This window comes from Salvelinus fontinalis, chromosome 1 (assembly GCF_029448725.1).
Source record: "Salvelinus fontinalis isolate EN_2023a chromosome 1, ASM2944872v1, whole genome shotgun sequence".
Lineage (NCBI taxonomy): Eukaryota > Metazoa > Chordata > Actinopteri > Salmoniformes > Salmonidae > Salvelinus > Salvelinus fontinalis.
Window position 1 is genome coordinate 76,367,639 of NC_074665.1, and position 232,737 is coordinate 76,600,375.

At 43.3% G+C, this 232,737-nt stretch overlaps 6 protein-coding genes across 16 annotated transcripts; 3 read left to right on the forward strand and 3 right to left on the reverse strand.

Moving 5' to 3' along the window:
* Nucleotides 1–19,054: 19,054 nt before the first annotated feature.
* On the reverse strand, nt 19,055–24,602 carry LOC129862195 (transmembrane protein 130-like). Its single transcript, XM_055933616.1, has 8 exons — nt 24,190–24,602; nt 24,006–24,088; nt 23,744–23,912; nt 23,305–23,450; nt 23,084–23,168; nt 22,424–22,626; nt 21,057–21,169; nt 19,055–20,196 (listed from the first exon to the last, which is right to left on the reverse strand). Exons 1-8 carry the CDS (start codon nt 24,195–24,197, stop codon nt 20,026–20,028), a joined length of 978 nt encoding a protein of 325 aa, XP_055789591.1. The 5' UTR covers nt 24,198–24,602; the 3' UTR covers nt 19,055–20,025.
* Nucleotides 24,603–36,583: 11,981 nt separating this feature from the next.
* On the reverse strand, nt 36,584–42,832 carry LOC129862188 (transmembrane protein 130-like). The gene is made up of 8 exons (XM_055933604.1): nt 41,907–42,832; nt 41,717–41,805; nt 41,458–41,626; nt 41,023–41,168; nt 40,795–40,876; nt 40,306–40,508; nt 38,974–39,086; nt 36,584–38,407 (listed from the first exon to the last, which is right to left on the reverse strand). The coding sequence occupies exons 1-8, from the start codon at nt 41,912–41,914 to the stop codon at nt 38,237–38,239; spliced, it is 981 nt and encodes a 326-aa protein (XP_055789579.1). The 5' UTR covers nt 41,915–42,832; the 3' UTR covers nt 36,584–38,236.
* Nucleotides 42,833–50,150: 7,318 nt separating this feature from the next.
* Nucleotides 50,151–115,842, forward strand: LOC129862202 (brain-specific angiogenesis inhibitor 1-associated protein 2-like protein 1). 3 transcript variants are annotated; one of them, XM_055933627.1, is made up of 16 exons: nt 50,151–52,265; nt 52,367–52,465; nt 52,547–52,813; nt 58,712–58,787; nt 59,734–59,820; nt 80,617–80,678; nt 82,256–82,327; nt 86,921–87,055; nt 100,406–100,558; nt 106,289–106,444; nt 108,437–108,575; nt 109,297–109,519; nt 111,296–111,355; nt 111,499–111,652; nt 112,742–112,782; nt 112,891–115,842. In XM_055933627.1, exons 3-16 carry the CDS (start codon nt 52,607–52,609, stop codon nt 112,961–112,963), a joined length of 1,638 nt encoding a protein of 545 aa, XP_055789602.1. In that variant the 5' UTR covers nt 50,151–52,265; nt 52,367–52,465; nt 52,547–52,606; the 3' UTR covers nt 112,964–115,842. The 3 variants fall into 3 exon arrangements, with proteins under 3 accessions (XP_055789602.1, XP_055789611.1, XP_055789619.1); XM_055933636.1 differs by having other exon boundaries at nt 50,151–52,255; XM_055933644.1 differs by lacking the exons at nt 50,151–52,265; nt 52,367–52,465 and having other exon boundaries at nt 52,721–57,700.
* Nucleotides 115,843–116,536: 694 nt separating this feature from the next.
* On the forward strand, nt 116,537–159,872 carry LOC129862247 (tectonin beta-propeller repeat-containing protein 1-like). The gene is given in 25 exon segments (XM_055933724.1): nt 116,537–116,748; nt 120,309–120,541; nt 125,717–125,899; nt 142,536–142,658; nt 142,805–142,930; nt 143,086–143,260; nt 143,509–143,609; nt 143,930–144,031; nt 144,260–144,411; nt 144,612–145,201; nt 145,947–146,043; nt 146,045–146,090; nt 146,295–146,447; nt 146,545–146,694; nt 146,973–147,130; nt 151,056–151,183; nt 153,480–153,679; nt 153,826–153,905; nt 154,059–154,115; nt 156,320–156,494; nt 156,600–156,735; nt 157,023–157,115; nt 157,239–157,345; nt 157,488–157,607; nt 157,754–159,872. Coding segments are annotated over 24 exon segments (3,654 nt in total). The 5' UTR covers nt 116,537–116,748; nt 120,309–120,316; the 3' UTR covers nt 157,931–159,872.
* On the reverse strand, nt 158,776–200,127 carry LOC129862220 (class A basic helix-loop-helix protein 15-like). 7 transcript variants are annotated; one of them, XM_055933692.1, is made up of 7 exons: nt 199,967–200,127; nt 190,827–190,895; nt 185,543–185,660; nt 184,724–184,755; nt 184,414–184,601; nt 171,488–178,997; nt 158,776–163,234 (listed from the first exon to the last, which is right to left on the reverse strand). In XM_055933692.1, the coding sequence occupies exon 7, from the start codon at nt 163,192–163,194 to the stop codon at nt 162,619–162,621; it is 576 nt and encodes a 191-aa protein (XP_055789667.1). In that variant the 5' UTR covers nt 163,195–163,234; nt 171,488–178,997; nt 184,414–184,601; nt 184,724–184,755; nt 185,543–185,660; nt 190,827–190,895; nt 199,967–200,127; the 3' UTR covers nt 158,776–162,618. The 7 variants fall into 7 exon arrangements, with proteins under 7 accessions (XP_055789667.1, XP_055789647.1, XP_055789638.1 ...); XM_055933672.1 differs by having other exon boundaries at nt 190,823–190,895; XM_055933663.1 differs by having other exon boundaries at nt 190,827–190,898.
* Nucleotides 200,128–212,681: 12,554 nt separating this feature from the next.
* Nucleotides 212,682–228,290, forward strand: LOC129862255 (parvalbumin-2-like). Of its 3 annotated transcripts, none has more exons than XM_055933746.1 (5): nt 212,682–212,803; nt 226,371–226,440; nt 226,568–226,700; nt 227,242–227,351; nt 227,993–228,290. In XM_055933746.1, exons 2-5 carry the CDS (start codon nt 226,380–226,382, stop codon nt 228,016–228,018), a joined length of 330 nt encoding a protein of 109 aa, XP_055789721.1. In that variant the 5' UTR covers nt 212,682–212,803; nt 226,371–226,379; the 3' UTR covers nt 228,019–228,290. The 3 variants fall into 3 exon arrangements, with proteins under 3 accessions (XP_055789721.1, XP_055789726.1, XP_055789712.1); XM_055933751.1 differs by having other exon boundaries at nt 212,682–212,740; XM_055933737.1 differs by lacking the exon at nt 212,682–212,803 and adding an exon at nt 225,440–225,548.
* Nucleotides 228,291–232,737: the final 4,447 nt, after the last annotated feature.

Below are 232,737 nucleotides of genomic sequence, written 5' to 3' on the forward strand. Positions count from 1 at the left end.
ATGTCAACACTAACATTAGGCCAGTTGTAATTACAGAGAGAGGGGATACCTGAACGGTGTTGAGACGTGCAGTTATAGTATAAACCCAGACATATAATGGGGATCCTCGCTCTAGTCATTATATTTCTATGGTATAACTCACCTCAAAGTTCACTCTAGTAATTCTATTTCTATGGTATAAACTCTCTTAGCAGACAGGGATGCTCAGATCTGATCAATTTTACTTTCAGCGCCCAGATTGTTTAAGGTACATTTATTAGACCCACTCGCACTCACTCAGTCACTCACTCAGTCACTCACTCAGTCACTCACTCTCACAAACACACTGTACTTTATTCTGGACTAAAGCATATCGCTCTCACCACTACACCCTTGTTGAAGATATGACACCTAAACCACATTTTCCATTGATTACTGAATAACTATGTCTACAACTCATCCAATAGCAGGTGGAGTATACATTAAATAAAGCAAATTATTATATTTATCAGCACAGGAGAATGTTCAGACTCATGCTGACGCTCAGAATAAGGCATTTGTCAATTATAATAGTTTCTCATTCACTTGTAGTTGTTGTTGTTGTCCCTGAGGCCTGCCACGAACTGCAGGTAATTTTTCATGAGCGTGGACTGGTCCACCACCGTCGGGCTGGAGGTTGGCACGAAGGTCATGGTCCCCGCCGGGAGAGACAGGGTTGCGATGAGACAGGGCAGACACGAGCCTGTGCCGATCTCACAGAAAATTAATGTGCGCTGCGTGTGAGAATATGGAAGAAATCAGTGAAAACACGATATTTGATTTGCATGAGTAACTAACATAGAAAGCAAGTCTCAACTGAACGTGTCAACAATTCTGACAGGCAAAATATGACAGCGTAGTTTTTGTATACAAATACAATTACGAATGTCTTCTCCTTATGCTAGTGGTTCCTAAACTAGGGGTCGCGATCTGATATGAAAATTATATAACATCTCATTCCAAAATCATGTGCATTATAATGGAGTTTACTGCAAAAATTGTCAGAAACCGTCTCAGGGAAGCTCATCTGCGTGTTCAGTGGGCTCCTCACGGGAGCATTTTGTTTATGTCAAAGTTGTGAACAGAGTGCCCCATGGTGGCGGTGGGGTTATGGTATGGGCAGGCATGAACTATAGACAACAAACACCATTGCATTTTATCATGGCAATTTGAATGCACACAGATACTATGATGAGATCCTGAGGCCCATTGTCGTGCCATTCATCCGCCACCATCACCTCATGTGTCACGGATCCCTCTGGAACTTTCGTTGCGCACACCTGGCCCCTATTTCCAGTGATTGTATTTGTATATATTTGTTCACCATGGTGCTGTCCATTATTGTTACTGTGTCCGTTGGTGCCTGTAATTGTGTGCGTGTGTTATTGAGGTAATCCTCGCTCCTCTGTTTTGCGTTTCAACCCTGTGTTTTTGTTACATGTTTGTTTGGTCTTCGTCCCCGTGCCTTTACATGGCATGCTGTAATTTGGGGTATAATAAAGACCCCTATTACGCATTCCTGCACCTGTCTCCCGAATCTCTTCATACCTACGTGACATCATGTTTCAGCATGATAATGCACGGCTCAATGTCGCAAGGATCTGTACACAATTCCTGGAAGCTGAAAATGTCCCAGTTCTTCCATGGCCTGCATACTCACCAGACATGTCACCCACTGAGCAGGTTTGGGATGCTCTGGATCGAAGGGTATGACAGTGTGTTCCAGTTCCTGCCAATATCCAGCAACTTCACACAGCCATTGAAGAGGAGTAGGACAACATTCCACAAGCCACAATCAACAGCCTGATCAACTCAATGAGAAGAACATGTGTCGCGCCACATGATGGTTAGAGCGTTGGACTAGTAATCGATTGCAAGATTGAATCCCTGAGCGGACAAGGTGAAAATATGTCGTTCTGCCCCTGTTACAAGGCAGTTAACCCACTGTTCCTAGGCCATCATTGAAAATAAGAATTTGTTCTTAACTTACTTGCCGCATTTTATTTATTTTACCTTTGTTTAACTAGGCAAATGGTGGTTACACCAGATACGGACTGGTTTTCTGATCCTCACCCCCCTAGGTACACTACACTACATAGAAAGCAAGTCTCAGTTGAGCGTGTAAACAATTCTGACAGGTAAACTATGACAGCATAGTCTTTGTATACTCATACAATTACGAATGTCTTCTCCTTATGCTGGCGGTTCTCAAACTAGGGATCACAACCTGACATGAAAATGGGGTCGAAGGAGAATTTCTAAACTCCTGAAAACAAAAAAACGAACAATATATATTAAGACCAAAATATAAACGCAACATGGGGCATCCCGAGTGGTGTAGTGGTCTAAGGCACAGCATCATGAGGTTGTGTCACAACCGGCCATGACCGGGAACCCCATAGGGCAGCGAGCAATTGGCCCAGCGCTGTCCAGGTTAGGGCAGCGTTTGGCCGCATTCCTTGGCTCATCATGTTAGCGACTCCTTGTGTCAGGCCAGGCGATTGCAAAAGGTCCTCAGTCGAACAGTGTTTCCTCAGACACATTGGTGTTTCGGAGGACGCATCTCTCAACCTTCGCTTCTCCCGAGCCCGTTGGGGAGTTGCAGCAATGAGACAAGATCATAACTAGCAATTGGATATCACGAAATTGTGGAGAAAAATGTTGTAAAAAAATACATATAATTGCAACATGTAAAGTGTTGGTCCCATGTTTCATGAGCTGAAATAAAAGCTTTCAGAAGTGTTCCATATGCACAAAAAACATATCTCTCCCAAAGTTTGTGCACAAATTTGTTTACATCCCTGTTAGTGAACGTTTTTCCTTTGCCAAGATAATTCATCCACCTGAAAGGTGGATTAAACAGCATGATAATTACACAGGTGCACCTTGTCCAGGGGACAATAAAAGATATAGTCTATATATACAAAAGTATATGGACACCCTTTCAAATGAGTGGATTTGGCTATTTTAGCCACACCCGTTGCTGACAGGTGTATATAATCGATCACACAATCATGCAATCTCCATAGACATACATTGGCATTAGAATGGCATTACTGAAGAGCTCAGTGACTTTCAACATGGCACAGTCATAGGATGCCATCTTTCCAACAAGTCAGTTTGTCAAATTTCTGCCATGCTAGAGCTGCCCTGCTCAACTGTAAGTGCTGTTATTGTGAAGTGGAAACGTCTAGGAGCAACAACGGCTCAATCGCAAAGTGGTAGGCCACACATGCTCACAGAACAGGACTGCTGAGTGCTGAAATGCGTAGCTCATAAAAAGAATTTATCCTTGGTTGCAACACTCACTACCGAGTTCCAAACAGCCTCTGGAAGTAACGTCAGCACAATAACTGTTAGTCGGGCCGAGTTTCCATGGCCGAGCAACTGCAAACAGGCCTAAATCACCATGCGCAATGCCAAGTGTCAGCTGGAGTGGTGTAAAGCTCGCCGCCAATGGACTCTGGAGCAGTGGAAATGTGTTCTCTGGAGGAAGGAATCACGCTTCACCATCTGGCAGTCCAAATGACGAATCTCGGTTTAGCGGATGCCAGGAGAACACTACCTGCTCCAATGCATTGTGCCAACTCTAAAGTTTGGTGGAGGAAGAAAAATGGTGTGGGGCTGTTTTTCATGGTTCAGGCTAGGCCCCTTAGTACCAGTGAAGGGAAATGTTAACACTGCAGTGTACAATGACATTCTAGACAATTATGTGCTTCCAACTTTATGGCAACAGTTGGGAAAGGCCCTTTCCTGTTTCAGCATGACAATGTCCCCATGCGCAAAGCGAGGTCCATGCAGAAATGGTTTGTCGAGATCGGTGTGGAAGATCTTGACTTCCCTTCACAAAGCCCTGACCTCAACTCCATCGAACACCTTTGGGATGAATTGGAACTCCGAAGCAAGTCCCTTCAGCAATGTTCCAAAATCTAGTTGAAAGCCTTTCCAGAAGAGTGGAGGCTGTTATAGCAGTAAACGGGGGACCAGCTCTATATTAATGCACAAGATTTTGGAATAAGATGTTTGACGAGCAGGTGTCCACATACTTTTGTGACCAACAATCTGTATTCAAAGTCATGTGAAATCCATAGATTAGGGCTTAATACATTTATTTCAATTGACTGATGTCCTTATATGAACTGTGACTCAGTAAAATCTTTGAAATTGTTGCATGTTGCATTTATATTTTTGTTCATTATTTGAGTAAAAAAATTGTGTTGACAATTCCTAAGAAGTGTCTAGCATCATTTTTAATGTGGGCCATAAACTCAGTGAGGAAAACTCTATTGTGCTACTACATCCACCATGGACAGTGACTTGAAATTTACAACACAACAGCTCTTTGTAATCCGAGGTACATGGTTAAAACACATGGACATCATTTCAAGCTTTTACATGTATCTGGGAAACTTGCTGGCACCGGCTGACAAAGCATCTACTATAGCAGGATTCCCAAAATAGCTGCCCGAGGGTGGTATTATTTGCACCTCAAAGTGTTTTGGGGGCTCGCGACAGACGGTTTCATCTATCTGGGTAGATTTAATTTTACGCACTACAATGGTTCAATACAATACACTTTTAACCAAATTCATAGTAAACTCATATGTTTTTTTCTTTCAGTATTCAGAAAATATTGCGGGGATTCATTCAGATTCATTCAAAGTTGAAGGAAATTTAACTTCTTGCGACTATAGGGGGTGCTGTTTTCTCATTAGCATAATTTGCATTACAGATTAAACGGCTTCCTACTCAATTCTTGCTCGTACAATATGCATATTATTACTATTATTGGATAGAAAACACTCTCTAGTTTCTATAGCCGTTGGAATTTTGTCTCTGAGTGAAACAGAACTCAATCTACAGCACTTTCATGATAGGGAGTCAGATTTCAAACATTTTGGCCACTGATCTGGAGTCAGTTTAAAGCTCACTGTAAATGCTATGGAGAAACAGACAATGCTTACGTCTCCCCCTGGATGTCAGTGCGTGATGACGCTTTGAATGGTGTCGATTGCGCAATCAGTTTCTCTATAAGACACCAAATAGCGGAAGTAGCTTCCCTTTGCTGCCTGCGCCTTGCGCGCGAAGGACATCGGACTCGCCTCCTTCCAAGCGTTAGTTTAGCCAGTAATATTTCTCCGGTCATGTTTTTACCCGTTATAGGTGTTAACAGCATCATAAGGTAGTTAATTTGAACCGTTGTATAGCAATTTATATCCTTTTAGTGCGATTTTGAGGCATTGCTTTGTTGTGCACTTTGACGCGCTGGGCACATTTCGGGGTCCCGGTCGTACGTTAGTGGGCATTTCGACGGACAAGTGGACATCTTTCGACCAAAAGAAGATTAGACCCAAGAAAGGATTCTTTGCCCAAGATTCTGATGGAAGAACAGCTCACAGTAAGAACAATTTATGATAATAAATCGTGTTTCTGTCGAAAAATGTTAAACGCTTATGCCGCCATTTTGTTTTGTATAGCTTTGCTTGGCGCAACCTGTATTGAAAAGTAAGGATAATTTAAAAAATGTAAATCAGCGATTGCATTAAGAACTCATTTGTCTTTCGATTCCTGTCAACCCTGTATTTTTTAGTCAAGTATATGATTAGCTATTGATTAAACTAGATCACTCAAAGATGGCGACCGACATTTCCAGGCTTGTTTTGCTACTATTTTCATTGTATAACCACGTTTTTTTATGGCTAAATATGCACATTTTCGAACAAACTGTATATGTATGTTGTAATATGATGTTACAGGAGTGTCATCTGAAGAATTCTGAGAAGGTTAGTGAAAAAATTAATATATTTTGGCGATGATACGATATCGCTCTCTTTGGCTAGAATCAGTGCTCTGGTAACGTTTGCGTATGTGGTATGCTAATATAACGATTTATTGTGTTTTCGCCGTAAAACACTTAGAAAATCTGAAATGTTGTCTGAATTCACAAGATCTGTGTCTGTCCATTGCTATGTGCTGTGTATTTTTAAGAAATGTTTTATGATGAGTAAATTGGTAATACACGTTGCTGTCTGTAGTAATTCTAGGAGCTTTGGTGAGATTTGTGATGCTGGCTGCAATGGCAAACTATGATTTATACCTGAAATATGCACATTTTTCGAACAAAACCTATCCTATACCATAAATATGTTATCAGACTGTCATCTGATGAGGTTTTTTCTTGGTTAGTGGCTATCAATATCTTAGTTTAGCCGAATTGGTGATAGCTACTGGTGTTGAGAGAAAATGGTGGACAAAGAAAAATGGTGATTTTTGCTAACGTGTTTAGCTAATAGATTTACATATTGTGTCTTCCCTGTAAAACATTTTAAAAATCTGAAATGGTGGCTTTATTCACAAGCTCTGTATCTTTCATTAGGTGTCTTGGACTTGTGATCTAATGATATTTAGATGCTACTATTTAATTGTGACGCTATGCTAGCGATGCTAATCAGTGTGGGGGGGGTGGGGGGTGCTCCCGGATCCGGGGTAGAGGCTCGTTCTTACGTGCAGGACAAGGAGCTGGCCACGGAAGTTCCAACCGAGACAAAGTGTGAACTGTTCGATCCAAGGAACACTTTACGCTCCGCCAGATTCACCTATACCTGGGACTTCGGCAACGGGTAGGCCTATGTGGACTTGCCTGTTTATCATCGAATGCCTGTTTTGTAGAATTACTTTTAGTACTTAAGGCTATATATTTAAATATTATGTGGCTGTTTAATTTGCATTTATTTTTTCGATGTTGTGTGATGCTGTTTTTTACTGTAAGGATTACTGTTGTTTTCTGTTGTCTTGTCAGTGTTGAATGTATTCCATCAGGGACCACGTTAGAAACAAGTGGAATTGCTTTAACCTGTTATCCCTGGGTTGTCCTCAGTGAATAATTTTTCCCAATCAATCAATCAATATTCTGGTTTTGTAAGAGAGGTGCTGAAGGGATCGGAGCCGTCTGTGCACTATAACTACTCATCCTCTGGAAACTACACTCTGCGGCTGAGAGTAGTGACCCAAGTGAATAAAACCTCTACTCCACTAACTGGGGTATACAGCATGGACGTTACAGTTTTAGGTAGGTAGACAGCATACATGTCATTGTTGTTCATAATTATCTGGTTTGAAATAGTAGAGTTTTTAAATATCACATTCGGTTTACCATACAGTAAGTGACACCACAACCTCAATGTAGGTGTATTGCATATCTCTGCTATTTTCCAGACGCCATCAGAAATATTGAGTTGAGCCCTTTGAGTTTCCAGGTTTCCAGAAACAACAGTCTGGCTGTTCATGTGGATGGAAGGTGGGTACAATTTCTCAGTAGGCCACACAATTAACACACGCAACATACTTAACATGTATAACACATCAAAGAATCAGATCATTTATTATCTCTCTCCCACTCTCTGTTTCCCAGTCTTCCAATGCGGGTGTGCTGTATTTATTATCATCATCTCTCTCTCTCTCTCTCTCTCTCTCTCTCTCTCTCTCTCTCCCTCTCTCTCTCTCTCTCTCTCTCTCTCTCTCTCTCTCTCTCTCTCAATTCAATTCAATTCAATTCAATTGACTTTATTGACATGGCAAGTTCGTTATTACTTACATTGTCAAAGTATACATATCGAAAATAAAAATCAAATATATATGTATATATATACAAAATATATATATATTTATATATAAATAAATGGTGGGACCAACAGCAATAATAACAGTAGTAGTGGACATGGGATTACCATTAACAACAACTACAACCACAATAGTAATCAGAACAACAATAAATTAAAGCAACAGTAGTAGACCAGTGTCAATATGACTTGAGAAGACATATGACCTGGTATGAAAGACAAAACAAAACTAAGCTAAATGGGAAATATTATCAACATTACTTTGCATTTTTCACTGGCTGTCCCTCAGGTTGTGGCAGGAGGACACATATTTGGCTGCCAAAACTGCACATTTTGGCTTTTCACCCAATAAATATTTGATTTTTAGTTTTATAGTTTCAAATTCTTTGTATTGAGTTATAATTTTGGGAAAGAAATATGCTCTTAGGTCTGAGTATTTGTCACAGTGTAGTAGGAAATGCACCTCTGTCTCTACCTCTCCTCTGGAGCAGAGTGAGCACAGCCTGTCCTCTCTGGGCAGCCAGGTTTGTCTGTGACGACCGGTCTCTATCTCTCTCTCTCTCTCTCTCTCTCTCTCTCTCTCTCTCTCTCTCTCTCTCTCTCTCTCTCTCTTTCTAGTCCTCCCATGTGGGTCTGTTGGAGGTTTCTACAGAACTGTGTATCAGCAAACCCTACAGGCTGTCACCTGACCATGCAGTATGAGAACACCATGATACTGAACCACACCTTCACAGCTTTAGGAGACCACTGTCTGGACATCAGCGCCCGCAACGACATCAGCAAACTGCAGACCTCCTACAACATCTTTTTGAGGAGAGATCGTAAGTCTGGTGTTATCATGTTGTCTGTGGAGACTTGGTCCACGTTAGTCACGCTAGGCAGAAGCTACAGTACAGTACACACTTTGTCCTCTCACTATAAATACAGTATAGACTGTTTGATATAATACAAATTATCCATCTAGTAGTACAGTGTCCCTCAGCAGTTCTGGTGGCACAAGGGATTTTGATGAGAATTTACTTCTTTAGATTTCATGGTTCTCCCTGTAATCTTCAGCTGAACCGAGTGATAGTGTGTTCAGATCATTGAAAAGACGTCAGTGGGACAGTGGCCAGGGTTGAGGAATGCAGCTAAGGAGTTCTGGAGGAGAGCAATTTAACAGCAGGATCCACACCCCATACTGCATTTGTCTCCTGTGGTGAATTGATTTGTGCTGGATGGTATGGTTACAGAGGAGTTTCAGGAAGCTTGTGATCAATTCTGCTTGCAGAACTTCTGACCATTATTCAAGCTTGTCTAACTGCATCATGTAATACTGTAATATTACAGTATGTGAAGTGTTTTCCATTCCTTGAAATATGGTCAAAACAGTTCTCTATTTTTCTTCTTATAGCTTCCATTAACTTGCTCTTCATTATAATGTGTATGTGTGCTTGGATCGTCTTGGCAATCCTTGCCTTCATCAGTGTTATAGCCTGTCGCCGTAAGAAAGGACGCAACAACAAACCACAGGTAAGAAGGAGACTGATAGAGGGACTTGTTGAAGAATGTTAGACCCTGTTTCAATACTCCTCCTAAAGATAGGAGGCTAATCTACAATGTGTCCACAAGGGGGTGATCTACACTACCATTCAAAAGTTTGGGGTCACTTAGAAATGTCCTTGTTTTTGAGAAGAAAAGCAAATTTTTTTGTACATTAAAATAACATCAAATTGATCAGAAATACAGTGTAGACATTGTTAATGTTGTAAATGACTATTGTAGCTGGAAACGGCAGATTTTTAATAGAATATCTACATATGGTACAGAGGCCCATTATCAGCAATCATCACTCCTATGTTCCAATGGCATGTTGTGTTAGCTAATCCAAGTTTATCATTTTTAAAGGCTAATTGATCGTTAGAAAACCCTTTTGGAATTATGTTAGCACATCTGAAAACTGTTGCGCTGATTAAAGAAACAATATAACTGTCCTTCTTTTGAGTAGTTGAGTATCTGCAGCATCAGCATTTGTGGGTTCGATTACAGGTTCAAAATGATCAGAAACAAAGACTTTCTTCTGAAACTGGTTAGTCTATTCTTGTTCTGAGAAATGAAGGCTATTCAATGACAGAAATTGCCAAGAGACTGAAGATCTCGTACAACGCTGTGTACTACTCCCAACACAGAACAGTGCAAACTGGCCCTAACCAGAATAGAAAGAGGAGTGGGAGGCCCCGGTGCACAACTGAGCAAGAGGACAAGTACATTAGAGTGTCTAGTTTGAGAAACTCAACTGGCAGCTTTTAGCACAACCAAGGCACTCATGACTCGAGTATGAAACCGAAGAAAAATACGAGGAGCGCACCAAAAGACTTGAGTCTATCTGAGTGACACATGGAAAGAATAGGACTATTTCTTAATTTCTCAAATGAAAAACATCGAACAATTTCTAAAGACTGTTAAAATCTAGTGGAAGCCATAGGTACTGCAATCTGGGCCCTAATAAATAAGGTTTTCCATAGAAAAACATTGGAAAACACAATGACCTAAAAGAAAATATTCCCTGGATGGATTGTGCTCGGGGTTTTGCCTGTCAAATCAGTTCTGTTATACTCACAGACATTATTTTAACGGTTTTAGAAACGTTAGGGTGTTTTCTATCCAATAGTACCATATATTTGCATATCCTAAATTCTGGACCTGAGTAACAGGGAGTTTACTTTGGGCACGCTTTTCATCCGAACGGGAAAATACTGCCCCCTAGCCCAAAGAGGTTTTAACTTACCCTTGAAAGCTGTTATAGTAGAATGCACAAGGTGCAATTTTGAAATTGGGTAGCGCATCATCATCATTCCTCTTGTCATGTTAGTCATTGCACCTTAGAGAGCAATTTATAATTTGTCAGAAATGTCCAGATCAACTAGCCCATGTCAGCTAGTGATTATTATTTTTATTTTTTATTTTGCCCATAGATAATGTTGTCATTTTTTGTCACTCAAACATCCCATGAATACACATTAGACAAGGAAAAAGAATTGCAATAAAATGTGCTTCAAAACTGCAAAACTTTCTTAGCACCCCATAACAAAATGTGTAGGATTGCAGGAAATACATTTTAGACTAGTTTTAAAATTCTCACCACCAACAAGAGGGGTGTGAACAGTGTGTGTCATGAACAGTGCTCATAGAAATAGACATGGTGTGTGTGCACGCGCATGCGGGATGTTCCCCAATGCTGGAACGGGGGCCCTGAATGAAAAAGTTTGAACCCCTTTTTTAGAGGATTGGATCCCACGATGGTGATAAATGAGACCTGCCAGTAACACAGTAGAGAACAGTCCTATATGGTATTACCTTGAGCAGTGGTTACCAAACATTTTATAGTCCCGTAACCCTTCAAACATTCAACCTCCAGCTGCCTACCCCCTCTCACCAGGGTCAGCGCACTCTCAAATGTTGTTTTTTGCCATCATTGTAAGCCTGACACACACACACACTATACAATACATTTATTAAACAAAAGAATGAGTCTGAGTTTTTGTCACAACCCGGCTCGTGGGAAGTGATAAAGAACTCTTATAGGACCAGGGCACAAATAATAATAATCAATATTTTTGCTCTTTATTTAGCTATCCTACATATAAAACCTTATTTGTTCATCGATAATTGTGAATAACTCACCACAGGTTAATTAGAAGGGTTTGCTTGAAAGGATGCACATAACTCTGCAATGTTGGGTTGTATTGGAGAGAGTCTGTCTTAAATCATTTTCCACACACAGTCTGTGCCTGTATTTAGTTTTCATGCTAGTGAGGGCTGAGAATCCACTCTCACATAGGTTACATGGTTGCAAAGGGCATCAGTGTCTTAACAGCACAATTTGCTAAGGCAGAATACTCTGAGTACAGCCCTATCCAGAATCTGGCAGTGGCTTCTGATTAAATTCCATTTTCACAGAACTGCTTGTTGCAATTTCGATGAGGCTCTTGTTCAGATATCGATAAGTGGACTGGAGACAGGGCATGAGAGGGATAACGAATCCAGTTGTTTGTGTTGTCCGTTTTGGGAAAGTCCCTGGGTAATTGGTCACCCAACTTACTCAGGTGCTTCGCTATATCACATTTGACATTGTCGGTAAGCTTGTGTTCATTTGCACACAAAAAATCAGACAATGATGGAAAGACCTGTGTGTTGTCCTTGTTAATGTAGACAGAGAAGAGCTCCAACTTTTTAATCATAGCCTCAATTTTGTCCTGCACATTGAATATAGTTGCGGAGAGTCCCTGTAATCCTAGATTCAGATCATTCAGGTGAGAAAAAACATCACCCAGATAGGCTAGTCGTGTGAGAAATTCATCATCATGCAAGCGGTCAGACAAGTGAAAATGATGGTCAGTAAAGACAACATTAAGCTCGTCTCTCAATTTAAAAAAAAAAACGTGTCAATACTTTGCCCCTTGATAACCAGCGCACTTCTGTGTTGTAAAAGCATTACGTGGTCGCTGCCCATATCATTGCAAAATGCAGAAAATACATGAGAGTTTAGGTGCCTTGCTTTTACAAAGTAAACCATTTTCACCGTAGTGTCCAAAATGTTTTTCAAGCTGTCAGGTATTCCCTTGGCAGCAAAAGCCTCTCGGTGGACACTGCAGTGTAGCCAAGTGGCATCGGGAGCAACTGTTAGCACTCACGTGTTGTGTCTTAGGCATCATTAAACTGAAGACTGTTAGTTTATCAAATCAATTCTCTAAAATTATTAATATGTGATTATTCTAATCATGTAAATGTAATTAACTAGGAAGTCGGGGCACCAAGTAAAAAATTCAGATTACAAAGTTATAATTTTCCTAATACAACTTTTCAGATATTTTAATATCTGATCAATTAGTCTTTTAATTAATGAATTATTCTTTACCTCACGTTAGTCTCATTCCAAACGTCGTAAATTGTTGGTTATCTTTACAAACCCAGTCTTCACTATGAATCATCCATACATCAACTGTCTCAATCATTTATTTATTAACTAACTAAATAATCACAGAAATGCACACACAAACAAAGAAGATATGGTTACAAAGAAATGATAGGTGATGTGCCCTAGTGGGCTAAACCTGCATGGCGGCTTGGTAGACAAATGGACTGAGAAGTGCACGAAAGATAAAAGTCACTACAAAGTTGATAATTATAACAATTGAAATGCTAATCCTCTGCACATGAACACTCACTCATTCGGGAATTGTTGCAATCAATATATATATTTACGCTCAGTGTGTCGTGATCTCTGTTGGAAAAGTCTTTCTTTCTGTTGGAAGTTCATCAGCCTGTCTTTCGTGGATAGAATGGGTACTTCAGAGTTCCATTCAGAAATGTCCTTATAGAATAGATGTTTCAGCGGTTGTCGGCCTTCGCATTCAGTGGTATAGAATTCCTAGCTGCAGACTAGTAATTAGTATCAAAGATTTGCTCTTATTCTGTCGGTATCGATAGTCTCAGAGTTTAACCACGTGGTATGGTTAAGAATTCAGCAATCTACTCAAACCTTGGCCCTCTCGGTTATCGAGGTAAGCTGGTCTAAAAGGAATTCCTCCCGGTGGGGGTTATATTCGTAACAGTAGAAAGGGGCTGTCCCATGATGCCAGATCAATGTCTATGCTCATAGGGTGGCCAATGATTTAGTTAAACTCAAAAGGGAATTGGAGTTTCCTTCATTAAACAGTTTAAAATCACATTACATCATTTAACAAATAGTTTAATCTTTACTCATTCATTTTATACAACAATTAGATGCAAGCCTCACAACTGAGACTCTTGTATAAACAGAGTTATGGTAATGTGGCTGAATTGTCTCTCATGAGTTTCACAAAATTGTTACAATCAATCAATCAATCAATCAATCAAGTTTATTTTATATAGCCCTTCGTACATCAGCTAATGTCTCGAAGTGCTGTACAGAGACCCAGCCTAAAACCCCAAACAGCTAGAATGCAGGTGTAGAAGCACGGTGGCTAGGAAAAACTCCCTAGAAAGGCCAAAACCTAGGAAGAAACCTAGAGAGGAACCAGGCTATGAGGGGTGGCCAGTCCTCTTCTGGCTGTGCCGGGTGGAGATTATAACAGAACTATGCCAAGATGTTCAAAAATGTTCATAAGTGACAAGCATGGTCAAATAATAATCATGAATAATATTCAGTTGGCTTTTCATAGCCGATCATTAAGAGTTGAAAAACAACAGGTCTGGGACAGGTGGCGGTTCCATAACCGCAGGCAGAACAGCAGCAAGGCCAGGCGGACTGGGGACAGCAAGGAGCCACCACGCCCGGCAGTCCCGACGTATGGTCCCAGGGCTCAGGTCCTCCGAGAGAAAGAAAGAGAGAAGGAGAAAATTAGAGAGAGACAAGATTTTCAAAATGTTCATAAATGACAAGCATGGTCAAATAATAATCAGGAATAAATCTGTTGGCTTTTCATAGCCGATCATTAAGAGTTGAAAACAGCAGGTCTGGGACAGGTAGGGGTTCCGTAACCGCAGGCAGAACCGTTGAAACTGGAATAGCAGCAAGGCCAGGCGGACTGGGGGCAGCAGGGAGTCGTCATGCCCGGTAGTCCTGACGTATGGTCCTAGGGCTCAGGTTCTCAGAGAGAGAAAGAAAGAGAGAACGAGAGAATTAGAGAAAGCATACTTAAATTCACACAGGACACTGGATAAGACAGGAGAAGTACTCCAGGTATAACCAACTGACCCTAGCCCCCCGACACAAACTACTGCAGCATAAATACTGGAGGCTGAGACAGGAGCGGTCAGGAGACACTGTGGCCCCATCCGAAGATACCCCCGGACAGGGCCAAATAGGAAGGATATAACCCCACCCACTTTGCCAAAGCACAGCCCCCGCACCACTGGAGGGATATCTTCAACCACCAACTTATAATCCTGAGACAAGGCCGAGTATAGCCAACAAAGATCTCCACCACAGCACAAACCAAGGGGGGGCGCCAACCCAGACAGGAAGATCACATCAGTAACTCAACCCACTCAAGTGACGCACCCCTCCCAGGGACGGCATGAAAGAGCACCAGTAAGCCAGTGACTCAGCCCCTGTAACAGGGTTAGAGGCAGAGAATCCCAGTGGAGAGAGGGGAACCGGCCAGGCAGAGACAGCAAGGGCGGTTCGTTGCTCCAGAGCCTTTCCGTTCACCTTCACACTCCTGGGCCAGACTACACTCAATCATATGACCTACTGAAGAGATAGGTCTTCAGTAAAGACTTAAAGGTTGAGACCGAGTCTGCGTCTCTCACATGGGTAGGCAGACTGTTCCATAAAAATGGAGATCTATAGGAGAAAGCCCTGCCTGCCGCTATTTGCTTAGAAATTCTAGGGACAATTAGGAGGCCTGCGTCTTGTGACCGTAGCGTACGTATTGGTATGTACGGCAGGACCAACTCGGAAAGATAGGTAGGAGCAAGCCCATGTAACTCTTTATAGGTTAACAGTAAAACCTTGAAATCAGCCCTTGCCTTAACAGGAAGCCAGTGTAGGGAAGCTAGCACTGGAGTAATATGATCAAATTTCTTGGTTCTAGTCAGGATTCTAGCAGCCGTATTTAGCACTAACTGAAGTTTATTTAGTGCTTTATCCGGGTAGCCGGAAAGTAGAGTATTGCAGTAGTCTAACCTAGAAGTAACAAATGCATGGATTAATTTTTCTGCATCATTTCTGGACAGAAAATTTCTGATTTTTGCAATGTTACGTAGATGGAAAAAAGCTGTCCTTGAAACAGTCTTGATATGTTCGTCAAAAGAGAGATCAGGGTCAAGAGTAACGCCGAGGTCCTTCACAGTTTTATTTGAGACGACTTTACAACCATCAAGATGAATTGTCAGATTTAACAGAAGATCTCTTTGTTTCTTGGGACCTAGAACAAGCATCTCTGTTTTGTCCGAGTTTAAAAGTAGAAAGTTAGAAAAGTAGAAAGTACAAAACGGACCAGTTCGTAGCTGGCTACTTCACCGACCGTTTATACATCTCCAGAACGTGAATATTGTTCAGTTCTCAAGTTCTGTGATGTGGAAGAAGTTCCTTTGTTCTCTCTATGAAAACTCACTCTCTCTTATACTCTGGCCATGAGGAGAGAACTCCTCAAGGAATTTATGACCTGCCTAACATAGCCTGTTGGTAGGGGGTGAGAGAGAGGGGGATGGTGCAGAGAGAGGGGGGTGGTACTCACTATCCCCAAAGAGAGTAACGTCATGCCACACGTTACCACTCCTCTATGTCTCCCTGTCATGGCTTTTGCGCCATCAGTACAGATACCAACACATCTTGACCACCAAAGTCCATTTGATGTCACAAAGCTGTCCAGTACTTTATACCAGGAGCTGTGCCAGGCCCGCCACGTCTGTTGACTCATCCAGCTGTAACGCATAGAATTCACTGGCTTGTATGCCAAGCAGTAATTGTTTCAAAACATCTCCTGCCATGTCACTGATGTGTCATGAAACAGTGTTGTTTGATGAAGGCATTGTCTTTTTAGTTGTTTGGGCCTTCTCCCCCAGCATTGTCCCAGCCATATCCGCGGCAGCAGGAAGAATTAAGTCCTCCACAATAGCATGGTGCTTACCTGTCCTAGACACTCGGTATCTCACCATATAAGACACTTCTAGACCCTTCTTAGTAATGGTATCTGTTGGTTTTATACATGTCTCACTACTCGAAAGTCGTCTTAATTCTTGCTAAAAAAAACTCCTGTTACTCTCTCGCGGGAATTGCCATACCCTAGTTTGGGAATACTTGACCTAGAGATACTGTCTGTCACCACAGATTATCCATTAGTTTGACCAGGTACTCCATTGGCCGCTCAAACAATGAAAATAAATGTTTAAAAAATGGAAGGCAGTCGGGAGGAGACAAGATCAAGATCAGGTGCGACTAGCCAATGAGAGGGTAGATACATGTACAGTACACGTGTGACAACAGGCAGAACTCTGATATAAAGTGTTTTATGGCGAGGAAGCGCAAATGTATTCTACAGAGGAAGAGGTTTGATATCTGCCACACCCCCTTTGAATCAGATGTATTTTTGGAGGAGAAAAGCATACACACATTTAAAAAGAATATGCTACTTATTGTTTTATCTATAAAATATCTTGCGCAATTAACCTAATTCGTTTTTATCACTTTACACATTTATTTTGGGATCCACCCCTGTAAACGGCTGAAAGTGGAGGAGAGATTGACTTTATCACTACTTTTATTTATGAAAGGTTGACATGTTGAATGCACTGAGCTGTCTGTCTAAACTACTGGCACACAGCTCGGACACCCACGCATACCCCACAAGACATGCCACAAGAGGTCTCTTCACAGTTCCCAAGTCCAGAAGAGACCATGGGAGGCACACAGTACTACGTAGAGCCATGACTACATGGAACTCTATTCCACATCAAGTAACTGACGCAAGCAGTTACTTGATGTAACTGCCCCCCCCACACTGATTAGTATCGCTAGCATAGCGTCACATTTAAATAGTAGCATCTAAATATCATTAAATCACAAGTCCAAGACACCTAATGAAAGATACAGAGCTTGTGAATAAAGTCACCATTTCTGATTTTTAAAATGTTTTACAGGGAAGACAAAATATGTAAATCTATTAGCTAATCATGTTAGCAAAAGACACAATTTTTCTTTGTCCACCATTTTTTCTCAACACCAGTAGCTATCACCAATTCGGCTAAACTAAGATATTGATAGCCACTAACCAAGAAAAAACCTCATCAGATGACAGTCTGATAACATATTTATGGTATAGGATAGGTTTTGTTAGAAAAATGTGCATATTTCAGGTATAAATCATAGTTTGCCATTGCAGCCAGCATCACAAATCTCACCAAAGCTCCTAGAATTACTACACAGAGCAACGTGTATTACCAATTTACTCATCATAAAACATTTCTTAAAAATACACAGCACATAGCAATGGAAAGACACAGATCTTGTGAATTCAGACAACATTTCAGATTTTCTAAGTGTTTTACGGCGAAAACACAATGAATCGTTATATTAGCATACCACATATGCAAACGTTACCAGAGCATTGATTCTAGCCAAAGAGAGCGATAACATCAACATCGCCAAAATATATTAATTTTTTCACTAACCTTCTCAGAATTCTTCAGATGACACTCCTGTAACATCATATTACAACATACATATAGAGTTTGTTCGAAAATGTGCATATTTAGCGGCACAAATCGTGCTTACACAATGGAAATAGTGTTCAACTACTCAAGCAATCTGCCCGGCGCCATTTTGAAAATACAAATATTTTTATCAAAAACTATTCATAAACTGGACTAAAAAAATACAGGTTGGACATGAAATGAAAGATGCATTAGTTATTAATGCAAACGCTGAGTTAGATTTTTAAAATTAACGTTACTAGACATACAGTGTGCGTTACAGCCAGACTAGTGCTGCAATAATCGCGTCACTAATCGCCATTATGGAGTTTACATTTTTCCACATAAAAACGGAATAACATCATAAATAGCTCTTACTTTTCGACGAGCTTCCATCAGAATCTTGGCATGGTGGTTCTTTGTCCAAAAGAATCGTTGCTTGGTTGTAAAACGTTGCATTCAACTTCTGATATAGCAGCTAACAGTAGCTAACAATAGCTATTTTGCCCCAACGTGTCCAAATCCTCAAGGCGCAATACTGAGGAAATTCCGAAAAATAGCAATATACTCGCATAATCTGATATAACTCGGTTTAAAATAGCTTCGTTATGATGCTTCTAACACCTATGTCTAATTAAATTACAGACGGATACATCTAACGTTTAAAATTGAGCGTTTGAAAATGGCATCCTGAGGTCCCTCTCCGCGCAATGTTCAGCGTCGAAAGGAAGGCTCCTCTCACTCCTTGGCCTTTTATAACCTCTGAGAGCTACGCAGCAAGCCCATTCCACTTCTCATTGGTTACTGACATCCAGGGGAAGGCGGGTGCAGTTCATGTCGTTCCATAGGAAACACGCAGACTTTTAAAACTGATCTGAAATCAGAGCTTCGCTCTCAGACCATCGCAGTACCTGTCATGGATTTCGCTGTAGAAAGAGTTCTGGTTCACCCACAGACAAAATTCTAACGGCTATAGAAACTAGAGAGTGTTTTCTATCCAATAGAATTAATAATATGCATATTGTACGAGCAAGAATTGAGCATGAGGCAGTTTAATTTGGCGACACCCAGAAAAAAAAAATGCTAACTGCGCCCCCTATTGACAAAAGGTTAATGAATCAGAATTCACTCTCTGCATCTGCATCCAAAAGAAAAGACAAACGTTTGAAGAGCACATACTGTATGTTCTGCGAATCGTTGCCTCTTTCTCTCATAGTGCATCAAAAAAATATATATACAAAAATGAGTATAGCCTCTCCTTTATTATGTATCAACACATAACATATATTTTACATAGATGAAACCACATACCTGCATCAAAAAGAAAATACAAAACATTTGTAGAGCACATATGTTCTGCGAATCGGCGCCTCTTTCTACAATAGACGCACAATACAAGGGACTGGGATAATTCGAGCTAGCCACCGTTCACACATACAATAGCTAGCTAGTAACCACAGGCAATGTTGAATTCAGAATGTTAATATCATCCTAAAAAGTACAATTACAATTGCATCTTAACAATACCATCCACTTATGAGTAACCTCTAAGTATACACCATTATTCATGAACAAAACACTAGGTGTATGACTTTGTGCTTAAAGGAGTCAAACTTTTCTGAATACGACAGAAAAAGCGTGTCTACCTCTCATAGTGCATCAAAATTATTTGAGCTGGAGCACGCAGGGCAAATCGTAAGTACACACTCCCCTATTCCAGGATGCAGGCAGGCATTATAACAAATCAACATGCTATATTAATATATGAACCTGATGAAATTCACAAAGTACTTTAACAACTGTTACATCCGCATGTGTGGTTCCCACTGTGAAGCATGGAGAAGGAGGTGTGATGATTTGGGGGTGCTTTGCTGGTGACACTGTCAGTGATTTCTTTAGAATTCAAGGCACAGTTAACCAGCATGGCTACCACAGCATTGTGCAGCGATACACCTTCCCATCTGGTTTGCACTTAGTGGGACTATAATTCATTTTTCAACAGGACAATGACCTAACACACCTCTAGGCTGTGTAAGGGATATTTGACCAATAAGGAGAGTGATGGCGTGCTGCATCAGATGACCTGGTCTCGTCAATCACCCGACCTCAACCCAAACTTTTGACTGGTACTGTATTTTCATCTCAAACTATACATTGTTAGCAAACTATTAACATTTGACCTGAATCAGTCCAACACAAAGCTCAAATCAAAGTGTGTAAATGAAGACTAGTTGCGGTAGGATTTGGCGACAGATCTGGTCCCGTGCTGTAGAAGGCGTTGGACCTCTTCTTTCTTTGGCCTGGACACATAGAGATCACTACTGATATCAGGGAAGTCCTGTTGTGGCTGCAGTTCCATGTTCATGCTGGAGTAAGTGGCGTTACTGGACTTAGACATCTGCAAAATAAAAAATAAATATTTACACTGACACACAAGTGATTTTTGGTGTTTGTAGGGCTACATTGTCTGAATATTTCTTAGTAGTTTCATTTTGAACAAGAACAAAAACACTGTGCAGATCCCCATGACTTGACAGCAGTGATGTAGAGTTCAGTAAACCCCGAGTCCGAATCCAAGTCTGAGTTCTTTGGTAGTGCTAAACACTGTGCAGATCCCCCATGACTTGACAGCAGTGATGTAGGCCGTCATTGTAAATAAGAATTTGTTATTAACTAATTTGCCTAGTTAAATAAAGGTTAAATAAATAACTAAAAGTAAATGTAGAGTCCAGTAAACCTCGAGTCCTTCATACTCGAGTCACTAGTCCCTTGGTCGTGCTAAAAGCTGTGGTTCAACCGTTTTTTAGCTAATATGTTCAATTATGCAAAAGGAAGAGATTTTCTGAAAACAAAGTCACTATTAATCGAGTCTGAGTCAACTCTGAGTCCTGTTTCTTTACGTAATATGTAATTGTTGTAATGTATGTTTGTTAATAGTTTTGTTCAATGTTGTGTTAGTGTATGTAAGTTGTTTTGTCTGAAACTTTGTTCCCCATGCTGCTGTTGGATGAGTTCTCTCTTGAAAAATAGATGTTATCTCAATGAGAAAAATCTGTATAAAAAAAGGTTAAATAAAAATAAAATAAAACTACAACACCGCTTGACTGTGCATTCTATGGTTACGACCAAGTTTTGGAATTGATCCTAAGTCAATTTGTTAGGTATACATGTAGATCAACCGATTGTGGATACATTGTAGAATAGCCTCATATCTTTAGGAGTACTGAAACAGAGCATAACATTCAGTCTCCTTCCTACCTGTGGTTTGTTGTTGGGTCCTTTCTTATGGCGACAGGCTATAACACTGATGAAGGCAAGGATTGTCAAGACGATCCAAGCACACATCATGATGAAGAGCAGGTTAATCGAGGCTATAAGGAGACAAATAGAGAACTGTTTTGACCATAGTTCAAGGAATGGAAAACATTTCACATACTGTAATATTACAGTATTACATGATGCAGTTAGACAAGCTTGAATACTGGTCATAAGTTCTGCTAGCAGAATTGATTTTCTTTTTATAATTAACTCCCAATTAGTAACTGTCATACTCCCGAGTATATGCATACATGATTATTAGCATGTCTCCTCTTGTCTTAACTTTGTGCACCATTGAATCATGTTCCTATTTACACAAACCATCATTCATCATTCTTTCAGTCTCTGGTTTCAAACAATCTATTTGTTATGCATTAAAATTAGGTCACAAGCTTCCTGAAACTCCTCTGTAACCATATCATCCAGCACAAATCAATTCACCACAGGAGACAAATGCAGTATGGGGTGTGGGTCCTGCTGTTAAATTGCTCTCCTCCAGAACTCCTTAGCTGCATTCCTCAACCCTGGCCACTGTCCCACTGACGTCTTTTCAATGATCTGAACACACTATCACTCGGTTCAGCTGAAGATTACAGGAAAAATCATGAAATCTAAAGAAGTAAATTCTCATCAAAACCTCTTGTGCCACCAGAACTGCTGAGGGACACTACTAATAGATGGATAATTTGTACTATATCAAACTGTATTCAAATCAAAATGTATTTGTCACATGCTCCGGATACAACAGGTGTAGACCTTACCGTGAAATGCGTACTTACAAGCCCTTAACCAACAATGCAGTTCAAGAAATAAAGTTAAGAAATATTTACTAAATAATATAAAAATAGTCCCAAAAAAATAACGAGTAACACAATAAAAATAACAATAACGAGGCCATATACAAGTACAGGTTACTCAAGTTATTTTGTACATGTAGTTAGGGGTAAAGTGACTATACATAGATAATAAACAGCGAGTAGCAGCAGTGTAAAAACAAAGCAAGGGGAAGGGTGTGTCAATGTAAATAGTCCGGGTGGCCATTTGATTAATTGTTCAGCAGTCTTATGGCTTGGGGGTAGAAGCTGCCTTTTGGTCCTAGACTTGGCGCTCCGGTATCGCTTGCCGTGGTAGCAGATAGAAAAGTCTACAGTATTACTTGAGTGACTGGAGTCTTTGACAATTTTTTGGGCCTTCCCAAAAAAGTGAGAGGACAAAGTGTGTACTGTACTGTACTATCCTGTAGCTTCTGCCTAGCGTGACTAATGTGGACCAAATCTCCACAGACCACATGATAACACCAGACTTACAATCTCTCCTCACAAAGATGTTGTAGGAGGTCTGCAGTTTGCTGATGTCGTTGCGGGCGCTGATGTCCAGACAGTGGTCTCCTAAAGCTGTGAAGGTGTGGTTCAGTATCATGGTGTTCTCATACAGCATGGTCAGGTGACAGCCTGTAGGGTTTGCTGATACACAGTTCTGTAGAAACCTCCAACAGACCCACATGGGAGGACTAGAGAGAGAGAGAGAGAGAGAGAGAGAGAGAGAGAGAGAGAGAGAGAGAGAGAGAGAGAGAGGAGAGAGAGAGAGAGAGAGAGAGAGAGAGAGAGAGAGAGAGAGAGAGAGAGAGAGAGAGAGGAGAGAGAGAGAGGAGAGAGAGAGAGAGAGAGAGAGAGAGGAGAGGAGAGAGAGAGAGAGAGAGAGAGAGAGAGAGAGAGAGAGAGGAGAGAGAGAGAGAGAGAGAGAGAGAGAGAGAGAGAGAGAGAGAGAGAGAGAGAGAGAGAGAGAGAGAGGAGAGAGAGAAGAGAGAGAGAGAGAGATGAGGAGAATAAATACAGCACACCCACATTGGAAGACTGGGAAACAGAGCGAGGGAGAGATAGAATAAATGATCTGATTCTTTAATGTATTATACATGTTTAGTATGTTGTGTGTGTCAATTGTGTGGCCTACTGAGAAATTGTACCCACCTTCCATCCACATGAACAGCCAGACTGTTGTTTCTGGAAACCTGGAAAATCAAAGGGCCCTTCAACTCAATATTTCTGATGGCGTCTGGAAAATAGCAGAGATATGCAATACACCTACATTGATGGTGTCACTTGCTGTATGGTCCTCTCAACATTGCCAAAATACACTGTTTTAAACTAAATAATTATAAACAAAAACTATGTCCATTCTGTCTACCTACCCAAAACTGTAACGTCCATGCTGTATACCCCAGTTAGTGGAGTAGAGGTTTTATTCACTTGGGTCACTACTCTCAGCTGCAGAGTGTAGTTTCCAGAGGATGAGTAGTTATAGTGCACAGACGGCTCCGATCCCTTCAGCACCTCTCTTACAAAACCAGAATATTGATTGATTGATTGATTGGGAAAAATTATTCAATGAGGACAACCCAGGGATAACAGGTTAAAGCAATTCCACTTGTTTCTAACGTGGTCCCTGATGGAATACATTCAACACTGACAAGACAACAGAAAACAACAGTAATCCTTACAGTAAAAAACAGCATCACACAACATCGAATAAATAAAGAAAAAATAAAACAACCACATGATATTTAAATATATAGCCTAAACTACAAAACATGCATTCGATGATAAACAGGCAAGTCCACATAGGCCTACCCGTTGCCGAAGTCCCAGGTATAGGTGAATCTGGCGGAGCGTAAAGTGTTCCTTGGATCGAACAGTTCAAACTTTGTCTCGGTTGGAACTTCCGTGGCCAGCTCCTTGTCCCGCAGATAAGTCACATTTCCTTCCCTCTGAATGAAGCTGAGCTTGCCTGCAATGTTTTCTGAGTAAAAATGTAAAAACCATATGTGTTTAGTATACATTTTGTTAAAATAGTGTTGTATTGAAATAATGTTATGCGTAAAAGTAAACCTACTCAGATGGATCAAACCGTCTGTCGCGAGCCCAAAAACATGGGGGCTCAGAATCAGTGGAAGTGACATGACGACCAACGCAATTCTGAAATCATAAACCAAAAGTTCACAAAATGATGTTGAATGTACTGCAATGTAATTCTAATTATTTTCCCAAATATTACACATACAACACATCATATTTACCGATACATTTGCACTTGTGAAGAGGCAGATGGTGTAGGATACTTCAGGACTAAAATGTTTAGACATGTGGACAGTCTTTAAATGGACAACCTATAATAGATGCTTTGTCAGCCGGTGCAAATTGTTCTTCTTCTAAATTTCACAGAAACATGTAAAAGCTTGAAATGATGTCCATGCGTTTTAACCATGTGCCTGCCTCAGATTACAAAGAGCTGTTGTGTTGTAAATCACTGTCCATGGTGGAGGATACACATGAGTTTATGGCCCACGTCAAAAATGTGCGGGACACTTCTTAGTAATGGCTAATTTACATTTTTCCTCCTACAGTGAACGAAAATAAAAACACAACATGTAACAATCTCAAAGATTTTACTGAGTTACAGTTCATACAGTACCCGTCAAAAGTTTGGACACAAATACTCTTTCAAGGGTTTTTCTTTATTTTTACTATTATTCTACAATGTATAAAATATTCAAAATAAAGAAAAACCCTGGAATGAGTAGGTGTGTTCAAACTTTTGACTGGTAGTTTATAAGGAAATCTTATTAGGCCCTAATCTATGGATTTCACATTACTGTGAAGACAGATATCCTGTTAAGGCAAGGGCTGATTTCAAGGTTATACTGTTAACCTACAAAGCGTTACATGGGCTTGCTCCTACCTATCTTTCCGAGTTGGTCCTGCCGTACATACCTACACGTACGCTACGGTCACAAGACGCAGGCCTCCTAATTGTCCCTAGAATTTCTAAGCAAACAGATGGAGGCAGGGCTTTCTCCTATAGATCTCCATTTTTATGGAATGGTCTGCCTACCCATGTGAGAGACGCAGACTCGGTCTCAACCTTTAAGTCTTTACTGAAGACTTATCTTTTCAGTAGGTCAGTAGGTCATATGATTGAGTGTAGTCTGGCCCAGGAGTGTGAAGGTGAACGGAAAGGCTCTGGAGCAACGAACCGCCCTTGCTGTCTCTGCCTGGCCGGTTCCCCTCTCTCCACTAGTATTTTCTGACTCTAACCCTATTACAGGGGCTGAGTCACTGGCTTACTGGTGCTCTTTCATGCCGTCCCTAGGAGGGGTGCGTCACTTGAGTGGGTTGAGTTACTGACGTGATCTTCCTGTCTGGGTTGGCGCCCCCCCTTGGTTTGTGCTGTGGTGGAGATCTTTGTGGGCTATACTCGGCCTTGTCTCAGGATTGTAAGTTGGTGGTTGAAGATATCCCTCTAGTGGTGCGGGGGCTGTGCTTTGGCAAAGTGGGTGGGGTTATATCCTTCCTGTTTGGCCCTGTCCGGGGGTATCATCGGATGGGGCCACAGTGTCTCCTGACCCCTCCTGTCTCAGCCTCCAGTATTTATGCTGCAGTAGTTTATGTGTCGGGGGGCTAGGGTCAGTTGGTTATATCTGGAGTACTTCTCCTGTCTTATCCAGTGTCCTGTGTGAATTTAAGTAGGCTCTCTCTAATTCTCTCCTTCTCTCTTTCTTTCTCTCTCTCGGAGGACCTGAGCCCTAGGACCATAAATCAGGACTACCGGGCATGATGACTCCTTGCTGTCCCCAGTCCACCTGGCCTTGCTGCTATTCCAGTTTCAACTGTTCTGTCTGCGGTTATGGAACCCCTACCTGTCCCAGACCTTCTGTTTTCAACTCTTAATGATCGGCTATGAAAAGCCAACTGACATTTATTCCTGATTATTATTTGACCATGCTTGTTATTTATGAACATTTTGAACATCTTGGCCATGTTCTGTTATAATCTCCACCCGGCACAGCCAGAAGAGGACTGGCCACCCCTCATAGCCTGGTTCCTCTCTAGGTTTCTTCCTAGGTTTTGGCCTTTCTAGGGAGCTTTTCCTAGCCACCGTGCTTCTACACCTGCATTTCTTGCTGTTTGGGGTTTTAGGCTGGGTTTCTGTACAGCACTTCGAGATATTAGCTGATGTACGAAGGGCTATATAAAATAAACTTGATTTGATTTGAAACTTGGTCAGCTGGGCAGATACACTACATGGCCAAAAGTATGTGGACAACTGCTCGTTGAACATCTCTTTCCAAAATCATGGGCATTAATATTGATTTGGTTCCCCCTTTGCCTCCCCTTTTCTGAGAAGGCTTTCCACTAGATGTTGGAACATTGCTGTGGGGACTTTCTTCCATTCAGCCAAGAGCATTAGTGAGGTTGGGGACTGATGTTGGGCAATTAGGCCTGGCTTGCAGTCAGCATTCCAATTCATCCCAAAGGTGTTCGATGGGGATTGTAGTCAGGGATCTGTGCTTCCACACTGATCTCGACAAACCATTTCTGTATGAACCTCACTTTGTGCACGGTGGCATTGTCATGCTGAAACAGGAAAGGGCCTTCCCCAACTGTTGCCATAAAGTTGGAAGCACAGAATCGTCTAGAATGTCATTGTACACTGCAGAGTTAACATTTCCCTTCACTGGAACTAAGGGGCCTAGCCTGAACCATGAAAAACAGCCCTAGACCATTATTCCTCCCCCAAACTTTACAGTTGGCACTAATATATATATATATACATATTCGGGCAAGTAGCGTTCTCCTGTTATCCGCTAAACCCAGATTCGTCCGTCGGACTGCCAGATGGTGAAGCGTGATTCATCACTCCAGAGAACGCGTTTCCACTGCTCCAGAATCCAATGGCGACAAACTTTACACCACTCCAGCCGACTCTTGTCATTGCACATGGTGATCTTAGGCTTGCGTGCAGCTGCTCAGCCATGGTATCCCATTTCATGAAGCTCTCACCGAACAGTTCTTGTGCTGACATTGCTTCCTAAAGCTGTTTGGAACTGAATGTTGCAACTGAGTAGAGACGAGGACATGGAGTTTGCAACTGATATGCTGACTGCAGGAATGTCCAACAGAGCTGATGCCAGATAATTTAATGTAATTTTCTCTACAATGTCATTTTAGAGAATTTTAGTAGTACATTCAACCGGCCTCACAAATGCAGACCACCTTTATGGCGCGGTGAGGGTGAGCGGTTTGCTGATGTCAATGTTGTGAACAGGATGCCCCACGGTGGTGGTGGGGTTGTGGTATGGGCAGGCAAGCTACAGACAATGAACACAATGGCATTTTATCGATGTCAATTTGAATTCACAGAGATTCCATGATGAAATCCTAAGGCCCATTGTCATGCCATTCATCCACCGCCATCACCTCATGTTTCCGCATGATAATGCACAGCCCCATGTTGCAAGGATCTGTACACAATTCCTGGAAGCTGAAAATGCCCCAGTTCTTCCATGGCCTGCATACTCACCAGACATGTCACCCATTGAGCATGTTTGGGATGCTATGGGTCGATGTATATGACAGCGTGTTCCATTTCCCACCGATATCCAGCACAGCCATTGAAAAGGAGTGGGACAACATTCCACAGGCCACAATCAACAGCATGATCAACTCTATGCGAAGGAGATGTGTCGTGCTGCATGAGACAAATGGTGGTCACACCAGATGCTGACTGGTTCTCTGATCCACGTTCCTACCTTTTGTTAATGTATCTGTAACCAACAGGTGCATATCTCTATTCCCAGTCATGTGAAACCCACAGATTTGGGCCTGAAGAATTTATTTCAATTGAATTTGGCTCCCGAGTGGAACAGCGGTCTAAGGCACTGCATCTCAGTGCAAGAGACGTCACTGCAGTCCCTGGTTTGAATCCAGGGTGCATCAAATCCGGCCGTGATTAGGAGTCCAATATGGTGGCGCACAATTGTCCCAGCATCGTCCGGGTTTGGCCGCCGTAGGCTGTCATTGTAAATAAGAATTTGTTCTTAACTGACTTGCCTAGTTAAATAAAAAAATATTTTAAAAATGACCGATTTTCCTTAGATGAACTGTAACAAATCTTAGAAATTGTTGCAGGTTGAGTTTATATTTTTGTTCATTAATATTATCCAGACCCTTGTTTGATGTAAGCTGCTTGCATCTCAGTTATAAGCTCAAGTACTGAATATGATCACACGATAAAGCCGAACAAGGAGAAATTACCAGACACCCTGTGAATGACGCCTTTCTTCGCTTCTGTGAACAACTAAGTCACTCTAGTGATCGCTTCTGTGAACAACTAAGTCACTCTAGTGATCGCTTCTGTGCACAACTAAGTCACTCTAGGGAATAATTAGGAAATGTCTTTCATTTTTATGGTTAATTTTTAGATCATAGGGAGTAAGTTTACTTTTGATGGCCATTGTCAAGTGTATAGGCCCTAATATGAACTACTGGCTAATGGTGCTTAAAATACGTAATGGTTCTCTGCTTTAAAGCCAACACCTACAGGTGTGAAGTGGAATACAACATAAATCGTGGTAGCGCTCTCGGAAAAAGAATTACAATGCCACCATTTCATATATAACAATGTTGTATTCTCTAAGTATCCCAACCGGTAACGGAATCAACCGCTGCGCTGCCTCAAGCAATGTCATCAAACTTCACCTTCTCTGTTTACTTTTAGGTGGATCAACAACTCGATATTGGCATAACGTTTTTATGTGTGCATGCTTTTCTCCTCCGACAATACACCATCTGATTCAAAGGGGGTGTGGCAGATATCAAACCTCTTCCTCGGTAGAATACGTGTACCTCTTCGCCAAAAGGATGCTATTGAGAAGGGTAGGAACGATTTCCTTTTGCTTACGAATGAATTGACACACTCCACCACTTGACAGGTTTCGTGTCACGCAGGCGAGAGGATGGAGGAGAGGGGATGAAGCACTGACCTTTGCTCAAATTAGAAAAGTCCCCAGACCTAGCAGTGTGAAACTAGTCGTCGACCATTCGGTGGTGGAAAAAGTACCCAATTATCATACTCCAGTAAAAATAAAGATACCTTAATTAAAAATGGCTCAAGTAAAAGTGAAAGTCACCCCGTAAAATATTACTTTATTAAAAGTCTAAAAGTATATGGTTTTAAATATACTTAAGTGTCAAAAGTAAATGTAATTGCTTAAAATATACTTAAGTATCAAAAGTAAAAGTATTAATAATTTCACATATATTAAGCAAGCCGGAAGGCACAATTATCTTGTTTTTAGATTAAATATAGCCAGGGTTTAGTGTGTCCACCAGATCAGAGGTAGAAGGGATGACCAGAGATGTTCTCTTGATAGGGGGGGTAATTAGTAGGGGGTAATTAGCCCCTTGGTGTAACTGCCCCTCCCCCTGTAATTCACATAAAGACCACTAGATGTCACCAAAATATTTCCCCAACACTTTCCCTGGCTGTTACTGTTCTTGCTGAACAAAAAATGTACTCTGTGTCATCACAACTTTTGGAGCTATTTCATCAAAACAACTTGATCCAATTTTTTGACATTTTGAAACTTCCAATGAAGTTAGATCTATATATGTGTTTTTAAACCTCTTAAGGATCCCCCCCTTTTTTCAATTTTCGCCTAAAATGACATAGCCAAATCGAACTGCCTGTAGCTCAGGCCCTGAAGCAAGGATATGAATCCCGAAGAAGTTTTAAATATACAAGTAGGATAGCCTTGAGATAAATTATACACTTGTTCAGAATGAAACATTTAGATAATTTGTTTGTAAAGTAGTAACTCCCCTCCCCACCCCCTAGGCCCTGGGGGCTAGTTACCCCTTTATGGTTATGAATGTGTTTCTATTTGTCAATTAGACAATGACTAGCCCAGTTTGTGCTAGTTTATGCTAACTTGCAAGCTAGCAACTTCACTAACAGTAAATGTTAGTTAGCTAGCTAGTAAATGTTAGTAAGCTGCTAGGAGTACTATCTAGCATCCTTACTACCAGATCGTCTGAGTTAAAATACAAATGTTTCCAATAGTGACTGATAGCTTTACCGTTAATGCAATTGTATAGCCTTTTAGCTATTTTACACAGCATTTTATGTCATATATATAGCAATCTAAGTTTTTAAGAGAGAGCTTTTCAATTGGCATCTCTCCCCCTGTTTTCAGTCACAGGTGGGGACTGGAGTAGGTGTGAGCAGTGCAGGAGGTGGGCTCATGAGTTCCGCTTCAATTTTACTGGGGATAGATTTATTTGTGACCTACAGGTACAAATTAGAATTGTGCAATAGCAGAGCATAAGAGAGTTGCCACATCAATGTTACACTGAGTTAATTAGTTAAGATATTTTTATTAAATGTTATTTCCTATGTTATTTGATGTTATTTATTTATTATCCATTCCAATATTATATTCCAATTAATTATTTATTTTATGAATTGAAAACAACTATTGAAAACCTTTTGCTCTTGAATGTGTCATGTTTTGGCCAGGACTGTTCTGGTTTTGGTCACTAGATGTCCCCATTGCACCTTTTTTGAACCTTTTGTTTTTTCCTTGCTCTAATTATTGTTTGCACCTGTATGTCGTTCCCTTGTTAGTATTTAAACCCTGTGTGTTCCTCAGTTCTTTGCTCAGTGTTTGTATGTTAGCACCCAGCCCCAGCCCAAGCCTTGTTGTGGACATATATTTTCTCTTGTTGGATTTTCCAGAGGTTCTCTGGTTTTGTTCTTGTGTATTTTGGATTAGTCTTTTGATGTTTGTTTTTTCCCTTGCTGTTCTTACCACTTTGTGGATTTTCTTTGTATTTTGGAAGATATCCATTTTTTGCCTTTTGGCCTTATTTTGGACATTGTGGCTTTATATTCTTTGCCTGAAGATCTTGTTCTTTTATTAAACCACCATCTTTAGTACTGCTGTGTCTGCCTCATCTTCTGGGTTCTGCCGATTTTATTAGTGACTGTTTCTCGCATCGGGTCCTGACAGAAACACTGAGCCATTAATATGAACCCAGAGGCAGCCAGTACCCAGGACTTTTTTCCCATGCTGTCCCACCACGAGGGGACTGTCCAACGTCACGAAGCTGCTCTGGTTCAGCAAGAGGCCTTAATGGCTGGACATTCTCAACTTCTGTCGGAGATGATGACTTCCATAAAGCAGATTTCTGATCAACTTTCCCCTGCAACCGCTTCTGCTCCAGTTCATCAGATTCTAGTGCCCGTGGCAGTTAACCACCTGGCTGAACCTCGTCTGCGCCCCCCAACGGTTCTCAGGTGATCCGAGTGTTTGTAAGGGGTTTTTCACCCAATGTTCTCTCTCCTTCGAGCTGCAACCCTCGTCGTTTCCCACCGACCGATCCAAGATAGCCTATATCATCACCCTGCTGTCGGAAAAAGCCATAGCCTGGGCTACTGCTGTGTGGGATGCCCAAAGTCCCTGCTGTGCCAGTTACTCTACCTTTGCTGAAGAATTCAAGCTAGTGTTTCAAGGTCCTAACAGCGGTCCTGACTCAGCCAAACAGCTCCTGACTCTCCGCCAAGGTCGGCGCAGCGTGACGGACTAAGCCATCCAGTTCCGCACGGTGGCAGCAGCGAGTGGCTGGAACGACGAGGCGCTCACAGTGTGCTTTTTGAAGGGTCTTTCCGACACCATCCAAGATGAACTGGCCACTCGGGAACCATCGGACAACCTCGAGTCCCTGATCAAGTTGGCTTCACGCATAGACCAGCGTCTGAGAGAGAGAGAGCTCAACCGTAGATCTCTCACCCTAGCTCCTATCGGTCCCAGCTCCGAGTCTCCACCTTTATCCTCGCTGACTCCACCGGAACCCATGCAGGTTGGACGCATCTCCCAGGCTGAGAGAGACCGCCGGATGAGGGAGCGATGCTGTCTATATTGCGGCAAACCGGGCCATTTCCTCTCCATGTGTCCCGGGCTCCAGGGAAAAGGCACTCTCCCGTGCAGGCCTGGGAGGACTGTAACGGGAAACATAACCTCCTCCCATCCGTCCAACTCCCGCCTGCTCATTCCAGTTACCCTTTCCTGGGACAACCACGAGCTTCCCCTTCAAGCCTTGGTAGACTCTGGAGCCGCAGGTAACTTCATGGATGGTGTCTGGGCGAAGGAGAATGGCGTTCCCTCTGAACCTCTAAGTGACCCCATAAGGGTTACTACGCTGGATGGAAGCCCTTTGGGATCTGGACTTGTCACTCGTGTCACTACCCCCTTGCGACTTTCAGTTTCCCAACACCAGGAAGTGATGAACTTCCATCTGACCTCGTTTTCCGAGTTCCCTCTCGTCCTTGGATACCCCTGGCTTCACAGCCATAACCCTCACATCGACTGGTCTGTGGGCACTATCAAGCAGTGGGGTCCTACGTGCCAAGCCACTTGTATCTTCCCAAGTTCCCCTCCTGAGTCTCTAGAATCCATCGACCTGTCCCGAGTTCCCGAGTGTTACCATGACCTCAAACCGGTATTTAGCAAACAGAGGGCCACCAAACTACCACCCCATAGACCTTACGATTGCCCCATCGACCTGTTTCCGGGCACCTGCCCCCCCAGGGGTCGGATCTTTTCCCTATCTCCTCCCGAACGAGCGGCTATGGATACCTACATCAAGGACGCTCTGGCAGCAGGCCTCATGCGTCCATCCACCTCGCCGGCGGGAGCAGGGTTTTTCTTTGTGGCTAAAAAAGACGGGGGATTACGTCCTTGCATCGACTACCGGGGACTTAATGTCATAACCGTCCGTAACCGCTACCCGCTACCCCTTATGGCCACAGCCTTTGAGCTGCTCCAGGAAGCAGTGGTCTTCACTAAGCTTGTCCTGCGGAACGCATACCATCTTGTGCGGATCAAACCCGGTGACGAGTGGAAGACCGCTTTCAACACGCCTACTGGTCACTACGAATACTTGGTGATGCCCTTCGGCCTGACCAACGCCCCGGCTGTGTTCCAAGCGCTCATAAACGATGTGCTTAGGGATATGCTTAACATTTTCGTGTTTGTTTACTTGGATGACATCCTCATCTTTTCGAGCTCCCTTCAAGAACACACTAAGCATGTCAGACAAGTGCTCAAACGCCTCCTAGACAGCCATTTGTACGTTAAGCCGTAAAAGTGTGAATTCCATTCCTCTCGAGTACAATTCCTGGGATTTGTAGTGGAACCCGGTCGAGTCCAGATGGACCCCAAGAAGGTAGGGGCGGTAGCGGATTGGCCCACCCCCAAGTCCGTTAAGGAAGTTCAGCGTTTCCTGGGCTTCACTAACTTCTACCGCAAGTTCATCAAGAACTTCAGCTCGGTGGCAGCCCCTCTCTCAGCTTTAACCAAGGGTGGCAACACAAGGTTTCTGTGGGGAAGAGAAGCTGAGACGGCCTTCCAAGGACTCAAGCAGCGCATCCTCTCTGCTCCCATCCTGACACTACCGACGGCGGATGAACCTTTTGTGGTGGAGGTAGACGCATCAGAGGTTGGTGTTGGAGCTGTCCTGTCTCAGAGGGGTGAAGACAAGAGGCTTCATCCTTGCGCCTTCTTCTCTCACCGGCTTACCCCGGCCGAGAGGAATTACGATGTGGGGGATCGTGAACTCCTAGCGGTTAAGATGGCATTGAAGGAATGGAGACACTGGCTCGAGGGGGCTTCTCAATCGTTTCAAGTGCTTACGGACCACAAAAATCTGGAGTATATCCAGCAGGCGAAGCGGTTGAACTCCAGACAAGCTCGATGGTCTCTTTTCTTCAGCCGATTCCAGTTTATCCTCACCTATAGACCCGGGTCGAAGAATCTCAAACCGGATGCCTTGTCACGAGTCTACTCTCCTGCCATTCGAGAAGATACTGACATGACTGTTCTTCCTGCCGCTAAGATCGTGGCTCCAATCTCGTGGCAAGTTGAGGATACCGTGAGACAAGCTCAAGCCATCGAACCGGGTCCTAAAGGAGGTCCTGCCAATCGGTTGTTTGTTCCCAAGGCAGCAAGATCCCAAGTCCTTCTGTGGGGGCACTCCTCTCGCCTCACCTGTCACCCGGGCGTAGGTCGCACCTTGGAGTTCATTCAGCGTAAGTTCTGGTGGCCCACCATAAAAGAAGACGTTGCCACTTTCGTCAAGGCCTGTTCCTTGTGCTGCCAGGGCAAATCTTCTCACCTCCGCCCTCAAGGACTCCTTTATCTATTCCCCACCGACCCTGGTCCCATATCTCGTTGGACTTTATTACTGGCCTTCCTTCGTCCCATGGTAATACTACTATCCTAGTCATCATCGACAGGTTTTCTAAGGCGGCCAGGTTTGTTCCCTTGACCAAATTACCTTCTGCCAAGGAAACAGCTGAGTTGGTGATTAACCATGTGTTCCGAGTCTTTGGCATCCCGCAAGATATGGTTTCCGACAGAGGTCCCCAGTTCGCCTCTAGGTTTTGGAAGGCCTTTTGCCAACTCATAGGGGCCACGGCCAGTTTATCTTCAGGGTACCATCCGGAGTCCAACGGCCAAACTGAGAGGATGAATCAGGAGCTGGAAACCACCCTCAGATGTATGGTTTCCAACAACCCGTCCACATGGTCATCCTTCATTGTTTGGGCCGAGTACGCGCACAACACCTTGTGCTCGTCCTCCACTGGTATATCCCCGCACGAGTGTCAGTTTGGCTATGCTCCTCTATTGTTCCCGGACCAGGAGGCAGAAGTCAGAGTGCCTTCAGCCTTGAGGTTCATCAAACCCTGTCGGCTTACGTGGAAGAAGGCCCGTCTTAATCTTCTGCGTTCCTCACAGCAGTACCAACGACAAGCCAACAGACGTCGCCGTCCCGGTCCTACCCTGTACCCCGGCCAGAGAGTATGGCTCTCAACAAAAAAATTACCGCGACGGGTGGAGTCTCGCAAGCTGTCCCAGAGATTTATCGGTCCCTTTAAGATTGCCAGGAGAGTAAATCCCGTTACTTTTCGCCTGCACTTACCCAGATCCCTTAAGATCAATCCCACATTTCACATTTCTTTATTAAAACCTGTTGTTTTTTCTCCCCTTATCCCGACAGGCAGACCTTCCCCTCCGCCCCGTATCATCGGAGGCCAGTCGGCTTATACCGTCCACCGGATACTGGACTCCCGCCGGGTGCAGCGGTCCTGGCAGTATCTGGTGGACTGGGAAGGCTACGGTCCCGAGGAGCGCTCCTGGGTTCCTGCCAAGGACATACTGGACCCTGACCTCATTCGTCAGTTCAGGGCCCTCCACCCTGAGAAGGCTGGTAGGAACGTCAGGAGCCGTTCCTAGGAGGGGGATTCTGTCATGTTTTGGCCAGGACTTTTCTGGTTTTGGTCACTAGATGTCCCCATTGCACTTTTTTTGAACCTTTTGTTTTTTCCTTGCTCTAATTATTGTTTGCACCTGTATGTCGTTCCCTTGTTAGTATTTAAACCCTGTGTGTTCCTCAGTTCTTTGCTCAGTGTTTGTATGTTAGCACCCAGCCCCAGCCCAAGCCTTGTTGTGAACATATATTTTCTCTTGTTGGATTTTCCAGAGGTTCTCTGGTTTTGTTCTTGTGTATTTTGGATTAGTCTTTTGAGGTTTGTTTTTTCCCTTGCTGTTCTTACCACTTTGTGGATTTTCTTTGTATTTTGGAAAATATCAATTTTTTGCCTTTTGGCTTTATTTTGGACATTGTGGATTTATATTCTTTGCCTGAAGATCTTGTTCTTTTATTAAACCACCATCTTTAGTACTGCTGTGTCTGCCTCATCTTCTGGGTTCTGCCGATTATTAGTGACTGTTTCTCGCACCGGGTCCTGACACAATGTCATTTTAAAGACTGCTGGGATTCAATCATATTTAGTGCAGTTGTACATAATGTATTGTATGGAAAAGGATCAACAAACAAAGAACAAAGAAAATGAATGTGCAGGTGAGTTAAAAAGAGAGACTTTACATCAAATCTCCTCATAGTGCACCTATTAATGGTGACATGTGCAACACCATTTCCCCCAATATTTGATTTAAATAATTAAAATAAGACAACTAGACTTAGCTTTTAAGTATTACTTACTAAAGAATTTCTAAATGAAATGGATTAAATGGATTTGAACACAATTGTGTGAAACCCTATGCCATAATATTCTACCGGGGGGAAATTTATTTCCCTTGATAGTTTATTCGCCTCAGCATGACCTTCATCCACAATCCAATTTTCATCCAAACATAGTTTTTTTTTGTCAGCAATTATACATTGTTCTTAGTTACCCCCTAGTACCCTAAGTACATGAATTGCACAATTTTCCTGTCCTGCAGAGTAGTCCAAATGTAACAAGTACTTTGGGTGTCAGAGAAAATGTACTGAGTAAAAAGTACATTGTAGTGAAGTACAAGTAAAATCTGTCAAAAATATAAATAGTTAAGTACAGATACCCCCCCCAAAAAACTTAGGTAGTACTTTAAAGTATTTTTACCTAAGTACTTTACACCACTGCGAACATTCACTTTGACTAATCTTCTATCCTGTCTCTGCATTGTTCAATTGGGGTACATTATACCATAAAGTGGTAAAAATAGAAAAATATATATCATATAGAAAAATACATAAAAGAACAATTCATATTATTTAATGATTGTGGGTGCATAACATGAAGTAGGCCTACAACTCAAGTTAGATTGTATTGTAAGATACCATTCAGACACATAATACCTTTGGTACAGTCGTGAGCAGCAAGATAAATATGTAGAAATAACGGCGACAGATGTCGATTACCCAACAAATACATCAATTTTGGGGGACAGTAACCAGTGTATAACATTGAATATATAACAACACTTCTTACTGACAATGACGCTTGATTTATTTTTACTTTCATCATTGAGTTTCTTGGCATTCCATAAAAACATTTTGTAAATGAAATTAACATTTTCTAAAGATGTTGGTGAGTCACACTCCCAAACCCAAATTAAAATACAATTTCTGCAACAACAAAAAATGTAAGCTAAAGCCATCTGTCAATCAAGGTCATTGTCATTGGTCATGAATTCATCTCTGTAGCCCTGACTGAAAGGTGGGTTTGGTGACAGCAGAGGGATAACTCGGCCCAAAATCTGTCTTCTCCAGCAGGTGACGTTTTGTTGTTGTTTCTTTCCTCTCACCAAGCCAAGTTTTTTGTATGGAGGTCAAAGAGAGTGTCGGGTTTGGTTAACCAAAAATGTAATGGCTTATTTTCAACCTGTGGCTTATTTGATCTAATAGAGGTTTTGTAAAGCTTAGGTTTTTATGACTGTACTGATATTAGTAGGATGTGACAAAAAAAGCCCCTTATATCAGAGTTCTGCCTGTTATCACACGTGTATCTGCTCTCTCATTGGTTCTGCATGTTATCACGCCCGTGTATCTGTTCTCTCATTGGCTAGAACGGTCTTCCCCGATTTCTTTTCCTCCCAACTGCCTAACATTTTTGAAGACATTCTTTTAATTCTTAGAGTGGCCAATGGAGTATCTGGTCAATATAATGGATCATCTGTGGTGACAGCCAGTATGATTAGGTAATACCAACAATGTATATATAAAACTGGATTGCTTATGCTATCTATTTGCCATTGAGAGGCTTTGAAGCCGTCGGTCTGCATATTGGCACTCCCCAGTAGGAGCAGTCCTCCATAGGAATGAATGGAACTCTACAGTATTTCAAATAAATGTTTCAAGGACAAAATTACATGTATTTAAGTATTTTTTGTTTTAGTGGGGACAGTAACATTAGTCATGAAATATAATTTAAAGGTATGCGATAAGGTGTCTGTAATAGAATAAATGTGGCAAAAATGAATGTAGACATGAATAAATGCTGTAGCTTCCAAAATGTTTATACAATGGTGGGGGAGTGCCAAAATGGAGGCACGGTGGATTCAACACAGCACCACTGATCAGTCACCTAGCGTATATATAGATCACTGGGTAATAATACACATTAGGACAGTTCTCTACAGGGTTACTGGCAGCTGTCATCAATTATCATAGTGGGATTCAACCTCTAAAACCCTTGGATGGATATTTAGTTTTTGAGGTCAGGCTTTTGGCTTTTGGCTGGGTCTGAGGATGAGATCATCAAAGGCAAAATAGTGTAAGTATAAAATCCACACAGACAGAGGAATGTAATCTACATCGGTAATACATCACTGACAATTTGTTGTTCAATGTTACTGGTGACATATATTCATCTCAAACTATACATTGTTAGCAAACTATTAACATTTGACTTGAATCCGTCACAAAGTGTGTAAATGAAGACTAGTTGCGGTAGGATTTGGCGACAGATCTGGTCCCGTGCTGTAGAAGGCGTTGGACCTCTTCTTTCTTTGGCCTGGACACATAGAGATCACTACTGATATCAGGGAAGTCCTGTTGTGGCTGCAGTTCCATGTTCATGCTGGAGTAAGTGGCGTTACTGGACTTAGACATCTGCAAAATAAAAAATAAATATTTACACTGACACACAAGTGATTTTTGGTGTTTGTAGGGCTACATTGTCTGAATATTTCTTAGTAGTTTCATTTTGAACAAGAACAAAAAAACTGTGCAGATCCCCATGACTTGACAGCAGTGATGTAGAGTTCAGTAAACCCCGAGTCCGAATCCAAGTCTGAGTTCTTTGGTAGTGCTAAAAGCCGCAGTCCAACCATTTGCTAAGCTAAATTTCATTACAATGTTTCACGTTTGTAAGGGTGATTAGATAATACAGTTATCTATCATTGCTGCTGGTCGAGTCCGAGTCGTGTCACGAGTCATGAGAATTGTGTCAAGTCGAGTCGAGTCTGAAACAAAACTGAGTCCTGTACTTGAGTACTACAACACAGCTTGACAGAGCTTTCTACTGCTACGAACAATTTTTGGAGTTGATCGTGAGTCAATTTGTTAGGTATTTTTCATCCTCATGTGGACATATTGTAGAATAAACTCCTTTCTTTGGGATAAGTACTGAAACAGGGCCTAACATTCTTCAACAAGTCCCTCTGTCAGTCTCCTACCTGTGGTTTGTTGTTGTGTCCATTCTTAGTGCGACAGGCTATAACAGTGATGAAGGCGAGTATTGCCAAGATGATCCCAGTACATGTCAGGGTGAATAGCAGGTTAATGGAGGCTATAAGAAGACAAAGAGAGAATTGTTTTTCTACAGTATTACATGATGCAGTCAGACAAGCTTGAATAATGGTCAGAAGTTCTGCAAGCAGAATTGATTTTCTTTTTATAATTAACTCCCAATTAGTAACTGTCATACTCCCGAGTATATGCATACATGATTATTAGCATGTCTCCTCTTGTCTTAACTTTGTGCACCATTGAATCATGTTCCTATTTACACAAACCATCATTCATCATTCTTTCAGTCTCTGGTTTCAAACAATCTATTTGTTATGCATTAAAATTAGGTCACAAGCTTCCTGAAACTCCTCTGTACGCATATCATCCAGCACAAATCAATTCACCACAGGAGACAAATGCAGTATGGGGTGTGGGTCCTGCTGTCAAATTGCTCTCCTCCAGAACTCCTTAGCTGCATTCCTCAACCCTGGCCACTGTCCCACTGACGTCTTTTCAATGATCTGAACACACTATCACTCGGTTCAGCTGAAGATTACAGGAAGAACCATGAAATCTAAAGAGGTAAATTCTCATCAAAACCTCTTGTGCCACCAGAACTGCTGAGGGACACTACTAATAGATGGATAATTTGTACTATATCAAACCGTCTATACTGTATTCAAATCAAAATGTATTTGTCACATGCTCCGGATACAACAGGTGTAGACCTTACCGTGAAATGCGTACTTACAAGCCCTTAACCAACAATGCAGTTCAAGAAATAAAGTTAAGAAAATATTTACTAAATAATATAAAAATAGTCCCAAAAAAATAACGAGTAACACAATAAAAATAACAATAACGAGGCCATATACAAGTACAGGTTACTCAAGTTATTTTGTACATGTAGTTAGGGGTAAAGTGACTATACATAGATAATAAACAGCGAGTAGCAGCAGTGTAAAAACAAAGGGGGGTGGGCGTGTCAATGTAAATAGTCCGGGTGGCCATTTGATTAATTGTTCAGCAGTCTTATGGCTTGGGGGTAGAAGCTGCCTTTTGGTCCTAGACTTGGCGCTCCGGTATCGCTTGCCGTGGTAGCAGAGAGAAAAGTCTACAGTATTACTTGAGTGACTGGAGTCTTTGACAATTTTTTGGGCCTTCCCAAAAAAGTGAGAGGACAAAGTGTGTACTGTACTGTACTATCCTGTAGCTTCTGCCTAGCGTGACTAATGTGGACCAAATCTCCACAGACCACATGATAACACCAGACTTACGATCTCTCCTCACAAAGATGTTGTAGGAGGTCTGCAGTTTGCTGATGTCGTTGCGGGCGCTGATGTCCAGACAGTGGTCTCCTAAAGCTGTGAAGGTGTGGTTCAGTATCATGGTGTTCTCATACAGCATGGTCAGGTGACAGCCTGTAGGGTTTGCTGATACACAGTTCTGTAGAAACCTCCAACAGACCCACATGGGAGGACTAGAAAGAGAGAGAGAGAGAGAGAGAGAGAGAGAGAGAGAGAGAGAGAGAGAGAGAGAGAGAGAGAGAGAGAGAGAGAGAGAGAGAGGGAGAGAGAGAGAGAGAGAGAGAGAGAGAGAGAGAGAGAGTAGAGAGATGATGAGAATAAATACAGCACACCCACATTGGAAGACTGGGAAACAGAGAGTGGGAGAGAGAGAATAAATGATCTGATTCTTTGATGTGTTATACATGTTAAGTATGTTGCGTGTGTTAATTGTGTGGCCTACTGAGAAATTGTACCCACCTTCCATCCACATGAACAGCCAGACTGTTGTTCCTGGAAACCTGGAAACTCAAAGGGCTCAACTCAATATTTCTGATGGCGTCTGGAAAATAGCAGAGATATGCAATACACCTACATTGATGTTGTGGTGTCACTTACTGTATGGTAAACCGAATGTGATATTTAAAAACTCTACTATTTCAAACCAGATAATTATGAACAACAATGACATGTATGCTGTCTACCTACCCAAAACTGTAACGTCCATGCTGTATACCCCAGTTAGTGGAGTAGAGGTTTTGTTCAATTGGGTCACTACTCTCAGCCGCAGAGTGTAGTTTCCAGAGGATGAGTAGTTATAGTGCACAGACGGCTCCGATCCCTTCAGCACCTCTCTTACAAAACCAGAATATTGATTGATTGATTGGGAAAAATTATTCACTGAGGACAACCCAGGGATAACAGGTTAAAGCAATTCCACTTGTTTCTAACGTGGTCCCTGATGGAATACATTCAACACTGACAAGACAACAGAAAACAACACTAATCTTTACAGTAAAAAACAGCATCACACAACATCGAATAAATAAAGAAAAAATAAAACAACCACATGATATTTAAATATATAGCCTAAACTACAAAACATGCATTCGATGATAAACAGGCAAGTCCACATAGGCCTACCCGTTGCCGAAGTCCCAGGTATAGGTGAATCTGGCGGAGCGTAAAGTGTTCCTTGGATCGAACAGTTCAAACTTTGTCTCGGTTGGAACTTCCGTGGCCAGCTCCTTGTCCCGCAGATAAGTGACATTTCCTTCCCTCTGAATGAAGCTGAGCTTCCCTGCAATATTTTCTGAGTAAAAAAGTAAAAAACATGAGTTTACTATACATTTTCTTTGTACGTATTGTATTAAAATAATGTTATGCGTAAAAGTAAACCTACGAAGATTGTTCAAACCGTCTGTTGCGAGCCCCAAAACGTTGGGGCTCAGAATCAGTGGAAGTGACATGATGACCAACCCAATTATATTTCTGAAATCATAAACCAGAAGTTAAAAAAATGAAGTTACATTTACTGTAATAAAATTCTGATTTTTTGCCCAAATATTACACATACAACACATCATATTTACCGATACATTTGCGCTTGTCCGCTCACAGAAGAGGAAAATGGTGTAGGATACTTCAGGACTAAGAAATTGAGAAATGGGGACAGTCTTCAGATGGCCAACCGATAGTAGATGCCTTGTCAGCCGATGCCAGCAAATTGTTCATGCCCTTTATGTTTCCCAGATATACGTAATAGCTTGAAATCATGTCCATGCGTTTTAACCATATGTGTCAGAATACAAAAAGCTGTTGTGTCTCACTATTGTACGTCGCTCTGGATAAAAGGGTCTGCTAAATGACTCAAACGTTAACGTGTTGGAAGTCGCTGTTGATAGTGGAGGTATTAAATAACAAAACATTGTTTTACCTATATTTAACTAGGCAATTCAGTTAAGAACACATTCTTATATACAATTACGGCTTACACCGGCCGAACCCGGAGGACTCTGGGCCAATTGTGCGCCACCCTATGAGACTCCCAATCACGGCCGGTGATACACTCTGGATTCAAACAAGGGGGTCTGTAGTAACGCCTCAAGCACTGAGATGCAGTGCTTTAGACCGCTGGCCAACTCGGGAGGTAGGACAATTGATTTTCCTCATTGACTTTATGACCCACATCAAAAATGTGCAGGACACGTCTTAGGAATGGCCAACTCAATTTTTTCCTCCTATTTACCTAGAAAATCACATTTTATTGGTCACATGCGCAGAATAGAACATGTGTAGGCTTTACAGTGAAATGCTTACTCATGAGCCCATTCCCAACAGTGCAGAGTTAAAAAGTAAAACAAATATTTGCTGAATAAAAAGGAAATAGTAACACAATAAAAAATAATAGCAAGGCAATATACAAGGAGTAGCTGTATCAAGTACAAGGGTACGAGTAGTTGAGGTAATTGAGGTAATGCATGTGGGTAGAGGTAAAATTGACTAGGCCATCAGGATAAATGATAAACAGAGTAGCAGCAGCTATGTAAAGTGTGTGTGTGTGTGTGTGTGTGTGTGTGTGTGTGTGTGTGTGTGTGTGTGTGTGTGTGTGTGTGTGTGTGTGTGTGTGTGTGTGTGTGTGTGTGTTGGAGTGTCAGTGTAGAGTATGTGTGTGAGTGTGGATAGAGTCTAGTGAGTGTGTCTCTGCAAAACCATTTTTAATATTTATTTTGATAGTGATAGATGTGCAGATGAGGATGTGCAAGTAGAAATACTGGTGTGCAAAAGAGCAGAAAAGTAAATAAAAACAATATGGGGATGAGGTAGATTGGATGGGCTACTTACAGATGGGCTATGTACAGCTGCAGCGATCGGTTAGCTGCTCAGATAGCTGATGTTTAAAGTTAGTGAGGGAAATATAAGTCTCCAGCTTCAGCGATGTTTGCAATTCGTTCCAGTCATTGGCAGCAGAGAACTGGAAGGAAAAGCTGCCAAAGGAGGTGTTGGCTTTAGGGATGACCAATGAGATATACCTGCTGGAGCGTGTGCTACGGTTGGGTGTTGTTATCGTGACCAGTGAGCTGAGATATGCCGGACCTTTACCTAGCAAAGACTTATAGATGACCTGGAGCCAGTGAGTCTGGCGTCGAATATGTAGCGAGGACCAGCCGACAAGAGCACACAGGTTGCAGTGGTGGGTGGTATATGGGGCTTTGGTGACAAAACGAATGGCACTGTGATAGACTGCATACAGTTTGCTGAGTAGAATGTTGGAGGCTATTTTGTTTATGACATCGCCGAAGTCGAGGATCGGTAGGATAGTCAGTTTTACGAGGATATGTTTGGCAGCATGAGTGAAGGAGGCTTTGTTGCAAAATAGGAAGACGATTCTAGATTTAATTTGGGATTGGAGATGTTTAATATGAGTCTGGAATGAGAGTTTACAGTCTAGCCAGACACCTAGGTATTTGTAGTTGTCCACATATTCTAAGTCAGAACCGTCCAGAGTAGTGATGCTAGTCGGGCGGGCTGGTGCGAGCAGCGAACGGTTGAAAAACATGCATTTAGTTTGACTAGCTTTTAAGAGCAGTTGGAGGCCAAGGAAGGAGTGTTGTATGGCATTGAAGCTCATTATGAGATTTGTTAACACAGTGTCCAAAGAAGGGCCAGATGTATACAAAAGGGTGTCGTCTGCGTAGAGGTGGATCAGGGAATCACCCGCAGCAAGAGCGACATCGTTGATATATACAGAGAAAAGAGTTGGCGCGGGAATTGAACCCTGTGGTACCCCCATAGAGACGGCCAGAGGTTCGGACAGCAGGCCCTCGGATTTGACACACTGAACTCTGTCTGAGAAGTAGTTGGTGAACCAGGCGAAGAAGTCATTTGAGAAACCAAGGCTGTTGAGTCTGCCGATAAGAATACAGTGATTGACAGAGTCGAAAGCCTTGGCCAGGTCGATGAAGATGGCTGCACAGTACTGTCTTTTATCGATGGCGGTTACGATATCGTTTAGTATCTTGAGCATGGCTGAGGTGCACCCGTGACCAGCTCGGAAACCGGATTGCACAGTGGAGAAGGTATGGTGGGATTCGAAATGGTCAGTGATCTGTTTATTAACTTGGCTGTTTATTAGTGTCTAGTTTGAGAAACAGACTTCTCACAAGTCCTCAACTGGCAGCTTCATTAAATAGTGCCCGCAAAATACCAGTCTCAATGTCAACAGTGAAGAGGCGACCCCGGGATGCTGGCCTTCTAGGCAGAGTTGCAAAGAAAAAGCCATATCTCAAACTGGCCAATATAAAGAAAAGATTAAGATGTGCAAAAGAACCCAGACACTGGACAGAGGAACTCTGCCTAGAAAGCCAGCATCCCGGAGTCGCCTCTTCACTGTTGACGTTGAGACTGGTATTTTGCGGGCACTATTTATTGAAGCTGCCAGTTGAGAACTTGTGAGGCATCTGTTTCTCAAACTAGACACTCTAATGTACTTGTCCTCTTGCTCAGTTGTGCACTGGGGCCTCCCACTCCTCTTTCCATCTGGTTAGAGACAGAAGGGAGAAGTACACAGCGTTGTACGAGATCTTCAGTTTCTTGGGAATTTCTCGCATGGAATAGCCATCATTTCTCAGAACAAGAATAGACTGACGAGTTTCAGAAGAAAGTTCTTTGTTTCTGACCATTTTGAGCCTGTAATCGAGCGCACAAATGCTGATGCTCCAGATACTCAACTAGTCTAAAGAAGGACAGATTTATTGCTTTTTAATCAGAACAACAGTTTTCAGCTGTGCTAACATAATTGCAAAAGGGTTTTCTAATGATCAATTAGCCTTTTAAAATCATAAACTTTGATTAGCTCACACAACATGCCATTGGAACACAGGAGTGATGCTTGCTGATAATGTACATAGATATTCCATAAAAAATCATTTCCAGCTACAATAGTCATGTACAACATTAAAATGTCTACACTGTATTTCTGTTCAATTTGATGTTATTTTAATGGACAAAAAAATGCTTTTCTTTCAAAAACAAGGACATCTCTGAATGACCCCAAACTTTTGAACAGTAGTGTGTGTATATATATATATCCACTGATTCTTGAAAAATATAAATGCCTCATGAGCTTACTTCAACTGTCACACTCCATGAGAACCCAAAATATAAGCTTGATTTCTCCAATGTTTTTCAATGTTGAACATGTAAACAAACACTGTATAGCCTCATAACATGGTTAAAACAATAATTTTAATATCATGGATGGTCAGTCCTTAGCTCCCATAGCTCTGTAAATTAATCTGAGAGTGGTTACATTTCTCCAAGCCCATCCCTCAGCTTTTTACCAAAACAGAGGCGGGACATCCGTTTTGTTATTGTGAATCACAGCCGCGAGCTGCCCAGTGACACAAGCCTACCAGACGGGCTAAATAACTTCTATGCTTGCTTCGAGGCAAGCAACACTGAATCATGCATGAGAGCATCAGCTGTTCCGGACAACTGTGTGATCACGCTCTCCGTAGCCGATGTAATACCTTTAAACAGGCCAGGTGGATTACCATGACGTGTACTCCGAGCATGCGCTGACCAACTGGCAAGTGTCTTCACTGACATTTTCAACCTGTCCCTGACCGAGTCTGTAATACCAACATGTTTCAAGCAGACCACCATAGTCCCTGTGCCCAAGAACACCAAGGTAACCTGCCTAAATGACTACCGACCCGTAGCACTCACGTCTGTAGCCATGAAGTGCTTTTAAAGGCTGGTCATGGCTCATATCAACACCATTATCCAGGAAACTCTAGACCCACTACAATTTGCATACCGCCACAACAGATCCACAGATGACGCAACCTCTATTGCACTCCACAATGCCCTTTCCCACCTGGACAAAAGGAACACCTACGTGAGAATGCTATTCATTGACTACAGCTCAGCATTCAACACCATAGTGCCATCAAAGCTTATCACTAAGCTAATAAGGACCCTGGGATTAAACACCTCCCTCTGCAACTGAATTCGGAACTTTCTGACAGGTCGTAACCAGGTGGTAAGGGTAGGTACAACACATCTACCACACTGATCCTCAACACAGGGGCCTGTCATGCCAAATAATGTCCCCCGCCAATTAGTGTCCCCCTCTATGTCACAATGTGATTCAATGTGTTCTAACTACTGTTGCTACGGCTGTTGCTAGAATTTGCAACATTCTGACCGGATTACGTAATGAACCAAAGCTTCCGTTGCTATGCTGGTTGCTTGGTTACCTCGTAGCGGTCGCAAAGGAAGTAGGGCGCCAGCTGTTCTAGTTCTATTTAATCTCAGAAGCGTTCAATTAGTCCGCACAAAATTATTACCTCAGAATTGCTCTCCAAGGACGGTGATTTTGACGGTGACAACCTGCTGACTACCTGCTGCTTCGGAAGACCGAAAAGCCTTGAAAGAGAACACTATTTCTTTACCATATATTTGTCTTTATATAAGAAAATATTGTTAAATAGAAATAAATAATTTTAACTGTTTCTAGATTGATTTTATATTGGCATTGCTAGCTACTTATTCACCTCAGCCAAACAGTTTTATTTAGCTAACGTTATTTAAGTTAGCTAGCTAACTCTTATTGTAGCCACTTTCTGTTTATCTAGCTAACTAACTGCTAGCTGCTTTCTGTTTGTATGTAGCTTCCACTTTAATTTCATCGCTCAACTACATTTTCTTTTATCTTTCCAACAAGGCAAAGTACTATGAAGGCACCACTGATCTCGACAAGAGGCGCAACGTTCGCGGGAGGTCAGAGAAATTCACAATTCAGGGTAGGGTTTTGCGATATGGCAAAAATATTATATCACCGTATTTTTTAAAAATATGATGGTATTTGACGGTATTTTTAGTTTTTGAATACTTAAAGTTATTCATTTGCTGTCACGCCCTGACCTTAGTTCCTTTGTTATGTCTCTATATTGGTTTGGTCAGAGCGTGAGTTGGGGTGGGCATTCTATGTTTTTGTTCTATGTTTTATATTTCTATGTGTTTGGCCGAGTGTGGTTCTCAATCAGAGGCAGCTGTCTATCGTTGTCTCTGATTGAGAACCATACTTAGGTAGCCTCATCCCACCTGTGTTTTGTGGGTAGTTGTTTTCTGTTGTGTGTCTGCACCAGCCAGAACTGTTTCGGTCGTTCTTTGTTATTTTTGTTTTTTTAGTGTTCATTAAATAAATATGAACACGTACCACGCTGCACCTTGGTCCTCTCCTTCCAACAGCCGTTACATTTGCTTTATGAGTAGTGAGTGATCCTAGAGTGGCAACACATACATTCTAAGTGACTTCAATGAGTCTTTCTCCAACCTGATTGTTTTATACTGTTCAATTCAACTTCAACCAAAACAAATTTCAGCACTTATATCATTTCTGCATTTCCTGCACTCATTTGCAGTGGTGGAAAAAGTACCCAATTGTCATACTTGAGTAAAAGTAAAGATACGTTAATAGAAAATTACTCAAGTAAAAGTGAAAATCACCCAGTAAAATACTACTTGAGTAAAAGTCTAAAAGTATTTGGTTTTAAATATACACTGCTCAAAAAAATAAAGGGAACACTTAAACAACACAATGTAACTCCAAGTCAATCACACTTCTGTGAAATCAAACTGTCCACTTAGGAAACAACACTGATTGACAATAAATTGCACATGCTGTTGTGCAAATGGAATAGACAAAAGGTGGAAATTATAGGCAATTAGCAAGACACCCCCCAATAAAGGACTGGTTCTGCAGGTGGTGACCACAGACCACTTCTCAGTTCCTATGCTTCCTGGCTGATGTTTTAGTCACTTTTGAATGCTGGCGGTGCTCTCACTCTAGTGGTAGCATGAGACGGAGTCTACAACCCACACAAGTGGCTCAGGTAGTGCAGCTCATCCAGGATGGCACATCAATGCGAGCTGTGGCAAAAAGGTTTGCTGTTTCTGTCAGCGTAGTGTCCAGAGCATGGAGGCGCTACCAGGAGACAGGCCAGTACATCAGGAGACGTGGAGGAGGCCGTAGGAGGGCAACAACCCAGCAGCAGGACCGCTACCTCCGCCTTCGTGCAAGGAGGTGCACTGCCAGAGCCCTGCAAAATGACCTCCAGCAGGCCACAAATGTGCATGTGTCAGCATATGGTCTCACAAGGGGTCTGAGGATCTCATCTCGGTACCTATTGGCAGTCAGGCTACCTCTGGCGAGCACATGGAGGGCTGTGCGGCCCCACAAAGAAATGCCACCCCACACCATGACTGACCCATCGCCAAACCGGTCATGCTGGAGGATGTTGCAGGCAGCAGAACGTTCTCCACGGCGTCTCCAGACTCTGTCACGTCTGTCACATTTGCTCATGTGCTCAGTGTGAACCTGCTTTCATCTGTGAAGAGCACAGGGCGCCAGTGGCGAATTTGCCAATCTTGGTGTTCTCTGGCAAATGCCAAACGTCCTGCACGGTGTTGGGCTGTAAGCACATCCCCCACCTGTGGACGTCGGGCCCTCATACCACCCTCATGGAGTCTGTTTCTGACCATTTGAGCAGACACATGCACATTTGTAGCCTGCTGGAGGTCATTTTGCAGGGCGCTGGCAGTGCACCTCCTTGCACAAAGGCGGAGGTAGAGGTCCTGCTGCTGGGTTGTTGCCCTCCTACGGCCTCCTCCACGTCTCCTGATGTACTGGCCTGTCTCCTGGTAGCGCCTCCATGCTCTGGACACTACGCTGACAGACACAGCAAACCTTTTTGCCACAGCTCGCATTGATGTGCCATCCTGGATGAATTGCACTACCTGAGCCACTTGCGTGGGTTGTAGACTCCGTCTCATGCTACCACTAGAGTGAGAGCACCGCCAGCATTCAAAAGTGACCAAAACATCAGAAAGGAAGCATAGGAACTGAGAAGTGGTCTGTGGTCACCACCTGCAGAACCAGTCCTTTTTTGGGGGTGTCTTGCTAATTGCCTATAATTTCCACCTTTTGTCTATTCCATTTGCACAACAGCATGTGCAATTTATTGTCAATCAGTGTTGCTTCCTAAGTGGACAGTTTGATTTCACAGAAGTGTGATTGACTTGGAGTTACATTGTGTTGTTTAAGTGTTCCCTTTATTTTTTTGAGCAGTGTACTTAAGTATCGAAAGTAAATGTAATTGATCAAATGTACTTAAGTACAAAAGTATAAATAATTTCAAATTCCTTATATCAAGCAAACCAGATGGCACCATTTTATTTTTTATTTATGGCTAACCAGGTGCACACTCCAACACACAAACATAATTACAAACAAAGCATCTGTGTTTAGTGAGTCCTCCAGATCAGAGGCAGTAGATGACCAGGGATGTTCTCTTGACAAGTGTGTGAATTGGACCATTTTCCTGTCCTGCTAAGCACTCAATGTAACGATTACTTTTAGGTGTCAAGGCAAATGTATGGGATAAAAAGTACAGTATTTTCTTTAAGAATGTAGTGAAGTAAAAGTTGTCAAAAATATTTAAAAAGTAAAGTACAGATACCAAAAAAAACAACTTAAGTAGTACTTGAAAGTATTTTTAATTAAGTACTTTACACCACTGCTCAATTGAGATCATTTCCACACAGCCACGTAGGGCTGCAAGATATGGGCAAATAATATAGGATTTATTGCGATTTGACTTGCGAATTAGAGCAAAACTGTTGGAATCATGGAAATAGAATGACTATTCTAATTATATAGTTAGAATATAATAGTGGGCACTTTGAATACAGTGTTGTTTGAGAGTACAACCAATTAAAATGCCAGGGCGGTGTTATTGTGACAGGGTAGGATCTAAAGTGTTGATACGTGTTTCCTAGGGGACCCTATAAGCTTTGGCTACATTGCATGTTTTCTCTTAGCTACTTCATGTTGCTAACATATTCTTGCTTTGCATATTCCTCTTTGATTTAGAAGATACTGTCGCACAAAGAACATACTGATTTAGGTCTACACCATCACTGGTATTATCAGGCTGTATTAGGTAGCTACGTTTGCTCTTACTCGGTACGTTTATTAGCTGTCTATTAGTGGCTAACAATTAGCGTCTCACAAGATTTAGGGCAATTTGCTAAGAAAAGACAAACTAGATGTTTGCTGATGTAAGAAATACAAACTAATAGTGTCATTATTGAACACTAGTGAATTTATATTAAGAAGCAAAGTGAAAACAGCATTGTTGTCAACATTGTTGCATGTGCTGCATTGACCATGCAGACTGAACTCGAACACACCGACTGCGTCATTGCATCACTGCTTCATAACATTTTGCGCAACTAGGCAACTATACTGATGCAGGTACCTTTTGCAAATGGTCGCATGCGGTTGGACACATGGAGGAGAGAATCATTTTCGCAGTATCCTCAAAACCGTGTCTTTTTGACACAACTGCTGACAGCTACAGGGACATAAACACAAAAAATGCTGCTTGGAGACAAGTGTCCACGATAGTAGGATTGCCAGGTCAGTTTAGTAGTGAGCTTGTGCTAGATGTGGCTAGTTAGCGTTAGCTAGCTAGCTAACCTAGACAAATCGCCAGGCGTTTAACTGGGCTGATGGACTCCCGGTAGTTGGTATCCATCCGGGCGATCCTGGCTCCAACCATCTGGAGTAGGTGATCGAACTGGCTTCGGTCCAGATGAAAGTAACATCGGAATTCCTCTCCAAACAGTCGAAGCTCTTGAATTAGACGGTGGAACTCCCCTGCCTGCTTTCGGGACTTTAACCATCTCTGAACCCACACAGACCTGCGCTTTCGGCGGGGCTGGTCCCGGCCCAACAGCGCGATCAAGACCACCTTCCTCAACGTTGGTCTCATTGTTGAAAGAGCCTACTCTGCCTATCTTGACTATTTATTATTGCATTTCGCTCCAAAACTGCATTTGAGGGAAATTATATTATAGGCTCTCACAATTAATTTGAGGATGTCATCGAATAAATAATATACTTGGCAAATAAATAAATAAAACATGTAAAGAAATTATGCAATCAAACTGTTTTTATGTAATCCCAAATTTTTACTGAATGTGTGCAACAACAACAAATCTACATTCATATTTTGCTACTTTCTGTCAAGTCCACTCATACAATTTGATGCATACGTTCGATTTATCGAACGTATGCACCACACAGAACGCACTACAACTGCCTCTGCAACGCAATGCTGCAAGGCAAATGCAGCGTTCCATTGGAAATGAATGTACTTCTGGTGTATCGAAGCGCAATGACGCAGCCGGTGTGTTCGAAGCGTTGAGGAAATATCAAATGCGCTCCTTGAATAACAGGGGGCGTGGCTAGGTCTGTGTGGAAAGTGGCACGGCGAGAATGTGGAGAGAGATGACTCAAGTAGGGAAGTAAACCATAAAAATTGACAGTACACATGGCGTATCACATTTAACAAACCAAACATTCAAATACCGGAATAGAAGGTAAAGTAAAAATCCAAACCGGGCCCTGCCTCAATTCCGGTATATTATAAAATACGTATACCGCCCAGCCCAAATTCATTTCTATTACTGTTACTGTTAGATAACTGGAAGGATTTATGTACAACCATTTTTCATCTAGCTGACGTTAGTTGGTCATCTACATGTCACTAGCTATACATTTAGTTATATGTCTGTCACATTGAGGTATCTAGCTATAAGTTAACTCTGATCAATCAAATTAATCAGTGTAAATAATTATTATAGCTGGGGTCATCATCCGTTAAGGTAAATAAAAAACATCTCAGATAACTATTTGAATTTGCACATAAAATAACCGGAAGCTAGTTTTAGTTTTCCTAACACTGACATTTTTCTCTTTTATGTCTTCATAAGGGTTACCGCAGTGAAAGCCAACAATCTTCTCCAGTTGGAGCAGTTGGGCGGTTGACCACTGAAAGCCCTGACGCCCTACACTTCGGTGAAGCCCGTGAGTCAAAGTATGTTAAGCTTTGGTTGACATTTGAGAAAGCAAGAAATGGTAGTTATGCTGAGCTCATAAAAATGTACCTCTTCAATTTACCTCTCCTAATGACTTTAGGACTGTCAACTGTCCGAACCACCCAGGAGGTATCCCATCCACCAGAGCCAGGATCAGTCTGATTCTCTGTGCTCTGATTCAGAAGGGGATCAGTTTGAGGTAGGATATATTTAAAAAACTGTTGAAAAGTACATATCTCGCCTTCATAACACTGCACTAATCCATCAAATGTTCTCACAGGTGGCTTGCGGCAGACTGGAGGAACAGGGGCAGGTAAGGCCAGCTGCTCTCTGTGGCCAGATGGAGGACCTTCGGGGGGTCATTCTTCCGTCACACTCCTGGTTAGACAATTTTACAATTGATCATGCTCAAGCTCTTTTGCATGTGCAGCATCCAGAAGTAGGAGGTCTCCTCACGGTGGGCGGCATCGCCATGCTGCCAACAGTACCAACACTGGCCCAGGGGTTTATCCAGATAGTCAGTCTCAAGGCTAACCACTGGGTCACGGTAAGTAACCTCCGCTGCCAGGTATGTACTGTTAAGGTATATGACTCTAGTGGTCATGACACCACCCCAGAGTTTCTCTCACAACTCACCTCTCATCTTTTCCAGGGACCTCTTAACTAACCTCCAGTTAGTGTTTGCATATCTAAAGGTTCTAGATTTGTGTGTGTAATATGGCAGAAGTCTCCTGGAGCCCATTACACAGCAGGGTTGAGTCATCACCATATTGCTACACCCATCCAAGCCCCATCAGGTCAAACATTACAGAGATAGAGTAGGGGGTTGAGGGCCTTAATTAAAGGTTGAGGGCCTCCTCATCCTTTAACTCTTTCTCTTCTCTCCCTCCAGATGAAATTCTTCATCTAGTGACTTCTCATTGCCCAACAATCTGCCCACTCATCCCATCCCTTCCTCCATGTCATTATATAATATAAAGCTACTGTTATTGTCATGATGTCATTATCTGCTAATAAAGTTTGCTAGCCGTATCATACTGGCCATATAATATGTGAGATACACAGATTAACTAAAAACACTAGCACTGCAAACACTCAGAACAAAGAGAGCAGCAGTGCCTGGACTTCGCAGTCTTCCTCTTCAAGTCCCCCTTCCGAGACTGCCTGTTGAGAACAAGTGACAGGCAGGACCTCCCAACCACACAGCACCCACCTCTTTATTCCACACACCAGAATTAAGTATTTCAGTCTGATTGCCATGTGAGTGCACAAAAAATAATCTGAAAATAAATTAATGACACTGTATACCAACAAGTTTATGTATTAAATCTTAAATATTGCCAGGTTGGTTTTCACAGCTGTTTCATAAGGTGTTTATTATTGTAAGTTGTAAGGTATCCTTTGGTAGTATTTATTTGTTACACATTATTCATTGTTGTATCCTACGACCAACAATAGATTCATATATATTCAACCACAAGAGTGTACCAATGAGCCGTGTGAGATAGAACAAAATTAATAATAATAGAGGACTACTGAAATTATGTTATGTCAGTGTAGACAAGGGAAGGGCAGGTTAAAATAAAAACATGACAGCCAGACATGCCAGCTTTTGAATCAAAGGGATTTGGATATAAATGGAGTGGAAATTAACTGACTTTGTGATCTGTAAATTAAGTAACTTTAATGTGTCAAGCAGAGTACACGTTTTCTTTGCCATTTCCGAAGCATAGCAAAACATTTAAGACATGGATTTCATGTTGTAATGTTAACAAGGTACCAAAAAGTAGTTAGAATTAATGTTTTCATTTGATTAGCTAAACCAAACTTGTTAAAACAGCTAAACTTTTGCAAAACTCAGCCTTGTTTGAATAGCAATGATGAAAAGAACTTCATTTAGACTGCAACAATATCCAAAATTCTAATCATTAGGTCACCACACTGTTGATATAGCAATGAACGCTAATAGTTTATCGAATCCCATTGTGACGTATAGGGGGACACTATTTGGCATGACAGGCCCCTCAGGGGTTGGTGCTCAGTCCCCTCCTGTACTCCCTATTCACCCTTGACTGCATGGCCAAGCACGACTACAACACCATCATTAAGTTTGCTGATGACACAACAGTGGTAGGCCTGATCACTGACAATGATGAGACAGCCTATAGGGAGGAGGTCAGAGACCTGGCAGTGTGGTGCCAGGATAACAACCACTCCCTTAATGTGATCAAGACTAAGGAGATGATTGTGGACTACAGAAAAAAGAGGACCGAGCACTCCCCCATTCTCATTGACGGGGCTGTAGTGGAGCAGGTTGAGAGTTTCAAGTTCCTTGGTGTCCACATCACCAACATACTATCATGATCCAAACACACCAAGACAGTCGTGAAGAAGGCATGACAAAGCCTAGGAGACTGAAAAGATTTGGCATGGGTCCTCAGATCCTCAAAAAGTTCTACAGCTGCACCATCGAGAGCATCCTGACTGGTTGCATCACTGCCTGGTATGGCAACTGCACTGCCCACAACTGAATGGGTCTCCAGACGGTGGTGCGGTCTGCACAACACATCACCGGGAGCAAACTACCTGCCCTCCAGGACACCTACAGCACTCGATGTCACAGGAAGCCCAAAAAGATCATCAAGGACATCAACCACCTGAGCCACTGCCTGTTCACCCCACTACCATCCAGAAGGTGAGGCCAGTACAGGTGCATCAAAGCTGGGACCGAGAGACTGAAAAATAGCTTCTATCTCAAGTTAAACATCCAGCCATCACTAACACAGAGAGGCTGCTGCCTACATACAGACATGAAATCATTGGCCACTCTATCAACGGATCACTAGTTACTTTATTAATGTCACTTTAATAATGATGTTTATGTAACGGATGTGAAATGGCTAGCTAGTTAGCGGGTGCGCGCTAGTAGCATTTCAATCAGTTACGTCACTTGCTCTGAGACTTAAGTAGTGTTGCCCCTTGCTTTGCAAGGGCCGCGGCTTTTGTGGAGCGATGGGTAACGACTGTGCTTCGTGGGCGACCGTTGTTGATGTGTGCAGAGGGTCCCTGGTTCGCGCCCGTGTCGGGGCGAGGGGACGGTTTTAAAGTTATACTGTTACATTGATGCTGTTGACCCGGATCACTGGTTGCTGCGGAAAAGGAGGAGGTTGAAAGGGGGGTGAGTGTAACGGATGTGAAATGGCTAGCTAGTTAGCGGGTGCGCGCTAGTAGCATTTCAATCAGTTACGTCACTTGCTCTGAGACTTAAGTAGTGTTGCCCCTTGCTTTGCAAGGGCCGCGGCTTTTGTGGAGCGATGGGTAACGACTGTGCTTCGTGGGCGACCGTTGTTGATGTGTGCAGAGGGTCCCTGGTTCGCGCCCGGGTCGGGGCGAGGGGATGACATAAAGTTTATACTGTTACATTTACATATCTTGCACTACTCATCCCAGATGTATATACTGTATTTTATACCATCTATTGCATCTCGTCTATGCTGGTCGGCCATTCATTATATTTATAAGTACATATTCGTATTCCATCCATTTATTTACATTTGTGTGTTTAGGTAGTTGTTGTGGATTTGTTAGATCACTTGTTAGATATTGCTGCACTGTCAGAACTATAAGCACAAGCATTTCGCTACACTCGCAATAACATCTGCTAACCATGTGTATGTGACCAATACAATTTGATTTGGATTAGTGCTGAGAGATTAGTGCGTTTTGAAGTCTGTTCGGTTTCGGTTCGATTATTTAAAAATAATCACGGTTTTCAGTTTCGACCCCAAAAAATAAACATGACATGCGCTATGCATTATGCGGGGTTGAACGCTGTAACAACACACCAAACAACAATTAAAGTTCCATGATGGTAGTGACTGCCCATTACTGCTTATCACTTATTAACCATCAGTTATACTTTACTTTAATAAGATATTTCAGTTGTACATTTGTTTTATTTGATTACTTTATTATTTTATTCCAAGTCATCATCTCATCTCTATAGAGCTACTGCCTATGCTGTCTGACAAAATCACTATTTTAGAAGTTCTTCAAAGTAAATATGACTGCTGAATACCAACTATCAATCACTTAGATCGTGTATCTTCATGTAGAGATATCTCGCGAAGTAACAGTTATCTATCCCTCTTGATCTTGCATCTTCTGACTCTTCTCTCCGGCTTTTGACTTTTCTCGCTTGCTTGCCTAAACGAAACACACAGAAAGGCGCGCAATGGATTGGGGTCATTGTAGTTAATTACCACGGTTTCTGCACTAAACTATGTAGAATTTTGGACTGTTGGAAACTACAACTCCACCATCGCACAGTTCGGGCTGATCTGATGTATTTTATCTCCAGAGGAACTAGGCAATTTGCGCATTGAGTTCACAAAAATAGAATTCAAACAGTTGAACCGATGTGTAAAAGCCAAGGCATACAGGTGTGAAATGGAAAACAACATCAGTCTATTCCATATAAAACAACGTTGTCTTCTCTCCGAAAGGTTGCTGGATCGAATCCCCAAGCTGACAATGTAAAATTCGATCGTTCTGCCCCTGAGCAAGACACTTAACTCACTGTTCCCCGGGAGCCGAAGACGTGGATGTCGATTAAGGTAGCCCTCCGCACCTCTCTGATTCAGAGGGGTTGGTTTAAATGCGGAAGACACATTTCAGTTGAAGGCATTCAGTTGTACAACTGACTACAACAACCAGCAGTTAACCACAACATAATTAGGCCCGGAAGGTGTTTACATGAGACTGATGTCGATGGCCAAATTGGGGTGTGAATTGATTTTAAAGTAAGCCTATTGTGATTTAAATTAATCCGAATGCAATAACAAGAACCACCCCGGGAGAGTGAGCGCACCACCCCAATTGTCAATTCCGAGTTGATGATCTACCTAAAACCACAGCACCGAAAGTGCTTGACTCATAAATATTCAATTCAATTACTAGAGGGAGTATGTGATCATAATCCCTCAAAGTTATAGATTAGGACTAAATGGCAGCCGTTTTGGTCAGGGAGAATTATCATTATAATTATCATTCCTAATTATTTGGTTTGACTAAAGCAGTGACGACTCGGATACCACGGTTTCTGCCTCCCGCCCCGCGAACACGCAGGGAAGTTTGACTGTCTCGCTGTCAGCGCAGCGGTGAATGCCGGTTTGTTTGGCCACCAGCGAACAGTTGCGTTTCTGCTCTACGTGTACATGCAAGGTGTGACAAATGCCATCAAGCGTAAACTACTCCTGGAAGAATTAAACAGCCCACCCTTGGATTTGAAAGGAATTACATAGACTTCGAGTGATTGGCTTTGGTTTTTGGCTTGTTTGTTGTTGTTGTTCCGTCTTGAGGAGACTGAGGAATAACTGCCAACATGTCTAGGGATCATGACAATGTGAATAAGCTGACTGAAAGTACATACAAGGTAAGCAGGCTTTTTGTTAGGCTATGTTCTCATCATCATAGCTCCCCATTTCTCCACATTTATAACAACATGGTTTCCGTATGGCCAATGTCCGTCGCCTTTGGCAATAGCAGTAGGCACCATATTGGCTTCAGTTTTAGGGCATAACCAGTTATTATTATTATAGATACATAAACCCATTCCAAAATATGGCCATAAACTTGTGACTCGCCCGTGAGAGCGAAAATGCGCAGTGGAGTAGGCCTAACATTTGCCTTTCCAAATAACTGAAAAAAACAATAATTTGCAATTTGTCAATTAAAAATGTGGCCAATAATCCATATCTTCTTGTTAGTTCATCAATTATAAGGCCATTTGGTGTACATGCGTCAAGCTTATCACATGCCAGCAACCCCCACCAGTTCAGTACTCTGCGTGTGAAGTCAAAAGTGTCAGAAACACTAATTCCACATTGTTTGACGTTCCACAGTTTCAGACGAAGATAAACCTGTTTCTCTCTGTTTTAATTTGTCTTCCTCCTGTTTTCTCTCTATCTGGCATGGTGCAACTAGGCCTAATGCATACCTGGCAGTTCATTGTTCTGTTGAGGGTGTGCCTGGGGAATTGAAACAGGGACTCCAGTTCTGAACAGCATTTTATTGTGGGCCATTTGAATACGAGTAGGATTGGGTTTGGTTCAATCTGCCCTGTTGCTGCAAATACTTTGTGTATAACTTTGCTCCCACAAAGTTGTAAATTGTGAAGGATCGTGTTAATGATTAAAATGTTTTATTTCAGCTTGGAGTTATTTATAGAATTAACACTAACATTTAAACACTTTATTTATGATGACATTGAGACAATCCTTTATTCGGAGTTGTTTATTAGAAACGTCTCATGATTTATTAAGTTATTATTGGTCTCTGTGTATCCACTCCACAACAAGAGATAAAAATTGTGTTTTTGAAACAAAAGATGTGAAGAATAGTTACACTCACTGCCATTATTATATTATTCTGCCCCCTCTTGCAGAATGTGATGGAGCAGTTGAACCCAGGACTGAGGAACCTTGTCAATTTGGGGAAGTCCTATGAGAAATCTGTAGCCGGTAAGAACATGTCAATGGAGGATGGTTTGAGTCGGGTTCCTCTCAAGGTGTCTTCCTTCAAGAGTTGGTCCTTGCCTGTTGCCACTGTGCTGCTTCTTGCTTTTCTGTGATCTAGTCCCTGTTATATTTTTACATTTAGCAGATTCTCTTATCCAGAGCGACTTACACTTAGTGCATTCATCTTCAGGTAGCTAGGTGAGACAGTCACATATCATAGTTAATGCATTCATCTTCAGATAGCTAGGGGACAATCACATATCACAGTTAGTTCATTCATCTTCAGATAGCTAGGTGAGACAACCACATATCACAGTTATTTGTCTATTCATCTTCAGATAGCTAGGTGAGACAACCCCATATCACAGTTATTCGTCTATTCATCTTCAGATAGCTAGGGGAGACAGTCACATATCACAGTTAGTTCATTCATCTTCAGGTAGCTAGGTGAGACAACCACATATCACAGTTAGTGCATTCATCTTCAGGTAGCTAGGTGAGACAACCACATATCACAGTTAGTGCATTCGTCTTCAGGTAGCTAGGTGAGACAACCACATATCACAGTTAATGCATTAATCTTCAGTTAGCTAGGGGAGACAATCACATATCACAGTCGTAGTAAGTTATCAGAAAAGTCAGTGCTAGTAGGAAAAGACAAGTGTGAGTGTTTGGGGATTTAGTCAAGGCAATCTGTGAAGAGGTTACTGGTTACTGTCACTTTGTGACAAATGTTGTTATAAACAAGGGTTATATGAACAAAATGTGATTTATTGTCCCAATTTCTGGACAAAAGTTAATTAGATGTCTCACATGATACAGTAACAAGCTTACTTTTACACTCTGGTTTCAGACACTTAGCCACGACTGGTGCAAGGGGCTGAATATGGTATCATGTAGAGATTGAGGAGATCCATTCATTTGATTGTGTTTGTTTGTCTCCTCACAGTGATGACTCTTGCTGGGAAGGCGTACTTTGATGCTGTGTCAAAGATAGGAGAGACTGCTTCCGTGTCCCCTGTCTCCAGAGAATTGGGTAAGTACACACACACATACAGTTGAAGTCGGAAGTTTACATATACCTTAGCCAAATACATTTAAACTCAGTTTTTCACAATTCCTGACATTTAATCCTAGTAAAAATTCCCTGTTTTAGGTCAGTTAGGATTACAACTTTTTATTTTAAGAATGTGAAATGTCAGAATAATAGTAGAGAGAATTATTTATTTCAGCTTTTATTTCTTTTATCACATTCCCAGGGGGTCAGAAGTTTACATAAACTCAATTAGTATTTGTCAGCATTGCCTTTAACCTGTCTAGGCTGAGGGTGCCGCTAGCGGCACTCCCCCCCCACCCCCACTGAAAAGGCAGAGCCGCGAAATTCAAAAAAAAATTTTTTTTTAAATATTTAACTTTCACACATTAAAGTCCAATACAGCTAATGAAAGACACAGATCTTGTGAATCCAGCCAACATGTCCGATTTTTAAAATGTTTTACAGGGAAGACACAATATGTAAAGATGTAAATCTATTACCTAAAAACACATTAGCATAATCCACCATCTTTTATTTGTCCACCAACACCAGTAGCTATCACCAATTCGGCTAAACTAAGATATTTATAGCCCCTAACCAAGAAAAAAACTCATCAGATGACAGTCTGATAACATATTTATGGAATGGGATAGGTTTTGTTAGAAAAATGTGCATATTTCAGGTAGATGGCATAGGTTACAATTGCACCCACCGTCACAAATGGACTAGAATAACTACATAGAGCAACGTGTTTACCTACTTACTAATCATCAAACATTTCGTAAAAATACACAGCATACACTAATCGAAAGACACAGATCCTGTGAATACAGACAATATTTCAGATTTTCTAAGTGTCTTACAGCGAAAACACAATAAATCGTTATATTAGCATAGCACATAGCACATAGCAGCCCAGCATTGATTCTAGCCAAAGTGAGCGATAACGTCAACATCGCCAAAATATATTAATTTTTTCACTAACCTTCTCAGAATTCTTCAGATGACACTCCTGTAACATCATATTACACAATCCATATAGAGTTTGATCGAAAATGTGCATATTTAGCCACCAAAATCATGGTTAGACAATGTGAAATGTAGCCCAGCTGGTGAGAAAATGTCCGTGCGCCATATTAGACAGTGATCTACTCTTATACATAAATACTCATAAACGTGACAAAAAAATATAGGGTGGACAGGGATTGATAGACAATTTAATTCTTAATACAATCGCGGAATTACATTTTTTAAATTATCCTTACTTTTCAATACAGTTTGCGCCAAGCGAAGCTACGTCAAAAAACATGGCGTCCTAAGCCACTAACATTTTTCGACAGAAACACGATTTATCATAATAAAAATGTCCTACTTTGAGCTGTTCTTCCATCAGTATCTTGGGCAAAGGATCCTTTCTTGGGTCTAATCGTCTTTTGGTGGAAAGCTGTCCTCTTGCCATGTGGAAATGGCAACTGCGTTCGGGATGAACTGGAAGCGTGCCCAGCAATTCACAGCGTTTCAGAAATAAATGTCCCAAAATCGCACTAAACGGATATAAATTGCTATAAAACGCTTTAAATTAACTACCTTATGATGTTTTTAACTCCTATAACGAGTAGAAACATGACCAGAGTAATATTACTCCCTCCACTAATGCTTGGAACAAGTGCGGGTCGATGTCCTCCAGGCGCATAACGCAGCAAGAAAAGAGTTCCTAGCTACAGGGTTTTTTAATTTGTAGTGCCTGTGAACGCGCAATCGACCCCATTCAAATCGTCATCACGTAAAGGCATCCAGGGGAAGACGTAAGCAGTGTCCGTATACTCATAGCAATAACTGTGGCCTTTTAACTGACTCCAGATCAGGGGCCAACATTTCTGAAATCTGACTCCATGTCAGGGAAATTGCTGTAGAATGGGTTCTGTTCCACTTAGAGACAAAATGTCAACTCCTATAGAAACTATAGACTGTTTTCTATCCAATAATAATAATAATATGCATATTGTACGATCAAGAATTTTGTGGGAAGCCGTTTCAAAAATTACACGATTAGCATAAATAGCGACAACAGCGCCCCCAGCCTCAACAGGTTAAATTGTTTAACTTGGGTCAAATGTTTTGGGTAGCTTTCCACAAGCTTCCCACAATAAGTTGGGTGAATTTTGGCCCATTCCTCCTGACAGAGCTGGTGTAACTGAGTCAGGTTTGTAGGCCTCCTTGCACGCATACGTTTTTTCAGGTCTGCCCACAAATTTTCTATAGGATTGAGGTCAGGGATTTGTGATGGCCACTCCAATACCTTGACTTTGTTGTCCTTAAGCCATTTTGCCACAACTTTGTAAGTATGCTTGGGGTCATTGTCCATTTGGAAGACCCATGTGCGACCAAGCTTTAATTTCCTGACTGATGTCTTGAGATGTTGCTTCAATATATCCACATAATTGTCCTTCTTCATGATGCCATCTATTTTGTGAAGTGCACCAGTCTCTCCTGCAGCAAAGCACCCCCACAACATGATGCTGCCACCCCTGTGCTTCACGGTTGGGGTGGTGTTCTTTGGCTTGCAAGCATCCCCCTTTTTCCTCCAAACATAACGATGGTCTTTATATATTTTTGTTTCATAAGGCCAGAGGACATTTCTCCAAAAAGTACGATATTTGTCTCCATGTGCAGTTGTGAACCGTAGTCTGGCTTTTTATGGCGGTTTTTGAGCAGTGGCTTCTTCCATGTGAGCGGCCTTTCAGGGTATGTCGATATAGGACTCCTTTTACTGTGGATATAGATACTTTTGTACCTATTTCCTCCAGCATCTTCACAAGGTTCTTTGCTGTTGTTCTGGGATTGATTTGCACTTTTCGCACCAAAGTACGATCATCTCTAGGAGACAGAACGCGTCTTCTTCCAGAGCAGTATGACGGCTGCGTGGTCCCATGGTGTTTAAACTTGCGTACTGTTGTTTGTACAGATGAACTTGGTACCTTCAGGCGTTTGGAAATTGCTCCCAAGGATGAACCAGTGGAGGTCTACTATTTCTTTTTCTGAGGTCTTGGCTGATTTCTTTTGATTTTCCCATGATGTCAAGCGAAGGGGCACAGAGTTTGAAGGTAGGCCTTGAAATACATCCACAGGTACACCTCCTATTGACTCAAATTATGTCAATTAGCCTATCAGAAGCTTCGGAAGCCATGACATAATTTTCTGTAATTTTCCAAGCTATTTAAAGGCACAGTCAATTTAGCGTATGTAAACTTCTGACCCACTGGAATTGTGATACATTGAATTGTAAGTGAAATAATCTGTCTGTAAACAATTGTTGAAAAAATTACTTGTGTCATGCACAAAGTAGATGTCCTAACCGACTTGCCAAGACTATAGTTTGTTAACAAGAAATTTGTGGAGTGGTTGAAAAACGAGTTTTAATGACTCCAACCTAAGTGTTTGTAAACTTCCCGAATTCAACTGTACATACATACATACATACATACATACATACATACATACATACATACATACATACATGCATACACTGTAATGAATCTGTCATTCGTCCTAGACACAGGTTGTTATTCCCTCTCTTGGTGCTGACTCACCACCCATTATGTTGAAGTGCTGCTGGAGACATTAAGGTGACCCATTTTCCCAGATTTTTATGATCCATTAGGTAGCTTCTTATGTTTGTCACCATCCGCCATGATGGACTGCTGGATGGATAAGGCCAACAAATGGCTTAATCTGTGTTCATGTCACACATACATTATCCTTATAGTGGCTGTTATCCACAGAACATTAACAAATATAAGGTATTTTTCATGATAATTATGTTTATTCTGTAGTGCTATAGAACTTTAATTGCCTGGTGGCAGATCAGTTTGTGTTTCCAGCCAACTGAATCTAACGTTACAAAATGGATCACCAAATGCGTCCAGAACATTGGTTTAGAATGGGGAATGTCCATTTGAGGAATTCTAATTAAGTCTGGAGCTGTTCCTACTCTATTTCTATAGTTCCTCCTCTGCTGCTCAGACTGGCCTCAGTCAGCGAGACTGGCCTCAGTCAGCGAGACTGGCCTCAGTCAGCGAGACTGGCCTCAGTCAGCGAGACTGGCCTCAGTCAGCGAGACGGTGTGAATTCTCTCACGCGTTACAGAGCAGGGCAGCAAACACATTGAACAAACAGACTGACAGAAGAGGACACTATTCCCACCATTACATCTATCTTTCCCTCCATCTGCTACCCTTCTCTCCTCTTCCCCTCTCAGGGGCCAGAGTAAAGATTTTGTTGTTGTCAAGATGTAGACGCTGAAATTGCTGGAGTTTGATGAACAACATTTTGAGTGTGACCCCTTGTTCGATTTTATTTATTGTTGTTCGGAACATGTTCATGCTCCATGATGTAAAACAAGACAGTGTGCCCTCAGTAGACCAAACCTCATGTCCCTGTGACCTCAGTAGACCAAACCTCATGTCCCTGTGACCTCAGTAGACCAAACCTCATGTCTCAGTGTGCCCTCAGACCAAACCTCATGTCCCTGTGACCTCAGTAGACCAAACCTCATGTCCCTATGACCTCAGTAGACCAAACCTCATGTCCCTGTGACCTCAGTAGACCAAATCGCATGTCTCTGTGTGCCCTCAGTAGACCAAACCTCATGTCTCTGTGACCTCACTAGACCAAACCTCATGTCTGTGTGCCCTCAGAGACCAAACCTCATGTCTGTGTGCCCTCAGAGACCAAACCTCATGTCTGTGTGCCCTCAGAGACCAAACCTCATGTCTCTGTGTGCCCTCAGAGACCAAACCTCATGTCTCTGTGTGCCCTCAGTAGACCAAACCTCATGTCTGTGTGCAATCAGAGACCAAACCTCATGTCTGTGTGCCCTCAGTACACCAAACCTCATGTCTCAGTGTGCCCTCAGTACACCAAACCTCATGTCTCAGTGTGCCCTCAGTACACCAAACCTCGTCTCAGTGTGCCCTCAGTAGACCAAACCTCATGTTTCAGTGTGTGTTTTTTGTGTTCATCAAAATAAATGATCTACGCTTACCACGCTGCACCTTGGTCTGATTCTTCCATCAACGAGCGTGACAGTTGTTAACAGATAGAACAATCAGCTTATCCCTTAATGCGACTTGGCATTTTTTGATAAGGAAGTCATTGACTGCTAACCGCTAAGATACATTCGTGAGTGTTTTCACTTCAAAGAAAACTGCTGGGCTTTCAGATGTTTTAGATGTGTGAAATCTGTAGGAAATAACTTTAAACAGAAAATCTGACATCTATTTATGTAGTCCTATTAACTTTTGTGTCACGCCAACCTCCCTCATTTCAATAGGAGAATTTCATACAATTGAAAAGTACAGTCCATGACTCAATTCCAACTCAAATGAATTAGTGGCTCTATTGATTTCATTTTGGCTCAAGGGAATTGAGCATTAGAATGACCTGGCTCTGCAAACAACAGGGTCAGAAAGAAACTGTGAAGGAGCCCAGATGGCCAGCCTCCTTCCTGGTATTCAGTGTCATGGAAAGACCTGATTGTTGTGAGAAACATACTGTCCATGTCTCATCACAAGGGAGCACATACAGTGCCTTTTCCACATTTTGTTGCATTACAGCCTGATTTTTAAAATGGATTAAATTGTGATTTTATGTCACTGGCCTACACACAATACCCCATCATGTCAAAGTCGAATTGTTTTTATAAATGTTTACAAATTAATTAAAAATGAAAAGCTGAAATGTCACATTATAAGTTGCATGGACTCACTCTGTGTGCAATAATAGTGTTTAACATGATTTTTGAACGACTACTTCATCTTTGTACCCCACACATAAAATGATCTGTAATGTCCCTCAGTAGTAAATTTCAAACACAGATTCAACCACAAAGACCAGGGAGGTTGTCCAATGCCTTGCAAAGAAGGGTAGAGGAAGGACCCGACTAGAATACAAAGAAAATATAACTATTGTAAAATAGATTGTCAATCAATCAATCAAGTTTATTTTATATAGCCCTTCGTACATCAGCTAATATCTCGAAGTGCTGTACAGAAACCCAGCCTAAAACCCCAAAAAGCAAGCAATGCAGGTGTAGAAGCACGGTGGCTAGGAAAAACTCCCTAGAAAGGCCGAAACCTAGAGAGGAACCAGGCTATGAGGGGTGGCCAGTCCTCTTCTGGCTGTGCCAGGTGGAGATTATAACAGAACATGGCCAAGATGTTCAAAGTGTTCATAAATGACAAGCATGGTCAAATAATAATCAGGAATAAATGTCAGTTGGCTTTTCATAGCCGATCATTAAGAGTTGAAAACAGCAGGTCTGGGACAGGTAGGGGTTCCATAACCGCAGGCAGAACAGTTGAAACTGGAACAGCAGCAAGGCCAGGTGGACTGGGGACAGCAAGGAGTCATCATGCCCGGTAGTCCTGAAGTATGGTCCTATGGCTCAGGTCCTCCGCGAGAGAGAAAGAAGGAGAGAATTAGAGAGAGCCAAGATGTTCATAAATGACAAGCATGGTCAAATAATAATCAGGTTATTATGTTCATTATTATTGTGACTGTAAAATGTATAGAGTATGTTTCAGCTGGAAGTAGAAGCCTAAGTGTTATTGTTCATTATTTTACTCCAATTAGGGGAGGAGTGGTACGGTTAGTGGAAAATATATTTTGTAAAGATAAGTATAGTACCAGTCAAAAGTTTGGACACACCTACTCATTACAGGGGCTTTATTTATTTATACTATTTTATACATTGTAGAATAATAGTGAAGACATCAAAACTCTGAAATGACACATGGAATCATGTTGTATCCAAAAAAGTGTTAAACAAATTAAAATATATTTGAGATTCACCCTTTGCCTTGATGACAGCTTTGCACACTCATCATACACACTCAGTGTATATATACTGTATATTTACCCAAAAATATATGGGATATTGGAAATGATGCAGACAATAACAGTGATGGAAGCTACAATCTATCTGCAATATTAAAGCTGATCAACCCACTAAAACATAAAAAAAAAAATACTAAACAAAATACAAAAATGGGCACCTATTTGTGGATGGGTACAAAGAAAAGCAGACATTGAATATCCCTTTGAGCATGGTGAAGTTTTTATTCAATTTTTTATTTAACCTTTATTAATTAGTTATTAATTACACTTTGGGTGGAGTATCAATACACCCAGTCACTACAAAGATACAGGCATCCTTCTTAACTCAGTTGCTGAGAGGACGGAAACCGCTCAAGGATTTCACCCTGAGGCTAATGTTGACTTTAAAACAATTACAGAGTTTAATGGCTGTGATAGGAGAAAACTGAGGATGGATCAACAACATTGTAGTTACTCCACAATACTAACATAATTGACACAGTGAAAAGAAGAAAGCCTGTACAGAATACAAATATTTCAAAGCAGGCCTCCTGTTTGCAACAAGGCACTAAAGTAATACCGCAACAAAAAAAATCAAAGCAATTAACTTTTCGTCCTGAATACAAAATGTATGTTTGGGGCAAATCCAACACAACACATTACTGAGTACCACTCTCCATATTTTCAAGCATATTGGTGGCTACATCATGTTATGGGTATGCTTGTAATCGTTAAGGACTGGAGAGTTTTTCGGGATAAAAAAATTAACGGAATGGAGCTAAGCACATGCACAATCCTAGAGGAAACCTGGTTTAGTCTGTTTTCCTCCAGATACTGGGAGAATAATTCACCTTTCAGCAGGACAATAACCTAAAACAGAAGGCCAAATCTACACTGGAGTTGCTTGCCAAGAAGATAGTGAATGTGGCCGAGTATACAGTTTTGAGTTAAATCTACTTAAATCTATGGCAAGACCTGAAAATGGTTGTTTAGTAATGATCAACAACCAATGTGACAGAGCTTGAAGAATTTTGAAAATAATAATGGGAAAATGTTGCACAATCCAGATGTGGAAAGCTCTTAGAGACTTACCCAGAAAGACTCACATCTGTAATCGCTGCCAAAGGTGCTTCTTCAAAGTATTTACTCGGGTGTGAATACTTATGTAAATGAGATATTTCTGTATTTCATTTTTAATACATTTGTAAACATTTCTCAAAACATATTTTCATAATGTCATTATGGGGTATTGTGTGTACATGGGTGCGAAACAACATTTTTATTTAATACATTTTAAATTTAGGCTGCAACAACACAATGTGGAATAAGTCAAGGGGTATTAATACTTTCTGAAGGCACTGTACTTTACATGCAATACTACTTTAGGGATAGCTATCATAAAGTATCTCTAACTGGTTCATAGTATGTGTAGGAACATTTGTTTTTTCCAGGGAAAACTAGTCTAGGCCCTAAGTATGTATTTATGATTCTGGTGAGGGAAATGATGAATTAGCATGATCACAATAATCTCATATTAGTCCCCCATCAGTGTTGTGCTTGTAGAATGTCAAATTGTGTGTTTACTATTCATAGTGCTAGCTGGCTTCTAATAATCGATTTCCTCTATTGGGAAAAACAACATTTACACTGGTCTCTATGGGATCGCATTACTGTACCACGGCAACATCACAAGAAATAGGCAAGTTATCAAGGCCGGAACCGTACTGAAGAATGGTGTGCTCCCTGCCCTTCCACCTTTTCTTCACAAGCTGTTTGTCAAAACCTCCAGCAAAGTAGTTACAACAATACTGAACCCGAGCTGTCACTCTGAGAAAAATGGTAATTACGTCCAGAAATGTAGACTATTTCTTATTTGAGTGAGGACAAGAGGAACTCAGTAGGAGGTGCGTTGGCTTTTTCATTCTGATAGTGAGTCTAGTAAGTTGGTGACAGCTTTTTGGTTCGGAACGGAACAGATTTTACTGAAGGTGACGTAGTGTTTTTTGAGGCTATGTTGAATTTCTAACCTGAGAGTTGATGGTGTGTGATAGGAATGCTTAGGTTGCATCCCACTGCACTGCCGTCCATCCATCAGCTGTGTGGGAGACAATTCATCAACCCTCCTAGGACATGGTGTCAGTGTGAGTGTCAGGGATCCCAAACATTTTCCCCAAAGTGGGCAAAAATATGGCCCTGCTTCTCTCTCTCTCCATCTCACACGAACTCTCTAGGAATGTGTTGTTCTCAGGATGGACACATTGGTCCTGTTTGAATACTTAGAAAATGCATCCTTCTCTTTCTACCTCCCTTGGAGGGACCACCAGTGGTGGAAAGAGTACCCAATTTTCATACCTGAGTTAAAGTAAAGTTACATTAATAGAAAATGTCTCAAGTCAAATTGAAAGTCATCCAGTAAAATACTACTTGAGAAAGTCTAAAACTATTTGGTTTTAAATATACTTAAGTATCAAAAGTAAAAAATAATGTAATATTTCTTATATTAAGCACATCAGATGGCACGGTTTTCTTGTTTTTAAAATGTACAGATAGCCAGGGGCACACTCCAACACTCAGACATAACTTACAAACTAAGCATGTGTGTTTAGTGAGTCCGCCAGATCAGATGCAGTAGGGATGGCCAGGGATTTTCTCTTGATAAGTGCGTGAATTGGACCAGTTCCCTGTCCTGCTAAGCATTCAACAATGTAATGAGTACTTTTGGGTGTCAAGGAAAATGTATGGAGTAAAAAGTGTCTTTTCTTTAGGAATGTAGTGAATTTCAAAGTAAAAGTTGTCAAAAATATAAATAGTAAAGTATAGTACTATTCATTTTACTTAAGTACTTTACATAACTGGTGATCACAATTTGTAAGTCGCTCTGGATAAGAGCGTCTGCTAAATGACTTAAATGTAAATGATGTGACATGAATTAACATATTTTTTTCACCTTTTTTTTCTGGTTTTAATTTCGGGCATTTAAATGATAGGCTATTTTTTTGTCAACTTGTCTATAATAAGATACATGCAGCTTCTCTTCTGTCATAACATCTTGCCTGCCTAAAGTGGTGCTCACTAGATCAATGTAATAAAACGATAGAATGAATGCATCAATCTGTCATCAGTAAAGTTCTCTTTCATTCTTCTTTCTTGTGGAGTGAGGACGTTTAGGGGCCGGGGAGAAAATGCAAGATCCTTCCCGTGCAAAATGTCCAAATTACATCAGTTTGACCAGTTTTAAGGAAACGAAAAGCTGTGAAATTATTTTTCTGATTAGATTTCAGTGTGTCTTGGATGCATTTATGTGGTTGAAATACTGTCAGCTTCTATGTTTCAGTGTCAATCACTGAAAAGGATTGCGATCCCTAACCGCGCATTCACATTCTCCCAAGAGATGCTGAATTAAATATTAGTTTCTCCACTCCTGTTACTGAGACAAAAGGTACATTTTCTGTTCAATTTTACTGCACAAAATACTTAATTCTGCAGGAGTTAATATGATATACGGCTACATGTTTGTGGTTATAGGCCTACAGTTAGTGTCTAGATTTCACTTATTTACATAAACTTTAAAAGTGAGCAAACCAGGGGGTGTGGCCGCACCTGCCGCACCCTTCTGCCGTCCTTGTAATCAATCTTTTCACCAATCTATCCAAAACGTTTAAATCTATGAGATGGATTTCACACTTCAGAAAGACAAGTGAGAAAGTGAACACTTCCTAGGGAGTATGGTAGGGAGTCAAGAGACAGCCAGGGCCATTGGCTGCTCATTCACCCATGGTGCCTCAGGATTTCTGATCTATCACACTCCTTTCACTCACCAAACAATCCCATGACCTCCCTAACCCCACACACCCTTCCTTGCCCCACATACTTGCTTTCTCCAGACTTTTTTTTACCATGCCATTAAGCTAATCTTCAAAGGACATACCCCAAACAATTTAATACAATTCCATATTGCATTCTGTCTCTGTTCATGTAGTTAAGCTTGTACTGCACTGTACAACACATAGACATCTGCTATAGAACATATTAGGTGATACATCCTTCTGGCAAACTCCTCCCCTACCCACCTCGTGACACATCGATTAGCAAGTGCCGAATTATGAAATTCTGTATTTCATTGTTTCTTCCTATGTCATTGTCAATTAGTTTTGTCAGCATTTTTATCCCGTTTCTAAAGTCAGAGTCTCTAAACTCATTCCCTCCATGGGTGGGTTGTCTGAAGGATTGTAAAGAGGACATTACTGTCCATGACTAACTTATTCTATTATGTCTACTGTGTGTGTGTGTTATCCATTTTCTGTGGATAACAGCCACTATAAGGATAATGTATGTGTGACATGAACACAGATGAAGCCATTTGTTGGCCTTTTCCACCCAGCAGTCCATTATGGAGGATGGTGACAAGCATAAGAAGCAACTTAATGGATCATAAAAATCTGGGAAAATGGGTCACCTTAATGTCTCCAGCAGCACTTCAACATAATGGGTGGTGAGTCAGCACCAAGAGAGGGAATAACAACCTGTGTCTAGGACGAATGACAGATTCATTAGTGTGTGTGTGTGTCTGTGTAAAATGTAATTCAATTATATTTGTCACATGCTTCTTAAACAACAGGTGTCGACTAACAGTGAAATGTGTACTTACGGGCCCTTCCCAACAATGCAGAGGAAGAAAATAGAGAAATAATAGAAAACTAAAACACATAATACTGAAATACACAATGAGTAACGATAACTTGGCTATATACACAGGGTACCAGTACCGAGTCAATGTGCAGGGGTACGAAGTAATTGAGGTAGATATGCACATATAACTAGGAATAAAGTGACAGATAATAAACAGCAGCAGCAGCGTGTGTGATGAGCCAAAAAAGTTAGTTAAAAAAAAGGTAAATGCAGTTACAGTTGGATTCGGAAGTTTACATACACCTTAGCCAAATACAATTAAAATCCGTTTCTCACAATTCCTGACATTTAATCATAGTAAAAATTCCCTGTCTTGGGTTAGTTAGGATAACCACTCTATTTTAAGAATGTGAAATGTCAGAATAATAGTTGATAGAATGATTTGTTTCAGATGGTTTTTCTTTCATCACATTCCCAGTGGGTCAGACGTTTACATACACGCAATTAGTATTTGGTAGCATTGCCTTTAACTTGATTACCTTGGGTCAAACATTTCAGGTAGCCTTCCACAAGCTTCCCACAATAAATTGGGTGACTTTTGGCCCATTCCTCCTGACAGAGCTGGTGTAACTGAGTCAGGTTTGGAGGCCTCCTTGCTCGCACACGCTTTTTCAGTTCTGCCCACACATTTTCTATAGGATGGAGGTCAGGGCTTTGTGATGGCCACTCCAATACGTTGACTTTGTTGTCCTTAGGCCATTTTGCCACAACTTTGTAAGTATGCTTGGGGTCATTGTCCATTTGGAAGGCCCATTTGTAACTAAGCTTTAACTTCCTGACTGATGTCTTGAGATGTTGCTTCAATATATCCACATAATTGTCCTGCCTCATGATGCCATCTATTTTGTGAAGTGCACCAGTTCCTCCTACAGCAAAGTACCCCCACAACATGATGCTGCCACCCCTGTGCCTTACCGTTGGGATGGTGTTCTTTGGCTTGCAAGCCTCCCCTTTTTTCCTCCAAACATAACGATGGTCATTATGGCCAAACAGTTCTATTTTTGTTTCATCAGACCAGGGGACATTTTCTGAAAGTATGATCTTTGTACCCATGTGCAGTTGCAAACCGTAGTCTGGCTTTTTTTATGGTGGTTTTGGAGCAGTGGCTTCTTCCTTGTCCACGGCCTTTCAGGTTATGTCGATATAGGACTCATTTTACTGTGGATATAGATACTTTTGTACCTGTTTCCTCCAGCATCTTCACAAGGTCCTTTGCTGTTGTTCTGGGATTGATTTGCACTTTTCGCACCAAAGTACGTTTATCTCTAGGAGAATGAATGTGTCTCCTTCCTGAGCGGTATGACGGCCATGTGGTCCTATGGTGTTTAAACGTGCGTACTATTGTTTGTACAGATGAACGTGGTACCTTCAGGCATTTGGAAATTGCTCCCAAGGATGAACCAGACTTGTGGAGGTCTACAATTTTTGGCTGAATTCTTTTGATTTTCCCATGATGTCAAACAAAGAGGCACTGAGTTTGAAGGTAGGCCTTGAAATCCACAGGTACACCTCCAATTGACTCAAATTATGTCAATTAGCCTATCAGAAGCTTCTAAAGCCATGACATCATTTTCTGGAATTTTCCAAGCTGTTTAAAGGCACAGTCAACTTAGTGTACATCACAAGGAAGGACAATTATGTGGATATATTGAAGCAACATCTCAAGACATCAGTCAGGAAGTTAAAGCTTGGTCGCACATGGGTCTTCCAAATGGACAATGACCCCAATCATACTTCCAAAGTTGTGGCAAAATGGCTTAAGGACAACAAAGTCATAGTATTGGATTGCCATCACAAAGCCCTGACCTCAATCCTATAGAACATTTGTGGGCAGAACTGAAAAAGCGTGTGCGAGCAACGAGGCCTATAAACCTGACTCAGTTACACCAGCTCTGTCAGGAGGAATGGGCCAAAATTCACCCAACTTATTGTGGGAAGCTTGTCTAAGGCTACCCAAAACGTTTGACCCAAGTTAAACAATTTAAAGGCAATGCTACCAAATACGAATTGAGTGTATGTAAACTTCTGACCCACTGGGAATGTGATGAAAGAAATAAAAGCTGAAATAAATCATTCTAACAACTATTATTCTGACATTTCACATTCTTAAAATAAAGTGGTGATCCTAACTGACCTAAGACAAGGAATTTTTACTAGGAATTGTGAAAAACTGAGTTTAAATGTATTTGGCTAAGGTGTATGTAAACTTCTGACTTCAACTGTAGCCTCGTTATTGTTCACTGTCTTTTTACTGTTTTTTTATTTCCTTATCTATTGTTCACCTAATACCTATTTTTTACTTAAAAATTGCACTGTTGGTTAGGGCCTGTAAGTAAGCATTTACACCGTAAGGTCTACACCTGTTGTATTTGGCGTACGTGACAAATAAACTGTGATTTGATTTGTAATCCATGAGAGTTTGCAAGCCCTGCCACATCCGACAAGCCGGTATTAATAGGATTCGATCTTAGTCCTGTAATTATGCTTTTCTCGTTTGATGGTTCGTAGGAGGCCGTAGCAAGATATCTAAAAAGTGTCTGGGTTAGCGGCAGCTCTAGCCTTTAGCTCAGTGCGGATTATGGCTTCGGGTTGGGATATGTGCGTACAGTCACTGTGGGGATGACATCGTTTATGCACTTATTAATGAAGCTGGTGACTGACTCCTCAATGATATAGGATCAATCCCAGAACATCTGTGCTAGCGAAACAGTCCTGGGGCTTAGCATCCGCTTCATCGGACCACTTCTGTATAGACCGTGTCACTGGTAATTCCTGTTTGAGTTTTCGCTTGTAAGCAGGAATCAGGAGCCTAGAGTTATGGTCAGATTTTCCAAATGGAGGGCGAGGGAAAGCTTTGTATGTGTCTGTGTGTGGATCTAGAGTTTTATGCCTCTTGTTGCACAGGTGACATGTTAATAGAAGTTAGGTCAAACGGATTTCAGTTTTCCTGCATTAAAATCACTGGCCACTATGATAGTCTTCATCCAGATCGAGGTTAGTGATTGCTGTCTGATGTCCTGAAGATCTTTTAGTTCCTAAGAAACGATGGCGGAAACATTATCTACAAAAAAAGTTAAAATCAGTGAAAAAACACACAAAATAGCAGAATTGGTCAGGAGCCCATAAAACAGCCACTATACACTCCAGTACTATTAGCCTTCTCAAGGCTGTGTGTGTGCGTGCACGTTAGCTCTATGGGCCTGGAGCTGAGTGACACCAATCTCTGATTCATATCCATGTAATATCAGAGAACAAAGACTTCCAACCATGGCAACATCACAACACTCACTCTCCCTACCTGTCATTGGAATGTGTGGCTTCAAGATTGCGATATCGTTGGCCGTGACTCAGATAGGTGTTGTCCATATTGCGTCAGACTCTTGCTGTGACATGACCCTGTACGATTTATCATTATTGTTTTATGAGAGTGACGACTATCTCGAAGTGCAGCATTACTATCTCAATGTTCAAATGTCACTGCTTTGGTCACATTGTGTGGATTAGGCCCTTTGTCACACATGTGCATTAGGTCCTGTGTGGCTCAGTTGGTAGTGCATGGTGTTTATAACAACAGGGTTGTGGGTTTGATTCCCAGAGGGGACCAGTATGAAAATGTATGGACTCACTACTGTAAGTTGCTCTGGATAAGAGTGTCTGCTAAAATATAAATGTAACTGCACATAGCTCAGTCAGCCATAGATACAAAGGTTTGAGTTTATTCCAATGCTGTTTAGCATATTAGTAATACAGGTGCGTATGAATAACCTGAACAGATCACCTGTTGAAATCTATTGTAATTTGTCATCTAATAAAGTTATGTTTTTCCACACCATGTTTCTCTATTAGACTCTTATGAGGGAACGACAGGTATTCTGTTACCAGAGGCCTACACCGTTCATGAACTACATCACCTGGTAACAATGTGAAGGATGATGGACATAGTTTTCTGTGCTATCAAAACCACCATAAACCACAGAGGTATAAGGATGTTTCAATAATAATGATCAAGTTGTTATTAAGTCACTGTAAAACCAGACATCACAATGAGACTATGGCCACCACCTAGCACTATCTGAAGACATCTAGGATAAGGCTGGGATACAAGTCTTATCATCATTACTGGGTGGTTTCCCAAATGACCCACCACAAACAGACAGTCAGTCAAGCTGTGAAGCCTTTGATTATAGTGGATGTAACTATAGCTGAATGTAAGGCTAGTATTATTCATTCTTATATTGTAGATGAAGCAGTGTTTGGAGATGTACACATATACCTATCTATACAGTATTATGAACAATACTATGTATCCTTTACTGGGTACACTCTTAGAAAAAATGGTTCCCAAAGGGTTCTTCAGCTGTCCCCATAGGATAACCTGTTTTGAGTCCAGGTAGAATACTTTTTGTTTGCAGGGAGAACTATTTTGAGTTCCATGTAGAACCCTCTCTGAAAAAGATCCTACATGGAACCCAAAAGGGTTCTAGGGATCTACCTGGAACCAAAAATGGTTCTTCAAAGGGTTCTGCTATGGGGACAGATGAAGTACCCTTTTAGGTTCTACATAGATTGTCACGCCCTGACCTTAGAGAGCCTTTTTATTTCTCTATTTGGTTCGGTCGGGGTGTGATTAGGGTGGGCGTTCTAGTTTTTCTATTTCTTTGCTGTCTATCGTTGTCTCTGATTGGGGATCATACTTAGGCAGCCTTTTTTCCACATTTAGTTTGGGGGATCTTGTTTGTGTGTAGTTGAGTACTGCACTGCATGTAGCTTCACGTTCGGTTGTAGTTTATAGTTTTTTTTGTGTTCGTCAAATAAAATGATGTACGTTTACCACGCTGCACCTTGGTCTGATTCTTCCATCAACGAGCGTGACATAGATAGCACTTTTTTTCTAAAAGTGTAATAATATGTATCCTTATCAGGGTAGGTCAATCTGGAGACAGCAGAACCAGATTCAGTTGTAATGTTTTGAGAGAGAGAGATGTATTTTACAGAAAACCCTGTAGCACACAGATCACTGAGACTAAGACCAGAGCAATGTGGAGGATTACAGGGTCAAATGTCCTTAGCTAGTCATCTGCCTGGTTAAAACATCTTTTATTTTATATAAAAAAAATTTACCCCAATTTCGCGGTATCCAATTGGTAGTAGTTAGTCTTGTCTCATCGCTGCAACTCCCGTACGGACTCGGGAGAGGCAAAGGTCGAGAGCCATGCGTCCTCCGAAACACAACCCAACCAAGCCGCACTGCTTGTTGACACAATGCACATCCAACCCGGAAGCCAGCCGGGTTGGAGGAAACACCATACACCTGGCGACCTGGTCAGCGTGCACTGCGCCCGGCCCGCCACAGGAGTCGATACTGCGCGATGAGACAAGGATATCCCTGCCGGCCAAACCCTCCCTAACCCGGACGACGCTGGGTCAATTGTGCGCCGCCCCATGGGCCTCCCGGTCGCAGCGGTTAAAACAACTTAAGATGGAGAGGAGTACAAGGATGGAGGGGGGAGAGGGAGGGAAAGAGAGAGAGGGTCGAGAGTAAAGGAGAGGGGGAGAGCGGAATAAGGGAGATGGGATGTCAGAGGAAATCAGCAGGTGATGATGAAAACCATCCCTCTCACTACAAACCATCCCTCTCACTGCACACCATCCCTCTCACTACAAACTATCCCTCTCACTACAAACCATCCCTCTCACTGCACACCATCCCTCTCACTGCACACCATCCCTCTCACTGCACACCATCCCTCTCACTACAAACCATCCCTCTCACTACAAACCATCCCTCTCACTACAAACCATCCCTCTCACTACAAACCATCCCTCTCACTGCACACCATCCCTCTCACTACAAACTATCCCTCTCACTGCAAACCATCCCTCTCACTACAAACCATCCCTCTCACTACAAACCATCCCTCTCACTACAAACCATCCCTCTCACTACAAACCATCCCTCTCACTGCACACCATCCCTCTCACTGCACACCATCCCTCTCACTACAAACTATCCCTCTCACTACAAACATCCCTCTCACTGCACACCATCCCTCTCACTACAAACCATCCCTCTCACTGCACACCATCCCTCTCACTACAAACCATCCCTCTCACTGCACACCACCCCTCTCACTACAAACTATCCCTCTCACTACAAACCATCCCTCTCACTGCACACCATCCCTCTCACTGCACACCATCCCTCTCACTGCACACCATCCCTCTCACTACAAACTATCCCTCTCACTACAAACCATCCCTCTCACTACAAACCATCCCTCTCACTACAAACCATCCCTCTCACTACAAACCATCCCTCTCACTACAAACCATCCCTCTCACTATAAACCATCCCTCTCACTACAAACCATCCCTCTCACTACAAACCATCCCTCTCACTACAAACCATCCCTCTCACTATAAACCATCCCTCTCACTGCACACCATCCCTCTCACTACAAACCATCCCTCTCACTACAAACCATCCCTCTCACTGCACACCATCCCTCTCACTGCACACCATCCCTCTCACTACAAACTATCCCTCTCACTACAAACCATCCCTCTCACTGCACACCATCCCTCTCACTACAAACTATCCCTCTCACTGCACACCATCCCTCTCACTACAAACTATCCCTCTCACTACAAACCATCCCTCTCACTGCACACCATCCCTCTCACTGCACACCATCCCTCTCACTACAAACCATCCCTCTCACTACAAACCATCCCTCTCACTACAAACCATCCCTCTCACTACAAACCATCCCTCTCACTATAAACCATCCCTCTCACTACAAACCAACCCTCTCACTGCACACCATCCCTCTCACTGCACACCACCCCTCTCACTGCACACCACCCCTCTCACTGCACACCACCCATCTCACTGCACACCATCCCTCTCACTGCACACCATCCCTCTCACTGCACACCATCCCTCTCACTGCACACCATCCCTCTCACTGCACACCATCCCTCTCACTGCACACCATCCCTCTCACTGCACACCATCCCTCTCACTGCACACCATCCCTCTCACTGCACACCATCCCTCTCAGAGCACACCACCCCTCTCACTGCACACCATCCCTCTCACTGCACACCAACCCTCTCACTGCACACCAACCCTCTCACTGCACACCATCCCTCTCACTGCACACCATCCCTCTCACTGCACACCATCCCTCTCACTGCACACCATCCCTCTCACTACACACCATCCCTCTCACTACACACCATCCCTCTCACTACAAACCCTCCCTCTCACTGCATACCCTCCCTCTCACGGCACACCATCCCTCTCACTGCACACCATCCCTCTCACTGCACACCATCCCTCTCACTGCACACCATCCCTCTCACTGCACACCATCCCTCTCACTGCAAACCACCCCTCTCACTGCACACCATCCCTCTCACTGCACACCATCCCTCTCACTGCACACCATCCCTCTCACTGCACACCATCCCTCTCACTGCACACCATCCCTCTCACTGCACACCATCATTCTCACTGCACACCATCATTCTCACTGCACACCAATCCCTCTCACTGCACACCATCCCTCTCACTGCACACCATCCCTCTCACTGCACACCATCCCTCTCACTGCACACCATCCCTCTCACTGCACACCATCCCTCTCACTGCAAACCATCCCTCTCACTGCACACCATCCCTCTCACTGCACACCATCCCTCTCACTGCACACCATCCCTCTCACTGCAAACCATCCCTCTCACTGCACACCAACCCTCTCACTGCACACCAACCCTCACTGCACACCAACCCTCTCACTGCACACCATCCCTCTCACTGCACACCAACCCTCTCACTGCACACCATCCCTCTCACTACAAACCAACCCTCTCAATACAAACCAACCCTCTCACTGCATACCAACCCTCTCACTGCACACCATCCCTCTCACTGCACACCATCCCTCTCACTGCACACCATACCTCTCACTGCACACCATCCCTCTCACTGCACACCATCCCTCGCTCTGCAGCCTGTTTGAACACCATCCCTCTCCTTCTGCAGCAGGCTGTTGTTGGTGCTGTATATCAGCCTGCCCAGAGCCCAGCAACCCCCCCCTGATGTGCAATGGCAGCATTTACCACTACGTACTATTGACTATCAGAGGGAAATGTTGTTGAAGCTGTAGTCGGCCAGAGAGGTACAGCTCTGTATAAGCAGGCCTGCCTGGGGTCACACCAGGTGTGTGTGTGTGTGTGTGTGTGTGTGTGTGTGTGTGTGTGTGTGTGTGTGTGTGTGTGTGTGTGTGTGTGTGTGTGTGTGTGTGTGTGTGTGTGTGTGTGTGTGTGTGTGTGCGCCTAATGTATGTATACTCAGTGTGTTTGGGTTGAGTCTGTTAATATGTTCTCACAGGGCCAGTCGTATTGAATTAATACTGAGGTGATAGGAGTGATTGGACGGTGGTTGCAGGTGTTTGCAAAGGGAATAGAAAAAAACACTAACTCATATACAATATTACATTGTGTCAAAAGCAAACCTGCTAGTGGCAGGTGGTTCTAGAATGCACCACAACTAATTCTTAACAATATGCTGGAATATTATTACAGTATACTCTACAGAACCTCTAGATGTCACCCCATTGTGTCTGTTTGCTGTCATTGTCTACTTCTGTTTACAGCATGACTGCTATTGTGCCATGTTCCTCTATGGCGTTCAATGGTTGTTTTTTCTGTCTCTGTGTCAGACTATGTGGATCTGATCAGTAGCGACTACTTAGTTACCACTGTTCAAACATTACTGTCCGAAAAGTCCTCCATGCAGTATGTAAAAACTCCTCATGATGTAAAATACACATTACATTTTGATAAGGGCTAGAGTAAGCTTTGTTCTTGACCACAAGTAACAGTTGCTTCTGTAAGCATAGGGAAAGAACAGATGCAGCAGCTTTGAGGTGAAAACCCATTGTCCTCCTCGTGACGTCTCAGCCTATCCCATGCCAGCTAGGCTATCAGGGACATCGTTGCCGCCAAGCAATGTGAGGAGAAAGGATCATAGATGTCCACAGCATATTCAAATGCAGTAGTTTCCCTTAGCCTGGTTGTCTTACAGTTTCTGCATTGAGTCCACACTGATGTATCCTAGTCAACAGTATGTTGACTAAAGCGAATATAGACTAGCAGGACTGTGACTGGCACCCAGGCTAGATGTCCCTTACTTGTGTATGATGTATGATCTGTTTTCTACAGGTGTGGTTCTGATGGAAATCTCTGAGGTGCACAAGAAGGTTCACCTGGAGCTGGAGGAGAATGTAAGTTGCCCAGCTGACCTACTGTCACTTCTTCTCTTAGTAAAATAGTAATTATTCCTTTTTTGTTATGTAATTACCATTTTACCATCTAATTGCTAATTAAGTGGCAGACTGAAGTCAAGGGTTACCATTCTCTTTGACCTGGATTGTGTGCTCATGTCCACCCACATCCATAGGGCCATCCTATGCCAACTCTCTCTTTCTCACTGTGACTAGTAATTAGCAGGCCTCCCTTATCCTCTAAACACACCCAGAACACAACAAAGCCTAGTGAGAAATACCACCTGGACATAAGACAACTGTTACTACTTTGTTTGTCTTTTAGACCAGGGATGGACAACCTGCACCCTCTGCCCAGCCCCCCATCAGCAGTTTTTCTATTGTTATGTGTGACGAGCAGTGACTGACAATTAGCCAAAATAGATTGGTAAATTATTCCTGCGGCCAGCTATGTAAACTTAGTAATCATGGTCTAATTACCAGCCGGGGGGGGGCCTTTGATTTTGCTAGTCTCACTCACATATCATAATAAAACCTGTGGAGAAAAAAATGAATATAACAGCAAATTTTCCTCTCCGAACCATGGCAAAATGTGTAGAATTGCATGAAATTTGTTATAAAATTGCAATATCTTCTCTACGCCCCATGGCAAAATGTGTAGAATTTCACGAAATGAACTCTAAAACGTAAAAATGTTTCACTGTACTGTTTTACACATGTTGCTTCCTGTGCACGTGGCAAATAAACTTTGAAACTTAACTGAATTTAAGATGATTTGTATGATGAATATTACATTCTCTGGAGTGATGAATCAGGCTTCACCGTCTGGCAGTCTGATGGACAAATCTGGGTTTGGCGGATGCCAGGAGAATGCTACCTGCCCCAATGCATAGTGCCAACTGTAAATGTTGGTGGAGGAGGAATAATGGTCTGGGGTTTTTCATGGTTTGGGGAAGGCCCCTTAGTTCCAGTGAAGGGAAATCTTAACACTACAGCATACAATGATATTCTAGACAATTCTGTGCTTCAACTTTGTGGCAACAGTTTGGGGAAGGCCCTTTCCTGTTTCAGCATGACAATGCCATACAGATATGGTTTGTTGAGAACTTGACTGGCCTGCACAGAGCCCTGGCTCGCCAACTGCGAGCCTAATTGCCCAACATCAGTGTCCGACCTCACTAATGCTCTTCCGGGTGAATGGAAACAAGTCCCCGCAGCAATGTTCCAACATAAAGTGGAAATCCTTCCCAGAAGAGTGGAGGCTGTTATAGCAGCAAAGGGGGGACCAATTCCATATTAATGCCCATGATTTTGGAATGAGATGTTAGACAAGCAGGTGTCCACATACATTTGGTCATGTAGTGTTTCTGTAAGAGGGAAAGAAGGAGAAAGTAGTCAATGTTTTTTTTTTTTAAAGACAGACCTGTTGTTGGAATTCCCCTTACTGAGAAAGCCATTATCACAGCTATATTCCTCTGGCTCAGCCTCACAACTGCTATCCTGATGTCACCATCCTTCCATGATTATTATTGTCATACGTTTATATATCGACTTGAACTACATTCTTTTCTTTTCAGTTCAAGCAGTTCCACAAAGAAATCATTTCTGAGCTGGAGAGGAAAACAGAGATGGATGTCAGATATATGACTGTAAGTACCTTGACATTATAGGACCTTGGCAAGGTACAATGTAATAGCAAGGAGTGTGTGAGTGCATCCGTGTTTGTGTAGGTGTCTGTATGTCTACGTGTACAGGTATGTGAGTACACACTAAAACATGGTCTCCAGGGCCTCCCGAGCGGTCTAAGGCAGCGGTCTAAGGCACTGCATCGCAGTGATAACTGCGTTACTATAGATCCTGGTTCAATATCGGCCTGTGTCGCAGGGAGACCCATAAGGCGATGCACAATTGGCCCAGCGTCCTCCGGGTTAGGGGAGGGTTTGGCCGACCAGGATGTCCTTGTCCCATCGCGCTCTAGCAACTCCTGTGGCGGGCCGGGCGCATGCACGCTGACACGGTTGCCAGGTGTACAGTGTTTCCTCAGACACATTGGTACAGCTGGGTTAAGCGTTCATTGTGTCAAGAAGCAGTGCGGCTGTCACGATCGTGTGGCGGATTAACAGACCAAAATGCAGCAGTTGGAAAATATGCCATCTTCTTTTATTTTAACACGAAGATGAACACGACACAAAAACACTTTAACAAAACAACAAAATAACAAAACGACCGTGAAACTACAAACGTTGTGCACAAACATACAGGCTACTAACGTTCTTACATAGACAACGCTAGACATATACACTCAACACAAAACCATCTACTACACCCCATAACCCCTTTACCAAATAAACACCCAAAACCAACAAAACATAAACATTACCCATGTCACACCCTGACCTAACTAAAATAATAAAGAAAACAAAGAATAATAAGGCCAGGGCGTGACATAACCCCCCCCTTGAGGCGCGAACTCCGGGCGCACCATACACAGTCTAGGGGAGGGTCTGGGTGGGCTCCCCTCCACGGTGGCGGCTCCGGCTCTGGTCGTAGTCCCCACGTCACCACAGTACCTAACCACCTCCTAGGCTTCCTCCAAACGACCCCCCTCCACATTAACCCCATTGCATTAAGGGGGAGTTCCGGACTAAGGGACAGCTCCGGACTAAGGACCAGTACCAGGGTAAGGGGCAGTACCAGGGTCAGGGGCAGTACCAGGATAAGGGGCAGTACCAGGGTAAGGGGCAGCACCAGGGTAAGGGGCAGCACCAGGGTAAGGGGCAGCACCAGGGTAAGGGGCAGCTCCAGGGTAAGGGGCAGCTCCGGACTGAGGAATGGCAGCTCCGGACTGAGGGACTGCAGCTCCGGACTGAGGGACTGCAGCTCCGGACTGAGGGACTGCAGCTCCGGACTGAGGGACGGCCCATGGCTGGCTGACAGATCTGGCTGCTCATGGCTGGCTAACGGATCTGGCTGCTCATGGCTGGCTGACGGATCTGGCTGCTCATGGCTGGCTGACGGATCTGGCTGCTCATGGCTGGCTGACGGATCTGGCTGCTCATGGCTAGCTGACGGATCTGGCTGCTCATGGCTAGCTGACGGATCTGGCTGCTCATGGCTAGCTGACGGATCTGGCTGCTCATGGCTAGCTGACGGATCTGGCTGCTCATGGCTAGCTGACGGATCTGGCTGCTCATGGCTGGCTGACGGATCTGGCTGCTCATGGCTGGCTGACGGATCTGGCTGCTCATGGCTAGCTGACTGATCTGGCTGCTCCTGTCTGGTTGGCGGCTCTGGCAGATCCTGTCTGGTTGGCGGCTCTGGCAGATCCTGTCTGGTTGGCGGCTCTGGCAGATCCTGTCTGACGGACGGCTCTAGCGGCTCCATGGCAGACGGGCGGCTTTGCAGGCTCATGGCAGACGGGCGGCTTTGCAGGCTCATTGCAGACGGATGGCTCAGATGGCGCTGGGGAGACGGATGGCTCAGATGGCGCTGGGGAGACGGATGGCTCAGATGGCGCTGGGGAGACGAGCAGTTCAGTCAACGCTGTGCAGACGGCAGACTCCTGCCGGCTGAGGCGCACTGTAGGCCTGGTGCGTGGTGCCGGGACTGGTGGCACCGGGCTGGGGACACGCATCTCAGGGCTAGTGCGGGGAGCAGCAACAGGACGCACAGGACTCTGGGGACACACAGGAGGCTTGGTGCGTGGTTTAGACACTGGTGGTAAAGGGCTGGAGACACGCACCATATAGCTAGTGCGTGGAGGAGGCACTGGTGGTACTGGATTGGGGCGGGGAGGTGGCGCCGGAAATACCGGACCGTGCAGGCGTACTGGCTCCCTTGAACGCCGAGCCTGCCCAACCTTACCTGGTTCTATGCTCCCCGTCGCCTGACCAGTGCGGGGAGGTGGAATAACCCGCACCGGCCTATGTAGGCGAACCGGGGACACCATGCGTAAGGCTGGTGCCATGTACGCCGGCCCGAGAAGACGCACTGGTGACCAGATGCGTTGGGCCGGCTTCATGACATACGGCTCAACGCTCAGTCTAGCCCGGCCGATACGTGGAGCTGAAATGTACCGCACCGGGCTATGCACGCGTACAGGAGACACCGTGCGCTCTACTGCGTAACACGGTGTCTGCCCGTACTCTCGCTCTCCACGGTAAGTACAGGGAGTAGGCGCAGGTTTCCTACCTGACTTCGCCACACTCCCTTTAAGGCCCCCCCCAAGAAATTTTTGGGTTGTACTCACGGGCTTCCAGCCTTGTCTCCGTGCTGCCTCCTCATATCGCCTCCTCTCGGCTTTCGCTGCCTCCAGCTCTTCACGAGGGAGGCGATATTCTCCAGGTTGATCCCACGGCCCCTTACCATCCAGTATCTCCTCCCATGTCCAGAAATCCTTTGTGGGTAGGTCCTGTTGCCGCCTTCCATGCCGCTTGGTCCTATGGTGGGTAATTCTATCACGATCGTGTGGCGGATTAACGGACCAAAATGCAGCAGTTGGAAAATATGCCATCTTCTTTTATTTTAACACGAAGATGAACACGACACAAAAACACTTTAACAAAACAACAAAATAACAAAACGACCGTGAAGCTACAAACGTTGTGCACAAACATACAGGCTACTAACGTTCTTACATAGACAACGCTAGACATATACACTCAACACAAAACCATCTACTACACCCCATAACCCCTTTACCAAATAAACACCCAAAACCAACAAAACATAAACATTACCCATGTCACACCCTGACCTAACTAAAATAATAAAGAAAACAAAGAATAATAAGGCCAGGGCGTGACAGCGGCTTGGCAGGGTTGCGTTTCGGGAGGATGTACTTGAGTTGCAGCAATGGGACAAGACTTTGGGGATAAAAAGGGGTAAAAACAACAAAAAAACAGTCTCATATCCCCTCCTCAATATCACCAATATCCTCATATCCCCTCCTCAATATCACCAATATCCTCATATCCCCTCCTCAATATCACCAATATCCTCATATCCCCTCCTCAATATCACCAATATCCTCTATCCCCTCCTCAATATCACCAATATCCTCTATCCCCTCCTCAATATCACCAATATCCTCTATCCCCTCCTCAATATCACCAATATCCTCTATCCCCTCCTCAATATCACCAATATCCTCTATCCCCTCCTCAATATCACCAATATCCTCTATCCCCTCCTCAATATCACCAATATCCTCTATCCCCTCCTCAATATCACCAATATCCTCTATCCCCTCCTCAATATCACCAATATCCTCTATCACCTCCTCAATATCACCAATATCCTCTATCCCCTCCTCAATATTACCAATATCATCTATCCCCTCCTCAATATTACCAATATCCTCTATCACCTCCTCAATATCACCAATATCCTCTATCCCCTCCTCAATATTACCAATATCCTCTATCACCTCCTCAATATCACCAATATCCTCTATCCCCTCCTCAATATCACCAATATCCTCTATCCCCTCCTCAATATTACCAATATCCTCTATCACCTCCTCAATATCACCAATATCCTCTATCCCCTCCTCAATATCACCAATATCCTCTATCCCCTCCTCAATATTACCAATATCCTCATATCCCCTTCTCAATATTACCAATATCCTCTATCCCCTCCTCAATATCACCACTATCCTCTATCACCTCCTCAATATCACCAATATCCTCTATCCCCTCCTCTATATTACCAATATCCTCTATCACCTCCTCAATATCACCAATATCCTCTATCCCCTCCTCAATATTACCAATATCCTCTATCCCCTCCTCAATATCACCAATATCCTCTATCCCCTCCTCAATATTACAAATATCCTCTATCCCCTCCTCAATATCACCAATATCCTCTATCCCCTCCTCAATATCACCAATATCCTCTATCCCCTCCTCAATATCACCAATATCCTCTATCCCCTCCTCAATATCACCAATATCCTCTATCCCCTCCTCAATATTATCAATATCCTCTATCCCCTCCTCAATATTACCAATATCCTCTATCACCTCCTCAATATCACCAATATCCTCTATCACCTCCTCAATATCACCAATATCCTCTATCCCCTCCTCAATATTACCAATATCCTCTATCACCTCCTCAATATCACCAATATCCTCTATCACCTCCTCAATATCACCAATATCCTCTATCACCTCCTCAATATCCCCAAAGTCCTCTCCATCAAACTTATCTTATCCTCTGTATCTCTCATCCAGGCAACATTCAAGCGGTACCAGTCAGAGCACAAAATGAAGCAGGACTCTCTGGAGCGCTCTCAGACGGACCTGAAGAAGCTGCGGAGGAAGAGCCAGGGAAAACAAGCCACCAAGTATGAGAAGAAGGAGAACGAGGTGAGACTAGAACCCGATCTGAATTAGTCAAGGAGAACGAGGTGAGACTAGAACCAGATCTTAATTAATCAAGGAGAACGAGGTGAGACTAGAACCAGATCTTAATTAACCAAGGAGAACGAGGTGAGACTAGGACCAGATCTTAAATAACCAAGGAGAACGAGGTGAGACTAGAACCAGATGTAATCTAATTTCACCAAGTGGACAGTGATCAGACTGTCCACTCAATGCACCTTGTGTATACTAGTCAGAAAAGGCCCTTGTCCCACTTTTAGAATTTTCTCCATTTTGAAATGGGGTGTCTTTTTATTTTATTTTGGAACAACATGATCAGCTGAGAAGTGACTCTCTGTCCAGTTAGTTTTTTCTGATGGTGTGAGCAAGTACTTGGGTTCCTTGAGTTTCTCAGAGGTCTATAGAGAGCACTTTAACAGACGGTCACGTGACTTTACCCTCATCCAAAACCACCTTTTCTCTATGTGTCTCAATATAAAAACCAGACAGACCATTATTGCTCTTGGTTGCCATGGTTGTCATGTTTTGTTTTCACAAACAATGCCGAACCCTTCTATGGACTTCCTTATAAAGTAATGATTTACACACATGGAGCAGTAATCCACAGAACAGGGGTTCCCAATTACATTCAGCCGTGGACCGATTTTTTTTCTTGAGTGGATGGTCGGGGGCCCAGAACATAGTTATAAATACTTTGTACACTGCAAAATGACCACAATAATCCCAAACAGATATAGTATTTCACAAAAGGAGAATCATTTCAAACCTTGATTACATTGGGATACGATCACATATACCTCTTTATTTACGAGTGGGAATATATATTCCTAAATTCCTGGTGATTTTTTTGTCTTTTATGTCCCAAAATTGTTTTAAAAAATTGGGTGGGCAAATAAAATCCAATTTGGTCTGAGGGGCGTCTATTGGAGAAGCCTGCCAAAGAGGATATCAAAGAAAGAAGTTTATGAAGTTTGTATTGACAGTAAACCTGAGGGAAAGTCATAGGTCCAGCTGGCTTCTTGATCTTGCCACACACCGCAAGGAGGAAAAACTGTACATAAAAAGTGCACAGATGGAAGGGAAATGAACACTACACATGCACAGTACCACCACACCTATAGCTGCAGGGAGAGTCTTTGTGTTAATGTCAAGTGGAGTGCCGTCACTGCCGTGCCCCTTCACGCATAAAGCAACACTGAAGGCTCATCGAGGATCAAATGCCTCTCATCACATTAGAATGGACAGTGTGTTTTAGTGAATGTGGGGAGTGGGAGCACTGTACAATCTTGTGTGAGTATTGTGCTCTCAAGTGTTGACTGGCTATGGGTACAGCCGACTCTGGAGTATGAAGTGTGCACCTAGGAGCTGGTAGTTTGCCTGGAGTTGGTTGGTAGTATACACTCACTGACAGGCTTCACAGGATGTAGTGGGACTGGGAACGGGTGAAGAGTTTATACATAAAAAAATGTTGCCTTAAATGGCAACAGTGGTGTCTGGTAGCATATTTAGCCACCTAACAGTAATCCGAGGATACAGAGTAATAGTCTTCCTAACCATAGACTTCTTTATTAAATCAATAGAACAAGGTGAGAGATGGGCCCTAGGAGATGCTGTCTGTTGATGAAACCCACTGTGAAACCCACTCTGGCTCTGCTCAATAACTCCTCTTTCACTCCTGCTTTATTGACTGGTTTCATCGGTCCGACGTTGATGAGTGTCAGTGTGTGAGCTGGGTTTCTTTTTAACATGCAACACATGTTCTATTATTATTCTGACTGAAATCCTAGAAGCACTAGCTAACTGGGAGTTCGGAAGAGGAGAATGTTGTCTCTCTCTATCCCAGAAGCTAACTGGGGGTTTGGAAGAGGAGACCCCTATCTCTCTCTCTCTCTCTCTCTTCAGTTTCATCTCTTCTTAATTGCTTTTTGGTTGTAATCTTGTTATTAACCATCTTTGTTTCAGTCTGTATATTATCTTTGCCTATGAATGGCACCCTTTAAAAAGAGGGCTGTAATCTAGTCTGATCTTGGTGAAACTAATAGACAGTGATGTATTGTGGCTTGATATGTAGACAGAAACTCCTATGAATATTACACCTGTTGGTTAGATAAGGGCCAACCCATACACACTTAGTAGTCATGTATCAGACTGTATTTAGTTTGATCTGCTGTGATCTACTTTGGGTCAGTTGTCAGAAGATATAAATGGATGAAAAAGCTAACAACCTGCGCTCTCCAAAGTAATGCATGAATGCCTTTTAATATAGATAGATTATAGATGAAGTAGCATGGATCGATAATGGAATTTCCCCACATCTGTCTTTTTCAAACCTCTACAGGAGAGCACACCTTACACCGGTTTTAAGGTCTCTGCACTGACTGCCTGTGAGTTTTAGAATTCATTTTAAGATTCTTCTATTGGTTTTTAAATAAATCCATGATTGTGTGTCAGACATGCTTTTAAGACATGTCAGACATGCTTTTAAGTTATGTACCCAGTAGGTCCCTCAGGTCCTCTGGATCTGGCCTTTTAACTATCCCAAAGCCTAGGACCAAGAGGCATGGAGAGGCAGCCTTTAGTTATGATGCCCCCAGCCTCTAGAATAGCCTGCCAGAGAACCTGAGGGAGGCCCAAACTGTGATCTTAAAACTCACCTTTTTAGCTTTGTTTTTCCTTAGGGTGATTTTTTGTCGTTCAGTTATTGTTATTCTTTTGTTTTTTTATCCGCTTATGTTTGGGTAGTAAATATTGACGTTTTTATTTTCATCGATTTTATTCGTTATTTTCCTTTGAAGCACATTGCGTTGTTGCATTCCATTTCTGAAATGAATAAAGCCTGATTTGATTTGATTTGCTGCAACATCTGAGCTCAATTAATTATCTCTCCGTATGTCTGTCACTCTCTCTTTCCCCACTCTCTCTTTCTCAGTCTTTCAGTCTTTGAGTGATTGTTTGCAGTAGAAATTAAGCTCCATAGTTTAGGTGGCGTGGCCCCATTGGGGTAAGAGAGAGAAACAGTGAGAGAGAGATAATTAGAGAGAACTGGGCTAGATATTAAAGGAGGGTCTGTGACAAAACCACAAAACAAGAACCCTAGAGACGAAAAGTCTGTCACTGTCGTCAAGACAACCGGAAAAAAGGAAAGGGGAGGAGGGTGAAACAGAGATTGAAAGTTGTTTCAAAGAGGACCTGAGCTGTCTGTGTGTAATGTCAGTTCCGTAGTCTGCTTTGTGAGGGTGTTTCAATACTGAGTCAATCGCTGGGAAGGTGTGTTCTGCATCCCAAATGGCACCCTATTCCCTATATAGTGTACTACTTTTGACCATACACTACATTGGGAAAGGGGTGCTATTTGGGATTTAGACACAGGTTCTTTCAGCAGAGTTATTGAGTTTCTACAGGATAGGGATGATGGAGTAACAACAGGGGGTGAGATGGAGACAGACAGAGCAGAGACTCATTATTCGCCTCCCAAATGGCGCAGCGGTCTAAGGCACTGCATTGCAGTGTTGCGGTGTCACTACAGCCTGGGGTTTGAACCCAGACGGTGTCACAACCGACAGTGAGTCCCATAGGGCGGCGCACAATTGGCCCAGTGTTGTCCGGGTTAGGGGAGGGTTTGGCTGGGGGGGCTTTACTTGGCTCATCGTGCTCTAGCGACTCCTTGTGGTGGGCCAGGCACCTGCAAGCTGACTTTAGTTGTCAGTTGAACGGTGTTTCCTCCGACACATTGGTGCAGTTGGCTTCCGGGTTAAGTGGGCGGGTGTTAAGAAGCGCGGCATGACTCGACATTCGCCTCTCCCGAGCCCGTTGGGTAGTTGCAGTGATGAGACAAGATCACAATTGGATATCATGAAATTGGGGAGAAAAAGGGGGTAAAATTACCAAAAAATGTATGGATATATTCAAAAATAGAAAGAAATCTCATTATTCAACATTATTCAATATAAGCCGAACATGACCTGAACAGTTAAGCAAGCCGCTTATTTCTGAGCATGCTATTACAACCTTACTGAATGGTTTAACAGTCAGTCTCCTCCCCTGTATCCTCTCATCAGTACCCTTATGGAAAAAACACATGATTTCACATGGAAAATCACATGATTTCACAGGTGACATTTCCATGTTTTGCACATGTGAAATCATGTTAAACCATATGTTTTCGAACACTTTACATGTGATATTTCACGATTTTCACATGTAATTACATAACCTTTCACATGTGGATTCGAATTTTCATATGAGATTTCACAGGTGATGCCCCGCAAACAAAAATGGGTTGTTATAATACACACACAGTGCGTTTTACATGCAGTTGAAGTCGGAAGTTTACATACACTTAGGTGGTAGTCATTAAAACTACTCCACAAATTTCTTGTTAACAAACTATAGTTTTGGCAAGTCGGTTAGGACATCTACTTTGTGCATGACACAAGTCATTTTTCCAACAATTGTTTACAGACAGATTATTTCACTTCTTCTATTTCACCGTGGGTCAGAAGTGTACATACATTAAGTTGACTGTGCCTTTAAACAGCTTGGAAATTTTCAGAAAATGATGCCATGGCTTTAGAAGCTTCTGATAGGCTAATTGGCATCATTTGAGTTAATTGGAGGTGTACCTGTGGATGTATTTCAAGGCCTATCTTCTAACTCAGTGGCTCTTTCTTTGCTTGACATCATGGGAAAATCAAAAGAAATCAGCCAAGACCTCTGAAAAAAAAATTGTAGATCTCCACAAGTCTGGTTCATCCTTGGGAGCAATTTCCAAATGTCAAAAGGTACCACGTTCATCTGTACAAACAATAGTACGCAAGTATAAACACCATGGGACCACACAGCCGTCATACCGCTCAGGAAAGAGACGCGTTCTGGCTCCTAGAGATGATCGTACTTTGGTGCGAAAAGTGCAAATCAATCCCAGAACAACAGCAAAGGACCTTGTGAAGATGCTGGAGGAAACAGGTACAAAAGTATCCACAGTATATCCACAGTAAAACAAATCCTATATCGACATAACCTGAAAGGCCGCTAAGCAAGGAAGAAGCCACTGCTCCAAAACCGCCATAAAAAAGCCAGACTTTGGTTTGCAACTGCACATGGGGACAAAGATCATACTTTTTGGAGAAATGTCCTCTGGTCTGATGAAACAAAAATAGAACTGTTTGGCCAAAATGACCATCGTTATGTTTGGAGGAAAAAGGGGGAGGCTTGCAAGCCGAAGAACACCATCCTAACCGTGAAGCACGGGGGTGGCAGCATCATGTTGTGGGGGTGCTTTGCTGTAGGAGGGACTGGTGCACTTCACAACATAGATGGCATCATGAGGCTGGAAAAGTATGTGGATATATTGAAGCAACATCTCAAGACATCAGTCAGGAAGTTAAAGCTTGGTCGCAAATGGGTCTTCCAAATGGACAATGACCCCAAGCATACTTCCAAAGTTGTAGCAAAATGGCTTATGAACAACAAAGTCAACAAAGCCCTGACCTCAATACCATAGAACATTTGTGGGCAGAACTGAAAAAGCGTGTGCGAGCAACGAGGCCTACAAACCTGACTCAGTTACACCAGCTCTGTCAGGAGGAATGGGCCAAAATTCACCCAACTTATTGTGGGAAGCTTGTGGAAGGCTACCTGAAATGTTTGACCCAAGTTAAACAATTTAAAGGCAATGCTACCAAATTCTAATGGAGTGTATGTAAACTTCAGACCCACTGGGAATGTGATGAAATAAATCAAATCTGAAATAGAATGATTTATCAACTATTATTCTGACATTTCACATTCTTAAAATAAAGTGGTGATCCTAAACTGACCTAAAACAGGGATTTTTTACTATGATTAAATGTCAGGAATTGTGATAAACTTAATTTAAATGTATTTGGCTGAGGTGTATGGAAACTTCTGACTCAACTGTACATATTTGACACACTTTGTTGTGTATGTTTATTTATACAGTAATTATTATTCAACGTGTTCTTACCTGGGATTTGAACTCACAACCTCTTGGTTCACAGCATTCCGACCTTCCCGCTACATCACAATGTCTGTGTCAGTAACGCATTTCACCTGTATTCCTACACTTTAAACTTCAAAGTAAATCTCAGTGTTGAAAATACTCTCAAGAAAAACTATATTTATCATAGTGATTCAGGAGTATCATTAAACCAGAATAATAATAAAATTGCTGAGATAAGTAAATTAAATCAATGTTGAGAGAATAGTCAGATTAACTGATAACTAAAATAACAGTCAGATGGCACTCTGTCGCTAAGTGCAGAGATGAATTATAGGGAATACATTTTCAGGAGGATGTTACAGACTTGATGGTGCAGCATAAAGAACAGTAACTCCAGAAGTTGTGACCTCAAATCCCAGGTTGGGTCATAGTTTAGCAGAACAGTGATAACACATGAATTGTGAATTGCACATTTGTGTGTTCCAAAACCTTGTTTTTACATCTGAAATGTCATGTGAAGTGTTGAAAAAACGCATGTTTTCACATGATTTTTTCACATGTGAAATGTCATATATGAATGGTTCCAAAAACACGTTTTCACATGTGAATTGTCACGTGTAGTGTTCCAAAAACATGTTTTCACATGTGAAATGTCACATAAGAGCTCAATTCGCTCTTATGTAGCAGAACATGAAATTGTGTTTTTTACATTGGGTAAAAGTGAAGACAAAGCTAGAAAATTGTATATCATACACTGCTCAAAAAAATAAAGGGAACACTTAAACAACACAATATAACTCCAAGTCAATCACACTTCTGTGAAATCAAACTGTCCACTTAATAAGCAACACTGATTGACAATAAATTTCACATGCTGTTGTGCAAATGGAATAGACAAAAGGTGGAAATTATAGGCAATTAGTAAGACACCCCCAAAAAAGGAATGGTTCTGCAGGTGGTGACCACACACCACTTCTCAGTTCCTATGCTTCTTGGCTGATGTTTTGGTCACTTTTGAATGCTGGCGGTGCTTTCACTCTAGTGGTAGCATGAGACGGAGTCTACAACCCACACAAGTGGCTCAGGTAGTGCAGCTCATCCAGGATGGCACATCAATGCGAGCTGTGGCAAAAAGGTTTGCTGTGTCTGTCAGCGTAGTGTCCAGAGCATGTAGGCTCTACCAGGAGACAGGCCAGTACATCAGGAGACGTGGAGGAGGCCGTAGGAGGGCAACAACCCAGCAGCAGGACCGCTACCTCCGCCTTTGTGCAAGGAGGTGCACTACCAGCGCCCTGCAAAATGACCTCCAGCAGGCCACAAATGTGCATCATCAACCAAGGATTTCAAGACTATAGGCTAGTTTACACTAAGGGTGTGTTCGTAAATTCAATCTGGAGTGCCAAACTGTGCTCAGAGTGTGCTGTGGGTGTTCGTAAACTCAGAGCGTTCAGAGCACACATTGGACGCTCTGGCCGAAGAGTAGGGTTGATCCGAGCGTTCTGACCTAACAACAGTCAAGCGCCCAAGCTAACTGGCTAATGTTGGCTAGCTTGCTAGCTACTTCCAAACACAAATGAGGGAACAGCTCACTCTGACCATTTTACTCACCCTAGCAGAGCTGTTTAGGCTGTTTTTATGTTATCCAGAGCATTGGTGACTGCAACTGTGCTGCTGGCAATAATTTAATTACGTTTTTTTGCCAAGGTTTACTGACACCAGTCATATTCAACGGGTGTCTGTTATTTTTGTCTGTTATTCTGCGCTCGAATTTACCAGCTACACTACCGGTCAAATGTTTTAGAACACCTACTCATTCAAGGGTTTTTCTTTATTTTTATTACTTTCTACAGTGTAGAGTAATAGTGAAGACATCAAAACTATGAAATAACACATATGGAATCATGTAGTAACCAAAGAAGTGTTAAAAAAATCTAAATATATTTTATAATTGAGATTCTTCAAATAGCCACCCTTTTCCTTGATGACAGCTTTGCACACTCTTGGCATTCTCTCAACCAGCTTCATGAGGTAGTCACCTAGAATGCATTTCAATTAACAGGTGTGCCTTGTTTATGGAATTTATTTCCTTCTTAATGCGTTAATGCGAGCCTATCAGTTGTGTTGTGACAAGCTAGGGGGGTATACAGAAGATTGGGGTAAAAGACCAAGTCCATATTATGGCAAGAACAGCTCAAATAAGCCAAGAGAAACGACAGTTCATCATTACTTTAAGACATGAAGGTCAGTCAATCTGGAAAATATCAAGAACTTCGAATGTTTCCTCAAGTGCTGTCGCAAAAACCAAGCGCTATGATGAAACTGGCTCTCATTAGGACCGCCACAGGAATGGAAGACCCAGAGTTGCTGCTGCTGCAGAGGATAAGTTCTTTAGAGTTACCAGCCTCAGAAATTGCAGCCCAAATAAATGCTTCACATAGACACATCTCAACATCAACTGTTTAGAGGAGACTGTGTGGTCGAATTGCTGCAAAGAAACCACTACTATTAAGATGCTGCTGTGCATTTTCGAGTAGCTTAATGGCAGCTTGTTCACAGGAAGGTCATGTTTACATTTCAATAACTTAGTGTTAACCACAGTAGTTACAAGTGGGTTTTTGTAAATTTCACAGCAACCTACTGTAGCTGATCCATCACACTCACTGACCTGATAGTCTGGTAGGAAAGTGAGTATTTCAATTACATGGTGACTGCTTTAAAGGAAATATCAAATCAAAATGTATTTGTCACGTGCTGAATACAACAGTGAAATGCTTACTTACAAGCCCTTAACCAACAATGCAGTTAAGAAAATACCTTAAAAAAGTCAGAGATAAAAGTAAAAAATAATTAAAGAGCAGCAGTAAAATAACAATAGCGAGGCTATATACAGGGGGTACCGGTACAGAGTCAATGTGCGGGGGAACCGGTGTCAAGATAGAGGTAATATGTACATGTAGGTAGAGTTATTAAGGTGACTATGCATAGATAATAACAGAGTGACAGCAGCATAGAAGGGGGGGGGGGGGCAATGCAAATAGTCTGGTTAGTCATTTGATTAGATGTTCATGGCTTGGGGATAGACGCTGTTTAGAAGTCTCTTGGACCTAGACTTGGCGCTCCGGTACCGCTTGCCGTGTGGTAGCAGAGAGAACAGTCTTTCACAAGGGTAACTGGAGTCTTTAATTTTTAGGGCCTTCCTGTGGCGCCGCCTGGTATAGAGGTACAGGATGGCAGGAAGCTTGGCCCTGGTGATGTACTCGGCCATACACACTACCCTCTGTAGTGCCTTGTGGTCGGAGGCCCAGCAGTTGCCATACCAGGCAGTGATGCAACACGTCAGGATGGCCTCAATGGTGCAGCTTTAACACCTTTTGAGGATCTGAGGACAAATGCCAAATCTTTTCAGTCTCCTGAGGGGTAATAGGTTTTGTCGTGCCTTCTTCACGACTGTCTTGGTGTGCTTGGACCAGGTTTGTTTGTTGGTAATGTGGACGCCAAGGAACTTGAAGCTGTCAACCTGCTCCACTACAGCCCTGTCGATGAGAATGGGGGTGTGCTCGGTCCTCATTTTCCTATAGTCCACAATCAACTCCTTTGTCTTGATCACGTTGATTGAGGGAAAGGTTGTTGTCCTTGCACCACACGGTCAGGTCTCTGACCTCCTCCCTATAGGATGTCTCATCATTGTAGGTGATCAGGCCCACAACTGTTGTGTCATCTGCAAACTTAATGATGGTGTTGGAGTCGTGCCTGGCCGTGCAGTCATGAGTGAACATGGAGTACAGGAGAGGACTGAGCACGCACCCCAGAGGGGCCCCCGTGTTGAGGATCAGCGTGGTGGATGTGTTGTTACCTACCCTTACCACCTGGTGGTGGCCAGTAAGGAAGTCCAGGATCCAATTGCAGAGGGAAGTGTTTAGTCCCAGGGTCCTTAGCTTAGTGATGAGCTTTGATCGCACTATGTCGTTGAACACTGAGCTGTAGTCAATGAATAGCATTCTCACGTAGGTGTTCCGTTTGTTCAGGTGTGAAAGGGCAGTGTGGAGTGCAGTAGAGATTGCATCATCTGTGAATCTGTTTGGGCGGTATGCAAATTGGAGTGGGTCTAGGGTTTCTGGGATAATGGTGTTGATGTGAGCCATGACCAGCCTTTCAAAGAACTTCATGGCTACAGATGTAAGTGCTACGGGTCAGTAGTCATTTAGGCAGATGACCTTAGTGTTCATGGGCACAGGGACTATGGTGGTCTGCTTGAAACATGTTGACATTACGGACTCACACAGGGAGAGGTTGAACATGTCAGTGACACAAATTGCCCGTTGGTCAGTGCATGCTCAGAGTACACGTCCTGCTAATCCGTCTGGCCCTGCGGCCTTGTGATTGTTGACCTGTTTAAAGTTCTTACTCACATCGGCTGCGGAGAGCATGATCACACAGTCGTCCGGAACAGCCAATGCTCACATGCATGTTTGTGTTACTTGCCTCGAAGCGAGCATAGAAGAAATTATTTAGCTCGTCTGGTAGACTCGTGTCACTGGGCAGCTCTCGGCTGTGCTTCCCTTTTTAGTCTTGTAATAGTTTGCAAGCCCTGACACATCCGACGAGCGTCGGAGCCGATGTAGTATGATTCGATCTTAGTCATGTATTGACACTTTGCCTGTTTGATGGTTTGTCGGAGAGCATAGCGGGATTTCTTATAAGGTTCTGGGTTAGTCCCGCTCCTTGAAACGGCAGCTCTACCCTTTAGCTCAGTGCGAATGTTGCCTGTAATCCATGGCTTCTGGTTGGGGTATGTACGTACAGTCACAGTGGGGGACAACGTCATCGATGCACTTATTGATGAAGCCAGTGACTGGTGTGGTGTACTTCTCAATGCCATCGGAAGAATCCCGGAACACATTCCAGTCTGTGCTAGCAAAACAGTCCTGTAGCTTAGCATCTGCTTCATCTGACCAATTTTTTATTGCCCAAGTCACTGGTGCTTCTTGCTTTAGTTTTTGCTTGTAAGCAGGAATCAGGAAGATAGAATTATGGTCAGATTTGCCAAATGGATGGCGAGGGAGAGCTTTGTATGCGAAGTAAAGCTGGTCTAGAGTTTTACACATTTTACATGCTGGTAGAAATTAGGTCAAATTGATTTAAGTTTCCCTGCAAACCTCTAACGCCTACCAAACCCGGATCCGGGAGCACCCCCATCACAAAAGCTGACTAGCATAGCCTAGCCTAAAGCCACAGGGATATCATATAATAAAATGTTCATGAAATCACAAGTCAAAGACACCAAATGAAAGATACACATCTTGTGAATAAAGCCATAATTTCTGATTTTTAACATGTTTTACAGGGAAGACATAATATGTAAATCTATTAGCTAACCACGTTAGCAAAAGACACCACTTCCATATTCCACCATTTTTTTTACTCCATCAGCAGCTATCTCAAATTCGACCAAATAAAGATATAAATAGCCACTAACCAAGAAACAACCTCATCAGATGACAGTCTGATAACATATTTATTGTATAGCATAGGTTTTGTTAGAAAAATGTGCATATTTCAGGTATAAATCAGAGTATACTATTGCAGCCCCCATCACAACTCTCACTAAAACGACTAGAATAACTACAGAGACCATAGTGTATTAGCTAATTACTCATCATAAAACATTTCTTAAAAATACACAGTGTGCAGCAGATGAAATACACAGATCGTGTGAATCAAGACAATATTTCAGATTTTCTAAGTGTTTTACAGCGAAAACACAATATAGCGTTATATTAGCTTAGCACAATAGCAAACATTACAACAGCATTGATTCAAGCCAAGCATAGCAATAACGTATAAACCACCAAAATATATAAATTTTTTCACTAACCTTCTCAGAATTCTTCAGATGACAGTCCTGTAACATCATATTACACAATTCATATAGAGTTTATTCGAAAATGTGCATATTTAGCGGCACAAATCGTGCTTATACATTGAGAATAGTGTCCAAAATCTCAAGCAATCTGTCCGGCGCCATCTTGGAACGGCACCTATTCTTATCGAAAACTATTCATAAACTTGACTAAAAAAATACAGGTTGGACAGCAATTGAAAGACAAATTAGTTCTTAATGCAATCGCTGAATTACATTTTTAAAATTATCGTTACTGCGCAATACAGGCTGGGATAACGCAAGGCTACACTGCAAGAAATGGCGTCTCATGCATTTTACTTTTTTCAACAGAACAATGAATTAACAGCATAAAGACTGCTTACTAGCTGAGCTTCCATCAGAATCTTGGGCAAGGTGTCCTTTCTTCAAAACAATCGTCTTTTGGCTGAAAGATGTCCTCTTGTCCTGTCGAATTAGCCGCTAACGTTAGCCACCCACTGGAGAGGAGTCCAACTCGTGAACGCGCGTCACATTGAAATCCAGGAAAATCACTATAAACTGCTATAAGTCAGTTTAAATTAACTACCATATGATGTCTTTAACACCTATAACGAATAAAAACATGACCGGAGATATAGAACTACTAAAACGAAAGCGTTTGCAGGACGCCATTGTGATGTCTTCATGCGTCAAGCGCACCGTTGAAAAGGACGGTACTTCCTGTTCCACGGTCTTATATAAGGTCCCAGATTGCGCAATCCACTCCATTCAAATTCTCACCGCTTACTGACATATAGAGGAAGGCGTATGCAGTGCATGTACCCTCATAGCTTACATTGGGACTTATAAACTGACCCCAGAACAGGGACCTTGATTTCTGCAATCTCACTCCCTGACAAGAAATGTGCTGCAGAATGAGTTCTGTTTCACTCAGAGAAATAATTCAAACGGTTTTAGAAACTAGAGAGTGTTTTCTATCCAATAGTAATAATAATATGCATATTGTACGAGCAATAATTGAGTACGATGCAGTTTAATTTGGGCACTATTTTTTCCAATGGTGAAACAGCGCCCCCATATTGACAAGAAGTTAATGTCCCCGGCCACTAGGAGTGCCGCCTCTGGATGAGCATTTTTCGTGTTTGCTTATGGCCGTATACAGCTCATTGAGTGCAGTCTTAGTGCCAGCATTGGTTTTTGTTGGTAAATGGAGAACTACGAAGATCTACATCATGAGATGCTCTTCCTCAGGCGAGCAAAACTTTGAAACGTCCTTAGATTTCCTGCATGAGATCACGTGTGCACATGTGAAATTAATGTTTTTTTTTCCATAGAGGGTATCTGGAGACAATCTCATACATATTGTTCCCACCCCACAGTAACCCATAACCCTTAATAACCTGTCCCCTCCCCAACCCCACAGTATCTAACCCTTTTTGACCCCCCGTGCCCCCCTTTACTTACCTGTCTCCCTTCCTCCTCTTCCCCTCAGTATATAGAGACCATCTCGTCACGGCAGAGTGACATGCAGAAGTTCATCGCTGATGGCTGCAGAGAGGCCCTCCTGGAGGAGAAGAGACGATTCTGCTTCCTGGTTGACAAACACTGCACGTTCTCTTACCATGTCACCACCTTCCACGAGAAGGTACTGCAGTACTGCACAGAAGGGTCCTTTAGTTAACCTTTAGTTAACCTTTAGTCCTTTAGTTAACATTTAGTCCTTTAGTTAAGCTTGTCTTAAAGGTAGACTCAGTGATATGGCATCATCATACACAGCGGGGAGAATTCACATCATCAACAACAGAATTTAAATCCACCAGAATGGACACTATTGGTTGTCCCAGATTTGTGCCCTCCCTTGAGGCATCATGCCCACCTTGGGGTTGATATGGCTGAGATGCTATGTGTTGTTCAGCACTGCAACCCCTGCTCCTCCTAACCTGGCCATATAAGTCAATGGTTACCAGTGTTGGGATTAGTTACTTGGAAAAGTAATACATTACATATCACTTGTTATATTTAACACAAGTAACATGTTACTTTAAAATATTACTTTGTGTGGAACGTAATGCGTTCTTTCATGAAAAACATCTCCAAATCTCGCTGTTTGTTTGAATGTTGAGGGAGCAAGGCAAGCAGCGTGCGCTTTACCAAAGATAGGCTATTTACTAATTCTGGTTTGATCACTAGTTTCTCCTTAAATCTGTGGCGGTGCTTTCCTGTGCTAGACTTCAAGTGCTGCGCTATATATGGGCTGCTTGATTATCTATATATAGAGTAGGCTTACATCGGTACAGCTTTCCTATCTTTTCATTCAAAATCTTTCTTTCAAGCCGCCAGTTCTGGTTATAAACCACAAGTACAGTCGTGGCCAAAAGTTTTGAGAATGACACAAATATTAACTTTCACAAAATCTGCTGCCTCAGTTTGTATGATGGCAATTTGCATATACTCCAGAATGTTATGAAGAGTGGTCAGATGAATTGTCCCTCTTTGCCATGCAAATGAACTGAATCCCCAAAAAACATTTCCACTGCATTTCAGCCCTGCCACATAAGGACCAGCTGACATCATGTCAGTGATTCTCTCGTTAACACAGGTGTGAGTGTTGACGAGGACAAGGCTGAAGATCACTCTGTCATGCTGATTGAGTTTGAATAACAGACTGGAAGCTTCAAACGGAGGGTGGTGCTTGGAATCATTGTTCTTCCTCTGTCAATCGTGGTTAACTGCAAGGGAACACGTGCCGTCATCATTGCTTTGCACAAAAAGGGCTTCACAGGCAAGGATCTTGCTGCCAGTAAGATTGCACCTAAATCAACCATTTATCGGATCATCAAGAACTTCAAAGAGAGCGGTTCAACTGTTGTGAAGAAGGCTTCAGGGCGCCCAAAAGAGTCCAGCAAGCGCTAGGACCGTCTCCTAAAGTTGATTCAGCTGCGGGATCGGGGCACCATCAGTACAGAGCTTGCTCAGGAATGGCAGCAGGCAGTTGTGAGTGCATCTGCATGCACAGTAAGGCGAAGACTTTAGGAGGATGGCCTGGTGTCAAGAAGGGCAGCAAAGAAGCCACTTCTCTCCAGGAAAAACATCAGGGACAGACTGATATTCTGCAAAAGGTACAGGGATTGGACTATTGAGGACTGGGGTAAAGTCATTTTCTCTGATGAATCCCCTTTCCGATTGTTTGGGGCATCCGGAGAAAATCTTGACCGGAGAAGACAAGGTGAGCGCTATCATCAGTCCTGTGTCATGCCAACAGTAAAGCGTCCTGACAACATTCATGTGTTGGGTTGCTTCTCAGCCAAGAAAGTGGGCTCACTCACAATTTTGCCTAAGAACACAGCCATGAATAAAGAATGGTACCAACACATCCTCCGAGAGCAACTTCTCCCAACCATCCAGGAACAGTTTGTTGACGAACAATGCCTATCCCAGCATGATGGAGCACCGTGCCATAAGGCAAAAGTGATAACTAAGTGGCTCGGGGAACAAAACATTAATATTTTGGGTCCATGGCCAGGAAACTCCCCAGACCTTAATCCCATTGAACTTGTTGTTAATCCTCAAGAGGCAGGTGGACAAACAAAAACCTATGAATTCTGTCAAACTCCAAGCATTGATTATGCAAGAATGGGCTGCCTTCAGTCAGGATGTGGCCCAGAAGTTAATTGTCAGCATGCCAGGGCGGATTGCAGAGGTCTTGAAAAAGAAGGGTCAACACTGCAAATATTGACTCTTTGCATCAACTTCATGTAATGGTCAATTAAAACCTTTGACACTTATGAGATGCTTGTAATTATACTTAAGTATTCCATAGTAACATCTGACAGAAATATCTAAAGACACTGAAGCAGCAAACTTTGTGGAAATTTAAATTTGTGTCATTCTCAAAACTTTTGGCCATGACTGTACACAGACCCATAGAGATCAAATCAAATTTTTTGGGTCACATCCACATGGTTAGCAGATGTTATTGCGAGTGTAGCGAAATGCTTCTGCTTCTAGATCCGACAGTGCAGCAGTATCTAACAGGTAATATCTAACCATTCCACAACGAAACCTAATATCTAATCATTCCACAACAAAACCTAATACATACAATTTAGTAAAGGAATGGGATAAGAATATATAAGTATAAAATATATGGATGAGCAGTGACAGAGCGGCTAAGATGCAATAGATAGTAAAGAATAGATAGTGAAGGATACAGTACACATTATATACATATGAGATGAATAACAAGAGATAAGTAAACATTCTTAAAGTGGCATTGTTAAAGTGACTAATGTTCCATTTATTAAAGTGTCCAATGATATCAAGTCTGTAGATGGGCAGCCACCTCTGTGCTAGTGGTGGCTGTTTAACAATCTGATGGCCTTGAGATAGAAGCTGTTTTTCAATCTCTCTGTCACAGTTTTGATGCACCTGTACTGACCTCGCCTTCTGGATGGAAGCGCCTTTTTCGCCACACTGTCTGTGTGTGTGAACCATTTCAATTTGTAGGTGATATGAACACTGAGGAACTTAACTTTCCACCTTCTCCACTGCTGTCCCATCGATGTGGATAGAGGGGTGCTCCCTTTGCGGTTTCAATCATCAAGTCCACAATCATCTCTTTTGTTTTGCTGAAATTGAGTGAGGTTATTTTCCTGACAGCACACTCCGAGGGCCCTCACCTCCTCCCTGTAGGCTGTCTCATTGTTGTTGGTAATCAAGCCTAACACTGTTATCATCTGTAAACTTGAGGATTTAGTTGGAGCCGTGCATGGCCTCACAGTCGTGGGTGAACAGGGAGTTAAGGAGGGACCTGAGAATGCCCCCTTGTGGGGCCCCAGTGTTGAGGATCAGTGGAGTGGAGATGTTGTTTCCTACCTTCACCACCTGGGTGTGGCCCGTCAGGAAGTCCAGGACCCAGTTGCACAGGGCAGGGTCGAGACCCAGGGTCTCAAGCCTAATGACGAGTTTTGAGGGTACTAATGTGTTGAATGCTGAGCTGTAGTCAATGAACAGCATTCTTACGGTAGGTATAGGTATTCCTATAGGTATTCCTCTTGTCCAGATGGGATAGGGCAGTGTGATGGCGATTGCATGATCTGTGGACTTATTGGGGCGGTAAGAAAATTGATGAAGTGGGTCTAGGGTGCCAGGTAGGGTAGAGGTGATATGATCCTTGACTAGTCTCTCAAAGCACTTCATGATGACAGAAGTGAGAGCTACGATAGTAATTTAGTTCAGTTACCTTCGCTTTCTTGGGAACAGGAACAATGGTGGCCCTCTTGAAGTATATGGGGACAGCAGACTGGGATAAGGATTGATTTAATATGTCCGTAAACACACCAGCCAGCTGGTCTGTGCATGCTCTGAGGACGTGGCTAGGGATGCCGTATGGGCCAGCAGCCTTGCAAGGGTTAACACGTTTAAATCTTTTACTCATGTCGGCCACAGAGGAGGAGAGCCCACAGTCTTTGGTAGTGGGCCGCGTTGGTTGGCACTGTATTGTCCTCAAAGCGCTCAAAGAAGTTGTTTAATTTGTCTGGAAGCAAGACGTCGATGTCGGAGCTGGTTTTCTATTTGTAATCCGTGATTGTCTGTAGACCCTGCCACATATGTCTCGTGTTTGAGCCGTTGAATTGCGACTCCATTTTGTCTCTATACTGACGATTTGCTTTTTTCATTGTCTTATGAAGGGACTACCTACACTGTTTGTATTTGGTCATATTTCCAGTCGCCTTGCCATGATTGAATGGGTGGTACGTGCTTTCAGCTTTGCACAAATGCTGCCATCAAGCCACGGTTTCTGGTTAGGGAATGTTTTAATAGTCACAGAGGGTACATCTCCTATACACTTCCTTATATACTCGCTCACCGAGTCAACGTATACGTTATTATCCGAGGCTATCCGGAACATATCCCAGTCTATGTGATCAAAGCAATCTTGAAGCGTGGAATCCAATTGGTCAGACCAGCGTTGGATAGACCTAAGCACGGGCGCTTCCTGTTTTAGTTTCTGCCCATAGGAGGGGAGCAACAAGATGGAGTCATGGTCAGTTTTGCCAAAGGAGGGCGGGAAAGGGCCTTGTATGCATCGCGGAAGTTAGAGTAGCAATGGTCGAGTGTGTTACTCGCTGGTGGTCAACAATCAATATGCTGATAGAATTTAGGTAACCTTGTTCTCAAATTAGCTTTGTTAAAATCCCCAGCTACAATAAATACACCTCAGGATATATGGTTTCCAGTTTGTATAAAGTCCAGTGAAGTTCCTTGATGGCCTTCTTGGTATCTGCTTGCGGGGGGATATAAACGGCTGTAACGATAACCGAGGAGAGTTCTCTTGGGAGATAATACGGTCTGCATTTGATTGTGAGAAATTCTAGGTCAGGTGAACAAAAGGACTTATGGTGTAATTGTAACAACATACAGAAACCTGAGTCGTTAATCATGAAACATACACCCCCCGCCCTTCTTCTTACCGGAGAGATGTTTGTTCCTGTCGGCGTGATGCACTGAAAATCCTGTTGGCTGTATGGACTCCGAAAGCATGTCCCCAGCTAGCCGTGTTTCCATGAAATAGAGTATGTTACAATCCGGGATATCTCTTTGGAAAGCAACTCTTGCCCAGATTTCGTAGACTTTGTTAAATAGGGACTGTACATTAGTGAGTAATATCCTCTGGAGCGGTGGGTGGTGTGCGCACATCCGAAGCCTCACTAGAAGACCGCTCCGGCACTCTCTCCTCCAGGGGCGTTGTTTTGGGTTGGCCTCTGGAATCATCTCAAAAGCCCTGGGAGGTGCAGACCAAGGATCCGCTTTGGGAAAGTTTTATTCCTGGTCTTTGTGCTGGTAAATTGACATCTCTCTGATATCCAATAGTTATTCCCTGTTGTATGTAATAACACTGGACTAACAATGTAATAAATAATACATAAATAACAAAATACTGCACAGTTTCCTAAAGACTTGAAGCGAACCTGCCATCTCTATCGACGCCATCTAGGGCACACTTGCCACTAGGCGGGAAATCCCTCTATGGGCTTTGCTATCACAGAAGCGATCGATGGCAAAATCAGACGTGCACCCTCTATACCTTTCTATGGACAGCAGGTGTCATGGCATTTCTCCAAACAGCCTTTCTCCGCTTGCTCAACTACTAAATGAGGAAACAAGTCGATATCAGATCATGGAAACACGTACCCGGTAGAGATATGATTCTGAAAGGTCCTCACACATTGTTTGACAAAGTAACTGTAGTAATACTACCCTGTTTGAACAAGTAAGATGTGACTTTACTCCATCCCCCAACACGGCTGGTTATGAATGCTTTATAAAGCTTTATTATTCCTTTATAACCTGTTTGTATCTATCTGCCCTGTAGGCCAAAGAGCTGCTGGCAGTGAAGCTGCCCAGCTGGCAGGATAAATGCAAAGATGCCACCAAGGTCCCCGACACAGTATTGACCATGCTAGAGGGTCTCCGCACCCCCATGTCTGGGACCCCAGAAGCCTCGCCTCTCGTCGAACGCTACAACAGGGTGAGTGGGATGTCAGAGTGTGACGTTATGGCAGTTATTACATTGTTGTTACAATACTATTACAAGAGAAGGACAACATATAATCATTCACCTCTTTGTTTGGTTTCAAGACTTGCCTCTTCTCATAAGTGTGACCAACCGGGACAATTTGGTCTTATGTAGCAAAATTTGAAATTGTGTTTTTTAAATTGGATAAAAGTAGAGATTCCGAGCTAGAAAATGGTATATCATACACTACAGTTGAGGAACAATGGGAAAGTAATTCTGCTTTGAAAGTTGATAAACTTGTAACCTCACATTCAAGAAAATGGCCCTTGTTTTGGTACATCTACAGAAGAGCTCTTCTTTGTCTACATCCATTCAGCATCGTTAACACCCTCTTAAGCCTTAGCCCCACCTATCTCTTTAAGGGTTCACATGTGATGCCATGTGCTAAACAGAGTGAGTAGAGTAGTGTACTAAACAACCAACGATTTCAAGACTAAAGACTGATTTATACTACATCTATCGACATGTCTGTAGACAGTTGTTGCAGTGACATAATGAACATTCTATTGTCGTCCGACATCAAACTTAACTTGTCGTTATGAAAAAGTAGAAACACAAAAACGAAAGGCTGCATGATATCAGCAGCGTGGTGGTCCAAAATAGCATAACTGGTGTATTTTAACACCAATAAACCCACCCGTTTTTAAACATTTTTCAGTATATGTCAATCTAGCAAACCAGGCAAGTGAAAGCAACTTTCTAAACAATGTTTTGGTTAGTTTCTAGCTTGTCAGCTGGCTAGCCAGTTCAAACAATGACCATGCCATATGGCTGACGACGTCTTAACTTTAGCTAATTTGTATTCATTATTACAGGCAAATAAACTCACAATAAGATCATTATTTACAAGTTAATGGCAAGCTAATTACAGAAAATAGCTTACAGTTGTAAGTGTGACGAAATAAAAGCAGGGCATTCTACAGGAGAGTTTTCAAACTTGAACACTGTCTCGTTGGCCTAACGTTATATTTTAATTTGACTTTGGTGCAGGTCATGTTGTTCTTCACATTACCGTCAGGTAAATACACACTATATCAAATACAATCTAAGTTTTTTTGTCACATTGCACAGCATAGATAGGTGTAAACGACACTGAAATGGTTACTTGCATAGTAGAGTCTTTTGTTTAAGCATGTAACTAGCTAAACTATGAACCATAATCGCAACTCATAACGTTACTACCCTGCATGAATCTGCAGGTAGCTAAAGCTAATCAACTAGGTTCAAAGTTAGCTAGCTAGGTAACATTAGGATATAACTAGGAATGCAAATGGCTCTGAGATACAAACAATATTATTACTATTACTAGCGAGCCAGCTAACAGTATGCTTTAACTTGCAATGAAAACGACTTTCTGACAAAAATGTATAATATCTGAAAATGTAGCTAGCTAGACTCTCTTACCCGTGTACATGGATAAACGCTTCTCCCTCTGTCACAGATGCCATGGTTGCCCTTAGTTTGAAGATGTAATCCGTAGACAGGAGTTTTATACAGCCTTCTGTGTGTTCTCTTTTCGACTCCCTCCAGATATTTGCAATCAAATGCCCAAATTTTCTCCGTCTTCTTAGGTATCATACTCTGCTTCCACCAGGTATTCCACTGATTTCAAAACTCGGTCCTCTAGAAAGTGGAGAGAATTAGCAACACTTTTGCAGTTCTTCGTGATATCTTTTTTTAAAAACATGTTAGAAAGGACTACCTACACATACTGAGCAGCTTATGTTATAGACAGAAGCGTGCATGTCCAGCCCATCCATTATCTCAGCCAATCCAAAAAAAAAAGATGTTTAAAATAAATGTTTATGTTCAAATGCCTCTCCTGGGAAGTAGTGACGCGCGACATACGCCTAGTTTCCTAAAACGAGTCACAAATGGTATTTGCTCTTCTGGATGCATTGCATGTACTGTGGCTTTCATGTTTTATGTTTTCTCTGTCCTCAGAACAACAGGGACCCGATGGTTCCCCCACCAGCCCCCCAGCTGAAGGCCCAGACCAGTCCACTGGCTAATATGTTCAACCAGGACGTCCCCCACGCCTCCTTCACATCCACATCTACATCTACATCAGACCACAACTCAGGTACTACTGCAGCCTCACACCTTAGGCTTCAGTCTTTGGATTGAAGTTTGAATATGTGTTACATTGTGTGTATAGTTGTACTCTGTATAAAAAAAATTGAAAATATAATGTTTTGGTAGCTGTTAGTTAAGACAGAGATTCTGTTTAGCTTTATGAGTCCCATACCTCTTTCCCCATGTAAGTATGCTGCCTTTAGTAATCTGATCAATACAAATTGATAAAAAACATGACAGTATAGCATTTGGTGGCTGTCCTAATCTACATGTAATCTTGTTTGGAAATATTTAATCTTGTGCGCTGGGACATTATTGAGTACGTCTGCTCGACAGAATATATACGGAAATCTTAAAAGAAGGTTCAGGATGGCATCTTAATTTCCTTCAAGTTGTGCTGCATGTATCCTTTAATCCTGCTAATGTATCTATTCTTCATCTAGTGTTTGTTCTCCATGTCTTCTCTTATTGAATGTCTAAATTACACAGAAGGTTCTGCTGCAAAACCAATTCCCTTCTTTAATGATGCAATAGTTCTTCTCCGTGTGGCCATTTAGACCAGGGTTATAAATCACTAGCTATAAGCCATGTCTCGTTCCTCCGTGATATACTTATCCATGTCTTATTTTGAACTCTGCTATTGTAAATATAAAATATTTCAGCGAGTTCTTGCTGTCTTTCTACATTTTGATAATAAAACATATTGAAATTGAACTTTGACCTTCCAGACCAGGGCAGTATGGAGAACAGTGGAAGCCTGTCTCTATCCCAGTCAGTGTCGATGGGTTCTGGGCTGAACGTGGGCAGGAAGCCACGGGTCAGGACCATCTTCCCCCACACGGCCGGCAACAACGACACACTCCTGTCCTTTGATGATGGTGACATCATCATACTGCTCATCAAGGAGGAGAAGGACGGATGGCTATACGGAGAGCTGGAGAAGACCCGGCAGTAAGTCACTTCATGAAGCATTATTACACCTTTATAAACGCTTTCTAGCCTGGAGAAGACATGGCAGTAAGTCACTATTTACTGGTTATTAAGGGTTTATGAGGCTTTATGAAGTTTTATTACACATTTATAGAGGCTTATTGACCTGGCAGTGAGTCACTGTGTTGAGATCTTGTTCAACTTTATTACAATTTTACAAAGATTTATTACACCCTAATTAAGGCTTATTAACCAGGAGAAGACTCGGACGCAGATCTAAGGTCTCTCAGTGAAGTTATGCAATCTGTCACAGTGCTAGAGGTTATACCACTATTACCCTAAGCTTGCTAGCTACCACAACTGTAGGCGGTAGAAAGTAACTGAGCTCTTAGGGACACATGGCTTTGCTCTCCATCTTGTTGGTGGCCTCACTTGGCTGGTTGGTTTTTTGGGACATATAATGATGAATGTTGATGTGGAAACGCAACAAGAAATTCAACGTGTGAGAGGGTGGTGAGGGGTTGTTAAAAGGTAGTTTGGTCAAACCACACCTTTGAAAGACCATTGGCGATTGTGATTTCTACTCATACACAGACTGTGTGGAGAGAAAAGGATGAATGCCAACCCCTCTTCTTGAAACGCCATCTTTGTTTATGTTCTTTCATCTCTAAATACAGTGAAGGTGGAGCGTGGTACCAGCTGAATGTAGCGCACCCATTATCTTTTGTTAAGGCCACAGAGACCGATGGCTCAAAGCCAACTTAGTAATTATGTGTTTATGCTTTTATGGCTAGTCTACTGTATGGCTGTATCTCCCTTCTTCTAGCTGTTCATTAAAGTCATTAGTGCTCATATGTACGTGAACGATCAGGGAGAGAGAGCCAGATAAGATGAGGGACAGAGTCTGACAGACCAACCAACCTGCACATGTCCTCTATGCTAATTGTTATTGTTCAATGTATGGTTATTTTGACCCTTGGTTGTTGTTGTTACTGTTGTCCCATTGACAATATTGATTATTAATTATGTTAATATTGTAAATCTCCAAAGTAAGCTTTGCATCTCAAAAAATATGTACATATTTAGATCATGCCTATAAAGGGGGGGAGAGAAGAGAGAGATTTAAGCTTTAAGCAGAGATCTGCTTAAAGCTTAAAGCTTAAAGCTGTCTGCCTACTGACATTTTCTTTCTGAAACAAATTAGCAAAGAAAGTCAATTTCCTGTCCCTTTGGCATAGACAGACATTATTACAGCTTTGGGAGTTTAATTTTATATCTAGGCAAGTCAGTTATGATCAAATTCTTACTTACAATGACAGACTAGGAACAGTGGGTTAACTGTCTTGTTCAGGGACAGAACAACAGATTTTTACCTTGTCAGCTCAGGGATTTGATCTAGCAACCTTTCAGTTACCGGCCCAACACTCTAACCACTAGGCTACCTAGTGGATGAAATTGAAGTTGCTTTTAATGTTATCAGTGACAGGTTGTCAAGGACAGGGACTTGGAACATACAAGTAAACAGAGAAATGTTGTTTCTTAGCAACCCATTTAAAATTAGTATAATATTTGAGATTATAAAAAAATTGATATTTACTCACTTGGGAACAATTTCTGTACTTCTCAACTTGAAACAGTGTTTTTGAAGCTGAATCTATCATATGTTTGATGTGTGTTTGACATACCTTCAGGGACATTTGGCTTACTGCAAGTGAGAAGAACTGTTCTTTTTAGTTGTGATGTTCTTCATTGTTGTTTTATTGGGCTAATATTTTGGTGTGTCTGTGTTTGTTTCAGGCGGGGCTGGTTTCCCTCATCTTACTGCCGACCTTACAATGAACCACTGATCTCAAACAGGTAAGACACATATAGCCATGTGATGATCTTATGATATTGCTTACACCTACCCTCTCAAATCTATAGCAGGCTTTCAAGAAGTGTCTAGAAACAAGGTTATTTTGGGCCAGGTAAAGTCCTAACATTTGTGTCTATGTCTACAGTTTGGGGACACCGGTGCGTCGTCTGAGTGTGGCCAGTCTTCCGGAACAGGAAGAGGAGGAGCCTGTTTTGCTGCCGCCGCCAGACTACAGTGACAGGACAGGGAGCAGCCCTTTCAGCCTGGTCAGCGCCTCCACACCCTCACCCAAAAACACGGTCAGAACCCAGTCATCCCTTCCACATTCTTACCTAACAATACAGTCAGCAGGTCACCTTAAAGTGAAAAACACAGTTTGTTGGACTCATTTCAACGTTAAACCACCTACAAGGTCTCTGAAACGTCTGAACAACTTTAATTTTGATGTTGTATGTTAGGCCATATGCTGGGAAACGGTCTCCTTAGGGTGAACGTTAAACCTTCACCCTCTCCTCAGGTTTACATTTGGCTGATCTAATGTGGAAGAGATTTTATTTGTGTATTTTCACGTGGGCTAGTTAGGGAAGGACTCCCACCACCAAGCACACTTTAAGCTAGGTTATGACAGAAACAAGGCCTAAATGTCTTGATGCTGCCACTGATAATTGAGAGAGAGAAATAAAAATATATTTAAAAAATGCTCCCTGCCTGGTTTTGTCTCTGTGCAGGAATGAAGGAGGGAAGACTCCCATAGCTGCCCATTCACCCTCACTCCTGGACACTGTCTGCCCTCTAGTGTAGTGGTTGTGTTAGGGCAGGCTATTCTTGGAATAGGTTGAGGAGGCCAACAGGATAATTTTTTGCAGTGCAAAAACTAAATTCTCTGAAAGTGACCCATGTGTTATGTTTGCCCTGACCGTTGGTGAATCTATTCAATCTATTCTGCTGATTGATAACAGCCTTATCCACTGTTAGATTGGATCAAAACATCAGATAAGGATAGAAAATGAACACAACTTACTTTCTGAGAGTGCTGGTAATTGTTGGTTCAATAGATACACATTTATACATCCTAAATGACCTCAAACATAGCTACGTAATCAGTTAACCGTCTGTTTTAAAACTATCTTCATCACACTCACTTGCTTGGGGTTTCGATAAGATTTCCATCTACTCAGAGAAGAGGTGTGCTGTGTGCTGGCCTTTCCAGACATTCTAGATTCCTGACACCCAGCATGAGATCATGGCACTCTCTGTCTCCATACATCCCAGAGTTCTTCACTGAGGAGTGATACAACACTGACAGCTGCAGGGGGATAATGCAGCATGTAGTAAATATACACAGCATGTATCATGACGTAAGTGTTTCTCTTTCTTTTTGTTAATAGATCTCTCTACCCAATGAGGTTGGAAAGGTTCCCTTTCTGGGGTAAGTTTTATAATAACTCTTATAACAATATAACCTCTCACATGATTTTGATGGGAAATAATAATGAATTCACATATGACAATGTTTTTTTTAAATTATATTTTCTAGAGGTGGGAATCCCTTTGCCACTGTCAAACTGAGACCTACAGTGACCAACGACAGATCAGCACCCAACGTCTAATAACCAGAGCTCATCCAGACAGAGGAATGATAAAACACCACCAACACTACAGAATCACAGTCCAACAAGATGTCCAGAAAGCATGGATTCTACTCCGCTTCAGCAAACCAGCTCCGTTGTAGCCAGCTCCGTTGTAGCCAGCTCCGTTGTAACCAGCTCCGTTGTTACTAGCTCCGTTGTAGCCGAGCCAGCTCCGTTGTAGCCAGCTCCGTTGTAACTAGCTCCGTTGTAGCCGAGCCAGCTCCGTTGTAGCCAGCTCCGTTGTAGCCAGCTCCGTTGTAGCCAGCTCCGTTGTAACCAGCTCCATTGTACCCGAGCCAGCTCCGTTGTTACTAGCTCCGTTGTTACTAGCTCCGTTGTTACTAGCTCCGTTGTAACCAGCTCCGTTGTTACTAGCTCCGTTGTTACTAGCTCCGTTGTTACTAGCTCCGTTGTTACTAGCTCCGTTGTAACCAGCTCCGTTGTTACTAGCTCCGTTGTTACTAGCTCCGTTGTTACTAGCTCCGTTGTTACTAGCTCCGTTGTTACTAGCTCCGTTGTTACTAGCTCCGTTGTTACTAGCTCTGTTGTAACCAGCTCCGTTGTTACTAGCTCCGTTGTTACTAGCGCCGTTGTTACTAGCTCTGTTGTAGCCAGCTCTGTTGTTACTAGCTCCGTTGTAACCAGCTCCGTTGTTACTAGCTCCGTTGTTACTAGCTCCGTTGTTACTAGCTCCGTTGTTACTAGCGCCGTGGGTAGCCAGCTCCGTGGGTAGCCAGCTCCGTGTGTAGCCAGCTCCGTGGGTAGCCAGCTCCGTTGTTACTAGCTCCGTTGTAGCCAGCTCCGTTGTAGCCAGCTCCATTGTAACCAGCTCCGTTGTAGCCAGCTCCATTGTAAAACAGAGTAGTGAAGTGACAATGATTATGGGCAGTGCTGAAACATAATAAAATCCAGGCTACCTTCCTGACTCTTTAGCGTTCAGATTGTTTTTTAAATAAATATATATACAGTCGCTAATGAAAGTCTACACACCCGTTGCAGAGTCTTCAAAGTGTGTTGCCTTAAACTGTAATCTACAAAGGGAATAAATGTTTTTTTCTACTGACCTGACGCCTTACAACCTACTTCACATTTTCAGACTGAAAGATAAATTATACAACACCCCAGAGTTAATACTGGGTGGAAGCAACTTTGGCAGCCGTTACAGCTGGGAATCATTTGTTGTTCTATTAGGGCAACATTTATCCATTGTTTTGGCAAAATTGCTCAAGCTCATTACATTTGGTTGGGAGTCATTGATGGACACCAATATTCAAACCTTGTCTTTGATTTTCAAACAAAGTTAAGTCAGGACTGAGAGTGGACTACTGAGGAACACTCAACACCTCTTGGAAAACATTTTGGCGTCTAAGGCATTAACATTTGTGTAATTGTTCCGCAAAAACAAAAACAACTATCCCAGGGTTAGGTTTTCAGAAGACTGAGGCAGGGTTTCCTCTAACTTCTTACCTGGACTTTGCTCCTTTCATATTTATTTTGCTCGTGACAAACTCCCCAGTCCCTGCCGTTGACAAGCATACCTATAACATGAGTTATATGATCATTTACTGATCTTGAGCAATTTTGACAAAAACGATGGATATATATTTCCCTAAGAGTTGTCGAGAGTTGATAGAATCTTATTCCAAATTATTCACAGCTGTAATGGCTGCCAACAGTGTTTCCATCAAGTATTAACTCTGGGGTGTGAAGACATACACAATCAAGACTTTTTTTATTTTATTTTTTTATTCATTTTGAACACTTTCTATAATTTCTTTCACTGAAAATGTGGATTAGGTTGTGTACATCGGTAGGAAGGCAAAATTATTATTAGTTTATTTTTGTAATATTTTTTTACAAAATGTGAAGACTGCGAAGGGTGTATTGACCTTCACTAGCACTGTATTCTGTCTGTAGTAGTTGTAGGAATGAGGAACAGGGACACTAGTTGGGGAAAGAAGTGCTACATTTTTTGCCATATTTATTTTTTCATTATTACGTAACCATTTTTCAATGGGGAGGCTACTATTTATGCATATGTTTTAAACAAATTAGAGATGTATCATTTTTTTAAATTAATTGAATCTTAAAAAAGTCTACTCAGCCCCTACTAAGTGTATTGAGTGTAAACAGTGAGAGTTTATGGAAGAATGAATATAGCTCATGTAAGTTATGTTTAAAATGAACATACGTGATTTTTGATTAGCCATAGAATATTAAATGAATGTATGCTGAATGGGGAATGGATTGACATATGGACTCTGCTATGCTATTTCTTCATCGTTTTAAAAGTATTTTTTTTCATACTTGTTTAAAGGTTCATGATGTTTATTGTTTAAAGGTTCATGATGTTTATAAGGTTGTAAGGAGACAATTTTTCTTTGGTTTTTTTTCATGGTAAGCTGAAGACTGTGTTTTACAAATACACAATTTTTGTAAATCACAATAACACTGTTATTGGTAGAAATAGCGTATGAACCATGCAGTATATTGAACGAGTATATAGGTTTTTCTCTTCCTTCAGTGTAGAGGAATTCATGATACACACTGCTGTCCATGATAATTGACGATTCCCAGATACGTTTATGGTTCCTCTTCTATCTCTGTTCAGATACTGATGTGTATTCTGTCATTCTCCAAAGGTGACAAGGAAAATGCTTTACCATGGTATTCTGTAGACTGAAGTTATGTTATCTCACAGTTAAACAGGATAAACCGTACATGGTCTTTATTTTTAACTATTTTTTTATTCATGTATTGTCTTTGCAATTTACTGCCATAACCTACTGAATATCTGTATGAAGATTGTATAACTGAAAATGTTGTATGTCCCTTAATACATGAGATGAAATTGAGAATTTGGTTGTCTTTTATTGAATGAGACGTTTTTATTTTATATTGAACGAATGAGTAGGCTACCATTCTTTCCTGACCCATAGTAAATAGCTTTAAGTTATGTCCATTTGATTACCATAAACACTCACATTAATGTCTAAATAAAGATGTATATGTTTACCACTAGAGTCTGTTTGCATTGCTACTTTGTTGGTCATAAGACACATTTAGAAGGAAAAGCATGACACAATGCTGAGGGATTGTCATTAGGACATTACTGTCCATTATGTCCACTCTCTACTCCTAGAGGTTATATCTTGTGTGTGTGTGTGTGTGTGTGTGTGTGTCAATGCGGAGCTATACAGAGCCCTCTGCATTGTCACAACATTTGGTCACAACATTTGAGAGGCGCACGACGATGCCGTACAGAGCTCATGTTGGCCTCTGCGTGCCTCCAGAGGATTCGCAATTGCGTCACACCATTCATATGGCGCCTCCGACCACATTTTCGGATCAAGTATACATTGGCTCTTACATTCAGTGCAAGCCACACATCACAGTCATTGTAAGTAAAACTTTCCTCAATATACCAGCTATAAGAAAATTCAGTGCTGGTAAGGAAAGACAAGTACATTGTCGATTGTATTCTATTATTTTATCCAATGCTATCAGACCTTGTACTGCCCTTTAATAACTAAACTACGAGCGTTACCTACTGGACAAATGTAGCTATTGGTTCATTTTGGTGCAGCAGCCAATCTGCGTTTACAGTAAAACCCAACACTTCCTGTTTCGGATTAGGAAACGATTGCAATGTAAATAGATACAGTAGTGGCTAACGTGAAATCACTGTATATTCAATCTGATATGCCGGATGAATTGCAGTGATTTGCGTGAACTGCCATACCGTTTATGAGAGGGAGCACAAGGTAAGTGATGAGCTACTGCTAACTTGCAACCTATTTAATTTCTGGTTTTGCAGTGGTAAACCTCCCTATAAGCAACATAATGTCATTCAGTTATGCGGTTGTAGATTGTCTGACAGCAGCATATAATGCAAAAATAGCAGACTACCTGTGATAAACTTAGCTGGCTAATACTAGTTTAGAGTGCTTTATAAGCCAACCGAAGCCGAGCTATATGTCACTTAGCAAGATTGTACTATCTACAATGTATCCATGTTGATCAGTCACTGCGCTATTACAATGTAACAAATGTCATTCATTTTCCACAGTATTCTCGCAACAAGTTACAATGTTGCAGTTTGCTTGATGGGTGACAGTTGTCGCTAAAGAGACTGTCGAGTCAAATGGGCTATTAAAGATCATATCTCAGCTCGGTCCAGACAGTACACAGAGGTCTCTCTCTGGCTACATCACTTTATTACTTGCTAGTGACAGGGGCTACGCATTTGAAGAGCATCACTCGCTCCAGACATTGCATAATATACAGGAAGCAAAAGAGAGGAGGGGTGTTAGTTTTAACATAAAAACGTAGCAAATCCCCTTTCAAATGATTATGTTATTCATGATAAACGTCATACTATATTTCTGTTATGCCACATAGACTATGGTGTAATGACCACAGTGTTCAGAATATGGGGCAGTGATGAAGACACGTGACTCAGTCTACCTGAGATGTGGTTTAAATAGTGTAAACAAAGCACTGTTGTATTAATTAAAGATGCACTATGCAGAAATCACTTCGCCATTTCCTAGTTGCAAAAATTCGAATAGTTTGCCTAATTTCAGTTTATGTGACAAAACAAGCTAGTATAGTGTAGAGAATAATTGTATAATCTAAACCGTTGTGAAATATCTTTGTATCATCTAAATATTGTTGTGTTGTCTAAACCACTGTGAAATATATTTTCCATAGCCAAAATTATTGTATTTTCAGCTGTTTTAAATCTAGTGTACAAAACCGAAAGTAAAAGATGCAAAAACTAAATTTAAGAGTGGGAAGCATAGAAATAGTGCACATAGAACAGGCTCCCAAGTGACCCAGCGGTCTAAGGCACTGCATCTCAGTTCAAGAGGCATCAATCACCACAGTCCCTGCTTCAGATCCAGGCTGTATCACATCTGGCTGTGATTGAGAGTCCCATAGGGCGGCGCACAATTGGCCCAGCGTCGTCCGGGTTTGGCTGGGGTAGGCCGTCATTGTAAATAAGAATTTGTTCTTAACTGACTTGCCTAGTTAAATAAATGTAAAATAATGACAGATCTATAACTCACATTTCGGGTTGCCCCTAAAGTTCATATTGCAGCTTTAATCATGGTTATTATTGTAATCTCACAGCATGATCCCTAAATCCCAACAACAACATAGAACAGTGCCCCTAGTCCAGTGGTTCCCAACAACATTTACATTTACATTTAAGTCATTTAGCAGACGCTCTTATCCAGAGCGACTTACAAATTGAACAACAACATAGAACAGTGCCCCTAGTCCAGTGGTTGCCAACAACAACATAGAACAGTGCCCTTAGTCCAGTGGTTCCCAACAACAACATAGAACAGTGCCCCTAGTCCAGTGGTTCCCAACAACAACATAGAACAGTGCCCCTAGTCCAGTGGTTCCCAACAACAACATAGAACAGTGCCCCTAGTCCAGTGGTTCCCAACAACAACATAGAACAGTGCCCTTAGTCCAGTGGTTCCCAACAACAACATAGAACAGTGCCCCTAGTCCAGTGGTTCCCAACAACAACATAGAACAGTGCCCCTAGTCCAGTGGTTCCCAACAACAACATAGAACAGTGCCCCTAGTCCAGTGGTTCCCAACAACAACATAGAACAGTGCCCTTAGTCCAGTGGTTCCCAACAACAACATAGAACAGTGCCCCTAGTCCAGTGGTTCCCAACAACAACATAGAACAGTGCCCCTAGTCCAGTGGTTCCCAACAACAACATAGAACAGTGCCCCTAGTCCAGTGGTTCCCAACAACAACATAGAACAGTGCCCCTAGTCCAGTGGTTCCCAACAACAACATAGAACAGTGCCCTTAGTCCAGTGGTTCCCAACAACAACATAGAACAGTGCCCCTAGTCCAGTGGTTCCCAACAACAACATAGAACAGTGCCCCTAGTCCAGTGGTTCCCAACAACAACATAGAACAGTGCCCCTAGTCCAGTGGTTCCCAACAACAACATAGAACAGTGCCCCTAGTCCAGTGGTTCCCAACAACAACATAGAACAGTGCCCCTAGTCCAGTGGTTCCCAACAACAACATAGAACAGTGCCCCTAGTCCAGTGGTTCCCAACAACAACATAGAACAGTGCCCCTAGTCCAGTGGTTCCCAACAACAACATAGAACAGTGCCCTTAGTCCAGTGGTTCCCAACCTTTTTATTTTACTGTACCACCAACAGAATTTTGCTCTGCCTGGAGTACCCCTGAAGTACCCCCTCGTGTGCATTTTACCAATGGGTCTATGGTCTCATGAGTCTTCTGAACTACCCCCTGTGGATAAGTCCTAGTACCACTGGTTGGGAACCACTGTCCTAGTGCAGTGGGCAATGAATAGGTCAGGATGAAGCTGGCACAGTTTACACACTGATGTAAGGTCAGGTTGGCTTTTTTACCCCCAAATGGATAGACTTGGGCTGGATGAGATTATTTTAAAGCTGTGACTGCCTGCTACAATCAAAGGGACAAAGAGACAATTTACACTGAGTGTACATAGACTGACCAGGTGAATGCAGATGAAAGTTATGATCTATTATTGATGTCACCTGTTAAAACCACTTCAATGAGTGTTGATCATTGTTCCCTTAACTGGCGGTCTGCTGGTCGAATATGGCCCGCGGGTGGTTTTATTTGGCCCCACAAGTTTTCAGAGCAAAAAAATGTAATAACCAAACTTACATTATTATTTTTATTTGTAATTTTATTGTTGCACATAAAATACTATTAAAACACCAGGAAATCAGCTTCTAAGTGATTTAAGTTGAAGAAATCAGTTCCCAAGTATTCCCACACATCATATACAAATATAAGCAAGGTTTGAAATGATTATGTTTTAGTCAAATATTATATCTGTTTGGGCTTCTTGTGGTTGATTTGCAGTGTACAAAATATGTGTCATTTTTGTTTGTGCAGCTCGTTCCAGTTACTAGCTGCAGCGAACTGAGAATATGAGCAACCCAGGGATGTGTGTGCTTTAGGGACCTTTAACAGAATGTGACTGGCAGAACGGGTGTTGTATGTGGAGGATGAGGGCTGCAGTAGATATCTCAGATAGGGGGGAGTGAGGCCTAAGAGGGTTTTATAAACAAGCATCACCAGTGGGTTTTGCGACAGGTATGCAGAGATGTCCAGTTTACAGAGGAGTATAGAGTGCAGTAATGTGTCCTATAAGGAGCACTGGTGGCAAATCTGCTGGCCTGCTGGCTTGACCCTGAGGTAAATGTCCTTATTTTTAGACCAAACAGTTGAATCTTTTAAATGAAAGCAGTGCATCTTACTTTAGTAAGTCTCTCCTTAGGCCTGAACATGCCTGTGTCCCTGCTGTGGGCAGTGGATGTGTATGGGCGCGTGTACAGCTTGTCCACCAGAGGGCAGCAGTGGGAGCAGTGTCGTGATGCTGTGTTAGAGTTTAAGAGGGTGACGGCCGTGCAGCAGTGTTGCTGGGGTATCGCCTGTGACCATCACATCTACCTGAATGTCCACTCTAGTGATGTTCCCATTCGCTACCAGGAGGAGGCATTCGAGAACCAGGTACAGGGTGTGTGTGTGGGGCGGTGGAGGGTGGGCTGTGTGTGTGGGGGGCGGGCGGGGGGAGGGTGGGCTGTGTGTGTGTGTGTGTGTGTGTGTGTGTGTGTGTGTGTGTGTGTGTGTGTGTGTGTGTGTGTGTGTGTGTGTGTGTGTGTGTGTGTGTGTGTGTGTGTGTGTGTGTGTGTGTGTGTGTGTGTGTGCCTGTGTGTGTGTGTGCCTGTGTGTGTGTGTGCCTGTGTTTGTGCTTCTCTTGCACCTGATGCATTTATGGTTCTTGTAACCCTCTCTCTCTCTCTCTCTCTCTCTCTCTCTCTCTCTCTCTCTCTCTCTCTCTCTCTCTCTCTCTCTCTCTCTCTCTCTCTCTCTTTCTCTCTCTCTCTCTCTCTCTCTCTCAATTCAATTCAGTTTCAATTCAAGGGCTTTATTGGCATGGGAAAACACATGTTAACATTGCCAAAACAAGTGAAGTAGATAATAAACAAGAGTATTTTAAAATATTTGCAGTAAACATTACACTCTCAGAAGTTCCAAAAGAATAAAAACATTTCAAATGTCATATTGTCTATATACAGTGTTGTAACGGTGTGCAAATAGTTAAAGTACAAAAGGGATAATATTGGTATCACGCCCTGGCCTTAGTATTCTTTGTTTTCTTTATTATTTTAGTTAGGTCAGGGTGTGACATGGGTAATTTATGTGGGTTTTGTAGTGTCCAGGGTGGTTGTAAGGTTTAGGGGATTTATTTAGAGTAGTTGGGTTTATGTTTAGTATAGTTGTCTAGCTGTGTCTATGTTGTGTGTAGTTGTCTAGGAAAGTCTATGGTTGCCTGAATGGGTTCCCAATTAGAGACAGCTGGTTTCTGTTGTCTCTGATTGGGAGCCATATTTAAGGTAGCCATAGGCTTTAGTTTGTTGTGGGGAATTGTCTATGTCTAAACGTTAGTAGCGTGCGTGCGTGCGTGCGTGCGTGCGTGCGTGCGTGCGTGCGTGCGTGCGTGCGTGCGTGCGTGCGTGCGTGCGTGCGTGCGTGCGTGCGTGCGTGCGTGCGTGCGTGCGTGCGTGCGCGCGCACTTTCGTTTTGTAGCTTCACGGTCGTTTGTTGATTTGTTAGTTTGTAAGTGTTTTGTTTCGTTTTGCCTTCTTCAATAATAAAAGAAGATGGCTTATTTTCCACATGCTGCGTTTTGGTCCGTCTCACTCCCACACGATCGTGACAATTGGGTTGTATTTACAATGGTGTTTGTTCTTCACTGGTTTTCTTGTGGCAACAGGTCACAAATCTTGCTGCTGTGATGGCACACTGTGGAATTTCACCCAGTAGATATGGGAGTTTATCAAAATTGGGTTTGTTTTCTAACTCTTTGTGGATCTGTGTAGCCTGAGGGAAATATGTGTCTCTAATATGGTCATACATTTGGCAGGAGGTTAGGAAGTGCAGCTCAGTTTCCATCTCATTTTGTGGGCAGTGTGCACATCGCCTGTCTTCTGTTGAGAGCCAGGTCTGCCTATGGCGGCCTTTCTCTATAGCAAGGCTATGCTCACTGAATATGTACATAGTCAAAGCTTTCCTTAAGTTTGGGTCAGTCACAGTGGTCAGGTATTCTGCCACTGTGTACTCTCTGTTTAGGGCCAAATAGCATTCTAGTTTACTCCATTTTTTTGTTAATTCTTTCCAATGTGTCAAGTAATTATCTTTTTGTTTTCTCATGATTTGTTTGGGTCTAATTGTGTTGATGTCCTGGGGCTCTGTGGGGTCTGTTTGTGTTTGTGAACAGAGCCCCAGCACCAGCTTGCTTAGGGGACTCTTCTCCAGGTTCATCTCTCTGTAGGTGATGGCTTTGTTATAGGTTTGGGAATCGCTTCCTTTTAGGTGGTTGTAGAATTTAATGTCTCTTTTCTGGATTTTGACGTCTCTTTTCTGGATTTTGACGTCTCTTTTCAGGATTTTGACGTCTCTTTTCAGGATTTTGGCGGCTCTTTTCTGGATTCTGACGGCTCTTTTCTGGATTTTTACGTCTCTTTTCTGGATTTTGACGGCTCTTTCCTGCTCTGCTTGCATTGTTTGGTTTGTACACGCAGGGTGTTTTTGCAGAATTCTGCATGCAGAGTCACACTTTGGTGTTTGTCCCAATTCTTGGTTGGTGGACCCCAGACCTCACAACCACGAAGGGCAATGGGTTCTATAACTGATTGAAGTATTTTTTAGCTAGATCCTAATTGTTATGTTGAATTTCATGTACCTTTTGATGGCATAGAAGGCCCTTCTTGCCTTATCTCTCAGATTGTTCACAGCTATGTGGAAGTTACCTGTGGCACTGATGTTTAGGCCGAGGTATGTATCGTTTTTTGTGTGCTCTAGGGCAACGGTGTCTAGATTAAATTTGTATTTGTGGTCCTGGCGACTGGACCTTTTTTGGAACACCATTATTTTTGTCTTGCTGAGATTTACTGTCAGGGACCAGGTCTGACAGAATCTGTGCAGAAGATCTAGGTGCTGCTGTAGGCCCTCCTTGGTTGGTGAAAGAAGCACCAGATCATCAGCAAACAATAGACATTTGACTTCAGATTCTAGTAGGGTGAGACCGGGTGCTGCAGACTGTTCTAGTGTCCTTGCCAATTTGTTGATATATATGTTGAAGAGGGTGGGGCTTAAGCTGCATCCCTTTCTCACCCCACGGCCCCGTGGAAAGAAATGTGTTTGCTTTTTGCCAGTTTTAACCCTAGACTTGTTGTTTGTGTACATGGAATTTCTAATGTTGTATGTTTTCCCCCCAACACCACTTTCCATCAATTTGTATAGTAGACCCTCATGCCAAATTGAGTCAAAAGCTTTTTGAAATCAACAAAGCATGAGAAGTCTTTGCCTATGTTTTTTGGTTTGTTTGTCAATTAGGGTGTGCAGGGTGAATAAGTGGTCTGTTGTCAACTAATTTGGTAAAAAGTACACTTGACATTTGCTCAGTACATTGTTTTTACTGTGGAAATGAACTTGTCTGCTGTTAATGATAATGCAGAGGATTTTCCCAATGTTGCTGTTGACACATCCCACTGTAGTTATTGGGGTCAAATTTGTCTCCACTTTCATGGATTGGGGTGATCAGTCCTTGGTTCCAAATATTGGGGAAGATGCCAGAGCTAAGGATGATGTTGAAGAGTTTAAGTATAGCCAATAGGAATTTGTGGTCTGTATATTTTATAATTTCATTGAGGATACCATCAACACCACAGTCCTTTTTGGATTGGAGGAATTTTATTTTGTCCTGTAGTTAATTCAATGCACTGGAGAATCCAGTGGGTTCTGGTAGTCTTTAATAGTCTCTATCTCTCTCTCTATATATATATATATATATATATATATATATATATATATATATATATATATATATATATATATATACACTGCTCAAAAAAATAAAGGGAACACTTAAACAACACAATGTAACTCCAAGTCAATCACACTTCTGTGAAATCAAACTGTCCACTTAGGAAGCAACACTGATTGACAATACATTTCACATGCTGTTGTGCAAATGGAATAGATAAAAGGTGGAAATTATAGGCAATTAGCAAGACACCCCCAAAAAAGGAGTGATTCTGCAGGTGGTGACCACAGACCACTTCTCAGTTCCTATGCTTCCTTTCTGATGTTTTGGTCACTTTTGAATGCTGGCGGTGCTCTCACTCTAGTGGTAGCATGAGACGGAGTCTACAACCCACGCAAGTGGCTCAGGTAGTGCAATTCATCCAGGATGGCACATCAATGCGAGCTGTGGCAAAAAGGTTTGCTGTGTCTGTCAGCGTAGTGTCCAGAGCATGGAGGCGCTACCAGGAGACAGGCCAGTACATCAGGAGACGTGGAGGAGGCCGTAGGAGGGCAACAACCCAGCAGCAGGACCGCTACCTCCGCCTTTGTGCAAGGAGGTGCACTGCCAGAGCCCTGCAAAATGACCTCCAGCAGGCCACAAATGTGCATGTGTCAGCATATGGTCTCACAAGGGATCTGAGGATCTCATCTCGGTACCTAATGGCAGTCAGGATACCTCTGGCGAGCACATGGAGGGCTGTGCGGCCCCACAAAGAAATGCCACCCCACACCATGACTGACCCATCGCCAAATCGGTCATGCTGGAGGATGTTGCAGGCAGCAGAACGTTCTCCACGGCGTCTCCAGACTCTGTCACGTCTGTCACATTTGCTCATGTGCTCAGTGTGAACCTGCTTTCATCTGTGAAGAGCACAGGGCGCCAGTGGCGAATTTGCCAATTTTGGTGTTCTCTGGCAAATGTCAAACGTCCTGCACGGTGTTGGGCTGTAAGCACAACCCCCACCTGTGGACGTCGGGCCCTCATACCACCCTCATGGAGTCTGTTTCTGACCGTTTGAGCAGACACATGCACATTTGTGGCCTGCTGGAGGTCATTTTGCAGGGCGCTGGCAGTGCACCTCCTTGCACAAAGGTGGAGGTAGCGGTTCTGCTGCTGGGTTGTTGCCCTCCTACGGCCTCCTCCACGTCTCCTGATGTACTGGCCTGTCTCCTGGTAGCGCCTCCATGCTCTGGACACTACGCTGACAGACACAGCAAACCTTTTTGCCACAGCTCGCATTGATGTGCCATCCTGGTGAACTGCACTACTTGAGCCACTTGTGTGGGTTGTAGACTCCGTCTCATGCTACCACTAGAGTGAGAGCACCGCCAGCATTCAAAAGTGACCAAAACATCAGCCAGGAAGCATAGGAACTGAGAAGTGGTCTGTGGTCACCACCTGCAGAATCACTCCTTTTTTGGGGGTGTCTTGCTAATTGCCTATAATTTCCACATTTTGTCTATTCCATTTGCACAACAGTATGTGAAATTTATTGTCAATCAGTGTTGCTTCCTAAGTGGACAGTTTGATTTCACAGAAGTGTGATTGACTTGGAGTTACATTGTGTTGTTTAAGTGTTCCCTTTATTTTTTTGAGCAGTGTATATATGTATCACATCCGTCTGTGATTGGGAGTCCCATAGGACGGGGCACAATTGGCCCAGCGTCGTCCGGGTTTGGCTGGAGTAGGCCGTCATTGTAAATAAGAATTTGTTCTTAACTGACTTGCCTAGTTAAATAAAAGTTAAATAAAAAATAAATATAATAATAAAAAATAAATACATCTCCCTCTATCTCTCTCTCTTTCTCTCTCAGCGATGGAATCCCATGGATAACTTCTCGGATCGCTTGTTGCCGAGCGACCGCTGGCAGTGGAGTAACATCACAGGACTGGAACACCAACCCCTTGACAGCTTCTTTCTTCCCTCGACCAACTGGGAGTGGGAGGGGGACTGGTACATCCACGACAACTTTGGAGGAGAGCCCACAGAGAAAGAAGTGAATGTTCTCTCTCTTTCTGTCTTTCTCTCTTTTCTGTATCTTTCTCTCTCCTCTCTTGCCTCCTCCATTTTATATGTCCCCTCTATCTCTATTCTCTCCCTCTCTCTTTCCCTCTCTTTCCCTCTCTCTCTCCCTCTCTCTTTCCCTCTCTCTCTCCCTCTCTCTTTCCCTCTCTCTCTCCTTCTCCCTCTCCTCTCTCTCCTTCTCTCTCTCCTTCTCTCTCTCCCTCTCTCTGTTTTTCTTCCCTCCCTCTCTGTCAATGTCTTACCCCTCACATACAGTGATCTCCATCAGTAGACTAGCTAGGTTTCCATCCAATTGGTGACAGATTTTCATTCCAATATTCTAAAATCTGCATAAAACAATATGCCCATTTTCCCACCAGAGATGTTTCCATCAAACTGACTTTTTGTGGATAAAATGCTGTGCATGATGATGTAGTGCACATAAAAATAACTTTTTACATTCATTTCTCATGTACCAAAAAAAATGTTAAATGGGTTTCCATCACATTTTAAAGTGTACTAATGGGTTTGTCACAAAAACTGTTGCATTGTATAGAAAATGTGCCCACTCTGGTCTTGGCACTTGTGCTCTAGCCAACAGCTGGCAGATACAGTGGGTAGGCTACCTATATTATGAGATTATTATTCATAAGAGCGATCATCATGTCACCAGAATAAGAACCTCGATATGTATTGGATAGGTCCATCAAGTTCATCACTGTTGTAACGGCAGCCTTCCCTCTCTTCACTAAAAGAGGGGGTGAAACAGGGATCGGACCAACACGCAGCGTAGCCAGTGCTCAACATGTTTAATTAAACAAAAAACAGTGAACGCTTACAACGAACAAAAAATAACAAAGTGTGGCAAACCGAAACAGTCCTATCTGGTGCAGAACACAAACACAGAGACAGGAAACAACCACCCACAATCCCCAACACAAAACAAGCCACCTATATATGATTCTCAATCAGGGACAACGATTGACAGCTGTCTCTGATTGAGAACCATATTAGGCTGAACACAGAAACAGACGAACTAGACACACAACATAGAATTCCCACCCAGCTCACGTCCTGACCAGCACTAAACAAGCAAAACACATAAGAACTCTGGTCAGGACGTTACAGTACCCCCCCCCCCCCCCCCCCCTGAGGTGCGGACTCCGAACGCACCCCTAAAACTCAAGGGGAGGGTCTGGGTGGGCATCTGTCCGCGGTGGCGGCTCCGGCGGTGGACGAGGATACCACTCCACCACTGTCTTTGTCCCCCTCCTTAGCGTCCTTTGAGTGGTGACCCTCGCCCACGACCTTGGCCTAAGAATCCTCCCCAAGGCCCCCACATGATTTAGGAGGTAGCTCAGGACAGAGAGGTAGCTCAGGACAGAGAGGTAGCTCAGGACAGAGAGGTAGCTCAGGACAGAGAGGTAGCTCAGGACAGAGAGGTAGCTCAGGACAGAGAGGTAGCTCCGGACTGAATGGCAGCTCCGGACTGAGTGGCAGCTCCGGACTGAGTGGCAGCTCCGGACTGAGTGGCAGCGCCGGACTGAGTGGCAGCTCCGGACTGAGTGGCAGCTCCGGACTGAGTGGCAGCTCCGGACTGAGTGGCAGCTCCGGACTGAGTGGCAGCTCCGGACTGAGTGGCAGCTCCGGACTGAGTGGCAGCTCCGGACTGAGTGGTAGCTCAGGACAGAGAGGTAGCTCAGGACAGAGAGGTAGCTCAGGACTGAGTGGCAGCTCCGGACTGAGTGGTAGCTCAGGACAGAGAGGTGGCTCAGGACTGAGTGGCGGCTCCGGACTGAGTGGCGGCTCCGGACTGAGTGGCGGCTCCGGACTGAGTGGCGGCTCATGACTGTAGGGCGGCTCATGACTGTAGGGCGGCTCATGACTGTAGGGCGGCTCATGACTGGCGGGCGGCTCATGACTGGCGGGCGGCTCATGACTGGCGGGCGGCTCATGACTGGCGGGCGGCTCATGACTGGCGGGCGGCTCATGACTGGCGGGCGGCTCATGACTGGCGGACGGCTCATGACTGGCGGACGGCTCTGGCGGCTCCTGACTGGCTGGCGGCTCTTGCGGCTCCTGACTGGCTGGCGGCTCTTGCGGCTCCTGACTGGCTGGCGGCTCTGGCGGCTCCTGACTGGCTGGCGGCTCTGGCGGCTCCTGACTGGCTGGCGGCTCTGGCGGCTCCTGACTGGCTGGCGGCTCTGGCGGCTCCTGACTGGCTGGCGGCTCTGGCGGCTCCTGACTGGCTGGCGGCTCTGGCGGCTCCTGACTGGCTGGCGGCTCTGGCGGCTCCTGACTGGCTGGCGGCTCTGGCGGCTCCTGACTGGCTGGCGGCTCTGGCGGCTCCTGACTGGCTGGCGGCTCTGGCGGCTCCTGACTGGCTGGCGGCTCTGGCGGCTCCTGACTGACGGACGGCTCTAGCAGGTCCTTACTGGCGGACGGCTCTAATGGCTCGGGACAGACGGGCGGCTCTGAAGGCTCATGGCAGACGGATGGCTCAGATGGCGCTGGGAAGACGGATGGCTCAGATGGCGCTGGGCAGACGGATGGCTCAGATTGCGCTGGGCAGACGGATGGCTCAGATGGCGCTGGGCAGACGAATGGCTCAGATGGCGCTGGGCAGACAGATGGCTCAGATGGCGCTGGGCAGACAGATGGCTCAGATGGCGCTGGGCAGACAGATGGCTCAGATGGCGCTGGGCAGACGGATGGCTCAGATGGCGCTGGGCAGACGGATGGCTCAGATGGCGCTGGGCAGACGGATGGCTCAGATGGCGCTGGGCAGGCAGATGGCTCAGATGGCGCTGGGCAGACGGATGACTCAGATGGTGCTGGGCAGGCAGGCAGCTCAGATGGCGCTGGGCAGACGAGCAGTGCAGGCGGCGTTGGGTAGACGGCCGATTCTGACCTGCTGAGGCGCACAGTAGGCCTGGTGCATGGTGCCGGAACTGGTGGTACCGGACTGGAGATATGCACCTCAAGGCTAGTGCGGGGAACAGGAACAGGGCACACTGGACTCTCGAGGCGCACTATAGGCCTGGTGCGTGGTGCCGGAACTGGTGGTACCGGACTGGAGATACGCACCTCAAGGCTAGTGCGGGGAACAGGAACAGGGCACACTGGACTCTCGAGGCGCACTATAGGCCTGGTGCGTGGTACCGGAACTGGAGGTACCGGGCTGAGGGCACGCACCTCAGGGCGAGTGTGGGGAGAAGGAACAGTGCGTACAGGGCTCTGGAGACGCACAGGAGGCTTAGTGCGTGGTACCGGAACTGGAGGTACTGGGCTGGAGACACGCACCATAGGGAGAGTGCGTGGAGGAGGAACAGGCCTCTGGAGACGCACTGGAAGCCTGGTGCGTGCTGTAGGCACTGGTGGTACTGGGCTGGGGCCACGCACCATAAGGCGAGTGCGGGGTGCTGGAACTGGAGGAAATGGGCTGGGGCGGGAAGGTGGCGCCGGATTTACCGGACCGTGCAGGCGTACTGGCTCCCTTGAGCACCGAGTCTGCCCAACCTTACCTGGTTAAATGCTCCCCGTAGCCCGTCCAGTGCGGGGAGGTGGAATAACCCGCACTGGGCTGTGTTGGCGAACCGGGGACACCATGCGTAAGGTTGGTGCCATGTACACCGGCCCGAGGAGACGTACTGGAGGCCAGATATGTAGAGCCGGCTTCATGGCATTTGGCTCAATGCTCAATCTAGCCCGGCCAGTGAGGGGAGGTGGAATAACCCGCACCGGGCTATGCACACGTACAGGAGACACCGTGCGCTCTTCCGCATAACACGGTGTCTGCCCGTACTCCCGCTCTCCACGGTAAGCATGGGAAGTGGGCGCAGGTCTCCTACCTGACTTCGCCACACTATCCTTTAGCCCCCCCCCCCCCCCCCCCCCCCCCAATAAATTTTTGGGGTTTCTTCACGGGCTTCTTACCGCGTCGTCGTGCTAACCTCATTCGCCGGTATCCCTCTGCACATTGCTCCATCGAATCCCAGGCAGGCTCCGGCACTCTCCCTGGGTCAACCGACCACCTGTCTATTTCCTCCCAAGTGGTGTAACCCAGATCCGGCTCCTGCTGCCGAGCTAGCTCCTCAACGCCACCTCTCTGCTTTTGCTGCCTCCAGCTCTGCTTTGGGGCGGCGATACTCCTCTGGCTCTGCCCAGGGTCCTTTTCTGTCCAGCTCGTCCTCCCATGTCCATTTCTCCTGGTCCCGCTGCTGCTGCTGCCCGTTGCTACGCTGCTTGGTCCGAGAGGGGTGGGTGGTTCTGTAACGGCAGCCTTCCCTCTCTTCACTAAAAGAGGGGATGAAACAGGGATCGGACCAACGCGCAGCGTAGCCAGTGCTCAACATGTTTAATTAAACAAAAAACAGTGAACACTTACAACGAACAAAAAATAACAAAGTGTGGCAAACCGAAACAGTCCTATCTGGTGCAGAACACAAACACAGAGACAGGAAACAACCACCCACAATCCCCAACACAAAACAAGCCACCTATATATGATTCTCAATCAGGGACAACGATTGACAGCTGTCTCTGATTGAGAACCATATTAGGCTGAACACAGAAACAGACGAACTAGACACACAACATAGAATTCCCACCCAGCTCACGTCCTGACCAGCACTAAACAAGCAAAACACATAAGAACTCTGGTCAGGACGTTACAACTGTGCACTTTCACCACCCTGTGAAGTTCATCATAACTTATTTCATCTGTAGCCTAATGAACTGCATGCTTTCCCCAGTCATAGTGGGAGTGCCACACAACATATCATCGATATCATGGTTATTTTCACTGCTATTTCTTGCATAATTAATTTTACAGACGCAAAAAGATCCCACCATGTCGAAAGAACAAATTGTCTGTCGGCATTTATAAAATTGTACCCTCATTTCATGTTTCCATCAGCCCGGTCTGGACTTTTTCCATGCGTCAGGTAATTCATCTGCATGAAATGGTTGGATGGAGTGAACTTAGTGACACATTTGTTGTTGTTTTGGCTCTGTACAACACTTTGAATTTGAAATGATACAATGACTACAAGATTAAATTGCAGACTGGCAGATTTAATTTTAGGGGATTTTCATCCATATCGGGTAAACCCTTTAGAAATTACACCACTGTTTGTACATAGTCCCCCCATTTTAGGGGAACAACAGTATTGCGACAAATTCACTTATGTGAATTAATGTAGTAAAAAGTGAAGTATTTGGTCCCATATTGATAGCACGCAATGCTTACATCAAGCTTGTGACTTTACACATTTTTGGATGCATTTGCTGTTTGTTTTGGTTGTGTTTCAGATTATTTTGTTCCCAGTAGAAATTTATGGTAAATAATATATTGTGTCATTATGGAGTCCCTTTTATTGTAGATAAGAATAGAATATATTTCTAAACACTTCTACATTAATGTGGGTGCTACGGTGATTACAGATAATCCTGAATGAATCGTGAATAAGGATGAGTGAGAAAGTTACTGTCACGGCTCCTCCTCTGCCGTGCAGGGGGTGGTTCCTCCTGCAGGCAGAGGAGGGTCGTTAGTGATTGGAGCCACCTGGGCTCAGGGTATAAAGCTGTCATTAATCACTCTTGCTCTCTCTCTCTCTCTGCTCCTCCAGGTATGCTCATGATTTGTTTGTTCCTTTGTATTTTTGCATAGTTTTCACTCAGTCATGTTCACACACATATTCATGCACCCATGCACTTTACATACACCTTACATTATGATACATCCACACCTCATTCCTATTTCTTAGTTTAAGTTAATAGTTTGCTTAATAATAAAGAACACTTTTGAATTGGCCTATACCTGTTGTTCGTGTCCTCTCATTTGTCACAGGCTATGAGCCGGCTTGTGACAAGTGGGGGCTCATCCGGGATTGTAGTTAACTTGGGTTAGTTTAGTTCAGATTGACAATTTTTTTTGTTTGAGTGGATGTTTTGGTTGGGCCAATTTTGTTTAAGAGAGAGTTGAGAGCCATGTGTTCTTTTGGTTCAGTTAGTTTGGTAGCTAAGCAATTCACTCTGTGTTTTTCTGGGTTTTGTTCAGGTGGGAGTCCTCTCCTGTTCAGGCATATCAGCAAGTGTCCATAGGAGGCTTGTGGTGTTTTTGTTTTAGGTGGCAGTGAACGTGGGTAGAGCATCCCTTTCCCTTTTCCCCTACATCGGCTCGGGAGCACCTCCGTGGTTATGGGAGGGCCGCCAGTTTCTGGTTGTCTTTTCCACTCCACTGGTTTTGTGTGCATAAAACCCCACCACATGTGACTGCACGAAGACCAGGGCCAGTTAGTTAGTAGTTTTGGAGGATAGTGGGGTGTGGCTCCTGTCCTTGAACCCAGATTGACAGCAGGTGAGTTGTGTTTTTTTGAGCATTTGTAATAGTTGTATTGGTTGAGGAAAATGTCTTCCATTTTGTGTAGTTTTGTTCAAGCTCCTTCAGAGGTAGCCTTAGAGTTGTGTACTAAGGAGCAGTTAATTGAAATTGCTGAACATTATCAGATTGAGATTGTTGATAAAAAAATGAAAGAGACTGTTAAAACTAGCTTAAAACAGGGTCTTAGGGAAATGGGTGTTTTTGGCGGTCAGTCTGCTAGTAGTGAGGGTGCAAGTTTTCAGGCTAGCCCTTCATTAACTTTTGAGCAGCAGAGGGAACTGTTGCAAATGCAAAGGCAAATGCAATTAGAGCAAATGCAAATGCAATTAGAGATAGAGCGATTGAGAAATGCTAATAGACCGGAAAGACTACCACAGTTTGATGTTTCACAGAATCTTCGTTTGTTGCCTAAATTTGATGAGTCAGATCCAGACACATACTTTACTTTATTTGAGCGTATTGCGGAAGCTAGAGCTTGGTCAGATTTGGACATGACTACGTTGTTGCAATGTGTACTTACAGGTAAAGCACGTGAGGCTTTTGCAGCACTGAGTGTAGCTGACAGTAAAGTTTATGCTAAAGTTAAATCAGCAGTTCTGAAGGTCTACGAGCTTGTGCCAGAGGCATATCGTCAACGTTTTCGTTACAGGAAAAAGTTAGCTTCACAAACCTATTCTGAGTTTGTTTGTGATTTGACTTCTGCATTTAATCGTTGGTGTACAGCTTCTGAAGTTAGTACTTTTGAGGGTCTGTCTAATTTGATTGTGTTAGAAAAGTTCAAAAATTCTGTTCCTGACCAGGTTGCTACATACATGAATGAACGTAAAGTTAAGTCTCCAAGTGATGCAGCAATCCTTGCAGATGAGTACAGGCTAACACATAAAAGCCATTTTGAGTCAAACAGTGACATGTACCATAAGAATAACTTTACTCCTAGGAATAGTAGGTCACCTTTTTGGGGGGCATCTTTCCAAAGGCCTCAGCAGAAGTTTGGGTCTGGAGGACGTAAAGCACCGGTTAATGCTAATACCTGTCGCTACTGTTTAGTTGAAGGACATTGGAAGAAAAATTGTCCTCTGCTTAAATCAAAACAGTCAGTTCAAGTTAAACCTGTTGTGATGGCAAGTCCTGTTACAGCCTCTGACCACCAGGGTGAGCTGTTTCAGCCACTAGTTGAGTTTGATTCTCAGTTTTCCCGCTGTGATTTTTCAGCCTTTATTTCAGATGGTGTAGTGTCCCTGGTAGATGGCAACCAGAATGTTAAAATCAAGATCCTAAGAGACACTGGAGCTTTAGATTCTTTTATTCTGGAATCTGTTTTGCCGTTCTCTAAAAAGTCTGATACTGGCCGTTGTGTAATGGTATGTGGTATGGGTTTAGTTCCATTCTCTTGTCCTTTACATGAAGTTACCCTAAAATGTGGTCTGATAGAGGGTGATGTAGATGTTGGGGTTAGACCTCAGTTGCCAGTAGAGGGAGTGCACATGATTTTGGGGAATGACTTGGCAGGTAGTAAGGTGTGGGCAGATGGCAAATTAAACATCTGTAAGAAGCAACCTTCAGTGTCCCCTGCAAGGGAATCTCCGGATCAGAACTGTGTGTCTCCTGAGATATTTCCAGTTTGTGCGGTTAGCCGCGCAGCCTCTCGTAAGGAGATTGAGAGTAAGCCAGAAAGTCTTGAGTTGCCAGTCAAACTCCAGACAGAACAGTTGACTAGTTCTAGAGATTCATTGATGGCTGAGCAAAAAGCCGATACTACTTTGGCTGATCTGTTTGATAAAGTGGTTCCTGATTCAGTGGTGAGGAATAGTGCTCAGTGTTATTTTCTTCTTGATGGGCTGTTGGTCAGGAAATGGGTTCCACACTATGATAAGGGTTTAGGAGAACCAGTCTTTCAAATAGTTGTACCTACTACTTTGCGAAATAAAGTGTTGCAAACTTCACATGGTGATGTGGCAGGTCATATGGGTGTTCGTAAAACGTATGATCGTATACTTCGTTATTTTTTCTGGCCACGTTTAAAGCGGGATGTATCTCAGTTTATTAAAACTTGTGATACGTGTCAGCGCACAAGCAAGCCAAATCAGGTTGTAAAGCCTGCACCGTTGTATCCAATACCAGCCGTAGGGCAACCTTTTGAGCATCTTATTATCGATTGTGTTGGGCCATTACCAAGGTCCAAGTCAGGTCATAGCTACTTATTAACTGTTATGTGTCAAGCAACCAGATATCCGGCAGCTTTTTCCTTGCGTACCATAACTTCAAAATCAGTAGTTAAAGCTTTAACTCAATTTATTTCAACATTTGGGATTCCAAAAACCATCCAGTCAGATCAGGGGTCTAACTTTACCTCTCATTTATTTGCTCAGGTTCTCAAACAGCTTAAAGTTAAACACAACAAGTCTACTGCGTTCCATGCCCAGAGCCAGGGAGCTTTGGAACGTTTTCATCAAACTTTAAAATCCTTGCTTCGTGCATATTGTACGGAACTGTCTGCCGACTGGGAGGAGGGGTTACCTTGGCTGTTACTAGCTGCTCGTGAAGTAGTGCAGGAAAGCACAGGGTTTAGCCCAAATGACTTAGTGTTTGGCCATAAGGTGCGTGGGCCTTTAGCAGTGTTGCAGGATGGTGGTTTGCCTGAGGAACCACCTCGGAACCTTATTGACTATGTAAATGGTTTTAGGTTGAAGTTGTATAGGGCTGGTGAACTAGCGAAAGAAAAACTAAAATGTTCTCAACGGAAAATGAAACTGAAATATGACGGACAGGCTGAGCTGCGTGAGTTTAGTCCCGGTGATCGGGTACTTGCTCTTCTGCCTCTTGTAAGTTCACCTTTTCAGGCAAAATACTGTGGTCCTTTCACTGTGTTGCGTAAAGTGTCAGATTTGAACTATCTTATTGAAACCCCTAGTCATAGGAAGTCCTCTAAATTATGCCATGTGAACCTGTTAAAATGTTATCACTCCCGTGATCTAAGCAAAGTTGAAGGCACTCCAGCAGTGAGGTCAGTGTTGACTGCTGCCCCAGTCCCTGCATCTTGTGGCTTTAATTTGGTGGAGGGGGGAGAAGAGGAAGTTAAAGTTTCAGATGAGGTCTTACAAGGACGGTTGAAAAACTCCCAGACTTTGCAAAACCTTGGGGTTTTGGTAGATCATTTAGACTCTGAGAAACGTGATGAATTGGTAGCTCTTATTAGAAACTACCCTGTTTTGTTTTCTGACACTCCATCACAAACCCACTTAATTGAACATGATATAGACATCGGAGATGCTAAGCCTATCAAACACAGATTTGATCGTGTATCTGAGGAGAAGAGACTAAAACTGGAAACAGAGATGCAGTCTATGTTGGACACAGGTATTAATTTGGAAAAATGTGAGTTTGCCAAAGCTACAGTCACATACCTAGGCAAGGTTGTGGGTCAGGGATTTGTCTGTCCCGTGGAAGCCAAGGTTCAGGCTGTGAGGCAGTTCCCACAGCCCTCTACAAAGAAAGAACTGATGCGCTTCCTGGGAATGGCGGGGTACTACCGTGCTTTTTGTAAAAACTTTTCGGTAGTAGTGTCCCCACTGACCAATCTGAAGGCCAAGGCTGAATTTATCTGGTCCACCCAGTGTCAAGAGGCATTTGATGCAGTTAAGACTCTTTTGTGTTTGGCACCTGTGTTGGCAGCACCAAATTTTGGGAAACCTTTCAAATTGCAGGTAGACGCCAGTCAAATCGGTGCTGGGGCTGTGCTTCTCCAGGAGAATGACGACAAGGTTGAGTGTCCAGTCAGTTTCTTCTCCCGAAAATTTAATAAGTATCAGAAAAACTATTCTGTAATTGAAAAGGAGGCTTTAGGTCTCATTTGGGCTTTACAGCACTTCGAGGTCTATGTTGGTTCTGGTTTGACCCCTTTAACTGTGTTCACTGACCACAACCCACTGGTTTTTCTGAGGTCCCTGCAAAACCCCAACCAGCGCCTGATGCGTTGGGCTTTGTTCTTGCAACCATTCAACCTTGATATTAGGCACATTAAGGGTAAGGATAATATCATTGCTGATGCTCTGTCCCGTGCTCCTTTAACCTAGCTTGTACCTTTTCTCTGTTGACCCCTACGGGCTGTCTGTGCCTCTTTCCTCTTAAATTGCTCCTCAGGTACCAAGGCTGCTGAGTTTGAGGGGCGGACAGTCAGCTGGGGGACACAGGGCTACTGCTAGGAGCCGGGATTGGTATTTTTGTTGTTTATTTGTTTTTTTGGGAAATTTGAATTATTTTGATTATGTTGGAGGAAGTTGGGTTGAGGGTGGGACCCTCATTTTAAGGAGGGGGGTGTCACGGCTCCTCCTCTGCCGTGCAGGGGGTGGTTCCTCCTGCAGGCAGAGGAGGGTCGTTAGTGATTGGAGCCACCTGGGCTCAGGGTATAAAGCTGTCATTAATCACTCTTGCTCTCTCTCTCTCTCTGCTCCTCCAGGTATGCTCATGATTTGTTTGTTCCTTTGTATTTTTGCATAGTTTTCACTCAGTCATGTTCACACACATATTCATGCACCCATGCACTTTACATACACCTTACATTATGATACATCCACACCTCATTCCTATTTCTTAGTTTAAGTTAATAGTTTGCTTAATAATAAAGAACACTTTTGAATTGGCCTATACCTGTTGTTCGTGTCCTCTCATTTGTCACAGGCTATGAGCCGGCTTGTGACAAGTGGGGGCTCATCCGGGATTGTAGTTAACTTGGGTTAGTTTAGTTCAGATTGACAATTTTTTTTGTTTGAGTGGATGTTTTGGTTGGGCCAATTTTGTTTAAGAGAGAGTTGAGAGCCATGTGTTCTTTTGGTTCAGTTAGTTTGGTAGCTAAGCAATTCACTCTGTGTTTTTCTGGGTTTTGTTCAGGTGGGAGTCCTCTCCTGTTCAGGCATATCAGCAAGTGTCCATAGGAGGCTTGTGGTGTTTTTGTTTTAGGTGGCAGTGAACGTGGGTAGAGCATCCCTTTCCCTTTTCCCCTACATCGGCTCGGGAGCACCTCCGTGGTTATGGGAGGGCCGCCAGTTTCTGGTTGTCTTTTCCACTCCACTGGTTTTGTGTGCATAAAACCCCACCACATGTGACTGCACGAAGACCAGGGCCAGTTAGTTAGTAGTTTTGGAGGATAGTGGGGTGTGGCTCCTGTCCTTGAACCCAGATTGACAGCAGGTGAGTTGTGTTTTTTTGAGCATTTGTAATAGTTGTATTGGTTGAGGAAAATGTCTTCCATTTTGTGTAGTTTTGTTCAAGCTCCTTCAGAGGTAGCCTTAGAGTTGTGTACTAAGGAGCAGTTAATTGAAATTGCTGAACATTATCAGATTGAGATTGTTGATAAAAAAATGAAAGAGACTGTTAAAACTAGCTTAAAACAGGGTCTTAGGGAAATGGGTGTTTTTGGCGGTCAGTCTGCTAGTAGTGAGGGTGCAAGTTTTCAGGCTAGCCCTTCATTAACTTTTGAGCAGCAGAGGGAACTGTTGCAAATGCAAAGGCAAATGCAATTAGAGCAAATGCAAATGCAATTTGAGATAGAGCGATTGAGAAATGCTAATAGACCGGAAAGACTACCACAGTTTGATGTTTCACAGAATCTTCGTTTGTTGCCTAAATTTGATGAGTCAGATCCAGACACATACTTTACTTTATTTGAGCGTATTGCGGAAGCTAGAGCTTGGTCAGATTTGGACATGACTACGTTGTTGCAATGTGTACTTACAGGTAAAGCACGTGAGGCTTTTGCAGCACTGAGTGTAGCTGACAGTAAAGTTTATGCTAAAGTTAAATCAGCAGTTCTGAAGGTCTACGAGCTTGTGCCAGAGGCATATCGTCAACGTTTTCGTTACAGGAAAAAGTTAGCTTCACAAACCTATTCTGAGTTTGTTTGTGATTTGACTTCTGCATTTAATCGTTGGTGTACAGCTTCTGAAGTTAGTACTTTTGAGGGTCTGTCTAATTTGATTGTGTTAGAAAAGTTCAAAAATTCTGTTCCTGACCAGGTTGCTACATACATGAATGAACGTAAAGTTAAGTCTCCAAGTGATGCAGCAATCCTTGCAGATGAGTACAGGCTAACACATAAAAGCCATTTTGAGTCAAACAGTGACATGTACCATAAGAATAACTTTACTCCTAGGAATAGTAGGTCACCTTTTTGGGGGGCATCTTTCCAAAGGCCTCAGCAGAAGTTTGGGTCTGGAGGACGTAAAGCACCGGTTAATGCTAATACCTGTCGCTACTGTTTAGTTGAAGGACATTGGAAGAAAAATTGTCCTCTGCTTAAATCAAAACAGTCAGTTCAAGTTAAACCTGTTGTGATGGCAAGTCCTGTTACAGCCTCTGACCACCAGGGTGAGCTGTTTCAGCCACTAGTTGAGTTTGATTCTCAGTTTTCCCGCTGTGATTTTTCAGCCTTTATTTCAGATGGTGTAGTGTCCCTGGTAGATGGCAACCAGAATGTTAAAATCAAGATCCTAAGAGACACTGGAGCTTTAGATTCTTTTATTCTGGAATCTGTTTTGCCGTTCTCTAAAAAGTCTGATACTGGCCGTTGTGTAATGGTATGTGGTATGGGTTTAGTTCCATTCTCTTGTCCTTTACATGAAGTTACCCTAAAATGTGGTCTGATAGAGGGTGATGTAGATGTTGGGGTTAGACCTCAGTTGCCAGTAGAGGGAGTGCACATGATTTTGGGGAATGACTTGGCAGGTAGTAAGGTGTGGGCAGATGGCAAATTAAACATCTGTAAGAAGCAACCTTCAGTGTCCCCTGCAAGGGAATCTCCGGATCAGAACTGTGTGTCTCCTGAGATATTTCCAGTTTGTGCGGTTAGCCGCGCAGCCTCTCGTAAGGAGATTGAGAGTAAGCCAGAAAGTCTTGAGTTGCCAGTCAAACTCCAGACAGAACAGTTGACTAGTTCTAGAGATTCATTGATGGCTGAGCAAAAAGCCGATACTACTTTGGCTGATCTGTTTGATAAAGTGGTTCCTGATTCAGTGGTGAGGAATAGTGCTCAGTGTTATTTTCTTCTTGATGGGCTGTTGGTCAGGAAATGGGTTCCACACTATGATAAGGGTTTAGGAGAACCAGTCTTTCAAATAGTTGTACCTACTACTTTGCGAAATAAAGTGTTGCAAACTTCACATGGTGATGTGGCAGGTCATATGGGTGTTCGTAAAACGTATGATCGTATACTTCGTTATTTTTTCTGGCCACGTTTAAAGCGGGATGTATCTCAGTTTATTAAAACTTGTGATACGTGTCAGCGCACAAGCAAGCCAAATCAGGTTGTAAAGCCTGCACCGTTGTATCCAATACCAGCCGTAGGGCAACCTTTTGAGCATCTTATTATCGATTGTGTTGGGCCATTACCAAGGTCCAAGTCAGGTCATAGCTACTTATTAACTGTTATGTGTCAAGCAACCAGATATCCGGCAGCTTTTTCCTTGCGTACCATAACTTCAAAATCAGTAGTTAAAGCTTTAACTCAATTTATTTCAACATTTGGGATTCCAAAAACCATCCAGTCAGATCAGGGGTCTAACTTTACCTCTCATTTATTTGCTCAGGTTCTCAAACAGCTTAAAGTTAAACACAACAAGTCTACTGCGTTCCATGCCCAGAGCCAGGGAGCTTTGGAACGTTTTCATCAAACTTTAAAATCCTTGCTTCGTGCATATTGTACGGAACTGTCTGCCGACTGGGAGGAGGGGTTACCTTGGCTGTTACTAGCTGCTCGTGAAGTAGTGCAGGAAAGCACAGGGTTTAGCCCAAATGACTTAGTGTTTGGCCATAAGGTGCGTGGGCCTTTAGCAGTGTTGCAGGATGGTGGTTTGCCTGAGGAACCACCTCGGAACCTTATTGACTATGTAAATGGTTTTAGGTTGAAGTTGTATAGGGCTGGTGAACTAGCGAAAGAAAAACTAAAATGTTCTCAACGGAAAATGAAACTGAAATATGACGGACAGGCTGAGCTGCGTGAGTTTAGTCCCGGTGATCGGGTACTTGCTCTTCTGCCTCTTGTAAGTTCACCTTTTCAGGCAAAATACTGTGGTCCTTTCACTGTGTTGCGTAAAGTGTCAGATTTGAACTATCTTATTGAAACCCCTAGTCATAGGAAGTCCTCTAAATTATGCCATGTGAACCTGTTAAAATGTTATCACTCCCGTGATCTAAGCAAAGTTGAAGGCACTCCAGCAGTGAGGTCAGTGTTGACTGCTGCCCCAGTCCCTGCATCTTGTGGCTTTAATTTGGTGGAGGGGGGAGAAGAGGAAGTTAAAGTTTCAGATGAGGTCTTACAAGGACGGTTGAAAAACTCCCAGACTTTGCAAAACCTTGGGGTTTTGGTAGATCATTTAGACTCTGAGAAACGTGATGAATTGGTAGCTCTTATTAGAAACTACCCTGTTTTGTTTTCTGACACTCCATCACAAACCCACTTAATTGAACATGATATAGACATCGGAGATGCTAAGCCTATCAAACACAGATTTGATCGTGTATCTGAGGAGAAGAGACTAAAACTGGAAACAGAGATGCAGTCTATGTTGGACACAGGTATTAATTTGGAAAAATGTGAGTTTGCCAAAGCTACAGTCACATACCTAGGCAAGGTTGTGGGTCAGGGATTTGTCTGTCCCGTGGAAGCCAAGGTTCAGGCTGTGAGGCAGTTCCCACAGCCCTCTACAAAGAAAGAACTGATGCGCTTCCTGGGAATGGCGGGGTACTACCGTGCTTTTTGTAAAAACTTTTCGGTAGTAGTGTCCCCACTGACCAATCTGAAGGCCAAGGCTGAATTTATCTGGTCCACCCAGTGTCAAGAGGCATTTGATGCAGTTAAGACTCTTTTGTGTTTGGCACCTGTGTTGGCAGCACCAAATTTTGGGAAACCTTTCAAATTGCAGGTAGACGCCAGTCAAATCGGTGCTGGGGCTGTGCTTCTCCAGGAGAATGACGACAAGGTTGAGTGTCCAGTCAGTTTCTTCTCCCGAAAATTTAATAAGTATCAGAAAAACTATTCTGTAATTGAAAAGGAGGCTTTAGGTCTCATTTGGGCTTTACAGCACTTCGAGGTCTATGTTGGTTCTGGTTTGACCCCTTTAACTGTGTTCACTGACCACAACCCACTGGTTTTTCTGAGGTCCCTGCAAAACCCCAACCAGCGCCTGATGCGTTGGGCTTTGTTCTTGCAACCATTCAACCTTGATATTAGGCACATTAAGGGTAAGGATAATATCATTGCTGATGCTCTGTCCCGTGCTCCTTTAACCTAGCTTGTACCTTTTCTCTGTTGACCCCTACGGGCTGTCTGTGCCTCTTTCCTCTTAAATTGCTCCTCAGGTACCAAGGCTGCTGAGTTTGAGGGGCGGACAGTCAGCTGGGGGACACAGGGCTACTGCTAGGAGCCGGGATTGGTATTTTTGTTGTTTATTTGTTTTTTTGGGAAATTTGAATTATTTTGATTATGTTGGAGGAAGTTGGGTTGAGGGTGGGACCCTCATTTTAAGGAGGGGGGTGTCACGGCTCCTCCTCTGCCGTGCAGGGGGTGGTTCCTCCTGCAGGCAGAGGAGGGTCGTTAGTGATTGGAGCCACCTGGGCTCAGGGTATAAAGCTGTCATTAATCACTCTTGCTCTCTCTCTCTCTCTGCTCCTCCAGGTATGCTCATGATTTGTTTGTTCCTTTGTATTTTTGCATAGTTTTCACTCAGTCATGTTCACACACATATTCATGCACCCATGCACTTTACATACACCTTACATTATGATACATCCACACCTCATTCCTATTTCTTAGTTTAAGTTAATAGTTTGCTTAATAATAAAGAACACTTTTGAATTGGCCTATACCTGTTGTTCGTGTCCTCTCATTTGTCACAGGCTATGAGCCGGCTTGTGACAGTTACAGATGCACAAATATCATACCCCCAAGACATGCTAACCTCTAACCATTACAGTAACAGGGAGGTTAACAAAAACATAACTTTGTACTACTTTAATACACATATAAGTGAATTTCACCCAGGACTTTTGGTTTCCTAAAATGGGGGGACTATGTACAAAAAGTAATTTCTAAACGGTTCACCCGATAATGATGAAAATACCCTCAAATGAAAAAGCTGACCGTCTGCACTTTAACCTCATAGCCATGGTATCATGTCACATCCAAAGTGCTGGAGTAGAGAGCCAAAACAACAACCTGGCAGTGTCCTAATACCGTTGGAACGGTCTGCAGGGTTGGACCTATGCCATGGACTTTCCTGCCACCTACACCAAAGACAAGAAGTGGAACTCATGTGTCCTTCGCAGGCGATGGATGCGCTACAGGAGGTACAAGGCCACGGACACCTGGGCCAAGGTGTGTATTTGGAGAAATAGAATCACCTGCCACAACCAGGATGTAACTGTGTACCTCTGCAGTGTATTGTACTCATCATGTACTGTAGTTTACAGTGTGTGTGTGTGTGTGTGTGTGTGTTGACCTGTCTCTCTCTCTGTTACCAGATCCCGTCAGAGGGTCACAGTGGTCCCCTTCCAGACCCCTTTAATGACATCAGCTGTGGAGGCTGGGAGATCAGTGAGGAGCCCAGGGGGAGGTTGTCTCTGTGGGCCGTCTCTCTACAGGGCAAGGTAACTCATACACAAACACACACACACACACAGACACACACAGCTCAGAGGGGGAGGTCATATCTTCAGAGATCACAAAACACTGCCAGGTTGTACACAACTCTAATGTATTTCTAAATCATTTGATTGACTGGTTGTTTGATCTGGGTCATTAGGTGTGGTTTCGTGAGGGTATCCACCACCACCGCCCAGAGGGGGATGGCTGGGAGGAGGTGTCTCTGCCTGGGGAGGTGGTGCAGATCAGCTGTGGTCCAGGGGACCTTGTCTGGGCCGTGCTCTGGGAGGGACAACTCATTGTCAGGGAGGGCATCACCAGAGACTGCCCACATGGTGACTGGTTGACAGAGGAAGTGTGTGTATCCGTGGATGTGCATGTTAGAGAGACACAGAGAGACAGAATGCTTGTGTCTGTTTGTGTGTTTGTGTAATGGAGAGAGAGAGAGAGAGACAAAGCGAGAGATAAAGAGAGACAGAGAGCGAGAGAGAAGGAGAGAGCAAAAGAAAGAGAGAGATAGAGAGATGAAGAGAGAGAGTGTACTGGTCTCATGGCCCCATTACTCCTCTTCTCTCCCTGCCAGGCTCCTCCTGGGTAGTGGTGGACTCTCCCAACCCAGAGGCCGGGGCCATCCACGTGGCTGTGGGGGACAACGTAGTCTGGGCTGTCACCAAGGACAACAAGGTAAGACAATACCACTGTGTCCATAACTGAACACTCATTTCTATGCTTCATTGTTGGACATAATGATACTAATAGATTTCATTTAAATAGCACTTTTCATTACATGAAGAATCTCAAAGACGCTTAAAAAATGAAACAAAAAAATGATTATGAATTTATTGATGATAGTTAATGTGGTGCTGGACAATGATGAACATGAGCTAAAGGAAGAATTCAGGCAAAAAACACAAATGTCATTTTAATTCCGCCACGTCTACCTCTGGTTATGAATCATTCAGTCATGACTGTTTCCCTGATGATCTTCTGTCGGTACCTGTTAGGTATGGTTCAGACGTGGCGTCAACTCCTATAACCCCCGTGGTTCAGGCTGGATCGGGATGATCGGGGAGATGGTCATGATCAACGTGGGTCTCAACGACCAGGTAAGGAGCCATGACCGAACTATTTCCTCTGCTTATTCAACTAATTAGAAAGTTCCCTTAGACTCTCATAGCCAAGCCTTACGGCATGGGCTTAATATCATAAACTGTACATTAATTAATGAATACATTTTGCATAATGATTAAAAGGCAGTTTAGTAATGGAGAACAAACACAGTGTCATGTTAGTTTCTTGTCTGGCTCTCGCCTCATGTGTTCTGTCCCGTCCAGGTGTGGGGTATCAGCTGTGAGGACCGAGCAGTGTATTTCCGTCAGGGTGTGACCTCCAGTGAGTTGAGTGGTAAAGCCTGGAAGGCTGTCAATGTGCCCCGAGACGGAGACATCAGGTCCCACTCCTCCGCCAGCAGTAGCAGTTTGCACAGGTGGGCTGGGGACATGAACACACACATAAACACACACACATTGTTTTCACTGCTTGGGCAACCTCGGCTGCAGAAAGCAATTAGCCAAGCAGTCTGCCAGCTGGGTGCTCTGTGTAATACTAATAGTTTATCTCTCTCTTTCTCTCTCTCTCTCTGTCTGTCTCTATCTGTGTGTGTCTCTCTCTTTCTCTCTCACACAGTGCTGGTTGTTTCTTCAGTGGAGAGGTGCGAGCACAGTCTGTGATGAGTGAAGACTCAGACACAGAGAACGGTCCACAGAGGGCAGTCCTAGAAGTAGGGGCCTGCCCCTCCTCCCCTCCCCCCGATCCCCCTCCCGTTTACCCCGACATCCCCAAACCACGCATCCCCAAGGTCACCAGCGACAGCTTCATCTCCGAGATGCTCGCTGACCGCAAGGTCAAACGGGAGGGGGCCACCACTGCCGTCACCGTCGGTCCCTCTATCCCAGAAGAGGAGGCCTCTCTTCGGGAAGCAGGTGCCAAGTCTCCCCCTCTGGCCCTGGTTCTGTCCCCCAGCCTGTCAGGAGGGCCTGGGGAACCCCAATGGAGTAACGTAGACCTAGAAGAGGCCCAGACTCACCTGGCTGTCGGGCCTGCTGGGGTGAGAGGGGACGCGGCTGACACCTGTAGCCTGTCTTCTGTGGCCACCTACACCCTGTGTCAGGAGGAGCCGTATGGGGCGGATGAACACCCGCTCTGGGCATGGGTCAGTGGAGGAGGCTGTGGTGTGGACTGTCACTCCCAGCTCAACTGGTTCAACTCTGCCACAGGTGAGACACATACTGTAGATATTGTATCGCCCTGAAATTCTATTTCTCCTGCATATCAAAACAAGCCTAGCAATATACAAAACTCCAGCTCCAATTACACCAGAACACACCCTTCTGGCTGATGGAACAGTGTCCCTGTGCTTGTTGTTGTTGTTGTTGTTGAACCACTGGAGTGGTTCCTCACATGTTGTTGATAAATATTTTGATCTTTGTCTATTTGTCTTTCCCAGCCCGGACATCATCAGTCCAGTCCATGAGTCTGTCCATCAGTCCAGCCCAGACATCATCAGTCCAGTCCATGAGTCTGTCCATCAGTCCAGCCCAGACATCATCAGTCCAGTCCATGAGTCTGTCCATCAGTCCAGCCCAGACATCATCAGTCCAGTCCATGAGTCTGTCCATCAGTCCAGCCCAGACATCATCAGTCCAGTCCATGAGTCTGTCCATCAGTCCAGCCCAGACATCATCAGTCCAGTCCATGAGTCTGTCCATCAGTCCAGCCCAGACATCATCAGTCCAGTCCATGAGTCTGTCCATCAGTCCAGCCCAGACATCATCAGTCCAGTCCATGAGTCTGTCCATCAGTCCAGCCCAGACATCATCAGTCCAGTCCATGAGTCTGTCCATCAGTCCAGCCCAGACATCATCAGTCCAGTCCATGAGTCTGTCCATTAGTCCAGCCCAGACATCATCAGTCCAGTCCATGAGTCTGTCCATCAGTCCAGCCCAGACATCATCAGTCCAGCCCAGACATCATCAGTCCAGTCCATGAGTCTGTCCATCAGTCCAGCCCAGACAGCTGCCTGGCGGAAACAGATCTTTGAGCAGCTCAGCGAACGCTCCAAGAGAGATGGACCACTTTAAACACTACGAACAGGCCATAGAACAGGTACCGACAACTTGAACGTCCTTACAACTTGAATGCTTGCAAATGCTTTTTCTGGTTGCCATGATGAAATTAGTTTGTTAATGACTTGTTCTTGTTGTATAGAGGTTCATTAGTCTCCCTCCCTCCCCCCTCCGTCCCCTCATTCTCTCCCTCCCCCCCCAATCCGTCCCCTCCTTCTCTCCCTCCCTCCCTCCTCCGTCCCAGTCTGTGTGGGTGAAGAAAGGGACCATGCAATGGTGGAGGGACTGGAAGCCCTATAAGTGGGTGGACGTGAGGTTTGCCCTGGAGCAGTTCTCAGGACCAGAGGGAAACCAGAACGGCGTCCTCTTCCTCGACTACAACTTCAACGAGGAGAAGGTGAGGGGAGAGCCACAGTGCGTGTGTGTGTGTGTGTGTATTTTGGGTGATTTGTAATTAGTTATTTATTCATAATTTTTCTCCTCCCTCTGTCCAGTACGTGCATGCGTTCATCAACGAGGTGACTATCTTGGTGCCGGTGCTGAATGACTCCAAACACACGTTTGCCATCTACACAGCAGACAGTACCAAACAGAGGTGGCCTATCAGACTGGCTGCTGCCACCGAGCTGGAGATGCATGACTGGGTAGGTTATATGATCACTGTCTTACACCTGAACCAGACACAGATTACAAGTTCTCAATTTTCACTGAATATCATATGTACATTCATAAGGAAATGTCATGCTAAATAAAGGATGGTGAAAGGGTTATTCCACATTTAATAAAGCATCAGATGTAAGGATATTTTATATGACCCTATGTAGCATGACTTTGCCTCTATGTAGGGCTTATAAAGACTCTGCATGCTATCCTTTATAAGTTGTAGTCTGGGAATGTTTTGACTGTCTCTCTGTACCCCCAGCTGGCCCTACTGAGTGTGTCGTGCTGTGACTCCCGGGGGATCCAGGGTCCCCCCTCTAAACAGGCCCTCTGGTCAGTCACCTGTAAAGGAGACATCTTCGTCTGTGAGCCTTCACCTAGCCTGGAGGCCTGTCCCTACCCCACACCCTGCGACCAGATGTAAGACACGTCCTCTGGGCTGTTATCGATGCTTTATGAAGGCTTGATAAAAACTATATGATGGATTTATTATTTATAGATACATAGATATTAGATTATGCACTTACCAACTGAATAGTCTTGACTGTCTGGATATATTTGACTGTCTGAACAGTCTTGACTGTCTGAATAGCCTTGACTGTCTGAATAGCCTTGACTGTCTGAATAGCCTTGACTGTCTGAATAGCCTTGACTGTCTGAATAGCTTTGACTGTCTGAATAGCTTTGACTGTCTGAATAGCTTTGACTGTCTGAATAGCTTTGACTGTCTGAATAGCTTTGACTGTCTGAATAGCTTTGACTGTCTGAATAGCTTTGACTGTCTGAATAGCTTTGACTGTCTGAATAGCTTTGACTGTCTGAATAGCTTTGACTGTCTGAATAGCTTTGACTGTCTGAATAGTCTTGAGTGTCTGAATAGTCTTGAGTGTCTGAATAGCTTTGACTGTCTGAATAGCTTTGACTGTCTGAATAGCTTTGACTGTCTGAATAGTCTTGACTCCGGTAAGACGAGGGGGTGCGGTCTGTGCATATTTGTAAACAACAGCTGGTTCCACGAAATCTAAGGAAGTGTCTCGATTTTGCTCGACTGAAGTAGAGTATATTGTGATAAATTGCATGCCACACTACTTGCCTAGAGAGTTTTAAGATATACTTTCGTGGCTGTTTATTTACCACCACAGACAGATGCTGGCACTAAGACCGCACTCAGTCAGCTGTATAAGGAAATAAGCAAACAGGAAACCCCTCACCCAGAGGCGGCACTCCTAGTGGCCGAAGACTTTAATGCAGGTAAACTTAAATCAGTTCTACCAAATTTCTATCAACATGTTAAATGTGCAACCAGAGGGGAATAAAATCTAGATCACCTGTTATCCACACACGGAGACGCGTACAAAGCTCTCCCTTGCCCTCCATTTGGTAAATCCAACCACAACTCTATCCTCATGACTCCTGCTTACAAGCAAAAATTAAAGCAGGAAGCACCAGTGACTCGGTCTATAAAAGAGTGGTCAGATGAAGCAGATACTAAACTACAGGACTGTTTTGCTATCACAGACTGGAACATGTTCCGGGATTCTTCCGATGGCATTGAGGAGTACACCATATCAGCCACTGGCTTTATCAATAAGCGCATCGAGGACGTCGTCCCCACAGTGACTGTACGTACATACCCCAACCAGAAGCCATGGATTACAGGCAACATTCTCACTGAGCTAAAGGGTAGAGCTGCCGCTTTCAAGGTGCGGGACTCTAACCCGGAAGCTTACAAGAAATAAGCTTCTAAGCTGCTATGCCCTGCGACGAACCATCAAACAGGAAAAGCGTCAATACAGGGCTAAGATTGAATCATACTACACCGGCTCCGACGCTCGTCTTATGTGGCAGGGCTTGCAAACTACTACAAACTACAAAAGGAAGCACTCGCCTACCAGACGAGCTAAATCACTTCTATGCTCGCTTCGAGGCTAGCAACACTGAGGCATGCATGAGAGCATCAGCTGTTCCGGACGTCGATGTGATCACACTCTCCACAGCCGACGTGAGTAAGACGTTGAAACAGGTCAACATACACAAGGCTGTGGGGCCAGATGGATTACCAGGACGTGTGCTCTGGACATGTGCTGACCAACTGGCAGGTGTCTTTGACTGACATTTTCAACATGTTCCTGATTGAGTCTGTAATACCAACATGTTTCAAGCAGACCACCACAGTCCCTGTGCCCAAGAACACAAAGGCAACCTGCCTAAATGACTACAGACCCAGAGCACTCACGTCCGTAGCCATGAAGTGCTTTGAAAGGCTGGTAATGGCTCACATCAACACCATTATCCCAGAATCCCTAGACCCACTCCAATTTGCATATCGCCCAAACAGATCCACAGATGATGCAATCTCTGCTGCACTCCACACTGCCCCTTCTCACCTGGACAAAAGGAACACTTATGTGAGAATGCTATTCATTGACTACAGCTCAGCGTTCAACACCATTGTACCCTCAAGGCTCATCACTAAGCTCAGGATCCTGGGACTAAACACCTCCCTCTGCAACTGGATCCTGGACTTCCTGACAGGCCGCCCCAAGGTGGTAAGGGTAGGTAGCAACACTGATCCTCACTGCCACACTGATCCTCAACACTGGAGCTCCCCAGGGGTGCTTGCACAGTCCCCTTCTGTACTCCCTGTTCACCCACGACTGCATGGCCAGACTCCAACACCATCATTAAGTTTGCAGACAACACAACAGCCTGAACACCGACAACGACGAAACAGCCTATAGGGAGGAGGTCAGAGACCTGGCCGGGTGGTGCAGAATAACAACCTATCCCTCAACGTAACCAAGACTAAGAAGTGGACTACAGTCAAAGGTGGACTGAACACACCCCCATTCTCATCAACGGGGCTGTAGTGGAGCAGGTTGAGAGCTTCAAGTTCCTTGGTGTCCACATCAACAACAAACTAGAATGGTCCAAACACACCAAGACAGTTGTGAAGAGGGCACGACAAAGCCTATTCCCCCTCAGGAAACTAAGAGAAACTAAAGATGTGGCATGGGTCCTGAGATCCTCAAAGGTTTCTACAGCTGTAACATCGAGAGCATCTTGACTGGTTGCATCACTGTCTGGTACGGCAATTGCTCGGCCTCTGACCGCAAAGCACTACAGAGGGTAGTGCGTTCGGCCCAGTACATCACTTGGGCTAAGCTTCCTGCCATCCACGACCTCTACACCAGGCGGTATCAGAAGAAGGCCCTAAAAATTGTCAGACCCCAGCCACCCCAGTCATAGACTGTTCTCTCTACTACCGCAGGCAAGCAGTACCGGAGTGCCAAGTCTAGGGCAAAAAGGCTTCTCAACAGTTTTTACCCCCAAGCCATAAGACTCCTGAACAAGTAATCAAATGGCTACCCGGGCTATTTGCATTGTGTGCCCCCCCCAACCCCTCTTTTGCGCTGCTGCTACTCTCTGTTTATCATATATGCATAGTCACTTTAACTATACATTCATGTACATACTACCTCAATTGGGCCGACCAACCAGTGCTCCCGCACATTGGCTAACCGGGCTATCTGCATTGTGTCCCGCCACCCACCACCCGCCAACCCCTCTTTTACGCTACTGCTACTCTCTGTTCATCACATATGCATAGTCACTTTAACCATATCTACATGTACATACTACCTCAATCAACCTGACTAACCGGTGTCTGTATGTAGCCTCGCTACATGTCACGGCTCCTCCTCTGCAGTGCAGGGGGCGGTTCCTCCTGCAGGCAGAGGAGGGTCGTTAAGTGATTGGAGCCACCTGGGCTCAGGGTATAAAACTGCTTACTAATCACCTCTCCCTGTCTTGCTCTCTCTCTCTCTGCTCCTCCAGGTATGCTCATGATTTGTTTGTTCCTTTTTAGTTTTGCATAGTTTTCACTCAGTCATGTTCACACACACATATTCATGCACCCATGCACTTTACATACACCTTACATTATGATACATCCACACCTCATTCCTATTTCTTAGTTTAAGTTAATAGTTTGTTTAATAATAAAGAACACTTTTGAATTGGCCTATACCTGTTGTTCGTGTCTTCTCATTTGTCACAGGCTATGAGCCGGCTTGTGACATTTTATAGCCTCGCTACTGTATATAGCATGTCTTTTTACTGTTGTTTTATTTCTTTACTTACCTATTGTTCACCTAATACCTTTTTTGCACTATTGGTTAGAGCATGTAAGTAAGCAGTTCACTGTAAGATATTCGGCGCACGTGACAAATAAACTTTGATTTGATTTGACTGTCTGAATAGCCTTGACTGTCTGAATAGCCTTTCATTTAAAATGTTATACTTTTCCTTACTTTGTCTTCAACCCCACGTTGTGTGTCTGCAGGTTCTGGCATCAGGTGGGGGGCCACCTGCGTCTGGTGGAGTGTAACAGTCTGGGGGTGGTGTGGGGGGTTGGCTACGACCACACTGTCTGGGTCTACACCGGCGGCTATGGAGGGGGATTCTTGCAGGGTAAACACACTAAATATACACTAAACATAAACCTACTGGACTGGATTGGACTTAATGCATACGCTAAACATAAACCTACTGGACTGGACTTAAAGCATACGCTAAACATAAACCAAGTACTGTATAGCCACTAATACAGTGGGGCAAAAAAGTATTTAGTCAGCCACCAATTGTGCAAGTTCTCCCATTTAAAAAGATGAGAGAGGCCTGTAATTTTCATCATAGGTACACTTCAACTATGACAAACGAAATGAGAATAAAAAATCCAGAAAATCACATTGTAGGATTTGTAATGAATTTATTTGCAAATTATGGTGGAAAATAAGTATTTGGTCACCTACAAACAAGCAGGATTTCTGGCTCTCACAGACTTGTAACTTCTTCTTTAAGAGCCTCCTCTGTCCTCCACTCGTTACCTGTATTAATGGCACCTGTTTGAACTTGTTCTCAGTATAAAAGACACCTGTCCACAACCTCAAACAGTCACACTCCAAACTCCACTATGGCCAAGACCAAAGAGCTGTCAAAGGACACCAGAAACATAATTGTAGACCTGCACCAGGCTGGGAAGACTGAATCTGCAATAGGTAAGCCACTTGGTTTGAAGAAATCAACTGTGGGAGCAATTATTAGGAAATGGAAGACATACAAGACCACTGATAATCTCCCTCGATCTGGGGCTCCACGCAAGATCTCACCCCATGGGGTCAAAAGGATCACAAGAACGGTGAGCAAAAATCCCAGAACCACACGGGGGGACCTAGTGAATGACCTGCAGAGAGCTGGGACCAAAGTAACAAAGCCTACCATCAGTAACACACTACGCCGCCAGGGACTCAAATCCTGCAGTGCCAGACGTGTCCCCCTGCTTAAGCCAGTACATGTCCAGGCCCGTCTGAAGTTTGCTAGTAAGCATTTGGATGATCCAGAAGAAGATTGGGAGAATGTCATATGGTCAGATGAAACCAAAATATTACTTTTTGGTAAAAACTCAACTTGTCGTGTTTGGAGGACAAAGAATGCTGAGTTGCATCCAAAGAACACCATACCTACTGTGAAGCATGGGGGTGGAAACATCATGCTTTGGGGCTGTTTTTCTGCAAAGGGACCAGGACGACTGATCCGTGTAAAGGAAAGAATGAATGGGGCTATGTATTGTGAGGTTTTGAGTGGAAACCTCCTTCCATCAGCAAGTCCATTGAAGATGAAACGTGGCTGGGTCTTTCAGCATTACAATGACCCCAAACACACCGCCCGGGCAACGAAGGAGTGGCTTCGTAAGAAGCATTTCAAGGTCCTGGATTGGCCTAGCCAGTCTCCAGATCTCAACCCCATAGAAAATCTTTGGAGGGAGTTGAAAGTCCGTGTTGCCCAGCAACAGCCCTAAAACATCACTGCTCTAGAGGAGATCTTCATGGAGGAATGGGCCAAAATACCAACAACAGTGTGTGTGAACCTTGTGAAGACTTACGTTTGACCTCTGTCATTGCCAACAAAAGGTATATAACAAAGTATTGAGATAAACTTTTGATTTGACCAAATACTTATTTTCCACCATAATTTGCAAATAAATTCATTAAAAATCCTACAATGTGATTTTCTGGATTTTGTTTTCTCATTTTGTCTGTCATAGTTGAAGTGTACCTATTATGAAAATTACAGGCCTCTCTCATCTTTTTAAGTGGGAGAACTTGCACAATTGGTGGCTGACTAAATACTTTTTTGCCCCACTGTATATATTTTGATTTGTTTATGACTTTTTTGGTCACTACATGATTCCATATTTATTATTTCATAGTTTTGATGTCTTCACTGTTATTCTAAAATGTAGAAAATAGTAAAAATAAAGAAAAACCTTTGACTGAGTAGGTGTGTCCAAACTTTTGACTGGTACTGTAAGTGTTTCGACCTGTCCCCAAATTATTATAGTTGGTTCGGAGTTGTTTTTGGTATTTTAACCTGTGTGTCATGATCGCGTCTAGTGTGGATAGACAAAATCAACAGGCCACGCCCGGGGCCAGTTTGGTCAGGGTGTAAGGGTATGTTACAACAGGCCACGCCCGGGGCCAGTTTGGTCAGGGTGTAAGGGTATGTTACAACAGGCCACGCCCGGGGCCAGTTTGGTCAGGGTGTAAGGGTATGTTACAACAGGCCACGCCCGGGGCCAGTTTGGTCAGGGTGTAAGGGTATGTTACAACAGGCCACACCCGGGGCCAGTTTGGTCAGGGTGTAAGGGTATGTTTCATGGCTGTTTTGTCTCAGCTCATGACTATAACCCCTCTCTTGTCTTTGTTAGGTCTGGCCAGCAGCACAGATAACATCTACACCCAGACAGATGTGAAGTGTGTCTACATTTATGAGAACCAGAGGTGGAACCCAGTCACAGGATATACCAACAGAGGCCTCCCAACAGACCGTTACATGTGGAGTGATGCAACAGGACTGCAGGAGTGTACCAAGGCCAACACCAAGCCTCCATCCCCTCATTGGATATGGGTGGGTACCAGTAACCGGACAAAACATTTCAATTTCACCCCAGGACAATATCACTTTTGAACCTGAACTAAATATGCACAGAGTGCCATTAGATGACTAAAATAGTCCTACACATTTTTTTCTGCTAACTGCTCTGTCTCTATCAGGTGGCAGACTGGGCCATTGACTATGGTATCTCTGGAGGGACAGACAGAGAGGGTTGGCAATATGCAGCTGATTTCCCAACGTGAGTGTATCTAACCTTCCCCAATACATATTCATTGGTCTATCTATCACATATCAAGCTGAATCCTTCCCTGCATGAAAGTTGCCATGATATGTGTTTGTTTCTGTCACTATCATGTATTTTATCTCCCTCCCTCTGTATGTACTCTTCCAGGTCGTGTCATGGCCACAAGACCTTGAAGGACTTTGTCCGTCGTAGGCGATGGGCCAGGTACTTTGTCACTACACAACAATCGTCCTGTTCCCTCATCACTATTTGTTTAGTAAGCACACTATGGTCTGTCCTCAGTCTGCCCACTGTGTTTAACCTGTCTAGGATCAGCGTGGCGCTAGCGGCACCCCCCCCCCCCCCCCACTGAAAAACCAGTGCCGCGAAATTCAAAAAAAATATTTTTTTAAAATATTTAACTTTCACACATTAAAGTCCAATACAGCTAATGAAAGACACAGATCTTATGAATCCAGTCAACATTTCCGATTTTTAAAATGTTTTACAGGGAAGACACAATATGTAAAGATGTACATCTATTACCTAAAAACACATTAGCATAATCCACCATCTTTTATTTGTCCACCAACACCAGTAGCCATCACCAATTCGGCTAAACTAAGATATTTATAGCCCCTAACCAACAAAAAAACTCATTAGATGACAGTCTGATAACATATTTATGGTATGGGATAGGTTTTGTTAGAAAAAAGTGCATATTTCAGGTATATGGCATAGTTTACAATTGCACCCACCATCACAAATGGAATAGAATAATTACAATGAGCAACGTGTTTACCTAACTACTAATCATCAAACATTTCGTAAAAATACACAGCATACACGAATCGAAAGACACAGATCCTGTGAATACAGACAATATTTCAGATTTTCTAAGTGTCTTACAGCGAAAACACAATAAATCGTTATATTAGCTTAGCACATAGCAATTAGCAGCCCAGCATTGATTCTAGCCAAAGTGAGCGATAAAAGTCAACATCGCCAAAAGATATTAATTTTTTCACTAACCTTCTCAGAATTCTTCCGATGACACTCCTGTAACATCACATTACAACATGCATATACAGTTTGATCGAAAATGTTTATATTTAGCCACCAAAATCATGGTTAGACAATGTGAAATGTAGACAAGCTGGTAAAGAAAACGTCCTTGCGCCACTTAGACAGTGATCTACTCTTATACATAAATACTCATAAACGTGACTAAAAAATATAGGGTGGACAGGGATTGATAGACAATTTAATTCTTAATACAATTGCGTTATTACATTTTTTAATTTATCCTTACTTTTCAATACAGTTTGCGCCAAGCGAAGCTACGTCAAAAAACATGGCGTCCTAAGCCACTAAAATGTTTCGACAGAAACACGATTTATCATAATAAAAATGTCCTACCTTGAGCTGTTCTTCCATCAGTATCTTGGGCAAAGGATCCTTTCTTGGGAGAAATCGTCTTTTGGTGGAAAGCTGTCCTCTTGCCATGTGGAAATGTCAACTACGTTCGGGATGAACTGAAAAGCGTGCCCAACTTTTCACATCGTTGCAAAAATAAATGTCCCAAAATCGCACTAAACGGATATAAATTGCTATAAAACGCTTTAAATTAACTACTTTGTGATGTTTGTAACTCCTATAACGAGTGAAAAGATGACCGGAGAAATATAACAGGCTAAACTAACGCTTGGAACAGGAGAGGGTCGGTGTCTTCCACGCGCGTTACGCAGCAAGAAAAGACTTGCTAGCTAAAGGTTTTTTTCATTTGTAGGGCCTGTGAACGAGCAATCGAGCCCGTTGGAATCGTCATCACGTAAAGGCATCCAGGGGAAGACGTAAGAAGTGTCCGTATAGTCATAGCAACGACAGAGCCCTTTTAAATGACTTCAGAAAAGTGGCCAACGTTTCTCAAATCTGACTCCATGTCAGGGAAATTGCTGTAGAATGGGCTCTGTTCCACTTAGAGACAAAATTTCAACTCCTATAGAAACTATAGACTGTTTTCTATCCAATAATAATAATAATATGCATATTGTACGATCAAGGATTTTGTGGGAAGCCGTTTAAAAAATTAGCCACATTAGCATAAATAGTCTAAACAGCGCCCCCATCCCCAACAGGTTAAACAACCCTAGGTTTGAGCTCTGGGGGAAAAAATTGCCTGTAAGCTCAGATCTAGGATCAGCTTTACTCTACCTAAATCCTAACCATAACCATTGGGGGAAGGAAACACAACAACTGATGTTAGATCAGTGTCTAGGGCAGAGTTCTTCAATCCTGGTCTTTGGGACCCACAGGGAGTGCATGTTTTTGCTCCAGCCCAGTATTTACACACCTAATTCAACTGTTGGTACACTGGTCTAGGTGCGACTTAACTCCTATTTGAACAACCCTTGTATGTCCTCTGACAGGAATTGTAAACTGACGACCATAGGGCCATGGCAGGAAGTCCCACCCATCCCGTTGAGTGACGTGACCATCATCCCGTGTGGAGCTCAGAGCATTGTTGAGCCGATCCCTCTGTGGGCCATCAGTAACAAGGGAGACGTGCTCTGTAGACTGGGAGTCACCCTACTGATGCCTGCTGTGAGTCACACACACACACACAATATGTAAACATACAACACACATGTCCACCATGAATACACAGACATTGTGGTTGATAACAGAAGTGGTTGCGTGTGTTTCTAGGGGACGTCGTGGCTCCACGTGGGCACAGACCAGCCCTTTAAGTCTATCTCCATCGGTGGGGCCAACCAGGTGTGGGCCATTGCCAGGGATGGCTCTGCCTTCTACAGGGGCTCCGTGTCCGCACAGAGCCCTTCAGGTCAGTCAGAGAATCACGCAGAACCCACCGTCTCTGACAGAACCCAGGGATTCTCCTTTCAGTCCTGTGTGTCTTACTGCTAATCAACAGTTCAGTCAAATCACTCAAATGTATTTCTGAAGCCGTTTTTAAATCAGCAGTTGTCACAAAGTGCTTTACAGTATTAGCTCAATGTTTGTTTTCGGGAGGAGCTTACCTCTCTCTGAGTTCTGGTTCCTATCACAGAGATATAATGATGAGAGAAGACTCAAATCACTGGCTGTTTAATGTACTATTGCCCCCTGTAGGAGACTGCTGGTACCACATCCCCTCTCCAGCCAGACAGAAGCTCCAACAGGTGTCTGTAGGGAGGACATCAGTCTACACAGTGGATCAACATGGTACTACAGATGAGAATGTCATGACTTACTATGACATGGACCTTTATTATTGTCAGACGTATATTAGTTGAACCATCTCTTCTTTATTTTTGTCATGATTTTAATTTGGTGCTCTCCATCCAGGTAACCTGTGGTTCAGACAGGGCCTGACTCCTAGCTACCCCCAGGGATCGTCATGGGAACACATCTCCAACAATGTACGCAAGGTCTCCGTAGGACCTCTGGACCAGGTGAGCAGAACCTACAATCTAAAACCTGGGTGGTTGTTGTTGGCATTAATGAATCATAATGACTTTCTCTTTTTTCAAAATTCTAACTTCTTGACATTGCACTGTGTTGAGTAACTCAACCCTTCTCATTGTTGTTGTGTAGGTGTGGATCATAGCTGACAAGGTGCAAGGCAGCCACAGTCTGAGCTGTGGGACAGTCTGCCACCGTCTGGGGGTTCAGCCCATGGACCCAAAGGGACAGTCGTGGGACTACGGCATCGGGGTGAAACCCTTAACCTTACCTCTAACCCTGACTCACCAACCTGCTTCTGCAACACCAATGACTTTCGTGGTGGGGGGGCTGTCTGACTCTCTCTCTCTCTCGCTCTCTGTCTCTCCCTCTATCCTTCTCTTCCTCTCTCTCATCAGGGTGGCTGGGACCACATCACTGTGAGAGGGAACTCCTTCGAGGCTCCCCGTGTCCGTATGCCCTCCCTGACACCCTCCCTTACCGCCTCCGTAACAGGCCCCCTCCGCCCCCCTCCGCACCGCAGACCGCTCTCCTTCAGGAACACAGAGGAGAACGGGAACGCTGTCAGGTGTTAAACACACACACACATAGAGTATTTGCCAGTGGACACTGTATCTCTGTTCTGTCTTCAGCCCAACTCTCGCTACAAAAAAAACACCCCAATGCAACTACTCCACCATCCACACTGTACTGTAGCTCCCAGCTCCAGCCTCAACCTCTAAGTGTCTGAAGTAAAACTCTTATTCTGTCCAATCACCTGGTTGTGTTCAATTACCTTTGAACCCTAGCTCTGTGCACTCAGCTTGACTCAGCCAATCACCTTCTCTCTTCACAACTAGCAGGTCATGTTCAACATTTCCCACATAGAGCACTAGTCATTTTAAACAGTGTGACTCAGTCTTCGAACATTGCATCATCGTTATTTAAATCTGTGGTCTAAAGATAACTTTTTGTTTTATTTATTGTTATTTTTTGGTTGAATGTTTTTTTTCTGTGTGTAGGTGTGTACAGTGCTGTATGTGAATAGATGTTTTGTTTATGTTATATTGGTGATAGCTTTAACTTTTTAAAATATAACGTAAGAAGTGTTTTCTGGGGTATTCAATGTTATTGGGCCGATGTATGATTCTGTGAAGGTGGGCGATGTATGATTCTGTGAAAGTGGGCGATCAGTAGTTTTTACTGATTCTGTCCCAATAAGTTACTATACTTCCTACTTTGTACCTGCTGGTAACGTAGAGATTCCACTGAAGTCACATCAAAAACAATAAACTATTTACCGAGAATAATTTAGGTTATTAATCCTTTGATAGCACATGGCGCTTTTACAGTTATATGCCTTTCTCCTGAATGGTTTGTATCTGTGATGGCCACAGTTAAGATCGTCTTGAGGATAATGAGTGGACCAAGGCGCAGCGTGTGGAAAATACATCTCTTTTATTTGAGACGAGTGAAACACAAAACGAACACTTATAACAAAACGAAACAAACGTAAGTGCAATACAAAAGCTACAAACGTTCTACATCGACAATTATCCACAAAACCCAATGCCTATGGCTGCCTTAAATATGGCTCTCAATCAGAGACAATGAACCACAGCTGCCTCTAATTGAGAACCAATCTAGGCAGCCATAGACATACAAACACCTAGACAAGACACTGACCCATTTAACATACAAACCCCTAGACAATCCAAAAATACATACATTCCCCATGTCACACCCTGACCTAACTAAAATAATAAAGAAAACAAAGAATACTAAGGCCAGGGCGTGACATAAGAGTTTATATGTCCATGTTCCTAGGGGACAGTTTTTTTCTATAGCATTTTTGTGCTACTCTTGAAAAGAAAGTACATATTCTTATTTTCATAAAAAATGCAAATTGCTTGAAAAATGATGTCTTTGAAAGGCTTAAAAGTTCATTTGTTTGTTTCTCAGGAAAATAAGAGTTTTAACACTATTATCTGCATATTTTTCACCTATGATTTTAGCAGTAAACTATTATCTTTAAACCACAAAGGCTGAAACTATCACGTTTGGGCATTCATTCATCTTACTGCTGTAACTGAAAGATGAAGATCCAATAGTGACTGATATACTGCAACTACAAATCATTAATTGTCCAGAAAACTGTGTATCTGTGAATACTGTCACTTTATCTTCCTATGGCAGTTCCTAATACAACAAGTGCATTGTTTGATAATGACACTGAGTATGTACTCAGTCAATCCTGTACTGCTGTTACTACAGTACAGGATTTATCCTAAAGGAGGGACACATTACACGTATAGGTTGGGATGTGAAGGGGGTACACCATAGCATGAAAATCATAAGTCTAGCAGAGGACTTTTCACTTGAGGATTCCATTGCTTTCATTGATTATGGTGTAAACTAGAATACTATAAGCCGGTACTGTTCCAACTCCAACAAGGGTGTTATTGAGCTATATATTTCTTCCTTCTAATAGTGTGCATGGTCAATGTCCTCTCAATAAATGTGATTATTGATAAGGAAGATTCTCGTTTTACATTTTTCAATTCACACTTTTTTGGAGTCTCAGGAGAACTCAGGTTTACAAAGATATTACAGAAGTATCATTCAAACACACATTGTAAGAGCAACATAATTATTACGTTCACCTTTTACACATACACCACTGTTCTAATAACATTTGAAAATATGCCATTTAGCTGATGCATTTATTCCAGGTAACTTACAGTCATGCTTGCATACTTTTTGTGTACAATTGGGAATTGAACCGATTATCCTGGCATTGGAAACGCCATGCTCTACCAACTGAGCTACCGACATGCATGTCCCAGAACCATAAAAACACAAGATACCATAGGGTCATGGAGATAAAACAACTTGGTCAACACATACTGTACATTTTGCCATGTACACAAATGGCTCTGTGTAGATCCTGTGGTCTAGCGGTAACACTGCTGGCTTCTTCTTCCCACCAGAGGCATAAGTTCAATTCCCTGCTCCAACCCTTCAAACTGTTTGTCCCACCTACCTGTCTTCCACTCTGCAATTAAATAACTGTGTCAACCACCCCCAAATGTAATATATACATACAAATATGTTTCTAATAATTTACACTTCATTTAAATTACAGTGTGTATTCTTTCCCTTCCTTAAACAGTACAGTATTTGACTAAAGTCTGTGGGACCAGTATAGGTACGCATATCCTTGTCCTGTATGTGACTGTTGTGTCCAGAGGCAGTCTGTGGGACCAGTATAGGTAGGCATATCCTTGTCCTGTATGTGACTGTTGCGCTCAGAAGCAGTCTGTGGGACCAGTATAGGTACGCATATCCTTGTCCTGTATGTGACTGTTGTGTCCAGAGGCAGTCTGTGGGACCAGTATAGGTACGCATATCCTTGTCCTGTATGTGACTGTTGTGTCCAGAGGCCGTCTGTGGGACCAGTATAGGTACGCATATCCTTGTCCTGTATGTGACTGTTGTGTCCAGAGGTAGTGCTCAGCTGGGAAAACAAACATTGTTCCTAAAAGGTTGAAAACATTTATCTACAGCTAGGGTGGCCTGTCCTATCTACAGCTAGGGTGGCCTGTCCTATCTACAGCTAGGGTGGCCTGTCCTATCTACAGCTAGGGTGGCCTGTCCTATCTACAGCTAGGGTGGCCTGTCCTATCTACAGCTAGGGTGGCCTGTCCTATCTACAGCTAGGGTGGCCTGTCCTATCTACAGCTAGGGTGGCCTGTCCTATCTACAGCTAGGGTGGCCTGTCCTATCTACAGCTAGGGTGGCCTGTCCTATCTACAGCTAGGGTGGCCTGTCCTATCTACAGCTAGGGTGGCCTGTCCTATCTACAGCTAGGGTGGCCTGTCCTATCTACAGCTAGGGTGGCCTGTCCTATCTACAGCTAGGGTGGCCTGTCCTATCTACAGCTAGGGTGGCCTGTCCTATCTACAGCTAGGGTGGCCTGTCCTATCTACAGCTAGGGTGGCCTGTCCTATCTACAGCTAGGGTGGCCTGTCCTATCTACAGCTAGGGTGGCCTGTCCTATCTACAGCTAGGGTGGCCTGTCCTATCTACAGCTAGGGTGGCCTGTCCTATCTACAGCTAGGGTGGCCTGTCCTATCTACAGCTAGGGTGGCCTGTCCTATCTACAGCTAGGGTGGCCTGTCCTATATACACAGTTTGGGCCCCTGTGGGCTACAGTGTATGCTGGAGAATACTATACTTTAAGAATCAGTTATTTTACATTTCTGACCAATCAGGTAACTACAGTTAATCGCCAGCTATAAAAATGACAGAATAAAATTAAGAAAACAGATGAAATGGCACTGGAATGTACTTTGACTTGGGTCTCACCACAAATCAGAATCAGAATCCCACGTGAGATAAACTTTAAGTTCCACTGTTCTAGAAGTTATATCATGGTCCTTTGGGGATTCTGTCTGTCACAGCTCTGGCTAGGCCTTTGTCTAATCTGACATAGTCCACAGGCTGCTGGTGCTCTTTGCCTGTCTGTCTGTCTTCACTTGTACTCCACCATTATGTTTCTGAGAATGAATGTCAAGGGTACAGTGCTCCAAATTACCTCCCACCACTGTCTCATGGAGTTACTGAGGCAAGTTCTTGTGTGCTCCATTTAGTGCATGGTCAGGTATGTCACTATAGCTCACTAGCTTGTCGGAGTATAAGGCTGCCTCTCAGACACCCTTTCCCCATTCTGTGCACTACTTTTGGCCATGGTCATAAGTAGAGTAGTGGTGTACAATATGGTAGATAGGGTTTCAGTTGAGATTCGCTCCTCAAGTCAAGCCTGGATGCTTCAACTCTTTGGCTGTGGAGTTAGCACCTGCAAGCTGTTAACTTTCCTGGCTGAAGCTGTGGATCTAGGTGAGGAACTGAGGCTAGATGTTAGCTCTACTGGCTGAAGCTGTGGATCTAGGTGAGGAACTGAGGCTAGATGTTAGCTCTCCTGGCTGAAGCTGTGGATCTAGGTGAGGAACTGAGGCTAGATGTTAGCTCTCCTGGCTGAAGCTGTGGATCTGAGTGAGGAACTGAGGCTAGATGTTAGCTCTCCTGGCTGAAGCTGTGGATCTAGGTGAGGAACTGAGGCTAGATGTTAGCTCTCCTGGCTGAAGCTGTGGATCTGGGTGAGGAACTGAGGCTAGATGTTAGCTCTCCTGGCTGAAGCTGTGGATCTGGGTGAGGAACTGAGGCTAGATGTTAGCTCTCCTGGCTGAAGCTGTAGATCTGGGTGAGGAACTGAGGCTAGATGTTAGCTCTCCTGGCAGAAGCTGTGGATTTGGGTAAGGAACTGAGACAGGCTCTCATGCCCATCCTCCTCCAGGTGCTGCTGGTAAAACTGGAGCAGTCTGGCAGCGCTAGCCTCTGTCGGTGTCTCACCAGGGGGCAGGCGGGCGCTGGAAATCCCCAGGATGATGGAGGTCAGGGACTTGATGTAGTTCTCAGCCAACGTCAGCGTCTCGATCTTGGAGAGCTTCTTGTCCATTTTGACATGCGGAATGGCCTCTCTAAGAGCCTGGAAGGCGTTGTTAAGTTTGTGCATGCGCTGGCGCTCCCGCTCGTTGCTCTCCAGCCGCCGGACGTTGCGTTCTTTGTTGCTGTTGTGAGACCGTCGGTGTCTGTGGGGGCCGTGGGTGGTGCCACCGCCTCCGCCTCGCTCGCGGTCCCCGCCCCTCAGAATGCCTCTCCAGGAGCCTCCAATACGGACCGAGGCCTCAGAGCCCTCCTGTTCGCTGGTGCCTGGTTCTCTGTTCTCTGGTTCAAGGTCCAGGTCTTGCCCGGTCCAGGGTTTTCTGGATGACTTAGCGGCCTTCCCTTTAGACTTCATCCTTCAGCCTGATTTAGTTACCCCTCTTCCTCACAACAGCCTTGAAAGACAACAGAAACAACAACTGGTTATAGAAAGGACTTGTCAAGGAAGAGATAAGCAAACAAGTGGCAGTGCTTTTGCCCTGAGGGCTACAGTGTTACAAATTAGTTTAAATACTCAAGTTGGAATATGCAGCTTTTTGACCACCATTTTCCCCTTCCACTCTCAAATCAAATCATCCAATCAAATTTTATGTCACATGTTTACTAAATTTAAAAAAAATCTTTAAAAAAACAAACACAATAAAATAACAATAATGAGCTATATATATTAAGCTTTGTATATATTTCAATATATTTCAATCTCTTTTTTCCATTTTTGAATTAAATATACCTTTCTGCAACTCGCCTCATCCAATGTGGTACGGATCTGCTATTTTTTTAGACCTTATAACTGGAACCTCCATCAGAGGCAAGCCATCAGAAGTTAGCCAGCTAATGAGCTACTAGCTATTTAGTCATTGTTAGCCACTGCTAGCGGTCTTTACCTTTAGCTCAGACACCAGCCACTTTAGCCCGGATAATATCTGCCAGTCTGCACAGCGCGCTAACAGCCCTGAGCATATCGGACTGCTTTTCTCCACTACATTACCGGATTCCTGCTGCAAGCTCTGGACCATTACACCGGATAATCGCAGCTAGCTAGCTGCTACCGAGTGGCTATTGTGGCTAACGCCCCTGTCCAGAAGTAAGCACCAGTTAGCCTTGAGCTAGCCTCGAGCTAGGCCCATCTCCCAGCTAGCCAACGAAGTACACCAACTACAATACCTCTCTTGCCAATTGGCCTGGACCCTTTGTCGACACAGAGCCCCGCCGATCCATCACGACTGGTCTGCTGACGTAATTCAACCGATGTGCTCTCAACCGGCTTCTGCGTTGTGGATGTCGGTGAAGACCCATGTCGGTGAAGACCCATCTGCTGGCCCCGAATGCTGTGTCTCCCGCTCGCCTAGCGTAGCAACGACTATCGAACGGCTCCCTGTTTCATCTATTGCTGCTCATTGGACCCTATAATCACTCGGCTACACAGCTGTGTAGACTGTTCATTAACACTGTACTTCATTTTGTTTATCTGTCGGCCCGAGCCTCGAAGTCAGGCACCGTGTGTAGCTAACTGACCCTTTCTGCCCATTCATCGCCATTTACCCGTTGTTGTTGTTGTCTTAGCTGTTTACCCGTTGTTGTCTTACCCTATGTTGTCTTAGCTCCCCCGATCAACACCTGTGATTGCTTTATGTCTCTCTCTAATGTCAATATGCCTTCCATACTGTTGTTTAGGGTAGCTCTCATTGTTTTATTTTACTGCGGAGCCCCTAGTCCCGCTCAACATACCTTAGATAGCTCCTTTGTCCCACATCCACACATGCGGAGACCTCACCTAGCTTAACTGGTGCCTCCAGAGATGCAACCTCTCTCATTGTCACTCAATGCCTAGGTTTACCTCCACTGTACTCGTAGCCTACCATACCCTTGTCTGTACATTATGCCCTGAATCTATCCTACTACGCCCAGAAATCTGCTCCTTTTATTCTCTGTTCCCAACGCACTAGACGACCATTTCCTATAGCCTTTAGCCGTACCCTCATCCTACTCCTCCTCTGTTCCTCTGGTGATGTAGAGGTTAACCCAGGCCCTGTGTGTCCCCAGGCACTCTCATTGTTGACTTCTGTAACCGCATAAGCCTTGGGTTCATGCATGTTAACATCAGAAGCCCCCTCCCTAAATTTGCTTTATTCACTGATTTAGCACACTCCGCCAACCCTGATGTCCTAGCCGTGTCTGAATCCTGTCTGAATCCTGAATCCTGGCTGAATCCTGGAATCCTGAATCTGAATCCTGTCCAAAAATTCTGAAATTTCCATCCCCAAATACAACATTTCCCATCAAGATAGAACTGCTAAAGGGGGTGGAGTTGCAATCTACTGCAGAGATAGCCTGCAGAGTTCTGTCATACTATCCAGATCTATGCCCAAGCAGTTCGAGCTTCTCCTTTTAAAAATCCATCTCTCCAGAAATAAGTCTCTCACTGTTGCCGCTTGCTCCCAGCTGTGCCCTGGACACCATATGTGAATTGATTAGCCCCAATCTACCTCCAGAGTTTGTTGTGTTAGGTGACCTAAACTGGGATATGCTTAACACCCCGGCCGTCCTACAATCTAAGCTAGATGCCCTCAATCTCACAAAAATGATCAAGGAAACTACCAGGTACAACCCCAAATCCGTTAACACGGGCACCCTCATAGATATCATCCTAACCAGCCTGCCCTCTAAATACACCTCTGCTGTTTTCAACCAGGATCTCAGCAATCACTGCCTCGTTGCCTGCGTCCGTTATTGGTCCGCGGTCAAACAACCACCCCTCATCACTGTCAAACAATTCCACTTCTGCGAGTAGGCCTTTCTAATCGACCTGGCCTGGGTATCCTGGAAAGATATTGACCTCATCCCGTCAGTAGAAGATGCATGGTTGTTCTTTAAAAGTGCTTTCCTCACCATCTTAAATAATCATGCCCCTTTCAAAAAATGTAGAACCTAGAACAGATATAGCCCTTGGTTCACTCCAGACTTGACTGCCCTTGACCAGCACAAAAACATCCTGTGGTGTACTGCACTAGCATCAAATAGTCCCCGCGATATGCAACTTCTCAGCGAAGTCAGGAACCAATATACACAGTCAGTTAGGAAAGCAAAGGCTAGCTTTTTCAAACAGAAATTTGCATCTTGCAGCACTAATTCCAAAATGTTTTGGGACACTGTAAAGTCCATGGAGAATAAGAGCACCTCCTCCCTGCTGCCCACTGCACTGAGGCTAGGAAACACTGTCACCACCAATAAATCCACAATAATCGAGAATTTCAATAAGCATTTCCCCCCCCCCCCCCCCCCCCCCCCACTTCTCCTTCACCCAAATCCAGACAGCTGATGTTCTGAAAGAGCTGCAAAATCTGGATCCCTACAAATCAGCTGTGCGAGACAATCTGGACCCTCTCTTTCTAAAATTATCTGCCGAAATTGTTGCAACCCCTATTACTAGTCTGTTCAAACTCTCTTTCGTATCGTCTGAGATTCCAAAAGATTTAGAAAGCGGCCACGGTCATCCCCCTCTTCAAAGGGGGAGACACTCCAGACCCAAACTGTTACAGACCTACGTATATCCATCCTGCCCTGCCTTTCTAAAGTCTTCGAAAGCCAAGTTAACAAACCGAGCACCAACCATTTCAAATCCCACCATACCTTCTCCGCTATGCAATCCGGTTTCCGAGCTGGTCACGGGTGCACCTCAGCCATGCTCAAGGTCCTAAACGATATCATAACCGCCATCGATAAAAGACAGTACTGTGCAGCCGTCTTCATCGACCTGGCCAAGGCTTTCGACTATGTCAATCACCGTATTCTTATCGGCAGACCCAACGCCTTGGTTTCTCAAATGACTGCCTCGCCTGGTTCACTAACTACTTCTCAGATAGAGCTCAGTGTGTCAAATCGGAGGGCCTGTTGTCCGGACCTCTGGCAGTCTCTATGGGTGTGCCACAGGGTTCAATTCTCGGGCCGACTCTTTTCTCTGTATATATCAATGATGTCACTCTTGCTGCGGGTGATTATTTGATCCACCTCTACGCAGACGACACCATTCTGTATACATCTGGCCCTTCTTTGGACACTGTGTTAACAAACCTCCAAACGAGCTTCAATGCCATACAACACTCCTTCCGTGGCCTCCAACTGCTCTTAAACACTAGTAAAACTAAATACATGCTCTTCAACCAATCGCTTCCCGCACTCGCTCGCCCAACTAGCATCACTACTCTGGACGGTTCTGACTTAGAATATGTGGACAACTACAAATACCTAGGTGTCTGGTTAGACTGTAAACTCTCCTTCCAGACTCACATTAAGCATCTCCAATAAAAAATGAAATCTAGAATCAGCCAACTATTTCGCAACAAAGCCACAACTCATGCTGCCAAACATACCCTCGTAAAACTGACTATCCTACCGATCCTTGACTTTGGCAATGTCATTTACAGAATAGCCTCCAACACTCTACTCAGCAAATTGGATGCAGTCTATCACAGTGCCATCGGTTTTGTCACCAAAGCCCCATATACTACCCATCACTGCGACCTGTATGCTCTCGTTGGCTGGTCCTCGCTACATATTTGTCGCCAAACCCACTGGCTCCAGGTCATCTATAAGTCTTTGCTTGGTAAAACTCCGCCTTATCTCAGCTCACTGGTCACCAGAGCAACACCCACCCGTAGCACGCGCTCCAGCAGGTATATTTCACTGGTCATCCCCAAAGCCAACACCTACTTTCCATCCAGTTCTCTGCTGCCAATGACTGGAACGAATTGCAAAAATCACTGAAGTTGGAGACTTATATCTCCCTCGCTAACTTTAAGCGTCAGCTGTCAGAGCAGCCCATCTGTAGATAGCCCATCTAACTACCTACCTCATCCCCATATTTGTTTTTGTTTTTCTGCTCTTTTGCACACCAGTATTTCTACTTGCACATCCTCATCTGCACATATATCACTCCAGTGTTAATTGCTCAAATGTAATTACTTCGCCACTATGGCCTATTTATTGCCTTACCTCCTTACTTCATTTGCACACACTGTATACAGATTTTTCTATTGTGTTATTGACTGTACATTTGTTTATACCATGTGTAACTCTGTCTTGTTGTTTTTGTCGCACTGTTTTGCTTTATCTTGGCCAGGTGGCAGTTGGCCTACCTGACCTACTGTCACGTTCCTGACCTGTTTTCTGTTGTTTTGTATGTGTTTAGTTGGTCAGGGCGTGAGTTGGGGTAGTCTATGTTATGTGTTTTCTATGTTGGGTTAATGTGTTGCCTGGTATGGTTCTCAATTAGAGGCAGGTGTTTGACGTTTCCTCTGATTGAGAACCATATTAAGGTAGGTTGTTCTCACTGTTTGTTGGTGGGTGATTGTTCCTGTGTCTGTGTATACCACATGGGACTGTTTCGTTTGTTCGTTCGTTTTAGGTAGTCTGTTCCTGTTCGTGCGTTCTTCGTCTATATGTAAGTTCGTTTGTTTCAGGTCTGTTGCCTTCGTTTATTGTTTTGTAGTTTGTTATAGTGTTCATTAGTGTTTCGTCTTTCAGTTAATAAATCAGTATGTATTCATCACCCACTGCGCCTTGGTCCGTTCATTCACCACAAGACGAACGTTACACCTACCTGGTTAAATAAAGGGGAAATAAAAACATTTAAAATAAAACTATACAGGGGGTACTTCAGTTTGAGTCCTTATTACTCAGAAAAACAACTACGAATTGACAAACCCAATGAAGTTCTAAAATCACATCAAACTTTATTCATCACATGGGCCGAATTCAACAAGTGTAGACCTCACCATGAAATGCTGATTACACTGTAATTACATTGTAATTAGCTAATGGGACTAAACCTGCTGTTTATGATGATTAATGATGACTTATATATGTTCTTTACAATAAGACAGAAATATGGCCTTTTTAGAATTGTTTTTATTCAGTTTTAAATGAAGATGTATTTTCTTTTGATGTGAAGAAAAATGTAAGAAACACAGTGTCTATCTAATCAGCCAGTGTGTGAAAATGCTATAATGTAATCTCCACCTCTCTTATCCTACTGTAGGCTACCCAGGCCTCCAGATAATACCCAACACAAGGTTACTCTCTTTTAATACAGACAGGGGACAGAAAAGTACAGCACAATTTTGGGGGGAGAGATTTTACGCTTGTGTACTCCATCTCATAACTTAAAGGGGAAATCTGCACTTCAAACAACAAAGTGTCACCCCGCCACTGATTTGGTAAACAGCTGAGGGCTGGCGCTGAAGAAATGTTACCACTTTCAAATTCATAAACAGAGCTATGAATGCAAGGACTGACCATCCATGATATCACAGTTATAGTTTTAAACATGCCTTGAGACTATACATTGTTTGTTTACAATTAAATAGTTTGCAAACAATTGAGTAAAACAAGCATATATTTTGGATTCTGATGGGGTACGACAGTTGCATGTAGCAATCGCAGATGTAGCAATCACAGATTGCTCCTTTAAATTGCAGATTCCTGTGTGAGATTAACAGTAAACCTGTCTGAGATACAGGCTATCTATGATGTGAAATGTGTGTCTGTGTGGAGAATGTTGGCCTACATTCATGTAACATGGTAACAATTGAATTCACTGCAAGGGGCTATTTTGCTATACAGCAAGTTATTCTAACAGTTTTTTCACAGCATAAAACCAACTACACACTGTTGTATATACAGAAATTATACATTCAGGATTATTTCATTGTGATGATGAGTTGGGTAACAAAGTAAAACGTTTAGGCATTTGCTTATTATGAAAATAATATTAAGGTTAGATTGATAATATTTTATTACAAACAACATACATATAGCAGATTTTATTTAACAAGTAAATTTAAAAAAAAAATATATATATAGAGGTCAAACTTATTTGCACCCCTGTTTTCAATAGCTTTCAATACCTCACCTTGCGAGGATAATGGCTCTGAGCCTTTTTCTAAAACATTATATGAGATTAGAGAACACATAAGGAGGGATCTTAGATCTCTCGCCTCAGGTAGAGTACCGCATGATAAGCTGTAGACCACACTATCTACCAAGAGACTTTTCATCTGTATTTTGCGTAGCTGTCTATTTACCACCACAAACCGATGTCGGCACTAAGACCGCACTCAACAAGCTGTATAAGGCCATAGGAAAACAAGAAAATGCTCATCCAGAGGCGGCGCTCCTAGTGGCCGGGGACATTAATGCAGGGAAACTTAAATCCGTTTAAACTCATTTCTACCAGCATGTCACATGTGCAACCAGAGGGAAAAAAACTCTAGACCACCTTTTCTCCACACACAGAGACGTGTACAAAGCTCTACCGTGCCCTCCATTTGGCAAATCTATCCATAATTCTATCCTCATGATTCCTGCTTACAAGCAAAAACTAAAGCAGGAAGTACCAGTGACTCGCTCAATACGGAAGTGGTCAGATGACGCAGATGCTACGCTACAAGACTGTTTTGCTAGCACAGACTGGAATATGTTCCGGGATTCATCTAATGGCGTTGTTTTTTTTCGGGGTGGGGGGTAGTTCTCGAGATGGTTGAGGGGCAGCTCTCAGGGAACTGTGGGGGGATATTGGATGGTTGGTGGCCTGGCGGTTAGAAGCATGGCCGGTGGCAGACAGGTCGCTGGTTCTGGCCCCCGTTTTGACTTGGTGGGAGATCTGTTGACGTTCCCTTTTGGGTCACTCTGGATGTGAGTCTGTTAGATGACTGAATGTAATGTAAATTATGAGCGGCTTCACTGTATGTTTTAATATTTTTTATTCCGCTATAGCCTCAGACGAACCATCAAACAGGCAAACTGTCAATACAGGACAATGATTGAATCCTACTACACCGGCTCTGACGCTCGTCGGAAGTGGCAGGGCATGCAAACTATTATGGATTACAAAGGGAAACCCGGGCCGCGAGCTGCCCAGTGACGCGTGGCCGAAGAGCTCTTATTTTAAGTTAATTTGACCATAGCACAGGTTCCAATCCAAGTGCCAATGCCATTTAGCGATGTGGATCTTCCAGCATGACAATAACCCCAAGCCCACATCAAAATCCACAAAGAAATGGTTAATTGACCACGAAATCAGCATTTTGCAATGGCCATCTCAGTCTCCGGATTTGAACCCCATTGAAAACCTGTGGTTTGAATTGAAAAGGAGAGTCCACAAGTGCACGGATATCAAGAACCTGTAAAGATTCTGTATGGAGGAGTGGACTAAGATCCCTCCCAATGTGTCCTCCAATCTCATAAAACATGTAAGAAAAAGGCTCAGTGCCGTTATCCTCGCTAGGTGAGGTATTGAAATCTATTGAAAACAAGCATACCAATCATCTTTTTAAATATATATATTACTTGTTACACAAAATCTCTTTCTCTGAACAATTGTTTTAGTATAAAATAATACAATTTTCCCCCTTTCTTGAGCATACAATATAACTCAGTATTTGTATTATTTATTTTATACAATCTTTTTTTGCTAATCTTTACCAAGGGTGCCAATAATTACGGACCGGACTGTATACCATGTTTTTCAGTAAGAAAAGTTATTTTGATTTGAATAGTTGAAAAAACTGTGAACGTCTTAAATTGATGCAACTTCATTGGATTTCCAAAAAGAAAAAATGGAATGGACAACAAATTGAAACTTAACTTACCTTTCAAGTGAAAGTAAGATTCCCCTGTATGTAGAAGAATAGTTTTCACCGTGGAACATCGATAATATCTTCAGAATGCACGTTTTGCTTAAGTGGTAGGAGGGTCTGCGGTTCCGCTCCGAGGATGAAGATAACTGTAAACATGTGAGGTACCTGTTGCTGCTGTAATGTACACGTAGCGCTCGCTTAGCCAATGGGAGTGCGCTCCAACTCCGGACATGGTCATCTGTGCCCTGCGCTACCAAAAGCCTCGTTTACACCTGGTTTAACATGCGTCCTTTGTCCTGATCTTATCCGCATTCTGATTGTGCCCACAGTGAAGCCGTTGCATAAATGCAGTGGTGGAAGAAGTACCCAATTGTCATACTTGAGTAAATGTTAAGATAACCTTAATTGAAAATGACTCAAGTAAAAGTGAAAGTCTCCCAGTAAAACACTACTTGAGTAAAAGTCTAAAAGTATTTGGTTTTAAATATACTTAAGTATCAAAAGTAAATATAATTGCTAAAATATACTTAAGTATCAAAAGTAAAAGTATAAATAATTTCACATACAGTATATTGCCGTCATTGTAAATAAGAATTTGTTCTTAACTGACTTGCCTAGTTAAATAAAGGTTCAAAATAAATAAATACAAAAATAAATAAAATGAATGAAGTATTTGTGTTTAGTGAATCTGCCAGATCAGAGGCAGTAGGGATAACCATTTTCCTGTCCTGCTAAGTATTCAAAATGTAACGAGTACTTTTGGGTGTCAGAGAAAATGTATGGAGTAAAAAGTACATTAATTTCATTCGGAATGTAATGAAGTAAAAGTAAAAGCTGTCAAAAATATAAATAGTAAAGTACAGACACCCCCAAAAAACGACTGATGTAGTACTTTAAAGTTTAAAAAAATGTACAGGTGTGTTGGTTAATCTATTTTAACTGTTTATTTTTCTATTTGCATTCACATCTCAGTGTGTGTGTGCGTTATGTTATGTTATGTTGTGGTCATCAGACCCCTCTGTTACTGTTAATGTGTTCTAGACTAATCCTTGTTGTTACGTTGTGGTCATCAGACCCCTCTGTTACTGTTAATGTGTTCTAGACTAATCCTTGTTGTTACGTTGTGGTCATCAGACCCCTCTGTTACTGTTAATGTGTTCTAGACTAATCCTTGTTGTTACGTTGTGGTCATCAGACCCCTCTGTTACTGTTAATGTGTTCTAGACTAATCCTTGTTGTTACGTTGTGGTCATCAGACCCCTCTGTTACTGTTAATGTGTTCTAGACTAATCCTTGTTGTTACGTTGTGGTCATCAGACCCCTCTGTTACTGTTAATGTGTTATAGGCTAATCCTTGTTGTTACGTTGTGGTCATCAGACCCCTCTGTTACTGTTAATATGTTCTAGACTAATCCTTGTTGTTACGTTGTGGTCATCAGACCCCTCTGTTACTGTTAATGTGTTATAGGCTAATCCTTGTTGTTACGTTGTGGTCATCAGACCCCTCTGTTACTGTTAATGTGTTATAGACTCATACATATTGGGAGACAGGCAGACATAGCCCTGAAAGGTCAACAACTGACTCTTGGTGGTACAGTAACCTGAAAAGGGATGGTTTACACCCCTTTAGTTGGACACCACTGGTCTATAAATTGTAAAGGGAGAATGTGTAGTTCACTAGTGGTGAAACAGCAAGGTCCCACTGTTGAGCTCTTCTGTTTATTTGGGTGTTTGTCTTCCTTCAGCAAACACACTTAGTCTTCTTATCCCCAGCGGCGGATCCTGGGGAAACACAAGAAAGTCAGTCAGACTTCTGTATGAAATAAAGTTGAAGTCGGAAGTCTACATACACTTAGGTTGGAGTCATTAAAACTTGTTTTTCAACCACTCCACAATGTTCTTGTTAACAAACTATAGTTTTGGCAAGTCGGTTAGGACATCTACTTTGTGCATGACACAAGTCATTTTTCCCACAATTGTTTACAGACAGATTATTTCACTTATAATTCACTGTATCACAATTCCAGTGGGTCAGAAGTTTACATACACTAAGTTGACTGTGCTTTTAAACAGCTTGGAAAATTCCAGAAAATGATGTCATGGCTTTAGAAACTTCTGATAGGCTAATTGACATAATTTGAGTCAATTGGAGGTGTACCTGTGGATGTATTTCAAGGCCTACCTTCAAGCTCAGTGCCTCTTTGTTTGACATCATGGGAAAATCTAAAGAAATCAGCCAAGACCTCAGAAAATAAATTGTAGATCTCCACAAGTCTGGTTCATCCTTGGCAGTAATTTTCAAACGCCTGAAGGTACCAGGTTCATCTGTACAAAAAATTGTATGCAAGTATAACACCATTGTAACGACATTCATCGGAAGAAGGTGAGGACCAAGGTGCAGCGTGATACGTGTTCATATTATTTATTCGAAACTGAACACTAAATACAAAATAACAAAAGGAATAACCGGAACAGTTCTGACAGGTGCAACAAACACTAAACAGAAAATAACCACCCACAACTACCAGTGGGAAAACAGGCTACCTAAGTATGGTTCTCAATCAGAGACAACGATAGACCGCTGCCTCTGATTGGGAACCATGCCAGGCCAAAACATAGAAATACAAAACCTAGACATACAAACAAAGAATGCCCACCCACATCACACCGTGACCAAACAAAAAATAGAAACATACAAAGCAATCTACGGTCAAGGCGTGACAACCATGGGACCACGCAGCCGTCATACAGCTCAGGAAGATGACGCATTCTGTCTCCTAGAGATGAATGTTCTTTGGTGCGTAAAGTGCAAATCAATCGCAGAACAACAGCAAAGGACCTTGTGAAGATGCTGGAGGAAACAGGTACAAAAGTATCTATATCCACAGTGAAACAAGTCCTATATCGACATAACCTGAAAGGCCGCTCAGCAAGGAAGAAGCCACTGCTGCAAACCCGCCATAAAAAAAGCCAGACTACGGTTTGCAAATGCACATGGGGACAAGATCGTACTTTTTGGAGAAATGTCCTCTAGTCTGATGAAACAAAAATAGAACTGTTCGGCCATATTGACCATGGTTATGTTTGGAGGAAAAAGGGGGAGGCTTGCAAGCCGAAGAACACCATCCCAACCGTGAAGCACAGGCAGCATCATGTTGTGGGGTTGCTTTGCTGCAGGAGGGACTGGTGTACTTCACAAAATAGATGGCATCATGAGGCAGGAAAATTATGTGGATATATCGAAGCGACATCTCAAGACATCAGCCAGGACGTTAAAACTTGGTCGCAAATGGGTCTTCCAAATGGACAATGACCACAAGCATACTTCCAAAGTTTGGGCAAAATGGCTTAAGGACAATAAAGTCAAGGTATTGGAGTGGCCATCACAAAGCCCTGACCTTAATCCTATAGAAAATATGTGGGCAGAACTGAAAAAGCATGTCCGAGCAAGGAGGCCTCCAAACCTGACTCAGTTACACCAGCTCTGTCAGGAGGAATGGGCCAAAATTCGCCCAACTTATTTTGGGAACCTTGTGGAAGGCTACCCAAAATGTTTGACCCAAGTAAAACAACTTAAAGGCAATGCTACCAAGTACCAATTGAGTGTATGTAAAGTTCTGGCCCACTGAGAATGTGATGAAAGAAATTAAAGGTGAAATAAATCATTCTCTCTACTATTATTCTGACATTTCACATTCTTAACATGAAGTGGTGATACTAAATGACCTAAAACAGGGAATTTTTACTAGGATTAAATGTCAGGAATTGTGAAAAACTGAGTTTAAATGTATTTGGCTAAGGTGTATGTAAACTTCCGACTTCAACTGTAGTGTTATGGTTCCACAAATATATCTGCCGGTATCTAAAGAGAATGTCAAACACAGGTGAGCAGCTCCCAGCAGCAAAATGTACAGTGGTGATGTCCTTGAGTATTTGTGTGTGTGTGTGTGTGTGTGTGTGTGTGTGTGTGTGTGTGTGTGTGTGTGTGTGTGTGTGTGTGTGCGTGCGTGCGTGCGTGCGTGCGTGCGTGCGTGCGTGCGTGCGTGTGTCCTGCTAGTGTAACAGATGTATAGTGTACTCTCCATGCGTTGTGTTTTATAATAATAAATAACTTCGGCCAGTGGTCCCAGTTGAGCATCATTTATTTCTGCTGTTGTTAAATGGGAAACAGCACGTTAGTTGTGCAGGGCTTAACAGTGTTGATGGCTGTCGATGACAAAATCCCTTGCATCACATTTTCATACTGGGCGAACAAAATACAAAAATACAATACAAAATATAACATGTATAAATACCTGTTGTTAAATGGGAAACAGCACGTTAGTTGTGCAGGGCTTAACAGTGTTGATGGCTGTCGATGACAAAATCTGTAGCATGAAGACAACTGTGTTAGCCGTGGCTTATGTGACCATGACATCGGTGTATGCTAGCTAACACAATTATTTACAGCAATCATATGCCAAAGCACATCCCAGAAAGCCCCTCAATCCCTAACAGGTACCATATACCCACACATGTATAAAATCAGTAACGTACAGCAAACTTGTACACATTGTAAAATAGAAAATAGAAAACAGTATTCAGAACGTGACCTACCCCTTGCATCACATTTTCATACTGGGAAGACCTGACGTTCGCGATCTCCCCCTATCTGCAAGTGGGGCCAATCACAACACCCCTTATTGTCATCAGAATTGAACTAACCAATAAGAATGCTTGAACATCAAATACACATTTCTTTAGAGGCAAGTGGAAACATAACCAACCCTGTTACACTAGGTTTCTTGAAATCAACCCAACCACACTTCAGGTTCTGTGCAAACATTTCTCGATTTTAGTTTCTCCTCAGGCCAACTGTATGTATTTAGTTTACCCATGGGCTCTGATAACTGATTACTACACTGTGCTGGGTATGCTTTAATAATGTGCAAACTAAGCTCTTACAAGCTGGCATAAATACCATAACACACACACACACACACACACACAGGCACAAGGACACACACACACAAGCATGAACATGCGCATTAGAGTTGAGTACCGTCCTGTCCTGTCCTCCAACCCTTCTGGTCATAGAGCTGTCCCCAGCCCACAGATGGACTCAAGGACACACCTTGACATAGATAGACAAATAAAGGGGCCTCTCCCTCTCTTTCCCTCTCTCTCACTTCCTTTCCTTCCCTCCCGATTTCATTGAAATGACATGGAAACAACATTGATTCAACCAGTGTGTTGAAATTACACACTGTGCAATTTGTTATTATAAAATAATAAAATGGATCAATATTATCTATAACTGATCAATATTATCTATAACTGATCAATTTGACCTATAACTGATCAATATTATCTAAACTGATCAATTTGACCTATAACTGATCAATATGATCTATAATTGATCAATATTATCTATAACTGATCAATTTGACCTATAACTGATCAATAATATACTGTATTATTGACTGTATGTTTGTTTATTCCATGTGTAACTCTGTGTTGTTGTATGTGTCGAACTGCTGTGCTTTATCTTGGCTAGGTCGCAGTTGTAAATGAGAACTTGTTCTCAACTAGCCTACCTGGTTAAATAAAAAATAAAAAAATATTGTCTATAACTGATCAATATTATCTGTAACTGATCAATACTACCTATAACTGACCAATGTTATATATAACTGATCAAATTTACCTATAACTGATCAATATTATATATAACTGGTCAATAATATCTATTTACTAGACCACTTAGTACATTGTGTAATGATGACGTAATTTGGCCTAAGGCTGAATGTGGCACGAGAGCATGACGTGCGGCAGTGTTAGCTACTACACAGTCCAGTGATCAATGTCACCAGATAGAAGGCTTATGGAGTCAGACACTGTCACAGAGCTTTGTGATGTCAGTGTAACCAACTGACAGGTGGTTTCAAACTATCGGAAATAAAAAAGATTTATTTTTCTTCAAGTTAGCGATCCGTTAAATACTGACTCATCACAAAAAGGATGGAGAGAGGAGGGGAGAGTTGGGGAGAGGAGTGGAGAAGAATGGAGAGTAGGAGAAAGGAGGAGAGAGAGTGAGGGAGAGAGAGAGGATAAGTCATTTTTTCCAGGAGGTCAAGGCTCTATTGGTGACAGAAAAACAAGTTAGTATATCCAACCACTTGCCTCACTGCTCCAGGTCAGCGTCAGAGACGTGGGTGAGGACCAGACTGGAAGGTCTCGACTGTAAGCAGGCATGGGTGGATGGACCGCTCCACCCCTGGTGTGGTGGTGTAGAGGTCTGGTGGGGGGATGCTGAAGTATAGTATACTGGACTGTGATATGACTTAATATAATGGTGCCGAAGGGGATGGCTGCCGTTTTACGTGCTCCTAACTAACTGTGCTATTTTGTGTGGGGGTTTTTAGCATTTTTTGTAACTTATTTTGTACATAATGTTGCTGCTACTCTCTCTTATAACTGAAAAGAGCTTCTGGACATCAGAACAGCGATTCCTCACCTCGAACTGGACAAATACTTTTTCTTTCATGAGTCCGACGAGGAGGATATACTGCTTCCCGGAGACCAGGCCCAAATCCCTGTCATTCGCGAGGGGACGAGGGGCGGGGGTGTGTGTCTATTTGTCAATAACAGCTGGTGCACAATGTCTAATAATAAAGAAGTCTCGAGGTATTGCTCGCCTGAGGTAGAGTATCTCATGATAAGCTGTAGACCACACTATCTACCAAGAGAGTTCTCATCTATATTATTCGTAGCCATCTATTTACTACCACAAATCAATCAATCAATCAAGTTTATTTTATATAGCCCTTCGTACATCAGCTAATGTCTCGAAGTGCTGTACAGAGACCCAGCCTAAAACCCCAAACAGCTAGAATGCAGGTGTAGAAGCACGGTGGCTAGGAAAAACTCCCTAGAAAGGCCAAAACCTAGGAAGAAACCTAGAGAGGAACCAGGCTATGAGGGGTGGCCAGTCCTCTTCTGGCTGTGCCGGGTGGAGATTATAACAGAACTATGCCAAGATGTTCAAAAATGTTCATAAGTGACAAGCATGGTCAAATAATAATCATTAATAATATTCAGTTGGCTTTTCATAGCCAATCATTAAGAGTTGAAAAACAACAGGTCTGGGACAGGTGGCGGTTCCATAACCGCAGGCAGAACAGCAGCAAGGCCAGGCGGACTGGGGACAGCAAGGAGCCACCACGCCCGGCAGTCCCGACGTATGGTCCCAGGGCTCAGGTCCTCCGAGAGAAAGAAAGAGAGAAGGAGAAAATTAGAGAGAGCCAAGATTTTCAAAATGTTCATAAATGACAAGCATGGTCAAATAATAATCAGGAATAAATCTGTTGGCTTTTCATAGCCGATCATTAAGAGTTGAAAACAGCAGGTCTGGGACAGGTAGGGGTTCCGTAACCGCAGGCAGAACCGTTGAAACTGGAATAACAGCAAGGCCAGGCGGACTGGGGGCAGCAGGGAGTCGTCATGCCCGGTAGTCCTGACGTATGGTCCTAGGGCTCAGGTTCTCAGAGAGAGAAAGAAAGAGAGAACGAGAGAATTAGCGAAAGCATACTTAAATTCACACAGGACACTGGATAAGACAGGAGAAGTACTCCAGGTATAACCAACTGACCCTAGCCCCCCGACACAAACTACTGCAGCATAAATACTGGAGGCTGAGACAGGAGCGGTCAGGAGACACTGTGGCCCCATCCGAAGATACCCCCGGACAGGGCCAAATAGGAAGGATATAACCCCACCCACTTTGCCAAAGCACAGCCCCCGCACCACTGGAGGGATATCTTCAACCACCAACTTATAATCCTGAGACAAGGCCGAGTATAGCCAACAAAGATCTCCACCACAGCACAAACCAAGGGGGGGCGCCAACCCAGACAGGAAGATCACGTCAGTAACTCAACCCACTCAAGTGACGCACCCCTCCCAGGGACGGTATGAAAGAGCACCAGTAAGCCAGTGACTCAGCCCCTGTAACAGGGTTAGAGGCAGAGAATCCCAGTGGAGAGAGGGGAACCAGCCAGGCAGAGACAGCAAGGGCGGTTCGTTGCTCCAGAGCCTTTCCGTTCACCTTCACACTCCTGGGCCAGACTACACTCAATCATATGACCTACTGAAGAGATAGGTCTTCAGTAAAGACTTAAAGGTTGAGACCGAGTCTGCGTCTCTCACATGGGTAGGCAGACTGTTCCATAAAAATGGAGATCTATAGGAGAAAGCCCTGCCTCCCGCTGTTTGCTTAGAAATTCTAGGGACAATTAGGAGGCCTGCGTCTTGTGACCGTAGCGTACGTATTGGTATGTACTGCAGGACCAACTCGGAAAGATAGGTAGGAGCAAGCCCATGTAACGCTTTATAGGTTAACAGTAAAACCTTGAAATCAGCCCTTGCCTTAACAGGAAGCCAGTGTAGGGAAGCTAGCACTGGAGTAATATGATCAAATTTCTTGGTTCTAGTCAGGATTCTAGCAGCCGTATTTAGCACTAACTGAAGTTTATTTAGTGCTTTATCCGGGTAGCCGGAAAGTAGAGCATTGCAGTAGTCTAACCTAGAAGTAACAAATGCATGGATAAATTTTTCTGCATCATTTTTGGACCGAAAATTTCTGATTTTTGCAATGTTACGTAGATGGAAAAAAGCTGTCCTTGAAACAGTCTTGATATGTTCGTCAAAAGAGAGATCAGGGTCAAGAGTAATGCCGAGGTCCTTCACAGTTTTATTTGAGACGACTTTACAACCATCAAGATGAATTGTCAGATTTAACAGAAGATCTCTTTGTTTCTTGGGACCTAGAACAAGCATCTCTGTTTTGTCCGAGTTTAAAAGTAGAAAGTTTTCAGCCATCCACTTCCTTATGTCTGAAACACAGGCTTCTAGCGAGGGCAATTTTGGGGCTTCACCATGTTTCATTGAAATATACAGCTGTGTGTCATCCGCATAGCAGTGAAAGTTAACATTATGTTTTCGAATAACATCCCCAAGAGGTAAAATATATAGTGAAAACAATAGTGGTCCTAAAACGGAACCTTGAGGAACACCGAAATGCACAGTTGATTTGTCAGAGGACAAACCATTCACAGAGACAAACTGATATCTTTCCGACAGGTAAGATCTAAACCAGGCCAGAACTGGTCCGTGTAGACCAATTTGGGTTTCCAGTCTCTCCAAAAGAATGTGGTGATCGATGGTGTCAAAGGCAGCACTAAGGTCTAGTAGCACGAGGACAGATGCAGAGCCTCGGTCTGACGCCACCAAAAGGTAATTTACCACCTTCACAAGTGCAGTCTCAGTGCTATGATGGGGTCTAAAACCAGACTGAAGCATTTCGTATACATTGTTTGTCTTCAGAAAGGCAGTGAGTTGCTGCGCAACAGCTTTTTCAAAAAAAATTGAGAGGAATGGAAGATTCGATATAGGCCGATAGTTTTTTATATTTTCCGGGTCAAGGTTTGGCTTTTTCAAGAGAGGCTTTATCACTGCCACTTTTAGTGAGTTTGGTACACATCCGGTGGATAGAGAGCTGTTTATTATGTTCAACATAGGAGGGCCAAGCACAGGAAGCAGCTCTTTCAGCAGTTTAGTAGAAATAGGATCCAGTATGCAGCTTGAAGGTTTAGAGGCCATGATTATTTTCATCGTTGTGTCAAGAGATATAGTACTAAAACACTTAAGTGTCTCTCCCGATCCCAGGCCTTGGCAGAGCTGTGCAGATCCAGGACAGCTAAGCCCTGGAGGAATACGCAGATTCAAAGAGGAGTCCGTAATTTGCTTTCTAATGGTCATGATCTTTTCCTCAAAGAAGTTCATGAATTTATTACTGCTGAAGTGAAAGCCATCCTCTCTTGGGGAATGCTGCTTTTTAGTTAGCTTTGCAACAGTATCAAAAATAAATTTTGGATTGTTCTTATTTTCCTCGATTAAGTTGGAAAAGTAGGATGATCGAGCAGCAGTGAGGGCTCTTCGGTACTGCACGGTACTGTCTTTCCAAGCTAGTCGGAAGACTTCCAGTTTGGTGTGGCGCCATTTCCGTTCCAATTTCCTGGAAGCTTGCTTCAAAGCTCGGGTATTTTCTGTATACCAGGGAGCTAGTTTCTTATGACAAATGTTTTTCGTTTTTAGGGGTGCAACTGCATCTAGGGTATTGCGCAAGGTTAAATTGAGTTCCTCAGTTAAGTGGTTAACTGATTTTTGTCCTCCGACGTCCTTGGGTAGGCAGAAGGAGTCTGGAAGGGCATCAAGGAATTTTTGTGTTGTCTGAGAATTTATAGCACGACTTTTGATACTCCTTGGTTGGGGTCTGAGCAGATTATTTGTTGCGATTGCAAACGTAATAAAATGGTGGTCCGATAGTCCAGGATTATGTGGGAAAACATTAAGATCTACAACATTTATTCCATGGGACAAAACTAGGTCCAGAGTATGACTGTGGCAGTGAGTAGGTCCAGAGACATGTTGGACAAAACCCACTGAGTCGATGATGGCTCCGAAAGACTTTTGGAGTGGGTCTGTGGACTTCTCCATATGAATATTAAAATCACCAAAAATTAGAATATGATCTGCTATGACTACAAGGTCTGATAGGAATTCAGGGAACTCAGAGAGGAACGCTGTATATGGCCCAGGAGGCCTGTAAACAGTAGCTATAAAAAGTGATTGAGTAGGCTGCATAGATTTCATGACTAGAAGCTCAAAAGACGAAAACGTCATTTTTTTTTTTTTTGTAAATTGAAGTTTGCTACCATAAATGTTAGCAACACCTCCGCCTTTGCGGGATGCACGGGGGATATGGTCACTAGTGTAACCAGGAGGTGAGGCCGACAAACCGATGCTGTCACTAAGAGCGCACTCAACAAGCTGTATAAGTCCATAAGCAAACAGGAAAATGCTCATCCGTAGGCGGTGCTCCTATTGGCCGAGGACTTCAATGCAGGCACTTAAATCCGTTTTACCTCATTTCTACCAGCATGTCACATGTGTAAACAGAGGGGAAAAAACTCTAGATCACCTCAGTTACCGGCTTCATCAATAAGTGCATCAACGACGTCCTAACAGTGACCGTACGTACATATCCCAACCCAAAGCCATGGATTACAGGCAACATCCGCACCGAGCTAAAGGCTAGAGCTGGCACTTTCAAGGAGCTGGACACTAATCCGGACACTTATGAGAAATCCCGCTATGCCCTCAGACGAACCATCAAACAGGCAAAGCGTCAATACAAGACAAAGGAGCCTTTTATGCTCGCTTCGAGGCAAGCAACACTGAAGCATGCATGAGAGCATCAGCTGCTCCGGACGACTGTGTGATCACGCTTTCTGTAGCCGATGTGAGCAAGACCTTTAAACAGGTCAACATTCACAAGGCCGCAAGACCAGACGAATTACCAGGGCATGTACTCAAAGCATCCGCGGACCAACTGGTAGGTGTTTCCACTGACATTTTCAACCTCTTCCTGACCGAGTCTGTAATACCGACATGTTTCAAGCAGGCTGGTCATGGCTCACATCAACACCATCATGCCGGAAGCCCTAGAACCACTCCAATTCGCATACCACCCCAACAGATCCACAGATGACGCAATCTCAATCACACTCACACTGCCCTTTCCCACCTGGACAAAAGGAACACCTATGTGAGAATGCTGTTCATTAACTACAGCTCAGAGCTCAACACCATAGCGCCCACAAAGCTCATCACTAAGCTAAGGACGCTGGGACTAAACACCTCCCTCTACAACTGGATCCTGGACTTCCTGATGGGCCACCCCCAGGTGGTAAGGGTAGGTAACAACACATCTACCACGCTGATCCTCAACACATCTACCACACTGGGCCCCTCAGGGATGCGTGCTTAGTCCCATCCTGTACTCCCTGTTCACCCACGACTGCGTGACCAAGCACGACTCCAACACCATCATTAAGTTTGCTAATGACACAACAGTGATCACCGACAACAATGACAGCCTATAGGGAGGAGGTCAGAGACCTGACAGTGTGGTGCCAGGACAACAACCTTTCCCTCAATGTGAGCAAGACAAAGGAGATGACCGTGGACTACAGGAAAACGAGGGCCGAACAGGCCCCCATTAACATCGACGGGACTGAAGTGGAGCGGGTCGAGAGTTTCAAGTTTCTTGGTGTCCACATCACCAACAGACTAACATGATCCAAACACACCAAGACAGTCGTGAAGAGGGCACGACAACACCTTTTCCCCCTCAGGAAACTGAAAAGATTTGGCATGGTTCCCCAGATCTTCAAAAAGTTCTACAGCTGCACCATCGAGAGCATCCTGACTGATTGCATCACCACCTGGTATGGCAACTACTCAGCATCCGACCATAAGGCGCTACAAAGGGTACTGCGTACAGCCCAATACATCACTGGGGCCAAGCTTCCTGCCATCCAGGACCTATTTCCTGGGAGGTGTCAGAGGAAGGCCCAAAAAATTGTCAAAGACTCCAGTCACCCAAGTCATAGACTGTTCTCTCTACTACCGCACGGCAAGCGGTACCGGAGCGCCAAGTCTAGGTCCAAACAGCTTCTACCCCCAAGCCATAAGACTGCTGAACACCTACCTACATGTACAAATTACCTTGACTAACCTGTAGCCCCGCACATTGACTCGGTACCAGTACCCCTTGTAAATAGCATCGTTATTGTTATGTAATCTTATTGTGTTACTTTTTATTAAAAAAAAATACTTTAGCATATTTAGAAAACATTTTCTTAACTCTATTTCTTGAACTGCATTGTTGGTTAATGGCTTGTAAGTAAGCATTTCACAGTAAGGTCTACACCTGTTGTATTCAGCTCATGCGACAAATAAAATGTTAATTGATTTAATAAGATGGAGGTCGACCATCTTAGTTTTGAGAGTGCTGTCCAAGATGGAGAAGTCATCCTCCCATTCTAAACCAACACCTGTAGAGAAGAGTGAAGTCCTCTAAGGAGACGACCCCTGAGGTTGACATTTGAGTTAGAAGGTTGACATTGCTTGGGGATCGTTGGTCTCAGGTCTGTGTCTGTAAATTTGCATATGGAGTTTGACCCTTGGTCTCTTTGTTGTAGGTTTCTGGTCAGTGACTTTGTAGCTCCCTGGTGGGACTCTCCTATTGAGAATGTTCAAAATGACATTATTTAGATACTGTAGGTATTAAAACATGATTCCGATGTAAAATACCAAACAGTCAGCAATGGGGGGCGAAAAGACTGGCCTAGGGGACCCTCTCACCTGAGGAGAGCCAGCACTGGAAGTCTTCATGCCTGCATGGAGAAAAAAGTGATTCTTTCACATAAAATGTAGTTCATTTGATGTTATTCTTCGACATAAAACTAAACATCTATTGAGACATCCATTGTCTCCTTTTACAATGACCCGTAGCAACAGTATATCTCCTTCAAAAAGAGGAAGTGTTAAATTACTAAGTGTGCTTTCCGTCCAATGACATGGCACCCAGGCAATCATTGGAGAATTTATATTTATAATTTTCTCCTGGCCACTTACTGCAAGGCCTGAATAAATATTGGTGGCCGTCCTCGCAGGCGAACACGCAATAGGAACCTTTTTCCGTTCTGTGGTCACCGGGCAACCGTTAAATGAGTGACTCAGGAAAGGAAACGGAGATGCTGACTCACTGAGCGGTATGACGAACAAATGCAAGAGGCACACCACACACAGCCCAGAAGATGCACACATACACACTCACACACAACACACAACACACACAGCTTTAATCTGTGTCTCCTGTATCACCTAGATCAGCAACTCACTGTGTAACAGGTGTGAGTAGGGGGCCACAGCAGCACTGCCCAAAATACCCCTACCAACGCCCTACATACAGACATAGCTAAAACACACACACTCGCACACAGACACACAAATACACACGCACAAACGAACAAACAACGCAAGCATGCGCACACACACGCACACACACACACTACTATAAAAGAAAGAGGACTGTTAGCTAAAGAACATGACAATGGAACTGCAAATCAATGGTCAACAACTATTGACACTATTAGTAAAAGTTACATATCAGAGGCATACCATTGTTCTCTCTCATTAGTTTGCTCCACAATGACCACACCCCTTTTCGGTAGCCAATAAGATGAGGGTCCATCCAGAGACAGGAAACAGCAAACTCATTCTCTGGAGTGAAGTAAGTCTGTCAAGTGAAGATGAACAAATGTAATTTGTCATGTTGCTACATCATGATGCCCTACAACTACAGAACACTACGATGTTATGTTGCAACTTCCTGACATCCAGGTCTATCAATGTGAATTTCAAGAAAAAAGTGACTTAGAGAGAAGGTCAGAATACTACCGTACCTTGTGATTTGAGCCAGGGCCACATTCAGAGGATCAGTAATCCAGGAAATAAGACAAAAATAGGAATTGAGAAAGAGAGAAGAGAGAGAGAGAGAAAGAGAGAGAAGGAGAGAGAGAAATAGGTATACAGTAGTCAGTCCCATGGACTTGACCAGTAGCAGAGAACAGACAGATCAATGAATTGCCTGACTAATGTCTCACCTCCTTGGTGAGAGAGACAGTGAGAGGACAATATACATACACACACACACACAGAGAGACACACACACAAAGCTCTACAGAGAAGCTGCAATGACAATTTTGACTCAAAATCACAACCTGAACGTTTACAAGAGTGTTTGGAGGAAAGATGGTTTTAGAGGCCGGTGCAACCTCAGGACCCCTTACTATCTTCAGGACTTTCACCATGGCATATTATTACAAGCCTATGTGGGCATGAGTGTCCTCTAGTGGTTCTGTTGATAATAGCAGACAGTCGATGTCAAAGACATGTCACACACTTCAGCGGGAGAACAGCTAGGGCCGTATAGAAAATAGCTACTCTGCCGCTATGTGATTGATTCGCAGGAATCTTAAATATCTAGTTTCAAGTTTATTTGATGTTATGTAATAAATGTTTCTGTACAGATTCAATTCAATTACTACTATCTACTGAATGATGAAATACTGGATTCATTTAGTGAACATATTTTATTGAACCTTTATTTAACGAGGCAAGTCAGTTAAGAACAAATTCTTATTTACAATGAAGGCCTACCCTGGCCAAACCCAGACGACGCTGGGCCAATTGTGCGGCTCCCTATGGGACTCCCAATCACAGCCGGTTGTGATACAGCCTGGAAACGAATCAGGGTCTGTAGTGACGCCTCTAGCACTGAGATGCAGTGTCTTGGACTGCTGCGCCACTCGGGAGCCCACACACAGTATATTTCCCATACTCTTTCTGACAGAGGACAAGCTGTAAGGTCCGGTCGCTACTGTCCTCTCCCTGGCAACAAAATCACTGATGCTGGAGTACTACTTGACACACTCATGCAGCATCAGGATATTGTTCCCAGGGAGACACACACACACTCGTCTTTCAGGTCCTCTCTGTCCCGGGTCTGAAGAAGAAGGGAAGGAAGGAGTGAAGAGAGGCGTGGAGGAAAGGAGGTAGAGAGAGATGGACAGATGGTGGTTAACTCAAATGGAGGAAGCTGCTTGTGTTTCAACCTAGCCCCTGTGTGTTTCATTAAGGGGTACCCTCCTTCTCTCCTTTCATCCCTCCCTCCCTTCCTCCATTCCTCCCTCCCTCTTCCCGTATAGTCCAGGCATCATGTCACTTAGCCTGCAAACCCTGCTCCTTCTGTTAGGTCAGCCTGATGCTTGAACAGATACTTCACACTTTTTCCACTGAACCTAGCAGTATATCAAATCAAATCCAATTTTATTGGTCACATACATGTGTTTAGCAGATGTTATGAAGGGTGTAGCGAAATGATTGTGCTTCGAGCTCCAACAGTGCAGAAATATCTAATAAGTAATATCTAACAATTACAAACATATACCCAATACACACGAATCTAGTATGATACAGGCCAGGGTTGAAAAAGTCTAAACTATTTGCGCTGTGGTCAGTCTGTTTACCCAGCATCAACCTCTTGATATAAATCTACAACATTGTCCATTTCATTCATGAATTACAGTATCTTTGATTCCCCCTCTTTGGAAGATTGTGATCTGATGGGCCACATTAAAAGGGTCTTCCATCATTGCTCAGGTTTCAGGTGTGACAGGGTGACTAGTCGTTACATTCCCTAATTTACTGTTGTTTTTCTAACTGGGGCAAAGCATAGAATATCCCTTCTCCCCTGCCCCTTCCCAGGGTAATAACAGGTTTATATCTACCTCTCCCCTTCCCAGGGTAATAACAGGTTTATATCTACCTCTCCTCTTCCCAGGGTAATAACAGGTTTATATCTACCTCTCCTCTTCCCAGGGTAATAACAGGTTTATATCTACCTCTCCTCTTCCCAGGGTAATAACAGGTTTATATCTACCTCTCCTCTTCCCAGGGTAATAACAGGTTTATATCTACCTCTCCTCTTCCCAGGGTAATAACAGGTTTATATCTACCTCTCCTCTTCCCAGGGTAATAACAGGTTTATATCTACCTCTCCTCTTCCCAGGGTAATAACAGGTGTATATCTACCTCTCCTCTTCCCAGGGTAATAACAGGTTTATATCTACCTCTCCTCTTCCCAGGGTAATAACAGGTTTATATCTACCTCTCCTCTTCCCAGGGTAATAACAGGTTTATATCTACCTCTCCTCTTCCCAGGGTAATAACAGGTGTATATCTACCTCTCCTCTTCCCAGGGTAATAACAGGTTTATATCTACCTCTCCTCTTCCCAGGGTAATAACAGGTTTATATCTACCTCTCCTCTTCCCAGGGTAATAACAGGTTTATATCTACCTCTCCTCTTCCCAGGGTAATAACAGGTTTATATCTACCTCTCCCCTTCCCAGGGTAATAACAGGTTTATATCTACCTCTCCTCTTCCCAGGTTAATAACAGGTGTATATCTACCTCTCCTCTTCCCAGGTTAATAACAGGTTTATATCTACCTCTCCCCTTCCCAGGGTAATAACAGGTTTATATCTACCTCTCCTCTTCCCAGGGTAATAACAGGTTTATATCTACCTCTCCTCTTCCCAGGGTAATAACAGGTGTATATCTACCTCTCCTCTTCCCTGGGTAATAACAGGTTTATATCTACCTCTCCTCTTCCCAGGGTAATAACAGGTTTATATCTACCTCTCCTCTTCCCAGGGTAATAACAGGTTTATATCTACCTCTCCTCTTCCCAGGGTAATAACAGGTGTATATCTACCTCTCCTCTTCCCAGGGTAATAACAGGTTTATATCTACCTCTCCTCTTCCCAGGGTAATAACAGGTTTATATCTACCTCTCCTCTTCCCAGGGTAATAACAGGTTTATATCTACCTCTCCTCTTCCCAGGGTAATAACAGGTGTATATCTACCTCTCCTCTTCCCAGGGTAATAACAGGTGTATATCTACCTCTCCTCTTCCCAGGGTAATAACAGGTGTATATCTACCTCTCCTCTTCCCAGGGTAATAACAGGTTTATATCTACCTCTCCTCTTCCCAGGGTAATAACAGGTGTATATCTACCTCTCCTCTTCCCAGGGTAATAACAGGTGTATATCTACCTCTCCTCTTCCCAGGGTAATAACAGGTTTATATCTACCTCTCCTCTTCCCAGGGTAATAACAGGTTTATATCTACCTCTCCCCTTCCCAGGGTAATAACAGGTGTATATCTACCTCTCCTCTTCCCAGGGTAATAACAGGTTTATATCTACCTCTCCTCTTCCCAGGGTAATAACAGGTTTATATCTACCTCTCCTCTTCCCAGGTCAACATCAATGGGCATTTGGTGACAGTCCGAAGAAATTCAATGCACCAGTCCCACAATGCAATGCAACGGCTTGGGACACTTGTCCATGTGCAGACCCTAGTGGGTGGAGTCAGGGACAGAAAGGGCCAATAGTAGCCCTAACCCTACTAGAAAAATGGGATTGAGGGAGGTTGCTTTGCTTTTCTAATTGGGTTAGCTTTGAGTGTCCCACACCAATTGAGTTGTGACACATGTACATTTGCAGGGGGGGGGGGGGGTCCTGCATAACTATCCTTTTACACTAGAGGCGCAGAATCATCATATCCAGCCGTCAGATGACAAGTGACACCAAACAATCCGTGAGAGGAGGGTAATTGGAGCTCGCCTGACTTTTTCTGAGCATGCAAAACACACATACACACACACAACCACACACACACAGGGCTTATTCTGAGCAGTGCAAAACCGTGACGCCCCAAGCAGGGCCACATGACCCTCTGCTCTCCCACTGTCCAGACTATGTAGCTCTGCACTCTGGGTAAAACTGTGAAATGAGCCCTCCACCACCCAGGCCCCTAGCAGCCCTGGCTACAGCCTTTATTTGGACACGCCAGGAGGATAGCTTCTCACTTGTCATTCTGGTGTTTTGCAGGTTAAGGGAAACTAGACACTGAAACAACAGCCAAAGTGGTAAACATGTTATTGTGTCCTGTCAGTTAAATATTTTCACAAGGGAGAAATAAAAACCTAATTTGTCTTCTCCATTAATCAGGGTGGCAAAAACCTCCTGTGTAATTCCACATTAACATTCCTTCATGAGCTGAGTTGGAACGTACAGTTTTGGAGTTGCTAAGTTTGTTCTCCGCTCAAATCTTATTCATAAACCAGCATTGATGGTCAATATAGAAATGGAATTAAGTGGAAGAGCATTTTTCTTTTCACTAGGGGCTTACTATCACAAATACTATCTTAGAACAGATTATTGTCTTTAGAGTGTTTGCTGACAGAGTTCCTATAATATGATGACATAAACGTAAGATACATTTCAGAGAACTGGTAATGCAAAAATGAGCCTCTGTTGACAGCAGTACACCTGCTCTTCCCCAGTTGAGACCTGGACATGGCTGAACAAGCAAGACTGATGCCAATAATGCACTGCCATTTTGGACAAGTGTGTACGCGTCAAGTGTGTGAATGAGCATTAAGTGTGTGTGTGTGTGTGTGTGTGTGTGTGTGTGTGTGTGTGTGTGTGTGTGTGTGTGTGTGTGTGTGTGTGTGTGTGTGCGTGCGTGCGTGCGTGCGTGCGTGCGTGCGTGCGTGCGTGCATGCGTGCGTGTGTGTGTGTGTACTTGCATGCTGTGTCTGAATAAGTTTTGAGTGGGGCCAATTTAACCTGACGTATTTATCTGTGTTCATTTCCCGGTACGGGCATAACACGCTTTACTGGGATGAGGAACTCTATACTACAGTGCATAGTACAGTAACCTGTAATAGCACCTCCACCCCTCAACACAGTCTAAATGTAGACACCCTGAACACATCCCTAAACAGACACTAAGTAGAGGTAAACACATCCACAGTATGTCCATTACCTACTGTGTAGAGGGTTGTGTATGTAGAGGACTCTACTCCCCTCCACTATTCTCCCCCCATCCTCCTCTTCTCCTGCTGGGAAAAAGAGTAGGACAGACACAGTTAGATCCTCTACAAGGCTTCTTCAACACAATCAGATGAATCACGCAGCATATTTAGCACCACTTAAAGTACACCCCCTCAGAGAGAAAGAGAAAAAAAATGTATCTCCTGACAAAATAATGAAGGCTTTGGTTCAGAGTTGTTGGTTTTTTAAACCCTAAAGTACCAGGTATTTACGTTACATAATAAAATGGTAACTGCACAGTTATAATCAGTGGATAAAGTACTGTAAAATAAAGTGCTAGCACAATTTCACTAACCTAATATAGAGAAGAGGCATCAGTATTACCCTCCCAAAAACCTGATGATGAAACCAACTCCCCTCCAAAGCAAAGAGAGTTAGTAAGTGAACGCCAAAATCCATGTTATGACAGTATCCGACCACTAGGAGGCAGAGAAATACATGTTATGACAGTATCCTACCACTAGGTGGCAGATAAACCCATGTCATGACAGTATTCTACCACTAGGAGGCAGAGAAACCCATGTCATGACAGTATCCTACCACCAGGAGGCAGTGAAACCCATGTCATGACAGTATCCTACCACTAGGAGGCAGAGAAACCCATGTCATGACAGTATCCGACCACTAGGAGGCAGAGAAACCCATGTCATGACAGTGTCCTACCACTAAGAGGCAGAGAAACCCATTTCATGACAGTATCCTACCACTAAGCGGCAGATAAACCCATGCCGTGACAGTATCTGACCACTAGGAGGCAGAGAAACCCATGTCATGACAGTATCCTACCACCAGGAGGCAGATAAACCCATGTCGTGACAGTATCCTACCACTAAGAGGCAGTTAAACCCATGTCGTGACAGTATCCTACCACTAAGAGGCAGAGAAACCCATGTCGTGACAATATCCTACCACTAGGTGGCAGAGAAACTCATGTCATGACAGTATCCTACCACTAGGTGGCAGAGAAGAGAACTCCTCCCTCCAGAAAAGCTTGGTTCAATCAGCCAGTGTGTGTAGTGGATGGAAGTTGACCTTATAGGGTCCTGCATGTCTAATAGATGTGTCTGTGCTGCTTCTGCTGTATCACGGCTATTTAAAAATAAAAGCGCCATGTCAGTCCGTCCACTCTCCCGCCTGTCCCTCTCTGCCTGGGTTCTGGGTGGTTACCGCGATGAGGAGAAGAGATCAGGATATCAAACGACCCATTTAGATCAGGAACACAAATTATAGATATAGCTATCCTGTCTATATCTGTACTGTCTATATGTGTCTTTATCTGTCATGTCTATAGCTGTACTATCTATAGCTGTCTATATCTATAATATCTATAACTGTCTATATCTATTCTCTCTATAACTGTCTATATCTATACTATCTATAACTGTCTATATCTATACTATCTATAACTGTCTATATCTATACTATCTATAGCTGTCTATATCTATACTATCTATAGCTGTCTATATCTATACTATCTAGAACTGTCTATATCTATACTATCTATAGCTGTCTATATCTATACTATCTATAACTGTCTATATCTATACTATCTATAACTGTCTATATCTATACTATCTATAACTGTCTATATCTATACTATCTAGAACTGTCTATATCTATACTATCTATAGCTGTCTATATCTATACTATATATAACTGTCTATATCTATACTATCTAGAACTGTCTATATCTATACTATCTAGAACTGTCTATATCTGTGTATACTGTAAGGTTTGGTTGCCGCCCTGGATGTATAGTCGTGTACATTAATTTGACTACTCATTTGTTGCTGATAATTTTCCTGCACAGGAGTGTGTTCAAAGTTTAAAAGGGATTATAAAGTTTGTAATTTTCACTTTAAAATCTATACTGCAGGTAGCCTAGCCTGGGGGTTAAGGGAATTGGGCCAGTAACTGAAAGGTTGCTGGTTCAAATCCCCAAGCTAGGTGAAAAATCTATCAACATGTCCTTGAGCAAGGCACCTAACCCTAATTGCTTCTGTAAGTCGCTCTGGATAAGAGTGTCTGCTAAATGCTGCTGCAGGATTATTTTCCTGCTGAAGCAAACTGGCTCAAATTAAAATCCTACATCTGTACATACAAGTGTTAAAAATAAGACTATATCCACTTTAACATAGTCTGCAGAATGTCTCTAAAGGCTTTATTAAGGGTTTATTGTCTACTTACTTGACTGCAACATTAGGTTAGACTGTGAACTGTTGGTTTGGTCTCAGGAGAAAGAGGGGGATTGGAGGGTTCGGGTTCGTAGGGTGTAAGGAAGTGGGTGTTGTGGGGTGTGTAGGCATGTGGGGGGTTAGTCAAGACGAGCAATGGCACACCTAGGCCTGTCATGACGTCGTCAACCTGTACAACCTCATTTTAGGAATTTCACTAAGACTTTGTTTCAGTATTTATTATCACGGTGATATTCCCAAACATTTTTGAGTCTTTAAAAGTGAGTGTAGTGAAGGTAGAAAGTAAACTGAAACCATCTTAACGCAGTAACAAGAAACCAATTGAAGCCTGAGACTGTGCCATATAAAGGTACACATACAAACACGTGACTGCAACTCATACAGTACACCAACACATATCTCACATTTACTGTAATCCATGCAGGAGACCAGTTTAGCTCAAACTGATATTTCAGCAATAACATGAAGCTAGCACTGAGCTGCGGCACACACAATCACTGAGAAATTTGGTGCCGACGCCGAGAGGCCGAGGACTGTTGGGAAAGTGTTGAAAAGCTAGACTGTCACCTCTGACCTGCACACACTCATAGACACACAATCATAATCCAAGGCGAACAGCTGTAGAACTCTTGGATGGTGCAAAGTGATCATTCAGTCACAACCACTAACAGATACTAAAACAGTCCCGCTGGGACAGCTAGTCAGGGGGGAGACGACACAACGTACACACAGTAGCCGGAGAATCTAATAATTGACATATTGCTAAAGCATTCCCTAACTGGCTATATCAAAATAAATCGCTTTTGTGGTTTTTGAGGACACTGCCAGCGATGTTCTAATCTATACCCTCAACTATCTCTGAGCTCCTCCTATCCCTCACTGAAGCCTGACAATCCATCTCACGCTCTCTACCTATCCCAACATCCTCCAAGGGGCCCTGGGGAGTCCCTGTCCCTCCTACCCCCCCTGTCATCCCTCACCCTTCACTCCCCCACCACCAGAGAGAGAGAAACTGTCACTCATGCTTTAAGCCAACTGGCATTCGGGTGGGCCTACTCCAGTTCAGGGGGGGGTCCTACTCCAGTTGCATGGTGTAACTATATTTCGATCAAAAATGCAATGAGTCAGGGTTACCCCTGGTTACGAATGAAACACACATGAAACAGAAGATAGAAGGACAGAGACAGAGAGACAGAACATGAAGGGTACAAGCTACACAGGCTCAAACTGATTTTCACATCTAATAAATAGTTTACATGACACTTGTTGCGGACTAACTTACTGTACTTATGATTTAAATAATTGTGAAGTTTTTAGTTTTTTTGTATGGATTGCTGCTTCTAGCCTCACTCTTTAAATACAGAGGCTGGCTAGCTGCACTCCTTACATTTCCGTGGCAACTGATGCTAGCCAATGGCTAAAGCACAGAGATTAAAGGACAGGTTTGAATCTAAAACCATAACATGAAATAGGCTACAGCATAGTGCAGGCTGGTGGAAGCCAAGATCCCTGTGGATTTGAACATTTCAGAAAATCATCTGAATAGCCTGTCTAGCCCAAATCTCTTAACACTCTTTAAGGGGGGACTGAAGCTTGAGAAGTGCACATTACATTCCACCCCATGGCCCATTTCCTATCCCGTAGGTAACACAAGGGAGAGAGCAACCATTCTCTGTCTCTATAGAACAGAAAGGTGGAGGGGAAGAGAGAGAGTCCGGAGAGAAATAGAAAGAGGGAAGAGTAACGAGCAAAAAAGAAAGAGAGAATATGAGATATGGGAGAGAGAGAGAGCGAGAGAGAGAGAGAAACAAAATAAGAGATATGGGAGAGAGATAGGGGAAGAGAGAAAGAGAAACAAAATAAGAGTTATGGGAGAGCGATAGGGGAAGAGAGAGATAGGGGAGAGAGCGAGAGAGAGCTGCACCTGCTGATGTGGGTGTAGATACAATGGCTTTACAACCATCTCAGGGAGCTATAGTACACTAGCTAGCATAGGCCTAAGTAATGGTCTGGTGAGATCACACCAGCAGAGGGGGATATCTGTGTGTGGGGAAGTCTCTCTCCGGCCACCTGAGAAACAACTGTCCCCTCTTACCCAGAGCTCTTCAATCCCGGTCCTGGGGACTTAGGAGCCATACATGGTGCATGCTTTTGTGTCAACACAATCACACCTGATTCAACTAATCAAGGGGTGATGACACTGCCATGACCATGGCCCAGCCTGGTTTTTAACTGGGACGGGTGTTTTTCTCAGTAAACAAATTGTTGGTTAAAACATTGTCCATTTAATTAAGAAATGTGATTGGGAACACCTAACAGTATGCAGGTTAATTGTATTTGAAGTGTTCATGCAACCCACCTGATAACTGTCTCCATATATTATGCCTAGAAAACATCTGGTCATTTTCATCCCTGGATAAAACTATGTCCTGTTGTGTTCATCCTCCCCTCACAAACCCACAACGGTGTAGCCTACCCTTGGCTCAAGTGCAGATTGCAGAGTGTATGTGAGGGAGGGTGCTTAGGTTGTTGTTGTAGAGCTGACAGAACCCAAAAATTAGATCATATTACTCCAGTGCTAGCCTCCCTACACTGGCTTCCTGTTAAGGCAAGGGCTGATTTCAAGGTTTTACTGCTAACCTACAAAGCATTACATGGGCTTGCTCCTACCTATCTTTCCGAGTTGGTCCTGCCGTACATACCTACACGTACGCTACGGTCACAAGACGCAGGCCTCCTAATTGTCCCTAGAATTTGTAAGCAAACAGCTAGAGGCAGGGCTTTCTCCTATAGAGCTCCATTTTTATGGAATGGTCTGCCTACCCATGTGAGAGACGCAGACTCGGTCTCAACCTTTAAGTCTTTACTGAAGACTCATCTCTTCAGTAGGTCCTATGATTGAGTGTAGTCCGGCCCAGGAGTGTGAAGGTGAACGTAAAGGCTCTGGAGCAACGAACCGCCATTGCTGTCTCTGCCTGGCCGGTTCCCCTCTCTCCACTGGGATTCTCTGCCTCTAACCCTATTACAGGGGCTGAGTCACTGGCTTACTGGTGCTCTTTCATGCCGTCCCTAGGAGGGGTGCGTCACTTGAGTGGGTTGAGTCACTGACGTGATCTTCCTGTCTGGGTTGGCGTCTTCCCCCTTGGATTGTGCCGTGGCGGAAATCTTTGTGGGCTATACTCTGCCTTGTCTCAGGATGGTAAGTTGGTGTTTGAAGATATCCCTCTAGTGGTGTGGGGGCTGTGCTTTGGCAAAGTGGGTGGGGTTATATCCTTCCTGTTTGGCCCTGTCCGGGTGTATCATCGGATGGGGCCACAGTGTCTCCTGACACTCCTGTCTCAGCCTCCAGTATTTATGCTGCAGTAGTTTATGTGTCGGGGGGCTAGGGTCAGTTTGTTATATCTGGAGTACTTCTCCTGTCTTATCCGGTGTCCTATGTGAATTTCAGTATGCTCTCTCTAATTCTCTCTTTCTCTCTTTCTTTCTCTCTCTCGGAGGACCTGAGCCCTAGGACCATGCCTCAGGATGACCTGGCATGATGACTCCTTGCTGTCCCCAGTCCACCTGGCCGTGTTGCTGCTCCAGTTTCAACTGTTCTGCCTGCGGCTATGGAACCCTGACCTGTTCCCCGGACGTGCTACCTGTCCCAGACCTGCTGTTTTCAACTCTCTAGAGACCGCAGGAGCGGTAGAGATACTCTTAATGATCGGCTATGAAAAGCCAACTGACATTTACTCCTGAGGTGCTGGCTTGCTGCACCCTCGACAACTACTGTGATTATTATTATTTGACCATGCTGGTGATTTATGAACATTTGAACATCTTGGCCATGTTCTGTTATAATCTCCACCCGGCACAGCCAGAAGAGGACTGGCCACCCCTCATAGCCTGGTTCCTCTCTAGGTTTCTTCCAAGGTTTTTGCCGTTCTAGGGAATTTTTCCTAGCCACCGTGATTCTACACCTGCATTGCTTGCTGTTAGGGGTTTTAGGCTGGGTTTCTGTACAGCACTTTGAGATATCAGCTGATGTACGAAGGGCTATATAAATACATTTGATTTGATTTGATTTGACAGGGTACTCAGCCAGCCTGGCAGTAAGTTATGCTGGAGGGAGGAGTAACGTGAGCATTGATGATCAGAAGTTGAGCAGCAATCAGACAGAACACTCTGTCTTGTTTTCCATTGGTTCCTGTGAGAAGTGGGACAGGGTCACTACAGGGCTCCCATCAACATAAACTTGCACTCACGCACACACTGTTTAATCTTGAGTGATTCATGTCAGCGCATCAGGAGAGCGAAACAAAACAACTTGAGGAGGGAGAGGGAAGGAGAGGGAGAGAGGGGGTTAGAGGTAAAGAGGAGGAGAAATGAGGAGAGGAGAGGGACTGCGGAGGAGTGGAGAGGAGTGGAGAGAGAGGGGAAGGAGTGGAGAGGGAGGCAGAGGCGATGAAGAGGGGAGGTGAGGAGAGGGAGAGGGGAGGAGTGGAGAGGGGAGGAGAGAGAAGAGGGGAGGAGAAGGGAGGGAGGAGTTTGGAGGGGAGGAGAGGACTGGTGATGGGATTAGGGGGGATTGGGATGAATCTGAGAGCGCTATCGGTATGTCCCCTACCACAGCTGGCCAGATGGAAATAGACAGAGGTGTAACTGAGTCCAGGAGAGAAGAGGAGCAATCGCTTTTCCCAGGATGGATGGAGTTCAAGCAGTCTCTCTGACAATATCCTGTTTGTACAACATGGCAGATAGATACGAAGCCCAAAGCCCGAACCCATGGCAGCCAGCTAGTGGGCTGAGTGAGCGAGGGCGGGCTACAGATCTCTGTGCCTGAGTGTAAGAGGAGGACAGTAGGCTGAATAGCTCAGCAGCTGAGCCCCAGATATACTCCCTGTAACTTCACCAAGACCTTATCAGATATGTTCCCTGTGACTTCACCAAGACCTTATCAGATATACTCCCTGTAACTTCACCAAGACCTTATCAGATATGTGCCCTGTGACTTCACCAAGAGCTTATCAGATAAGTTCCCTGTAACTTCACCAAGACCTTATCAGATATGCTCCCTGTGACTTCACCAAGACCTTATCAGTTATGTGCCCTGTGACTTCACCAAGACCTTATCAGATATGTTCCCTGTGACTTCACCAAGACCTTATCAGATATGTGCCCTGTGACTTCACCAAGACCTTATCAGATATGTTCCCTGTGACTTCACCAACACCTTATCAGATATGTTTGCTGTAACTTCACCAAGACCTTATCAGATATGTTCCCGGTGACTTCACCAAGACCTTATCAGATATGTGCCCTGTGACTTCACCAAGATCTTATCAGATATGTTTGCTGTAACTTCACCAAGACCTTATCAGATATGTTCCCGGTGACTTCACCAAGACCTTATCAGATATGTGCCCTGTGACTTCACCAAGATCTTATCAGATATGTTTGCTGTAACTTCACCAAGACCTTATCAGATATGTTCCCGGTGACTTCACCAAGACCTTATCAGATATGTGCCCTGTGACTTCACCAAGACCTTATCAGATATGTGCCCTGTGACTTCACCAAGATCTTATCAGATATCTTCCCTGTGACTTCACCAAGACCTTATCAGATATGTTCCCTGTGACTTCACCAAGACCTTATCAGATATGTTCCCTGTGACTTCACCAAGACCTTATCAGATATGTTCCCTGTGACTTCACCAAGACCTTATCAGATATGTTCCCTGTGACTTCACCAAGACCTTATCAGATATGTTCCCTGTGACTTCACCAAGACCTTATCAGATATACTCCCTGTGACTTCACCAAGACATTATCAGTGGCAGAAACGTTGTCCATAAACAGCAAACAGTATCAAACCTGCAGACATAAGTAATTTTTCAGTGTATTATTTTTTCCATTCTCACCCTGAAATTTGCACATACCCTAGCCAAAACAGGATTTGTTGTCTTTCAAATACTTTTTAAGGTGCACTTGATTTAGCTTGCTCTATGCAGTGGGACCAATAGATAAAAAGCAAGCGAAAGAAAGCAAGCCCAAACCCAGCAGGTGAGCAGGTTCTTGCTCGCGCATCTTACCCTGGCAGTAAGAAGAGAACGCTGCCACCGCCTGGTTGGCTTGGCAGCTGAGAGTCCGTCCCCATGTCTGTCAGAGAGACACAGCTATGCCAACAGGACTCAGCTCTCGCCACACCAAAATAGCTCCAAACAATCCCAGCCAGGCATGAGCTGATTAAAACAACTATGTGGTAATCATGGTCCAGGGATCTGGGCGAGATCCCTCAGGAGGCTAATGTGTTTTACTATCCCTCTGTTTGATCACTCTGTTGTCACAGAGAACTTTCCTGCTGAGCAGGAAATGCAAATTATAGTGGATTCGAAGTTTAAAAGGCTTCTAAAGTTTGTAATTTATACTTTAAAATGTCAAACTGTATTTATACTAACTAAAAATGTATCAACACCTACAAAAATGTCCATGAATGATAATCCAAATAATAGTTCACATTTCCTGTTGCTGCATGATTATTTTCCTATTGTGAGAAATTGGTCAAATTACGATAGTACACCTGTATGTGTGTTTTATTCACTGAGCTAACCAATGTGCCATCGTGTTTTTTAGTAATTCCGTAGTAAGCAGTTAGACACAGCTATAATGCTGGAGTACAGATCCCCCAGCAGGATATATGGGCAAGTTTTTACACTAAACATAACATATGGGCTAAAATAGATCAACAAAATATTTTACAAACCCAGACATCAGTCTTGTCTCAAAACGTCATAATATGTGGATATAGTAAGCTCTATCAACCAGCTCAACACAAAACAGGAATACAATGACAAACACAAATCCCAATCACAAAAATGTAATTTCCCTATCACATACCAATATGTTTGTCCATGTAGAAGAAGTCTGCTCTGGTTCTTAGTCTCATTGTCTTTCCTCCACCTTCTCCACCTCCTACACTGCTGCATCTTGTCTTCATGGATCCCATAAAGCTGCACCTGCGCAGAAAACGACATAACAGAACAACATCCACACACAGCTAAAACATAAAGTCAATCTGTACAATCTCTACGTGCACAAGCCCAACCGTCACATCCCTCTTCCCCTCTCCCTCATCCCCCTCTCCTCCTCTCCTCCATCACACAGGAAACCTGGCCTTCCTGCAAAAAAGCGTCGGAGCATGGAAAGGGGACAAGGTCGCGGCCGGGGGCAGGTATGGAGGGAGAGGATGTTTTTGTCATTCCTCAACCCCCCTGGTTGAGAGGCCTGCTGTCGTCTATCCTGAGGAAACTGGTTCACGTCATTGGTGCTCAGAGGAGCACTACAGCTCCAGCCATAGGCTCAGTAGCAGGCCCACAGCGACACAGACACCATAGCTGCAGAGAGGGCAGATATCAGCAATGACCCCCACATGGGAGGAACAAAGTAGCTTTATTTTTATCGATAGTTGGGATACTGTACAGTAAGCCAATGTTTAATGGAAAGGGAAAGGTGTCAAGGTCAGTTCAATATCTTTATCGATATGTTTCTCTCCAAAGCTAGTTGCTGTTGAACCAGCAGGAAACATTATACTTTACTGTTTCCAAGCCAGCGGCAATTATCCATTTCCTGTACATAATAGGCTACAGCAGGGCCTGGCCAGCTGTGAATGTGTCAATACTCCAGCAGGTGACTGCTCAGTGAAAAACAGCCTAACAGCCTCAAAGGGAGGTGGCTCTTCAAAATTCATCAGTCATTAACACTTCCTTTATCAGGCACCAACAGCTGTGTCTGGCCCAAAGACATAACACGTACAGTACGACTGACACTGGCGATTTGAAGACTCAAAACCTAATATTTTCATAAACCAAAGTTTTACCTCTACCTGTGATGATAGTGAGCCTACCCGCATCACAGGGGAAAGTCCAAACGTGACTGGGCCTCCGAATAACAGGATGTTTATAGATACGCCTGGGGGATCTGTGCCAGAGAGACAGCTCTGTAACACGGGGAGGGAGATGGGCAATGGGAGTGGAGGAATAGAGGAAGAGAGTGAGAGAGGAAGAGAGGGAGAGAGGGAGAGAGGGAGAGAGGGAGAGAGGAAGAGAGGGAGTGGAGGAAGAAAGGGAGAGAGGGAGTGGAGGGAGAGAGGGAGAGAGGAAGAGAGGGAGAGAGGAAGAGAGAAAGAGAGGGAGAGAGGGAGAGAGGAAGAAAGGGAGAGAGGAAGTGGAGGGAGAGAGGGAGAGAGGGAGAGAGGGAGAGAGGAAGAAAGGGAGAGAGGGAGTGGAGGGAGAGAGGGAGAGAGGAAGAAAGGGAGAGAGGAAGAAAGGGAGAGAGGGAGTGGAGGGAGAGAGGGAGAGAGGAAGAAAGGGAGAGAGGAAGAAAGGGAGAGAGGGAGTGGAGGGAGAGAGGGAGACAGGGAGAGAGGGAGAGAGGAAGAAAGGGAGAGAGGGAGTGGAGGGAGAGAGGGAGACAGGGAGAGAGGGAGAGAGGAAGAAAGGGAGAGAGGAAGTGGAGGGAGAGAGGGAGACAGGGAAGGAGCAGAGCAGGTCAGCCAGGTGACATCTGGCCAACCAAATAGAAAGTCTTCTATTTTCTTGGCCACTTATCTGTTCTAAAGCCTTTCCCCAGCATTACCTAAAGCCTTTTGCCAGCACGTCCTTAAGTCTTTCCCAAACATGTCCTAAAGCCTTTCCCTTTTATGTCCTAAAGCAGGAGTCACCAACGATCGCGGTCGACAAGTTGATCTTGAAGCATTCCAAGTCGATCGCGAGTAGTGTTCAAAATTTGAGAAAAAAAAATCATAAATGTCTAAATGTTTTAATTTATTTCTTATTATTTATGACTTCAATTTCAAATGTGCCATGTGTGAGCCCTGTGTGTAGTGATGGGGGTTGAGGGGCGGGGGAGGTGTATATCTGGCCAATCAAATCCAGTTTCTTGGTTTAACGTCTGACAAATTATGTCTCTGACTCCCACCTTAACTAGCGCAGGCACTTGTTGTAACGCTCACAAGCTATCAAGCTAACGATACGCAAGCTAACGTAACGATGGAGGAGGCACAACAGAAAAAGCAAAAAACAATTTTCATGTAGAATGGGAACACGATTTTCTGTTCACCATTGTTAAGGACAAAAGGATTTTCCTGATTTTGTCACCAGGCTGTAGCGCTCGCAAAAACAGGTAATGTGGAGTGGCACCACAACACCATCCACCCCAAGTTCAAAGAAACCTACCCGCTAAAGAGCACGCTTCGTTCACAGAAACCTACCCGCTAAAGAGCACGCTTCGTTCAAAGAAACCTGCCCGCTAAAGAGCACGCTTCGTTCACAGAAACCTGCCCGCTAAAGAGCACGCTTCGTTCACAGAAACCTGCCCGCTAAAGAGCACGCTTCGTTCACAGAAACCTACCCGCTAAAGAGCACGCTTCGTTCACAGAAACCTACCCGCTAAAGAGCAGGCTTCGTTCACAGAAACCTACCCGCTAAAGAGCACGCTTTGTTCACAGAAACCTACCCGCTAAAGAGCACGCTTCGTTCACAGAAACCTACCCGCTAAAGAGCACGCTTCGTTCACAGAAACCTACCCGCTAAAGAGCACGCTTCGTTCACAGAAACCTACCCGCTAAAGAGCACGCTTCGTTCACAGAAACCTACCCGCTAAAGAGCAGGCTTCGTTCACAGAAACCTACCCGCTAAAGAGCACGCTTCGTTCACAGAAACCTACCCGCTAAAGAGCACGCTTCGTTCACAGAAACCTACCCGCTAAAGAGCACGCTTAGTTCACAGAAACCTACCCGCTAAAGAGCACGCTTCGTTCACAGAAAGTTGACGAGCTCAAGTCTGTATTGAAAGCACAGCAGTCGCTTTTTACCAAACCGACAGCTAACAGTAATTCTGCAACAGAGGCATCCTTCCGTGTCAGCCATTTCTTGGCTAAACATAATAAATCGATCATCGATGGAGAGTTATACAAGGAGGCAATGGCCTTTGCCGCAGAGACGTTATCCAAAGATTTCAAAAACAAAGAGGACATTAAACATGCTATCAGAAGTGTGCCACTTGGCCCAGCCACTGTTACAAGAAGGGTAGAGTCGTTATCGGAGGACCTGAACCAACAAGTGCTCAAGGATTTATCACTTTGTGAGTGCTTTTCGCTGCAATTTGATGATTCCCAGGATATGACAGACACTGCACAGCTGATGGGGGTTGTTCTCATGGATTTTAAGGATTCAACTACTAAGGAGTCTTTTCTCACCCTTTTACCATTAAAAGGGAGGACAAGAGGTGAGGACATTTACAACGAGTTTAAACATTATGTGCATGATAACAGCATTCCCATTCATAAGCTGGTAGCAATCACTACAGACGGGATACCGGCAATGCGTGGGGTGCATTCGGGCTTCATTGCACTGTGCCGTCGGGATCCCGATTTCCCAGAGTTTTTGAACTATCACTGTGTGATCCATCAGCAAGCACTAGCTAGTAAAGTAGTGGACTTGTCTCATGTCCTGACAGTTGTCGTTATGATTGTTAATTCGATTCGTGCAAAATGACTTCAGCACCGCTTGTTTAAATCTGTATTAGATGAGCTTGATGCCGCATAAGGTGACTTGATTCTCCACGCTTGCGTAAGGTGGTTGAGAGGTTGATTTGTTGACTTGCTGCCCGAGATCAAATAATTTCTGGAGTCACGAAATGAGGAGCATGAGGAACTGTCTGATGATGCATGGCTGCTAGACTGAGGTTTCCTCACAGACATAACAGCAAAACTGAACCAGCTCAACTATGAGCTTCAGGGAAAAGACGTGGCACACATGATCCCTCCGTGCTTCTACACCTGCATTGCTTGCTGTTTGGGGTTTTAGGCTGGGTTTCTGTACAGCACTTTAACCTGTCTGACTCTGGCGTTCCGTCAGCGGAACTCCTCCCACATTCCACTGAAAAGGCAGAGCGCGAAATTCAAAATATATTTTTTTGAAAAATTTAACTTTCACACATTAACAAGTCCAATACAGCAGATGAAAGGTACACATCTTGTGAATCCAGCCAACATGTCCGATTTTTAAAATGTTTTACAGCGAAAACAGCACGTATATTTATGTTAGCTCACCACCAAATACAAAAAAGGACAAACATTTTTCACAGCACAGGTAGCATGCACAAAGCCAACCTAACTAACCAAGAACCAACCAAACTAACCAACAAACAACTTCATCAGATGGCAGTCTTATAACATGTTATTCAATAAATCTATGTTTTGTTTTAAAAATGTGCATATTTCAGGTATAAATCATAGTTTACATTGCAGCTACAATCAGAAATTGCACCGAAAGCAGCCATAATAATTACAGACACCAACGTCAAATACTCATCATAAAACATTTCTGAAAAATACATGGTGTACAGCAAATGAAAGACAGGCATCTTGTGATTCCAGACAATATTTCCGATTTCTTAAGTGTTTTACAGCGAAAACACAATATAGCGTTATATTAGCTTACCACAATAGCCAGAAACACAAGCCATTCCCCAGGAGTAAAAGTTAGCGATCGTGACAAACCAGCAAAAGATATATAATTTTTGACTAACCTTGATAAGCTTCATCAGATGACAGTCCTATAACATCAGGTTATACATACACTTATGTTTTGTTCGAAAATGTGCATATTTAGAGCTGAAATCAGTGGTTATACATTGTGCTAACTTAGCATATTTTTCCCACAACGTCCGGATATTTTTCTGACACTTTTTCTGACACACATATTCTGACCAAATGACTATTCATAAACATAACTAAAAAATACATGTTGTATAGGAAATGATAGATACACTAGTTCTTAATGCAATCGCCGTGTTAGAATTCTAAAAATAACTTCATTACGACATCCAGCTTAGGTATAGCTAGAGAGTACCCAAAAGCTGGGCGCCAACGACTAGTTCACATGTACGACAGATATATGAAATAGCATCATAAAATGGGTCCTACTTTTGCTGATCTTTCATCAGAATGTTGTACAAGGGGTCCTTTGTCGGGAACAATCGTTGTTTGGATTTAGAACGGCCTTTTTCCCTCTCGATTTAGCAAGCACACTTGCCAAGTGGCGCGAATCTCTCCATGTCAACAAACGGAAGAGAACGGAACACGGCAAAAATCCCGAAGAAATTTCAATAATCTGATTAAACTATATTGAAAAAACATACTTTACGATGATATTGTCACATGTATCAAATAAAATCAAAGCCGGAGATATTAGTCGTCCATAACGGCAGCTTATGAGAAGGCAAATCCAGGTCCCTCCTCGCGCTCTCCAGAAAACAGGAAACTGGTGACACGTCATGCGAGTCCAGATCAAGTTACACACTCAATTTCTTCTCTCACTGCTTGTCGACATCTAGTGGAAGACGTATGAAGTGCATCTAAACTAATAAATAACAAGGACTTTAATAGGCAGCCCCTAGAAGAGTGCATCGATTTCAGATTTTCCACTTCCTGTCAGGAAGTTTTCTGCAAAAAGAGTTCTGTTTTACTCACATATATAATTCAAACGGTTTTAGAAACTATAGAGTGTTTTCTATCCAATAGTAATAATAATATGCATATTGTACGAGCAAGAATTGAGTACGAGGCCGTTTAAATTGGGCACGATTTTCCCCCAAAGTGAAAACAGCGCCCTCTGTCCTCAACAGGTTTTAAGATATCAGCTGATGTAAGAAGGGCTATATAAATACATTTGATTTGATCAGCGCTGTCAATGCCTTTAAGGTCAAGGTGGGTGTGTGGACCTCTCAGCTGAGGAATGGAAGGCTGGTGCACTTCCCAAACCTGGAGAAAATGTTCCAAAACATTGGAAACAAAGATTCTTTTCTCCCGCAAGAATTCTCTGCCCACCTGGAGAAACTGGGATACAAATTCTACAGGCGTTTTCAGGAGTTAAATAACATAGGGGAGGTTGTTGCATTTATCTCAAGCCGTTTCCTCCCCATTGAGATTGAGGAGGTGTCCCCCAAATTCCAGTAAATATTTGCTTTACCAGTCGGAGTTGACATGGAGATAATTGAATTGCAAAATGACATTGAGTTGAAAACAAGTTTAAGAGACAGTGACCTTTGAGGTCTTGTGAACACTGAAAGTTTTCCCTCCTTTCATCCTGCGCACTTAAGGTGAAGGCCTACTTTGTATCAACATATCTCTGTGAGATGGCCTTTTCACGGATGAAAATAATAAAGTCAAAGAACAGGTCTTGTCTAACTAATAGACATCTCACAGACAGTGTCAGACTTGCTGTGTCAAACTATGAGCCAGACTACAGAGCACTTGCTGATGGTGTGCATCACAGCCGTCACATTGAATGTGTGTGGGGAGGGGATCTCATCCACAGCCATCAGAGTGAGTGAGCATTGCCAGTTAGAAATGTGTTGTAGGCCATATTGTTTACAAAAGGATATGATCTGTGTTGTATGCTGTTCAAAAAGGGAAAGTGAAACAGTACTGTACATGATTGGCTTAGGCCTGTAATTGACTGATCATTGAGGTAATGAATGGTAGTAGGGCTGTAATTGACTGATCATTGAGGTAATGAATGGTAGTAGGCCTGTAATTGACTGATCATTGAGGTAATGAATGGTAGTAGGCCTGTAATTGACTGATCATTGAGGTAATGAATGGTAGTAGGCCTGTAATTGACTGATCAATGAGGTAATGAATGGTAGTAGGCCTGTAATTGACTGATCATTGAGGTAATGAATGGTAGTAGGGCTGTAATTGACTGATCATTGAGGTAATGAATGGTAGTAGGCCTGTAATTGACTGATCATTGAGGTAATGAATGGTAGTAGGCCTGTAATTGACTGATCATTGAGGTAATGAATGGTAGTAGGGCTGTAATTGACTGATCATTGAGGTAATGAATGGTAGTAGGGCTGTGATTTGTGCTAAAATATTTTTGGAACAATTGAATGATGTGACTGTTCTGAATGCTAGTTGTACTTACTTGAGTATTGTCATTTTGAAGTGTCTTGAAATCTGATGTTTAAAAAGGGAAAGTGAAACAGTAGTGTAAATGATTGGCTTAGGCCTGTAATTGACTGATTATTGAGGTTATATATGAATGGTGAATGAGTAGTAGGCCTGTGGAAATATTGAAAAATGAAATATGACTGTTATTAAATGTTGAATGATAGCTGCACTTACTTCTGATTATTCTATTTGTATAATTACATGAATACTTTGCTTGTGACTGACAGGTAACAAAATAAAGAATGTCAAAGTGGAACTACATTGTGGCCTTGTTTTTTCATAATTTTTCTGCAAGTGGTAGGTTCTGGTTTACATTTGGACTTGGTATGTGATCTTAGGCATGATTAGGTTGGTGACCACTGTCCTAAAGCCTTTCACCAGCATGTCCTAAAGCCTTTCCCAAACATGTCCTAAAGCCTTTCCCTTTCATGTCCTAATCCCTTTCCCCAGCATGTCCTAAAGCCTTTCCCTAGCATGTCCTAAAGCCTTTCCCTTTCATGTCCTAATCCCTTTCCCCAGCATGTCCTAAAGCCTTTACCGAAAGTGTCCTTACGCCTTTCCCCTTCGTATCCTGAAGGAAAAACACTCAATCACATGAATACGAAGACAATTTTTTTTTCAAGTTTCAAATTGTATTCATTGTATGTACAGGATACACATGGTATACACGGCTCAACAAAATGCTTACAGGCAGGTTTCTTCTGGACAATGCAACAATAATAAGAAATAATAAAAGATAAGAATACAAACATAAAGTAAATGGCTCAATAGATTAGAATAAACATTTTAGCATCAGTATAATACAGGAAGGCACAATATTTACACTTTTACCTGGGGAGGGGGAATTGGGTGGGCAAGTGTTTAAATTGTGCATTAATAGTAAATAAGAGTCTGGTAGAACCAATTGTGATGTGTGTGTAGCATGAATGTGTGTGTGTGTGCGTGCGTGCGTGTGTGTGCGTGTGTGTGTGTGTGTGCGTGAGAGCGTGTGTGCTAAGGTGCGGAGAGTCAGTCCAGTTCAAGTCTTCAACAGTCTGATGGCTTGTAAATAGAAACTGTTTACAAGCCATCAGATATTTTATCGCTGTCACTGGCTGTTTTAAACAAATCCCATATTCAGGTTCAATCTGAAATGTTTATATTACAGTGCATTCGGAAAGTATTCATAACCCTTCTCCTTTTCCACATTTTGTTACGTTACAGCCTTCTTCTAAAATGGATTCAATTATTTTTGTTTCTCATCAATCTACACACAATACCACATAATGACAAAGCAAAGCAGGTTTTAATTTTTTTTGTTAATTTATTAATAATAAAAAACTGAAATACCTTATTTACATAAGTATTCAGACCCTTCACTATGAGACTCGAAATTGAGCTCAGGTGCATCCCAACTTGATTGGAGTCCACCTGTTTGATTGGACATGATTTGGAAAGGCACACACCTGTCTATTTAAGGTCCCACAGAAAGACAGTGCATGTCAGAGCAAAATGCAAGCCATGAGGTTGAAGGAATTGTCCATAGAGCTCCGAGACAGGACTGTGTTGAGGCACAGATCTGGGGAAGGGTACCAAAACATTTCTGCAGTATTGAAGGTTCCTAAGAACACAGTGGTCTCCATCATTCTTAAATGGAAGAAGTTTGGAACCACCAAGACTCTTTCTAGAGCTGGCCGCCTGGCCAAACTGAGCAATCGGGGGAGAAGGGCCTTGGTCAGGGAGGTGACCAAGAACCCGATGGTCCCTCTGACAGCTCCAGAGTTCCTCTGTGGAGATGGGAGAACCTTTCAGAAGGACAACCATCTCTGCAGCACTCCGCCAATCAGGCCTTTATGGTAGAGTGGCCAGACGGAAGCCGCTCCTAGGTAAAAGGCACATGACAACCCACTTGGAGGGCACCTAAAGGACACACAGACAATGAGAAACAAGATTCTCTGGTTTGATGAAACCAAGGTTGAACTCTTTGGCCTGAATGCCAAGCGTCACGTCTGGAGGAAACCGGGCACCATCCCTACGGTGAAGGACAGTGGTGGCAGCATCATGCTGTGGGGATGTTTTCCAGCAGCAGGGACTGGGAGACTAGTCAGGATCGAGGGAAAGATTAACGGAGCAAAGTACTGGGAGACTAGTCAGGATCGAGGGAAAGATTAACGGAGCAAAGTACAGAGAGATCTTTAATGAAAACCTGCTCCAGAGCTCTCAGGACCTCAGACTGGGGCGAAGGTTCACCTTCCAACAGGACAACGACCCTAAACACACAAATGAGATATTTCAGTTTTTTTATTTTTTATAAATGAGCTTTTCATTATGGGGTATGGTGTGTATATGGATGGGGGGGACAATTTATGTCATTTTAGAATAAGGCTGTAACGTAATAAAATGTGTCGTTTAGGATGAGGGAGGACGATTTATTGTAGTGAGCATGGCCTTATTTCTATTACAGCAATTTGGATGACTGTCATTCATATTCCATTCACCCAGTTAAATGTAACATCGATAGGTTTAATTTTCCCTATACCCATCATGAGTTTGTTACAACGTAGCCTACGAATGAAAGTTTACAACTTAGGTGCACAGACAGTGACACATTCATTACTGCCTTGCACACTCTTTCCTGCATCTAGCTGATCTAGAGTGTAATTCTATTAGACAAATTCAGACAAATTCAGGTATATATATCCCAGTGGCGGTCAGTGCCGTTTAAAATGAGGGAGGCCAATACATTTTTTCCATGAGCATGGCCTTATCTCTATTACAGCATATTGGATGACTGTCATTCATATTCCATTCACCCAGTTCAATGTAATAGCGTTAGGTTTAGGCTATTACACGATACTAAATTTTCCCTATACGCATTATGAGGTTGCTACAACCTAGCCTATGAAGGGAAGTTTGCAACATAGGTGCATACAGGTCGAGAGAAAAAATGGAGGTGGCAGACAGTAACACATGGACAGACAGTGATACAGTTGCAAGCGAGAGTTTCCATTGGATAAATGTAGGTATGTTTATCCATGTTTTGAGAAACGATTTTCAACATAATCGGCGGAATGAATACAGCTCTGATCACGAGTAAACACAGTTCACTTTCATAACAGCCACCCTGTATTCCTTCTCACATCTATGTGCTCACCTCCTCTCATCTTTTCCCTTCATCACTTGTGGACGTCAATGCACAACACTTCAGCTGTGTGACCAGGCAAAAAAAACTTTCCAAGCCATACCATATCATAACTGCTGCACACAGCCCACATTGTTGTCACCATATTAGCTAAAGTAACATCATAGTCAACATAGCTAAAATAACTAACGCGTTAGTAAACCCACTACAATCATGCGGTAACGTTACAGTGTACCGTCAGTAAGCAGTTACACCGGCAGCCCCCTGTGGCAATAAATTCGTAAAACCAAAAGCTTACCTTGACTTGGAAGAGTTCCAGTGTTGTGTTGGATAGTCATAGCCAGCTAGCTAACATAGCATCCCTCTGTTTGAGCAGGGTGTTTGAGAAGGCTAAACTAGCTAGCTGCATTTGCTAACAAAGTAAGTGAAACTGCAAGTGAAAAATAATGTCAATCTCTCACTTTATATATTTCTTGCTTCTCCTTCATTTTGGAAGAAATTAATTTGTTCAAAACTGTTCAACTATTGTATCTCTCTCTCTTTGAGTCAACTACTCACCACATTTTATGCACTGCAGTGCTAGCTAGCTGTATCTTATGCTTTCACTACTAGATTCATTCTCTGATCGTTTGATTGGACACTGTGGACACTGTGCTATCTAACCTCCAAACGAGCTTCAATGCCATACAACACTCCTTCCGTGGCCTCCAACTGCTCTTAAACGCTAGTAAAACCAAATGCATGCTTTTCAACCGTTCGCTGCCTGCACCCGCACGCCCGACTAGCATCACCATCCTGGACGGTTCCGACCTAGAATATGTGGACATCTATAAGTACCTAGGTGTCTGGCTAGACTGCAAACTCTCCTTCCAGACTCATATCAAACATCTCCAATCCAAAATCAAATCTAGAGTCGGCTTACTATTCCGCAACAAAGCCTCCTTCACTCACGCCGCCAAACTTACCCTAGTAAAACTGACTATCCTACCGATCCTCGACTTCGGCGATGTCATCTACAAAATAGCTTCCAATACTCTAGTCAGCAAACTGGATGCAGTCTATCACAGTGCCATCCGTTTTGTTACTAAAGCACCTTATACGACCCACCACTGCGACCTGTATGCCCTAGTCGGCTGGCCCTCGCTACATGTTCGTCGTCAGACCCACTGGCTCCAGGTCATCTACAAGGCTATGCTAGGTAAAGTGCCGCCTTATCTCAGTTCACTGGTCACGATGGCTACACCCACCCGTAGCACGCGCTCCAGCAGGTGTATCTCACTGATCATCCCTAAAGCCAAAACCTCATTTGGACGCCTTTCCTTCCAGTTCTCTGCTGCCTGCGACTGGAACGAATTGCAAAAATCTCTGAAGTTGGAGACTTTTATCTCCCTCAACAACTTTAAAAATCTGCTATCCGAGCAGCTAACCGATCGCTGCAGCTGTACATAGTCCATCTGTAAACTACCCACCCAATTTACCTACCTCACCCCCCATACTGCTTTTATTTATTTACTTTTCTGCTCTTTTGCACACCAGTATCTCTTCTTGCACATGATCATCTGATGATTTATCACTCCAGTGTTAATCTGCTAAATTGTAATTACTCGATTTATTGCCTACCTCATGCCTTTTGCACACATTGTATATAGATTCTCTTTTTTCTACCATGTTATTGACTTGTTTATTGTTTACTCCATGTGTAACTCTGTGTTGTTGTCTGTTCACACTGCTATGCTTTATCTTGGCCAGGTCGCAGTTGCAAATGAGAACTTGTTCTCAACTAGCCTACCTGGTTAAATAAAGGTGAAATAAAAATAAAAATAAAAATAAAAATTGGGTGAACAACATGTCAGTTCGTGCTGCAAGAGCTCTGATAGGTTGGAGGACGTCTTCCGGAAGTTGTCATAATTACTGTGTAAGTCTATTGAAAGGGGTTAGAACCCTGAGCCTCCTAGGTTTTGTATTTAAGTCAATGTACCCATAAGAGGACGGAAGCTAGCTGTCCTCCGGATACATCATGGTGTTACCCTACAGAGTGCTGTTGAGGCTACTATAGATCTTTATGGCAAAATAGTATGTTTTAATCAATTATTTGTTGACGTAATTATATTTAAGATAGTTTTATCTAAAAAGAATAACTTTTAAATTATTTACTATTTTTATTTTTATAAAATTCACTGAGGAGGATGGTCCTCCCCTTCCTCCTCTGAGGAACCTCCACTGGTCTGAATACTTTTCGAATGCACTGTATATGGGGGGAAAGCTAGTAAGAAAGGCTTTCTGTTCACCAGAAGGGATACTTTCAGTTTGTCTCTCAAGTGCCAAACAAAAGCTTTGTCATAGTGACGCTGTGACATCCACGTCAGTTGAACATCAAGTGGGCCCAGAAGGCAGCTGTGTTTGGCAGGGAAACGCTGGTGGTTTCTGACACCACGGTATAATAAGGTCCCTCTTATCAGTAGCTTTCTACCTCACCATCAGTTTGGATACAACCACTAGCTGCTACGTCTCATCAGGATCTCACTACAGATTCAGTATGACTCTCACAGACTTCCTCGCTGTGTCAGATATTACTTAAACTATCAACGCTTGCAGGGGTATGGATGTACTACATTGTGCGTTTGCACTGACCTCAATTGTAACTTAATTGGTATAGGTAATGTTCTGACCTCTTCTGTAGCTTAATGGTTAAGGGGAATGTTCTGACATCTACTGTAGCTTAATTGTCATGGGGAATGTTCTGACCTCTACTGTAGCTCAATGTGTATGGGTAATCTTCTGACCTCTACCGTAGCTTAATGGGAATTGGGAACGTTCTGACCTCTACTGTAGCTCAATGTGTATGGGTAATCTTCTGACCTCTACCGTAGCTTAATGGGAATTGGGAACGTTCTGACCTCTACTGTAGCTCAATGTGTATGGGTAATCTTCTGACCTCTACCGTAGCTTAATGGGAATTGGGAACGTTCTGACCTCTACTGTAGCTCAATGTGTATGGGTAATCTTCTGACCTCTACCGTAGCTTAATGGGAATTGGGAACGTTCTGACCTCTACTGTAGCTCAATGTGTATGGGTAATCTTCTGACCTCTACCGTAGCTTAATGGGAATTGGGAACGTTCTGACCTCTACTGTAGCTCAATGTGTATGAGTAATCTTCTGACCTCTACCGTAGCTTAATGGGAATTGGGAACGTTCTGACCTCTACTGTAGCTTAATTTGTATGGGGTATGTTTTGACCTCTTCTGTAGCTTAATGGGTAAGGGGAATGTTCTGACATCTACTGTAGCTTGTTTGTCATGGGGAATGTTCTGTCATCTACTGTAGCTTGTTTGTCATGGGTAATGTTCTGACCTCTACTGTAGCATAATTTCTATGGGGAATGTTCTGACCTTTAATGTAGCTTCATGGGTATGGGGAATGTTATGACCTCTACTGTAGCTTAATTGTTATTGGTAATGTTCTGACCTCTATTGTAGCTTCATCGGTATGTGGAATGTTCTGACCTCTACTGTAGCTTAAAACCTCTAACGATTCTCCCTCCCGGATCCGGGATCCTCCTCATCAAAACAGCTGACTAGCATAGCCTAGCCTAACCCGACAGGGATATTAAATAATATAATTTCATGAAATCACAAGTCCAATACAGCAAATGAAAGATAAACATCTTGTGAATCCAGCCATCATTTCCGATTTTTTAAATGTTTTACAGCGAAAACACAATATGTATTTATATTAGCTAACCACAATAGCCAAACACACAACGCCATGTTTTCACCATGTTTCCACCGCATAGGTAGCTTTCACAAAACCCACAAATAGAGATAATATTAATCACTAACCTTGAACAACTTCATCAGATGACAGTCTTATAACATCATGTTATACAATACCTTTATGTTTTGTTCGAAAATGTGCATATTTGAGGTATAAATCGTAGTTATACATTGCAGCCACCATCACAAATAGCACCAAAGCAGCCAGAATAATTACAGAGAGCAACGTGAAATACATAAATACTCATCATAAAACATTTGTAAAAATACGTGGTGTACAGCAAATGAAAGATAAACATCTTGTGAATCCAGCCAATATTTCCGATTTTTTAAGTGTTTTTGTAACGTCCTGACCAGAGTTCTTATGTGTTTTGCTTGTTTAGTGTTGGTCAGGACGTGAGCTGGGTGGGAATTCTATGTTGTGTGTCTAGTTCGTCTGTTTCTGTGTTCAGACTAATATGGTTCTCAATCAGAGACAGCTGTCAATCGTTGTCCCTGATTGAGAATCATATATAGGTGGCTTGCTTTGTGTTGGGGATTGTGGGTGGTTGTTTCCTGTCTTTGTGTTTTGTCTGCACCAGCTAGGACTGTGACGGTTAGTTTGTTTTGTCATTTTGTACAGTGTCTTGTTTTGTGTTTATTAAATCATGGAAAATTACCACGCTGCACATTGGTCCTCAGATCCTTCTCGCCTCTCCTCGTCTGAGGAGGACGACGACTTAGACTGCCGTTACAGAACCACCCACCAAACTCGGACCAAGCAGCGTGAGTACGAGCAGCAGCGGCCCACTACACAGGAATCATGGACATGGGAGGAAATTCTGGAGGGTAAAGGACACTGGGCTCACGTTGGAGAATATCGCCGCTCTCGGGAAGAGATGGAGGCAGCTAAAGCCCAGGAGCGGTGGTATGAGGAGGCAGCACGGAAGCGTGGCTGGAAGCCCGTGAAGAAACCCCAAAAATGTCTTGCGGGGGGGGGGGGGGGGGGGGGGGCTAAAGGGTAGTGTGGCGAAGGTAGGTAGGAAACCTGCGCCCACTTCCCATGCTTACCGTGGAGAGCGGGAGTACGGTCAGACACCGTGTTATGCGGAAGAGCGCACGGTGTCTCCTGTACGTGTGCATAGCCCGGTGCGGGTTATTCCACCTCCCCGCACTGGGCGGGCTAGATTAAGCATTGAGCCAAGTGCCATGAAGCCGGCTCAACATATCTGGCCTCCAGTACGTCTCCTCGGTCCGGTGTACATGGCACCAGCCTTACGTATGGTGTCCCCGGTTCGCCAACACAGCCCAGTGCGGGTTATTCCACCTCCCCGCACTGGACGGGCTACGGGGAGCATTCAACCAGGTAAGGTTGGGCAGGCTCGGTGCTCAAGGGAGCCAGTACGCCTGCACGGTCCGGTATATCCGGCGCCACCTTCCCGCCCCAGCCCAGTACCACCAGTGCCTACACCACGCACCAGGCTTCTAGTGCGTCTCCAGAGCCCTGTTCCTCCTCCACGCACTCTCCCTGTGGTGCGTGTCTCCAGCCCAGTGCCTCCAGTACCGGCACCACGCATCAAGCCTCCTGTGCGTCTCCAGAGCCCTGTACGCACTGTTCCTTCTCCCCGCACTCGCCCTGAGGTGCATGCCCTCAGCCCGGTACCACCAGTGCCGGTACCACGCACCAGGCCTAGAGTGCGCTTTGAGAGTCCAGTGTGCCCTGTTCCTGCTCCCCGCACTAGCCTTGAGGTGCGTGTCTTCAGTCCGGTACCACCAGTTCCGGCACCACGCACCAGGCCTACTGTGCGCCTCAGCAGGTCAGAGTCGGCCGTCTGCTCAACGCCGCCTGCACTGCTCGTCTGCCCAGCGCCGTCTCAGCTGCCTGCACTGCTCGTCTGCCCAGCGCCATCTGAGCCATCCGTCTGCCCAGCGCCATCTGAGCCATCCGTCTGCCCAGCACCATCTGAGCCATCCGTCTGTCCCGAGCCATTAGAGCCATCCGTCTGTCCCGAGCCGCTAGAGCCGCCAGCCAGTCAGGAGCTGCCAGAGCCGCCAGCCAGTCAGGAGCTGCCAGAGCCACCAGCCAGTCATGAGCTGCCAGAGCCGCCAGCCAGTCAGGAGCTGCCAGAGCCGCCAGCCAGTCAGGAGCTGCCAGAGCCGCCAGCCAGTCAGGAGCTGCCAGAGCCGCCAGCCAGTCAGGAGCTGCCAGATCCGCCAGCCAGTCAGGAGCTGCCAGAGCCGCCAGCCAGTCAGTAGCTGCCAGAGCCGCCCTCCAGTCATGAGCTGCCCTCCAGTCATGAGCTGCCTTCCAGTCATGAGCTGCCCTCCAGTCATGAGCTGCCTTCCAGTCATGAGCTGCCCTCCAGTCATGAGCTGCCCTCCAGTCATGAGCTGCCCTCCAGTCATGAGCTGCCCTCCAGTCATGAGCTGCCTTCCAGTCATGAGCTGCCTTCCAGTCATGAGCTGCCTTCCAGTCATGAGCTGCCTTCCAGTCATGAACTGCCTTCCAGTCATGAGCTGCCTTCCAGTCATGAGCTGCCCTACAATCATGAGCTGCCCTACAGTCATGAGCTGCCACTCAGTCCGGAGCTGCCACTCAGTCCGGAGCTGCCACTCAGTCCGGAGCTGCCATTCAGTCCGGAGCTGCCATTCAGTCCGGAGCTGCCATTAGTCCAGAGCTGCCTCTCTGTCCGGAGTTGCCCCTCTGTCCTGAGCTACCTCTCTGTCCTGAGCTACCTCTCTGTCCTGAGCTACCTCTCTGTCCTGAGCTACCTCCTAAATCATGTGGGGGCCTTGGGGAGGATTCTTAGGCCGAGGTCGTGGGCGAGGGTCGCCACTCAAACGACCCTAAGGAGGGGGACAAAGACAGAGGTGGAGTGGTATCCTCGTCCTGCGCCGGAGCCGCCACCGCGGACAGATGCCCACCCAGGCCCTTCTCTTGAGTTTTAGGGGTGCGTTCGGAGTCCGCACCTCAGGAGGGGGGTACTGTAACGTCCTGACCAGAGTTGGTGGTTGTGGTTGTTTCCTGTCTTTGTGTTTTGTCTGCACCAGCTAGGACTGTGACGGTTAGTTTGTTTTGTCATTTTGTATAGTGTCTTGTTTTGTGTTTATTAAATCATGGAAAATTACCACGCTGCACATTGGTCTTCAGATCCTTCTCGTCTCTCCTCGTCTGAGGAGGAGGACGACATAGACTGCCGTTGCAGTTTTACAGCGAAAACACAATATATATTACTATTAGCTCACCACAATAGCCAAACACACAACGTCATTTATTCACCGCCAAGGTAGCTTTCACAAAACCCAGAAATAGAGATAAAATTAATCACTAACCTTGAACAACTTCATCAGATGACAGTCTTATAACATCATGTTATACAATACATATATGTTTTGCTCGAAAATGTGCATATTTAGAGGTACAAATCCTGGTTTTACATTGTGAATACGTAGCCACAATACGCCAAAATGTCCGGAGATATTTTGGACAGTCACCTAATCTAACCAAAGAACTCATCATAAACTTTACTAAAAAATACATGTTGTACAGCAAATGAAGATACACTGGTTCTTAATGCAACCGCTGTGTTAGATTTTTAAAAATAACTTTAGTACAACATACAGCATGCAGTATTGTGAGACAGCGCTCACATATTCTCCGCCTTGTTGGAGCCAACATTTACCACAAAAATAGGAAATAACATCATAAATATTCTCTTACCTTTGTTGATCTTCCATCAGAATGTTGTGCAAGGAGTCCTAGTTCCAGAATAAATCGTTGTTTGGTTTTAGAATGTCCAATTCTTCTGTCGAATTAGCAACTTTGGCTAGCATTGTGGCGCGAATATGCCCATCAACTCTTGGCGCCTGGAACGAAAAATTCCAAAAGTCCCAATAAACGTCGAATAAACTGGTCAAACTCGGTTGAAAAATCCTACTTTATGATGTTTTTCTCATATGTATCCAATAAAATCAGAGCCGGAGCTTTTCGTCGTGTATACGTAACGCATTTCAAAAGACGATGTGGATTTCCCCTGTGCGCCGTTGAAAACTGACAAAAGAGCGGACCTGTCACTCCAAAAGCTCTTATTCGGCCTCACATCAAACTAGACACCCCATTTCACCTTCTACTGCCTGTTGACATCTAGTGGAAGGCGTATGAAGTGCATACAGATCCATAAATAAAAGCCAGTTGAATAGGCAGGCCCTGACACAGAGCCACATTTTCAGAATTTTCACTTCCTATATGGAAGTTTGCTGCCAAATGAGTTCTGTTTTACTCACAGATATAATTCAAACAGTTTTAGAAACTTCAGAGTGTTTTCTATCCAATAGTAATAATAATATGCATATTGTATGATCTAGAACAGAGTACGAGGCCGTTTAATTTGTGCACGATTTTTTCCAAAGTGAAAACAGCGCCCCCCTATTTAGAAGAAGTTAACCTGTCTAGCCCCGGGGTTCCGCTAGCGGAACCCCCCCCACATTCCACTGGAAAGGCAGCACGCGAAATTCAAAAAATATTTTTTTGAAATTTTTAACTTTCACACATTAAAACGAGCCTCTACCCCGGATCCGGGAGCACCCCCCCCCCCCCCCCCCCCCACACACTGATTAGCATCGCTAGCATAGCGTCACAATTAAATAGTAGCATCTAAATATCATTAAATCACAAGTCCAAGACACCAGATGAAAGATACAGATCTTGTGAATAAAGCCACCATTTCAGATTTTTAAAATGTTTTACATGGAAGACACAATATGTAAATCTATTAGCTAAACACGTTAGCAAAAGACACAATTTTTTTACTCCAACAGTTTTTTCCTGCGTCAGTAGCTATCACTAATTCGACTAAATAAAAATATATATAGCCACTAACCAAGAAACAACTTCATAAGATGACAGTCTGATAACATATTTATGGTATAGCATAGTTTTTTTTTGAAAAATGTGCATTTTTCAGGTATAAATCACAGTTCTACATTGCAGCTGCAATCTGAAATAGTGCCGACGCAGCCAGAACAATTACAGAGACCAACGTCATATAACTAATTACTCATCTTAAAACATTTCAGAAAAATACACAGCGTACAGATATTGAAAGCCCAACATCTGGTGAATCCAAACAATATTTCAGATTTATTAAATGTTTTATAGCGAAAACAAAATGTAGCGCTAAATTAGCATAGCTACGCCAGGCAGAACTAGCTGGGCGCCCACGACCAGTTCACATGCACGACAGATATATGAAATAACATCGTAAATTGGGTCTTACTATTGCTGATCTTTCATCAGAATGTTGATCAAGGTGTCCTTTGTCCAGATGAATCCTTGTTTCGATTCAGAATGGCAACTTTCCCACTTCATTTAGCATTGGTACTGGTCGAGTGGCACGGATCTCTCAAACGAAAATAAAATCAGAGAACGGAACACCGCAAAACTCCCGAAAAAATTCAAATAATCTGATTCAACTATATTGAAAAAACATACATTACGATGATATGGTCACGTGTATCAAACAAAATTCGAGACGGAGATAGTTTTCATCCGTAACGGCAGCAAAACAGTAGACAATCGCACCTCCAAGTCGCGCGATTCAGAGAACCGGAAGTTGTCGGTCACGCCAAAGAAATAGGTCTTATTTCACGTCAGAACAAGATAAACAAAAAAATTCTCCTCTGACGTCCTCTTGACACCCAGAGGAAGGCGAATGAAGTGTGTTTCGGGTCATAGGTGGCGTGACCATATATAGGCAGAGCGTTGAAGCGAGCATAGACATCTTGCATTCTACTTCTTGGTCAGGGAAAGTGCTGTCAAATGACTTGTGTTTCTCTCAGAGACAAAATTGAAACGGTTTTGGAAACTAGAGATTGTTTTCTATCCAATGGTATTAATTATATGCATATAGTAAGAGCAATAATTGAATAAGAGGCAGTTTAATCTGTAGAGCAAATTATGCTAATGCGAAAACAGCACCCCCTGTATTCTCAAGAAGTTAACAAGTCCAATACAGCAAATGAAAGATAAACATCTTGTGAATCCAGCCAAAATGTCCGATTTTTTAAATGTTTTACAGCGAAAACACCACGTATATTTATGTTAGCTCACCACCAAATACAAAAAAGCACAGACATTTCTTTCACAGCACAGGTAGCTTGCACAAAACCCCCAAATAGAGATAGAATTAGTCACTAACCAAGAAACAACTTCATCAGATGACAGTCTTATAACATGTTATACAATAAATCTATGTTTTGTTCGAAAAATGTGCATATTTCAGGTATAAATCATAGTTTTACATTGCAGTTACAATCACAAATAGCACCGAAGCAGCAAGAATAACTACAGAGAGCAACGTGAAATACCTAAATACTCATCATAAAACATTTATGAAAAATACATGGTGTACAGCAAATGAAAGATAAACATCTTGTGAATCCAGCCAATATTTCAGATTGTTTAAGTGTTTTACAGCGAAAACACAATATAGCATTATATTAGCTTACCACAATAGCCAACCACACAACCGCATTCATTCACCGCAAAGGTAGCGATCGCAAAAAAACAGCAAAAGATATAAAATTATTCACTAACCTTGACAAACTTCATCAGATGACAGTCCAATAACATCATTTTACACAATACATATATGTTTTGTTCGAAAATGTGCATATTTAGCGGTACAAATCGTGGTTTTACAATGTGAATACGTAGCCAAACTGCACAAAATTATCCGGATATATTTCTGACACTCACCTAATCTAATCAAAGAACTCATCATAAACTTTACTAAAAAATACATGTTGTACAGCAAATGAAAGATACACTAGTTCTTAATGCAATCGCCGTGTTAGAATTCTATAAATAACTTTAGTACGACATACAGCTTACTTTATAGCAAGACAGCGCCTGCAATGAGGGTGGAAAATAGTAGTAAACATTTTCGACAGAAATACGAAATAACATCATAAATGGTTCCTACTTTTGCTGAGCTTCCATCAGAATGTTGTACAAGGAGTCCTTTGTCCAGAATAATTGTTGTTTGGTGTTAGAATGTCCTCTTCTCCTGTCGAATTAGCAACCAAAGCTAGCCAAGTGGCGCGAAGTTGTCCTTCTTCACCAGACGCAGAGAACGGAAAACGCCAAAACTCCCGATAAACGTTCAATAATCTGATAAAACTATATTGAAAAAACATACTTTACGATGATATTATCACATGTATCAAATAAAATCAAAGCCGGAGATATTAGCCGTCTATACCAAAAGCTTTTCAGAAGGCAATCCAGGGTTCCTTCCCGCGCCTTGCTGAACAAAGGAAATTTGGGGTCACGTCATTCCAAGAGCTCTTGTTCGACCTCAGATCAAGCTAGACACCCCATTCCACCTCCCACTGCCTGTTGACATCTAGTGGAAGGCGTATGAAGTGCATGTATATCCATAGATTTCAAGCAAATGAATAGGAAGGCCCTGGAACAGAGCCTCGATTTCAGATTTTTCACTTCCTGACAGGAAGTTTGCTGCAAAATTAGTTCTGTTTTACTCACAGATATAATTCAAACGGTTTTAGAAACTTGAGAGTGTTTTCTATCCAATAGTAATAATAATATGCATATTGTACGATCTAGAATAGAGTACGAGGCCGTTTAAATTGGGCACGATTTTTTCCCAAAGTGAAAATAGCGCCCCCTATCCCAAAGAAGTTTTAAGCTACAGTAGACTTCAGAACATTCCCCATAACAAATAAGCTACAGTAGAGGTCAGAACATTTGTCATACCAATTAAGCCTCAGTAGAGGTCTGAACATTCCCCATACACATTAATCTACCGTAGAGGTCAGAACATTCCCCATACCCATGAAGCTACAGTAGAGGTCAGAATATACCCAATACCTATTAAGCTACCGTAGGGATCAGAACATTCCCCATACCCATGAAGCTACAGTAGAGGTCAGAACATTCCCAATTCCCTTGAAGCTACAGTAGAGTTCAGAACATTCCTCATGTCCATTAAGCTACAGTACAGGTCAGAACATTCTCCATACCTATTACGCAACGGTAGAGGTCAGAACATTCCCCATACCATTTCAGCTACTGTTGAGGTCAGAACATTCCCCATACCCATGAAGCTACAGTAGAGGTCAGAACATTCCCCATACCAATTAAGCTACAGTAGAGGTCAAAACATTCCCCATACCAATTAAGCTACTGTAGAGGTCAGAACATTCCCCATACCCTTGAAGCTACAGTAGACCTCTACTGTAGCTTCATGGGTATGGGGAATGTTCTGACTTCTACTGTAGCTTAATTTGTATGGTGAATGTTCTGACCTCTACTGTAGCTTAATGTGTATGGAGAATGTTCTGACCTCTACTGTAGCTTAATTTGAATGGGGAATGTTCTGACCTCTACTGTAGCTTAATGTGTATGGAGAATATTCTGACCTCTACTGTAGCTTTGTGGGTATGGGGAATGTTCTGACCTCTACTGTAGCTTCGTGGGTATGGGGAATGTTCTGACCTCTACTGTAGCTTCATGGGTATTGGGAATGTTCTGACCTCTACTGTAGCTTCGTGGGTATGGGGAATGTTCTGACCTCTACTGTAGCTTAATTTGAATGGGGAATGTTCTGACCTCTACTGTAGCTTAATGGGTATGGGGAATTTTCTGACCTCTACTGTAGCTTAATTTGTATGGGGAATGTTCTGACCTCTACTGTAGCTTCATCGGTTTTCGGAATGTTCTGACCTGTACTGTAGCTTAATGAACATGGGGAATGTTCTGACCTCTACTGTAGCTTCAAGTGAGTTGGGAATGTTCTGACTTCTACTGTAGCTTAATTGGTATGTGGAATATTCTGACCTCTACTGTAGCTTCATGGATATGGGGAATGTTCTGACCTCTACTGTAGCTTAATAAGTATGGGGTATATTCTGACCTCTACTGTAGCTTCATGGGTATGGGGAATGTTCTGACCTCTACTGTAGCTTAATGGCATGGGGAATATTCTGACCTCTACTGTAGCTTCATGGGTATGGGGAATGTTCTGACCTCTACATTTAACATTTAAGTCATTTAGCAGACGCTCTTATCCAGAGCGACTTACAAATTGGTGCATTCACCTTATGATATCTACTGTAGCTTAATAGGTATGGGGTATATTCTGACCTCTACTGTAGCTTCTTGGGTATGGGGAATGTTCTGACCTCTACTGTAGCTTAATTGGCATGGGGAATATTCTGACCTCTACTGTAGCTTAATTGGTATTGGGAATGTTAGTTTGGCAGCCCCCCGCACCTCTCTAAACCTCTATATTTATGTGCATCTTTAGGAGGGGTCGGGTTAAAAGCAGAATTTAAATTTCAGTTGGACCTTGTTTGCAATTGACCAATACAATTATTTGAATCTTAATCTTAGGGGTGTTAGGTTGCCCATAGGGTCTCATGACAGCAGTATATCTTTGTGTATATGATTGTGGCTTCACAAATGTGTTTATATTAAGACTCAAGAAGTCCAATGAAAAGGAAACTCAGTGAGATTTGAGCTACTAACTTCAAACGTCAGCGGTTTGTTTGGTCACTTGTCATTTTGCATTGTCCATTCTGCTATTAGCAAACGACTCCTTCAGCCCAAATAAGTTTTTTGCGATGGTAGGATTGTCCAAGAAGTCTCCCCCTGAGATTGAGAAGATCTTCATGATCCTGGACCAGGACAAGAGTGGCTACATCGAACCGGACGCGCTACAGTTGAGTCTTAATATAACATACTTGAACCCATGATCAAAACAGCAGCTGATACTAAGCAGATATCACACCAATAATTATTTCTCTTTAATTTCTCAACAATTGTTGCCTAATACAAGTACTTCTGTGTGTGTGTGTGTGTGTGTGTGTGTGTGTGTGTGTGTGTGTGTGTGTGTGTGTGTGTGTGTGTGTGTGTGTGTGTGTGTGTGTGTGTGTGTGTGTGTGTGTGTGTGTGTGTGTGTGTGTGTGTGTGTGTGTGTGTGTGTGTGTGTGTGTGTGTGTGTGTTAGGCTTTTCCTCCAGAACTTCTCCAAGGGGGCTCGTCCCCTGACAGCAGCTGAGACCAGTGCCTTCCTCCTGGCTGGGGACCAGGACGGGGATGGAAAGATAGGCTGGGATGGTAGAGCTAGTAGGCAACGAGGGCCGGGGCCAGAGTTAACATTTATGATTCTTGTGTCAGTTTAAGGATCACTGGATCAGAAACTTAGTTTTGAATGTGGTTGGAAAGTAATTCAATCTCTACATTCTGCATATGAGCACATTTAATGAGTTAATGAGCACATTTCATTTTTGGTTTGTTTGTGTCTCTCTATCAGAGTTCTCCAACCTTGTTATGTCTTCATAAAGAGATAAAGAGGAGGAAGATATGTATTTTGACAATTTGAAGACCAGCTGTACATGGTCTGTGTGAATCTGCTCAGTGCCTTCTTGGGTTGGTCCAGTCTCTGTTTATCAGTACTAGTAGTATAATCTGAGGTAGTTTTGACGAAGGAAAATATGATATTGTAAACCAACACAAATAAACAGTCTTTGGCTTAACCCTTGCCTTGCCTGCAGCTGTCTTTCTCTGATGGAAAGTATATACATATACTGTATCTGGGTTTGACAATAACTAATATAGCACCTGTCTTCATATGACACTATGTGATGTATCCTAGCCATGTCATTGACAGGCTGGGCCTTGCATGAACATGAGCATGTGTCCCAGGGTAAGGAGTCAAGTCAACAAATGTCTATATTCCTCTCCTGTGTATCCAACTGCAGTAGATCATCCAAACCAAGTCATTTCCTCCTCATGATTATATGAAGGGCAGACGAGGGATTAAGTTTCTTGCTATAAACTGATAACTTTGGAACCTTTCAACTGTCAAGAAGATTATGTATATGTTTCTATCAACAACAACAGCAACTTTTACATTTTTTAAATGAGACTGTGCTGGTATGGAGGTGATTTATATTGTTTACAAGTATGACAAGCACAATATCGTCTAGCATAAGAATGATGAATATATGCAAAATAATGATCAAGTATAAAATCGAGGCCCATGAATATAGCAATTTGCAGCAAACAGAGACATTAGTGTCCATAATGGTTAATACTATAATGTACACTAGCTTAAAACAGTTACATTTGTATATAAATCATATAAAACTAAATGATCTGATTTGACATATACTAAATGGTTCATAACTGGTTTATGATGTAAGACTTGTTCTATACATTCAGAAACTCACTGAGGTTGCAGATAAGGGGTCATATTACAAAAACAATATGCATTGCAGTCATTTTACCTCCAACATGCAGCTGAATGAGTAGATGAGCTTGCGCCCAAAAATGCACGCCTTGCGTTTCACCAAGGACTGCATGCATATCCTTAGTTGAAAGGATAAAAATAGCACAATTTGACTACTAGACACATTTTTCCAAAACTAACCCTAAGCATATGGTGTGCGTTACACCTTGAAGGGCGAGAGTATATAATGTGAGAGCTAAAGGAGAATTGCTTCATCCGGCCCTACACTGAGATACAGCAGCCTCCTCGCCACTAATCCACTAATCTTCCAAAGGTGAGTTCCCTCAATCGGACTGATGTTCTAATTTACTGACCACCAATGGTTTTCAACATCAACAACATGCAAAGATTTTTATTTACAACCTCCATGGAATACATTCAATAAAAATGAAGAGAGAAACGTTTCTATCTGGAATGTGTTTGGAGTTGGAGTTTAAAAAAATAAAAAAATATGGGACTTCAAGTGTTTACCTGAGAGATGGAGATGGAGGACTTATGCCATGGTTTTGGCTCACGAGGAATGTCAGTTCGAGGACCACTCTGAAAAAGACTTACTGTCACTGGCAGACATGTCTTACTCAATCTTTCTTTCTTAACCAATGCTTGTTCTCCATCTAAATTTCCATGGCTGGACTTTCATGACAGTGAAAGTCCTATGTGAATCTTTGTGTGTGAATGGTTGAGAGACAGAATAGAAACAGGTCTAGCAGAGCTAAAGGTCATGGGTCACAGCATACTACTGTATGGGTGCTGGCCTACTGTAGTGTCTTGCATTGGGGCACTCTGCCTTTGAGCACAGAGGAGCTAAGTTTGGAATGTAAACTTGTAGGATACAGATAAAACAGAACCAATGCTATTTCTTATCCATTTAAATCCATGAATGAACTAAATAATTAGTTAATTAATTAAAGAACATTTGAGAAAAGGTCTATCTACATATATCTATAAGCCTAAGACAGTTTTCTTGACAATAGTTGTGGTTATCAGTCAAAAGATAGTCTATGTATTTACTGTTAAATATTTATGTTCAGGACTTTGAAAGTGTTTCTCTCGCTCTCTTCTCTCTTCTATCACTTTCTCTCTCTCCATTTCTCAGAATCTAAAAATGGCTTTCAAGGGAATGCTTAAGGATGAGGATATCGCTGCTGCCCTCAAGCATTGTGCAGGTGTGCTACACTTAATTGATTTATGACGATCAATGTCAGTGAAAGTGGAAGGGGCCATATTGACCAGGTTTAATCATCCATGAGCAGGTTGTGATGTTGAAATGACCACTGTGTTTATCCCTCACAGCTGCTGAGTCCTTCAACCACAAAGAGTTCTTCGCCAAGGTTGGCCTGGCCGGCAAGTCTGCTGAGGATTTGAAGAAAGCCTTCTACTTCGTTGACCAGGACAAGAGTGGCTTCATTGAGGAGGATGAGCTCAAGTAAGTCTCATGTTGATTCAGTTGCCAAAGGCTACCTTACTGTCCAGTACAATGCAACACTACCCTTGAAACTGAAATTAATACCAGTGCATATCTTGACTATTCCTTGCTCTCTACCCACCAAGTCTCATATTCATTTGATTGCATAGGGGTAACATAAACACACCCTTCAACTGAAATATACACCAGTAACCTACATATTTGGGCTATTCCCTTCTGACTATTCTGAGGCCAGAAATGTAAATCTTTCCAACTAAAATAGATCCATGGGTCAATTCGAGGGTCGAATGCATTTTTATTCAACGAATGAATTCAAAAGTCATGAATTCACATGGGAAAATAGCACACAATTTTCAAAAAATGCTTCCTCCCTCTCTCCTCCCTCTCTTCCTCCCTATCTCCTCCCTCCTGCTCTCCCTCCCTTCCTCCCCCTCCCTCCCTCTGGCTCTCCCTTCCTCCCTCCTTCTCTCCCTCCCTCTCTCGCTCCCTCTCTCCCTCCCTCTCTCGCTCCCTCTCTTCCACCCTCCTCCTCTTTCTCCAGGCTGTTCCTCCAGACCTTCTCTGCTGGTGCCAGAGCTCTGACAGATAAAGAGACCAAGGCCTTCCTTGCAGCAGGAGATGTTGATGGTGATGGCATGATCGGAGTAGATGGTAAACAAATCGCTTTTACACATTTCAATTAAACTATCAAACTAGCAACTATGTACTTTACCCTATTCAGTTGGCCAAGTAACTGTAACAAGTAACTAGGCCTCCCTAGTGGCACAGCGGTCTAAGGGTTCAATCCCAGGCTGTGTCACAGCTGGCTGTGACTGGGAGACGCATGAGGTGGCGCAATTGACCCAGAGTTGTCTGGGTTAGGAGAGGGTTGGGCCGGTCGGGATGACCTTGTCCCATCGCACTCTAGCGACTCCTTGTGGCAGGCCAGTCACATGCACACTGACTTCGGTAGCCAGCTGTACAGTGTTTCCTCAGACACATTGCGGAGGGCTTCCGGGTTAAAGCGAGCATTGTGACTTGGCAGGGTCGTGTTTCGGGGATGCATGGCTCTCTACCTTCCCCTCTCCTGAGTCATTATGGGAATTGCAGTAATGGGACAAGACTGTAACTACCAATTGGATATAAAAGTACCCCTAAAAATAACAACTACTTTTAGTAACGTGTAACTACTTTTAGTTACACATAACTACTTTTAGATGCCAAAATGAGGATTTTATGAGGTGCATTTTTTAAAAGATCTCATCAAGACTGCCACTGCAATAACTGTTGTTGTTTCCTCCTTGTTTCCACAGAGTTCGTCACCTTGGTGAACGCATAAGTCATCTATCATTGGCTTGGTTATCAGAGAACCACAAATCTGCTGTTGAGGTTTTGTCCTGGCCCGCTGCCTGTCACATACTGCATCTTTTTTATATTCATTTTATTTATGAATGTCGCACAGACTGTTTTGACTGTAACCCCACACCCCCAAAGCGTGTTGACTGTTATGTTTTTTAAATATGTCTTATGTTCGCATTCAGCCGGTGTGCAAAGTTTTACCACCATGCTTTTGCACTTTTTGAAAATTGAAATAAATTCACATTTGGATTAGCACCGACTTTTGTTATTAATCGAACATTGAGTGTCACAACTGAGGAAGTCCTTCAAAAAACTAAAGAATGTTTATTTATAATATTAGAGTATATAGGACTGATTCAGCACTAGCTACTCCGGGATTCCCACCTGGCATTACTCCCTGGAGTACTGAGAAGTAACTGTATATAGTGAACAATGCAATACATCATGTGACCACAGGTTCACATAAAGTTCAAACAAGATCCACCTTCTGGCACTGCATATAGGAGACAGATATATGTTCAGCTATGGCACACCTATAGCTGGTTCAGAAAGACGCAGCCGCTGTCAGGACCTCTTGGAGCCAGCTCTTTAGGGGGCTGGCCAGCTAGAGGATCTCTGTTCAGTTAGAGCCAGCACATTCCAAAGGGCCCCGGCCAGCACCCGGCTAGGGTTTCAGAACTCCCAAGTTACACCATTTTTGTCAATGAGGCACATTTATGAATACGTTTCTCTCTCTCAGATATCAGACTGAGAGAATGTCATACTCGGTGACATAGAATAAGGCCATTTCTATTTATGAAGAAAGGGAAGGAGAAGTGAACAAATTGCACTCTGAACATTTACTTGGAGATATTTGTTTCCAGCTAGAATGTACATTAACTGTATTTAATTATTTTTACATACTAATTGATGACAAGGTGGAATTTAGTCCAAGGATCACCTCTAAGTGGAGTTTGGAATGTCAGAATGTCAGAATGTTAGAATGTCCCACATCAGCTTGGATTCAGTCCTAGTTTCAACCAATAACGAGTTGTCCATTGTTCTGACATTTTACAACAACACTCATATTAAATTATGGCAGGAATGGATACAAAGACATCATCTGAGGGAGAATAGTTAAGGGGGGAACACTTTTATCTTATTTGTGTCAAAATGTATTCCTCTACCTGTCTGTGGGTCAAGGTCAGGGGTTAGGGGTCAGGTATTACTGGTATTACTATGTAATTACCATTTCCCATGTAATTCTCTGCCTGGTAAATTATGTACCATAAAATATTAACTGATGATGTTTCCAGTGCTAGATTTATTAAAAGGGTTTGGATAGTCTCTACACAACCATAGAAATAGAATGGTAACAAACTGATTTCCAAAGTTTATCCAGCTGGCTGTGAAATGCCTTCACACAAAAGCAATAGGAAAAACTCAAGAGTGCCACCTGCTGCAGTATAAAACCCATTAGAAACATCCAACGTGGCACCCTATTCCCAATATGGTGCACTATTTTTGACAAGGGACCATAGGGAAAAGGGTGCCATTTGGGACGCAGTAACATTCATCTGATCACACACGTATGTATACTTGTATGTGGACCAACTGGCAAGTGTCTGCACTGACATTTTCAACCGCTCCCTGACCGAGTCTGTAACACCTACATGTTTCAAGCAGACTACCATAGTCCCTGTGCCCAAGGAAACGGAGGTAACCTGCCTAATTTATCACTGCCCTGTAGCACTCACGTCCGTAGCCATGAAGTGCTTTGAAAGGCTGGTCATGGCTCACATCAACTGCATCATCCCGGAAAACCTAGACCCACTCCAATTCGCATACCGCCCTAACAGATCCACTGATGACGCAATCTCAATTGCACCCCACAATGCCCTTTCCCACCTGTACAAAAGGAACACCTACGTGAGAATGCTGTTCATTGACTACAGCTCAGTGTTCAACACCATAGTGCTCACAAAGCTCATCACTAAGCTAAGGAACCTGGGACTAAACACCTCCCTCTGCAACTGGATCCTGGACTTCCTGACGGGCCGCCCCCAGGTGGTAAGGGTTGGCAACAACACGTCAGCGACGCTGATCCTCAACACTGGGGCCCCTCAGTCCCCTCCTGTACTCCCCGTGTCATCCACGACTGTGTGGCCAATCACAACTCCAACACCATCATTAAGTTTGCTGACGACACAACAGTGGTAGGCCTGATTACCGACAACGATGAGACAGCTTATAGGGAGGAGGTCAGAGACCTGGCAGTATGGTGCCAGGACAACAACCTCACCCTCAATGTGAGCTGATCCTGGACTACAGGAAAAAACGGACCAAACAGGCCCCCATTAACATTGACGGGGCTGTAGTGGAGCTGCTCGAGAGTTTCAAGTTCCTTGAGGTCACATCACCAACGAACTATCATTGTCCAAACACACCAAGACAGTCATGGAGAGGGCACGACAACACATTTTCCCCCTCAGGAGACTGAAAAGATTTGGCATGGGTCTCCAGATCCTCAAAAAGTTATTCAGCTGCACCATTGAGAGCATCCTGACCGGTTGCACCACCGCCTGGTATGGCAACTGCTCGGCATTTGACTGGAAGGCGCTACAGAGGGTAGTGCGTACGGCCCAGTACATCACTAAGCTTCCTAACATTTTTTCCGCCAGGACCTATATACTAGTTGGTGTCAGAGGAAGGCCCAAAAAATTGTCAAAGACTCCAGTCACCCAAGTCATATAATGTTCTCTTTGCTACCGCACGGCAAGTGGTACTGGACCAAAATGCTCCTTAATAGCCTCTACCCCCAAGCCATAAGACTGCTGAACAATTAATCAAATGTCCACCCAGATTACTTACATTGACCCCCCCCCCCCCCTTGTTTTTGCACTGCTGCTACTCGCTGTATATTATTACCTCGACTAACCTGTGCCCCCACACATTGACCAGTACCCCCGTATATAGCCTCATTATTATTATGACATTTTCTTGTGTTACTTTTAGATTTGTTTTGTTTTCACGTTAGTTAGTTTATTAAATATTTTCTAACTCTAGTTCTTGAACTGCATTGTTGGTTAAGGGCTTGTAAGTAAGCATTTCACGGTAAGGTCAATGTGATTTGATTGATTTGATTTGTATTGTATTTGGTCAATTGTTTGCGTGCAGGGCTCCCTTGTGAAAGAGACCCTGGTCTCAATGGGACTCCCTGTTAAAATAAAGGTCAAATAATACAAATTAGAATTTAAAAAATCTTTATGACGGAGTTACAATCACACTGAGGAAAAGCAATCACATTCCTTAGCAAAGAGGTCCCCAATCAACATGTTGAACTGCCCAGGAGGGAACAGTACATCCAACTGTAGGGAAAGATGTGTGACATGCTATTGAACAGATTAATGATTCCATAAGTTATTAGGCCCTAATTAGAGCTCTATGAATTCATATTTTTCATGTGGTCTGGTATAATTTTGTATTTTTTACAAAATGTGCAAATATTATATAACAATTACAAACAAACAAAGAAGATCATATGATAGATAAAACAACCTATAAAATGTAATGTGACATTTTGGGTTAGATTTTGAATTATGTTGTTATGTTGCCTGAGTTTTTTGCTTTTATTTTCCTCATATATAATTTCAATTGTGTCAGCAGCACTTGGTGATTTACACACTAGTTAAAAGTCCAAGGAAGCCGTTTTTATCTCAATATCAAATTACTTCTGGGTAACAATTAATTACTTTACAGTGATTGTTTTCAATTTAAATGGTCAAAAATAAACAAAAATAGATTCATAGCAAGAGCCATTTCTCAAGCAAGAATTTTGCTAGGACTGTCTGGGAGTGGCCTGAGTGGGGAGGGGAAATTTGAAAACTAGCTGTTATTGGCAGAGAGCTTTGGAACTGTCTTTGTTATTAGTCTACTAACTAATTTATCGTCTGGTGATGTCCCCAGCCATTCCAAAACCCCATCCCAAAACAGTCACATTTCAGACAGTCTTTTCAAACAGCTCTTACACTAAAACTGCATTATCATAATTTTCACAATTTCATAGTATTATTCCAACCTTAAAGTGTGGAAATATATATAAAACACAGGAAATCACATTTTTGACTGCAATGGGCCTTTAAATGGTGTTTTAAAATTATTAACATAAAAGACACATCAACACTACTATAATTAGCCATTCAAGTAATTCAAGTGTCTTTGTTTCCTTCTGCAACTTAATACAGCACTCTACACCTACAGCAATAGATCATACACTCTACTTTGTTCGACACTTAGGCTACATTAGCAACCACTCATTACAGACATTTTGCACATGCCAATAACTCATTAGAGCAACTCAGTTGTATATTAGACCTTTGAACTGTTAAACTAAGTGGATATTGATGCATTTTGTAAAACAGACAGTAAAACATCAATAAAAACCCAAGTAAGCGTTTCACTGTTAGGGCTTTTTTCAATGTGGTAAGCTGAAGCGATATAAATGTAAAGGTCATTTCAGATTGAGTCGATATATGCATCGTTTACCGAGAATGCGGTCTTTGCTAAAGCAGAAACATTGTCTTTAAATTTCAATCACTCTGTAAAGCTGAACTTCCGTAATGTGGATGGAATAGAGCCCTGTCTACACCTGTTGTTTACAAAGCATGTGACAAATAACGTTTCATTTGAAATCTAAACATTTGAAAATATTTTTTAAATA

Excerpts from the sequence above, each read along its gene's own strand:
- LOC129862195 (XM_055933616.1), bottom strand. Across the intron at positions 23,913-24,005 it reads AGACGGTTTGATCCATCTGA|AAAACATTGCAGGCAAGCTC; the intron begins GTAGGTTTACTT and ends ATTTTTACTCAG. Across the intron at positions 20,197-21,056 it reads GACCCAACAACAAACCACAG|ATGTCTAAGTCCAGTAACGC; the intron begins GTAGGAAGGAGA and ends TTTATTTTGCAG.
- LOC129862202 (XM_055933627.1), top strand. The coding sequence starts at position 52,607 with ATGGAGGACCTTCGGGGGGTCATTCTTCCGTCACACTCCTGGTTAGAC. Across the intron at positions 109,520-111,295 it reads GAGCTGGAGAAGACCCGGCA|GCGGGGCTGGTTTCCCTCAT; the intron begins GTAAGTCACTTC and ends TGTTTGTTTCAG. Across the intron at positions 112,783-112,890 it reads GGAAAGGTTCCCTTTCTGGG|AGGTGGGAATCCCTTTGCCA; the intron begins GTAAGTTTTATA and ends TATATTTTCTAG.
- LOC129862188 (XM_055933604.1), bottom strand. Across the intron at positions 41,627-41,716 it reads AGACGGTTTGAACAATCTTC|AAAATATTGCAGGGAAGCTC; the intron begins GTAGGTTTACTT and ends TTTTTTACTCAG. Across the intron at positions 39,087-40,305 it reads CATCTTTGTGAGGAGAGATC|CCTCCATTAACCTGCTATTC; the intron begins GTAAGTCTGGTG and ends GTCTTCTTATAG.
- LOC129862255 (XM_055933746.1), top strand. The coding sequence starts at position 226,380 with ATGGCTTTCAAGGGAATGCTTAAGGATGAGGATATCGCTGCTGCCCTC. Across the intron at positions 226,701-227,241 it reads ATTGAGGAGGATGAGCTCAA|GCTGTTCCTCCAGACCTTCT; the intron begins GTAAGTCTCATG and ends CTCTTTCTCCAG. Across the intron at positions 227,352-227,992 it reads TGGCATGATCGGAGTAGATG|AGTTCGTCACCTTGGTGAAC; the intron begins GTAAACAAATCG and ends TTGTTTCCACAG.
- LOC129862220 (XM_055933701.1), bottom strand. The coding sequence starts at position 163,194 with ATGAAGTCTAAAGGGAAGGCCGCTAAGTCATCCAGAAAACCCTGGACC.